We start from the raw sequence: 288,358 nt of genomic DNA on the forward strand, positions 1-288,358 counted from the left end.
CATGACCTCTTTTGACTTTCAACTTTACAATCGGAAGCATAGTGTTTTCTGTGGCATTTTATCCTTTACAGCCCTGAGACCCCCACCAACCCCAGCGCCGGCTGAGATAACAAAAGAAAGGGCTCTGGTCCAGATTGCCACATTAAGGAAGCTCATCTGTGAGTTCTGCATTTAAAGTGAGATGGTTCATTCTTAGTTTCTCTGTGAAGTTTGTCTCCCCCATATGCTTACTTGAAAATAAAGGCCCACATGAATTGGGGTGAACCACATTTAAGAATATATAAGGGGGTTGCCTGTGTGGCTCAGTCAGTTGAGTGTCTGACTTTGGCTCAGATTATGATCTCAAGGTTAGTGAGTTTGAGCCCCACATCTGGCTCTGTGCTGACAGCTCAGAGCCTAGAGCCTACTTTAGATTCTGTGTCTCCCTCTCTCTGACCCACTCCTGCTCACACACACTCACACACACACTGTCAAGAATAAACATTAAAAAATATTTTTAAAAAAGAATACATATAAAGGATAGCAAACATGAAAGTAGACAAGGGATTTTTGCACCATTGGTTAGTCTTAAATCCTTCATGGTTAAAAAGATACCAACTAATGTACAGACTCCTGGTCCCATGCTTTGTCCTGACTCTTCAATTTTCACTGTTAGGGAAAATCAGTGATTCAGATCTTGACTCTTTTTAGAAGCCTCACTCTAGTGCAATTAAATTAAAATATTTAAGCTCTTCCACTATTAATATGAAAAATATTAAACCTTCTCAGACAACTTTAATATATGGCACTGAGTTCAACTGATTTAAAAGGGACAGCAAATAGACACTGCTTTTGCAAAGTCCCATTCTAAACAGGCATTTGATATTTTAGCCAATCTAATGTCTGAGACAATTTCACCTAAACAGAAATTTGAAACAAATATGATTGAAAACAGTCTTGACTTAACACATTTGTTAAGTCAAGATGGTGGAACAGCATGGAAGTTTTTTTGCGCCTCTCATCCCTGAAATACAGCCAGATCAACACTAAACCATCCTGCACACCTAGTAAGCTGATCTGAGGATTAACACAACAATCTGCACAACCTGAACCACAGAACTCAGCAGGTACATAGCGCGGAGAGGTGAACTGGGGGGAGAGAAGCTGCAGAGGGCAGGCAGCTGTTTTTGTTTGCAGAGAGAGGATGGAGACGGGGCGGGGGTGGGGGCAGAGTACGGAAAGCATCCCCACTCCCACCCAAAGCAGCTGGAGAGAAAAGAAAGAGTACTCAAGGAACTGAACAAAAAAGGGATAAAGGAGAAAGGAGACAGTTTAAATTCCATTAAGACTCTATAAACAGGGGGAGCACAGAGCCTGAAACTCTGCAGTTCAATACCTGGAGGTGCGCTGGTGGGAAGGGTGAATCTCCAAGAGCAGAGTGAAGTCTGTGGGTCTGCAGGCCACAGGGGAGAGGCGGCTCCCCTGCTGGGAGGACATCTGGTAGAGGCTGTGTGGACCCCCCCAGACAAGGGTGTCAGCAGACGCCAGAGAACAACCACATTCGCTGCACTGGAACAAGGTCGTTAAGGGTGAAGCCTGGTGCCAGATGTGTTGTGATTTTCCATAACCCCTGAAATGATCGCGTGAACTTTTTCTGGGGCGGGCTGGCACCCAGCCGCAGTCGTTGGGCATTGGCAGCAGCATGGTCCCGCAAACGTTCCTGGGAGCAGCCGGCACCGACCATTGCTCGGTCAGACCCTCCCCCAGAGGGTATAAGCGGGTCAAAGCCACAGTCCCTCAGAAGCGAGGGGCCGGGAAACACAGCCGCACCTGAGATAAAACTCAGGAGGGAGGTGCCGCCTGGCAACCTGACGGCTTGGTCACAGACAGTGTAAAAGCGAGGAGCGGACTGAAGCCAGAGACAAAGGAAAGCTGTGCAATTGCCTGGTCAGGGAGAACAGAGTTCCGAGACTGGGTAGTCAGGCGATGCCATTTTCACCCCTCTGGCGCATGTGCATACACACCTGCAAGCGCCACGGCAATCGACCCAGTGAGCTAAGCAGCGCCATCTAGTGGAGAACGGAGTCCTTACACTAAGTCCCCGCCCAACTGAGCCAACCTCCCTCTTCAGGAACAATACAAGTCTCTCTGCCTGCTTAGTATACAGACTATGAAGTGCTTCATAGTTCGACTTCTAGGGGAAACCAATGTAATTTCAATCGTACTTCAGTCTGTTTGCTGGTCTATCTATTCAATTTCTTTTCTTTTCTTTTATTCTTGAATACAGAAAGAGAAAAAAATTATTTTTATTTTCCATTTCTATTAAAAATATTTTTCTTTAATTTTCTTCTACTGAATTTTTAACTTTTTTTCTAAATTTTTCAAATTCTATTTTTTTTACTTCCATCATTTAATTTTATTCTATTTCATTGTATTTTTTTCAAATTTTCAAACATTTTCCTTTTTTTTTTTTTTTTCTTTTCTTAGTTTTCCCTTTTTTCTCTAATCCATCAAGGTTCTTTCAATAACCACACCAGAACACACCTAGGGTCTAGAATCCTTTATTTGATTTTTTGTGTTGTTTTTAATTTTTTAATTTTAGTTTTTTCTTTACCTTATTAATTCCTTTTCTTCCTTCAAAAATCACAAAATGAAGGAATTCATCCCAAAAGAAATAACAGTAAGAAATGACAGCCAGGGACTTAATCAACACAGATACAAGCAAGATGTCTGAACCAGAATTTAGAATCAGGATGACAAGAATACTAGCTGGGGTTGAAAACAGATTAGAATCCCTTTCTGCAGAGATAAAAGTTAATCAGGATGAAATAAAAAATGCTATAACTGAGCTGCAATCTTGAATAGATGCCACAGTGATAAGGATGGATGAGGCAGAGCTGCAAATCAGCCATAGAGAGGACAAACTTATGGAGAACAATGAAGCAGGAACAAAGAGGGAGACTAAGGCAAAGGAACACAATTTAAAAATTAAAGAAATCAGTGACTATTAAAAAGGAACAATGCCAGAATCATAGGGGTCCCAGAAAATGAAGAGAGAGAAAAAGGGTAGAAGGGTTATGTGAGCAAATCATAGTAGAAAACTTTCCTAACCTGGGGAAAGACACAGACATCAAAATCCAGGAAGCACAGAGCACTCCCATTAGATTCAACAAAAACCGACCATCAACAAGGCATATCATAGTCAAGTTCACAAAGTACTCAGGCAAGGAAAGAATCATGAAAGCAGCAAGGGAAAAAAGTCCTTAACCTACAAGAGAAGACAGATCAGGTTTGCAGCAGACCTATCCACAGAAACTTGGCAGGCCAGAAAGGAGTGGTAGCAAATATTCAGTGTGCTGAATCGGAAAAATGTGCAGCCAAGAATTCTTTATCCAGCAGGCTGTCAATCAAAATAGAGGGAGAGATAGAAAGTTTCCCAAACAAAAATTAAAGGAGTTCATGACCACTAAACCAGCCCTGCAAGAAATGTTAAGGGGTACTCTCTGAGGGGAAAAAAAAAAAAAAAAAAAAAAAAAAAAAGACCAAAAGCAACAAACACTAGAAAAGACCAGAAAATACCACCAGAAACTCCAACTCTACAGGCAACATAATGGCAAGAAATTCTTATCTTTTCAGGACTCACTCTAAACGTCAATAGACTAAATGCTCCAATCAAAAGACAAAGAGTAACAGAATGGATAAGAAAACAAGATCCATCTATATGCTGCTTACAAGAGACCAACTTTAGACCTAAAGACACCTTCAGATTGAAAGTAAGGGGATGGAGAACCATCTATCATGCTAATGGTCAACAAAAGAAAACCGGAGTAGCCATACTTATATCAGACAATCTAGACTTTAAAATAAAGACTAACAACAGATGAAGAAGGGCATTATATCATAATCAAGGAGTCTATTCACCAAGAAGATCTAACAATTGTAAACATTTATGCTCCAAATGTGACAGCATCCAAATATATAAATAAATTAATCACAAACATAAAGAAACTCATTGATAATAATACCATAATAGTAGGGGACTTCAACATCCCACTTACAACAATGGAGAGATCACCTAACCAGAAAATCAACACAGAAACAATGGCTTTGAATGACACACTGGACCGGATGGACTTAACAGATATATTCAGAGCATTTCATCCAAAAGCAGCAGAATACACATTCTTCTCCAGTGCACATGGAACATTCTCCAGAATACATCACATACTGGAACACAAATCAGCCCTCAATAAGTACAAAAAAATTGATCATAACATGCATGTTTTCAGACCACAATGCTATGAAACTTGAAATCAACCAAAAGAAAAAATATGGAAAGATAACAAATACTTGGAGACAAAAGACCATCTTACTAAAGAATGAATGGGCTAAACAAGAAGTTAAAAAGGAAATTTAAAAGTACTTATAAGCCAATGAAAATGATAATACCACAGCCCCAAACCTCTGGGACACAGCAAAGGCAGTCATAAGAGGGAAGTATATAGCAATCCAGGCCTTCTTAAAGAAGGAAGAAAGGTCACAAATACCCAACCTAACCTTACGTCTTAAAAAGCTCGAAAAAGAACATGAAATAAAATACAAAACTAGCAAAAGACAGGAAATAATAAAGATTAGAGCAGAAATCAATGCGATCGAAACCAAAAAAAACATTAGAACAGATCAATGAAACCAGAAGCTGGTTCTTTGAAAGAATTAACAAAATTGATAAACTACTAGCCAGTTTGATCAAAAAGAAAACGGAAAGGACCCAAATAAACAAAATCAGGAATGAAAGAGGAGAGATCAAAACCAATAGAGCAGAAATACAAACAATAATAAGAGAATATTATGAGCAATTATATGCCAATAAAATGGGCAATCTGGAAGAAATGGACAAATTCCTAGAAACATATAAACTATCAAAACTGAAACAGGAAAATAGAAAATTTGAACAGACCCATAACCAGTAAAGAAATTGAATTAGTAACCAAAAATATCCCAAAAAACAAAGAGTCCAGGGCCAGATGGCTTTCCAGGAGAACTCTACCACACATTTAAGGAAGAGTTAGCACCTATTCTCTTGAAATTGTTCCAAAAAATAGAAATGGAAAGAAAACTTCCAAACTCTTTCTATGAAGCCAGCATTACCTTGATTCCAAAACCAGACAGAGATGTCACTAAAAAGGAGAACTATAGACCAAATTCCCTGATGAACATGGATGCAAAAATCCTCAACAAGATACTAGCCAACTGGTTCCAACAATACATTAAAAAAATTACTCACCATGACCAAGTGGGATTTATACCTGAGATGCAGGGCTGGTTCAATATCCACAAAACAATCAATATGATTCATCACATCAGTAAAATAAAGGACAAGAACCACATGATCCTATCAATAGATGCAGAGAAAGCATTTGACAAAATACAGCATCCTTTCTTGATAAAAACCCTCAAGAAAGTAGGGACAGAAGGAGCATACCTCAAGATCCTAAAAGCCATATATGAAACACCCAATGCTAATATCATCCTCAATGGGGAAAAACTGACAGCTTTCCTTCTAATGTCAGGAACGTGACAGGGATGTCCACTCTCACCACTGTTACTCAACATAGTATTGGAAGTCTTAGCCTCTGCAATCAGACAACACAAAGAAATAAAAGGCATCCAAATCAGCCAGGAGGAGGTCAAACATTCACTCTTTGCAGATGACATGATACTCTATATGGAAAACCTAAAAGATTCCACCAAGAAACTGCTAGAACTGATCCATGAATTCAGCAAAGTCGCAGGATATAACATCAATGCATAGAAATTGGTTGCATTCCTATACACCAATAATGTAGCAACAGAAAGAAAAATCAAGGAATCAATCCTATTTACAATTGCACCAAAAATCATAAAATACCTAGGAATAAACCTAACCAAAGAGGTGAAAAATCTATACACTGAAAACTATAGAAAGCTTATGAAAGAAATTGAAGAAGACACACACAAAAAAAGGAAAAAGATTCCATGCTCCTGGATAGGAAGAACAAATATTCTTAAAATGTCAACGCTAGCCAAAGCAATCTACATATTCAGTGAAATCCCTATCAAAATACCACCAGCATTCTTCACAGAGCTAGAACAAACAATCATAAAATTTGTATGGAACCAGAAAAGACCCCACAAATCCAAAGCAATCTTGAAAAAGAAAACCAAAGCAGGAGGCATCACAATCCTGGACTTTAAGATGTATTACAAAGCTGTAATCATCAAGACAATATGGTACTGGCAAACAGACATTTAGATCAATGGAACAGAATAGAGAACCCAGAAATGGACCCACAAATGTATGGCCAACTAATCTTTGACAAAGCAGGAAAGAATATCCAATGGAATAAAGACAGTCTCTTCAGCAAGTGGTGCTGGGAAAACTGGACATGCAGAAGAATGAACCTGGACCACTTTCTTACACCATACACAAAAACAAACTCAAAATGGATGAAAGACCTCAATGTAAGACAGGAAGCCATCAAAATCCTTGGGGAGAAAGCAGGCAAAAACTTCTTTGACCTCACCTGCAGCAACTTTTTTTTTTTTTTGAGATAATATATATTTTTTAATTTTTATTTATTTATTTATTTATTTATTTATTTTTTAATATATGAAATTTATTGTCAAACTGGTTTCCATACAACACCCAGTGCTCATCCCAAAAGATGCCCTCTTCAATGCATCTATTGGGACCTCATGAAGATATAAAGCTTCTGCACGGTTGCCCCATTCCCACCCTCCATAAACCCTCAGTTTGTTCTCAGTTTTTAAGAGTCTCTTATGCTTTGGCTCTCTCCCACTCTAACCTCTTTTTTTTTTTTTCCTTCCCCTCCCCCATGGGTTTCTGTTAAGTTTCTCAGGATCCACATAAAAGTGAAAACATATGGTACCTGTCTTTCTCTGTATGGCTTATTTCATTTAGCATAACACTCTCCAGTTCCACCCATGTTGCTACAAAGGGCCAGATTTCATTCTTTCTCATTGCCACGTAGTACTCCATTGTGTATATAAACCACAATTTCTTTATCCATTCATCAGTTGATGGACATTTAGGCTTTTCCCACAATTTGGCTATTGTTGAGAATGCTGCTATAAACATTGGCATACAAGTGCCCCTATGCATCAGTACTCCTGTTTCTCTTGGGTAAATTCCTAGCAGTGCTACTGCTGGGTCATAGGGTAGGTCTATTTTTAATTTTCTGAGGAACCTCCACACTGTTTTCCAGAGTGGCTGCACCAGTTTGCATTCCCACCAACAGTGCAAGAGGGTTCCCGTTTCTCCACATCCTCGCCAGCATCTATAGTCTCCTGATTTGTTCATTTTGGCCACTCTGACTGGCGTGAGGTGATATCTGAGTGTGGTTTTGATTTGTATTTCCCTGATGAGGAGCGATGTTGAGCATCTTTTCATGTGCCTGTTGGCCATCTGGATGTCTTCTTTAGAGAAGTGTCTATTCATGTTTTCTGCCCATTTCTTCACTGGATTATTTGTTTTTTGGATGTGGAGTTTGGTGAGCTCTTTATAGATTTTGGATACTAGCCCTTTGTCTGATATGTCATTTGCAAACATCTTTTCCCATTCCGTTGGTTGCCTTTTAGTTTTGTTGATTGTTTCCTTTGCTGTGCAGTAGCTTTTTATCTTCATGAGGTCCCAATAGTTCATTTTCAGCAACTTCTTATTCAACATGTCTCCCGAGGCAAGGGAAACCAAAGCAAAAGTGAACTATTGGGACTTCACTGTAATAAAAAGCTTCTGAACAGTGAAGGAAACAACCAGCAAAACTAAAAGGCAACTGATGGAATGGTAGGAGATATTTGCAAATGACATCTCAGATAAAAGGTTAGTATCCAAAATCTATAAGAACTTATCAAACTCAACACCCAAAAAGCAAATAATCCAGTGAGGAAGTGGGCAAAAGACATGAATAGACACTTCTCCAAAGAATACATCCAGATGGCCAACTGACACATGAAAAAATGCTCAACATCACTCATCATCCAGGAAATACAAATCAAAGCCACTTTGAAATACCACCTCACACCTGTCAGAATGGCTAAAATGAACAACCCAGGCAACAACAGATGTTGCTGGGATGTGGAGAAAGAGGATCTCTTTTGCACTGCTGGTGGGAATGCAAACTGGTGCAGCCACTTGGGAAAACAGTATGGAGGTTCCTCAAAAAATTAAAATAGAAATACCCTAGGACCCAGCAATTGCACTACTAGCTATTTATCCAAGGGATACAGGTATGCTGTTTCAAAGGGGCAATTGCACCCCAGTGTTTATAGCAGTACTATCAACAATAGCCAAAGTATGGAAAGAGCCCAAATGTCCATTGATGGATGAATGGAAAAAGAAGAAGTGGTATATATATATAATGGAGTATTACTCGGCCATCAAAAAGCATGAAATCTTGCCATTTGCAATTACATGGATGGAACTAGAGGGTATTATGCTAAGTGAAATTAGTAGTCATAGAAAGACAAATATCATATGACTTCACTCATATGAGGACTTAAGATACAAAACAGATGAACATAAGGGAAAGGAAGCAAAAATAAAATAAAAAGAGGGAGGGGGACAAAACTTAAATATAGACTCTTAAATATAGAGACTCTTAAATATAGAGAGCAAACAGAGGGTTGCTGGAGGGGTTGTGGGAGGGGGGATGGGCTAAATGGGTAAGGGGCTTAAGGAATCTATTCCTGAAATCATTGTTGCACATGTGCTAACTAACTTGTATATAAATTATAAAAAATATATAAATTATAGAAAATTTAAAAATGCATGTAAAAAAAACAAAGAAACAGAAACAAAAAGAAAATTTGTAAGTCTAATGCAACATGTCAGGGACATACTGTTTCTCAAATTGCCTAATCCCAGACTACAATCACAGATGTGAACTGAGTATGTAATTTTTTGACATGTCAATAATGGCTATTAATTATAGCTTTATATTTTAGTATTAAAAATTGCCATTTATTCTTTTTTTTAAGTTTATTTATCTTGAGAGAGAGAGAGAGAGAGATCATGAGAGCACGAGCAGGAGAGGGAGAGGACAAAGAGAGGGAGAGAGAGGATCGCAAGGAGACTCCATGCTGTCAGCCCAGAGCCCAATGAGGGGCTTGAACTCTAAGTCAGCATCTATGAGATCATGACCTGAGCTAAAACCAAGAGTGGGATGCTTAACTGACTTAGCCACCCAGGTGCCCCCCCCCCAAATTGCCATTTAAATGCCACTTGCTAGTGATACATTTTTGGCAGTCTATGCATACATAATTGAAGGGAAGAAATAGTTCATAGCCTATCTTGATTTATACATCAAACTGAAAAAGAAACTTTTGCAAAAAAATAATAAGGAATAGAAAAGACATTGTGCTAGGCACTAAAAATGTAAGCTCTTGAAAGAAAAATAGGTGAGCTAGTTTCTACTTATTTTGATTTTTTTCTTTACCAAGTCTTTATATAATAAAAAGGGCAGCTTTTAAAAAATAATTCAGGAAATGAGAAAGTTGCATAGTTCCTTTTGATTAATATGGCAATGAAAGGGATATAACTTCTTCCTCAAATTTGCTAGAGTTCCTTAAAGAATAAAATTTCAAAACTACTGGAACTGAGACCAAATCACTTTCTAGCATCTTTAGAGAAATCCATACTGTATCCTTAAATTAAAAAAAAAAATCACACTATGAAACATCAGCATTACTTTCAGGATAGTTCATTTATTTTCTGATCAATTTTTTGGCAAACTTTTCTGGGTAAATCAAGTGTCTTCATACACTTAAAAAAAGAAAAAGAAAAACAGCTAGAGACTGAGTGCATCTCATTTTTTGAGTGTGAACAATAGTGTCTTAGAATCTTGAAGATTTCAAGGAAGCGATGTGTTCAGGTTAACTCAGCAGAGGCCTTATCTACAGACAAATGAGGAAGTGCAGGATTTTGGGATAACAGCACAGTCATCTGAGCAACTATCTTGAGGTCATGTCTCTAATTGATCATCATCAGTCACACAGAAAAATGGGGCACAGAATGGTCTTTAAATAACCCTCCAGTGACTATAGATGCTGGCGAGGATGTGGAGAAACGGGAACCCTCTTGCACTGTTGGTGGGAATGCAAACTGGTGCAGCCACTCTGGAAAATAGTGTGGAGGTTCCTCAAAAAATTAAAAATAGATCTACCCTATGACCTAGCAATAGCACTGCTAGGAATTTACCCAAGGGATACAGGAGTGCTGATGCATAGGGGCACTTGTACCCCAATGTTTATAGCAGCACTTTTAATAGTAGCCAGATCATGGAAAGAGCCTAAATGTCCATCAACTGATGAATGGATAAAGAAATTGTGGTTTATATACACAATGGAGTACTACATGGCAATGAGAAAGAACGAAATATGGCCCTTTGTAGCAACGTGGATGGAACTAGAGGGTGTTATGCTAAGTGAAATGAGTCATACAGAGAAAGACAGATACCATATGTCTTCACTCTTATGTGGATCCTGAGAAACTTAATAGAAGACCATGGGGGAGGGGGAGGGGGCAAAAAAGGGAGGGAGACAGCCAAACCATAAGAAACTCTTAAAATCTGAGAATAAACTGAGGGTTGATGGGGAGTGGGAGGGAGGGGGCAGTGGGTGATGGGCATTGAGGAGGGCACCTGTTGGGATGAGCACTGGGTGTTGTATGGAAACCAATTTGACAATAAATTTCATATTAAAAAATAAATTAAAAAACCGTTAAAAGAAAAAAAAATAACCCTCCAGTGAGCATGGAACTGTGAGTTTCATAGCCTGTCCTCATAACCATTGAACTATGCAGCCTCTCTGCCAAGACCCAGAGAGTCAGAATCAGGTAACAGGGAGCCTAGAGAGCCCAGAGAGTCAGGAATTGAACTTTGTAATCCACTGAGGAGCTGGGGACATCAAGTGTAAAACTTTAATTTTGTATCTTTGGGCTTATTTTGTTTATTTACACTATTCAGTTTCTCGAAATTATTAACTGCAAAAAAGAAAAAAAAAGTTACATTACAAATATGCTGTTCTAAAACATAGTTGAGGGAGGAGAAAATATTCCCAGGTAGGACCATAGGGGCAGCCTTGAGGCGGAGGAGTGATTGGGCTTCTCTATGTTGTCCAGAGGGATGTTAGAAGAGCCTTTACCCTTGACTCAAGATGGCCAAAATCTAAACTCTGGTTCATACATTCAAGCTGGGGGGATTCTAAGGAGGGTGATTTTTTTTTTCTTTCTTTTTAAAGAATAACCAGTCTAAGCTGAAGGCTTTCTCCTCTTAAGGCAAGAACTTCTTGCAGGAGGGAGGGTGGCTTATGGATTTGGCTGAAGCTGAAATGGGGAGCCTGGAAAGGAAGGAAGGAAATGGGAGAGACAAACAGATCTTAAAAGGCTTGTGCAGAAAGAGAAAAAAGGATTAACTTTTGGCCAGCTTAGTCCAAGAGTAGAAATTTAAGAAGGGAAATATCTAAACAGATCTCTGGGGTGTATATGGATATTTTTCTGATGGATCACACCCTGTTGAGTTCCCAGGTGATTCAGTTTAATTGTAGTCATATTAAGATTTAAGATCTATTATTTGATTTGCCCCCTGACACTCTGATTAAATCGGCCCCCTGTAACACCACGTTTTCCAAGAGGCTTGATTTACGGTTTTAAAGAATGGAAAGCAATTGCCTAAGAGTAAGAGGGAGATCATGAAAATGAGTCTGAAATAGGAATTACAAGTGTTGTGAGAATAAAGTGCCTGGAATATGATGCCTTGGAGAATTGAAGAGGAAAACAGCAGCCCCTTGTAATCCCCAGAACATTGTCACACTTTCTAAAAGTTAAAAGATTCGATTTAAAAATGGTTTATTCTCTTGAATAATCGTCCAAACCCTTTCATAGACTTTCACTGTCAACCTCATCTTTGTTCCGATTGATTATCCTAATACCCCTTCCTTTCAAATGCATGCTTGAGTCTCTTCTGAAATGGAATGGCTTTGTGAAGTTTGTTTTCTTTTGGTTAAAAGCTCACCTACCACTGTGGATCCTAAAGCAGTTCTTGAGGGTGTATGTGGGGGAATCTTGGGTTGAACTGTCTGCTGATATGTCAAGAAATGAGATGCGGTAGTTCCTGGGCTCTGGCTGACGATCTCCTCATTTCTTCCTGAGTACACACAAAAGCCATATTTCAAATTTTCTTCTATCCACCCCCTACCTTCCCCCACCCCCTGCACAGCTGAATTAGACAGAGGCAGTGTTATGTGAGATACCCAGAATGAAAGGGTGTGAAAAACGACTTCAAACTTGCAGGCTGGAAATGAGGTGTTATCTTTCTTCCTCAGACACACAATTTATATAGGATTTAGAGTCTTTCCTGAAAAGAGAGCAGAGGTCTCTGACACTCATAATGAGACTGGAACCTCGTCAGTAGCCAAGAGCAAGTCCCACGGAGACCGAGCTGCCAAGATCAAGTAGGTTTGGGTAACACTGCTATAAGCTGTTTGTCACCAGGAATGTCACAGGTATCGTGTCAGGTATGAGGCAAGAGGACATTGTTTCATGGCTAGAAAATGCATTGAATTGAAAGTGGAGACTTAGGTTAATGGGATAGTCAGCCAGGATCCAGCATTAGGAAATATTTATGTCCATGCGGATCTTTGTAGCAGAAAACTCATCAATCATAGAAGATGAAGCAAGGAGTGCAGTTACTACTGGGTTCACATGTTTAAATCACACCTGCATGTAGATAGAAAGGTCAGTATGTGCTCTAACTATGTGTTTAGGCTTAGGGGGAAATGACAGGGTCCAATCAGCTAGATGCTATGAAATGCAGCTTACTGAAACTGAAATATCTGCGTGAGGCCAATGTAGGTCTCAGAGATAGATGGGCAGGAGTTTCTACCAAACCCAGACAGTTCTCAGAGTTTCGAAATCCTTGCTACTAGTGAAGCTACTGATGAAGTATAAAAATAAAACAGCCATGCCTCAGACCAAACAGTGACATTATGACCAGAGCTTTGTGTGATCTTGTGGGCTCAGAGGTGAGGGAGGCAGGAGCCAGACCACTGAAGCCAGATCCCTAGCCAGCAAGTTGTAGGTGAACAGGGCAATAGATTCTTACTGTGTCAGGAGCCCCTACCTAGCCAGATATCAGGGTTGTGCCATGCACCCCCAGATTTGCTTTCTTTATTCCAGGACGTTTCCCAAATGAGATTGTTGCCCACACTTCAGCAACAATCCCCGGCACTGGGCAGACCTCAGTGTGACAGAGACATCGTGAAGTCAATCCAGAAACACATAGGCTCCAGAGAGGGTAACACCCCTTGACCTCACCCCCAATTTGTCTGAGCTGCAGTGAGGAAGGACAGCTAACGGCAGAGTGCAATTATGAGGTCAAAAAAGGTAAATACCCTGTCATTTTCTCATGGAAGGAAGCAAGACCCCATGATGCAGTGGGAAGAGAGAATTCAATTCTGATGTTGCCTTTTAGATAGTTACCAGTTTTCCAGTCTCAAAGTAAGCTCATTCTTACACCAGTTCTAAATACACACATGTACACACACACTCACATATACACTATATATACATATATTCACACCTATGTGTGTTGTGTATCTACATTGTAACAAATGTTTATATTACATAGTATATATCTAACGTATGAGTTATTTTCCAGGTAATAGAATTTATTTATTCATTCCCCTTTTTATTTCAACAAATAGTCAGTTTTCACAATGATGCAGATACTATTTTGAGTGCCAGGAATGTAAGTCAGGCAGGATTTCTCCTTTCACGGAATTCATCTTTAAGTTTGGGGAGACACAAAATCAAGAAATAATAAAGTAAAATAATTCAAGGCAATAACAATTGCTATGAAGAAATTAAAACAGAGAACTATAATTGAAAATGTCTGAAGTGAGTTGGTCAGGTTAGGCATGACCTTGGCTAAAGATTTAAAAATTTCACCCTTCCATCATTTTTTCCAAATTCTGTCCTCTATTTGGGTTCTTCCCTTTATGTTCCATCAACCAGGAATGCAAAGAGGGTAGACTAAGACAGGAGGCCAGAGTTTTGCCATATGCTGGAACCACAGAGCTTAGACTAAGGGAAAGGAAAGCCTTGGGGTCCTTTAAACCCCCCAGGGCTTCTCTCTGGCCCTGCTTTATCCTTTCGCACTGAATCTAGATGTGATGAGCAGAAGCAGCCTCTGTACCTGCTCCTGATTGCTCCTGTCCTGGCCAGTTTTCTCCAATAAATGCTGTGCTGGGTCACGTATGTGTACCAACAGGTCATAATACGTGTTTGCTGTTTAAATGCATGTTAAGGTGTATTTATAATTTTTTTTTGCAGATGGGTTTATAATAAGGAAGAATTATACATATTATAAATGTCTAACAATTGAATATTGATTAAATAACTTATATATGTAAACATGACATAATGAGGAAGAATCATGTTGTTCTGAGGAAAAAAAAACTGTATTTTACTGAATCTATAACCCATATATATTCCTTTTCATCCAACCATCCATCCATCCATCCTTCCTTCCAATTAACTTTGTTATTAACGTTGAATAAGCCATTTTTTCCCATGAAGTATGTATCATGTTATTTCAAGGACTTGATAACAATATCTAATCCTGTTAAAGTGACTCCATTTCATGGCTTTGCACTGTATCTAAAACCTTTACTGGTCTCGCTCATTTAAGTTTTTGATCACTTAAGACTGCAAATGATTTGATGCTAATCAAAGCAGCCCCAAACATATGCCCTGCAGTGGTGACATTGAAGTATTTTCTTCTGATTAGATGGTCATTAGCCTAATTATTATAGAAATGTTAAGACTTAAGGGTGAACATAGCCAATCAGAATTTTAAACAAGTTGTGATCTGTGTCCATTTAACTCAACTGAATAGCCCAACATGCACTAAATAAATAGAATTTCCTTGTAAGAAAATACTTGGGGTGTGGGGGGGAAATGGGAAGATGTTGGTCAAAGGGAACAAACTTTCACTTATAAAATAAATAAGTTCTGGTGACCCAAGGCGCAGCATGATGACTATAGTTAACTATACTGTATTGTATACTTGAAAGTTGCTAAGAGAGGAGATCTTAAATGTTCTCTCTCTCTCTCTCTCTCTCACACACACACACACACACACACGTAACCGTGTAAGGGGATGGAGGTGTTAACTAATCTTATTGTGGTAATCATTTCACAATATATACATATATCAAATCATCACGTTGTACACCTTTTATACCATACGTCAACTCTATCTCAACAAAGCTAGGAAAACAAACAAAGAAAACCCAGAGGAATACTAAGAAACCACATCCTTAGAAAAAAAACAATCTGTGAGTGGGTGGCTCTAAGCGACTTAGAGAAGTAGCCCAGAGGCTGGCTAATTTCTGATGGCTGCTGGTAGAAGCAAAAGTATGAGGGGAACAACGTGTGCAGGTGTCAGTAATTAATTCCAGCAGCGACTGTGGATGAATATTAAATGAAGATCCAACTATTGGGAAGTGAGCTTCTCTCTAACTTACACTTTGTTCATATGACAATAAGCATGATTAGAAATACACAGATTTATAAACAGAAAATTATTCTTCACGTAACAGTTCTTTTGTTTGTTGGGATAGGTGCTCCAATTCTAGGGATGAGTGTTGATTTCCATTCAGAAGCAATTCATCTTGGTTTCCATTAACCAGTTTAGAGCCTGGTTCAAAATGAAGTTAATTTTATTTATATGATGCCTTCTGGCTTCTGGGTACCTAAAGAAACATAAATTATATTCTAAGAGCAAGGTGTTAAAAAAGCTTCTCAACTTCCAAACAAACAAACAAAAAACCAAAAAGGACTAGAGGTGGGAGTCGGGGAGCGTTTGAGTCGGGAATGAAAACCAAAGTCCTTGATTTTTGGTAACAAAGCTCATTCTGTGATATATGGAAGTGGGGAACAAACCAGCAGCTCTATCAGTGCATATCATTAAAAAGAAGAAAAGCTTTTAAGGATTTCACCTTCATGTCTAAGCAAAAAGCAAGACATGATTCACAAGACCTATGGTTCTTCAGGTCACTTGAGCCATATGGTGACTTGATTTCATGTGAAAATCAGTTTTGTGTTTTGATCACAATAGTCAGTAGGAATATACTGGAAAACAAATTGACATCTTGTATTTTTTAATGTGTACTTCTGTGGAGATCTGCCTTAGAGGAGGCCTCCCAGGGAGGCTATTCTGTGACTAAACCTTCTTGTATATAGTTAAAATAAGTTCATTTTCTACCAAATTTTATTTTGTAGAAGGTCATACTGTGGAGACACTCTAGTTCAGCAGTAATTAAAATGGGCCCATGACCAAGACAACCTGAACATTCCTCTCAGCTTCCTGACTTTAGACAGACTTCTTCCTGACTCCAGGATCCTGACCTCCCTTTTCTCAGAGCGTTTGCTTTAGAAAACATGTAAATTCTTTCTCTGCTCCTTTGAGACATAAACCTTTTAGAAACCTCTCACCAGTTTTAAACCCAGGAATGTCTTTCTCCAGGGTCTGGGAGTTGTTTCTTTGAAATGTAATCATCAGGGAAATAGGGCCATACTTTCTGTGGGAGAACAGGAGGCTAACTTGTAAGTTCTATGGGTGAACACAGATGGCCTAATCACAGAAAAACATTTGCAAACTCAGGAATAACTCAGTGGCTCCACACATTTCATTAACCAACCTTTCCTCCTAATGTCCTCCAATACTCTTTCAAAAGCTCACCCCAGTGCTTCAAAACTCTCCTGCCTTTTATTTCAACAGAGATGAATTCAAACTCTGTTCTGGCCTGGCTCCCTGTTGCAACAGCTCAGCACAAAATCTTCCTTACTTGTTTGACTTTGGTGGAATTTTTGCTTTGACACCCAAATGTGAATTCTGTGGTAGGCATGAGAGCCTCTACTATCCCTACAAGCTGTCTCATATAATTAGTGTGACCAGAAGGTGGAGGATGGGGACAGGCCTTGATGAGAAAAGAATTTGTTTGCATGTAGTGATGGGTCTCTACCACTTTGTCTACTCAGTCTTGATGAAAATAATAGAACAGAACTACATTTCATAATATGTATAACTATTTTATCACAAATAGTTTGACAATCTCTGGTGTTAATAATTCATTCTTTCAGGAATGTTATTGGCTGGAATAGGGAAGAGTATTTATATCCCCTATATCCTACAGGCTGTTGGAGAGAAAAAGAGAGAGAAAAAGCAAGTGAGTAAGCTATGTTGGCACACCCTCATTCTTGTATACTTATAAGAAATCAGTCTAGGCTTATCGAGGTACCTGAGAGCAAATATCAGGGGCCATAGCAAAGAAAGCCACAAACCAGGGGGAGCTTTCTGCCCTCATGTTAATTGTTTCAGACTTAAGGTTGTGGGAAATAGGTTCAAGAATTCCTTATACTTACACAAATATGTTAAAAAAAAAAAAAGCTTAGGGTGGAAAGCTGCCACCACAGGGAGAAATTGCCCAAAATTAGTTAGCGAGATATTATAATGGGATCACGAGTAACTTGTTATATCATCTGCAGGAAACTACTTTCCATCTGGCACCAATATACTTTGATCACAACTTCAAATTCCACTTGCCCCCCAGGCCCTTTGCTTCTTACACACACAAGTTAATGATTACTATCTGTTTGTTTTCTTCTGCACATTCACCACATGTGTAAGATCTTGATATCTCAATAAAATACCCCTGTTTGGGGCTCTTGTCTCCTCCCAGACATTAGCCTCTCTCATATTCAATTCTGCATCTGTCCTCTTGCTGGACAAGAGAGAACTCCAGACTCATAGTCTGCGACATAAGGTAGTGACCGTAAGGAGTGTTATTTTTGGAAAACATCATTTGTAGGTAGGTATCTGGTGCCTGTCCATTATGAACCAAGGTCCTTGAAATTCTTCAAAAACTAAGGAGTTGTGAAAATGTTAAATATATCACTATTTAACTTTCCTTTTCTTGAGACTTCTTATTACTGTTTGTCTCACAAAGCAGCCCCAGTAGAATATGATTAAACCAGTAGAAAAGGAGTTTGACTGCGGTGGTGATAATGGCACTGGTGTGGAGAGAGGAGTGAAGTTTAGAATCATACAAAGAAAAATAAAGGTGCAATTGTCATCATCAGCCATTACCTAATTAGGCTGTCCTACTCTTTTCTGTCTCTCTCTCTCTTAAAATTTAATAAGCATTAAAAAAAAGATAGCAAGTTTAATTGCTTTATTTATAAGTCAAAGATGAATTTCACAGATAACTAGCAAATTGCCTAATGCTCGAAAGTTCTAAGTAAATTTCTTGAGTTAACGTCAGTCTTTATTGTTGATTAAATACTCTGAGAGTTCTGCTACGAGCTGGGTCTGGGGGCAGTGAGATAGGAGAGGCTTTTGTTTATGACAAAAACAAACTTTGATGCCCAAAGAAAATAAAGAGTTTCTCTAAATCAACAGCAAATCAGAACCAGACATGGGCTGATCTTTGGAAGAACTCAGAGATGTCAGAGTCTGCACCTGTTTGAAGTTACTTCAGCTGAAGTTCAGTCAGAGGCTTTCTTTGAAGATCTGGTCTGAAGTGTTACTTCACCTTTGTAGGTTCCTAGGATTTCAAGACCCTAAACTACACCGAAGGGTAAACCTAATTCCTGCACCACTTCAAGGTCAAAAGTCTTTCACATATATTCATTGTTTTGGAGAAAGTGCTTCCCCAGGTGGTCCCACGAGTATTTTCCTCATCTTCTATGAGAGGTGAGTATAGAGGGTGAGGTATAAAGGCATCCTTTCTGTGGTCCCTCTCAAACTATTTCTGAGGCATTGCTTTTAGAGGGGCCAACCTTCCTGGTGCATAAACTCCAACTGCATTATGAAGTTCAAATATGCTGTGAACATGCATCTCCAGGGACAGGTTGGCGGGGCGGGGGGGGGAGCACTGAAGTCTCCTTTTGCTCAGGTTGCTATGAAAGGAACTCCCCAACTTCTGAGGCATCTACTAAGTGCATACAGAATCTAAAAGAATTCTATGTTGTTAAGCCAGAAGGTTTTAGACTCATATCTAATAAATATTAGAGATAATATTTTCAAAACACTTTTCTATTGATAATACCTTATATCTTTATAGCTCTTAATCATTTAGAAAATATTTTTGGGGCGCCTGGGCGGCTCAGTCGGTTGGGCAGCCCACTACAGCTCAGGTCATGATCTCGTGGTCTATGAGCTCGAGCCCCACATCGGGCTCTGTGCTGACAGCTCGGAGCCTGGAGCCTGCTTCTGATTCTGTGTCTCCCTCTCTCTCTGCCCCTTCCCTGCTTGCTCTGTCTCTGTCTCTCTCTCAAAAATAATAAACATTAAAAAAATTTTTTTAAAAGAGAAAATATTTTCACAAACATTAGTTTGATCTACAAATTTCATAGTTACCAGCCACCCATCCATGATTGTATTTATTTAATAATTAATTTTCAGTAATTACTAAGCGTCAGATAATTTTGAGTGATTATTAAGCATCACCAAGGGGCCACCTGGGGGAGAACTACAGGAGTTACATATTAATAAATTTATTTTTTTGAATTGAGGAAATTGAGGATAAGGGAGAGTAAATGACTAATTCAGCATCACAAGAGAGTAACTTTTAGATACAGCGTTTATACCCAGAAAGTAAGACAAATTCAGGACTCTCCTCATTGCTTTTAGATTTGAAAAGCAGTCTACTCTGGCAGGGCAAAAGGCTAAGGCCCTGTGCCTGTTGCTGCTAAGGTAAATTTGAGATTTAAGTATTTTTCTTCTTTTTTTCCTTCCATGGTGGGATGGTTCCACCTTTTCCTTCCATGGGGGTGGGAAGGCTAGCTCGGGAACCAGAAAAACCTTGTGATATCTTTGTTTCATCATATCTAGAAGGAGAGGAAGTGGAAGAAAGAACTGAGTCAGGTACATAATGTCAACTTATATCTCCTTATATTAATGGGGCTAGAATTATGTAATCACTATTCTTTGATTTGTACGTGCCCTGGAATATTAGCTCCAAATAAAACTTGTGCTCTTATTTCTTAAAAGCATTTCTCATAAGAAGCTCACAAGGTTAAAAAAACTAGTTCTCATCCTAATTTTTATAACAATGTAGTAAGGAAACAGTTGTACAGGAAATTGAAATGATTTGGACAATGCCAGAAAAGTGTGAGACAGAAGATTTTATCTATATCCATAAACTGATTTAAATACATTTGAATTTAGCCAAAGTATCAGATAACATGATAGTGTTAATTTTAGAACGTTCTTAGTTAATTTTAGATTATATTGTATTAATTCTGGATTCACCTTCTTCTTTTAGATAATATGACCATATTTCATAAGAGTATAGTTGCAGTCCCCTTTTCTTCCAGCATTTATGTAGTGCCAGCAAGGAAGCGTTGCCATATATATTGGTCAGGATAAACTAGGTTATCCTGTGGTAAAACATTAGCCATGAATTCCAATAGTTAAAGACAATAAAGACTTGTTTCTGTATCAAAGCTGGGCAGAGGCAGGCTTTGCTCCACAGATGGTCACTCAAGTATTCTGGTTAAGGGAGGCATTGACATTTCAACATCAGGTTTCACGGTTTGCTGAGGCAGGGAAAGAGGGAGACTGGAGAATTGCACAGGAAGATTTACTGCCTCAACCTGGAAGTAACACAAGTCATTTCCATTCACATTTCTTTAGCCAAGACTAGTCCCACTGGCCTGGCTACCTAACTCCTAGGAAGTTTAGTTTCCCATATGTTCAAGAAAGACAGGAGAACAGGATACGTAGAATTTATCTTAGTGTGTTTGTGATAATCACAGCACATTGATGGGATTTGAGAGTGGAGAAGATGAAAAAGTGTGTAAACCAATTGTCTAAATAAAAGAAAACACAGCTGGTTACTAGACACTATGTATGATTCTTTTTAGTTCAAAGTCTATGTGTATCAATCCATATTGTTGATACATGATAAAGAAGTTCTTTACATATTTTATTACTCGGAGTTCTCTAGAGAAACAGAACCAATAGGGTGTGTGTATATCTATGGAAAGATATCTACTTTAAGAAATTGACTCATTTGATTATTGAGGCTGGCAAATTCAAAATCTGCAGGGTGGGCTGGCAGACTGGAGATCCAGAAAGAACCAATGCTGTACTTCAAGTGCACAGGCCACTTGCTGCAGAATTCCCTCTTGCTAGGAGGAGGTCAGTCTATTGTTTTCAGGAATTCACCTGATTGGAAGAGGCCCATCCACACTAAGGAGAGTAACGGGCTTTATTCTATGTTACTATTTTAAATGCTACTATCATCCAAAACAATGATTATCAAAGAATCATCCAGAACAATGTTTGATCGCATATTCGGACACCATGGCCTGGCCAAGTTGACATATAAAATTAATCATCACACATACTCAAGTATAATTCCACTGGCTATGAGAGCAAGGAAGATGTATTTGCCCTTATGACCAGTGCCCTCAGCACGAAATATTCTTTTATATCCATGTCCAGATTTATGATTCCTTAAGAATCAATATGATCAGTAATATCCCTTCAGAATTACCAAAGATCAGTTTGCTGTTAAATATTAAGCTTACAAATGAAGTCTAAAACCTAATGACACTGCTATCCTGATTAAATAAAGTTCAGTAAATTCCTTTACAGCATTAGTTCTTTTCAGATTCTTAATCACTAAACCATTCCAAACTTTTATAAAGGTTTTCCCTAGATTTTTTCCTTCAAGTATGAAAATATTTCTACCTACTTAAATAAAATTTTTAAGTGTGTATTAAAATTAGACTCCTTTCTATGTTAAGAACTAGGTACTTAGAATTGAATTGCGTGTTGAAAAGTAGGAAGGGTATTGTTGCCTGAAGAAAAATCATCCAACTTCTTAAAGCAGAAGAAAAGAAGAAACTATCATCTATCACATAATGGCTGAAACAGAGGGCTTCATGGAATATGGTTTTCAATAGTTTTACTTTTGTAAAGAACACTGGGAAAGCACTTAATCTGTGTCTCTGAATTAATAAAACAAGGGTAATCATGCTGTCACCTATTTCGAGAGCTCTGGATGAGGACTAACAGGATAATGTCGGTAAATTGCTTTGAGACTCTCAGATGCAGGGCAGGGGGTAAGAAAGCAGTTAGCTCAGTACCGATGACAATATACTCACAGATGTGCAAACGGGTCCACACGCTTGTAACATGCACTTATGTGTATATATGTGTCATAATGGCTCTGCATGCTCCTGTGTCGTCTGGAACGGGGTTCTCAGCCCCAGCACCTTTGACATTTTGGGTCACACGGTTTGCTGTGAGGGCTGTTGTATGCACTTCAGGATGTTTAGCAGCATCCTGGTCTCTACCCACTAGATGCCAGTGGCACCCCTCACTTCATTTGTGACAACCAGAAATGTCTCCAGACATCGTCAAATGTCCCCTGGGGGGCCAAAGTCCCTCTGGTCTAGAACCACTGATTTAGAGGCTAAGACAGAACCAATGGCAGGCAGTTAAAATATGAGAAAATTCATACATTAGCCTAAAAGGGAGCTTTTAAATTAAAAAGAGAATGAACCAGTAAAAATGATAGTTTAAAGGAGATTTTTTTTTTGAACTTGATAAGCTGATCCCCCCCTCCCAGATTTACATTGGAGGAAAAAAGGACAAAAATAACTAAAATAATTTAGAACAAAATTGGTAGGGGACTTTCCCTTTTGATTAATTATTACATTAATTAAGGAAGGGTGCTATTGAAACAGAAACAGACAAATAGCCCAATGGAACATGATAAAGAACCTAGAAACAAACACGAACACAAGACACCCTTACCATTTGTAGGAGCTGGGGCAAGAGTGCAAATGGAAACCCATATACCATTTAAGTAAGCTAGCAAAGAAATAAGTGAAATATGTTTTATCTTTTTAATTTGACACATACACATTCATATGTATATATATTTGGAAGGCAAGGTCTGAATTTATAATTCTCGGATTGTTTGAGTTCTGTCTCAGAATGTGGTGGTACAGGATGCATAGGCCTCTGACTCCTGCTTCTGAATCTTGGCCTGACCCTATTCTCTTCCCATTCCTAAAGGTTTCATGCACGCCTAGTGTGGACACTAGCCTGAACCTCCAAGCCCTTCCCATGGATCCACCAACACAGCCTCCACTTGGTCAGCCCTCCTGCTTATTGGTGGTATGGTCTCCTCTTAAGGAAAGCAAATTGTGCAGGCCTTATACCTGCAAGAGGGTTCAGAGTTGTTTGGACATGAAATTCCGGGATCCAGGGTATCCAACACTAGGTAGGTTGAAAACTGGGACAGGGCTCCGGGTGGGTATGTCTCTTGCCTTGCTGCCTGCTCTCATCATAGGAAGGGATGTGGCTGGAGAGGGACCATTGCAGACATTCTGAAGCATGGGTCCTCAGCTAGAGGCTCCCCTACTTGGAGTCCGTGGTGATATTGCACAAACATAGATGGAGATACTTTTATATGACAGAGTCTTTCAAACGAGTGAGGAAAGATAAGGGCATTTAACAAACAGTACTGGAAGAATTGGTCATTTATATAGAAAAAAAATTTATACCTTTTATAAATTTATATCAATTATGTCTTTTCCTTACAGCAGCCCAACATAAATTCATAGGAAATATTAGAAGCAAAGCTTTAAAGCTTCATTTTTTTTTAAATATAAGAGAATGACTATGATGTCAGGGAGAGTATCTTATCGTGTTGAGCCACAGGGGAAAGTCAGACAGATGTGACATAAAATCTATCACCACAGGTTCATAATTGATATCCTGAGATATCAGGAGAAATTAAAAGAGAAATTTACAAGAAATTTAAAAGAATATTTAGTTGTCTGTAAATGTTCACTAAGAACATAGTATCGGGTCTCAATTCAAAGAAGTCCTAATCTATTTTAATGAACAATGAAACTCTTATAGCCACCCTACTGAGGCAGGCCTGACTGTGTCCCCTCCTCCTCAAATTCAGTCGCCATGTCAGGCTGATATGCCACACTAGCACCGATAGGGAACGGAAAGTTGTATTACTCACATAATGAAGCTTTCTGGGGAGAGCAGGGCAGGCACCCAAGCAGATCAAAAAACCTAGAGGCCCAGTCTAATAATGAGAAAAAAAACATTAGACAAATCCCAATAGAGTGACATTCTACAAACTACCTGACCAGTACCTCTCAAAACTGTCAAGATCATCAAAACAAAGAAAGTCTGAGAAACTGTTAGGAGAGCCTAAGGAGATATGACAACTTAATGCGGGCTTATCCTGGAACAGAAAAAGGATGTCAGGTAAAACTAAGGAAATAGGATTAAATAATGCACTTTAATTAATAATAATGAACCAATATTGGCTCGCTAATCATAATATACTGTACTAATTAAGGTGCTAATAATAGGGGAAATTGGGTGCAAAACATAAATGTTACACTGTCTTTGCAATTTTCTATAAATCTAAAATTATTCTAAAAATAAAATTTATTTAAAAACCTTATTAAAACTTTATTTAAAAAAAACTGGAACCAATGGGTCAATGAAAGAGAATAGAGTCCCCAAACAGGGATTATTCTTGTAATGGGAGTTTGGCATGTGAAAAATCGATGGGGAAAATATTAGACTTCTCAAGTTATTGAGACAGTTGCCCTATTACTGGGGCAATAGATGTATTCATACTGAAAAATTAAAAATAGATACTTATTCTCAGTATTTACAAAAACAAATTAAATTCATTTAAAAACAAAGGTGAAAAGCAAAACAAATATTTTAAAAGAATTTATAGGGAATAACTTCATAAGTGGAGTAGAGAAAGCTTTTTTTAAAATAAAAGATACATATAGAATATAACACAAAGGAAACATTAATTTGATAAAAATTAATGAGGATTAAAAGCTAATTCAATGAGGACTTAAATCTCAATTCAAAAAACAAAGCAGACAGGGGCGCCTGGGTGGCGCAGTCGGTTAAGCATCCGACTTCAGCCAGGTCACGATCTCGCGGTCCGTGAGTTCGAGCCCCGCGTTGGGCTCTGGGCTGATGGCTCAGAGCCTGGAGCCTGTTTCCGATTCTGTGTCTCCCTCTTTCTCTGCCCCTCCCCCGTTCATGCTCTGTCTCTCTCTGTCCCAAAAATAAATAAAAAATGTTGAAAAAAAAATTAAAAAAAAAAAAAGCAGACAAAAGCAAAATATGGTCATTCACCAGGACAAGATAAACACAAGTACAAGTGTCGAAGGATTACAAGCAAGAAAATATAAATACAAGCAAGAAAATAAATATAAAAAAATAGAAATTCTTCTATTAATAAATAGAAGCCAGACAACTCAATAGAAAGATAAATAGAAAAATATATGAACAGGAACTTCATAGAAGAAGAAACGTAAAATATTTATTCTCATTATCAGTCAGGGAAATGCAAACTTCAATCATCAAATACTAATTATCCATTCATCAAATTGGCTAAGATTGTAAGAGAATTGCAAATATCAACTGTTGGAAAGAATGAGGGTTTAAGTGGAAATTATCAATAATTTCAGTGGCAGCAGAAGTTAGTGTAGCACTTTCGAGGATCACTTGGTAACACAGAGTGAAGGTGCAGATGCGTCATAGCACAAGGTACCTACTGTTCAGAAATTCTCACCTAAGTGCAGAAGGAGGTATGAAGAAGGCTTTTCACTGCAGTATCATTTCTAATAATGAAACCTTGCAAATGACCTCAATGTATATCAGTGGAGGGAAGGCAAATACTTCATGGTATATTCTCACAAAGAAATTTCCTACATTCATTATAAATGGAGGAAATACATGTATTATCATGTTATATTTAATATATATTGTTAAGGGAAATATAAAAACTAAAGAAGCATGTGTGAACACAAGCCAATTTAAATTCATGTTTGCCTGGTGCAGGCTCTCTGGAAAACAGTGTGGAGGTTCCTCAGAAAATTAAAAATAGACCTACCCTATGACCCAGCAATAGCACTGCCAGGAATTTACGCAAGAGATACAGGAATGCTGATGCATAGGGGCACTTGTACCCCAATGTTTATAGCAGCACTTTCAACAATAGCCAAACTATGGAAAGAGCCTAAATGTCCACCAACTGATGAATGGATGAAGAAGATGTGGTTTATATATACAACGGAATACTACTTGGCAATGAGAAAGAATGAAATCTGGCCAGTGAAGTAACGTGGGTAGAACTGGAGGGTATTATGCTAAGTGAAATAAGTCAGGCAGAGAAAGACAGATACCATATGTTTTCACTCATATGTGGATCTTGAGAAACTTAACAGAAGACCATGGGGGAGGGGAAGGGGACAAAAAAAGTTACAAACAGAGAGGGAGGGAGGCAAACCATAAGAGACTTTTAAATACAGAGAACAAACTGAGGGTTTATGGGGGTGGGGGGAGAGGGGAAGGTGGGTGATGGGCATTGAGGAGGGCACTTATTGGGATGAGCACTGGGTGTTGTATGGAAGCCTATTTGACAATAAATTATATTAAAAAATAAAAAAAATAAAATTATTATGCTGAGTGAAAGAAAAAAGTAGTCATGTTTGCCTAGTCATGAAAACAGATCCCTACAATTATCATGGCGATGTTTTAGTTAACTTCAATTACAATAGAAAATGAAAAAAAAGGTTTATTAAATTGTTGTTGATAACTTATGATAGTTTTTCTTTCGCCGACAAAAATTCGTGAAATTTTAGTTTTTATTGACACTGGCAAAAGTAGTTTGGCAAAAATTGAGAAAACGACCAAGTTTAGAATTAAACTTTTATTCAACACTGACTTCAGACTTTGTACATTCCTTAAATTTATTAAGATTATATCTTCAGAAAAACTATACTTGTCAAACAATGTTTCAAGACAAGGATTGTTCTGTTTCATTTTCATTTCTGTAACCCCTGTCCTCCGCACAGTTCCTAGAGCAAGGTAATTATACCAATATTGCTGAAGGAAAGAATGAGGGGCGCAGTCACTATAATACAAATGCCTGACAGCGAGCGGTTACGTCCTTGTGGGCTACAATGCAATGCTCTTGGTCGTTCCCATCTATTGAATTATTTACTATTTTTGTCAATTTGGTCCATTTAAAAAATATTCTACTTCCTTCTTTAAATATGAAAATTTAAGAGGTATTTTGTTACAATAGCACTTTTGTTTTCTGTAATAAATTAGATTAATAGTATCTATAATTACAATTAAATGATATATATTAGTAGCCTTAACTGGTAATTCTGACCCCCGGGGGACATTTGACATAGTCCAGAGATATTTCTGGTTGTCCCAAGTGGAGGACGTCTGCTGCTGGCATCTAGCGGGTAGGGGCCAGGAAAGCTGCTAGCCACCCTACAGGACACAGCACAGTTCTTCACATAAAAGACTTACCAGGATTACAATGTCAGGAGCGCTGTTGTTGAGAAACCCTGATACGTACTGAAGGGAGAAGGAAAGACATTCAAAGACCAACTGGTAAGCTAGTTCTCCCCACCGAGCCAATGTGTGACAGAAATCAGAATCTCCAAGAACAAGAGATGAGAATGCACATTAAAGGGCTACATATTTATCTTGTTCGTTTGTTTTACTTCTTTCCCCAGTAAGTTTGGCAGAAGCACCCAGTCCTCTTCCCTACACTCTGAGGGAGGGGAAGTGGGGCAGAGCTCGACTGAGGGCAAATATTAACCTCCGTGGTGATCAGAAAGGAGGAGTTTTTGCCCAGAACAGAGGAGACTAAGGGTAAGCCTAAAGAATCTGACTCGAAAGGGAATGACTCTGCAACCTACAAATAGACACATCACACAGCTAACAAAGGAAGTGTAAGCAGGCGGGCACCAACGTCAGGAAGCAGCTGTCTATCCAGGGACACAAGGCAGGATCCTCCCCGCATGGAGGGTCTGAAGACTGTATATGTACTTTCCTTATCTGTTTGAATGTCAACAAAAACCATTAGATCAGTATGCGAAAGCAGTGAGCGAGTACAGCTTTAGTAAACAGCACCAAATGAAGGGAGAAGGAAAAAAAAATAATAAAAAAAACCTACGAGGAACATTTATAATCTTCTACAGTCACCGGCAAGACTTTAAGTGTATTAAAGGCCAAATAATAAATTATGTTTGGCTGCCTTTGCATATTTTTCCATAGGCTATGCAAATAATGACTGAAATTACGCTAATCTGTCGTGGCAATGTTAACTTAATCTTAAACATAAGGGCCAGAGGAAAATGCTGCAAACTTGTTTATCACTAATCCTGCTGCCATTGAGTCTGAACGAAACTAATTTTGCCACCTTTAACAAACTGGTGAGGCAAGCATCAAATATATCTCACTGTAGGAAGGTTAAAAATGTTTTTGTGATGACTGTGGAATAAAATATCTGCGTCCAAAATATGTGAGAAGGTACGTGTAAATCCCCCCAAACCATGCCTGCAGCACAGTCCAAACTCACTAAGTGTGAGCTACTATTTTTATTTAATTCTGGGTCCCAAGACTGCTTTGGATCTAATAAGAATCTTGTGACTAGCTGAGTGAAGGAGGTGCTAAGTGCGGTGTTCTGGTCCAGAAGTCTTCATGTGGCTGATGGTAAACATGAGGGGGAAATATCTGAGGGAGAACCTGGTGATACCAGGACCAGTAATGGCAAATGCACAATTGTCATTCTTTGTGTCTGGCAAATGTTCTTCAAGCAACCCCTTTTCAGAGTCAGGAAAAGGGTAAGTAATCTGAATAGAAAAAGAAATCTGAGGAAGAAAAAGCAGTGACACATGCCATCTCCAACAGGAACAGATGAGATGACAGCTTTTAGCCACGTTGAAACTAATGAAGGGAAGAATGTACTAATTATGGTGAATCAGTTGAACATTGTATGAAACTCCACAGAAAAAAGTAGCTCAGGGAAAAAGTACTTGTTCTGATGATAACATCAATAACATAAAATCAGCATGGGACCTATAAGAATAAAACTAGAATCTTACTAAAGCACATGAAACGAGATCTGAACAAATGTAGTACAAAATAAAATTCATATTGGATATAACCACAAATCAGTTGGTAGCAATAAATGCTGACAGCAAAGAGATGTTACTGGCAAATAACATATAGAACATATGTAACAAACACAACATAACATATAATTCACATTTATTAGAAATTTATTAGAAATGTTTTTAAACCTTCTAAACATTTTGAACTATCTTTTTGTTATTAGCTGATTTTATTACATTGTGGTTATAAAACATTGTCAAAAACTGATTTATTGTAATTTATTGAGACATGTTTTGTGAACTAGGTCATGATCACTTAATTTGTAAAAAAAAAATAACAATGGAGATATAGGGCACAGTTACAAATATAGTAGACAAAATAACAGGCTCATGTTGAAAATTTTATTCTAATAATATTGAAAACTAAGGTGAGTCATTTGTAACAGAGTTTTTAAAAATCTAGATTTACAACATCAAAGAAGAATCAAAACTACTTACTAACCAACAATCTAGTTGGGCAGAGGGATGGAGAGATGGACAAATATGTGATAAAGCAAGCAGAGTAAAATGTTAATGGTGGAATCTAGGTGGTAGGTAGAAGGGCCTTCACTAAAATTCCTTCTACTTTGCTATATGAGAACGTTCATAGCAAAATTTTGTGGGAAAATTCTAGATATTTATGTAGTCAATTTCTTTCAAGTCTTAGAAGAAAGATAATCTATATCTAATATAAATGATCCCAGAGAATAGAAAAAGTGGGAAAGATACTTAACTCACAGGGTAAAAGTATTATAACCTTAATAATAAAGTTGGACGGAGATAAAAAAAGAGAAAAAAATTATAAAATAATTTTATATATGAGCATTGCTGTAAAACATAAGAAAATAGCTTTATGATATTGGGGGGCAGGGACGTGTTTTTTTATATGAGCGCACAGAGTATATCTATAAAGGGCAAAAAGGCAAAACCCACAAAATGTTAAACGAAACAACACATAAGTTTTACTGTGCTAAAATTAACAACTTGGTTCAAAGATAATCCATCATGAAAAACAACAACAACAGCCTGCCAAACAGCATGAGGATTGCTATCTAAGGTACAGAATTACTATAAATCAATAAAAATAAATAGCAGAAGGTTAGGGAAAACCTATTTATATACAATTCAAAGAACATGAAATTCCAAGGGCTAGCTAATAAACGTATAGAAAAATGTTCAACTTCAGAACATATTAGAAAAATGTTACAGCAATATCAAGATAAAATTCCTATGAGTATGGCAAGAGTTGAAATGTCTAACAACAAATGTGGAAAAGGATGTGGGCAAATGAGAACTCCTACACATTGCTGTCAGGAGTATAAATGAATACGGCCTCTACTGAAAGCCATGTAGGCAATACCTGGTAAAATTGGAGCTGTCCATGCTCTGGAAATAAGCAGTTTCAATTGCATTGATCTTCTCTAGAGAAATTCATACATGTGCACAACGAGCCATGTACAAGAATATTACTGGGGAAAAAATATTTGCCCGTCATTGGGGGAATTGATAAAATTGTCCTTTAAAATAAAATCTAATGCTATACAGAAATTAAAATAATAAACTAGACTACACATGAATACAGTTATTAAGAAAAATGTACTGTAAAATATACGCACAGAATGATAAAATTTATGTAAAACTTAAAAAACATTCTAAACACATTACTAGAAATTACTTATACATACATACAACTGGAGAAAATGTATGCTAACATGGATAGTCATTACTGTCATGGATAGTCATCACGTGACTCTGGTGGCAGTAATGAGTTTTAGGGGCCTTTAGATGTTATTTGGAATATTCCTGTCTTTTGGAAAAATATATGGGACAAATATCATAAATTGTTATTAATTTAAAAAATTTGCATGGTGGGTTCATGGGACAATGGGTACGCTGGTGTGGTTACTAATACGTTCTGTGCTTTTCTGTATGTTTGAAGCATTTTATAATTAAAAACTAAAAATAGGGGCGCCTGGGTGGCGCAGTCGGTTAAGCGTCCGACTTCAGCCAGGTCACGATCTCGCGGTCCGTGAGTTCGAGCCCCGCGTCAGGCTCTGGGCTGATGGCTCAGAGCCTGGAGCCTGTTTCCGATTCTGTGTCTCCCTCTCTCTCTGCCCCTCCCCCGTTAATGCTCTGTCTCTCTCTGTCCCAAAAATAAATAAACGTTGAAAAAAAAAAAAACTAAAAATAGATATAAAAAATCAATATACATGGAATATATTTCAAAGACTGTAATGGTCATTCTTTAGATAAAATACTCAGAGTCAAGTCAGTCAGATACAAAACACCTGAACTAAAATTGTGGCATTTCTCCTCCATCCCTCACCTGCCTCAACAAACCCGCACTTCCCACCCAGGTCATAACAAGACTTGCTCTCCCTGAGTGATGTCTTGTGATTATTCTGTGGGATTTTATTTTATATTTTAAATAGTTATGTGTTTTTGGGATAGCGCAAGTGGGGGAGGGACAGAGAGGAGGGACAGAGGATCTAAGGCGGGCTCTGCGCTGACAGGCTGACAGCAGCGAGTCCTATGTGGGGCTCGAACTCAAGAACGGTGAGATCATGACCTGAACTGAAGTCGGATGCTCAACCAACTGAGCCACCTAGGTGCCCCACTATGGGATTTTATTATAGAGCATTCTAAGAAACAGCTCAGGAGTTTCACTAATAGTGAATAATGAATAGTGAATAGTGTCGTTAAGGATGGAATCTTCTTTATCAGCAAGGTAAAAAGACACCTGACTGTATGAAACATATCTTAAATGTACCGCAGTGCATTTAGCTTCAACTGATTTTCCTGGGTTTATTTTCCCTATACTCTTTCTTTATTTTTAAAAAAATTCTCTTTGATTGTAATATCTATAACCTAATTGCAATCCTTTCTGGAAGGAAGCCCAGGGCAAAGTTTAAAAATAAACAGATTAAAAGAAATTATCAAGAGGATTCAAAAAAAGGAGTTCATTTCCTAATCCTACTCTTGTATGAAAGTAACGATCCAAATAGGTAAAAACACATTTTATAAGCAATAACAAAATAGTAAGGACAATTTTAAAGTGCTTCCTAAAAAGTAAATACATGCATTATATGGTGTAATCTCAATAGTTAACTACCATTACTACATTTTATAGTCAGGGAAGCTGGGAGTTAAAGAGTTACACAAGCAGGCCAAAGTAATGCACATGGGAAATGGTAATATTGGAGCCCTGGTATTTCTTACTCCCAAACCAGGCTCTTTTTCTTTTTTTAATGTTTATTTATTTATTTCAGAGAGAGAGGAAGAGAGAGAACGCGTGCGGGAGTGCATGTGAGCCTGAGCAGGGGAGGGGCAGAGAGCAAGAATCCCAAGCAGGTTCCTTGCTGTCGGTGTAGAGCGGTACATGGGGCTCCAAGGCGCAGCCCAAACCAGGCTCTTAACTCATATTTTTAAATTTTCTAATCTTAAATTAGACAATAGTACTCTGGCAAATAACCTAAATCCAAAGGCATCTTGGTAATATTTAGATAATATTGTATACAAACATGTTCCTACTATATTCTTTTACCTCCCCATCCCAGGCTTTCATACTCCACTCATTCAAAAAAGCATGGTCATACCTCCTTTAAAATCAACTGATCAATGAGCTTTTCATATCAAAGCTCTTTGGGCACCCACATTTATCCAAAAAAGTAAAAATGTGGACTAAATGATCTTTTCCAGAAGACTATTTTTTATTCTGATATTTTTCCCTAAGAGTGACAGAAATATTTATAATGATGTTGTATTTTCACAAAGAACGCCTAGAACCCATCACAAGGTCTTGCTTTAAAACAATGCTATGTGGGGTGCCTGGGTGGCTCTGTCGGTTAAGCATCCGCCTTCAGTTCAGGCCATGATCTCACACTCCGTGAGTTCGAGCCCCGCGTCAGGCTCTGTGCTGACAGCTCAAAGCCTGGATCCTGCTTTGGATTCTGTGTCTCCCTCTCTCTCTGCCCCTCCCCTGCTCATGCTCTGTCTCTCTCTGCCTCAAAAATAAATAAAAACATTTAAAAAATCAAAAAAAAAAATTAAACAATGCTATGTACAATGGGCCGAATCAGCCCCCAACTAATTCTAACCTCTGAACAGGAGTGGCAGTGGTGGACATAGCTGATTTTCCAACTCTTCCTAGAAAATTTTTAAAAATATTTATCTTTGGGAGAGAGAGTGTGAGTGGGGAAGAGGCAGAGACAGAGGTGGACAGAGAATCTGAAGCGGGCTCCGTGCTGACAGTAGATAGTCTGATGCGGGGCTGGAGCCCACGAACCATGAGATCACGACCTAAGCCAAATCATGACCTGAGCTGAAGTCTGACACTCAACTGACTGAGCTACCCAGGTGCCCCTTTCCTCAAAATTTTGTACATATGCTGATAGGAATTAAGAACAATACATGGGAGACAGCAGGCACTATTAAATCAGCATTTGTTATATGTTTTTTCTAAGGGAATTAAAAAAAAAAAGGATTAGAAAATGTCAACACGAAAATTTTTGGAAAATCTAATTCACAAGCTGACATTATTTTATGGAGAAGAATTAAAAGATAGGCTGCTGATTGCTTTGATAGTTCAGATTGTTGCTTCGGCTCTTAGGAGGCACTTAATCAGACTCTACTGAAAATGAACAATGTGAAAATTCTTTGAGAACACGCAATTGTGTGTGCTGCATCTTTCAATTCACACAGACATTCTGAGTGCTTTATAAAAAGGTACTCTATCAGCCATTCAGACAGTAAGAGTGAAAACCAGATGGATTGTGAAGAATAAAAACAAGAGGAAGGAGAAAAACTGGCTCAGTACTGCTCCTGAACGTGCAGAGTATTGCATCCATCTCAGTTCAGCAAAGTTCAGGTGTAGCTGAAAAGTGATGTCTGCACTTCTAAAAGCACCTTCCATCCCAACCTCCGTCTCCACATTTGTTTTGTTTTTCACCATAATTTACTGTTTGTGGTGAGAGAACTTAGGACAATGTCAGTAATAAATATTTACAGCTACTCTCACAAAAGGCTTACCACCTCACTAAGCAAAATGTCACCAACACTGAAGAAGTGCTAAAGGCATGCCTTGCCAACTTGTGTGGCCAAAGACACTTTACCAATTTCACTGGACCCGAGACCTCACAAGGACCTGACTCAGTGCAAAGTTTGTTCTTTTTTCATACTGAGTCATGTTCCAGGGTACGAATGTGTCTCAGTTTGCCTGTCCATTCACACTTTGAGGGACATCGAGGTTGTTTCCAGTTTTTGACTTTTCCTACTAAGCTGCTATAAACATTTGCACGTAGGTTTTGGTATGAACATACACTTTCATTTCTCTGGATTGCAGAGAAATGTCCAGGATTGCAATTGCTGGGTCACATGGGAGTTTCATGTCCAATTTTTTGTTAAGAAGCTGCCAATTTGTCTTCCAGACTGGCGGTACCACCTGTATTGCCACCGGCACTGAGTGATTGAGTTTCTCCACATCCTTGACAGCATTCGGTGCTGTCGTTCTTTATTTTAGCCATCCTGACATGGGTGTAGTAATATCTCGTTGTGTTTTTAATTTGCATTTACATGATGGATAATGATTTGGACATCTTTTCATGTATTTATTTAACATCTATATATGCTCCTCTGTGAAGTGTATCTTCATATCTTTTGCCCACTTTCTTTTTTTCTCTTTTTAAGTTTTTAATGTTTATTTTTGAGAGTTAGAGAGGGAGACACACACACAGCATGAGTGGGGGAGGGGCAGACAGAAAGGGAGGCACCTAATCCAAAGCAAGCTCCGGGCTCTGAGCTGTCAGCCCAGAGCCGGACACGAGGCTCGAACTCACGGACTGTGAGATCATGACCTGAGCTGAAGTCAGACGCTTAACTGACTGAGCCACCCAGGTGCCCATCTTTTGCCCACTGTCTAGTTGGATTGTTTACTGTGTTTTAAGAGTTCTTCATACATTGTCAGTATTAGTCCCTGTGGTTTGCAAATATTTTCTCTCATTTCATGTTTTTTTTTTTTTCAATCTCTTAATGGGGGATTTGCTGAGCAACAGTTTTAAATTTTGATATCCAGTTTATTAATTTTTGCTTTTATGGATTATACTTTTGGTGTTAAGTCTAAGAACTCTTTGCCAAGCCCTAGATCCATGAAGATTTTCTTTCATTTTTTTTCCTAAACATTTTAGAGTTTTATGTTTTTACATTTATGCATTTAAGCTCATTATCAATCAAGCTAATTTTCATACAATATAAAGCTCAGGTCAAAGTTTTGTTTTGTTTCCTGGTTTTGTCTGTGGATGTCTACTTCTACAGCACCATTTGTGGTAAAGGCTATCCTTCCTCCATTAAATTGCTTTTGTACCTTTGTCCAAAATAGGCATATTTACATGGGACTACTTATGGTTCTTCATTCGGTGTTAACTATATATGTCCATGCCTTTACCAATACCACATAGTCTTGATTATCTATATAATAAGTCTTGAAGTCGGGTAAACTAGTCTGTCTCCGTTATGATACTCAAAAGTCTAAATTTAAAGTCGACTTTAAACTCCCTTGAGTGTTATTGGATTCATTGAGCCACTTCATTGCTATTCAATATCCACAATGTTTGGAGAATAGATTCAGAGGAGATCGCATAAGATGTGATTAGTAATATCACAACAAACAGTACTTGCGTGTTTAGTTATCACCTCTGCTCTCCATGTAGGTTTTCCCAGGAGGCACAGCAAAGACTGCTAAGTTAAAAATTCTCTTTCTTGCAAACATGCTTTATATTTTGTGAAGTACTTGGCTAACGACAGACTTTAAAAAGCAATCTACTAGAAATGTTCAATAGTGCTTTAGGGAATTGTATGTAGTTTTCTTTCCTTGTTTACATTCTTTAGTCAAGTGAATAAATGAAGATAAAGAAAATAGATGGGAGAAGAGGAATGTAAATAGTGGCCAGTGAGATTTCTGTCTTCATGGGATGATTGATGTTCTTTTTTATTTTAGAGATTTTACTTTGTAGTAATCTCTCCAACCAACATGGGGCTCAAACTTAACAATATCAAGAGTCACATGTTCTACTGACTGAGCCAGCCAGGCACCCCTTATGTTCTTTATAATCTTCAGAATTCTGGCTTTACAAAAATATGGGGAGGTAAATACAAGTAACTTTAGCCTTCAGTAATACATTAACTATAAAGCTGGCTTTAAGTCAAAGTATAAAATATCTAGCACATTAAATCACACATACAGTCCTGACTAGAGGCGTAATGCGAGAATTCAAATTCCAGTTCTGATGATGGATTCTGGCCCTGTTCAAATTCTAAGGAGGACCCATGAGTAGGTTCTGTACGGAGAGGAAGATAAGAGCGTATCTTAGGGATACTTAGGGATACTAACCCACTGGGTTCCCTGAGGAGAGGACTGCTCGCTCCCAGTGGACCCCCAGCTCTGACCAGAACCAATTACTTTCCCAGCTGAGACGGAGATTAAAAGTTTATGGAGAGCAATATCAAGGACTGTAGTAAAAAATTACTTCCCAGACCCTGCGGAATAACCTGTCATTATTTATTATTCATTTAACATCTGTTAGATGATCTACCCAAAAAGTCCCATGGCTGTGAAGATAAAATATTCCTGTCATACCACACATATCACAGCTTCTGTCAGAGACCTGCCTCCTCATGTTGAACTTACTTTGCAGCTGAATTATTCTCTGAACAATTTTCCCAAGATTTTAAAACTGCATATATATATCCCTGTATATGCCTTTATTATTTTTACATATAAGCAAAATATATGTGTGTGTGTATATATATATATATATATATATATATATATATATACATACACACACATGGGTTACATTTGTCATAGTATACTCTCAAATAGGGCCATAAAACTTCAGCTCTGAATTAAAATAATAATTAAAAATATATCAAACAATATAGGACATTAATATCAGGTAGCTATCGTAGTACTGACGATGAAGAAACAACAGAAAGGATGTTCTTACACATTTTTTGTATGTTCCAGACTCACTTCATCTTTAATTTTAAACTAGAAATGCAGGTCTGACTACTATTTGCCATTTCACATTCGGATTATTTAAGTGCTCATTAGTTATTTCTTCTTAAGTCTCTCATAAGTGGTGAATAAATCTCAAACTCAACAAATTCAAATTGCATTCATGAAGCAACCCTCTCTACTTCCCAATACTACCATAGAGGCTCTTCATACAGTATTTACTCTCTTATTTAAGAGCTGAATTATACACCAGTGATTAAAATTGGAGACTTCAGAACCATCCAATTAACTCCACTTGTCCTGATTCCAACCTTACTAGGAGAAAAAGATTATAATTACATCTGACTCTTCTAGATACTTCCACTTTTGGCAAGATACAGCATGAGGAACAGGATTCACCCTCTGCCTCAAATAACTAAAAATAGGAAAAATGATATGAAACAACAATTTTCAGACATTGGACATCAGGAAATACAGGACAGTGATCTCTGAGAGAGAAGAAATCGTTGAGAACTATGATTATTCCAACTTACAACAAGGGGAGAGTTTCCAGGCAGCAGGTTCAAAAAAGGGAATCCAGGCCAATACTGGTGATCACCTGAGTTGAATAGATGGCACTGGGAGTGTGAAGAGGACAGGTGGCTGTAGTTTTCAGGCAGAGTATCAGAAAAGAGAAACACGCACTGACAAGTGCAGAGAGATCTCCAGGAATCCTGTCCACTAATCTGCTGAATACTGATTAATGCCTGTCTCTCAGGAAACTAGCTAAGGGTGAAGAAAGAACTAATCAAATTATTAGATGGGACAATTCCAAAAACTAGCACAGGGCTGGGAATAATTCATGTTCCCATGAGCTAGAGTGGTAAATTAATGGAGCATCCAGTACAATACTCAAAAAGGTATTGCCTCAGTATGAGGCAAATGTCACTCTACTAAAGGTTTTCCTGGTCTCACCCAGTAAATCTTAAGAGCAAGACTAAAAAGGATCAAAATATTTCTGAATAATGCAAGAATGCCCCAGAATAACACTCAAGTATGTTAGGAATAAAAATATATCTGGTATTAGGGCACTTGGGTGGCTCAGTCGGTTAAGCATCTGACTCTTTGTTCTGGCTCAAGCCAAAATCTCATGATTCATGAGTTCAAGCCCTCCATGATAGCATGGAGAGACTCTCTCTCTCTCTCTCTCTCTCTCTCTCTCTCTCTCTCTCTCTCTCTCTCCCTCTCTCAGAAATTAATAAACTTAAATAAATAAATATATATATAGGCATATATATGTATATGTATAGTATTAAACAAAGTAAAATAAGCAATATATGGCTCTCAATTGAAAAAAAAAATACCAGACAGCAAAAGAAGGAAAACAGGACTCTTAAAAGAGAGAAAAGTCAAGCAACAGGAATAGAAACAGAAATGACATAGGTGATAGAATTAGTAGATAAGAACATGAAAGTTATTAAAACTATATTACATATGTTCAAGAAGGTAGAGAAAAATATGAGTATGCTCAATAATTACAGGAAAAATAGAAAAGACCCAAATCAAATTTCTAAAGTTGAAAATTACAATGTTTGAGACGGAAAATGTACTTGATGGAGTTAACAGATTAGACAACGAAGAAGAAAGAACTGGTAAAACTAAAGATGTAACAACAGAGACTATTCAAAATGATAAACACACATAAAAAATGATGGAAAAAACAGAAAACAAAAACAGAGATTCAGTGTACTTTGGGACAATATCAAGTGACCAAATATGTGTGTAATTGCAGTCCCTGAAATAAAAGGAGGCATAGAGAGAATATTTTAAGGAAAAATGGATGAAGGTTTTCTAGATTTGATTAAAAAAAAAACTTTTATAAATACACTGAAGCCTGATGAAACCTGAACACATAGAAACAAAGAAAATGACACCAAAATTTGATAAAAACAAACATCTGATTATAAATACTTTGAAGGCTAATGAAACCTGAACACATAGAAATAAAGAAAATTACACCAAGGTACCTTATAATAAAATTGTATAAAATCAGTAATAAAGAAAAATCTTAAAAGTAGCCAGAAGAAAAAACATACACATTACATATGGAAGAACAAAGTTAGGAATTAAAAGTTAGGAATTCTTATCAAAAAGAATATAAACCAGAAGACTATGGAACATCGTTAATTTTCTGAGAGAAAAATACTATCAACTTAAAATTCTATTCCCAGTGAAAATATCTTTCCAAAATAAAGGTAAATTAGATTTTTTTCCAGATTTAAAAAAGCTTAAAGAATAAAAATTATACCAGGTAGAAATCAAAATAGCAAGCTTATATAAAAGAAATGAAAAATGTGGAAAAAAATCAAATATTTTTTGTTATTTTCAAAAGTTGACTGTTTAGATAAAAAATAGCAATTCATTTTTTAGTTTATGATCTATATAGAAATAAAATGTATGACAACAATAACACAAAGTGGTAAGAGGAGGCTATAGGTATAAATTCTGTTAAGAATATTACACATAAAGGGAGGAGCCAAGATGGCAGAACAGCATGGAAGCTTTTTGTGTGTCTTGTGTCCATGAAATACAGCCAGACCAACACTAAACCATCCTACACACCTAGAAAACTGATTGGAGGATTAACACAACAATCTGCACAACCTGAACCACAGAATTCAGCAGGTATGCGGTGCAGAGAGCTGAACATGGGGAGCGAGAAGCTGCGAAAGGTAGAGAACCGCTTTTGTGGGCAGAGAGAGGATGGAGACTGCGTGGGGGTAGAATACGGGAAAATCACCCCTCCCCAAAAGCAGCTGGAGAGAAAGGGGAAAAACTGGAAACAGCCGCAGGGTCTAAACTAAAAAGGGAGAAAGGAGAAAGGAGAGGGTTTAAATTCCATTAAGACTGTAAACAAGGGGAGCACAAAGGCTGCAACTCTGCAGCTCGATACCTGGTGGTAATCGATACCTGGGAAGGGCGAATCCCCAGGAACAGACTGGGGTCCAGGAGGTTCTTGGGCCACATGGGGAAAAGCGATTCCACTGCTGGAAGGACAGTTGGTAGAGACTGTTGAAGCCACCCAGTCCCGGCAGAGCCCGGAAGGCGGCCATATTCGCTGGTGCTGGGGAAGGTCATTAAGGGTGACGCCTGGTGCCACATGTGTGGTGGGATTTTCCATAATCCCTGAAATGCTGCTGCTATATTGTCTCACGAACTTTTTCTGGGGTGGTCTAGCATCTGGCTGCAGTCTTGGGGCACCGACAACAACAGGGTCCAGCGGGCGTTCCTGGGTGCAGCCGACATTTAGCCATTGCTCATTCAACCCAACCGCAGAGGGTTGGAATGGGTCAAATCCGCAGTTCTTTGGAAGTAAGGGGCCAGGGAAAACAGCCACATCTCAGACAAAACTTGGGAGAGAGGTTCTGCCTGGGGCCGCATGGAGAGAGAAAAAGCAGAAAGTGGACGAGAGCTAAAGACAGAGGATGGGTGTGCAATTGCTCATCTGGGAGAACAGACTGGGTAGCTGGATGGCGCCATTTTCACCACTCCTGCACATGCACGTATGCACCTACGTGCATGGCAACAATCCACCCCAGTAGGCTAGCAGTGCCATCTAGTGGAGAGCGGAGCTGTTACACTGAGCCCCGCCCAACTGGGCCAACTTCGCTCTTCAAGAACACAAGCCTCACCACCAGCTTATGGACTATAAAGAGCTACATAGACTGACTTCTAGGGGAAAACAAAGCAATTTCAGTCCTACTTCAGTCTGTTCACAGGTTCATCTATTCAATTTTTTTCTTTCTTTTTTTTTCTTTTTCCTTTTTCTCTTTTACAATTCTTTTCTTTTTTTTGAATACAGAAAGAGAAAAACTTCATTTTTATTTTCAATTTTTATTAAATATATCTTTAATTTTTATTACTATATTCTTTACTTCTGTGTAATTTTTTTCAAATTCTACTTTACTTCCATCATTTTATTTTTGTCTACTTCAGTGTACTCACCTTTTCAAATTTTCAATTTCCTTTTTTTCTTTATTTTTCTTTTTTTCTTTTTCATTTATTTTCTTTTTCTTGAATGCAGAGAGAGAAAACTTCATTTTTACTTTCAATTTCTGTTAAAAATATTTTTATTTAATTTTTATTACCATATGTTTTTGCTTTTATGTAAATTTTTTCAAATTCTATTTTACTTCCATTATTTTATTTTAGTCTACTACAGTGTATTCACTTTTACAAATTTTCAAACGATTTCTTTTTTCTTTTTTTATCTTTTTTCTTTTTCCTTTATTTTCTTTTTTCTTAAATATAGAAAATGAAAAAATTCATATTTATTTTTAATTTTTATTAAAAATACTCTTCTTTAACTTTTTTCTACCACATTCTTTACCTTTGTGTATATTTTTTCAAATTCTATTTTACCCCCATCATCTCATTTTAGTCTACTTCAGTGTATTCATTTTTTCAAATTCTCAAACGATTTCCTTTTTTTTTCCTTCCCCCCTTTTGTTTTTTTCTTTCTCTAATCTGTCAAACCACTTTCAACACACAGACCAAAACTCACCTAGGATCTAGCATTATCTATTTGATTTTTGTGCGTGCTTTTAATTTTTAATTTTAATTTTTTTAATTTTAATTTTTTTATTTCAATTTTTCTACCTCATTAATTCCTTTTCTCCCTTCAAAATGACAAAACGAAGGAATTCACTCCAAAAGAAAGAGCACAAAAAACAACAGCCAGGGATTTAATCAACACAGATACAAGCAAGATGTCTGAACCAGAATTTAGAATCACGATAATAAGAATACTAGCTGGAGTTGAAAATAGATTAGAATCCCTTTCAGCAGAGATAAAAGAAGTAAAGAATAGCCAGAATGAGATTAAGAATGCTATAACTGAGCTGCAATCACGGATGGATGCAGCGGCAGCAAGGATGGATGAGGCAGAACAGAGAATCAGCGATATAGAGGACAAACTTATAGAGAATAATGAAGCAGGAAAAAAGAGGGAGATTAAGGCAAAAGAGCATGATTTAAGAATTAGAGAAATCAGTGACTCATTAAAAAGGAACAACATCAGAATCATAGGGGTCCCAGAAGAGGAAGAGAGAGAAATAGGGGTAGAAGGGTTATGTGAGCAAATCATAGTGGAAAACTTTCCTACCCTGGGGAAAGACACAGACATCAAAATCCAGGAAGCACAGAGGACCCTCATTAGATTCAACAAAAACCAACCATCAACAAGGCATATCATAGTCAAATTCACAAACTACTCAGGCAAGGAAAGAATCATGAAAGCAGTAAAGGAAAAAAAGTTGCTAACCTACAAGGGAAGACAGATCAGGCTTGCAGCAGACCTATCCACAGAAAATTGGCAGGTCAGAAAGGAGTGGCAGGACATATTCAGTGTGCTGAATTGGAAAAATATGTAGCCAAGAATTCTTTATCCAGCAAGGCTGTCATTCAAAATACAAGGAGAGATAAAAAGTTTCCCAGACAAACAAAAAATAAAGGAGTTTGCGACCACTAAACCAGTCCTGCAAGAAATGTTAAGGGGGACTTTCAGAAGGGAGAAAAGATGAAAAAAAAATATATATATAAATAAATACAAACCAAAAGCAACAAAAGATTAGAAAGGACCAGAGAACACCACCAGAAACTCCAACTCAACAAGCATCATCTTTCAGTACTTTCAGTACTCACTCTAAATGTCAATGGACTCAATGCTCCAATCAAAAGACATAGGGTAACAGAATGGATAAGAAAACAAGATCTATCTATATGCTGTTTACAAGAGACCCACTTTAGACCTAAAGACACCTTCAGATTGAAAATAAGGGGATGGAGAACCATCTATCATGCTAATGGTCAACAAAAGGAAGCCAGAGTAGCCATACTTATATCAGACAATCTAGACTTTAAAACAAAGACTGTATCAAGAGATGCAGAAGGGCATTATATCATAATCAAGGAGTCTATAGACCAAGAAGACCTAAAAATTGTAAACATTTATGCGCCAAATGTGGAAACACCCAAATATATAAATCAATTAATCACAAATGTAAAGAAACTCATCGAGGGGCGCCTGGGTGGCTCAGTCGGTTAAGCGGCCGACTTTGGCTCAGGTCATGATCTCGCAGTCCGTGAGTTCGAGCCCCGCATCGGGCACTGTGCTGACGGCTCAGAGCCTGGAGCCTGTTTCAGATTCTGTGTCTCCCTCTCTCTGACCCTCCCCTGTTCATGCTGTCCCTGTCTCAAAAATAAATAAACGTTAAAAATTAAAAAAAAAAAAAAGAAACTCATCGATAGTAATACCATAATAGTAGGAGACTTCAACACCACACTCACAGCAATGGACAGATCATCTAATCAAAAAACCAACAAGGAAACAATGGCTTTGAATGACACACTGGACCAGATGGACTTAACAGATATATTCAGAACATTTCATCCTAAAGCAGCAGAATATACATTCTTCTCCAGTGCACATGGAACATTCTCCAGAACAGACCACAAATCAGCCCTAAGTAAGTATAAAAACATCAAGATCATACCATGCATATTTTCAGACCACAATGCTATGAAACTCAAAATCAACCACAAGAAAAAATTTGGAAAAGTAACAAATACCTGGTGACTGAATAACATCCTACTAAAGAATGAATGGGCTAACTGAGCAGTTAAAGAGGAAATTAAAAAGTATATGGAAGTCAATGAAAGTGATAACACCACAACTGAAAACCTCTAGGATGCAGCAAAGCAGTCATAAGAGGGAACTATATAGCCACCCAGGCCTTCTTAAAGAAGGAAGAAAGATCTCAGATACACAACCTAACTTTCTGCCTTAAGGAGCTGGAAAAAGAACAACAAATAAAACCCAAAACCAGCAGAAGACAGGAAATAATAAAGATTAGAGCAGAAATTAATGCTATCAAAACCAAAAAAAAACAGTAGAACAGGTCAATGAAACCAGAAGCTGGTTCTTTGAAAGAATTAACAAAATTGATAAACCACTAGCCAGTCTGACCAAGAAGAAAAAGGAAAGGACCCAAATAAATAAAATCAAGAATGAAAGAGGAGAGATTCTGTTGTGTTCCGAATGAAATGAAAACAAATGAAAACAAGAGAATATTATGAGCAACTATATGCCAATAAAATAGGTAATCTGGAAGAAATGGACAAACTCCTAGAAACATATACACTACCAAAACTGAAACAGGAAGAAATAGAAAATCTGAACAGATCCATAACCAGTAAGGAAATGGAATTAGTAATCGAAAATCTCCCAAAAAACAAGAGTCCAGGGACAGATGGCTTTCCAGGGGAATTCTACCAAACCTTTAAGGAAGAGTTAGCACCTATTCTCTTGAAACTGTTCCAAAAAATAGAAATGGAAGGAAAACTTCCAAACTCTTTCTATGAAGCCAGCATTACCTTGATTCCAAAACCAGACAGAGATCCCACTAAAAAGGAGAATTATAGACTAAATTCCCTGATGAACATGGATGCAAAAATCCTCAACAAGATATTAGCCAACCAGATCCAACAATACATTAAAAAAAAATTATTCACCATGACCAAGTGGGATTTATACCTGGGATGCAGGGCTGGTTCAATATCCACAAAACAATTAATGTGATTCATCACATCAATAAAAGGAAGGACAAGAACCATATGATCCTCTCAACAGATGCAGAGAAAGCATTGGACAAAATACAGCATTCTTTCTTGATAAAAACCCTCAAGAAAGTAGGGATAGAAGGAGCATATCTCGAGATCCTAAAAGCCATATATGAAAGACCTAATGCTAATATCATCCTCAATGGGGAAAAACTGAGGGCTTTCCCCCTAAGGTCAGGAACAAGACAGGGATGTCCACTCTCACCACTGTTATTCAACATAGTATTGGAAGTCTTAGCCTCTGCGATCAGACAACACAAAGAAATAAAAGGCATCCAAATCGGCCAGGAGGAGGTCAAACATTCACTCTTTGCAGATGACATGATACTCTATATGGAAAACCCAAAACATTCCAGCAAAAAACTGCTAGAATTGATTCATGAATTCAGCAAAGTTGCAGGATATAAAATCAATGCATAGAAATTGGTTGCATTCCTATACACCAACAATGAAGCAACAGAGGGAGAAATTAAGGAATCGATCCCATTACAGTTGCACCAAAAACCATAAAATACCTAGGAATAAACCTAACCAAAGAGGTGAAAAATCTATACAGTGAAAACTATAGAAAGCTTATGAAAGAAATTGAAGAAGACACAAAAAAATGGAAAAAAGATTCCATGCTCCTGCATAGGAAGAACAAATATTGTTAAAGTATCAATACTACCCTAAGCAATCTACATATTCAATGCAATCCCTATCAAAGTAACATCAGCATTCTTCACAGAGCTACAACAAATAATCCTAAAATTTGTATGGAACCAGAAGAGACCCAAATAGCCAAAGCAATCTTGAAAAAGAAAACCAAAGGAGGATGCATCACAATCCCTGACTTCAAGCTATACTACAAAACTGTAATCATCAAGACAGTATGGTACTGGCACAAGAACAGACACTCAGATCAATGGAACAGAATAGAGAACCTAGAAATGGACCCACAAACGTATGGCCAACTAATCTTTGACAAAGCAGGAAAGAATATCCAATGGAATAAAGACAGTCTCTTCAGCAAGTGGTGCTGGCAAAACTGGACAGCGATATACAGAAGAATGAACCTGGACCACTTTCTTACACCATACACAAAAATAAACTCAAAATGGATGAAAGACCTCAATGTAAGACAGGAAGCCATCAAAATCCTCGGGGAGAAAGCAGGCAAAAACCTCTTTGATGTTGCCTGCAGCAACTTCTTACTCAACACGTCTCCGGAGGCAAGGGAAATAAAAGCAAAAATGAACTACTGGGACCTCATCAAAATAAAAAGCTTCTGCACAGCGAAGAAACAATCAGCAAAACTAAAAGGCAACCGATAGATTGGGAGAAGATATTTGCAAATGACATATCAGATAAAGGGTTAGTATCCAAAGTCTATAAAGAACTTATCAAAGTCAACACCCAAAAAACAAATAATCCAGTGAAGAAATGGGCGAAAGACATGAATAGACACTTCTCCAAGGAAGACATCCAGATGGCCAACCGACACATGAAGAAATGCTCAACATCACTCATTATCAGGGAAATACAAATCAAAACCACAATAAGATACCACCATACACCTGTCAGAATGGCTAACATTAACAACTCAGACAACAACTGATGTCAGCGAGGATGTGGAGAGAGAGGATCTCTTTTGCACTGTTGGTGGCAATGCAAGCTGGTGCAGCCACTCTGGAAAACAGTATGGAGGTTCCTCAAAAATCTAAAAATAGAACTACCCTACGACCCAGCAATGGCACTACTAGGCATTTACTCACGGGATACAGGTGTGCTGTTTTGAAGGGACACATGCATCCCCATGTTTATAGCAGCACTATCAACAATAGCCAAAGTATGGAAAGAGCCCAAATTTCCATCAATGGATGAATGGATAAAGAAGAAGTGGTATATATATACGATGGAGTATTACTCGGCAATCAAAAAGAAGGAAATCTTGCCATTTGCAACTACGTGGATGGAACTGGAGGGTATTATGCTAAGTGAAATTAGTCAGTCAGAGAAAGACAAAAATCATATCAATTCACTCATATGAGGACTTTAAGATACAGAACAGATGAACATAAGGGAAGGGAAACAAAAAATAATATAAAAACAGAGAAGGGGCCAAAACAGAAGAGACTCATAAATATGGAGAACAAACTGAGGGTTGCTGGAGGGGTTGTGGGAGGGGGGATGGGCTAAATGGGAAAGGGGCTTAAGGAATCTACTCCTGAAATCATTGTTGCACTATATGCTAATTTGGATGTAAATTTTAAAAAGTAAAAATAAAATTAAAAAAAAAGAATATTACACATAAAGCAGTAATATATTATGTAAATTGTGATAGTTAAAGATGTATACTGTGAATCTTCAAGAAACTAGAAATATTACAATAAATAAGTCAAGGAATGAAATAAAATTAAGTCATAAAAAAGTCAATAATCCAAAGGAGGGCAGTACAAAAGGGAAACAAAGCACGGAACAAATAAAATAGGAAAAAACAGCAAAATGGTGGATTTAAATGCAATTATACAAAATGTAACATAAATACAAAAGACCTAAATACTTAAATTAAATAGCAGAGTCAGTCATATTTGATTAATACATAAGAACACAAGATTCAATCATATTTCCTATAAGAAACTCACCTTAAATATAAAGACACAAGCCAGTTACAAATAAAGGACTGGAAAAAGATAACCTATGCTAAAACTAATTTAAAAAGTATACTTACATTAATACCCATATATTTCAGAGTGAAGAATATCAACATTGGTAAAAAGAGCATTATACAGTGATAAAGGCATAGAGTACATAGCAACCTATGTTTACACACCAACCAAAAAGTAGAGTTTTGAAAAACATAGAGCAAAAGCAGGTCAAAGTGCAAGTAATTGACAACTCTACAATTATAGGCAAAGATTTCAAAATTCCTCTCTTGATATATATTGGCAGAACAAGTAGGAAAAAAAATCGGTAAGAATATAGAGTAATTGAAAAAAGTATCAACAAAGTTGGCCCAATTGACACTTTACAAGTCTCTGCTCAACAACAGCAGAATACATACCCTTTTCAAGGCAGAATATTTCTCAAGATAAACAATATTCTTTCATAAAGAATCTCAATAAATTTAAAATAATTTAAATTCTACAACTCTTCCAGACAATTGAAGAGAAGAAAATGCTTCCTAACTCATTCTCTCAGGCAAGCATTATCCTAATACAACAACAAAAACAACAAAGTAAGGAAGCTACAGACCAATGTCCATCCTGAACACTGGTGCAAAAATTCTTAACAAAATTTTGGTAAACAAAATCTAACAATATATAAAATACAAAATATCATGTTCAAAGTTTGTCTAATTCAGTGTAATTTAGCATATTAAAAGACTGCAAAATAAAACTAGAATATGAGCTCCAAAGGTGCAGCAAAAGCATTTGACAAATTCCAACATCCATTCCTAATTAAAAAAAAAAAAAAAAACCTCTCAGCAAACTAGCAGGAGAAGAATTCCCTCAATCTGATTAAAAAGGCTCTGAAAATTCAACAGCAAACATTCATAATTAATGGTAAAAAAAAATGCTACTAGGAGAAGAAAAAACAAAGATATTTTAAGATAAAATGGGAAATAAAAGTAATCAGATTGGAAAGGGTGAAATATTGCTGATTTTATTCACAGAAGATATCATGTAGACAATTTTATGAAATTTACCAAAATAACAACAATAAGAAAAACCCCCCAAACCCACTCCAAAACCCAACTAGAAATACTAAGTAAGCTTAGCAATGGTGCAGGTACAAAATCAATTTATAAAAATGTATGGCATTTCTAAATCATGGCAACTATCAACCAGAAATTGAAGCTAAAATATAAGACCACTTACAATAGCAACACTTAGGGTTAAATGTGTTTAAAGATGAACAAACTGTACATTGAAAACTATATAACATTGCTCAGAGAAATTAAAGAATACCTAAATAGAGAAATGCAGTGTGTTCATGGGTCAGGAGACTCAAAATTTTTTTTTTTTTTAAATTTTTTTTTTCAACGTTTATTTATTTTTGGGACAGAGAGAGACAGAGCATGAACGGGGGAGGGGCAGAGAGAGGGAGACAGAATCGGAAACAGGCTCCAGGCTCTGAGCCATCAGCCCAGAGCCCGACGCGGGGCTCAAACTCACGGACCGTGAGATCGTGACCTGGCTGAAGTCGGACGCTTAACCGACTGCGCCACCCAGGCGCCCCTCAAAATTTTTAAAATGTCAATTCTTCCTCAGTTCATTTATCCATTATGACTAGAGTTCATTAGGTTCTTGTTCTAGTCTCAAAAATGTTTGTTTCTGGTACACAGCTTATTTTAATTGTCTAAGGTGGTAAAAGTCCCTCAACTCCGTCAAGAAGTGCTAGGAAAGGAAGGACTCTGGAAGCTAGTCCGGAAGTCCAGCATCTAACACATACAAAATTGTTTGAGGAATTGAAGTCTTTCTTCAAAGTAGAAGCCGATTTCACGGCAGTCATGTTAAAATAAATCAAATTTCCTGCTTTCAGAACATCTCTTCTTTCTTTCCTAAACTGTGCCACCAAAACTTCCCCTACTTTCTATCAGGATGACATGGAATTTGAAAGCCGTTGTATGAAATATAAGGTATGTAATTTTCAAGCTCTATTTGCAAATTTATCCATTGGCCATAATTGAATCTGGAGTAGATGTGCAAAGTGATCTATTTGTAATTTCTTTGTGTAGAAGCACTGTTAAGAGATCGCTATTCTGAGGTTCTAACAAACATAGTATCTGACTTTTCTGAGGAATCTAAACCACGTTTGCTTAAAAAAAAATGCATCAAGAAACAAAAAACAAAAAAGAAACAAAAAAGGGCAGAATGAAGCAATTGGAATAAATAAGGAAAAATAATGGAAATGCTGGCTATTTCACATGGATTCAAGAGCACACAAATCTTCTTGGAATGAAGAAGGAGGCTGCGTGACATTTCTGATATTTTGGTAATCTTCAGGGCGTACTTTTTACAGAACAATAACCACAAAGGCATAGCATCTGACTCAGTGGCCCAGCGGTAGACGTGCTGCTGCGGGGAGGTCAGAGGGTAGGCTCAGCTCAGCAGGTGCACAGAACTACAGCTGTCAGGATTCATCAACAACCCTGCATACAATGCTCCAGGGAGCATTGGCAACATGGGGAGTTTTGAACTATTTGAAAATCCCTGAAGTGAAAACTAATGATGAGAATCATTTAATGGAGTGAGAGGCTCATTCGATATGAACATAATGCCACATTATTTCAGTAAGTTATTCAACTTGGCTTACAGTACTGTCTATGGTGTCTAAATTTCCTTATAGAGTCTTTGTGCACTGAATTCTATAAATTGAGGTCCATTAAAAAAAATACATACTTTGGTCACTGTTTCACCTCCAGTGTTCTCTCTCAACTTATTGGGTAAACATTAGAAGATTCTCTGGAAATCTCTGCTTAGGTGTTATGAACTAGGAGTAACCTTTCTAACTTAAATACTAAGGTTTCAATGAGATCTTGGCTAAGAGCCTCCTGAAGAAGGAGTCTGACCAAGTCTAGTGATTTTATGAGTGCAATTACTTCTGTGTGCTGTGGTGAGGAATAAAAATGATACAACATTGGGAAGAATACTATCTCATACTGAGCTTTTACTATGGCCAGTTACTGTTGTAAGTGTTCTTGAGTAATTAACTCATTTAATCCTTGTAACTCCATGAAAATATCCTTCTGCCTTCCCATTTTCAGATGAGGAAATTGCAGCATACAGAGGTTACCTAACACATCTGAAGACGGAATCGTGAGTGGAGAGCAGGGATTCAGTGCTGGCAATCAGCCTCCAGATCCTATGCTCATAAACACTTCTTAAGACAAACAATGGTTTTGGTCTCCATTTGAGCTAGGCTGATGTGCTCTGTTCTGTGGCTATAAGGTTGCATCCATTATTTTTAATGAGTAATTAATTAATGACTTATTTAATGAATGAATGAATGAATGAATGAATATACTGACTCTTCTGGGTATAAGATGTGAGCTTCAGGCTCTCTCTCCCTTGCACTTAACATGCAGTCCAGCAGGAAAGCAGACTAATGGGAAGGAGTGTGGTACAGGTGGGGCTTAGAAACACTTTCCTCCTCAGACTGCCAGCACTCCAGAGAGATGCAGAGAGCATCCAAAGTCCTGAAAGCCCTTCAAGCGGTGGATCAATAGAGCCTGTGGTTACAATGAGGAGATGTTCACTTTAGGGATGATGTGAGTCGCATGAGTACATCTTTCAATCAGAAGTGAATGATAAAACCAATGAGAACTGTACACTTCCGAGGACTGTGCATCTTGGTGGAAGCCAGTCTAATCACAAAGACTAGATACATTACAGTCACTCAGTGAGAGTTTCACATGTACGGTCCACAAAACTTGGATAAAAACTGTAAGCTGAAGGAAATAAGAGAGAGGATCGAAAACACAAAAACTAAGTTTGACTAAATTAAACTCTGAAATCCGTTAACACTGAAATGGTGAATTCGGCTTTGATTTAGTTAGATTAAGTGTCCTACTGCCAAGAAAATGGGGCTTGAGAGCAAAATTAGACTATTTTGTCTCCTTGGAACTGTACATTTTGCTCTTCTAGTATTTTAATTCTACTTGGTTTTTCAAACCCATATATTTATCAGTTTGATTATTCACCATTTCTTATTGTGTCACATTATCTTCTTCCTTGAATTCTTTTTCTTTTGATATGACCAATAGAAGTAATTTTGGAGCTTTGGTTAGTGGTAAACTGTCTTAGTTTTTGTTAGTTTGAAAATTCTTTAGTTTTCTTTTTTGAAATTTTATTTTAATTTATATTTTGGAGACAGAGAGAGAGCATGAATGGGGGAGAGGGGCTGAGGGAGGGAGGGAGGGAGAGAGAGAGAGAGAGAGAGAGAGAGAGAGAGAGAGAATCTTAAGTAAGCTCCACTCAGTGCAGAGCCCAATGCAGATCCCACAACCCTGGAATCATGACCTGAGCCGAAATCAAGAGTTGGGTGCTCAACTGGCTGAGCCACCCAGGTGTCCCTTCTTTTATTCTTAAAACATAGATTTTCTAGATATCCAATTCTTTGTTTTAGCACTTGAAGATACTTCACTGTTTCTAATTGCTTTTGAGAAAGTAGCCTTAGTCTAAGCCTTAGTCTTCTATTAAGATCTTGTCTTTCTCTTGGTTGTTCAACTATTCACAATCATGTAGGTGAGTGTAGATTTACTGTTTCTCCCCCCTAAGTCCTGCTTTGGATTCATCATGCTTCTTGAAAATCTGGATTCGTTTATTTTATTAGTATTGGAAAACTGTCACTCATTGTATTCAGTGATTGTGTCTCCTTCATTTTTTAAATCTACTCTTGGAATTCTAATTAAACATATGTTATAATTTGGCATTCTAGCTTGTATTTTTCTTTACTTCCATTTCAGGGCTCCTTTTGTCTATCTCTGTGTTGCATTCTAATTAATTTTTTTGGGAATGTGTTGTCAAGTTCACACACTTTACTGGTTTGTAAAATGTGCTATTTAACCCATTCATTAAGTTTTTAACTTAACTTATAGTTTTCATGTCTAAAATTTCTATTTGATACTTTTTCAGATCTATCTGGTCACTTTTTACAGTCTCTCATTCCTTATTTTATTTGATTTCTATTGTTGTCATAAAAACTACCACAAATTTACTGGCTTAAAACAATAGTCATTATTATCCTAAAATTCTGTAGATTAACAGACTTGTCCAAAACAAGTCTCATAGGATTAAGATCAAGGCATCTTCCAGGCTGTGTTCCTTATTGGAGTTTCTTGAGGAGAATCAACTTCTAGGCTTAGGATTGGCAGAATTCAGTTCCATGAATCTGTAGGACTGAGGCCTCTGTTTTCTTGTTGGGTTTCAACCAGGGGTCATTCTCGGCTTCTAGAGTCTTCTGCATTCCTGGCTTATAACCCCTTTCATCTTCAAAAACCACCGATAATGAGTTAGGCCTTATAATGCTTCCAATCTCTCTGACTTCCCATTGTCTCATCTCACCCCCTTGACTCTTCTGTATTCCTCTTTTGGTTTTAAAAGCTCATATGATCACATTAGACCCATCTGGATAATCCAGGATAATCTCCATATTTTAAGGCTAGCTGATGAATAAACTTAATTATATCTGCAAACCCCCTTCATCACAATACCTACATTAGTGTTTGATTGAATAACCAGAAGACAGAAGACTTAGGGAGACATTTTTAGAATTCTGCCTACCACAAGTATTATATTTCTCATACCCTCTTTTATATTGTCAAACATTATACTTCCTCATTTTATATTCTGTATTTGATAAGTAGAGTATCTATTGCCTTTGTCCTTTGGATTATTCAGGCTCTTGCACAGTATGTTTTGCGTCTTGGCAGAATTTACAAGTTTTGATTATAATCTCTCACAGAGATTTCACCTTAGTAATTCTCTGAGCCCCAGGCTGAAGAAGGTGCTCCTTCCTTTTGCCAGATACTTGGGCATACTACCAACCCGGGATTGTTTTAAGATAAAGTTTCAGATTAAGGTTTTTTTCCAATACACACTGGCATTGGGAGTTTAGGCCCCTAACCTGCACAGTTACAAATTCTCAAGGGAGATTTTACTCTTCTACCTAGTGCATAGGCCAAAACATGAAGGTTCCTTTGATGTTTTCCTCTATAGGATGGGCTTTTTTCCCCCAGTTCACATTTGCTCTGAGAATACAGCCCTTTGAGATCCTCACTCAATGTAGTTTTCCATTCAACCTACACTTGCTTGGGTCCTGGCTTTGTCACCCATCCCTTGCTTCCTGTGTATCTACCCAATAAAAGAAAATTTTGAGATGTCTAGGGATTAACAGTTGCCACTGTCAGTCCTTGGTTAAGTCTCTGGGTGCTTGCTGGTGCTCAATCATCTTTCTCTTGAGGACTTCCATTATTTTCTTGCTGGCATAGGAATATATGTTATACAATATTTTTTATTATTTGGCTTAAAATCTACTCCCCCTAAAAACACCCCCAGTATCTATACCACTATACTATAAGTAAGAAAACCTCCTTTATTTCTTTTTTAAACCCTGAGTCTTTTTCTTCTTAGGCAAATGATGATCCCCATATTTGGAAAAACCCATTGATTTCTGCTTTAGTTCTACACTGTTTTACTGTTTACTCTTGGTCTAGTCTGGTCTTGCTTTTACAAACACAGTCTGGGGACCTGTGTTTTTGATATCTGCATCCTGAAAACTTACCTAATAACTTTTTATCCCCCCCCCTTTTTTTTGAGAGAGAGAGAGAGAGAGAGAGAGAGAGAGAAGAGAGAGAATGCACGTGAGCAGGGGAAGAGCAGAGGAAGAGGGAGAGAGAGAATCTTAAGCAGGGTCCATGCCCAACACGGAGCCCAACATGGGGCTCGATCCCACGACAGTGACATTATGACCTGAGCTGAAATCAAGAGTTGGAGGCTTAACCAACTGAGTCACCCAGGTGCCCCATAATTTTTACTTTGATTAAAGTGCTTCTGGGTCGCCTGGATGGCTCAGTCGGTTGAGCATCAGACTTTGGCTCAGGTCATGATCCTACTATTCTTGGGTTTGAGTCCCACATCAGGTTCTGTGCTGACAGTTTAGAGCCTGTAACCTGCTTCAGATTCTGTGTCTCCCTCTTTCTCTGCCCCTCCCCAACTCATGCTCTGTGTGTCTCTCTCTCTCAAAATAAATAAATATTTGATAAAGATTTCTAAGGTACCAGGATATTATATTATCAATTTTTGATAACAGGGTTGATGACTCTCATTGGTTAAAAGCATACTTCCCTACCTCCCAGGCTGAAAGGAGAGAACAAAGCCGTGTTGACCAAGTGAGGTGGAAAGAGTGCAGACATTTGAAGGGAAGGAAGTCTGAATTCTAGAGATGCTGACATGTACAGAGGCAGCTGAAGTGAGTGAAAGACACACACATACGCCAGTGGAGCCTCCAAACACTTGCATGAACAGACAGTAAATAGGCACTTAGTGAAATTGCTACTATTATCTAGACAAGAGCCAATCCTGAGGAAGATACTGGGACTTAAAGTGACAAAGATTTCTAGTTAACCTTTAAGAAAGGATCAGGATAATAACAAAAACACTCTCTACCATGGAGTGGGAGGACACAGATTTGTTTGATCATCTGTTTAGATTGCCTTTTGGAAACTTCCAAAGACAGTATACAACTTTCAAACTAAAATAGCTTGAGAACTTTGATGTAAATGGGGCAAATGTGAAATGGATGAGTTAAGTCATTTTTGATATGTCAACTAAACATAAAGGTGGAGCAAGAGAACAGTATGGCTCACTTAAACAAATTTTGACTAAGTATTATTTTTCTTGTACTCAGCTGGCAGCTGTGGAAGCAATTCATTAAAATGAATCAAGCTGAAATGTTTGTATTATTTTTTTGAAGGGAAAACTTCTTCACTCTAATTCGAAAAGTCATTTCATTTTTTCATAATTAAAATGTATTCATCACATAATATAATTCAGCAGTGATAAATTGAATGACTAGAAAAAAAGCCAAAAAGTAATAGATTCTATTGATCATAAGTAAAAGTATAACATATGATAGGGAAAAAATAAGTGAATAGGGGGAACTTAGAAGACATACATAAAGCAGCAATATATTGTAAGGCTTAAATGGACAAATATTTTAAAAAATGACAAATTTTGCATTGACTAATAGACAATGAACATAGACAATCTATAATATATAATTTTTAAAGGAATGTCTTCCTTTTTAAAAACTACTTTTTGCTATATTTAATTTTCAAGAACAACCTTATAAGTACCATCATTTGCATAAAAACCAAATGAGGGCTGATGACTTCTATCAAGATTAAAAATACCAAAAGTATTTTCTTAACCTGTCTTCCACTTTATTTTTAGCATGAGAATTGTTATGTTTTAACTTCTCCATCCTTTCCTAACTGTGCACATTATTTTGTTTTTCATTGTCGTTTTTTCCCCTGTAGTCGAATTTAGGAAATGTCAATAGACCTTATTCTTTTTCACATCCTGAGTGCTAGGAGACTATTCTCTTTCTATTTTTGTTTGGATGTTCAGATTTCTTTTTTCTTCTCTTCTCTTTCTTTTTTTCTTTCCTTTCCTTTCCTTTTCTGCTTTAAAGTTTATTTGAGAGAGAGAGAGAGAGAGAGAGCAAGCATGAGTGAGGGCAGAGAGAGAGAGAGAGAGAGAGAGAGAGAGAGAGAGAGAGAATCCCAAGCAGGCTTCACCACCAGCATAGCACCTGACATGGGGCTCTCAAACCCACAAACTTAGATCCTGCCCTGAGCTGAAATCAAGAGTCAGATGTTTAACCAACTGAGCCACTCAGACACCCCTTCTTTTTTTTCTTTTTTTTTTTGCCCATGAATAACTTAATAACTATTAATTTAATAATTATTAAATTATTAACTATTTAGTAATAATAAAATTATTGTTCAATAGTTAATTTAATAATTTTTATTTCGTAAATATGTCAACAGTTTTACTTTTTTATTCTTATTTTTCATCTGATATTTTGCCTCAATGTTGAAAATAATGGAGTTATGTTACTTTTTTCTATCTCTATACATAGTGATAATTCATTTAGATTTCTGAATCTTCTCTTTTTACATATGACATTATGTATTTCTGATTTATATTTATATTTTGTATTTATGTATTTATAAGATAAACATATAAACAAAACTGTTATACATATACATAAGTGTGTTAATAGTTTTATAGTGTTTAGCTTTCTTTTATACCTACACTGTGCTAACAGTGCAAATCATAGAAAGCATTATTCACAGCTCTACAAAATGCATTTCTTAGTGCACTGAGATATAAAGGTATGAATTATATTAATCCAACCATAAGGTCAAGTAGACATTAATCCTTATCTATGAGATTTCTGTTGTTTAGTGGATTCAACTATAATTTTGAAACTACCAGTTCAATTTCAATTTTCATATCATATGTATACGTCAAAAATAATCTGGTATTTTTTAAAATGATAGAGTGGAGATTTCATTTAAATTAAACCTTTCTTCTGCACCAGCAGATGACCACTGCTTTGGTTTTTCAACAAATTCCCTTCAGCAACACTACAGAAATGATTTATCCAAGTACCTAATTAACTGGTATGTTTTATTTCCTATTTCTAGCTTTATGGGAAGTTTCTGAAATACTAAATTGATGTTTGAAATGTTACACCAAACCAAAACTATAAAATGAAATAAATCACCTAATCTCTTTGAAGGTCATGTTATAAATTACTCTTACGTTGAAGCAGGATGCATAGGGTCTATGAGCAAAATCTCAGCTGTGAGCTTCTTGATAAAGGCACGGAGACGCTCTTTGGTGTGAACTCTGGGTTATGCCAGCAGGTTTTGAGCGTTTACTGGAACCACAAAAGCTACATCAGGACTAATTTAAATGTGTCATCAATTTCCCAAAGCCAAATCTGCAGTGAATTTTCTCAATGGTTCTCAAAACTCACCACAGGATAGTTATAATGTTCATGCTTGTCATGGCATGGTCGCATTACTAATTGGAGGAGCCCAAGAAGGGTAAGTAGACAGGTCAAACAGAGTCACAATCCAGGTGGACATGCCAAGCATCACCACAGCGACACCCACGATATTAACACCAAGTCCAGCTTTAACCTTGAACAGGAAAGAGCATAAATGTCAGTCTCCCCAAAAGAAAACCTATAGGAGAGTTAGAACACTGTAGCAGAAAGTATATGCCAGATTTACATGCGCCCTAAATGATGTGTGTAAATTGTTGTCATTTCATAAAACAATGAATTCTTCCATTCATGTCAAAGGAGAATCCGTCCCCAGCTAAATGACATTTAGTTGGAGATGCTGAGAGGTTCCTCTTAGGAATATACTGGAATCAACTAACTCAAGAAAAAATCCCTTTAAAAAATTGCCATTTCATGTTAAATCAGAATTTGAGTTTTGAGGTCTTGTCTTTCAGTGGGTAAGGTTCGGGTCACGATATGATAACTGGATCCTTCATGTTCACTCAATACCATTATTAGTTTAGCCTTTAGTATTCTCCTATTGAGATTTAATAAAATGCCACTTCTATCCATCTTTCTTAGACTGCCCATTTTTCTGGCTCTTATGTCATCATCCTAGTAGCTACTAAAAATTTCAAAGTTGTTTTCTATCCATTAAAACAGAGACAAATGGCAAAATACTGCCCATGACCTGTTTTGGTAAATACAGTTTTATGGTACTAGAACTATGACTATTTGTTCACATATTGTTGTTGGCTGCAGTCGTGATACAATGGCAGAATTGAGTAGTTGTGACAGAGAGCATACGGCCCACAGTGTCAAACATTTACTGTCTGACTTTTTACAGGGAAAGACTGCTTACCTCTCATTCTCTGTTTTAAAGCATGGAGCCCCAAAGCAAAAGGAGATATCTAGTGATGATTATTATAGGAAGTCTCCTTTTCTTTCTATGCAAGCCACTCACTTATTCCAGAATCCTGTTTTTATTGTTTAAATTCATGTGCACAGGACACTGGTTATATGGTGTCCTACACATTTTCTTTTCCAAAAGAATATTATGTGACTTCTGCATAGAGGCATTTCCAAAATGTTTACATTGCAGGAATGTAGGGACAGCAATGTGTGTGGCAGGAGGGAGCTGGGACTTACCTGGGGAGTGCACCTGCAGAGTAAACTAATGGAAGTTACTTTCATTACATTCCTGTTTGGTTTGGTTTGGAAGTTGGTGATCAAGATTTGGGGGAGACTAGAGTGTTCTCAAGCTAGTCCTTGCCTACCACGGCAAACAGCCATGAGCAAGGGAATGTAGAAAGGGCCACAGTGACCACCTGGCTGAATACAGACAGGCCCATCAGGCGACCCACCCCCAAATATCCAAAGGCCCTAAATGACCAATGGGCTACTTACAACCAGGCTCAGTTACCAAAAAAGGGAAAATTCCATATATTGCCAAACCTCTTCAACTTCCTCCTTTAAAAACGCCCCCCACCCACTGCCTCCTTGCAGACAGCCTTTCTTCTGCCGTCCTGCCCTGCCCGTTGTTCTCTTGTGGTGTATTCAGCCAACTTCTATCTCCTCTGTTCTGCCTCAGGTGGCTTCCACCTGATTGTTGCCCCACATTTTGGGGCCCCCATCGGATCGGAAGAAACACCACATGTAGACACCACACTAAACGTTCCGTTATGACTTGCTTGCACTTTCATGTCAGATGCCACTATTAGAATCACAACAAGAAAGACGACTTTTCATCAGCAGGCACTGAGCCCAGTATGTTATTCAAAGCGAATGTTGGTTGGTTGCAAAGATATTTGTGATAGAAAACCACAGGGCGTGACTGCTGAATTTCATTAATTCTATTTCTTTCTTTTGCCTAGGTCAAGTTGGATTCTGATTTTGACATGTAAGTTTAAGCCCTTGTGTGGAACACAGTCTATGCTCTTTTCCCTCTTCCAGGGTGTTACTGATGCCTTCAGTATCCGTATTTGTGACTGCAAATTCTAATGGCATGTTTGCTTCTGGTATCACTCTTGAAAACAATTCTATGACCAATCATGTACTCACCTTCAGAAACAGAACTCAAGCCATGCTTTCCCTGCAAGTTGATTAGTGTGTAAAAGGAGCGATAACACAAGACATTGGACTTGAAAACAATCAGCTCACTCACCATGTCAATTACTTTTAGATGGCCGTATGAAAAAACAATAGCATTGGGTGGATTTGCTACTGGTAGGAGGAATGCAAATGAAGTACACAGAGTAGAAGGTATCAAAATATAAAGAGGGTTCACTTGAATGGCTTCAGCCTGTTGGGAAAGACAAAGGAGTCTAAGTGAAATTTTGAGGTAGGCACCAAGCATCAAAATGAGCAAAATTATTATAATAAACTTTTGCAGAAGCAGGTTAAAACTTAAAGACATAAAATTGTACACATAAATGCAACTCTAGCTTGAAGAATATTTTTCAGAAATGTCTCTTCCTCTTGTTGTTGTCTATATGGTTATTGATGCCCATTTAAGTATTAAAGCTCAGTTCATTTAGAAAATAAAGTATCATTTATTCCAGGAACTAAATAAAAACAGAAGCAATTTATCATTTATCCAGTGTGCTAGGTGCTCTGTGTGTGTGTGTGTGTGTGTGTGTATTTATATAAAATAACTTAATATTCCCAATGACCTATGAGATGGCTACTATAGCCCCAAATAACAGATGAAGAAACTAAGGCCCAGAAAGGTTAAAGTCCAGACACAAAGGTGGCAAGCAGTAGAGCTTATGTAGGGGCTTATTTCTCTCTGGCTCCAAAGCTTCTCATTATTCCATTAACTTTTCTGCCTCTGCGCCACATATAATTTAAAATTTGCTTAGGGATCTTCACAGAAGAAGAGTCACTCCTATTCTTAATTCATCATCTAACTTTTCTAACTGTGCCATTTCATCTGTGCCCTGTTGAGAAATAAAAAACAGAAAAACCAAAATGGTATTTTGCCAGTATAAACTGCCTACATTTCTTCTCTAATTTGAAGCAGCAGCTTAAGAATGCTATCATATGCGCCTTGAGCTGGAGGTGAACAATTTCAGAAGGGCAATCCTTCTTAATTTAAAGTGCTACCTCTCACCAAACTTAGCCGTCCCAATAAGGAAAACATTTTACTTAACGCTATTTCTTGTAATTGCTAGCTAGGTGGGGAGAAAAAAGGTAGATTGTCGTTTCCTCTCTCTCCTTGCAAATCTGGTTTTTACTTATCTTTTAAAATTATTCCCTGGGCTATAGAGAAACCAACCATGTCTAAGATATTTAAGCTTAAAGCCAGAAGCATAAGCCTAGCTTCTTATTCACTTGCGAATCACCTATATGAACCACTTCTCAGAAACTGAGGAATAATCTGGAGGGAGAAGTGTCAGTGTTAGACATCTAAATACTGAAGTTGCCAGGAAACACTGAATCCCAAAGTCTCACAGCTGGAAACGATCCAGGCTGACCCTTGTACTTATCTGCAAATGAAAAATCTGGGCAGAAAGAAGGTAAGTACTTCTCTTAAGATCTTGCTGCTTGAATGTAGAACAGAGTTCTGCGTTGAGGTCTCCCAAAAAAGTATCAACCCAAATAAAGACCACTCTATAAGCTACTTACAGGAAGATCATTCGCACCAAAAATGATCCCATACCACAATATGAGAACAAGCAAAGTAGAACACTACACTTTTGATGAGTATAAAAGCAGATCAATGAGATACCCACCAATGAAGATAATATCGGGAGAAGAAGGGTAATGGTAGCTGGATTACTGGCTACCTCTGTTAAAGATGTGACAAGCAAAGAAGATATCAGAATTATTAGCCATACTGGTAATGAACCTAGAGGAGATAATTTATTTCCTATCCACTTAGATAGTCCTGATTCCTAAAAAAAAAAAAAAAAAAAAAGAAAATAATAATAATTTGTAATGTTATTTGTAAACAATTCATTTTAATCAGACACAATTTAAATATATAAAATGTAACCTTTGCCCTAAGAACACAGTTTCCAAAGTATAACTTTAATCTTTCATATTTTTCCATAGTTTGGTAGATCTAGGAGGCTCTGACATGGAGAAGTTCTCAATTATTCTTATTTTAACACTACCAACATGCTTTAGGAAATTTGAATTGCCTTCTCACGTTTTTTAAATTAAAATTTAATTTTACCGAATTTATATGCACAAATCATGTGGTACTACAGGACTTTAAGAAAATGGAAGCCCTCTGGTCTGCCTCTCTCTATTCCTACGTTGTGTTCCCCAGAGACAATTTTCAACCCATATTAGCTATTTACAGCTATTTTTTAAACTATGTGTTTTCCTAATTTGCTAATTTAGATTTTGTTTACTGACTTTCCAATACGTTACATAAGGATTCAGCTTTCTATAAGTTTCTTTTTTTTTTTTTTAGTTTTTTTTCAACGTTTATTTATTTTTGGGACAGAGAGAGACAGAGCATGAATGGGGGAGGGGCAGAGAGAGAGGGAGACACAGAATCAGAAACAGGCTCCAGGCTCTGAGCCATCAGCCCAGAGCCCGACGCGGGGCTCAAACTCACGGACCGCGAGATCGTGACCTGGCTGAAGTCGGACGCTTAACCGACTGCGCCACCCAGGCGCCCCATCAACACTTTTTATTAAATCAATATTTAAATTTTGCCATTAGGATTATATGAATATTGTTCATACCTGAGACACTTAGTGTACTGTGATTATATTAAAACAAAGTTAACAGGCTTTTAAGAGAGAGCGAATTACAAAGAGGTGAATGCTTTAGTAGCTAGCTGCTCTCTCATCGCTCCCACCCAGGAGAGTTATTGAGTTCTGGACATTTGCCAAACTAATTACAGTTTGGAACAAAATTTTAAAAAATGAACTGTCTCCAAATCTTTGTAAAATCAGTTTCTAGGGGCATATTTTTCCACAGCCATATTTTTGAAATTCATGGCTTCAATATACCCACTCAGGGATAGGGTCATTCTGGATATCCCACAGAAATTTAATTCTATGTACCAGGATTTTCACAGCAAACTAGACCTCCATCTATGGTTTCCCTAATTCTTCCAGTGGGAGGGGCTAGTGTATCAGAGGAAGTCCACACCTTTTAATTTTCTTGGATTTTGCAATTCTAGGGTCTGGCTAATGCTTTTAAAATCACTTTGAGTATCTAGAGTCCAATCTGGACAGATATTCTGGGAAGGAGACATGAACAAAGTTAACATCAGTGTCAGAATTACCGATTCTGATTCCCTCACAGTTCAAATTAGCAATAAAAATAACGGAAGTTACTGATTCTGAGAAACCAGATCTCATTATTTCTGAAATAGTAGGGGAAAAAAGTGAATTTGCCTTATATTTCTATCATTTAAATTTGAGTGGTCTATGAGGCAAGCCAAATCTAGATGTAAAAAGGCATTATAAGTGGCACTCAGAATTGAGACTATTTCTGACATTTTTCACCTATTAAGTCGAAAGTTTTGTGTCCAAATGCCATACAGAAAAATTGACAATAAAGTAAGAAGCAAAAGACAATCTCCCTAGAAGCTATTTAGAAGATAGCAGATAGTTATTCGCCTTGAGAAAAATAAAAATTTAACTTTCCAGAAACGAAAAGGCTGGACACAACACATCTCTCTCATCATCCTTTTTACTCTGATGGCTGAATAAGGAAATGGAGCAGCTGTGAGCTTTAAGTGTTTCACATATAAGACCCAGAAATGAGAGTTTTTAATCAGTCTAAGAGTAAAAACTTTCTCATGGACTTTTTAAGAAGATGCTTTTTTCCAGCAGCCCTACAATGACTTTCAAGTGACAAAGGCCTCTCAGACTTCTACTTTATATAAACTAGATAGTAGATGACAGGCCAAAGAATTATTCCTAATGGTGGTTTTATTTCTCCCTAAAATTAGACATAATGTAGTATTAGCAATGGTTATGTAAAATTCTCTCCGGACTTCATTCAATAAACATTCACTAAATACTTTTTTTTTAAATGTTCATTTATTTTTGAGATAGAGACAGAGAAAGACAGAGCATGACCAGGGGGAGGGCAGAGGGAGGGAGACACAGAATTTGAAGCAGGCTCCAGGCTCTGAGCTGTCAGCACAGAACTCCATGCAGGGCTCGAACCCCTGAACTGTGGGATCCTAACCTGAGCCGAAGGCAGATGCTTAACCAACAGACCCACCCAGGTGCCCCAGCATGTACTAAGTACTTTTAATGTACTTAATATGTAATAAATAAATGATGTAATGAAGTACTGTTACTTCTTATTCTTCTTTGACAGCCTCAGGACTATGATATATTGTAAATTTTTAAAAAATGTTTATTTTTGAGAGACAGCCAGCACATGCAGGGGAGAGGCAGAGAGAGAGAGAGAGAGAGAGAGAGAGAGCGAGCAGAGCCCTTCAGGGCAGAGCCCAAAGCCGGGCTTGATCCCATGAACTGTGAGATCGTGACCTGAGCCAAAATCAAGAGTAGGACGTTTAACTGACTGAGCCACCCAGGCCCACCTGGACTGTGATACACTGAAGAGAAGTCTGTGAGGTACTCAAATTCATCATGAAATAAGGTAAAGGTATAAAACAAAATGTTTTGCTAGGAGTCATTGTACATATGATTTTTGCATTTCTTTCTTACTTAGCTAGTCTTCTAGTACCATTTCATGGTTTAAGAATTCTAATCTTCTTTGCTTTATTCCTTTTGACATGTTGGGACATCATAAAAAATGATGTTTTATGCTCGCAGCCTGTAAAAATTATTGAACTCACTTTGTGTGGCATACTCACTGCATGACTATTGAATTCTGTATTGTTAAAATGATAGGGTAAAGTTGAATATGTCAAAGCTTAAATGTCTCTTGTTCTTCTTTGGAAAAGTCTAGTTAATTGTTAAATATCTTAGACACAGAGTATTACCTCACAGCCATCTGCCAAGGCAAACCCTCCACCAACAAGGATGGCTATATCCCAGGGCATGAATGACTGGAATTCTTTCCAAGTAATCAGTGGAGAATAATCAAAAGCAACTGCAAAACACAATTCCCACAGTTATACATTGCTTAAAAGATGACAATATGACATGTATTTGTTTTCATTACCTGAAACCGCCATCTCATAAGAAGTTTTTAATATTCCTCTATTGTTTTTAGGTAAGTAACTTGATCTGAACTTTGAGTGATTTCTACCTGGCTGAGGTGGAACACTGCATTCCAAAACAAACAAACAAACAAACAAACAAACAAACATAAACATGACTTGGAAAAATCCTTTGGATCATATTACAAATTTAGATAGATTATAACATTATCATTTATAGTGCCATTCATTCATTCATTCATTCCACTAACATTCTGCCTACTATGAGTAACACAATGCATTGACTATACTATTCTTTGCTATTCAAAGTGTCTAATACGACATTGGTTCTAATATCATCACTGTAGCATTATAATTTTATTCACTATTTTCTTGAACCTTTTTTATTTTTTCAAATCATGAGGAGGGTCATAATAGATTCATCATGATTTCAGTTTAAAATCAAAGTTCAGATTAAATAATTTAAGTATCATTCATAAGACTCTTAAAATTCTTATAAAGCAATTATCATAAAGACTTCTTTTGATATTTAGGTCATAATGGCTCATTTGATTTGTTGAGAAAAAAGGTCATCCATGAATATATTATTCCCATTTAACATTTGTGTGTAACAAGTGGTCTTCTACATGGTGAGATTTTAGGGTTACTACTAAGACTCCTTCCTATCTCCTTCTGTTAAACCTAAACCAAACTTACCTTCGCTATTGATGGAGATTTTGCTCTTCCTTGCTTGAATTAGGATATATATACCTATCAAGGCCTGCCTTGGTGGCTCAGTCAGTTAAGCGTCTGACTCTTGATTTCAGCTCAGGTTAGGATCTCATGATCTTGAGATCAAGTCCTGCACTACGCTCCGTACTAGGCATGGAGCCTCCTTAAGATTCTCTCTCTTCCTCTGCCCCTCCCCACCTGTGTGCACGCTCTCTCTCTCTCTCTGTCTCTCAAAAAAAAAAGCGATATATTTTCTGTTAAAACACAAACATTTCTGAAATATACCTCTCATGTAAAATTTAACACATAATGTCTTGCCATTTTTAAACCTAGTGTGAATGAGTTTATCAGCGAGAACAGGAGTTGAAGAATGAGAAGAGAGAGACTGGTAGACATTGGTATAGGGGCCAATGGCAGGCTGCCCCAAGATGGGCGACTTTGTCATGAATGTTATTTTGAGTTAAAAGCAATCACAACCCAGCAGACTTGGGCACCTGGATGGCTCAGGCGGTTGAGTGTCCAACTTTGGCTCAGGTCATGATCTCATGGTTCGTGAGTTTGAGCTCCACATGGAGCTCGCTGATATAACTGCAGAGCCTGCTTTGGATACTTTGTCCCCCCCCCCCCCTCTGCCCCTCTGCTAGTGCTCTCTCTCTTAAAAATAAAACAAAACAAAACCCCCAAAAACATTAAAAATACAAACAAAAAAACCCCAGCAGATTCAGAAAAAGTTCTTTGCCTCCCACTCAACTATCTGCTTGTACCAGGAAAAGAGAGATTAACAAAGATTTCTCTTTACCTAAGAAACTTATCTGCATAATTGGGTAACCTTTGTTTTCCAAACATCTCCTTTCACCTTCCTGCTATTGGTCTTTCTCCTCTGTATCCTCAGACCCCTATCCCTCTTCTTAGCTCATATAAGGGTCATGTTGCCTCACTGTCTTTGGAACTTCCATGTCTGTGTGGATTCCCTGTATGTACACCATTAAATTTGATTTTCTACCATTAATCTGCTCCTATCAACTTGAGTCTTAGTCCAGCTGGAAGGATCTTGAAGGGAAGATAAAATTCTTTCTCCCCAACAGAAGCAAGGCTTTTTCTGAGAGGAGGATTCAAATGTGGGAACCAGGGAAGTTAAGCCAAGCATTGGTTCCTCAACACTGGCCACTAACAGGCCATAGGGATTTGACTTCAACGGTCAGTGTCCTCAGGGTCTCACAGAAATTTTTACTCTGTATTACAATATCTCCTTATAACACACTTTGAGATGTTCTAGACTCAAGTAAATAACAAAAAGCATTTATTTCTACATTATGCTATTTATATATATCATGTCCTAGAAATCTGACTCATTAGTCGCTTATCAATTTGGACACAGGGAGTCAGGTGGGCCAACTCAACTCCATGAATCCAGGTTCCACCCATGCAAAAAAAAAAAGGCAGCACAAATAAAAGAAAAACCAACAATAAAACCCCCCACCCTCTACTAGACTATTTCCAAACAATTTTAAACCATTTGTCCTACAATAACAACATAGGAATCTGACTACCCAAAACACCTGCTATATTAGTATAAAGCATAAATGGGGGGGGGGGACAGCAGAATCCTGTGTTTAAAAAATGTGTGTGTCAGGGGAAGGGGGGTATGCTCACATAAACAAGGATACTTCTTTGTCCATGTATTACAAAGACAATGAATGCTCCCACTGAATACTACGTCTTTCATTTGTGACACTAGGGTTCTGGCTATATGTGGGCTTGATTTGCATTCTCTCCAGGATTACTATGATGATGTAAATACTCTTTCCCTTGAAACTCTTCACCTTTTTAGATCCTCAGCATTTATTATCAAGGGCTCATCATGAAGTATGACTTTAGAGTTCTTGTTCCTATGTTTGCCAATAGTAAGATTAATTCTGATTATGGCAGGGGAAGTGGGCCTATTGTGAACCAAACAGTATCACTCATAGTGGAGTTCTAACCATGTTGCATAAGGAAATCTACTTCTCACTTCTGCCAAGTAAGATGGTTCTCCTTGCAGGGGGAGAACACGTGCTGGCTGAATAAGGGTTGCGGTGTGCAAACAGGGCGTGCTAAGCCAGGCGCTGTGGAAGCATGTCCATTCCTTCTGTTCTAAGTGCTAACTGAAACCAATGGAATTTTGTAATTTTTGCTCTTCTGTCAAATTCATTCAGAATTATAAATAATACTCAACCAATTTCTCCTGTAGGTGTAGTTTTAGTCAATCTCTTAGCTGGGATAAGAAAGAATAGAAGTCCTATAAGTAAGGCAACAGTTGAATCTGTAGCAAAACCAGGATACCTGAAAAAGGACAGATGTGTACATTAAAAATAGCAGGAAGAACTTGAATGAACTAAACAACAATCGACTATGCTAATAAGCATACAAGTAGTAGTGGAGGTATAGATTATTTATTCTGGATAATCAGGTCTAAAATCTATGGATTTCCAACTAAATGATGTAACTTAGTGAAGCCGAAAATCTCACACCATGTTCTCATTGTTTCCATATATGTCTCCTACTTTCAAAACCATGAATACACATGCTAACATAATGGCCCACACTTTTTAGGCAAGGCTCAAGGATTTGGTAAGTGATTTTTTTCTTTGAATTTTTTCATTTAATATACTGGCAGAGAACTGAAACCAAAACAATTGCTAGACTAGGCAAAGCCCTGTATAATTGTTGTATAACATCACAGTATTGACTTGTGGCAACGAAAGGGTGTTTCTAGAGCCCTCTAAAATTCTTCTGTAAATTATGAAAATAAATTGATCTGTTTTTCTAAGATATAACATCTGCTACTGTGATTATAGGCTCTAGCCATATCATACAAATGAAATCAACCCATTTAATGCTTTGCACCCTGTGAAACTCAATCAAGAATATTAATTATTAGAATGGTTTATGAGATGCTCATAAATGATCACTGTACAAATTAAGAGTGATTCAGGAACAGATGGGGTCTTAGAATCACTAGGTCATTCCAGCAAGTAAGACAAGTTCCCAGAAGCCTCAACTGTTAATAAGCACCTGGAAACCAGACATGAATGAAACAGACATACATAATTAAAATTCAGTTTTAAGATTCAGCAGTATTAACTAGTGAATCTTTGTAACCTGAGAAGAAATATGTACACCCTAGAGATTATTTTGCTGCCTTGTGACTCGGCAATGTGTACATACTATAGAAGCTCTCTACTCCTGTGATTCACTTGAACAGTATAAATAATCAAGGAAACACATTATTTTTATTCAATCTGGCAACTTTAGAAAGGAGTCTGTTTTCCTTAAATATAGATTTTATTTATTTCTTTGCTGAGTACAAAGCTATTTGGTGTAATTTATTCAACAAACTTCACCAATATTTATTATTTTATTGCTCCTTATTTCTTTTACTTGAGTTATAATTTTTTATTGTAATTTTACCAAATTAGGTCAGGCATCATGTAATCTGATTTTGTTTTATATGAAAAGACACATTGAATTCAGTCCAGGTTCAAACAGATGGAATGAAAACATTAGGTGGTAGCTATAAATCTTGATATATCATCCTAGCTTTGGAAATTCTAAATGCTTAAAATCTCTATATTACAAATATATTCTGCAGAATATACTTTACATAAAATCAAGCCATAAATGTTGAGGTAATTGTGTTCCCAAAGACTTTTAAAACTGTTATTATTTCAGTACTTGTTTATTTTCATTTTTTTTACATGATTATGAACTAAGGTTGCCTCAGTATTACAAAATATTAAGCTTACACAAATTTTATTTGCTTTGGCGATTTATGAATCAAAGTCAATTAGACTTATATCTTCAAGTTCCTTCTCCTCTCAAACCTTTGTTCCTTTTCCTATTGTTTTCTCTTGGAATTCTACATAACACGAACACCTGACCATAGTAAATATACTCCGTTTTCCTGCTGCAAACAAAATATCTTCTGAATTACACTTTCTTCCTATAAAGAACAGAAATTAGAAACTTATTACGTTGAATTCATACTGGGATTTCTTCCTGGTTTTTATTAGCTACTATCTGATTTCATTTAGTGTTTACACACTAGTGTTTAGAGAAGACTCTCCCTACCTAGGTTAATAGGAGTGGAATTTTGAAAAGGAAACTCACTTTTTATGTTGGTTTACAACCTATTACAAAACTAAAAAATAATAATCAAACCGTTAAATGATAGTTTGCTATGAATAACAGGATGCTGCCTTTTGTTTAGACTTCTCAAAGTGAAAAGTTTTAGTCCTAAACAAAAAGTTTATCAAGCTGAAGCCGATCCTTTGAAACATGCTACCGCATCACACTGCTGCACTTGTATGTTCACTAGGAATTTGCACACAGACCTCGCACCTTTAAAAAATGTTGCGAATGCCTATATTGCCAGAAGTCTCTATTCAAGAAGAGAAGGACCTCTTTATTCCATGTCAGCAGAATACCTTTAACTAAAATAATTTTGGTTTCTGTCCCCAGAGACATGGATTCTTGCTGTGGGATGTGAGACAGGAAGTCATCATCGGAGATCTGCTCAATTTAGGAAGCAGAGTACTTCAGTGAAAGACAGATTGGGAACATACATCTCAAAACCAAAGTATTTATATTGACACATAGGATGGCCCTTAATTTAGAAAATTACGCTATCATCCTCCCCGTGACTTCATATGACTCAGCAGGACTGCTGGTCTATAAGACACTGCAAGATGAAATTAACTCGACCCAGCTGCTAACATTAGTTTCTAAAATCAGTCTTATTACTTATTCAGGAATTCTTTATCTAAAAAATAGGGGCAGGGATGGATTTATAGTGAACTAGTATAAAAAAGGAACATAATTAGAAAAAAAAGACAAGATACTGACCTGAGTAAAAAAAAAAAAAATAAGTTGGCAAAAATCACAGAATATGAATCCATCTCAGGTTATTACACTTGATCTTAGCCAAAAGGCTGAGAATCGATCCATCTCAGGTTATTAACAAGGATGGAGTGGCATTTATCTCACTTAATAATAAATATTTCTGTAGGGAGTAAGGGCAGCACTACTCTTTTTTTTTAAAGTTTATGTTATTTATTTTGAGAGAGAGAGAGAGCGAGCGAGCGAGCAAGCAGGGGAGGGCAGAGAAAGAGGGAGAGAGAGAATCCCAAGCAGGCTCTGCACTGTCAGTATAGAGTAGGGCAGCGCTATTCTAAGTGCTGTTATTAGCCTTATTTCACAGATGAAGGAACTGAGATATAAGTGACTTGCCCAAAGGGGAAGATCCAGAATACTCCTCAAGCAGTGAGGCTCCACAGTCTGCACTCCAAACCACCACAGATCATGGCTTTCCTACAGATTATATTTCTAATTTTGTAAGGCTGGGAAAAGCTTTGCCTAAAGGAGCCTGACTTTTAGTTACAGAATATATGATTATCTTATCTGCAGTCTTACCTTAAATTTCATTTCTAATTTTTTTTCTGAAAAGATTAGAATTAAATCTTTTCAGTGGAAAGGAAGGGGGAAAAAAGTCTCATATAATCTTATAGAGTTATAGGAACCACTTAGGAGAAAACCAGAAAAAAAAAAACAACAAAAAAACAGTAAGGTTTGACAAACATAATATGTAATGCTTACTTGGAAAAAAGTGCAGACCAACCGGGAACAAACCCAGGATCTCGGCTAAACCATAGCAGAGCCATCACAATGAAGAGGACCAAGGTCACAATTTCCTGATACCTGTGCAAAAATTCCCATCATTTCATTTATTTTCTCAGTCAGGACATTCGTAGAAACTCCCTGAGCTATTGCCAGAGTAATCTTAGCAGAACGCTAAACGCTGTAAAAACCAGATGATTACGTGTCAACAATTTGAGAGAACCAGCACAGTTAGAAAAGGACTCGACTCCTCTATGGAGTCTTCGGCTTCCTTTGATTCTACCTGGTAAATTTCAGTGAGCTAAAAGTATGTATTTTGTCATGTTGAGATCTATTTACAAGGGCTAGCATATTCAAGGCCCTTATTAGGTGTCCTAAACACATTATAGACTATTATGTGCCTGTTTCCCTTTGCACGAATACTTGCAGTATAAACAGTATGCACCTGTGTGAGCATGAGTGTGTTTGCTTGTGCGTCTGCGTGCAGGTGCATCTTACCTTATTGGCCCAAGTTTTTGGTATTCTTGTTTAATCACCTCAGCACAGGCTTTTTGCTTGACTGTTTTGGTCTTGCCACATTTGAACATCTCCTTAAAACTGAAAAGAATAAACTTGTTAAGCAAAGAATTCTCCCTTCATAGAAGAGATTTGTGTGAAAGCTTTACAAAATACGGATCTCCTGGCCAATAACAGAAATCTGTGCTTGGTTCCTATACCTCCATCACCTTCTTTGAATGTCCTCTCCCCTTTTTCCTCTTTTGCCTGGTTTTCTCAATTTGCGAGACTTAATTTTTGTTCCCCATTTTCACACATCTTCCCCTGATCCCTTCCTTTTCTACCTCTGTTTCTACCTCTGTACCCTTGGAATTTTGCCATGAGACGCTCATCTCTAATTTAACACTTTATTATATACCTGATTGTTATAGATTTTAATCTATGTCTTGTCTATCTTGACTGTTAATTGTTGCACATGTGTAGGTTTTATCTCACTAGTGAGATAACCAATTGTTTGAAGGCAGGGGCAGTGTCATAGATGTTCCCTTTGGTACAGCGACTCTCAACACTGTACATATAACTGGCATGTAAAACAAACACTCGACTCATCAACTGAACAGTGTCAAATTGAGACAGCTGGTTGTCAGATCCATCAGTTTTCACAAAATATACTAAACTCGGGTCATACACTAGGGCAGCGAAGTCATGTACCGTGATCATGAGCGGAGTCTGAACTAGATCTATTCTCAGAACGAAAACAACTTGGTTCCATTTTTTTTTCCTATAAGATTCTTGACCTCTTATGTCCTAATAGAATCTACTAGATAGTTTTTCAACTATTGCCAATAGTAACTGCCGGTGCCTATTTCTTTCAGCTGTTGACTCTAGTGATACCTTCCCCTGTGACTAATTTTTCTTTCTCGAAGTCCAGGGTCTTCAAAACTTTTTTTTTTGTGAAGTACTGCTCTAGCGCCTAGATTAAAAACAAAAAATCCCTCCAGAGGAATAAACAAATGAGCAAATGGCTAGATTCTTATGGACTACCTTTTGGAAGGTCTATGAGTAGGTGAGTTAGATTACATTATGTACAGTAGGGAAGGCATTTCTGAGTGTATATCCAAAGGAATTGAAATCTGGATCTTGACCAGATACCTGCACTCACATGTTCACTGAACCATTATTCACAACGGTCAAGACATGGAAACAACTCAGATGTCCACTGACAAACAAGTAGGTAAAGTAAAAGTGGTATTAAAAAAAAGAAACAGTGGCTTATACATATGATGGAATATTATTCAGCCTCAAAGAAGGAAATCCTGCCATTTGTAGTAAGACAGATGGACTCGGGGACATTCTGCTAAGTGAAATAAGCCAGATGCAGAAAAACAAATACTGTATGATCTTACAGAAATGCAGAATCCAAAATAGTCAAACACATAAAAGCAGAGAGTAAAATGGTGTTTGCCAGGGAATGGAAGGAGAGGGCAATGGGGAGGTGTTAGTCAAAGGGTACAAAGTTTCCCTTATGAAAAATAAATAAGCTCTAGAGATTTACTGCACAAAATAAGGCCTATGATTCACAATACTGTATTGTATACTTAAAAATTCACTGAGAGGGCAGATCTTATGTTAAGTGCTTTTACCACAAAAGGGAGAAAAAAAGAAAAAGCACAGGGACAAAAGGAAACTTGGAGGTGATGGAAAAGTTTTTGGCCTTCACATTGATGATGGTTCATGGGTGTACACTGATCTCCAAACACGCTGTACATATCAAATATCTATGGTTTTTTGTAGGTCAATCAGACGTCAGTGAAAGCAATTTTAGGAGAAGAATGAGCACAGAAGCATATTCTTCTGTAAAATTGCTGGGCTGAACATGGATGTATATGAGGGAGGAAGCTGGAAGACTGAGGCGGTGTGAAGACAGCTATCACACAGAGACATTTTATTTATTTATCTATTTATTTCTGTAGCTCTGCCACTCAGACTTGTTTGGACTATTATTCCCTTTGAAGGAGCCGAGTTTCCTCAATTCGTTTTTTTTAATTAAAAAATTTTGTTTAATGCTTATTTGTTTTTGAGAGAGAGAGAAAGAGAGAGAGAGAACAAGTAGGGGAGGGGTAGAGACAGAGGGAGACACAGAATCTGAAACAGGCTCCAGGCTCTGAGCTGTAAGCACAGAGCTAGATGCAGGGCTCAAACCCACAGACCCTGAGATCATGACCTGAGCCAAAGTCGGACGCTTAACTGACTGAGCCACCCAGGCACCCCGAGTTTCCTCAATTCTTAAATCATCCATTCTACACTTTCATAATCATTCTCCTGCACACATTCCAACCCCTGAACATAATGAGATGGATGTTGTTATACTTAAGATCAATGAGATAATATTTAATGTTTATAATCTCAACTAAATTACTGACTAGTGCCGGTCTTGAAATTTTACCCCTTGACACAATATAAATACTACTATTATAAGAAATTGATCCTGAACCACCTTGAGATCCATCTGTAGAACAGAAAAGTAGAATTAAAAAAAGAGGCAAGTCTCCCTAAAAAATGTTTTCCAGCCAGTAGACTGTATATGTATTTGGTCTCTTTGGTTGGGGACTATAAATAGTTAAGTCCAACGCCATATTGGCTTTGCTACAAAGAAGGTTAATGCCTTCACAAAGGAACTGATGAAGCATATGACAATGCATCAACCTCTTCACTTAAATAAGTTCAGCGGCACTGATAGATGAGCCTCTCTTCCCAAGTATGCTGGGATCATTTATAATGGGTGAGTTAACTGTGTTAACAGCCAACACGCTAACCAGAATGTAGGGTGGCCTGCCAGGGGAGTGGCTGATAATTTCCGTTTGTTGATCTAAAACCTTTGGAGGTGAAGACCCCGACTGACTGAAATGGACTCTGAAAAATTGGCCGGAGTGTGAAGTTGTGTAATGTCTAACCGATAGCGGACAGCAACGGGACTGCTTAAATATGTCACCGATCATGATTTATGGACTTTTGCCTAATGTATGCACTTCACAGGATTTTTGTCCTCACTGAGAACACCTTTCAATACATCTGCCCTTTATTTTCTTTTTTTTTTTTTTTTTTTTTTCAACGTGTATATATTTTTGGGACAGAGAGAGACAGAGCATGAACGGGCAAGGGGCAGAGAGAGAGGGAGACACAGTATCAGAAACAGGCTCCAGGCTCTGAGCCATCAGCCCAGAGCCCGACGCGGGGCTCAAACTCACAGACCGCGAGATCGTGACCTGGCTGAAGTCGGACGCTTAACCGACTGCGCCACCCAGGCGCCCCTGCCCTTTATTTTCTTAATTTCTCCTTTATACAGGGTAGGCCATTCCATAATAATGACAATGGTTGCATACATTTTTTTATAAAGTCATTATATGTAGCAACAAAGAAGGAAACAACTATGGGTCTGTGACGGGGTGCTTTCTCCCTTAGTTGGGATTCCTGTTCTTTGCATCTTGAATTGCTACCTGTGCAACTGAATAGACCCCCAGAGGCTTGGATTTCCAGGAAGGGGCATTTAGTATGCAGCTGGCTTCTCCCCACTGATGCCCACCTGCTGAAGTCAGTGACATTCCACACATTTGCTTCAGCAGGAGAACTGCCACACGCTGATCCCACAATCTGGACAAACAGTTGTTTTTTTTTGTTTGTTTGTTTTTTTGTTTTTTAAATCATCAGTATCATCTTCCCACTGCTAACAAAACTGTGGCAGTTCTGGAGAAAAATCAGGAAGAGGAAATGGAGAGGGAAGAATATGAGTCCTTAGGTGACTAGGCTTGGAAAATTTGGGCATGGGCACGGACCACCACATGGACACAGTGCTTTGCTTTTCAAAGGAAGCACAGATAGCTGACTTCAGTCTCACCTGCTTAGTAGATAACACGTTGTTTTATTCATAGGTCCTTGAGATTATTTAAATAGCCGATAAAGATGAATTTCAACTGTTTTGTTTTTTCAGGAAAAAAACTCTCAGGGTTTGATTTATAGCCATTTCCCCTTTCTTTGTGGAGTACTGTTATATATAAATATATATAAATATAAATATAAATATAAATATAAATATAAATATTTATACAAGGATGTACTAATTTTGGTGCCAAGATGAAGCAGGAATATTGCATGCTATAGTTTAAAGTGACTAGGTAACCAGAGGAAATCCCCACATTAAACAAAATGGAGGGACAAAACTTCTTGAAATTCCACTTTAACAAGCTGGACTGGGTCCTTACCACAAGTTCCTTATGCCCTTCCAGCTGATTAATAAATTATTAGCTTAGGATTCAAAGGAGACCAAGATAGATTTGCTTTTTACAAACTCTCCTCCACAGCCAACACTGTTTAGATAATGTTTTAGCTTATCCTTAAAATATGTGCTCATGTGCATCAGTTTTGTAAGGAAGAGAAATGCAGAGACTCCGTGTGCATGAAACGGGTGAAAGGGCACTGGGTGAGCAGCTGAGAACTGGGAACCGAGACACCTTTAGTTATCCGATCAACATGGAATATTTACTTACTTGAATCCTAGGAAAAGCCACTGAAGCCAGATCCAGGACAAGAATAGAATAATAATAGCTGCCGGGAAGGAAAGCATAAACCAGGATCCAAAGTTAATGCAACGACATTCAGGGTAACGCCTGTGTGAAAAGACAGAAAAGTGTTCACGGGAGTGTAAAAGGAATCCTTTCTGATGGTCCTCTGGGAAGCAACACCTCACGTCTTTGCCATGCTCCCAGTCAAGAGGGAAGGTGTGGAACCTTCTCATCATTAAGTACGGCAGTTGGTTTTACCTCTTACCTCTTGTCCTGAATCTGTAACTCTGTGATTATTGCTGCTTCCCTCACAAGCAAGGGTGGATATGTTATGATTTTTGTTCCCTTTGTTCAATGTGTAAGGAAGTGCTTGGGAAAGCTGGCACAGTGTCCACACTCACTAAATGCACAAGAAATGGGTATGCATGGTATATGTGCCTGGTTCTTAGCACTTGAATCATCGGTATGTGAGCGAGGAAAGACAAACAGACTTGGGAACAGATGAAAATTAACTTCATGGAACCTAAATTGGTAGCTGGCATCCCAGGCACTTAGGAAGGGACTCTGATCCATCCATATTGTCTTCTATAGCCGTTTCCCCTCTCTTCTGTCTGCCCTGAAGAAACTACAACCATCTTGCCAGGCCCTTCTTAGAATTAGACAGTGCTTTAGGGCTCAGCCAAACAGAATAAATCTGGACCAGATAAAAATGACTAAAAGTTCTATGGAAAACATGAGCTCTTCCTTTATTTCTCCTAGTTATTTTCAGCTTTTCAAGCCACATAAACACAAAACAATAATAAAAAAAGTTGGGGGAGGGGAGGAGTCAGAGACAAGCACAGTTTCTTTGGTAACCTCACATTTATTCTTCAAAAATGTAGTGTAAATTCCAAGTTAATTCTCACATAGTTATCTATTTTATGACAGAGGAGGGAAAAACAGGAAATTTGAGAAATAGTTTCTTTGCTTTTTTTCTTGACACAGTGACTTTGGAACTTTGGAAAGTACAGAAAACACACAGAAGCAATAAAGACACTGTTAACCTATTTTTATTATTTTTGAAATGATAAAATATAGAGAACTTTATAGAAATGATAGACTTTTATATTCTTGTTCTATTTAAATCACGCTTTGTATTTTTCCATTTAAAAAAGGTCATGTAAATAAATGAAATGTTTCACACTATAGCCATCAACATAAGCCACATTTTTCTATTTTATAAAGTGTCTCCTCTATTTTAAGATGGTTGCTAAGTAATGCAAAGACTTAAAAAAAAAAAAGAATGGGTTTTTAAAACTCTAGATTTCCAGTGTTTTCTACCATTACTTTGAGGTTATAAAAAAATTGCTCTACATCCTCGATTTATCAGGAGCAAGTTGGGATGATCATTATCTATCATGAAGAGATCCAAAGCTTAGCTTACACATTTATGCAATTAGAAATGACCAAGGGTAAGTAAGAAATGCTACAGAATACAGAGAATTGATGAATGGAAAAATGCTATATCATGTCCATGAGCTTCTACTAAGAATTGCTAAAAATGTTTGCTGTCTTCAGTTGGAAAATTCAATAAGGACGAAAAGGCTTATTCTTATTTCTCATCAGTTTATTAGACTTGGGTTACAGGTTGATGGCTTATGCTATTCTGTTCAGCCTAAAGGCATTTAGAAATGCTGCCAGAATTAGGTTCAAACCAGCACCCCAAACCCCATTTCATCTCTCACCGTCTGTAGCTCATACTTTGAAATCAGGCTATATTGTTCTCCTTACTCAGTCCTCTAAAATTTAACTGGGGGCGCCTGGGTGGCTCAGTAGGGTAAGCATCTGACTTCGGCTCAGGTCATTATCTCACGGTTTGTGAGTTTGAGCCCTTGTCGGGCTCTGTGCTGACAGCTCAGCGTCTGGAGCCTGCTTTGGATTCTGTGTCTCCGTCTCTCTCTGCCCCTCCCCCACTTGTGCTCTGTCTCTCCCTATCAAAAGCAAAAATGAACTATTGGGACCTCATGAAGATAAAAAGCTTCTCCACAGCAAAGGAAACAATCAACAAAACTAAAAGGCAACCAAGGGAATGGGAAAAGATATTTGCAAATGACATATCAGACAAAGAGCTAGTATCCAAAATCTATAAAGAGCTCACCAAACTCCACACCCGAAAAACAAATAATCCAGGAAAGAAATGGGCAGAAAACATGAATAGACACTTCTCTAAAGAAGACATCCGGATGGCCAATAGGCACATGAAAAGATGCTCAACATCGCTCCTCATCAGGGAACTACAAATCAAAACCACACTCAGATATCACCTCACGCCAGTCAGAGTGGCCAAAATGAACAAATCAGGAGACTATAGATGCTGGCGAGGATGTGGAGAAACGGGAACCCTCTTGCACTGTTGGTGGGAATGCAAATTGGTGCAACCGCTCTGGAAAGCAGTGTGGAGGTTCCTCAAAAAATTAAAAATAGACCTACCCTATGACCCAGCAATAGCACTGCTAGGAATTTACCCAAGGGATACAGGAGTACTGATGCATAGGGGCACCTGTACCCCAATGTTTATAGCAGCACTCTCAACAATAGCCAAATTATGGAAAGAGCCTAAATGTCCATCAAATGATGAATGGATAAAGAAATTGTGGTTTATATACACAATGGAGTACTACGTGGCAATGAGAAATAATGAAATATGGCCCTTTGTAGCAACGTGGATGGAACTGGAGAGTGTGATGCTAAGTGAAATAAGCCGTACAGAGAAAGACAGATACCATATGTGTTCACTCTTATGTGGATCCTGAGAAACTTAACAGGAACCCATGGGGGAGGGGAAGGAAAAAAAAAAAGAGGTTAGAGTGGGAGAGAGCCAAAGCATAAGAGACTTTTAAAAACTCAGAACAAACTGAGGGTTGATGGGGGGTGGGAGGGAGGGGAGGGTGGGTGATGGGTATTGAGGAGGGCACCTGTTGGGATGAGCACTGGGTGTTGTATGGAAACCAATTTGACAATAAATTTCATATATTAAAAAAAAGGTAAATAAATGTATAAAATTTTTTTTTAAATACAATTTGTTTAATTGACGAGGGCCTTTTTAGAATTTTTGCCTGGAGGGAGGTAGTTCATTTAGTAAATGAAAGCCTAAAAAAGCTAAATTCTGTTTTCTTTTTGCTTTTTTTCTTTAGTATTAAGGAAGTGAACACCACACAGGACAGTGGCCTCCATGATCATAACCTTTATACTTATATTTCCAGTGAATACTTTAAGTGATAATGGAATGAATGGCATACTGTGAAGGATTAGTTTTTCACTTTTTCTTTTCCCACTTCCTCATGCCCTGTAAAGTGAAGTGACTGCAAGTATCTGCCTAAAATAAATATCATGAACTATGTTAAGTACAATTCATTCTGATAGAATGAATTACTTTTACCTTTACTTTTACCCAAAACTTTGAGTATCTACCATGTACCAGGCACTCTTCTAAATATTGGGGATATAGTAGTGAATTAGATGGATGTAAGATAGCCTTTCATAAAGTTTACATTTTTTAAACATTTTTTAAGTTTATGTATTCATTTTGAGAAAGAGAGAGAGAGAGAGAGAGAGAGAGAGAGAGAGAGAGAGAGAGAGAAAGTGGGGGAGGAGCAGTGAGAGAGGGAGAGAGGGGAAATCCCAAGCAGGCTTTGCACTGTCAGCACCGTCTGACTTGGGGCTAGATCTCACCAATTGTGAGATCCTGACCTGAGACGAAATCGAGTTGGAGGCTTAACAGACTGAGCCACCCAGGTGCCCCCATAAAGCTTACATTGAAATGAGGAGCACAGACAGTAAATAGGTAAGCATGAAAACAATCAGAAAATATAACAAAATAATGTAATAGAAAATTACTAGGGAGAGGAAAAAGTTTTACATAGTGTGGTTAAAGAAGGTGATATTTGAAATGAGATCTAAATGGCAAGAAGCAGCCAGTCCTGTAAATAGCTGGGAAAGAGTTACCTGCCCCCCACCCCCAGACAGAGGAAATAGCAAGTACAAAGGCCCCGAGGTAGGAATGAGTGCAGAATGTTTGAGAATCAGAAGGCTAGTGTGGCTGTGGGTAGTGAGCTAAAGTTAGTGGCATGAAATTAAGCCCAAGAAGTAGCCAACAGCAATCAGATCATGTAACACCTTGTAGGCCATCAGAAGGAATTTGAATTTTAGCACAAACGTAATCAGGAGTAATTGGAACATAATAAATAAGTTAGTGACATGATCTAACTTAAAGTCTATGTAAATTTGTTATTTACATAAAGCATGTTGGTTAGATGGATCCTCAAGATTGAAGGCAACAAGAGTGGAAGCCAAGTTGTAGTAGGCAGAACTCCAAAATGACCCACAAGATTTCTGTGCCTGGTATACATGTTTTGTATAATCTTCTCTCTTCTGTGTGGGAAGAACTTGCATATAAGGTGGGATTTCATTCCTGTGATTAGGTTCTTTTATGGAAAAAGTGAAGGGATTTTGCAGTGGTAATCAAGGTCCCCATTAATTTTTGAGTTAATCAAAAGGGAGATTAACTTGGGTGGATCTGACTTAATCAGGTGAACCCTTAAAAGAGAACCTTTCCTGCTGGCCTAAAGAAGTAAGCTTTCCTATTGCCAGAGGAAGGGGCCATGTGTCAAGGACCTAGAGGTAGCTTCTAGAAGTTGAGAGTGACCCCACGCCAAAAGTTAGCAATAAAATGGGCACGTCAGTAATTCAACCACAGGGAACTCAGTTCAGGCCAGTAACCTGAATGATCTTGGAATAGGGCTCTAACCTTCTGTGGAGATTAGAGGTCCAGCTGTCACCTTGATTTTTAGCCTGGTGAGATCCTAAGCAAGGTTCTCAGCTAACCTGTGCCTAGACTCCTGACCCACAGAAATTATGAGGTCACAAATTCATGAAGTTTTAGGCCGGTTAAGTTAATGGTAATGTGTAAAGTAGCAATATAAACCAAATACACAGGGAAATTTATTAGAAGACAAAAGAAGTTTGGCAGAGGAGTAGGGTAGAATGGGAAATAGAGTAGATTTTAGCTGAAGTCAGATTGGTAGCAGTGAAGATGAGAAGACAATTGATTTTAAACATATTTGGGACAAAATGTGGAGGAATGAGGAAAAGGTGCCATTTATTGAAATGAAGTCTGAGGAGAGAACAGGTTGGCAGATGGGTAAGGGAATGGAGGGTCAAAAATGCTGCTGTGGGCATGTTAATCGAAGACGTCCCTTAGTTTTCCAAGTGGTCATGTTGGATGGGCAGTTAGATAGATGAGTCTGAAAATGAGAGCAGCGGGCAGTTAGAGATAGAAAAGAGGTCGTTGCCAACATACAGGTGATATTGTAAACCACAGAAATGGGCGTGATAATTTCAGGAGTAAATGGAGATAAAAGGAAGAGGGAACGCACCCTGGGGCATCTAGAGGTCAGGCAGAGGTTTAGGAATGAGCAGATGAGCTAAGCACATTTCATTCTAACACAAATCCTGTGAGGAAAGCATTATATATCCATTTTACACAGGAAGACACTACATCTCATAAGGTTAAATGGATTGTTCAAGGTCACAGATTGTACAGTCAAGCAGAATTTTCAACCCAGAAGGGGGGTTTAAAATACAATGTCTTTTCATTAAGGCATAGTGTCCTCAACTCCAGTCCCCAGGTGAAAATAGAAAGCTCCATATATACTGCAAGATATCCGTAAGCCAGGGCACAAACTTTATGTCTAAGGACATTTTAGAACACCATAGAAATGATTTCACCATAGCAGAGATGTGCTTTGACCTGAAGCCTGTGTGCCCATCATTGCTGAAACTCAGGAAGATAGTGTTGTTGTTGCAGTTCTCATGCTCAACTACAGAATGATGAATAGCATTAATTCTAATGAAATACACAGAAATTGTCTCAAAAGAATGGATGTACTTGTGGAAATTTACAGCCTTGAAACAAATTTTGGTCTTTAGAGCACTGTACGCTGTGTCCATGCTGATTATAGTCCTTTTGATTAATGACTGCTTTGATTATTTGAGTCAAAGCCACTTTTCAGTTCTGTATTGGTGTATTTGCAGACATTTCTTTTCAAATATTAACTACTTGTTATTCATGAACCAAGCTTATATTTCTAATAGGAGGAATAGCAAAAGTAAAATAAACAGCATCAACTGCTAGCATTATTGGCAATTTCCTATGTGCCAGGCCCTCTTGCTAAGAGCCAAGCATGCATTATCCCACTTAATCCTCACAGTAATAAGTTCTAGTATCACCCCCATTATACAGAGGAAGAAACTGATGATGTTCACAGAAGTTAAGCTAATATATGGCAAGACTGAAATCTGAGCCAAGGTCTGAGTGCAAACTCTGCAATACCCAAATTTCTTCTATGGTACTTGCCAGAGAATTTATTTCTGAGAAATATAATTGCTCAATTCTCCAGGAAAAAATCATGGTAACTTTTGAAGGTAGCTATTGTTAGGTAACTGGTTTACCTTCTCCCTCTATAATTAGCCAACAAGAAAGGTTAGGAAGGTGAGTACCAATAAACACATTTGAATTTAGGGCACCTATAGACACATTTATTTTACAATTTCTTAGTTTGTGAACCCACAGTAGTTATAATTTAATATGTAATTAGTAACAACGACCGTGCTAATTGTTCACAATAAAAGTTCCTTCCATGCTCTTTGTACACCCACATATTACACAGCTGACACCCACAAGCTGAATAATATTCTTTGATAATCAACAAGTTATGAAATTTTACTTCCATTTTAATCTGGTAGATTTGCGTTTTGGGTTTAACTAATAGCTGTTCTATTTGTTAAATAATATTGATGCATCAAAACTAGTTTGCTATGACAGCAGTAATTGCCTCTAATAATATTTCCCTCAGTAGCATAATTTTACTATCAAAAAATTATTTAGTTATTGAGATGATTCCCAAGAACAATAAGCACTTCATTTATGTCTTGGTAGAGTTCATCTCAGCTGATGATTATCGATCATCTACCTGTGCCCCTTGTGTGCTAAAAGAATAAGACAATGATTCATTCAGACTCTGTAAGTCTGAAAATCATCAGGGGTGATGGTTATGCATAAATGTAGATGAGACACGTTTATAGAGATGTGAATACAGTTTATGATCAGAGGAGATGGGAATGGTGGTATAGGAGTAACTGAACAGAGTTTCAGATGAAAGAGCATCCACACAAGTAGAGAAAGAAATTGACACAGTTGGCAGGCCTTTTAAGAACCGGAGTAGGAGGAAATGGGTTAATTACAAGGTGGTAGTTATTAACAATAATTGTCAGGGAAGGAGGAGATTGGGTGATGACTGGAAGTATTGTCAGTGGAGCAGAATGGAATGAGGGTCAGGCAGAGAATGCTGATCAACCAGGATTTACCTAACAGAGGAGCTAATAAAAATCTCACAAACCTGTAAGGTAGTAACAGGAAGTAGGAAGACCAAAGAATATTTCCAGAATGCTCTATTCCGAGGATTAGTTAAGGATAATGGTGAATTAATCACAGAGGAGCCAGAATTTAGGTACCACTGGTGCTAGATTCAGATTAAGAATGCCAAAAACGGCACACTTTATAGTTGAGTTAGAGAATTAGCTTCATCTGGTTAGTATTATTCTGAAAATCACCTCCCAAGCTATACATCAGCTCATGACAAAAGGGAATGGTTCAGTCTAACTAGCCACACACTTAGCTTTGCAACTATTTCAAATGCCACTTGTTATGTTTGCATGCTTACATTAAAAAAAAAAAAAAAAGAAAACGCCACCCATGAATGTGAAGACTGATGTAGTTTTTCTTGCTACTGGCAGCAAACTTGTGTTTTTAGAACTTTGCCATCTTGGCACCCTCACATAATATGGTCTGTGAGGCAGTGAGACTGCAGAGTAGAAAGAGCACTGGGCCTTGGGCCATCTGTCTTCATCTGGCTGTTCCTCCATTGACTAGTGATCATCAATTGCTTAAAGTCTCTGAGCCTCAGTTTCCTCATCTGTGAAAGGAGGGAACTGTACACATGCTCTGAAATTCCTCTGTCTTCACTTTTTCTCTTCTTAGCCCTCATTATTACTCAAGAGGATGTGTACTTCTTTTCCAAGACTAACATTTCGACTCTTGTTTCTAATTCCATTCTGCTTCTACCTGACTCTTGGCCAATCAATCTCCTCCACTCTCTTTTTCAAAATGTCACACATCTCTTTTACAGTTTCCTTCTCCTGGGTGTAAAACAAAACTGACATCTCCCTTGTTCCAAGAGAACTCTCTGCCTCTGGTCACACAATGCTTGTTCTTTTTTTCTTTGCTTTGTCAAACTTGAAAGAACCATTTAAGTTAGCTGCTTTCCCCTCCCCACTATTTACTCACATCTTAACTCTCTGCAGTCTAAATTTGGTCCTCCCTCCCATGTGTCTTCTTGGGGGACACTGAATAGAACCAAGCCTTTTCTTAGCCATCCTCCTCCTTGACCCTTCTACCACACTGCTTGTTCCTGAGTCATCCTCCACTTTGAAAATGGTCTTATTTGGCTTTCAAAACACCACATGCTCCTGGTTCTCCACCTACTCTGATAAACTTTTCTCATCTTTTTTTTGTCAACACTACCCAAGAGTCTATCCATGTCTTGATTCTTTTAACTTTTTTCTCCCTTGGTAACCATTTCTACATCCAAGATTTTAATTTCTGTGTGTGTGTATATATATACATATACATATATGTATGTATATATATCCCTCAAATTAAAATTTTTTTTAATATTTATTTTTGAGTAAGAGAGAGAGACAGAGTGCAAGCAGGGGAGAGGAAGAGAGACAGGGAGACACAGAATCTGAAGCAGGCCCGAAGCGAGGCTCGAACCCACGAACCAGGAGATCCTGACCTGAGCCAAAATCGGACACTCAACCAACTGAACCACCCAGATGCGCCAGCCCTCAGATTTTAAACTAACTTCAACAATGCATTTGCAAATGACGACTGAAAATCTTGTGGACAGGGTCTTAGCAGGCCATGTTAATACATCTAAAATCAAATTTATTAATTTCTCCAATGAACCGAGAAATTCATGGCATCACTACCTATCTATCCATATTGGCAAAAATTCCCAGAGTTGTCCTAACCTCTCCTTGCCCTTAAATCCTCACACCTAATTACTCACTCTTCCTGTCTGTACATACAGTGTCCTGAGTCTAAATCCTATCACTTCACAACTAGCTTAGTTTTGCCCTTATCATCTGTTAGCACTTTGGTAATAGACTCCTAATTGGTCTTCTATCCTCAGACTCTTAGAATGCCAATCAATCTGCACATTGCTGTTCTAAACAGTGCCAAAAAATACACAGATTATTTCACTGCCTTCCTAAAAACATGATTACAAACTTTTTGTGTTTTGGTTTTATGAATTATTTGCATTCATTTTCTTCATAAACATGCTATTTACCTCTTTTAAGATTGGGCCATGCTGTATAGACAAGTTTTCTCTAGTGATCCTGGCCGTGCACACAGCTACACTCCTCTGTTAGAGTGAACGTTCAATTATGTTTCTAGGGAGGTAATTGTTTAGGGAGACAGACGGGGGTTTGAATGATCTTGGTTTGGACCTCAGTCTGCTATACAAACATCCACTTTCTTGACTCTAGTAATAATAACAAACATTTACAGAGCATATGCTCTGTGCTAGGCACTTATTAAAGTGTTATTTATTTATTTATTGTAAAACTCTAAACAACTCTCTAAGAGAGAGACCTTATTATCATCCCCATTTCTCTGGGAAGGTAACAAGCTTAAAGAGAGTAATCTGTCCAAGATCACCTCGTTTGTAAATGGAAGAACTGGGATTTCAACACAGACATTTTAAGTCTAGAGCCTATGCTTTACTCCCCAGTATATGCCACCTTCACAGCAAGGATATATAGAGTATGTGTGCACTAAAATGTATGTAAAATTTCTGACACGAATTCAATACATATCACCTAACTTCTCTCCTATATGTCAAAACCAAATGTTATTATGTTTTAAAAATTTTAAAGGTTTTCACATATGCATGTTTTGTCTAGAAAACCAGATGGAATTTCGAAGTTTCCTGACAAGTTTTATTTTTTGCATTCTCCAGAAGAATTCAAAACAGTGCCTTGCACATTGTCAGTCCTCAACTAATGTTTGTTGACTGAAGAGTGAAGGAATAAAGGTTTGTTTTATTTGCACTGAATGAAATTTAGCTTTCTCAGAATTCATTGTTCTTCCATTCTTTGTGCAAAGAAGAGAATAAAAGACACTATATATGTATATATATGTATATATAAATATACTTATAAATATATTTATATGAATATATAAAATACATATAAATATATTTTGTATCTATAAGTGATAGATGGAGAGATAGATAAAGGCTTTGAAATGTGTTATCCATTCTCCTCTTCCCATTGTTTGTAAGATGGCACCTTTCTCTAGAAGTAAATGGTAGGAAATCATTGATTCTCAGGATTCATGCACCTTTGGAGCTGGGCGAGATCCAAAATTAAATTGCACAAAATCACTGTTGGTGTTGCTTTAAAAAAGATGGCAAGCGGTGTCAAGAGGATAAAGGTGACATTATTGTAGTGGATTTGAAAATAAAGGGCAATTTCTGTCTGTTTCCAAAGATCTGGGCAAAGAATATAAATCATTTTTTTTTCCCCTGTAGTTTTAAGTTTCTGGAACTTTTCCTAAAGAAAGTGAATGCATTTCATTCCATTGTTGCTTTGAGATGCTGTTGTCTTTTAGGGCCAATATTTAACAAAAAGTTAAATATCTAGTTTGTTTAATAATATCAATTATATTTTTTCACATAAGGTTGTTTTTCCCCTCTATTCTAGTATTTTCTATCAAGAAGGGGTACTCTGAGTTTCTTTATTTTTGTGTATAATTCCTAATGTTAAAGTAAACTTTTGAAGACAAAACGTCGCCAAATTTCAAAGTACATGTTAAGCATTTTCTAAATTTAAAGAATCTTTGGCCAAATTCCCATGACTAGGAGAATTAGAAGATTAGATAATTAGGGAAAATAGTTACTGAAACATTTTGCTCAAAGTGCTACAATGCTCTCAATCTGTCATTGCAAATGACAAGGGAACAGTTAAGTAAAAGAAAATTTGGTTGATACATTGTGCAAGACTACAGACCAATGGCAAATTCAGCATAGATTACTTTACTTTACTTTAACACCATCGATTTCATGGGAATGGTGGAGGCTAGCAGTTCTCTAACACCAAGAATAAAATAATAAAATTCTGGTCTAAATTTTTAGAAAAAGAGATTTACAGAGAAGACTATAATGTGGAACCTTCTTGGGGAATTAATGAGAAAGGACAGTAGTCTAATTTTCAGAAAGAGATCAAGTACATTTCCTGTCTTAAATTAGGGGATACATTGGGTAAGTCCTTTCTGAGATGGCGAATTTCAGAAGTCTCCCGCTTATAAACCAAATGCCTTTTAGAAGTTTGTTTCTAAGTTGGCCGTTGGGAGTATACATGATGCATGTGTAATCAGAGAAACAGTAAATACACATGGAGGTCTGTGGTAGCCTGTCCTAAACCGCCCTGCCACTGTTCTTTGCACACAAGTTCTTGTTCTTTTTAGAATGGAGTGTGGCATTTTCTTGAATCTTGGATTTCTTGGAAAAGCTATGCATGTACAACATTTTGCAAATAATTTCAGAAAGTTTATAAAATCTGTGAATCTGCTTTGAAGTAAGTAATTTTCCTGATTCTGAACCTGAATTTTTCTGTGAAAAGAGCTAAATCCTTTTCCAGAGCATCCTTAATGCTGCCCAACTTGCTGGAACTCTGACAATTATCTGTCCTATTAGTACTTGAAAATATACCTTGGGTGTAGAATCAGTTTGAGGCCTCACATAAAAGCATGGACTTTCAAATTATTTTTCAATAGTTCTTACAATAGCTCTTACAAATATTGTCAAGTATTTTTACATAGTTTAATTCATTTAATTCTCACAATAATCATCTGAACTGTGACTATTTTCGATAGGTAAAATTAAGTCTTGGGGAGAGTAATGCACTTTTTATTCTTCAAATTCATAAAGTAAGTGACTGAAAATTGTGGAATTAAAATTTTTTTATTGTTTATTTATTTTTGAGAGAGAGAGAGAGAGAGAGACAGAGTGTGAGTGGGGGAGGAGCAGAGAGAGAGGGAGACAGAGAATCTGAAGCAGGCTCCATACTCTGAGCTGTCAGCACAGAGCCCGATGCAGGGCTCGAACTCACAAGCCGCTAGATCATGACCTGAGCTGAAGTTGGACGCTTAACCGATTGAGCCACCCAAGTGCCCCAGACTGTGGAATTAAAAAAAAAGTTTATTTATTTATTTTGAGAAAGAGAGACAAGAGAGCATGCACCAGCATGGGTAGAGGCAGAGAGAGAGAATACCAAGCACATCCCATGCTGTCAGCGCAGAGCCCAATGTGGAGCTTGATCTCACATGAGATCATGACCTGAGCCGAAATCAAGAGTCTGACATGTAACTGACTGAGCCACCTCGGCACCCCTGAAAATTGTGGAATTTTGCATCCAAGTTATCTGACTCTACTCACATATTCCCCATGTTCTGCAGTGGATTAACATCACAGTTGCAGACTTATATTTAGAGTCATGTATCTGTCCTTAGAATACTTTATTACTGCCATTTCTTGCAATTGCCCAATCCTTCAACTATTTTTGAATTCTAGGTAAGACTTCTGTAATTAGCACCTTTGCTCACCACTCATCTTTCAAGTTCAAATGCTAGTTCCCAAGCCCTACAAAAATTTTCCTCTGCAAATAATCCCTATTCGCTTTTGTTAACTATCATTTGCAGTATTATTTGTAATGATAAATGTTTTCCCCATTTGGCTAGAATGGTTAGCCAGGAGTTATCTCTTCTGAGCTTGCTTGGGGAATCTGTGGGCACCTACTGATTCACTATGCCCTACATATTTAACTCTTAGTAGAAGGGCAGATGTCCTGATGTCCTGATAAAAAACAACGGAGAGTAAGGGCACCTGGGTGGCTCAGTCAGTTAAGTGTCTGACTCTTGATTTTGGCTCAGGGAATGATCTCACAGTTCGTGGGGTCAAGCTCCACATCAGGCTCAGTGCTAATAGCACAGAGTCCACTTGGGATTCTCTTTTATCCTTTCTCTCTCTGGTCCTCCCCTGCTGTGTGTGTGCTCTCTCTTTGTCAAACAAATAAATAAACATTAAAAAAAAAACAAAAACGAAGGAGAGTTAACTCAGGATAGCAATCACTGTTCCTGAATTCTCTGAATCAGTTAAGACTCACCTTCATAAGTTGCGTGCTGTCTCTTTATCAAATCGACAGTTCAAAACTTTTACTTACATATTGAAATGCTCAGCGAAGATCAGGTTGGTGGAAGTACCAGTGATCGTTGTCAGTCCACCGATGGTGGAAGAGTAAGCAATACACAAGCACATAAGTTTACACATCATGTGGTCCTTCTTTGTTCGATACTTGGCTCCTGTGACTGAATTCTGTTCAACAGAAAATAGTTTACATATCACGTGGTCCTCTTCTATTTGTCTTCTGCGCCACCAACATTTAATCATTTTCAAGTCATCTTTACAAAAGAAAAAAAGGCGGCCTTCTTAACCTTCTTCTCGATCAAACCACTGCCCTACCTCACTTTCATTTTCACAGCCGAACTACTCAAAAGAGCTGTCTACATCCACTGACTGCATTCTTACTCACGCCAATCTGGCTTCCATCTCTTCAGTCCACCCCAAGTGTGCTTGCCGTGATTATCAATAGCCTCCACATTACTAAACTCAACAGATACTTTTCAGTCTCCGTTTTGTAGACCTCTCAACAGGACCTGAAAGAGTTAATCGCTTCTTCCCGCTTGAAAACTCTTCTTAGGGCTTCTGTGGTATCTCACTCTTCTGGGTTTTCTCCTACATCTCTGCTTGTTTCTCTGTCTCCCTTGTCAGTTCATTTTCCCTCATCTTTCCTTAAAACTGGAATTTCTTGAAAACTATGCCATGGGCACCTGTCTCTTTTCACTGCAATGTTTATCCTTAGGAAATCTCATATATTTTCACTGGCTTAATGAATATAGATACACCAGACCATCAATTCTGTTCTTCAGCCCAGACTTCTCCTTTTAGACCTACATACCCAATTAACTGTTTAACATAATTTGAATGTCTTAAATAAAACCTCAATCCCAAAATGTTCAAAACCAAACTCACCATTTCCTTCCTCAAATGTAGTTCTTCTTCAGGATCACCTAATTAATCTGGTAGTATCATCATCATTATAATTACAAATACTTATAGTGTGCTTAGTGTACAATAAACACCGTTCTAAGTCAAAATTAAATAAACAACTTAATCCACTTTATTCTTACAACACAATGAGGTTAGCGCTGTTATCCCATTTTACACGTGAAGACATGAGATAAAGTTAAGTGGCTTGCCCAAGGTCACATAGTCTGAAAATGGCACACTTGGATTTTAAAGCCGTGTAGTCTTGTTTTACAATTCATAACCTCAGCCACTACACTATATTGCTTGTCCTCCTTGAAAACATTCTCTTCCTCACCCTCCCAAATCATGTCAATTTTATCTACTTAAATATGTCTGGACTCTTTTGTGTTCATCTCCACTACTATCACTTTGGTATAAATCAAATCTGATTTGGGCTACTGTAATAGCCTCCTTATGGGTATTTATCTATCAAGTCTTGCCTATTTGAGACCTGTCCCACACATTTCAGCCTTAAAAAAATATAGATGTATTTTTAAAATATACAAATAGAGGAATCTCCCTATTCCATACAGATAGGTATGCTATCTGTGATATACGCACTGAAAGATCTTTGGGAGAAATCACAGAAAGGAAATATTTTCTATTCACTGAAAATCATCATGGATGTGGGAATGACTTAGCATTGTAGGGTCTGGTGCATTGATTGTAATTTGCCTCTTACCTTCTAATTAACTTAAAAGTTAGCCCTCTGGGTATCTACTCTTCACCTAAAATAATTTGTAAGTGTCTCCTTTTGTCTAATATTTCCTACATTTCCTACATGGAAATGATGTGTATTTTCCACGATAAAAGCTGCCATTGAAAATTTGAAAAATAAATGGTATGTAAATAAAATAGCAAAATATCTTTAAAAATTATTATAGTGGTACAAATGAAATTTAGGGCTTAAAAATGATCTATTTTGCTACAGACAAGACCAAAGAGAAACCAGAAAGTGATATATAATTTGGATACAATTAAACTGATAATAAGAATGGAAACTTAAAGATGTAATGTGTATAATAATTCTCACTGACACATTAAAACTTTCAAAATTATAAAAAACACTTTCAAAACTACAAAGAAAAAACTGGATTTCATATAAAAGCTGAACTGCAAATATATGCATATATAGGTGTTTATATATGTATATAAAGCACAATGACTAAAATGCATTAGCTGATATAAAATTTTAAAAATCAAAATAGGAAAATACTAATATATTCACCATGTTTTATCCTTTATGGACTTCCCATATTTTTCCCTCTGTATAGACCTTTAAAATATACATTAATGCTACTGCACATAAGGTGATATTTATGCAAATATCATGGACAATTTAGAAACATTAAAAATTCAAGTTAAATTTAAATTCTGCAATAAATTGTAACACTAATATATCATAATACATGTTAAGGGTTAAGTGCAGGTGTTGGGAGGTGGGATGCGGTGCAACAATTCTGTTATCATCCAGTAAATGTGAACCCCATGCAGTCAGCTCTATTGTTTGATTTTGTTTTTGGTTTTTGTTTGTTTTTTGTTGTTGTTGTTTTTGGCTTAGGTCATGTGATTACTGGGTCGAATTTATTGAGGAGATGATGTTATAGTAACGGGTAAAGACTGGGTTCCAGAGAGACAGTAGTGGAGGTCAGTGGGCAGAAAACTAGAGCTGTTCTTAAAAAAATTCTTTTAAATTTAAATTCAAGGTAGTTAACATACAGTATAGTCTTGGCTTCAGAAGTAGAACCCAGTGATTCATCTCTTCCATATGACGCCTAGTGCTCATAGTGAAAAGTGCCCTCCTAATGCCCATCACCCATTAACCCATCCTCCCACCCACGTCCCCTCCAGCAACCCTCAGTTTGTTCTCCATATTTAAGAGTCTCTTATGGATACATCCCTTAAGAAAGCCTGAGACAAGCCATTAATTGAGCCAACTACTGGTACAGAAACTACAAAAACAATGGAAAGGAGAGTCCTCAGCAGGTTAGTCTTTTGCTGAAGACAGTGGTTTCAACCTGAGACCAAGGGTTGACCAAAGGGCTCAAAAGAGATTTGTAATAAGTCATTTGGACTAGAAAGTCAAGAGCATGTGTTTGCAGATATGAGGACAATAAAATAAGCACTACATTCTTCCATAAGTAGATGAGGAATTTGGTGTGTGTGTCTGTGTGTGTGTGTGTGTGCATGCATGTGTGTGTTTGGTGTACTTTCTCCTAAGAGTTTGGGAGGGAAAAATGATTCCTATGCAAAGAAAAGAAGAGATGCAAAACATCTAGAGGGGTGAAGCTGGAGACAGTCAGGGATAACATGGCCAGAGAAGACTTCCTGTGCTAAGAAGACCAAAGGACATTGCCATGGACATACTGTGAATGGGAAAGTGCTTGCTTTATAATGTTTCATGATGGGGGACTTACGTGGATTTAAATATTCAGAATAAAGTAATTTTTATAATAAAAATATATCCACACACACATAATGCCTAGGAATAGCCCAAAATAAAAAATGTCAAAATATTAACAATAGAATTGGGGGTATCTTCTGTCTTCTTGATATTTTTTTGTATCTTCTACAACCATAAAAGAGTTTTCCCAATATATAAAAGAATTGTAGTCTATTAGTGCAGACAAGTATTTAGAGATTATGTAGTACATTTTTCAGAAGACCAAAATTCATCTTAAATGTGACATAGCTGGTCACTGTAGGACTGAAACCAGAATCCATGTATCTGAGTTTCCAGTCAATTATTTCTTTTGTACAATTTGACCTTCCAGAACACTTTTTATTTATGTGTTTTTAAATCTACACCTAAGACTTTATACTTAATTACATTTCATATTGCTTTTATCATAGCAATTGTAATCTGTTTTTATTCAATCCCAATTGTTTGTTATTTCACACAAATATGACATCTAAGACCTTGTGAATGTACCTTCTACAAATTCTTCCAAGTGACAGACAAATTTTGTCTAAGACATGACCAAATGTCAATCCCATGACATCATCACATGGGTGGTGCTCAAGGGACATTTCAGAACAGAAATCTTGCAGGTCCAGATATAACTCACTATTGCCACCTGGTGGCTATGACTGGAGATTCCAGGGGCATGTTAAACATTTCCTTCCAATCTTCCTTACTAAAAATGCATACATGAACCAGCATAGGCTAAACCAGTGGTCTTCAATCATGTGCATAATAATTCACTGGGGTGAGAATGGTAAGAAAACGTTAGGGGTGTCCATTTACATTTAAATAATTATTGATGGCTAATTGTACAAAATCTTAGTTCTAGCTAATCATTTTCTGCTTGCTGAAGATAGCCAGTTTAAAATCTTCTAGCTCTTTTTGGGTATTTATTTGCACTTATCTTAAAAATATCCATAGGATATAATATATTTATTTCGCAGTTGTTGGCATTACAATTAAATTTCTACTATGTTAACGTGGATGGAACTGGAGAGTGTAATGCTAAGTGAAATAAGCCATACAGAGAAAGACAGATACCATATGGTTTCACTCTTATGTGGATCCTGAGAAACTTAACAGGAACCCATGGGGGAGGGGAAAGAAAAAAAAAAAAAAAGAGGTTAGAGTGGGAGAGAGCCAAAGCATAAGAGACTGTTAAAAACTGAGAACAAACTGAGGGTTGATGGGGGGTGGGAGGGAGGGGAGGGTGGGTGATGGGTATTGAGGAGGGCACCTTTTGGGATGAGCACTGGGTGTTGTATGGAAACCAATTTGTCAATAAATTTCATAAAAAAAAAATTTCTACTATGTTAGACGATGGGAATTTCTCTTTCTTTCATAGACTTGACCACTGAACACACTCACACTTTTCACGTCCCCATTATCCTCCCATTATGACTACATGATAATTTAGAGCAGAATTCAATGTTCAGAATGCTGCCTAGAGTAGAGATGTATGAACATCTGAGCAATACGACCTATATTACTTTTCCTGTTTTGTACTTTTTCTACCCCTCCTTGTTTGCTTAATTTTCTAAGTTTTGCTTAGTTTTCTAAATAACCACCACTAAATGGCCCCAACCATTCTGTGGTTGTTTAAATCTTCTCTCAGAAAAATCAAACAACATACTTAGCCTACACCAAGTATTCTATCAATTTCACTGTCTTAGAGCACTTCTTTCAGAGGCCTCCCTAACCTTTTCTAAGTCCAGTCATTTTCTTCTCTACATCTGCAAAGATCTACCTAGACTTTAGTCTATCCTCTTGCTTCTATCCATAATTTGACTGGATATTGATTTCAAGATTGAAAATAAATGTTATGCAGAATGTTGAAGGCATTTTTCCCTACTGTTTGAATTTCCAATGTTGCTATAGAGAAGTTTTTAGCCATTCATGTTTTTCATCCTTTTTAATGAATCAGTTTTTCCCTTTTCCTGATAACTTTTAGGATCTTCCCTTTTTTTCATAATATCCTGAAATATCAATAACCTTCTCAATGTGAGTGTGTTTCATCACTTATGTTGGCACCCAGTGGGACTATTAATCATAAAAATTATATTCTTCCACTATGGAAATTTTCTTCAATTTTTGATTAGTCTTCACTCAGTCTTCTCTATTCTTTTTCTGAAATTTCCTATTATTCTCTTCTCTTGTTTCATTCTATTTTTTTCTACTAAATTTTCTATTTATGATGTAATTTCATATTTTTAAATTACATTTTATATATTTTATATTTTATTTATGTTCACATTTTATTTTTTGTCTTCTTGTTCCTCTTTTAAAGAATTCCATTCATGGATAAATTCCTAGAAACATACATTGTACCAATACTGAATCATGATGAAATAGAAAATGTCAACACACTGATTACTAGCAAGGCGATTGAGTCAGTAATCCAAAATCTCTCAACAAAAAAAGTCCAGGACTAGATGGCTTCATTGGTGAAGTCTACCAAACAGTCAAAGAATAAGTAATACCAATCTTACTCAAACTTCCAAAAAATAGAAGAGGAGGGACTCTTCCAAACTCATTTTATGAGGCCAGCATTAATTACCATGATACCAAGACCATTCAAGGACACTACAAAAAAAGATAATTACATGCCACTATCCCTGATGAACATATATGCAAAAATCCTCAACAAAATCATAGCAAGCCAAATTCAATACATTGAATACATTAAAAGGATCATATACCATTATTAAACGAAATTTATTCTAGCGATACAAGGCTGATTCAACATCTGCAGCTTGTCAATGTGATACACCTCATTAACAAAATGAAGGATAAAAATATCATATGGATAGATCCAGTAAAAGTGTTTAACAAAATTCAGCCATCATTTATGATAAAAACTCTCAATAAAGTGAGTACAGAGGAAATGTACCTCAACATAAGAAAGGCCATATATGACAAGCCCACTGCTAATAACATACTCAATGGTGAAAAGCTTAAAGTCTTTCTTTTATGATCAGAAACAAAACAAGGATGCCCACTCACCACATCTATTCTACAGAGTATTGGAAGTCCTAGCTAGAACAAAAAACAAAAAAACAAAATAAAACAACAAGAGCAACAAAACAGGAAAGAAAGAAAGAAAGAAAGAAAGAGAATCCAAATTGGAAAGAAAGAAGTAAAACTGTCACTGTTTGTAATGAAATGATATTATATATAGAAAAATCTAAACACTTCATGAAAAAAACTGTTAGAACTAATAAAAAAGTTCAGTAACATTGCAGCAAACAAAATCCATATGCAAAATCTGTTGCATTTCTATACACTAAAATGAACTGTCAGGAGAAGCAGAAAACTATTCCATTTATAATTACACAAAATAATAAAATATCTAGAAATAAATTTAACCAAGGATGAAAAAGACCTGTATATTGAAAACTAGAAGACATTAATGAAGAAATTGAAAAAGACACAAATGGAAAGATATTCCATGCTTACAGATTAGAAGAATCAATATTGTTAAAATTGATACTACTCAAAAGCAATCTGTAGTATCCAAACTACCCAAAGCAATCTACAGATTTGATGCAAATTTGATATCAAAATTCTGATGACATTTTTCACAAAAACAGAGCAAACAATCCTAAAATTTGTATGGAACCACAAAACACCCTGAGTAGCCAAAGCAATCTTGAGAAAAAAGAACAAAGCTGGAGGCATCATGCTACCTGATTTCAAACTATATTAAAAATCTATAGTAATTAAAATAGTGTGCTAATTGGCATAAAAACAGACTCATAGATCAATGGAACAGAATAGAAAGCCCCCAAATAAAACCCACATAGATATAGTTAATTAATTTTTGACAAAGGAGCTAATGGGGTAAAGCCTCTTCAATAAGTGGTATTAGAAAAAGTGGACAGCCACATGCAAAACAATGAAATTTTACCACAATCTTAAAGTATACACAAAAATTAGCTCAAAATGGGTTAAAGACTTGAACATAGTCTGAAACCATAAAAGTCCTAAAAGAAAACTTAGATGGTAACCTCTTCGACATAGGTCTTGGTGATGGTTTTTTGAATCTGACACCAAAAGCAAAAGCAACAAAAGCAAAAATAAATAAGTGGGACTCATACTAAAAAGCTGCTGCACAGCAAAGGAAACCATCAACAAAAATGAAAAGACAACCTACTAAATGAGAGAAAATATTTTCAAATCATATTCCTGATAAGGGGCTACTATACAAAATACATAAAGAACTCATACAGCTCAATAGCAAAAACCCCAAACAATTTAATAAAAAAATGTGCAGAAGGTCTGAACAGACATTTTCCCAAAGATGACATACAAATGGTCAACAGGCACATGAAAAGATGCTCAACATCCTTAATGATCAGGGAAATATAAATCAAAACCACAATGAGTTATCACCTCATACCTTTCAGCATGACTATTATCAAAAAGACAAGAAATAATAAGTGTTGGTGAGGATGTGGAGAAAAGGGAACCCTTATGCACTGTTGGTTGGAATGTAAACTGGTGCAGCCACAATGGAGAACAGTATGGAAGTTCCTCAAAAAACTAAAAAAGAACTACAATATGATGTAGCAATTCTACTTTGGGGTATTTCTGAAAAGAAAATGGAAAACCTAACTCGAAAAGAAATACGCATACCCATGTTCATTGCTACATTATCTGCAATAGCAATGATATGGAAACAACCTAAGTGTCCATTGATGGATGAATGAATAAAGAAATTGTGGTATATGTACACAGTGCAATATCATTCAGCCATAAAAAAATGAATGAAATCTTGCCGTTTGTGACAACACAGATGGAAATCAAAGGAATTACGCTAAATGAAATAAGTCAGACAGTGAAAGACAAATATTACACAATCTCTACTATATGTGGAATCTTTTAAAAAAGTAAAAGCACAAAGCCACAAAAAAACCACACTCCTAGATGCAGAGAACAGATTGGTGGTTGCAAGAGGCAAGGGGTGAGGGGGTTAGAAATAGGTGAAAGTGTAAATTTATTTAAAAATAAAAACTAGGGGCGCCTGGGTGGCGCAGTCGGTTGAGCGTCTGACTTCAGCCAGGTCACGATCTCGCGGTCCGGGAGTTCGAGCCCCGCGTCGGGCTCTGGGCTGATGGCTCAGAGCCTGTAGCCTGTTTCCGATTCTGTGTCTCCCTCTCTCTCTGCCCCTCCCCCGTTCATGCTCTGTCTCTCTCTGTCCCACAAATAAATAAACGTTGAAAAAAAATTTTTTTAAATAAAAACTAAAAAAAGGATGGTGCAAGACAGCATATATTGTATTAAACATACCTATGCTGAAAAAAAAGAACACCCTTCATATATTCCATGAATGCAATTCCTTTGTTTACCTCTCTGTTACTATATTAATGATAGTCTCTTTTCTTGTGTTTTCACCTTCTTACACGGTTTCCGTTTCCTGCAGCTTTCTGCTTTCTTTTTGTTTCTTTGGAACTCTCTCTTTCATGCCCAAGATATTCTTCAGATATGTTGGCTCATATTTAAGACAGTGGAAAACTGTTTGGAAGCTCTATACATGTGCTTTGGGATTTGTTATTGATTGTGGGTTTCACTGCAGTATCATCTGACTGGGCCTTTTTTTTTTCCTGAGAAAACCCAATTCTATATATTTTTACCTTTTCTTTGTGTTGATTACATTCCCCAGGGATGGACCCCTGGTCTCCTGTCCGTTGACACCTGGAGGGTATATGTCTGGCTCCCAGGAACAGTTGAGTAGAAGGCAAGTTTCTCACCATTTGACATATAAAATGCCTCCTCCTGCCCCAGTTATCACTGTGAAACCCTCCTGTGACCCGAACAGGTTCCAGCTCTCTTTACCCTCTGCTTTACCAGATCTAAATATTCCACTTCTGTCTGGTGGAGGAGAAGCAGTTGCATTTATGTAGAGTTGAGGAAGAAATTTGGGAATTTAATGTTTCATACGCCATTTTTTACTTATCCTTGATTTTCAACATTTTAAAAACTTTGAAGGCTGCTGCTATGTAAATTGGATTGTTTATTGTCTTTCCTCACCATTGATTTAAGATTCCACTTTCATGACATAACTGAGTCATCCTTTTATTTCCAGCTTCCAAAATGATTTTGCTGTCATCTCTTCTCTTGACATTTATAGAATTGTAACTTATGACTTAAAAGGTCTATTTGTTCTTGTTGTAATGGAGATTTAGGATAGGGTGAAGGTAAATGGGCTTATTCAATCTGGCATCTTATTGGAAGATGCAATATTTTCTGTTTCACATTAAAAATAAATGAATGAATCTTAACTAATAATTATTGCACAGATTGACCTTGGTGCCTTGATGGTCTATGCATTGGTGGATAATATAGGTAAAAGGTGGGGGGAGAGTAAAAGCTCCATAGTGTGAAGAGGGATTGACAGTGGGGTCCTGTCTCCTTTGTTAGCTCTCAGCATATTGAGTTTACATGTACTTGGTTAGGTGGATAACAGATTATGCTTTGTAGTTTTAATTAAAACAGCCCTCTCATAATACACATAAGGATTTAAATGATTTCTATAGGAAATTACGTACGTAAAGAAAGCCCAGAATAAAGATAATACATAAGTGACCAGAAAGAAAATATGAGAGGAGATCCTTCTACTCCTAATATGAACTCTTCATGAAGATCTGGTAAGGATCAAATCTATAATAACTTGAACAATTCAGAGAAGTTGGTAACAAAATTGAAGTTATCAATAAGACTCCTGGAAATGTGATTTATATCCACTGTAGTTAATAAAGAAGTATTTGCATATTGTGAATTGGAATATTAGATTATATAGTAGTAGTATGATGAATAGAAAGATATTTGAAATTAAGCACTTAAGACATGAAGACTCTTTATAAAAATTCTACTTTTCTAGCAATGTCAAAAATCATACTTAAATCCAAGGTTTATTTAATAAAATGCTATTATCCTAAATGTTATATATTTAGAAATTTCCTTTGTAATGCATTCATGAATAGCTGAAAATGAAAATATATGTGTACTGGGAAAAATCTTTTTCTTTCTATAGGAGTAAAAATGACTGACATAATATATAAATAACAGTGGATTTCTCTTCAGTTATATGACAAGTCAGATCTCCTGTTAAATAAAATGTGGTTTAAATATTTAAAAAGCACCTTAAGACGTATTACAAAACTATACAAAAGTAAGGGATTTGCCTTGACCCTAAATAAAGTGAAAATGGGAATCTTAAGTGAGTGACTAGGCAGCTTTTTGATCTGAGGATATCAGTTTATTCTTTTGCAGAGAGAGCTGGGACGGCAGATAACACCTAAGGCCCACCCTCCATGGGGAATCATGGAGGAGAACACTCATAAAACGGGTATTCTTTGTAAAAAGAGACAGCAAGGAAATCTCATCCTGACTTAAGGGGAAAACATAATGTAGCCTAAAAACTCCTTACCATGACCACTTTTAGTCTGAATTGGTGTTACCAGTCTGTTAAAAGAAAAACAATAATATAGAAGTTCTATGCAGCTGCAACCCAGGACTTAAGGAATTCCCACAGAAGTTTCAAGAAAAACTAGTATTTCAAAATTTATTTATTTATTTTTATTTTTTTAATTTGAGAAAGAGAGAGTATGCAAGTGGAGGAGAGGGGCAGAGAGAGAAAGAAAGAGAATCTTAAGCAGGCTCCATGCTCAGCGTGGAGCCTGATGTGGGGCTCGGTCCCATGACCCTAGGACCATGACCTGAGCTGAAATCAAGAGTTGGATGCTCAACTGAATAAGGAACCCAGGTGCCCCTATCATTTCAATATTTAAAAACACAAAACATACACACACACACACACACACACACACACACACACACACAAGGCAAGAAAAGTGAGGAAACAGCAGAAAACAAAAACAGGCCAAGGAGCGATCTACAGGACCTCAGACACTAGAGCCATTAGACATATAAGTAAATTAATTTATGATTAACAAAATTAGAGCAGAAATGGAAAATATGAGCAAAGATAAAGAGACTATAAAAAAATCACCCAGCAAATCTTAAAAGGAGACAAATAGAATTTATAGAAATTAAAATTTAAGTAACTGAATTTAGGAACACCTGGATGGCTCAGTTGGCTGAGTATCTAATTCTTGATTTCAGCTCAGGTCATGATCCCAGGGTTGTGGGACCAAGCCTCATGTTGGTCTCCACACTAAGCATGGAACTCGCTTAAGATTCTCTCTCTCTCCCTCTACTCTTCTTCCTTGCTCATGCATACTCTTTCCCTTTCTCTCTCTCCATAAAACAAATAAAATTAAATAAACAACTGGATTTAAATACTCAGTAAATAGTTAAACAAAAAAGATAGACATAGCTGAAGGGAGAATTAATGAACTGGGAGATAGATCTGAAGTTACTCATAATGTAGTCTAGCAAGACACAGAAGGAAAATAAAGGTGTTAAAAAGCATGGAAGACAGAATAATAAAGTTTAACATATGTTTAACTGGAGACTCAGAGAAAATAATGGCTGAGAATTCTCAAGAATTTTTGGAAAAGGGGCGCCTGGGTGGTTCAGTCAGTTAAGCGTCGGACTTTGGCTCAGGTAATGATCTCTCAGTTTGTGAGTTCGAGCCCATCATTGGGCTCTGTGTTGACAGCTCAGAGTCTGGAGCCTGCTTTGGATTCTGTGTCTCCCCCTCGCTCTGCCCCTCCCATGCTCATGCTCTGTCTCTCAATAATAAATAAGCATTAAAAAAAAGAATTATTAGAAAAGATTCAACTTACACACATGCACATAGACATGCACATCTTTAAAGTAACCAAAGAGAAAGGATTGTCTGTTAAAGGAATGGCAATTTGAATGACAGCTAGCTTATTTCTAACAGCAAAACAGTCAAAAGACAGTAGGAATACGTGTCAATATGCAATGAAAAAAAATAGTCAATCTAGAAATCTATAATCACAAAAATATATTCCATGAATTGTAAAGACCTTTATATAAAACAAAACTGAGAGTTTACCCTCAAAAGGTACTCTCTGAAGTACATTCAAAAGATATATTCAGGCAGAAAGAGTATGAACCCAGAAAGAATGTTCAAGAAGCAAGAAACAATGGTGAACAAAGATATTAGTAAATATGCATATCATTGTACAAAGCATTGATTTAAAAAATAAAATTATATAGTTTATAGGAGAATGGCAGAGTAGAACTAGAAAATATTAGAAAATGGCCACACATAAACAGGAAGAGATGGTATAGTTGAAATGTCCTAAGGTCTTTGTACTGTTCAAGAGGAAGGGAATAATGGATTCTTTTTACATTTTTATAAATCAAGCATACATGACATTATAGTTTGAACTGTGTCCACCTCACATTCATATATTGAAGCCTTAACACCCAAAGTGTCTCTTTTGGAGATAGGGAATTTAAGATGGTAATTAGAGTTAAATGAGACCACAAAGGTAGGGCCCTAATGTGATAAAATTGTTGTCCTTATAATAAGAGGAAGAAAGACAAGACATCTCTCTTTTTCTCTCTGCTTCTTCAAAGAGAGAAGGCTGTGTGAAGACACAGTGAGCAGGCAAGCTGTCTACAAGCCAGGAAGAAAGGCCTTACCAGAACTAACCCTGGTGGCTCCTTGATCTTGGACTTTTATCCTACAGAAATATAAGAAAATAAATTTCTGTTGTTTAAACCACCAGTCTGTCATGTTTTGTTAGACTTAGTTGACCAATACACATGATAAAAATTTTCAGTAAATCTATAATAATAACAGACACAGAGCATAGTGGATAAGTGTGTGTATGTGTGTGTGCGTGTATATGTGCATGCGTGTATATATGCATGCAGGTGTGTGTGTGTATGTGTGTGTGTATGTGTGTGTGATGAACTAAATAAAGAACAAAAAGAAAATAAATGCAAAAGAATGCAGGGAAGAGATATAAAAAAATATTTGGAAAAAAATAGAAATCTGATATTCAAAATTATTCTAAATTTATAAAGTCACAAAAAATTCAAATGGATAAAACTTGTCAGGCAAAAATCTTCAACCTGGATAAAAATGTAAAAGCCAGCAATATGTTTTTTTATAAGAAATACATCTAAAGCATAAGGACATAGAAACTGAACGTGAAAGGAGAGAAGAAATGCTAGGTAAAGTCTAACCGAAAGAAAGCTGGCACTTAAGGAGACTTCTGGGGAAGACGGTAGAGTCAGAGGATTCTAAGCTCACCTCCTCCCACAGATACAACTAGATAACATGCACATCAGTGTAAATAACCCAGAAAAAGACCTGAAGACTGGCAGAACAGACTCTCCACAGCTAAATGTACAGAAGAGGCCACATCAAAGAGAGTAGGAAATGCAAAGATGAGGTCTGGAACCAAACATACCCACAGGACTCTGTGCAAAGAAGGGATATTGTGGGTCTCAAAAAAGGAAAGGACCAGACCCTCACACCAAACACCCTAGGCATGGGGGACTTGTACAGGGAAGATGAATCCCCATAACATTTGGCTTTGAAAACCAAGAGACTCAACAGTCAGTGGGGCTTAATACCTGCAACTTTAAAAATCAGCAGGGTCAGCTCTGGGAGAGCCAGGAGGGTGGAGTCCCCAACCCCAAAGAGACAGCACAATATTGAGAGACAGCATAGAAGCAGCAGTATGAAACACCTGGGGTATACAGGAAGGAGATTTATTTACTAATCTCAGACCAAATGCTTGAGGTGCAGGGATCTTTGGGAGACTTTAAGAACAAAAGAGCTGGCAGGTGCCATTTCCTTCCCTCACCCTCCAGCCTAGATACCCATGGATACCTGTAGGAACCAGCACAGCACCAACACTTTCTACCTAGCTCCCTCTCTCCAGCCCTTGTGCTTCTGTGGATCCGTCCCCTCCAACCTGGTTGGCCTGGGCAGGAGTTTTCCTAGGAGGTTGCAGGTCCTCTCCCACATCTGACCAGCTGGACTTTGCTGGCACCATGCACCCCACCCCCACCTTCTCCTATGGACCTTATGCCTCCAATATGCCCTTGACTACAGCCTTTCCAAAATGGTGCCACAAACCTGGCAGTGTAGAAGCAGTACTAATAGGGGCCAGCACCACTCCAAAATGACTCCTACCCAAGGGAAGGGAGAAGATAACTACATACACCAGTCCAACTGTGGCCCCAGCAGTGGGCTACAGCAGACATCAGGGTCTGATACAGGCCCTGCCCATCAACAAAAGTCTTTGAGGGGACAACACAGAGAAAGTACCCTGCAGTTCAGTGGTATTGCATCTCTGGCAAATGCCCTGGACTGGCCCGGTAGCAACGCAAAGACTAAAACCTGCTCACAACAAAGAAGCCATTGCAGATGACTGGACTGAAGACAAACATGCTTTAGCCACAACAGTAGGGTGCACACAACACACACTGGAGACACTCCTGAAATGCCAGGTTCTGGTGGACCAGGAACATTGCACTACAGGGCACTAGAGGACCTCTTCTTCATAAGGCCACTACTTTCAAGAGCAGAAAACAGGGATGAATTTCTTAGCACATAAAAACAAACACAGAGAATTAGACAAAATGATGAGAAGGATGGAAATGTGCCAAATGAAAGAAGAGGAGAAAATCACAGCAACAGAACTAAATGAAATGGAGACAAGCAATATGTCTAATAGAGAATTTAAAGTAAGGATCATAAAGATACTCACTGGACTTGAGAAAAGAGTGGAGAACCTCAGGGAGACCCTCAACAAAGAGATAGACCACACAAAAAAGAACCAATCAGACATGAATAACTCAATAACTGAAATTACAAATACACTTGATGGGATAAATAATAGACTAGAGAAAGCAGAAGAATGGGTCAGTGATATGGAGCACAGATTAATGGAAAACCATCAAGCTGAACAGGAGAGAAAGAAAAAGAATAATAAGTGAAATTATGTAAGGGGAACTCAGTGACACCATCAAGTGTAATAACATTTGCATTATAGGGATCCCAGAAAGAGAAGAGAAGAAGTGGCAAAAAAAATTCTTTGAAGAAATAATAGCTGAAAACTTCCCAAATCTGGGGAAAGAAACAGAAATCCAGATCCAGAAGCACGTGAGTCCCCAACAAAATCAACCCAAGGTGGTCCACAAGACACACAGTAAGGGGCACCTGGGTGGCTCAGACCGTTAAGCATCTGACTTCAGCTCAGGTCATGATCTCATGATTTGTGAGTTTGAGCCCCCAGGCTCTGTTCTGACAGCTCAGAGCCTGGAGCCTGCTTCAGATTCTGTGTCTCCCTCTCTCTCTGCACTCTGTCTCTCTCTCAAAAAGAAATAAAAATAAACATTAAAAAAATTTTTAAAAAGTATCTTAAAAGAAGCAAGAGAAAAGAAAACTGTAACCTACAAGGGAATCCCCATAAGGCTATCAGCTGATTTTTTAGCACAAACTTTGCAGGCCAGAAGGGAGTGGCATGATATATTCAAAGAGCTGAAAGGAAAAAACCCTGCAACCAAGAATACTCATCAAACAAGGCTGTCATTCAGAATAGAGAGATAAAGGAGTTTCCCAGACAAACAAGTTAAAGGAATTCATCACCACTAAACCAGCCGTGTGAGAAATGTTAAAGGGCCCTTTGAATGGAAAGGAGAGACCATAAACAGAAGCAAGAAAAGTAGAAAGCACAAAAGCAGTAAAATAATGTATACCTATAAAAATAAGTCAAGGTGGGCGCCTGGGTGGCGCAGTCGGTTAAGCGTCCGACTTCAGCCAGGTCACGATCTCACGGTCCGTGAGTTCGAGCCCCGCGTCGGGCTCTGGGCTGATGGCTCAGAGCCTGGAGCCTGTTTCCGATTCTGTGTCTCCCTCTCTCTCTGCCCCTCCCCCGTTCATGCTCTGTCTCTCTCTGTCCCAAAAATAAATAAACATTGAAAAAAAAATTAAAAAAAAATAAATAAAAAAAATAAAAATAAGTCAAGGAAATCACAAAATAAAAGGATGTAAAGTATGACACTATATACCTAAAACATGGTGAGGGGGGCAAAGGAATAAAGAATGAGCTCAAATGTAAGAGACTATCAACTTAATATAGATTGCTATATGCATACAATTTTGTATATAAGACTAATGGGAACCACAAATAAAAAACTGTTAATGAATATGCAAAAAATAAAGAGAACCCAATCCAAGTACACCACTAAAGAAAGCCAGCAAACTATGCGAGAAAAGAGCAAGAGAAAAAAGAAACAAAGAACTACAAAAACAATCATAAAACAAACAACAAAATGAAATAAGTACATACCTATTAATAATTACATAAGTACATAATTAATAATTATTGATTAATAGTAATTAATAAGTCCATACCTACTTCAAATGTAAACGGACTAATGCCCAAATCAAAAAAAAGCATGACGGAAGCGATAAAAAAGCAAGTCCATCTATATCCTGCCTGCAAGATACTTACTTCAGACCTAAAGCAACATGCAGATTGAAGGTGAAGGGATAAAAAAGCATTTATCTTGCAAATGGAAGTGAAAAGAAAGCCACAGTAGCAATATTTATATTAGGAAAAATGGACTTTAAAACAAAGACTGTAACAAGAGTCAAAGAAGGACACTATATAATCATAAAGAGAACAATCAAACAAGAAAGTATAACAATTATAAATATGCATTCAAATACATAAAGCAGCTAATAACAAGTATAAAGTAACTGATGGTAATACAATAATAGTATGGGTCTTTAACACCCCACTTACATCAATGGATAGATCTTTCATGCAGAAAACCAACAATGAAACAGTGGCTTTGAATGATATATTGGACCAGATGGATCTAACAGATATATTCAGAACATTCCATCCTAAAACAGCAAATACATATTCTTTTCAAGTGCACATGAGAACATTCTCCAGAATAGATCATATATTAGACCACAAAACAAGTATCAACAAATTCAAAAAGATTAAAGTCATAACATGCATCTTTTTTGACCATAACACTATTTTGACCATAACACTTACTATGAAACTGGAAATCAACTACATATACACAAATCTGGAAAAAGCACAAATATATGGAGGTTAAATAACATGCTACGAAATAATGAATGGGCCAACCAAGAAATCAAATCAAAGATAAAAAATACACAGAGACAAATTAAAATGAAAACAATAGTCCAAAACCTTTGGGATGTAGCAAAAGGTGTACTAACAATAAAGTTTATAGCAATACAGGTCTACCTCAAGAAGCAAGAAAATTCTCGGGGCGCCTGGGTGGCGCAGTCGGTTAAGCGTCCGACTTCAGCCAGGTCACGATCTCGCGGTCCGTGAGTTCGAGCCCCGCGTCAGGCTCTGGGCTGATGGCTCGGAGCCTGGAGCCTGTTTCCGATTCTGTGTCTCCCTCTCTCTCTGCCCTCCCCCGTTCATGCTCTGTCTCTCTCTGTCCCAAAAATAAATAAACGTTGAAAAAAAAAAAAAAAGAAGCAAGAAAATTCTCAAATAAACAACCTAATCTTATACCTAAAAGAGCTAGAAATAGAACAACAAATAAAACCCAAAACCAGTGAAAGGAAGGAAATAACTCAGATTAGAGCAGAAATAAAATAGAAACTAAAAAACCAATAGAACAGATAAATGAAACCAGGAGCTGTTTCTTTGGAAAGATTAACAAAATTCATATAGCTTTAGTCAAACTCATCATCATCATCTTCATCAACAACAAACAACAAAGGAGAGGACACAAACAAATTCAGAAGTGAAACAGGAGAAATAACTGACATCACAGAAATACAATTATAAGAGAATATTATGAAAAATTATATGCCAACAAATTGGACAACCTAGAAGAAATGAATAAATTCCTAGAAACATGTAACCTCCCAAAATTGAATCAGAAGGAAATAGAAAATTTGAACAGATCAATTATCACTGATGAAATTGAAGTAGTTATCAAAAAAACTCCCAACAAAGTTTAGGACCCGATGGCTTCACAGGTGAATTCTACCAAACATCTAAATTAGAGTTAATACTCATCCTTCATAAACTAATCCAAAAAAAATAGAAAAGGAAGAAAAGCTTCCAAATTCATTTTATGAGGCCACCATTACCCTGAAATCGAAACCAGATTAAGACACTGCAAAAAAAGAGAATTACAGGCCAATATGTCCAATGAACATAGATGCAAAAATCCTCAATGAAACACTAGCAAACTGAATTCAACAATGCATTAAAAAAATCATTCACCATGATCATGTGGGATTCATCCTGAGATGCAAGTGTGGTTCAACATTTGCAAATAAATCAATGTGATACATCACATCAATAAGAGAAAGAGTAAGAACCACATGATCATTTCAATAGATGCAAAAAAAAAAAAGCATTTAACAAAGTAGGACATTCATGACAAAAACTCTCAACAAAGTAGGTTTAGAGGGAACATACCTCAACATAATAAAGGCCACATATGAAAAACCCACAGCTAACATCATACTCAATGGTGAAAAACTGAGAACTTTTCCTTAAGGTCAGGAACAATGCCAGGATGTCCACTCTTACCACTTTTATTCAACATAGTACTGGAAGTCCTAGCTGCAGCAATCTGACAACAAAAAGAAATAAAAGGCATCCAAAAGGTAAGACAAAAGTAAAGCTTTCACTGTTTGCAAATGACATGATATTATATATAGAAGACCCCAAAGACTTGACCAAAAATCTTTGGTAAGTAGAATCGGTAACTGAATTAAGTCAGGTTTCAGGATACAAAATCAATATACAGAAATCCATTGTATTTCTGTACACTAATAATAAAACAGTAGAAGGAGAAATTAAGAAGGCAGTTCCATTTACAACTGCACCAAAAATAATAAAATACTTAGGAATAAACTTAGCCAAAGAGGTGAAAGACCTGTGCTCTGAAACTATAAAACATTGATGAAAGAATTAAAGACAACAGAAACAAATAGAAAGATATTCTCCGCTCATGGATAGAACAAACACTGTTAAAATGTCCTTAATATACAGGTTCCTCAAAAAGTTAAAAATAGATTTACCAAGGGTTCCTGGGTGGCTCAGTCAGTTAAGCGTACAACTTCAGTTCAGGTCATGATCTCACAGTTCATGGGTTCAAGCCCCGCATCAGGCTCTGTGCTGACAGCTTAGAGCCTGGAGCCTGCTTTGGAATCTGTGTCTCCCTCTATCTCTGCCCCTCCCCTGCTCATGTTCTGCCTCTTTCTGTCTCTTAAAAAGGAACGTTAAATTTTTTAATTTAAAAAATAAAAAATAAAAAATAGAATTACGAAATGATCCAATAATTCCACTAGTGGGTATTTACCCTCAAAATACAAAAGCAGTAATTTGAAAAAAAGATATGAACACCTATGTTTATTGCAGCATTATTTATAATAGCCAAATTATGGAAGCAATCAGAGTGTCCATCAATAGATGAATGGATAAATAAAATATTCAGTATAAATAGAATATTACTCAGCCATAAAAAAGAATGAAATCTTGCCATTTGCAACAACGTGGATGGATCTAAAGGGTATAATGCTAAGTGAAATAAGTCAGTCAGAGGAAGACAAATATACAATTTCACTAATATGTGGAACTTGAACAAAACAAGCAAAGAAAAAAGAGACAAACCAAAAATCAGAGTCTTGACTATAGAGAACAAATTAACAGTCATCATAGGGTAGGTGGGTGGGGGTTGGGTAGAATAGGGGAAGGGGATTAAGAGTACACTTCTCATGATGAGCACCGAGTAATATATAGAGTTGTTGAATCACTATATGTACACTTGACACTAATATAACACTGTATGTTAATTATACTGGAATTAAAATAAATACGAAAAATAAACATGAAGGTTAAAAAAGAAAGAAAGCTGGCATTGCTACATTAGCATACAAATAAACTCTAAGACCCCAAAACATTACTATACACTGAGAGGGGCACTGCAAAGTGGTAAAAGCATTAATTAACGAGGAATATACAAACATTCTAAACTGGTAGGGACACAATAACATCATCCAAATAATCTAAAAATATATATAAACTAAAATTGACAACACTATCAGAAGAAATAGACATATCCATATCCTAGAGGGGGATTTTAATACAATTGTTCCATTAATTGCTGGGTTAAATAGACAAAAAATTGGTTAGGTCACAGAAAATTTGAAAAACAACTAGCAAACTTGATCTAACAGACTTTTGGAAAATATTGCACGCAGTAAGTTGAGAATATACAATTCTTTTAAGTGCAATGAAATATTTATCACAATTGACCATGTGCTAGTTCACAAATCTGCCTCAACAAGTTTAGAAGAACTGATGTCAGACTACAGTAAAATTAAGTTAGAAATTTTTAAAAAGTAGTTACAAAAGCCTCATTTATTTCAAATTTTAAAATACACTTCTAAGCAACTCATGAATGAAAGAATCTAGCATAATGGAAATCAGAAAACTCAAAGAACTGAAAAATATGTGGTATAGGTAAATTAATAGAAGAAAATTCATCTCCTTAAATTGTTACTTTGAAAGAAAATAATAGCTCGAATTTCATAATGTAAATATCTACTTTAAAAAGTAAAAGAACAGAATGAATGCAAAAATTAAGCAGACAGAACAAAATAATAGAGGAAACTAATAAATAAATTAGAACACACATAAATACGATTAAAGAGCCAAAGGTCAGTGCTTTGACAAGACTTGTAAGACAAATAAAATAGACACAGGCTTTTAAAAGATTATTTTAGCAAGTTTAAAAGCATAAGTAAAAATATTAGGAATGACAAAAGCTGTAACTAAAAGTACTTTAGAAATTAAATAGGTCTGGGGCGCCTGGGTGGCTCAGTCGGTTGGGCGGCCGACTACAGCTCAGGTCATGATCTCGCTGTCTGTGAGTTCGAGCCCCGCATTGGGCTCTGTGCTGACAGCTCAGAGCCTAGAGCCTGCTTCTGATTCTGTGTCTCCCTCTCTCTCTGCCCCTCCCCTGCTTGCTCTCTGTCTCTCTGTCTCTCTCTCTCTCTCTCAAAAACAACAAACATTAAAAAGAAATTAAAAAAAAAGAAATTAAATAGGTCTTAGTGGATGTTGTAAACAACTATATGCCAGTATATTTGAGATGGAATGCATAAATTCCTAGAAAAATGCAACTAACTCAGGTAGAAATAGAAAATATAAACAATCCTAAAGCCAGGAAAGTAATAGAGCAATTTCTAAGTACATACACCTTCTGTTTTCTTTTTTTGCTGCTAGCTAGAGTAGAGATTGCATAGAGGGAGATGAGGCAGCTAATCTTACACCATGAGTAGCAGTCAAGTGCTGAGAGGATGGCACAACTGGGACAGAAAGAATCAGGGCCATCATGATTGTGGAGCCACCATTTCAGCTTATTCCTATCTTGTTAAAACTATTGCTATTTTGGGTCTTTGTCGTGATGAAGAAGTAAGAAGTAGAAATACTGAAAAGAAAACAAGAGAATGATTAACACAACATTCTTGACTGTGGCTGTCTCAATAAGGGGAAGGATGTGATTGTGTGAGGAAAGGAGATGGAATCAGAGAAGGGCTCACAGAGATTTCTCAAAATTAATTAAGCTGAGGTGTGAAAGATACCATTTTATGCATTTTCTTTAAATTTTTTCTGTTACATTTTATAAATACATGTGTGTGTAAAGTATTTCGTGATCAAATACATAAAAACGATTTGAGGACAAAATAAAATAAATGCACTCTTTTGTTAGGAAATACTATGGGAAGATGCATAGAAAAACATTTCTGAGGATTTTAAAAAACAAACTACAGTATTAGAATAAATTATATAGTGTGGGAGGCTTACTGTACAGTTAGAGGAAAGTACAGATGCTTCCAACATGGCTGAACTTATGTTATTTGCCAGATGATATTTCAATAACTTCAAATGTGAAGAACTGCATTTTGGTGATTCAAAAATGAAAGACATATGGGAGAAAAGATATTATCAACAATCATTCCTTTAACAACAAAGTGTTTTATGGAAACACAGCTAAGTCTAGATATCAGTGGAGCTAGGACTTTGGCGGCAATAAAAATTGAAATATGGAGTGAGGTCATGTTCACAGATTGCTTCTGTGATTCCTTTATCTTTTTTTTTTTTTAAGATAAGTGAATTTACCTCACTAACTGTTGCCACCTACTACCTTCTTTTATCAGAAAATACACCTGGTAGCACCTGGGTGGCTCAGTCAGTTAAACATCCCTCTTGGTTTTGGCTCAGTCATGATCTCAGGGCTTTGTGGGTTTGAGCCCCGCATTAGGCTCTGCGCTGGCAGTGTTGAGACTGCTTGGGATTCTCTCTCTCTCCCTCTCTCTGCCCCTCCCCCCACTTGTGCTGTCTCTGTCTCTCAAAATACATAAATAAACTTAAAAAAAATACACCTGGTATAATTTCAGATGAATTAGGTTTTACCTGCTTGTCCGTACGCAGGCATTTACCTTCACTCTAGTCTAGACTGTTTGTGGAGGATATTGGATCTCTATTACATACCAGAAATTTAATCTTTTGTTCTGATATAAGAACACTGACAGTGAGGCATCCGAATTCTTGAATGAAATGTGTTGTCATAAAATGGATTAGTAAATAGAATAGTTATGATTTCTTTTAAAAGCTCAATTTGTATTCCCAGAGGCGTAGGAACTGCCACATTAAAAAAGACTAACTAGGGGTGCCTGGGTGGCTCAGTCGGTTGGGCGTTAGACTTGGCTCAGGTCATGATCTCACAGTTCGTTAGTTTGAGCCTCATATTGGGCTGCGTGCTGACAGCTCAGAGCCTGGAGCCTGCTTCAGATTCTGTGTCTCCCTCTCCCTCTGCCCCTCTCCCGCTCACACTCCATCTCTCTCTGTCTAAAAAAATGAATAAATGTTTAAGAAAAAAAAAAAGACAAAGTAGGGGCGCCTGGGTGGTTCAGTTAGTTATCTGTCCAACTTTGGCTCAGGTCATGATCTCACAGTTCATGAGCTTGAGCCTCACGTTGGGCTTTGTGCTGACAGTGCACAGCCTGCTTGGGTTTCTCTGTCTCCCTCTCTCTATGCCGCTGCCCCCACCTCAAAAATAAATAAATGAACCTTTAAAAAATTTTTTAAAAAAACATGTGAAGTGCCTAAACTTGATAAATATCTAGATGCCAATCAACTGGATGGGAGGAATCCTTTCACTGTTAGTGTGTACATCAAGGTCACTTGATGTACACATATATTATCCCACAACTGGGGCACCTGGGTGGCTCAGTTGGTTGACTGTCTCTTCGTGGGACCAAGCCCACGCTGGGCTTTGTGCTGACAGTACCCAGCCTTCTTGGGATTCTCTCTCCTCTCTCTGCCCCAACCCCCACCCCCACCAGCTCATACTCTCTCTCTCACATAATAAATAAACTTTAAAAAATCCCACAATTTTTTTCAACTTTATTGAGATATAATTGACAAAATTATAAAATAGTTAAAGTGTATAGTTGTGGTAATCTGACACATACATACATTATGAAAAGTAACCCCAACCCAGCCAATCAATATTTCCACCACCTCACACATCTATTTTTCTGTTGTTGTTGTTGTTGTTGTTGTTGTTTTTTGAGACATTCAAACACTACTACCCTAACCAATCTCAATCATACAATAGTGTTAACCATAGTCACCATGTTTTTACATTACATCCTTGGACCTAACTCATCTTATAGCCAAAAGTTTGCACCCCACCACTCAGCCCTTGACAACCACTTTTCTACTCTGTTTGTATGAATTTTACTTTGTTTTTTAGATTCCACATATAAATGATACCATGCAGTATTTGTATTTTTCTGTCTGCCTTATTTCACTTAGCATAATGTCCTCAAATTTCATCCATATTGTTGCAAATGGCAGGATTTCCTTCTCTCTCGTGGCTGAATAATATTCCATTGTATATACATACCACTTCTTTATCCATTCATCCATTGGTGGACACTTAGGTTGTTTCCATATTGTGGCTATTGTGAATAATGCTACAATGAACATAGGAGTGCAGATATCTCTCTGAGATCTTGTTTTCATTTCCTTTGGATATATATCCAGAATTGGGATTTCTAGATCATATGGTAACTCCCTTTTTAATTTTTTGATGAACCTGTATATACTGTTTTCTACAGTGACCGAACCAATTTACATTCCCACCAATAGTGCACAAGGGTTCCCTTTTCTCCACATCCTTGCAGACACTTGCTGTCTCCTGTCATTTTGATGGGGCTGTTATTCCTAAAGGGTATGTGGCGGTTTCTCTCCTTCTCTATCATCATCTCTCTGTAAACTACAGGATTTGTCTGGATGAGTGAAAGAAGACACCTACATTGTCAGGTGTCAGGTGAGGACTGAAGAGCTCTCATGAGTGGCTTTGCCACTCAGTTACACCTAGGCTTGCATGGAAGAGTAATCAAGGAGAACACAGTTTTGTTTCTATTTTATGTAGACACCAGATATTCTAGAATTGTTATCTACCAACGTGGCAGAACTAATGCCCCTAGACCATGATATTACGAACCATGCTTATTACAGTTAATATGGTTCTTTGAATTCTTGGAGAACATTAAACAGTGTTTTCTTTTAGAATTTGGTTTTCAATAATAAGGATTTTCACCCCCAAACTAAACACCTAATTAAAAAACAAGATTTAATTTGTTCAAGGAAATTTTCCCTTTGAACTCTTCCCTGTAGAGGATGACGAATTATATAAAATGAAAGGAAAACAATTATCTTAGACCTTTCATTAAAAGCAAACCGATTTTCCAATTCCTTTCATTCAAAGATGGCTGGACGTTTAGAAATTGAGCTAGTATAAAAATGTGGGTATCTCTTTGAATAATACTAGTGCTTGTGAAGAAGGGAAAAATCTAGCAACTTGATTCTTCTTTTGGTATGTAAAAATTGGTTTTCGGATACCTAGAACTCATTTCTGATAGAAATAATATGAGTGATGATGATTGGTTTCTCAGTTGCTCCCCTGGAACCTGACAAATAAATTTGACCACGTACTGTCAGTGTCCCTTTAGGATATTCCATTGTTTTTTGTTCCTTTTTGCCTCAAAAAAAATATTGTAACTACTTTTAGAGTCATGCAGGATTTATAGGCTAATCACTTACCCACCACTTTTATTTGGGCACAAGTAGGGAGCTCTGCTAATGTCTGGGTCATGGTCTATAATAAGAAGAGAACTTGGCAAGTCATGGAAAACATCTCCCTTTTAGGTATGCAGCATTGGTATATGTCTATTCTTTAATCAGTTCCTGGAATCAGAGGGACTACTGAATATCTATCACCTTCAAAACTAACATGTAATCATTACTAGCAGTAGCAGCAGCAATGGCAAAATTATCATTATTATCATCTATGTCAGAAGTTTGCAGTTCTATCAACAAGAATTTTAGGGTTGATAAGTTTTAGTTCCAAACCCTTATATTCTTTCCACCAAAAAATGAAATTAATCCCCATGAAGAGCCAAAGCAATTTTCTCTTTCCTGAGAAAGAACAAAACTGAAGGTATCACACTTGCTGGTTTCAAACTATATTACTAAGCTATAGTAATCAAAACAGTCTGGAATTGGTATAAAAAGAGACACACACACCAACAGGACAGAATTGAAAGCCCAGAAATAAACCTTAATATATACAAGGAGCCAGCATTTGACAAGGAGCCAAGATACTTAGTGAGGAAAGGACAGCCTCTTCAATAAATGGTGTTGGGAAAACTGGATTACCACAGGCATATAAAATTGGACCCCTTTCTTGTACTACTCATAAAAATTAACTCAACAGCAACAAATCCCAGATAATCTAATTTAAAAATGAGAGGAACTGAATGGACATTTTTTCAAAGAAGACATACAAGTGGTCCAACAGGTGGATGAGAAGATACTCAATATCACTACCATCAGGGAAATACAAATCAAAATCACAGTGAGTTATGACCTCATACCCAGCAGAATGGCTGTTATTATAATAACATTATGCTAAGTGAAATAAGTCAGACAAAGACAATTATTGCATGTTATCATTTACATGTGGAATTGAAAAAAGTCTAATTCATAGAAACAGAATGTAGAGTGTGGTCCTGGGGGCTGGGGTTGGGGAAATGAGATTTTGGTCAAAGGGTACAAACTTACAGTTATAAGATGAATAATTTCTCAGGACCTAATGTCCAGCATGATGGTTCAAATTAATAATACTTGCTATATATTGGAAGTTGCTAAGAGAGTAGATCTTAAATGTTCTTACCACAAAAAAGAAATGGTAATTATGTAATGTGATGGAGGTATTAACTATTGCAATGGTGATAATCATTCTGCAATATATAAATATATCAAATCAACAGGTGCGCCTTAAATTTACCCAATGTGTTGGCTGAGTGAAGTATACTTATGTGTCAATTATATCTCAATTACGCTGGAAAAAATGAAATTAATCTGACTCACGGTTTTATCTTTCAACCTTTATCAGTTTGCTTTTTTCTTGTTATAGTTTCTATACAGAATGAGTTCTTTTAATCTAAGTATTATTGAGAAAAATATTACTGAATTTATTCCTTCACTCAGCAAATATTTACTACATGCTTACTCTATGGCAGTCACCTGTTCTAGATATTTGAAATACAAATAAGCATATGGAAAATAATTAAATAAATAATTTCATTGGTATGAAGGTACTGCATGCTTTGGGAAAAGTAGGGCAGGTTCAAGGGTATTAGGAGGGATGTATTGGCCATAATGAAAATGGGTGATCAGGGTAGGCCTCATTAAGAAGATAATACTAGGGCAAATGTTAAACGTATATTTTTAATCAATATTATTATAATTACTAATGTAGAACTTATTTTGTGGTAATTCTTAATTTTCTTCTACTTACTGGGAACTTTCTGCTTACTACACACTAAACTTTATATGGATTGGTGTGTGTTATTGCCTTTAAAGAGAAACATAATTCTAAAAAATGAAGTAAATATATAATTCTAAAATAAAGTAAGGTTATTGATCATCTTGGATTGATTTAATTATACCAGTAAACAGATTTTAATTAAATTTAAGAAAAATACTTAATTTTTTACTGAACAAATGATTCAAATGTACAAAATTGTAGTAATTTTCAGTAGAAATTAAATATTTTTTTAAAATACGAAGGGGCGCCTGGGTGGCGCAGTCGGTTAAGCGTCCGACTTCAGCCAGGTCACGATCTCTCAGTCTGTGAGTTCGAGCCCCGCGTCGGGCTCTGGGCTGATGGGTCAGAGCCTGGAGCCTGTTTCCGATTCTGTGTCTCCCTCTCTCTCTGCCCCTCCCCCGTTCATGCTCTGTCTCTCTCTGTCCCAAAAATAAATAAACATTGAAAAAAAAAATTAAAATACGAACATGGCAAAATAGTGCAAATTTAAAAAAACCTAAGCCCTTCATTTTTCCCTCATCTCTGAAATTTATTTTAAACCATTCCTTCTTTAAAGGAGTAATATTTGGATCTTTGATGACTTATAGTTCAAATTCAAAGCCAAACCATACAGCTATTTTAATTCAATAGAATGCCCTACCTGCTTCAAGAAGAAAATAGAAGAAAAAAACATTATAAATATAAATATTCTTTCCTTTTCATAACTAGATGAAGTAGATACAGATTCTTCCACATAATCAATTAATGTTAAAGTAGCTAGTTTAAACCTGGCAAAGAACAGGTGCAATTTAGTACAAATTGAACACAAAATATACAATATATCTATCTGTAATTGTTAAAAATCAAAACATATCTTAAGTGTGTATATAAAATAACACCTTTCGTGTTATCTCTAACAAAGAATACTTTTGTAAAGTAAAAAGTTATCCTTTAATTTTTCTTTTGCAAAAAGTTGAATTTTATACGTTGAGTTCTACAAAGACCACAGAAGCATTGTTCAAAGGCCTTGCTTGCTCTCTTCTCCCAAACTCAGAACTCAGTCTTTATTGCCCTAAATGTACCCACATTATCTTTACTTTTCTCCATTGAACACTTGTTCCTCCTGTGTCTGCATCTCAATTGGTGACATCAAGGCCTACATTTACCTAGTTTACTCTAGCAGAGACATCTTCTATGCTTTTCTCTCTCTTGTCCTCAAAGTCTGATTAATCAAAAGTCCAGTTAGGTTTGCACTCTCCACTCTTCAAATTGTTGCCATAGTAAGTTTCTCAATGGGCAGAATTTACCATGCTGCTCTCCAGTTTGAAAGATTCCCATTTCCCCTAAGATAAACTCTAAACTCTTCTGCATTTAAAAAATTTTTTAAATATTATTTTTTTAATGTTTATTTACTTTTGAGAGAGAGAGAGACAGAGACAGAGCATGAGCAGCGGAGGCTCAGAAAGAGAGGGAGACACAGAATCTGAAGCAAGATCTGGGCTCTGAGCTGTCAGCACAGATCCCAACACGGAAGCTCCAACTCACAAACAATGAGATCATGACCTGAGCCGAAGTCTGACGCTTAAGGGACCACCCACACGCCCCAAGAACAGCTATTTTTTAAAATATTTTTTTAAAAGTTTATTTATTTATTTTGAGAGAGGCAGAGAGAGCATGGGCAGGGAGGGGCAGAGACAGAGAGAGAGAGAGACAATCCCAAGCAGGCTCCGCAGGTTCAGCGCAGAGCCTGACGTGTGGCTCAAACTCACGAAACTGTGAGATCATGACCTGAGCAGGAATCAAGAGTCGGATGCTTAACCAGACTAGTCACCCAGGCGTCCCACAGACAGCTATTCTGAACATGGCTTGATCTATCTTCACATTTCACTTACCACAACTCATCCCTGGAACCTGCAGTGGAGAGGTTTCCTGAAAAAAGCCCGGTTCTCCACATATTTGGGTCTTTGAATTCACTGCATTCTCTAATTAGAATACCTCTTCTCTTTTCACTCATTCATTAATTGATGAAGATAAATATCTACTGAAAATGAGGCAATGAAGCGTGTCATGGAATTAAATGGTGAACAAATGAGACATAGTCCCTGCATGCATGGAGTCTGCATTCTGCTGATTGAACATGCTGTCTCCTTCCTGACTCGAAATCTCGTTCCCTTGCACTCCACTCCTGCAACATGCCCTGACTGAGCTGGTTGCTCTCCACTTCTGAACACTTAGCCCCTCTGTGCATGCTTCTGTTGTAGGAGTTATGTCACATGTCTTTTTTACGTCCACCTTCCCCACTAGACTCTGAGCTGCACACAGTGGGGAGCAGGTCTTTTCATCGTTGGACCTTTCTATAATGCCTAGGACTGTGTTGCATGTCAAATCGATTCGAAGGGGCTTGACACTAAATTTCAGCATCATGCCAGAAAACTGGGTTTCTAAAGATGACCACGAGAAAGTTACTGAGTGCGAGCATATTTTTCTGTTTAGGATTGCCAGTTTTCATAATTTTTAAAGCTCATTTTTAATGTATTCTTCTGTGACATACTTTGCCTGCTATTGATTTTCTATGTTTTACAAGAATTACTCTATCACTAAAAATGATAATGTTTTCATAAATGTATATTCAGTTCTCATCTTTAAAACCCTGTAGCTAAAGGCTTAAAACTTAGCTTTGTTATTTGTCTCCGCTTTACACAGAAATCACTCTTTCCTTAAAGATTTTTGTAAATAACAAGAGAGTTTTCTTTTTCCTACTGAGCTGCATGTGAATGCATTACAGCCTGGGGAAGGAACATATGCCCCACTCTCCTATTCCTAATACCATGGTTACTATAAAACTATTGCTATGCAGGATTACTTTTCAGTAGACTCAAGATCTATTGCTCCCAATACGACTCGGTATAGAATTTTTATATTGATTTATTCTGGGAAATGAATTCTGTGGGATAATTTACAAAAGTCTCCTTCCTTCCTTGAATAGCTAGAATGACTCCGACTCCTCCATCTGTGTTTGACAGTAGCAATTCATAAATTCTGCATTGAATTTTTTAGTGGGAATACTAAAGATAACTGGATTGCAATTACACAAATAGTTGCTCTAAGTTTATAACCTGAAAGAAATGGGGAGAGTCCTAATGAAAATCAGGCTACCAAGCCAGTAAGATTTTAATAAGAAAATGAAACAATATTCTGAGACTGGAATTATATTTCTTTGAACTACACATGCTACCTCCTATCACCACAAACTTAGTAAAAGGAGAAAATAATGATGCTAATTTTCAAAGCCTAAAATACTTTCTATCAGAATATTGATTTTAGTCTCTCCATGAGGGCTTATCAAACCATTTTGACTTAGGCAAGCAAAGTAATTTATAAACAAGGAAGCAAGTAGCAGATTTTAAAATGCATACGTCTCTAACTGCACATCGAATATAATTTCACATATAATTATTTAGAAAGAATCACATTTAATGTACCTTTTCCAGCTCCATATTGCTTGAATTTTTCCCTGCATCATTACTGTATCTGCAAAATAAATCGACCCCGTTTATAATTTTATTAAAATGTAATTTAGAAAATCCTAATCAAAATGTCAATATTCTTTACCCTGGAACCGGTATTGTTTTCTCTTTCCTCTCGTTTGTTTCGTGTTCATTAACACTTTCTGCAAAACATTAAATACAAGAAAAATACTTTAAAGGGTTTTCTGTGTGTGCAGGTGTGTGTGTGTGTGTGTGTGTGTGTGTGTGTGTGTGTGTAAAGATGGAAGCATTACTAGAAACTGGAAATAAATTCATCTACTGACATAACATTCATCTTAATAAAGTATTTTATAAATACAAATATTGCCCCAACAGTTTTCACTCTATCAGGGAAATTTATCAGAGCCAGAAATAACCACAGCCAAATGCAATGCTCTTTCCAAATAGAATGTAGGAATGAAAGATTCCCAATATTATGCAGGAATGTCAATTCAGTATGAAAGTAGTCCTGGGGTCTCCTGAGAGAGAGAGACAGAGAAAGATTTCCATCAGACTGGCTGGAGGATAGAAAGGGCATTCTTCCTCTTTTTTTCCAGAGAATGTAGATTTGACCATTAACTGAAGGTAAAATATTCGGGTAATGTCATTCCTTTGTATAAATACAGAAAGGGGAAGGCTAAATTCACATCATGCATGTATGGACAGTCAATAAAATATAAGCCAGAATTCTTGAGTTTATGCCTATTGCCCAAATGATTAGACCCCACTGCAGCTGTAACAACATGTGATACCATCAATTTCCAGTCCATGGTTGGTTGATCCACTGAAATAAGTCATCTGAGTGGCCTCGACCTCTGCTTCAGCACTGATGATTTGCTGTGCCACAGCCTCCACGATGGGCATCACCATGGCAGCAGTTGAGGTGTTGCTAAGCCACATAGATAAAAAGGCGGTACTGCTCATGAACCCCAATGTCAGCCTGAAATGAGAGGGCTTTTAGTATGAACTGTGCTCTTCAGCTTAACTAGCTCTGTATTATTTAACTGTCAAGGTTGATGTTTTTGACTTGGGAATTTTTTTCAAAACACACTTAAGTTAAGGTTCCCCTCGGATGACGACCCCTGAGGATGGCCATAGCCAGACAGGAACCAAAGTGGCACATAGAAGAGTGGAGTTTTTATGAGATTTGTCTCCCTGGAAACCATAAGAATCTTCTCTTGAAACAGAAAAAAATGATTAAATGTATAACCGAACTGCAAGTCAGTAGATGGTATAACAGCTTATAATATTATACCAATATTTGAATGCCCTTTGCAGATGACGCTTACCTTCAAATACTAGCAAGAGGAAATGTAATCAATTTTTGAGTTTAGGGTCCCTTATTCTTTCTCTTATCTTTTGATCTCATCTCTGTTTATTAGTCTGTGTGCCAGGGAAGCACAAGGGCAAGGAGAAAAATTAATATTTTTAAATCTGCTTTTTGTTATTGACTACTTGGTTCAGTATATGGTAGATAAAGGAAATGGTTAAAATTACTAGCTAAAATGAGGTTTCAGAATTTTCTATAGATTCTATTATTTACGCTTTCTTGAATTTAACATTCCTACCTGTGGTCAAGAACTGGATATATTATTTTGTCTTCTCTTATATTTAGAGCAGTTCTTCTCCCTTAAAAATAACACACCTAAGACTTCTAGGATTTGAAACTGTATCTATAAGCTTTCAAAGTCACACCTGGGGGAAAAAATATGATCTCCTTTGAGTAGGAGATCCCAGAAAATCATTCAGAAGCACATCTTTCCATATAAAGCCATTTATAAAAATTCTGTGACTCCCCTTAAAAGTAGATCCACAAGTGGGGCGCCTGGGTGGCCCAGTGGGTTGAGCATCCCACTTCAGCTCAGGTCATGATCTCATAGTTCATGAGTTTGAGCCCCACGTCAGGCTCTGTGCTGACAGCTTGGAGCCTGTAGCCTGCTTTGCATTCTGTGTCTCTTTCTCTCTGTCTCTGCTCCTTCCCTGCTCACATGCTGTCTCTCTCTCAAAAATAAAGATTAAAAAAAAAAGTAGATCCACAAGAAAAATTCCACACTGTAAGTTTCCACTTCAGATCAGGTGAACAATTTTTACATGTAAAACAAAATAGAACTCTTTAGATATGTTTAAATAAGACATGATTCTTAATAAAAGCAAACTAGAAATACCTTTAACTTAAGGCTCTGACAAGACATGAAATATTCCTATAAAAGAATATGGTGATCAGATAAATCTTTAGTGTGGTGAAAATGCCTTAAATTGCAAAGCCACTTAATGATATAATGGACAGGACTCTTGCTTCACTGTGCGGTTCACTCCCCTATTCCCTGTGGTCAGTGAGAAGGTGATCAAGGAAAAGAGACAGTATCTGTAGCATCCCAAGAGCTGCGGAACACCATTTCATTTTAAGAGTGAAATTACCTTAATACATACATGTTATAAAAATTTTAAGTAATAAACATTTAAAAAATTTGACTCATCTGAGTTATTTTCTGTATTCAACAACACTATTTTACTCATAAATGGTAAACACAGATATGGATACACTCTAGAATGAATTATGCAACATAATTCAATAAAATTTTCTTATTTTCAAAGAAAAATGAGAAGGGAAGAACCACCTAAGGCTTTAAAGCTTAATGCTTAGGCAAATGTTAAATGCGTATTTTAAAATCAGTATTATTATAATTTCTAATTTAGAACTTTTTGATGGTAATTTTACTGGGAACTTTCTGCTTACTACACACTAAACTTTATAAGGACTGGTATATATGTATTGCCTTTAGAGAGAAACATATAATTTCTCATATGCAAGTGATTATGACACTGAAAATGTATTTTTTAGCTCACATCTATGTTCTTAACAAGAGCTAGAATTAAAACTACAATAGCCAATTAATTTAATGGAAAAAAGCATTCATTTCAGTGGGGGAAAGCATTCAGTGGGGGAAAATCAGTCAACTGAGCGATTTCACATTCTGTAGATGAAACTTCTTAATTGATTGTTTCACTTTGCAACAGTTCATTTACAAAGAAAAATGTTCACCTTGGAATTTTTCTGCACACATTTGTATTTTGTCAGTAATGTCTTTGTCTTTGGTTCTTAACATCTTCCCTGATGATCAAGGATGCTCTTGAACAAGTCTTGAATGGGTAATTAGCCAAAAAACGAGATAGGACTGAAATCTACTCTGAAGCCTATCAATCTTGTCTGTTGAGGTTCAAGGCTCCTCTCAGCTTTGCCTCTTAATGTGCATGAAAGGTGAGAGAGTTGTGTGCACTTACTCCAATCTCCCTGTAATTAGACCTGCTGTGAAGGGAAAGTTGTTGTTTCCTCCTCCAACTCAAGTACACTTTACATCCCTTTCATATTTGCAGAGGAGAAAAAAAGGCATGAATTATACTGTGATATGAATGACTGCCTGGACGCATATTACTTATTTAGTTATTTGCTCTGCATAAAAATGATCTGTTTGGAATGTAAACCTGGAACAGTAAATGCGGTACTTACCATGCTGGGTTCACACCCACTGTCATCACCATTCTCAGAGCGATCCTTTTGTGCAAATTCCATTTTTCTATTGATGTTGCTAAGCAGATGACTCCAATTAGCAGTAGATGAAAATCTTTGAAATAAGCAGATGCCACCTGAAATTATAGTTAAGCCCATGATCATTTATTTATGTTGGTGGGGGGAAAATGAGATTGCCCGAGAAAGCAATTTTGCTTTCTCTTAACTTTGCTGCTCTTAGCTGTGACCTTCAAACTACTTAATCTTTCTATTTGGTTAAGAAAAATGTAGATGCATCAGAATACAAATTTGAAGTAAGTTCTATATTCTTACCCAGAAATAGTAGTGTTAAGGAAGAATATATACAAAAAAAAAAAAAAAAAGAAGAAGAAGAAAGAAAGAAAGAAAGGGAACCCAAGATACCGGGTTTTTATTTACTTTTATTTTTTAATTTTTAATGTTTATTTATTTATTTTGAGGGGGGAGGGAGAACGAGTAGGGGAAGGGTAGAGAGAGGGGGAGGGAGAGAATCCCAATCAGGCTCCACACTTAACGTGGAGCCCGATGAGGAGCTCCAGGCATGGCTCTATCTCACGACCACAAGATCATGACCTGAACCAATATCAAGAGTTGGATGCTTAGCTGACTGAGCCACACAGGTGCTCCATACTGGGTTTTTAAATAACTGTGTAACATCAGGAAACTGCCTTCAATGTCTTAATTTTTCCTCCTCTCAGCTGGGGTTAATTGAGTTATGCTGCTATGGTAGAATGACAATGACTGTGATTTGGGAAAGTCCAAGTTAAGTCTCCAACTTGCCAGTGTCGTCGATACTATCCATTATGCCATAACTTCAGTGTCACTTCTTAATACTTTGAATGGTTTTACCTTCAAAATCATTTGCTAGAAAATAAATACTCTTCAATAGGAGCCAACATTTTAAACCATTTTTAGCTAACACCATTGAGAGATTAGTAGAGTGTACAGACACTTTGGGTCCACCTATTTACCAAAGAATGCTCTGAGGTATGTTAGGTACATAATCTTTTTCTCAAACAGCAGCAACAACACAAAGATGTTGTGGTCAAATAAGTTTAGAAGCCAGAGAGTTTTGAAATACTACCATTTTCTTTCCCGTAGATCTCCTCAAAACCTTTAAATACTATACTTATAATATTTAAACATTAAATTTTATATATAATATAAACATTATATTATATATTTATATTAAGTATACCTTTAATATATGTTGCCACTCCCAGAGTTCCATATACAACATATTTCTCAACTTATCTAACCACAGAAAACTTACTTTTAAATTCTTAGGTGCTGTACCTCATGAGACTGATATTCAACCGACCTGACTTTAGGACCTGCTTGGTTAAACTGAATCACAAGGCTGTGCAGAAAAGAGACGCTTATAAGAGGAAATATCCCTAAGGCACCTGAGTGGCTCAGTCAGTTAAGTGTCTGACTCTTGATTTCAGTTCAGGTCATGATCTCACCATACGTGAGAGCAATCCCCACAGCAGGCTCTGCGCAGACAGCGTGGAGCTTGCTTGGGATTTCTCTCTCTCCCTCTCTCTGCCCCTCTTCCACTTGCACACTCTCTCTCAAAATAAATAAATAAACATTTAAAAAGAAAGAAGAAATATCCCTTAAAAATATCTGTTAGAAGGAATGGAAGAGTTGGAAAATAACTATTCTAATATGAAACCACAAAGGAACAGAAAAATCAGTCTTCATGATGATTTTGCTATTAAAATTTTTTTAATGTTTATTTATTCTTGACACAGAGAGAGAGGGAGACAGAGAGAGAGAGAGAGAGAGAGAGAGAGAGAGACAGAACATTAGTGGGGGAGGGGCAGAGAGAGAGAGGGAGACACAGAATCCAAAGCTGTGAGCTGTCAGCACAGAGCCCGATGTGGGGCTCGAACCCACGAACCAGGAGATCATGACTGAGCTGAAGTTGGACACTCAACGGACTGAGCCACACAGGCGCCCTTATTTTGATATTTTGAGTTGTACCTGCACTTTTAGTATAACCCACCAAGTCTGGCTTGGTTTCAAAACAAAATAAAAATTAGCCTTGGAATTAAAAGTGGACAAGTGGATCTCTTCTTTATGTTTTGTGAAAAGTTAGTTTATTATGTTTTCGAAGTTTATATGTACCTCTTTGCGTTTTGTAGTAATTGCATAATAGAAAATAATTATATCAATTTCCTTATTATTTCATTTATTAATTACTCTAACATTGGACAAGAGTTTACTATGCACCAAAACTGTTATATGAACAGGGAAGGCAAGAATAAATGTCTGACATGTTTTTCCCTCTTCACACCTCTTCAATTCTCAAATATCCAGCTTTTCTAAACAGATTTTACTATTTTTCTGTATTGTGGAGCCCTGTTTATTTCCTTTATAGCACATCACATTATGTAGTTTGTTTGCCTGCTTGTTACATGTCTTCTGTATTACACTATACATTCTAAGAGGACCGGGAATCTGTGTTGCTAGTCATTGCATATTTGGCACCTAGTACAATTCTGGTACAGAGTAGGAACTCAGTAAATAATATTGGATGAGTGAGAGAGGGAGGAAGGGAATCCACATGTAAGCTACACTCTCTGAGCTCCTATATCCCAATTGTCTACCCTCTCTTCCCAAACTTCTAACCTCTTAACTCTCTCAGTCCTTACATTCAGTATAAATATTCTTTCAATTTATTATTTTACTAGTGTTTACAACCTGACAAACCATTTTTTTCCCTTCCTGGGTCTATCTCTGCCTGTCTGAATTTTTCTTCTTGGCCTACTTTCAAAATTACTTTTCCTCTACCTTTTTTTAAATGTTGGTACTCTATAAGGTTTGTCTCCAGTCTTCTTGTTTTGTACCCCTGATTATTGAATCTTACAGATTCAATTTCTAACTCTATGTGACTAAAATCATGTTTGGCACATAGTAGGCATTCAATACATATTTGTTGAATTAATGCTGATGACACTAAGGTGTTTGTGCCCAAACAGATAAGTCTTCTGTGTTCCCGACTGGTGTATCCAGCTGGACATTTCCATTTGAATTTCCTATAAATATCTAAAAACTCAGCATATGCCTTTTTGTGGCAAATGAAACTTCCATCTACTTAGTTGTCCAAGTTGGAAACCTAAGGGTCAGCTCTGATTCCTTTTTCATTTCCAATAAGTGCGTCTTAGTCACTAAGTCCTATTATTTCCAGTTCCCCCGTCTACTTTATTTTTTTTTTATTTTATTTTATTTTTTTTTAATATGAAATTTATTGACAAATTGGTTTCCATACAACACCCAGTGCTCATCCCAAAAGGTGCCCTCCTCAATACCCATCACCCACCCTCCCCTCCCTCCCACCCCCCATCAACCCTCAGTTTGTTCTCAGTTTTTAACAGTCTCTTATGCTTTGGCTCTCTCCCACTCTAAGCTTTTTTTTTTTTTTTTTTCCTTCCCCTCCCCCATGGGTTCCTAAAAGGCAACCAACGGAATGGGAAAAGATATTTGCAAATGACATATCGGACAAAGGGCTAGTATCTAAAATCTATAAAGAGCTCACCAAACTCCACACCCGAAAAACAAATAACCCAGTGAAGAAATGGGCAGAAAACATGAATAGACACTTCTCTAAAGAAGACATCCAGATGGCCAACAGGCACATGAAAAGATGTTCAGCGTCGCTCCTTATCAGGGAAATACAAATCAAAACCACACTCAGGTATCACCTCACGCCAGTCAGAGTGGCCAAAATGAACAAATCAGGAGACTATAGATGCTGGAGAGGATGTGGAGAAACGGGAACCCTCTTGCACTGTTGGTGGGAATGCAAATTGGTGCAGCCGCTCTGGAAAGCAGTGTGGAGGTTCCTCAGAAAATTAAAAATAGACCTACCCTATGACCCAGCAATAGCACTGCTAGGAATTTATCCAAGGGATACAGGAGTACTGATGCATAGGAGCACTTGTACCCCAATGTTCATAGCAGCACTCTCAACAATAGCCAAATGATGGAAAGAGCCTAAATGTCCATCAACTGATGAATGGATAAAGAAATTGTGGTATATATACACAATGGAATACTACGTGGCAATGAGAAAAAATGAAATATGGCCTTTTGTAGCAACGTGGATGGAACTGGAGAGTGTAATGCTAAGTGAAATAAGCCATACAGAGAAAGACAGATACTATATGGTTTCACTCTTATGTGGATCCTGAGGAATTTATTTTTTTTTTTTAAATTTTTTTTTCAACATTTATTTATTTTTGGGACAGAGAGAGACAGAGCATGAACGGGGGAGGGGCAGAGAGAGAGGGAGACACAGAATCCGAAACAGGCTCCAGGCTCTGAGCCATCAGCCCAGAGCCCGACGCGGGGCTCGAACCCACGGACCGCGAGATCGTGACCTGGCTGAAGTCGGACGCTTAACCGACTGCGCCACCCAGGCGCCCCTCCCCCGTCTACTTTAAATTGTCCACTTTGTTCTATTCAAACCTTACTACTACTCAAACCTTTAATTGAGCTCCTTACCACTTCTCACATGGTTACCGTTTGATCTGTCTTTTTGTAATCCACCCCTCACCATTGTCACAATTACTTTTCTAAAGTATAAATCTAATCACATCATTGTGCCTTCTATACTCCTTCAGTGGACCCCATGTGTTTTAAGACCAAAATCCAACCTTCTCAACACGTCTTATAAGACTCTTCATCATTTAGTCCCATTTCACCTTTCCAGCTTAGTCTTTCAGTGCTCTCTGCCAACTTCTCCTTATGTGTGAAACTCTCCAATCACAGAAATGCTTTAACACTCGGCTGTCATTTAACCTGGAATGACGCTATTCTCTTATTTTGGTTACCCATAATTTTCCTTCATGGATGAAATCAGAAGTCAATTCTAAGATGCCTTTCCTGACTACCCTAAACGTGGTTGGATGCTGCTTCCTTTTGTGAGAGCACATCTTAATGCACGTGGTGATAATTTTGTTTTTTACTTTATTATCCCCTTTATTAGACTAGATATATTTTGAAGGCAGAGATGTGTCTTATTGATCATTGCATTTATAGATTTAGCACATTCATGGCACGTATTGGCACTCAATAGATACTGAATTAATAAGTCCCTAGACTCAAGAAGCTTACAGGTTACTAGGTGAGAAAAACAAGGTAACAAAGACAGCAGTAAAGTGTCACAGGTGCATGGAAAATATTTCTTCAAGCTATAGCTGAGGCTCAAAGAGTAAATAACCACCTTTTTCTAGGGGAATTGGGAAACTCTTCTTACAGTACCTGATATTCAAATTGATTATTGGAAGATAAATAGACATTTGAGTTTTCCTCTGCTCTTATCTCTTTTGCAGTTTTGCTCATGAAAATAAACCCTACTTACACTATTCCATCAGTCTGAGAATTCTATGAAAAAATAAATGCAGAATTATTTAAAAAATTACCATGTATTTAAAGAAATACATAGAAGTGAGCCATTATTAGTAAATTATTGAACACAGAAGGAAGTCCAAGACCATAAGATACTCTTGTATTTCTCTTTAGATTATGTCAGCAGTTGGCAGACTTTGTCTGTAAAAGGTCAGATAATAAATGTGAATTTGTGAGCCTCATTGTTTGTACTGCAACTACTCAACTTGTCTGTAGCACAAAAGTAGCCAGAGACTGTAAATGAATAACCATGGCTTTGTGTGTTTCCAATAAAACTTAAAAAACATTTTTTTTAATGTTTATTTATTTTTTGAGAGAGAGATTGACAGAGTGTGAGCAGGGGAGGGGCAGAGAGAGAGAGGAAGACACAGAATCTGAGGCAGGCTCCAGGCTCTGAGCTGTCAGCACAGATGTGGGGCCCGAACTCACGAACCACAAGATCCTGACCTGAGCTGAAGTCGAAGGCTCAAACGACTGAGCCACCCAGGTGCTCCTCCAGTAAAACTTTAATTTAAAAATTGGGTAGCAGGCTGAATTTGGCCCTCAGACTCATAGTTTTCCAGTCTCTTAATAGACTCTGTAAACAAAAAAAAAAATGGCCTGCAGCCCAATTGTCTAAATGCAAATAATTATAAACCTAAGGAGGAATTCTCACATTCTTTTCTTTTCCATTGTATTACCCATTCTTTGGGTTTCATCACAGTATATTTGTAGCACATTAGTCACGAGCATATGTGTTTGTTTATAGCCCATGTGTATAGGAGGTAATAGGAGAAAATGCTACTGGTCTGTAAATGACACTGGTAAATATAACTATTTTTGAGGCAAAATAAGCATGTCAAATAAAATTCTAATGAAATTTGAAATCTGTTTTTAAGATCAAGGTAGTCATATTTCTGTCTCAAAGTGGGATTTCACCAAAACACATGCACTTTTGCTATCAGAGCATGTGGGTTCTCTCTTAGCTATAAAATTTACCAGTTCACAAGCTTCCTACAAGTCAGTATACTTACCCATAAAAGTTCAATAATACTTCATATCAAGTTTGTGAATTAAATGATATTTTTTAGAAAAATGCTCAGTTATAAAGTATATGATTATATTAATTATATTATATTATATTATATTATATTATATTATATATATTTTGTTGTTTAAAGATATTTATTTATGCTTTGTTGCTAAATCCAATGGTCAATTTCCAGTTTTCACATTAATTGACCTATTAGATTTGACACGTTTGATCACTGCCTCATCCTTAAAACATTTCCAGGATCCCACACTCTCCTGGTCTTCCTCCTACCTCAATAACCTATCCTCATTCTTCTTTGCAAATTCTTTTTCTTCTTATCAATCCCTTAATGTTGTAGTTCTCCAATTAGTCAGTTCTTTGTTATCTTTGTTTGTTTGTTTTTTATCTTCACTCATTCTCTAAACGATCTCATCAACTTTTAGAGCTTTCAGTATCATGTATATGCTGATAATTCTCAAACCTGTATCTCCAGCTCAGCTCTCTCTCATGAACTCTGGGCCCATTTGTATTTAACTGCCTATTTAACACCCTCACTTATATATCAAACAGTTATTTCATACTTAGTGTCCAACTTTGTATTCCCGGTGTCAGCCTCTCTTGTGCAACAAGCCTACTCTGCCCATGGTTTTCCCCATTTCAGTTGGTGGCAACTCCAATTTTCCAGCTGCCAGGTCAAAAAGTTCTGAGGCATCCTTGAATTCTTTCTTTCTATCATATGCTCTATCAAATCATACAGGAAATTTTGTTGGTTTTATCTTAAAAATACATTAACAATATATTCAATATCCCTATTACTATCCCTTGTCTAAATTAACCATGGCCTCTCAACTGCATTATTGCAATAACCTGCTACCTGTTTCCTTCTTTCTGCCTTGTTTCTCAGCATAGCAGGTCTAAATTATCCTTTTAAATAAAAGTCAAATTGATCATGCCACTCCTCTACTCAAAATTCTCTAGAGAGTCTCATTCTCATTTCATTAAAATGTTACTTATGTTGGCCTACTTTGGCCCTAGATGGTCTAGTCCCTCTACACATTATCTCCCTGACATCATCTTCTATTATTTTCTCCTTCACTCACTTTGCTCTAATCACCCTTCGGACCTATTCCTGCCTTGAGGTCTTTGTGGGGGCCGTATGGCCTTCAGTGACGGCTGTTCCCCAGATATCCACATGACTAACTCCCTCATCTCCTGTAAGTCTTTGTTCAGGTATTGACACCTCATTGAGTCTACTCTGATGATCCTGTTTAAAACTGCAACCCTCTCTAGATCTTTATTATCCTATTGCTTTTTTCCATAGCACCAATTACCTTCTAACTCCCTGTAATTTACCTATGCATTAAGGTATATTGTTTATTGTCTCTTTTCTCCTATGAAGACAGGGACTTTTGTCTGTATTTACTCATTAATGTATTCCCAAGATCCTGGCAGAGTCCTAGCACATAAATATTTATTGCACGACTGACCTAAATATATAACATCTGCATATACATATGAGTATCTTCATATTTATATCTATAAAATTTATATATAAACACTTTTTCCATGACGATAATAATAATAATGATATTTGTTTTGGAATATCTAATTCGGCACACTAAATATTTAGCATTTCAGATTTTATTCAATAGATATGAGAGAAATTCAAAATTTGTTGACATTATTTAGTACAATAAGGTGTTCAGTAAGATACAGATATTTAGCATTGACTTAATAAATGCATAACATAAGATTAAAACTATTGTGGCCAAAGAGAAGGATGTGTAAGGCTCTGAACTTAGACAAGGGTATTAAAGACACATTAGTCTCCATGGCAAAGTTGAGATTCCAAATCCTTCAGAAGGGCTGGTATGATATTTAACACCTTTAACTGTGGATATTAAAACTCATAAGAATAATTGATGCCTAGTATCTATCACTGTTTCACATTTTTATTTGATTTGATTATTATAACAACCTCTGGATTATGAGAAAAAAAGAGTTGCTAAGGGACATGATCAGGACCATACAAGTAATTAGTGGTGAATATCAGGTTTTAAGCTCAGGTCTTCTGAATAAATCTCTAGCCCTTTCCCCATAACTTTGGTCAGATATTTCCTAGTAAAATTCCAGTTGCCCTTTCTGGAAAGAGGATCATAAGACTGAAGAGCAGTTTGCTACACTGAAAGTCCTAAGGACTTTGATTTGTTTCAAGTTCCTACTAAGCTTAGGGTAAAAAAAAGTCACATAAAATTTGCAACGAATTTAGGCTGAAATGAAATAGATTCACTTAGCTTTGCAACAGTCAGAAAGTTTCTAGTGAGGTATTCACTCTTGTCAATGTACAAATAATGATAATATTAACTAATATATAGTGAGTGCTTACCACGTGATAGACATTACATTCACTAACTATCTAATTCATAAGTACCACTGACAAACTGGAGGTAGTTCTGGGAACAGGAGTGAAGATGGTGGTGATGGCACAGGTGGAGGTGGTGGGGTTAAGGAAGGGAGTTGAGATGCAGAAACCATAAAGACTGGAGGGGGGGGAGACTGAAAGAGGAAATGGTATTTATTTTCACATCAAAAACAGCAATGTCACGTGGAAGAAAGATGAAGTTTTTATTGTTGCTATTGTTGCTGTCCGTGTGTGTGTGTGTGTGTGTGTGTGTGTGTGTGTGTGTGTGTATGCATAATCTTAGACATTTAGAGGAAAGTCTAGGGACAAAGTGACTGAGTTTGACACTGGGCTCAGTAAAGCTGAGTGAATCAAGTATTCAAAGTGTTAAAAACATATGTATTTTCTTTGAAGGGTATTCTAAACCCACACACAGGAAGACCCAAACACTTCCTGAGTGATCTCATCTGTAAGAGCTATTGAGAGGGGAAACCCCTGCCCAGGATGAAATGATCCAGAAGTACGAGCTTCCAACGCTAAGGTTCTATGACTATTAAATTAGTCTGAGGTTGACACTTCTGGAGACAAAGGACTCTTGGACAGGTATTGGCAGCCTGACTAACGCAACTGCTGACAGTACCTAGAATTTTGCTGCCTCTAGCCAGGCCTCCACATTCTGTAAAGAGGCAAAGATATTTCTTTGGCAGTTCCCACAAAGCCAGGCTTTCCTAGGCATCCTTCTTCTCCTGTCTTCCTTTAGCCTCTTTGCTACAGAAATGCCCCAGTTGCAGTTAATCTTGCTTTGATCTCAGCTTCTTTTAAAAAGTCAGTTTCGTCAGTTTCATTCTTATTAAACCGTAAAGGATAAATACGTCACTGTTGAACTAGTTACCTTTAGAGGTACAACCACCTAGGCCAGCAGGACAGGGGTTAATAACTTAACACCCTACGTTTAAGAACTTGCCTGCCCCTTCTTTTAAATTTTCCTTTACTGGGAGCCATGTAGCATGTTGGAGCATTTGAGAAACTTCTTAAATTATAGATCCCAGATTCTGTGGGCAGCAGAAGGGGATGAGAAGCTACACTCTCTTCCCAAGCAATGGTGCTTAGAAAGAAAAGAGTCAAGATTCTGAGGGAAGGGAAAATGCAGTAAGAAAAGAGGAGTAAAATGGATCTGCAACGCAAAAAGAAGAAAAGATCTTGAACTACGAAATGAGGAAGAATGACATGAAGAGAAGGAAAGGAATTGCTTCTCCCATAGGACAAAAAACAAAACAGAATAACAACAACAAAAAACCCATCTCTATATAACATGGGTTATTTAAAAAGAAAAATCTCTACCCACGTTATAAGACAGATGAACCTCAAGTTAGCAATATTGAACCCTGGCAGAAGATAGAAGTCCAAAGGTGACAAATTGCAGGGGCTGGCATCTTGAACTTGACATCTTTCCTGAGATTCTTTCAGCTGTGGTTTGGGCAGTTGTGTGCTGGGTGGCTGGAGACTGCATGAAGACAGATTTTCTGATTTCAATGCATTTCATGCTTTTAATGGGAAACTGAATCCATTTTCTTCAGACGGGTACCCTCAGATTGTATAAAGGTAAGAAACACCTCTCAGCATGAATAAACTCCTCTCAGCGAGAACAAAATAGAAATACACATGAAAGTTAATTTGGCTTTATCTTTTGAAATGGCAGGTTTCTGGAAAAGAAAACAGGGTAGCTTTTTCTTCATTAAAAACAAAAATTGCTTTTCTAACACTGTGTGAGACCAAATTCTGTTGAAAAGAAAAAGCTTATGCAGGATGTGAAAAGGTTGGCCCTTTTGTTGGGAGGGAGACACCAGCCATAGATGTCAGCCCAGGAAGGCTGGACACGCATTTCTCCTACTGACACACATGACTCAAGAGGTTACAGCCTGTGTTTTGTTTCTGTCCACCTGAATGCAGACATACATGCAGAATTCTAGGGAGAAACAACTGGAAACTTGCAGGACTTATGTGGAAGCTTTATCAATAGGATTATTGCTCCCTTTCAATACAACTTTTCTCAATGGGAGTATCAGCACAAAATAAGGAATCTAATTATCACATACATTTGCAAGAGGACTTACATTCTTAGAAGGCATGATCCCAAACAATGGAAACATTAAACCAGGCAGCAAAGCTGTTACTGACAGAGGCAAAGCTTCTGTAAGCCAAAATGTGGCAATGACAAAGAGTGTGTAGGCACATTCTGCTTCCTGGAAAGAACAAAAGAAAAATGCAAGGTGAAATAATGAGGCTGGGAAATCATTAATCAAATCACATCCACATTTGCTGAATGGAGCTGTGTCACCGAGAAAGTAAGAGGAAACTCTGGAGGTCTCTGAACCTTTAAGTTGGGCAGCAAATAATTATTTCTCAGGGATTCTAAGAGCCAAAATTTAATAAAATGAAAAGCCGAAGACACAAAAGTCCTCAGTTTTTAATTTTCATTCACCTTCCTTCGAAACAGATAACAGCATATAGTCAATTTTCTGTGCTCATATCGGTGTGTATAAATGCTTGTGTTCACTTTTATTTGCCTATAAAATGCCCTCCCGGTTCTTCTGGAGTGTGTAAATAGCCAAGTTACTGCCTTTCCCCTGGGGCAAGACATATATGACTTTTAAATGCATTCCCTGGTGCCTGTTGGTGGCACATGTACACCTGCCTTCCTCTCCTACTAAAAGGCGTAAATCAACCTAGAAAAAACTTTTTGCTGTATTTTGCTTCAGATAAAGAAGGGCAGTGCCAAGCTACATGAGATGGATGGGACTAAATGAGCTCCTAAGTAACATGGACCTGGAGTTTAAGAGCCTCCTGCTTTGCTTTTTAGAAAGACAGCAGAGCTCCTGGGGAAACACAGAGAGACTCAACAGAAATGAGATTCTTAACAGAATCTGTTGCTTTGCTAGGTATAAAATTGTGTGTTTCTGTTTTACGATTGTTGTTAAAAAATGGTTGAGATTTGGGGCTCAAGATGGCAGAACTGAACTTGCTTCCTCCCATAGACACAACAAATCTATAGCCACACATGAGATAATTTGTTCAAAAAATAAACCTAGGAACTACCTTAATAGTTTCCTTCACAACAAAGGATAAAAAAGCCACATCTGGACAGGTAAGAGAGGCAGAGATGTGGTCTCACCAAAAACCCTGTGTATGGTATGGTGACCCACAATTAGAAGATACCTCACAAATATGAAGTTACTCCCTGAGGAGTGAGGGGTTTGTGCCCCAGATTGGACACCTCAACTCTTGGGATTTGGCATGCTACCACCTAAAGAAACAAGAAAAAATACAAATAGTCTAACTTTGTACCTAAAGGAACCAGGAAAATAACAATAAAGCCCAACATTTGTAGAAGGAAAAAAATAAAGACCAGAGTGGAAATAAATAAAATAGACACTAAAAGGACAAGATAAAAGATCAATGGAACTAAGATCTGGTTCTTTGAAAAGATAAACAAAACTCAAAAACTTTTAGCTAGACCTACAAAAGAAAAAAAGAGAGAGGGCTCAAATAAATAAAGTTAGAATATCAGATAAGTTATACCTGACATCAAAGAATTACAAATAATCATAAAAGACTACTATGAAAAATTATATACCAATAAACTGGACAAACTAGAAGAAATGGATAAATTCCTAGAACTATACAATCTTCTAAGACGGAATCATGAAGAAATAGAAAATCTGAAAAGACCAATTACTAGTAAGGAGATTGAGTCAGTAATCAAAAACTCCCAACAAAGAAAAGTCCAGGACTGAAGAGCTTCACCAGTGAATTCTACCAAATGTTAAAAGATCTAACACTTCTCATTCTTAAGCTTGTCCAAAAGCTGGAGAGGAGGGAATGCTCCCAAACTCATTTTATGAGACCAATATCACCTTGATACCAAAACCAGAAAAGGACACATAAGAAAAAAATTACAGGTCAATCTCCCTAATGAACATAGATGCCAAATCCTCAACAAAATATTAGCTAACTGAATTCAGTGGTACATTAAAAGGATCATGCATCATAATCAAGTGAGAATTATTCCAGGGACTCAAGGATGGTTCAATATCCACAAATCTATCAAGGTGATATACCACATTGATATAATGAATGATAAAATTTATATGATCATCTCAATAGATACAGAAAAAGCACCTGACAAAATTCAACATCCTTTTATGATAAAAACTCGACAAGGTGGGTATAGATGGAATAAAACTCAGTATAATAAAAGCCATATATGACAAGCCCACAGCTATCATATACTCAATGGTAAAAAGCTGAAAGCCTTTCCTCTAAGATCAGGAACAAGACACAGATGTCCACTCTCACTACTTCTACTCAGCATAGTACTGGAAGTTCCAGCCACAACAATTAGGCAAGAAAAGCAAATAAAAGGAATCCAAATTGGAAGGAAGAAGCAAAACTGGCACTATTTGCACATGACATAATATTATATAGAGAAAATCTTAAAGACTCCACCAAAAACACTACTGAGGCTAAAAAATTAATTAAAACTGCAGGACACAAAACAACTATAATTTTTTGTGTTTTTATATAGTAACAATGCACTATAAGAAAATAAATTAAGAAAACCATCCCATTTACAACTATATCAAAAAGAATAAAATACCTGGGAATAAATTTAACCAGGAGATGAAAGATCTGTATGTTAAAAACTATGACACTGACGAAAGAAATTGAAGACACAAATAAATGGAAAAATATTCTGTGCTCACGAGTTTAAAGAATTAATGCTGTTAAAATGTCCGTATTACCCAAAGCACTCAAGAGATTCAATGGAATTCCTGTCAAAATTTCAATGAAATTTTTCACAGAATTTGAACAAACAATCCTAAAATTTGTATGGAACACAAAAATATGAACAGCCAAGCAATCTTGAGAAAAAAGGACAAAGCTAGAGGCATCATGCTCCCTGATTTCAAATGATATTACAAAGCTATAATAATCAAAACAGTATGGTATTGACATAAAAACAGACTCATAGATCAATAGGACAGTATAGAGAGTTCATAAATAAACCCACATATATATGACCAATTAATTTATGACAAAGAAACCAAGAGTATACAATGGAGAAAGGACAGTGTCTTCAAATAATAGTATTTGGAAAACTGGACAGCCACACACAAAAGAATGAAACTAGACCACACAAAAATTAACTCAAAATGGATTAAAGACTTGAATGTAAGAACAGAAATCACAAAATTACCAGAAGAAAACATAGGCAGTAAGCTCCCTGACAATGGTCTTGGTGATACCTTTTTTTTTTTTTTTTTTTGATCTGACTCAAAAGGCAACAGCAACAAAAGCAAAAATAAACAAATGTGACTAAAACAAACTATAAAGCTTCTGCATAGAGAAGGAGACTATCAACAGAATAAAAGTTAACCTAATGAATGAGAGAAGATATTTGCAATTTATACACCTGGTAAGGAGCCAATACCCAAAATATATAAAGAATTCATAAACTCAGTAACAACAACAAAAAAACAATTAAAAATAGGCAGAGGATCTGAATAGACGTTTTTCTAAAGAAGACACACAGATGGCCAACAGGCATATGAAAGGTGCTCAGCATCACTAATCTTCAGGGATATGCAAATCAAAACCATACTGAGATCACCTCACACCTGTCAGAATGGCTATTAGGAAAAGGAGAAGAGATAGTAAGTGCTGGCAAGGATGTGGAGGAAAGAGGAACACTTGTGCACTGTTAGTAGCAATGTAAATTGGTGCAGTCAATTTCCAGCCCCACTGGAAAACAGTGTGGGGGTCCTTCAAAAAATTAAAAATAGAACTACCATATGATGATCCAGTAATTCCATTACTGGGTATTTACCTGAAGAGTACGAAAACACTAATTCAAAAAGAGATATGTACTCTTATGTTCACTGCAGCATTATTTACAATAGCCAAGGTATGGAAAGTACCTACGTGCCCATTGATGGATGAATGGATAAAAATATGGTGTATGTATGAATACCTCTGAGCCATAAAAAAGAATGGAATCTTGCCATTTGTGGCAACATAGAAGGCCCTCCAGGGTATTGTGCTAAGTGAAATAAGTCACACAAAGAAAGACAAATACCGCATGATCTCACTTATATGTGGCATCTAATAAAGAAATGATCACACAAAATCAAACCAAGCCAAACTTATAGATACAGAGAACAGATCGGTGGTTGCTAGAGGGGAGGGGTTGGGAAGGCAGACAAAATGGGTTGAAGTGGATCAAAAGGTACAAAATTCCAGTTATAAAATAAAAAGTCATGAGGACATAATGCATAGAGCATGGTGACTACAGTCAATGACATTGTATCTCCAATTTGCAAGATGCAAAGAAAGTAAATCTTAAAAGTTCCTATCATAAGAAAGAAAAAAGAAAAAAATGTAAATTTGTATGGTGACAGATGGTAACTAGATTTACCGCGGTGATCATTTCACAGTGTATACAAATGTGGAATCACTGTGTTCTATACCTGAAACGAATCTAATGTTGGATATCAAGTACCTGTCAATAAAAAAATGGTTAAAGTATATTATTATATTTGGCTTATATAAATAATTTTGAAATGAAATCACCTGGAGAGTACTAAGTGGTCAACAAAAGTTAGCATCTATCATATGGCTTTGTTTGGCTCCCACAGTGCTTAATCTCCGCAAATCCTGAGTTGCATTTGAGAAGTTTACAAAAACTGTCTGAGTTTAATGAGGTGTCTTACTTATGATTTTCCCAGGGCAACAAAATTCCTAGCTCTGCTGCCCTCTGATTCACCCATGTCAGGCTGAATTCTCTGAGCCTGGTGTTTAGTCATCTGGCATCCCCGCACTTTCAGCCGGGGGTCGAAGAAATCCATAATAAACTAGATTATGTTATGTCTTCATTGTGTTATCTTTTTAAAGGAGAAAGAATAAAGGTGTTTGGATGTTGACAGTTTATAGAAAGTCTGCCTCTATAATCTTGACAACAAAACGACGAGACAAACCTGAGCCTTGACTGAAACTTCTGATTTGCTCTGAAGAGACTTTGTGAATACTAGCTTAATTCAAAATGCCAGTGCGTGAGAACGACCAGGCCTGTGTTTTCTCTTGTTGAGAACACATGAAGTTCCTCCAAAGTTTCTCCTTATGACTTTGTTTTCTACCATATTTGCAAGAACCCAGATTTCAAAGAAAAACGAACCCTTTTATTGTCTTGCTCTTCAGTCACAGCCAGATCACCTATCCATCCCCTGTCCTTTTTCTCTCAGATCTGCCCATCAACCTCCACCCCACTTCCTCCACTGCAGGCAAGACTGTTCTTCCTGACCAGATCATCTTCCACTTTGATTTTGTCATCCCCTTGTATAAAGCCAGATTAAGGGACTAGCCACCCTGAAATCTATTTGTAGTACCAATCTGTAACGGACTGCTAAAACAAAAATAAACGGAAAAGACGGCGCTAGCTAACATAACCCCCGTTTCATCTCCATATGGGTCTACTTCAGCTAAACTTCATACTCTGCTCAGTGGCCGACTTTTTAAAACACAATAAAAAGCAAAATTTCAAGTATCAAATTATTAGCTTCCCTAATAACTTTCATATTTTAACTGGCCCAGCCCGGACTTAAAATCAAGTCAGTGATTTTCAGTTGTTTATTGAAAATAATCCAAAATCCTCATCTTGCATTCGAGGCCACTTGAACTCTAATTATAATAAGACTTACCCCAAATACTTTCTGACATCAGCTATTTCTTTAAACGTATTTTTTTAAAGTTTATTCATTTATTATCTCTGAGAGCGAGAGAGAGAGACAGAGACAGAGACAGAGAGACAGAGAGGAGAGGGCACACAAGTAGCAGAGTGGCAGAGAAAGAGAAGGATACAGTAACCAAAGCAGGCTCCAGACTCTGAGCTGTTAGCACAGAGCCCGAAGCCGGGCTCCAACTCACAAACACAACATCATGACCTCAGCCAAAGTCAGATGCTTAGCTTAACCAAATGAGCTACCCAGTGCCCCTCAGCTCTCTGTTTCTAGGGAGTTTATTTATGCACCTTCTTGATACTTGGGTTCTTATCCCTGCTCCTCATTATGCAGCCTTTTTCTGAACTTTAATACATAATGTTCAGCCAGGTAGTCATACCAGTAAGCCCCCAGATGCCCTTAAGTGGAAGCTTCTACCTGCCTGTAACCATACTCTAGACCCTTGGACCATTTGATCCAGTTTGACTGGATGAAGTTCATCCAGTTCGAATTGGATGAAGCAGTTGGAAGCTGATGACCCTGACTAACAAAATATAATTTATTTGACTCACGATGGTGTGTGTATATGTGTGTGTGTGTGTGTGTGTGTGTGCGCGCACGCGCGCACGTGTGTTTAATTTGAATCATGATTTACAAACCAAATTTCATACTAAAAATAAAATCTGAATTCCTGGCTTTCCTTGAAAAAAGAAAAAACTAATGAATTTGGTAATATTAGGATAATATTCTTCCATGTCAACAATTCTCCAGACTCAAGCAGAGCTTATCCTTCAAGACAGACTTGTGCTTTTCAGTTCTACACAGCACCTCTGCACCATTTCACTTTATTCTCTTGTCTGCTTGGCCTTTGTTGGCATTTGAATAAAATATCTGGTAGTAAAAATGCTACCTACATACTCTGCCTTGCAAGAACATCTTTCTTTACCATTTCAGAACGAACATTTGGACTGTGTGTTTGAATTTCTGTGTGGCCCATGGACCAGTAGCATCAGCATGAGGCTAGAGCTTGTTGAGAAATGCAGAAATCAGGCCCTTCCCCAGACACACTGAATCAGAATCAGTATTTTCGGGTTCCCCGGGTGATTCGTATACAAGTTAAAGTTTGAGAGGCAGTGGGTTACTTCCTTTTTCCCTTTTCTCTTTAACTCTGGCCTCCAATTTGGAAACCAGATACAGGTTTCCAGGTACTGCTCCCAGGTAAAAATAAACTGCTCAAATTTAATTCCTAGATTTAGAACATATTTTGAAAAGTTGTCCATCCCTCAATGTAAGGTTCAAATGTATGTCTTGTCTATGGAGCTTCCCCCAAACACTCGAACACATTTCATACTTTTGCATTTGAGTCCCAGGAGATTTTAATTGCAGCTGGCTAAGGCACCCCATCTGCATTGTCCCTAAGAGCTGCCTTCCCAGAATTTGTGGCAAGTGCCCCATTTTTCATATCTTGAGGAAAACTTAAAGTCTAGAAAAGGAGGAATAAAGAATTCTCTCTCTGGGTGAGCAAGATGGCAATCTCAGTTTTCTTGGGATAGTGCTGGGTTACACCTGACATACAGGTATTTTTCTGATTAGCAACCCTTTTCATTCTCAAAAGTGTCCCTCTTTTGGCTGATAAATTATAGTCACATCCTATTGATATCTCCCTCCAGTTCCTGTTTTCTATTATGTGATCTTCCTTGGTCAGGCTTGGAGTCATGGGAAGGAAAGTGTTCTTTCCCATCAACACTCTTCAGGCATTTAACAATAGAAGGCTAATCCAGACACAATGTTAAGTATTTTTTTAAAGAACCTAATATTAAAATATGTCGAATTATTTTTAAAAATCAAATATCTGTGAATATTCTTGTTAAGAAGTAACAAAAGAGGGACAAAAACATTTCATTGTTTTCTGTTATTCGTATCTATTTAAAAAACACTAATATTAGGGTAAGGAATTTTTGGTGACTAGGTTCTTCTAATGAAGGAAAAAAAACAGACAACGCGTAAGTTGTCTGTGCTGCCACTGAAGGGGTATCCTGGATATCTGGTTCACAGAACCAGTTCTGAGGTAGAGGAAAAACTCCTTCATTTTGTCGGTAGAAAGCTGTAGACTGGCCCATCGTGTCTAGCTCTCCCATATTTATCTCCTGGTGATCGCTTTAGTTTTTCTCTTCCATCTCTTTTTCCACCTTCTTGGCAAGCCCCCCATCCCTAAAATAGAGCTGCCCCACCATTACCACCACCACACATCACAACCACCGCTACGGCCACCACAGGCAAATAATGATAAAGCCACAGTGAAAGGAGACCGATGTCCGCTCAGTTAGATTGCGGGCGAATTGTTTTCCCCTCTCTTCCAATGCCTCTCAAGTCTAGTAGAAATCACTGATATCTTATTCAAATGAACTCTGCAACTATAATTTAAATACTTTAATTAAAAAAAAGTAATAATTTAAATAAAATTTTGTTCTAGAAATAGGAAAGCACTTTAGTATGAGTTCTTGAACTGAGTCAGAGCAACACAATCATGTCCACTTCTTCTGTGTTTATTGTGAAGGAAAATAGAGTAAGAAAAAAAAAAGATTCCAAATTCTAAGACTGATCTTACAAAAAGGATATTTAAAATCATGATTCATTCTCAAGATGCTACATGAAACGAGGGTGGGGGAGTTGAGACAGCTTTTCCAAATAAAAATACTTCAAAATAAAAGAAAAAAAATTCTGTTCAAAAATTTATCTGCTCTCTACGATTTCCAAAAATTACATGGGCAAATTCAGCAAACAAACCACATCCAGCCAGACAAAAGGCAGTTGTGCAGAAGACAGATGTTGTAAATTCTGTTACGCAGTATGAGGTTTAATGTCACTTAACCACGGTCTCCCACTCTGTGTGTGTCCGCTATGCCTCCCTGGCTCATTTAGGGCCATTGCCACTTTTTCTGTTGCATGAAGATTCTCTCAAATACCAGAGAGAGATGAAGCTATTAAGTGCAGACTAATTACCAATATGAACAGGAGATTCCTGTTTTCTGACATTAAAAAAAGTATTAGAATCTTTCTAGCAATATATCTTTAATTTTTTTTTCTATTTTTTAATTTAAATTCAAGTTAATAAAGATACAGTGTAGTCTTGGCTTCAGGAGTAGAACCCAGTGATTCATCTCTTACATATGACACCCAGTGCTCATCCCAGCAAGTGCCCTCCTTAATGCCCATCACCCATTTAGCCCATCCCCCCATCCACCTCCCCTCCAGCAGCCCTCAGCTTGTTCTCTGTATTTAATTTTTTTCATGTTTAACTTATTTTTGAGAGAGAAAGAGAGACAGGGAGACAGAGACAGAGCGTGAGCAGGGCAGGGGTGGAGAGAGAGCGAAGGAGACAGAATGTGAAGGAGGCTCCAGGATCTGAGCTGTTAGCACAGAGCCCGATGCGGGGCTTGAACTCATGAACTGTTAGATCACGACCTGAGCTGAAGTCAGAGCTTAACCGATTGAGCCACCCAGGTGCTCCTGTTCTCTCTATTTAACTGTCTCTTATGGTTTGTCTCCCTCTCTGTTTTTTTTTTTTTTTTTTTAGTTTATTTGTTTATGTTGAGACAGAGGCAGCACAAGTGGGTGAGGGGCAGAGACAGAAGGAAAGAGAGAATTCCAAGCAGGCTCCACACTGCCAGCACAGAATCCGATGCAGGGCTCGAACCCACGAAGCTGTGAGATCATGATCTGAGCTGAAACCGAGTCGGACGCTTAATCAAATGAGTCATCCAGGCACCCCAACTTCCCTCTCTGTTTTTATCTTATTTATCCTTCCCTTCCCCTATGTTCATCTATTGAGTTTCTCAAATTCCACCTATGACTGAAATCATATGATATCTGTCTTTCTCTGACTGACTTATTTCACTTAGCATAATACCCTCTAGATCCATCACGTTGTTGCAAATGGCAAGATTTCATTCTCTTTCATTGTCGAGTAGTATTCCAATTATTAAATAAAATATTGAGAACATATGAAAAAATAATATAACACTTGTACACTTCATCATATTTTAAAAATGTTGACAACTTGCTACATTTGCTTGAATTTTTTAAGTAAATAAAACATTCCACATATAGTTCGGGACATATAAACTACTCCATTTCTTTCTTCTTGGTCAATCCTTAAAGTCAACCACTGTCTAAAATGTGGTTTGTACCCTTTCTACCGATGTTTTTGCGATTTTACTACACGTAGACACTAATACATTATAGACAATAAACACCGCATGGTTTTAAAATTAAACAAGGCTTACTGTCTATATCATTTTTTAACTTGTTTTTTTACTCATGCAAAAAATGCCTTTTTACCTTAATTTCCCATCTTACTCATGTATTTCAAATGTGTTCATATTGATACATGTAGACCTATTATTAATTCATTTTAAATGGATATGGCATTTCTTTTTCTGCATTTATTACAATTCATCTGTCCATATTTCTACTGAAGGTTTAGGGCTCTTTCCCCAACATCTTTGTACCTTGCCTCCATGTGGATAACAGGAAAGAGATTTTCAAAGCTTGAGTATATATCTAAAACTAGTAGTGTAACTTCTAGATGGAAGGCGTGGATTCTAACTGTAGTGAGTATTGCTCAAGTGATATCTAAGATAGTTGTATCTGTTTATATCAGTACCAACAACGTGAGAGAGTTCCATTTCACCAACCATCGGTATATTGGGCTAATTGATTTATTTGACAATCTGATGGTATGAAAAGCTCCTCTTAATTAAATTTGTATTTGCTTGAATACCATTGAAGTATTTTTTTCACGGTAATTGAACATAATTGTTTCTCTCCTGCAAATTACCTTATTTATAACCTCTTATTCTTCTGTTGCTTCTTTGCTTCTTTTTTTCATGAATCTGTGGAGTTACCTTTTAGATTCTTAATATTTATTTAGAAGTTAAATATTTTCAAATATTTTTCTTAATGTCTGGCTCGCCTATGCAATTTGCTTTATTGTATTTTTGGTTGACAAGTTTTTAATTTTAATGCAGTTATTTTAAAATTTTCTTATTTTTAAAAATTTTTACTACCTTGTATGAGAAATTCTTCCTGTATTATATACTCTCACGTTTTTTTCTGAAGTTAAAACTTTTCAAGAGTAGGGCCTTGATTTACTTATATAGGAAACTGATACCTTATTTTTCCTAAATGGGTGGCCAAAATGTCCTGGCTTTTTAAATTGGATGGTCTGTCTTTTCCCCACCAACTCCTGTTGTTACCCATTTCTTATGCCAAATTTCTATAAGTGCAGGCACATTCGTTTCTGGCCTCAATCACAGCCACCTTTTAAAAATCACTTTCTGCAAAATTGTTAAACTCTTCTTATTATAGCTTTTTAACAAGTTTTACAATCTGCATCTCAAGTCCTTCATCTTATATTTTTCTCAAACTTGTCTTGATTCCCCTATTGTTTCCCTTAGATTTGGAGTGTTTCATTGCTGTGTTGATTTCATTTTCAGTCTTTCTTAATTACCTTTTTGCATGCTGAAATTTATTTTCATATTTATCCTGAGGGGTAGTTCTTTTATCTTTGTGTTTATTTTTTCTGTATTCATTATTCCTCATCCAGAAGCTTTACAGTTGCCTCCAGTAAGTCCTTAGCTTCCAATCTAGAATGTCTTATCTTGGCAGCCTGGGGTCCTGCCCTACCAGGACAATGCAAATCCAATCATCTAGCTGGATCCAGTAGCTTGAGTCAGGTGCTGGGTGGGAGGCTGCGTGTCTGCCTCCTATGAATGCTGCCACAGACAGTCTGTCTTTTTCCCCCTCTCCCCACAGCTGCAAGAAAACTACTCTCTGGCACTTAGTTTGGCTCTTTGAACCTGACCTCAGGATGATGTGGGGAGTATTTTGAACCATTAAGTTCTCACCTTTACTCCCCCCGTTTGTTTGTCTTACCCATTCTGGTCTATGGAAACATGTATTTGCTTTGGGTGTAGCGTGGAGAAGGGGTTGGGGTAGAGGGATCCTAACTGTACAAAATTCATCTACACTGCGGATCATAAACTTTATAGACAGGAGAACTTATTTAAAAGGTGAAGACAGGGGCGCCTGGGTGGCTCAGTTGGTTAAGCGTCCGACTTCAGCTCAGGTCACGATCTCACGGTCGGTGAGTTCGAGCCCCGCGTCGGGCTCTGGGCTGATGGCTCAGAACCTGGAGCCTGCTTCCGATTCTGTGTCTCCCTCTCTCTCTGCCCCTCCCCCATTCATGCTCTGTCTCTGTCTCAAAAATAAATAAACATTAAAAAAAAATTAATAAAAAAAAGGTGAAGACATCTGCCAGGTAAATGGACAAATGTGTTTTTCCGACCTATGAATAAGTAAAAGGATGGGAAAATAACACTTATGAATGTCCACTACATGCCAGATACAATATTTGGTGTTCCACTGACTTAATGTGCACCCAAATTCTTTGAGGTACATATTGTAATTCCAAGTTCAACTAGAGATTAGTGATCACATTGCTAGTACGTGGTACAGCTGGGATTCAATCCAAGCAAAAATGCTCCGAGAGCATACATTTTTTATCTATTGCTCTATTCCTGCACTGAAAGCAGTGCCTGGAACATACGAAGCACTCAGGAATATTCCTTGAATAGATGTTTTCTTCTCACAGTTTTTCTGTGTTCTCCCTACAGTTGTTTCTATTTATAGGGCTTGATCCTTCTAGAAAACTCTCAATCGCTATCTAAACATAGAATTCTTCAGCATTAGGAACTTCTTTACTTTGCCTTGTTTTCTTTTTTGTTTTCTCTCCCACTTGTCTGGCACCGGCTATCTTAACCCTCACCCCAGTGGGGGAATGTCTCTACATTTTTCCCGGAGCTCTCATCTCTCTTGCCAGTAAACGAGCATTAGAGCTAAAACTTTTCCTGCATAGGTTACTTCCTCACAGCCGACACTTTCATGCTTCCCCAGGCCCCATTTAACAATAACACAGTCGTATCTTGTCTTAACCACCTCAACCAAGTGCAGCCAGGGTACCTGCTGCAGAGGTAGGAAGGCAAATGAAGCTATGACTAGGCAATTTGGATAACGGTTTTCCTCCACAAATTCCGACTGTCAAATTGTCTTGGGAAATGTGGCTGATTATACTTAAAAATCACCTCGGTTCTCTTTTAAATTATATCTCCAGATGGAATTGGAATAAAAATTAGGCTTTAAAATATAGTTTCTTTTGCCCCTGCTCTCCTTTTTTAATGACACTCTGACTGGTATTAGGGAGCAATTCGGCTGATGAATTAGTACGTATGTGGGTATGATCTCTCAGCACAGCTGGAGAAAAGCAGGACCAATCACAGGCCTCACTCACTGCAATTGATTTTCTAAAGAGGACACAAAGCAATTAAGAAAGGAGAAAAATCATGCATTTTAAATCTGTCTGCTACAAGAAAAACACTATTATTATTTCACAGAGCCTGTAAAGGGCTTTGCGTGGTTTGTGATACACCTACCTTTTCTGACGCAGTGATTTCTCAAGACTCAATCCATACTAATTGCAAGGCTTACCATGACTAGAAATATTCTCATGTTGGAAGATAAAGAGTAAGGAGGAACTCAACTACACAGTCAAGGGAAAAAACTAGCATTTCTTGTTTTTAGCCCAAATGGACAGCGGGGAAAGGCAACTGGTGGCGCCCCTATGCCAATTACTGGGGAATGATTAACTCCTACTTTTCATTTCACCTCTGCAACTAATTAGCAATGGAGATATACAGTCCTCACACGCCACCCACACGGGGGAACTGGAAATGACCACAGGGTCCACCTCGTTCTCCGACCTGAGAATGCATTAGAGGGCGATCAGAATGCAGTCTGTGAATTGACAGCTTCAGAATCATGAGGAGTCTGTTAAGCGTGCAGTGTCTTGTACTTCATGTACAGAGGCTGTGATTTGAAAAAGTAGCTCAGGTGAATCTGAGGCGGCTGATCCACAGATCACATTTAAAACTCTTTTAAGAGTCTTGTTCAGGGGCGCCTGGGTGGCGCAGTCGGTTAAGCGTCCGACTTCAGCCAGGTCACGATCTCGCGGTCCGGGAGTTCGAGCCCCGCGTCAGGCTCTGGGCTGATGGCTCGGAGCCTGGAGCCTGTTTCCGATTCTGTGTCTCCCTCTCTCTCTGCCCCTCCCCCGTTCATGCTCTGTCTCTCTCTGTCCCAAAAATAAACATTGAAAAAAAAAATTTAAAAAAAAAAAAAAAAAAGAGTCTTGTTCATTTTACAGATGAGGAAATGGGCCAGGGGCAGCACGACAGAGTCACTTGGGAAGTTTTTCAGAATGTGCAAGATAAGTCAGGGCAGCTGAGGCTATGCTGTGGCAAAGTCCTTAAATCTCAGCAGCGTAAAACAATCAGAGTCTAAGGCTTGTTCACACTATTTGTCCATCATGGGTCATGATTACCCTGCAATCCGGGCAGAGGGAGGCCTCATATCAACTTATGCTTTTATACTCGAAAACCCAGAAAATGATGGAGTAAGGCCAACAGTGCACAAGCTTTTAAAGATCTGATATAAATACTATTAAAGAAGCAATATCCTTGATGGACTTGGGAGTCAGAGAGACTTGTGTTTACATCCTCTTACTCCCTTTATAGCCTGTGTGACTTTGGGCAAATTGCTTCACCTCTTTTAGTCTCTGTTTGTTCGTCTATAAACTGGGTGTAATACTGAGTATTTCTAATGGCTGCCATGAGGTTTATAGCGGACGTGGATACTGATTATCATTATCAAACTAGGTATAAAAATGTACCACGGAAAGAAAAAAACTTACTCCAGCGTTCTTGTTCTGTCCCTTTGCCATACTTGTCACTCTATTTGAAGTCCCTTCCTTTGATCATCTTCTTTCTCCTGCATCCTATCTTTCCTCCAAGATCTGGATTAAGTCTCCACATCCTTCTACTACTAGACATCGCCACTCTCATTCAGCATAGTTATCAACTATCTACTGTGTGACTGGCACTATGTTTGATGCCAGAGAAAACAGAAATTAAACAGTATGCTCCATGCTTTTGAGGTATTTAGAGTGTACAGGAGGAGGCAATGATAAAAGCAAAGTGGAACACGTACTATAACACAGGCTGAAGTATCCAAGATGCATCGAGAGCATTGAGGATGATTCCCAGTTTGTATCACTGCCTGATCTGCTTCCTCAAAAACGACAGAGCAAGAGGAGAGAGCATTTCAGGACAAGGGTACAGCATGTGCAAAGACAGAGAGGCAAGAATAGCCACGAATAGTCAATAGTAATCTAGGGACTGCAAATAGTGAAATACTGCTAACATGTAAAACATGAATGTGGGAGACAGGTACTTGGGTTCTGGGAGAGGGTTGTTAGGACAAATCAATGGCAAAATCTTAAACATCCATCAGTGTATACATGCTTTGTTTAGATATTTGTTTCCCCCGTAAGCAAAAGGGAATCACTGAACAACTTTGACCAGGGATACAACAGGACCTGGTTGGCATTTAAAAAATAGTGCTCTGGTAGGAGACATTGGGAAAAAGACTAAAAATGGTCCATGGGAAAGAGATATGGGACAGCCTAAAGAAAGCAGTGCCAGCAGGGAGATGAAGAAGCAGACGGGAGGGGGGATTTAGGAAGTGAGGCAACAGGGGGGCCTGGGTGGCTCAGTCGGTTAAGTGTCTGACTTTGGCTCAGGTCATGATCTGGTTCGAGCCCTGTGTCGGGCTCTGTGCTGACAGCTCAGAGCCTGGAGCCTGCTTCAGATTCTGTGTCTCCCTCTCTCTCTGCCCCTCCTCTGCTCGTTCTCTGTCTTTCTCTGTCTCTCAAAAATAAATAAACATTTAAAAAATTATTAAAAAAAAAAAAAAAAAAGGAAGTGACACAACATAGACTGATGATTTGAAGCACCTGAGATGACACACAGGTTTCAGACCTGGGAATGGGGTGAAGGCTAGCAGGTTCTGGGAGACAAAGAAAACAGAAGGAGCAGCAGGTGGTGGACAAGCGGGACTGTGTGTGATTGAGGACATGGGGGTGGGGGTGGGGCTGGAGGAGGATGAATCCCCAGAGATCCATCTGCCTTTTAATTACATGTCTAGACACAAATTATTTGTTTAAATCATTTGGTGTGTATTTACATACAACCTTAAATTTGTGGTTAATGTTTACCACAGTGTATACTGACTTTTCAAAAACTGTGCAGGCTTCTTGAAAGCAGAAACATTAATTTAAACTTATGTTTACATACCACAGTTCACTTAGCACAACACATTGGGCTTAGCAAGGTCTCATAAAATATTCATGAAAAAATATGTATCAAATTTGGATTTCCTCGTTTTGTTCATCTACCACATTACTATTAGCATGACTTCTGCCTTTTTTTTTTTCTTGCCCTACATCATGTTGATGCTCTTTTGTGACTGAAGTGCTTACTTTCTTGGAGTTTACAGCATTTCCCCCCGTATCTTAAGTCCCTACTATGCTTTAAACCAACATTTAGAACAATATCAATTATTTCTATTGAAATGCTTGTTTGACTTGTCCCTTTCAAAGTTCAGTATGTTTTCTTGGAGTTTTTCCCCTTTGCTCTTCTTTCACTTGTAATCATTTTAAATTCTCTCCCCTTCATTTTCGTTTTCTCTGTCAGAATTTCCTCCTTCTGGTACATCCTTTATCACTTACAAGGTTACATTTCTCTACAAGCATGATATTTTCCTGTTTTGTTTTTGTTTTAGATTTGGCACCATAAGTCTGTCATTTGTATCATTTCTTCTATTTATTATAATTTCTATTATAACTTTGAAACTCATGACATATCAGATGAATATATTGTGAGGGAAATGCAGGTAGCACATGACAATGCAGATATAGAGCTGCCCTTAATGCCATAGTCCCTCCCTCCCTAACCCATGTCGTGACTGCGCACTAATGCTCTGCTGTGTTGACTCTGCCATTCTCTTTTCTCTCCAAGTCTCTCTTGGTGTAAAATATTTTGCAGAGAGATCCTGGAGTATCTGAGAGATAATTAAAATCTGGTTTCGGTTTTATAACCAATTAACTAGGACATGCTGCTCAGTTTCTGTGTGGCTGTTTCCCCTCTCTTTATCTCAAAAAGGGGTTCTAATTAGGGATAAACCAGGGATAAGCCAGACCGAGTGAGATACAACTGGAAGAAATGCACTCTATACACAGAAAACATTATTGCTCAATTTTCTCCTCTTACTGCTCCTCAAAAAACCCTGGCCTTCTTCTTATCTTTTTGTATTATTAATAGAAAATCAAAGAAAAATCAAGAACTGGAAAAATGAGTAAGGGAATAGTAGAGGGTACTGAGAAAAGTAAAAATTAACAAGATGCTAAAAACAGTAATAAAAGAACACAACTGCACAGAGGATATCACTGAAACTATGGCATATGGCCTATGCCAATTTTAACTTTTTATCAGGCAACATTTAAGAAAGTTCCTTTCCAAATTGAGAAAAATTCAGTGCAATTATTAATTTCATTCAAATATTTACATAAATATGAATTATATTCCAGGCTTGTTTTATTGATCACTAGCTACTCACTGGAGAAGGACTAAGACTACCTTTATGTTTATATCATAATTAAAAACTGATGTTTCATTGTAAAGCAATAAGAAAGTGTGATTCCTTTAGTAAAGTGACATTTATCCCAATGTATTAGGAGTATACTTATTACCATTGTGGAAGCTGTAAGAATACAGATATTCAGTTGTGGTTGGATCACAGCTCTGGAGTCAGACAGATGTTGACTGGAAACATCTATATAGCCACATTTTGGTAATCTGTTTACTTGTTCCTGTCTCTGTTTCTAATCTGTAGAACTGGACTAATAATAATACCTAATTCATAAGGATTAAATTTGAGCTTCTGTTTGACTTATGCCCATGAGCATAGTCTCCTTTGCTATGAAATATTTCCATGAAAACATTGAAAAACACAGTCTTAAAATTTCTTCCAACTAGAAGATCTTAAGATGCCAATCGAATGCCATGACTCACAATGAACATTTGGGTACAGGTGTGAAGGGAAGGTACAGCATATGCTGACAAGCTGACATGACCAGCTTGTACAGCTGAAACTCTGGGACATTCAGCAAATGACACACATGTAAGGCTGCTACTTTGGTTCTCATATGCCCATCTGCAGTAGTTAGAATCACTGCAATTTTCTAACTTGAAGACGTTGAATAGCAAGAGGTCAACTGAGGAAATGGCTAAGATACACCCCTTCTGTATTTTGACCTTCTAAAGTATTATCACAAGGAGAAATGCCTGAGTTGTTGATAATGACCATCAAGCCACACTTTATATAACTATTCGAAATAGAGGGTAAATCTTCAAAAAATACAAAATACAGAAAAGACTAAAACATAATCACTGGGAAAGCATGAAGTCTGAGTTCCGACAGAATCTGTGTTTAAATCCAGTTTCCATAGCATCTATGTGACCTTTGTTGGGTCACATACTTTGTGCATCAGCTTCCCCAAGTGGAAAATGAGAATGATAGAACATATGTGACTGTCTTATAGGTTTGTAATGAAGGTTAAATGAGATAATTCAGATAAAGCAGCTGGCAGAATGCCTATAACAGAGGCATGTTCTGCAAAGGGAATTCCTTCTCCTTCCCTTTGAATATTGTATTGCAAAACTACTAAGGGTCTCTAATTGTTAATGCCACATTTCTTTTTTTTTAATGTTTATTTTTGAGAGAGAGAGAGAGAGAGCGCGCGCGCGCATACAAGAGCGTGGGAGGGGCAGAGAGGGAGACAGAGGATTTGAAGTGGGCTCTGAGCTCTCAGTGGGGCTTGAACCCATGAATCATGAGATCATGACCTGAGCTGAAGTTTGCTGCTTAACCTACTGAGCCACCCCTGTACATTTCTAAACTGTGATGGAATTAAGGTAAGGGTTAAGGACAATCTATAGAAACAACTCAATAAGCAGTAGGAAAATGAAAAAAAAAAAATCAGTCAATAATTCATTGTTCTGACATTCACGCAGAATTATTGTATTTTTATAAAGCAAAATTGATTTTTTGTTTTGCTTGAATTCTTTAGTTGTTCTGTTACTGGCTGTTTAGAAGCATAGGGTTCTTCAGTTTGGTCATCCGAAAGTTACAATAAAGTGATTTGCATCCATGTCAAAATAGCCTCTACTTTAAGTTCATACCCTCCAATGCCCCATATTGTTTGAAAAAAAAGTTCTGCTTTCATTGTAAGCAACAGTTAAAATACTATTGAGTTTATTTAGCAGTTGATTGAATGATTAAATATGCATTTGAAGTAGCCAAAAATGAAATCATGCTATTGTACTAGGAAAAAAAACCTCACATTAACACTGATTGAATTTTAACAAATGAGTTGATTAGTGGAAAAGGAAGGAGGAACACTGTTCATCAAATGCAACATGATGCCAGGTCCCTGGTTTCTCCACAGACCTAATGTACTCCTGTCATAGTGCCTTGAAAAAAAAAATTAATGACTGCATTTCTTAACAAGAATATACTTTCTGATTAATGAATCATGCACTGAAACCTCTGCTTTTTATTTAGTTAGTTGTTCTCCCTTTCAACGAATTTATATTCACTTCCTCTGAAAATTATGGAAGATAATCAAAGTGTCATGCACATGTATGTCAAAGGAGCAGCACAGATGATATATAGTCATAGCATAAGTTTGTACTGACTAGCTTGATTTCTTATTTTCTCTGCCATAAGTAAGGATTTAGGCTGAAACTAATCCAGAAATATTAAAATATAGCAGGGGTCCAGGTATGAACCAGGATGTATTCATGATAGAATGGTAGAATTCAGCCAGGTCTGGGGGGCCCACAGGACCAGGGGAGTTTGAAAGAGGAGGCCATCATGCACACTAGACAGAGTAACAAGTCTTTGAAGGGGGTTCAGATAGAGCAGCATTCACATTAGAGTCCCATGTCTGTAACTGCCAGAGACTCGTATAGGAGTCCTCAGAAGTAGCTGATACGGGAAGCAGAAGGGGGGTGAGAGAAAGATTAATCACACAAAATTTGAAAAACAAAACCAACTAAACCAAAGCAATGGACAGGGCCTATTGTTTTCACTAGAAATTCTTTAAGGCTTTGAGGGTTCAGACAATGTTTGACCAAAAAGGGTGGGAGTCCTTCCCTTCCTCAACAGGGAATTGTGAGTCATCATTGTGAGGAGAGAGAGGCCCAGCCTGGGAGGCTGCTACAGCTGGATGGCTGTCCCCTGCACGAGGCAACAAGTAGCCAGGGGCAGTAGAGGCCAGTCCCTTCCCCAGCTTTACAGGCAGAGGAGACCTTGGTAGAATCAAAAAGGATTTTTTCATTAGCTCACATGAATTTCCTTCAGAGATTCTTAGATCAGTGGTAGGCTTTTGAGGGAGACTGAAAGATCCACCATATTATAATTACTGTGATTCTACTTCAACGTAGACTGGTAAAACCTTGATTAATATTTGTTAGAGAACATCAGAAAGCCATCATGGGGTGGTGGGAACTGCACCGGCTGTGGGTGAACACATTTAGGGAGACTCTTGCTGCCCTACTTACTGTGTGCCAGCCACTACTGATGAATGCTTATGCATTTAATCTTCACAACAAGCCTGTTACTCTCCCAGGCTTACATACAAGAAAACAGAAGCCCAGAGAAGTTAACTAATTTGCCCAAGTCACACAGCTTGTAAGTGGTATATCTGTGACCTAAAGCAGAGAGTTTAGCTCCAGTGATTGTCCTCTTACCAAGTAACACTCATTACGCTCACTAAATGCTTGCTGATTCAAATCATTTTACCACGGGATTAAAAATGTCTTGGGTTTATTGTTCTGGACTTTGACTACACTTAAAAGCAAACAGAAAAATGCTTGTAAGTACACCGAACTGAAATAAGATCTCAAATGAATGGAACATGGTACAATCATTTATTAAGTTTTCTAATTAACTGAGGAAAATTACATCATGCTTTCAACGTTTTCTCATTCCATAAGGAAACTAAATTTCCAGGAGGTTTAGTGACCCACACTGAGCCATGGAGCTGACAAGTAAATTAGTCTGTGCTAGACCCTGGGGCTCCCGGTTATTCTTCTAGCTCTTTCCCCAGTATCCCAAAGCTGCCTGGCCTTGGGAGATGGGATCGTGCTAACCCAGGATCGTCCCTGGAGATTGATAACTAGAATGACAAGATCTCAAGGGTTGTGCTTCTTTTGTTCTTTGTCTCATCTGGTTAACCAGAAAGAGAACAATTCTGATTGAATATGTTATTTAATTATTCTAGTTAGTCATACTGAGGATCAACCAACTTTAACCATTAAAAAGGGGAAAAGTGGACAAAACACAATGTACGACCATCCTGACTTCAAACTCAGAGTGGCACCACCCATCCAGTTCTGAACCAGGCAATTACACAGAAACTATTAAAGGACAGCTAAATAAATCAGGAAATCCACCAGCCTATTCTCCAGGTTCACTTACCTTGGTGCGAAGGATGATTGGCAATGGCAGTAAAACCAACAGAGTGAAAACTACCAGGAAAAACTTACGATAAACTAGAACATAGCTGAGGACGTTCATTGTCCTGAGCAGACACGTTTGATGGTGCTCTTCTCAAAATAAGGCAGGTGTTAAATAACCAACACGGATTAATATTTCGCCAGCCCATCATCATCATTTACTGCACTAGATGGTTCAACAGGAGTTAAAATTAAATCTTGATTTTTTATTGTTTTACTGTCACAATTAACATGGAGAGAGAAGCCCGGGTGTTCATAAGAAATCACATGCCACTTGCTGGTATGGATTTTGAAAGATACAACTGATTTTTCCCTATTTAATTTGTTCACATTAACTAGAACATTTATTGGCCATATCTAGGGGAAGGCAAAATAGTGAGGTTTGTTGATGTTGCCCACAGTGAGGCCCCTCTGCCCCTTTCGATGTCCCCTGACTTCCGGGCTCCATATTTGGGTGGTGCCTTGAGCAATCTCTATCGGATGCCCCCAGTGCCCTTTCTAAGAAAGTGCATTTTCAGTGTGTGAATTGAAATAGCGATTTCCAGCAGTAGGAACTTCAGTGTATGGCAGTGTGAAAGGTAAAGGTTTTGGTACAGATTTTTCTAGGGCTTCTCAGGTAATGTGTTGAGGCAGCCCTCTGCACTGCCTATGTGAAGTATGGCTCAGAGAAGAGCTCCTGACCTCTCTCATTTAGGAATTCTCTGCTCTCATTCAAAAGATAAATAACACTGCTTCTGATGTTGAGCAGCATTTTTCTCCCAATATCACACTCAGTTGCACAATGATTTATTCACTATTTGAAAGCAAAATTCTGTGTGTTTCTTGTACCCCATTGTCTCTTTTGATAGAAAACTAAAAGTTATCATAAAGCCTTATATAAGCCCTCCCCTGTTCCACTTTTTCATGACTAAGTTGACACTACTGGGCTGATTCTGACTAGATAATTAACAGGAAATCTTCCCAGAGATAAGTCATTGGGGCCATTCAAGGGGTGAGTGTGTGTGTGTGTGTGTGTGTGTGTGTGTGTGTGTAAGCACATGTGTGAAGATGGTGACTGTTCTCACAGTGATGTGGAGCATGTATTTCAAAACCGCTCAGGGCTAGGGACTCTGGTTTGTTTCTAATTGTGTTGTAAATTAATAATGTGATACACTTCAACTAAATAACTACTATGCACCTAGCCTTAGGTATAAACAGAACACATTTTTTTAAATAATTTATAGTCAATTTCTCTTGGTATAAATAACCTTACTTTTATGTAGTCTATGGTTAGCATTTAGACCTTATTTCTAATTCCACACTAATGTAACTGCTTTCTTTTCCTATCAAAGAAGATAATTCTTTCACCAACGTTCGCCTTATTATTAACGTAGATGAGAAAGCACTTTTCCCTCTAAATGTCTAAATTTCTAAAGATATATCACAGATAGTGATTCAGGAAAATCAGCAGAGTATACAGAAAAAAAGTCTCCAAACCAGAAAAGTACATTACTTCTTAAATTTCTCAGGTGAAAAAAAGAGAGGGTAATTACAAATAATAGTAATAAATAACGAGGAATAATAATAAGTGTTTTAAAGAAACATATTAAAGGAACACAATTACCCAAAACAGTTTCAATACTTCTTTTCTTTTTTTTTCCTCTAAGTAACACTCTGTACAGTTCATTGAATGTTTTTTAGGAAACCATTTCTGTTCTTAAATTTCCTTAGGCCACCTGGTGAGACCATTTGAGCCTCACTTTCTTATCTCAGAGAATTTTACTTTATGAAAAGATACCAAAAATGAAAAGGCATTTGTGTGACATTTAACAGAAATGGGGGAACAGTGGCTCTCAAACCAGATGGAGACTGAAGGAAAAACTCTTGACATTTTTCAGTGCCTCCTTTCTATGCCTTATTTTCTCTATTCTGGTGCTCTTCTCACCAGACTAAGGCTTGTAAGACCCTCCTACTGTGGCCCGAGGCTCTAGCCAGCTCAGTCCTCTGTGTGTGCCCCTTATTACAAAATGGTTACACCTTTTCTTTATGTCCAGCCAATCTCTTGTTCCTCACTCTCACAGAGAGAAAAGATCTGACAGGATAATTAACACTAGGCATGAATGACTGATATGAGCTGCATACCTCTCTAAGAGTCACCAGAGAATGACACTCTTAATGGGAGACTTTGGGCCCCTTGGCAACATATCTTAGGGTGTCCTTCAAATCACATCACATTGTTAACCAGTTCTACCACTGCCAAAGTGCACCCCTTCTTTGTGCAGAAAAACATAACTCTCCTAATATATCACAACTGTGCTATGTTTTACCTATCTGATCTAAAATGAATTATGCCAATGTATAATCATGGATTAATTCACTTAAAACATGTTCTTTACAAATGCAAAAATATTAGAAACATAATTCATTTATTTAAAGTTATTTACTATGTGCCAGGGAGTTTACATAACTACCTTGTTTAATCTTCAAAACTCAATACAAGGTATTGATATTGTAGGTATTGTTATAATTATTTCTCTTTTATTGATTTGGAAATTAAAATCCAAAGAGATGCAAAATGTCCCAGGTACTAAGTGATATAATAATGATTTAAATCCAGTTCTTTCTGGTTCCTAAGGCAATGATGTTTTCTTAACTATGTCATACGTCACCATAATGACTATTAATCTGAGACTAATACTAACCATCAGAACTAGAATTTGTATATAGACATGATTTGGCTGGCTTAGAAATTGTAACTATAAGGCTTGCTTTCTTTTTTATGTTCCTTGAGCCTTATTATTGAACATAACATGTGAAACTCAGGTTCCAGCATGAAGAAAAGAAAGATTCTTTCTTTATATATTCTGATTACCTACATAAAGAAGTTAGGTTGACTAGGATATGAAAGCTGCATAGACAGTCTATACGAGTGGAGTGGAAATGTGACTATCCTACATGCTTCTCTCAGGCTTGTTTTCTGGGTATATATTTCTTATCCTACATTTGCTCCCAAACTTGTGCTTTTCTTCAGGCTTTTCCCTCTTCCAAAAATATGCTTCCCTTCTCTAAATTTAAATCCCACCAATCCTTGAAGAGTGACTTGTAGCTTCATCTCCAGTCTGCTGCCTTCTATAAATCCATCCTGACAGTTCCTGACTTCCCATGCACCCACCCAAGAGCCTCACTGGCCAAACAACATCCAAACAATCTGGAGTGCTTGACAAAGGTAAAGATCCCTGCCCTGTTGGGTCAAAATGTGGCTGCATGTTTAGATGGCTCCCAACATAGCTTTCATGCACACTAATATTTGAGAATCACTGACTTAGTATCTGTAAGATACATTCTTGCCTGTAAGTAAACTGGCTTACCTGAATTACTATTTTATTAATACATGTAAATCTTAAATCCTCAGTAAGATTGCAAACACTTTGAGTCCAGGGGACATTAATTTACTCCCCTTATGTCTCTAGCAAGCTGCTAGAGACAAGTGAATATTCTGTGAAAAGTTTCTCTAAACTTACCTACAGATATAGACAAGTGGGAACTGATTAGCCTCATTGCTGAGAGAGTATGGTTTCTAAGAGGAATTCTTCAATAGTGTATTAGGTCTGCAAAGAGACATGGCTTGTCCCCTGGGGGAATATCTGCTGCATTGCAAATATACCCACAAAGTGTGCATACTCAGTATATACTTTGACTAGAAAAAAAAAGTCAGAATGCTTTTTACTGTTGAAAGCAGATAGGCACATTTGTATTTAACGTTTTATTTTATTTTTGGGACAGAGAGAGACAGAGCATGAATGGGGCAGGGGCAGAGAGAAAGGGAGACACAGAATCGGAAGCAGGCTCCAGGCTCTGAGCCATCAGCCCAGAGCCTGACGCGGGGCTTGAACTCACGGACTGCGAGATCGTGACCTGAGCCAAAGTCGGACGCCCAACCGACTGAGCCACCCAGGCGCCCCTAGGCACATTTGTATTTAAAACAAACAAACAAACAAACAAACAAACAAACAAGGGCGCCTGGGTGGCTCAGTTGGTTAAGCGTCCAACTTCGGCTCAGGTCACAATCTCACAGTTTGTGGGTTCGAGCCCCGTGTCGGGCTCTGTGCTGACGGCTCGGAGCCTGGAGTCTGGAGCCTGCTTCGGATTCTGTGTCTCCCTCTCTCTCTGCCCCTCCCCTGCTCATGCTCTGTCTCTCTCTGTCTCAAAAATAAATAAAACATTAAAAAAAAAAAACACTGCGTTTGCTTCAATTATGTGCTCCTATTTTCATTCCTTGAATTTTTAGACTTCAAGGTGCATGCCAGTCTTAGTTGATTGCTATTGTTAGACAATTAAGTCAAGGAATGTAGGTCAGATTTTCTCCTTACAGTTCATTTGTTTCTAAGCCTCGACTAGTTCCTAATTTTGACACTCATTCATGGCGCATCTCCATTTATATATTCTGGTTACATTTATAAATTCCACAACTTCCGGACCCTGCACTGTGAAGGGTTTCGCTCTCTGAATGATGTATGTGAGCTGTGCCCCAAACCCCTTTTTGATATTATGAAAACTAAGATGCTTTTTCCCCCTCCTAACTGGCATTTAGTGGTCATTTTCCTTAGTACTTTTTAGTATTTTCAATTTCTTCTTGCCCACTTTTCTATTCTTTAAGATGATGAATTCTCGGGGCACCTGGGTGGTTCAGTTGGTTGAGCGACCAACTTCGGCTCAGGTCATGATCTCATGGTTTGTGAGTTTGAGCCCTGCATCAGGCTCTGTGCTGACAGCTCAGAGCCTGGAGTCTGCTTCAGATTCTATGTCTCCCTCTCTCTCTGCCCCTCCCCCTCTCAGGCTCTGTCTCTGTCTGTCTCAGAAATAAACAAACATTAAAAAAAAATAAAAGATGATGAATTCTCTTGATGAAAGTGAAACATATAGATAATATATACAGGAACATTTCCAGGCCCACATCAATGAACTGCATCAGTTCTTATTTTTATTTCCTAATGTAAAGGATAAAGTCATTATTTAGAGAAAGACAGTCTGCCCTGGAGACTCCAGATTCCTGCCTAACTCCTAAACTGGTACGCTGATTATTAACCACAACTTCAGTAATCATTCTTCTGATGTCATGAGGTAAATGGCTGACTGAACAGTGAAGACTGAACCGTGACCTGTGGGTGAGGACCTGAACTCCCATGAACTGAGAAGCAAAGCAAATTCCGAAAGAGGACCTATTTCCAGCAAAAAAGAGCAGTTGTCAGAGCAGTTTAGTACTGCAGCCAGAAACAACTGGTCACACCCTCTACCAGGGTGGGAGGAATGTTTCCCCTTGACCAACACTGGCCATATCTTTATCCTGGGTTCTCTGGGAGATGAAAGGAAAAATCTAAGGATAGAGGGAGGAAGAGAGAAATGTTGAGAAGGGAAGAGGACAAAGGACATTCTGGAGTATTGAGCAGATCATTACAAAAGTGAATTGCCTGGAACACTGTTTACTTCCGTTCCTTGCCCGCCTCTCCCTCCCCTGCCCAATCATCTTGTGTGACAGTTATGTTTCAACCGTCTTCACACGTAAGACATATCGTCATCCTCGTGATATTCAAAGGACAGCCCAGGACTCCTGGATGTAGCATTGTTATCAGCACCTGGATGAGAAAGCAGACCAGAGTTTCAGGTGCTCTGAGAGGATTGCTTATGATTCCAGAACCCCCAGCAATGGAAGCTAAGGAGCCACAGAAATAGCCCACATGATCCCAGCTGATCCAAGTGTTCAGTCCTCTTATAAAGTCAGAAGGATTTCATATAGTTCAAAGTAAGCAGTTAGAATCTGCTTTTGGGTATAGCTAGAGAGACCAGTTTAAAGAAACTAGTGAGGTAAAAATTTTCCCCTAGTAATCTCAATTCTGCTATGAATTCACTGTTGTTCACAGCCATTAGGTCTGCTTTTCCTATCTCAGGAAAAAAAAACATTGGTATTTCTCCGATCATTTTTACTACCAAAAGTCCATTTGAGCTTGGGACATCTCCTGTCCTTGATGACAGTGAACAGATAAAGTGTTAACATAGTTCCTAATGGTGATTTCATTTTAAGTTTAGTAGGTGGCACTGACACCATCCAGCTTACTGTCAAGCTGACCCATCTTCCTTGGAAGTTATTTTTGACCTAAGTGTAGAATATTTTATAATATGTCATTAACATGAATACAGGAAGTTAGCCAGGCTGCCCTCTTGGAGCAATTTTCTGTTGGCAAAGCTACAGCATTCACTCTTCTTCACCACATGGGCTTTATTATTTGGGTTTGGCAGCTTTCGGTTCAAAATGGTTGCTTATAGAGGAAATTCATTGTTTAAAGGAAGGAAATGTGTGCCTTGTGACAACTCAAGACCTTATGAAGAAACATACCAACATTTATTCTGACAAGTTATTTATGCTTACATTCTTGTCCATTTTCTTTCACCAAAGATTCACAGAGGTGCATTTTCAGAACAATATTTTCTTCTCAATTTCTATGATTGTACAGTTAAACCACATTAATTTACAGGCCATGAGGACACAGCTTAAATTATACTTTTGGTCTGGATAAACATGATAAAAAATGACAGTGGTCAGTAGTTTAAACTCTGGGAGATTTTGTTTGTTTGTTTGTTTATATTTTTTAATGTTTATTTGAGAGAGAGAGAGAGAGAGAGGAGAGAATGAATGGGGGAGGGGCAGAGAGAGAAGGAGGCACAGAATCTGAAGCAGGCTCCAGGCTCCAAACTGTCAGCAAAGAGTCTGACACAGGGCTCAAACTCACGAACTAGGAGATCATGACCTCAGCCGAAGTGGGATGCTCAACTGACTGAGCCACCCAGGTGCCCCTAAACTCTGGGAGATTTTAAAAGAAATGAAGCTAATAAAATGGACCCCTTCTCGTGAGTGAACTGATATGAATAAAGTATGGTGCCACAAGAGAGCTTACCATTGAATGAGGAAGATGCCACGTACACAGAAAAGGACTCCTTATGGCTTAGTACAGCATAAGACATGTCCTATGGGAAGACAACTAATTTTGACTGTTCTGCTAGCTTTCATAACAATGTCTATTTTCCTAGCCCCTAAAGTAACTGATTAGAAATTCTCACAGCAAGAGTCTTGACCTAATGTGGCTTCCTCTACATTTGGGGAATCACAGTATCTCTGGTTTGGAAAATTGTTTGGCCTCTGTGAAATATTGGTGTGAAAAACCCGTTTTTGTTTGTTTGTTTGTTTGTTTTAGCCCATTCTTTCCCCTCCCCAAGTTTGTTTGTGTATATATGTATGTATATGTATGTATATATGTATGTAAGTAATCTCTATACCCTATGTGGGGCTCAAACTCACAACCCTGAGATCAAGAGTCGTATGCTCTTCTGACTTAGCCAGCCAGGCAACCCTAGCCCATTCTTGAATGCCTTTAATGATAGACGAATCATCCCTCGTTCCATATTTAAATATCCCCTAATCTAATCTCTGTTAGATTTTTTTTCCCTGAGACTGAGCCAAAATTTGTCTTCCTGTAACTTCCACCTGCTTTTTAAATTTTGCTTTTTGGGATCATGGGGCTGGAGTTGGGAGGTGGAAATCAAGCTCCACTTCCACATGACAGTCTTTATTATTTGAAGTCTCCTCTTACCCATTTGCTTCAATTGTTCCTCGTGTCTCAAATTTCAAGTCTTATCAGTAGCCTGAGCACTCTTCTCAGATTAAAAGCAGGAACTAGTTTTTTCTATACCTCTGGCCTGAGTTCACAGCTCTATTGTAGATGCTGTTCAGCAGACAGGAACAGTTCTTATGTGGTTCTTATAGTAATGCAGGCTGCACTGCAGAGTTTGGTTTGCATTGCCGTATTACATTGCTGAAACATTTTGAGCTTACCATCCAATAAACATTCAAAATATTTTTCCATATGCTGTAGCTTAGTAATCTCTATTTTGTCATACTGATCGACACAGAAAATTTTCCCTATTAATTTCTCTCTTCTTAGATTTTTACAGGTTTTAAATTGCCATGACTTCTGTCATTCATCACATGCATGCTAAACACATATTTAATATTAGCACCCTGCATATTTTTATCTAGATTCATCGATAATATATTCAACAGGTTCCTTTCTCCAGATACCTTCCTTCAAGTTGACACTCTTGCATTAGAAAGCAGCTCTTGGACAATATCATTAACTCAGGTCTACTGAATTGTCTTCTTTGAGTAGACATGCGCTTTTAGTAGAATGTAGTCCATTCTAGAATCTGGCCCAAGATTGACCTTTCACTCACTGATGTACAGTTAATAGCAATGACTTTTGCCTTGTTGGCATTTTCCTGTCTCCTGTCTTCAAGCACAAATCCACATTTCTCATAAAATTTTTGAAATCTACTTTCCCAGAAGCCTCTGCTACACATCTGATTATGACTACCCTCTACTCTTTAGCTAGCATAAACGCCAAAAAAGGATATAAACAGTTTTTTCTAAGGCATAAGTTACTTTCAACTTCACTAAACAATTATTCCTTTATATTTTGAAATATGTTTTGTCTGGATAAGAAGTGTTAGTAACTATACTTACTGTACTACAGATTTCTCCGAAGAAAGGAGGACTATCCATTCATAATTACTCAAAAATTAGGAATGTTCATATTTTCTAGAAAGGAAATGCCATCAGTATTAAATATGTGTGAATGCATATATGTGACTCTATAAACAGACACCCAAGAGATCACATGTGGAGTTAATATGAACCGAGTATAATTGGAAACCACTAGTATTTTTCCTCTTGGCCACTCTTTCCTCTCTTTTGTTCTGTAGGGATGTTATCTACTGCGCAAACTCAGCATCAGCCACTCAGGGATCTTGGCAGAGCTTCCTGGAGCAGAAGAGAGTCTGGACTGGGAAGTACCAAGGCTGAGAGAGTGAATGGATCTCAGACCTTCCCCTTAGGGAAAAGAGGCATCACCCGAAAGTATAAAGACCCAAATAGGTACCTCAAAAAATTAAAAAAAGAAATACTATACAATCAAGTAATTCCACTACTATTCACCCAAAGAAAATAAAAACACTCACATGAGAAGATAATATGTACCCCACGTTTACTGCAACATTATTTACAACAGCCAACATATGGAAGCAACCTAAATTTCCATTGATAAATGAGTGAATAAAGAAGATGTGGTATATATCTATATTTATATATTTATACATACATAGAATATTACTCATCCATAAAAAAGAATGAGATCTTACTATTTGCGACAACATGGATGAACCTGGAGGGTATTATGCTAAGTGAAATAAGTCAGACACAGATAGACAGATACTGTTATGATTTCACTTGTATGTGGAGTCTAAAAAACAAAACAAATGAACAAACAAAAAAACAGAAACAGACTCATAAAAGGAGAAGGATGGGAGTATCCCCCCCCCAAAACTAATATTCTCTAACATCTGATTTTTATACTACTAGGAGCATTATTCTAATATTTGGCCATGTATAAAATTCATCTTTCAATGGTCACTTTAATCATTCTCAACTTCAAGACTCTCTCTATATCTAAAACATTTAAGGCAGCTGCCTGCTATTCCCCCATCCCATACTTTCATAGAAGACAATTATTTGATTTTCATTTTTTTATTGTGATATTCCCTTGGTCTGATAGCCTCATGGCAACTCTTTTCATCTTAACCTTGCTGCCTACTTTCTGTTGCCTTAGTTAACGTATCATTATGATAACTGACAGGTCAACTCTTATATTGGGAGAAGCACTCCAGTTGTTTACTAAGCAGATAGGTTCTCTAAATATGTGTTGTATCTGGACAGTTACTGCAGGTTTTAAAGTGCCTTCCATTTTTCAACTCTTTCAGGACCTTGCCTATAGTCTCCTACCGATTTTCCTCATTGCTTCTCTGTGGGCATTCCCCAGATAAATAAATTTACCTTTGTAGCCTTCATTATTCTCCCTTAAAAAAAAATCAAGGATTTAGGGGTGCCTGGGTGGCTCAGTTGGTTGAGCAACCGACTTCAGCTCAGGTCATGATCTCTCTGTTTGTGGGTTTGAGCCCCGCATCAGGCTCTGTGCTGACAGCTCAGAGTCTGGAGCCTGCTTTGGATTCTGTGTCTCCTTCTCTCTCGGACCCTTCCTGGCTCACACTCTGTCTCTCTCAAAAATAAATAAATGTTAAAAAAAATGTTAAAAATCAAGGATTTACATGATCTCACAGCTCTTACATTCTGTATTTCTAGAGCTGATTTATATTCAAAAAATTTCTTCTCAATATATACATTAAAATTTTTCTTTCAAAAAATGTAGAATTCTCAAAACTTTCTAGGAAAATGTACAGATTTCTAACCTTTGATGCTATGTTTCTCCTAAAAATGAAAAAAAAAGAACTATTAACAACATAAAAGAAACTATCCAAAGTCCATCCAAACAAATAGCCAAGAGATTTGCTACCTAAAACAACCTTTGGCACAATCTACTGTCATTTGTCAAGAAATCCAATCTACATAGTATAAAGGAAACGTTCAGATGATTTTACACAGAATCATTCATCTTTTCATAGACCCAGCAGCTTGCTTGTGATCACTCATCCTGGAAGATGTTTTCATAGACATTTGGTAAACTGTTTCTCAGGATTAACTTCTGAGTAACTTCATTGTCACTTGTTTTCACTAATTATTTGGCAGCCAGTGCACTTTGAAATTGAGCATCTGGGAATGTGCACTTTGAAATTGAGCAAAAGGTGCAATTAAGTAGAGACTAATTTGGAAGCAATGAAAATTGAGGTAAAAGTGAAACTACTCTGATGAGGGTGAGGAAGATAATTCAATGGGGAAAGGAGAGTTTTTTTCTATAAATAGTGCTGGGACAACTGGATATCCATATGTACAAAAATTAAGTTGTATCCCTGACTCACACTATATCCAAAAATTAATTCAAAATGGATGAAAGAGCTAAATGTAAGAGCTGAAACTATAAAACTCTTAGAAGAAACACTGGTTTGAATATTTGTGACCTTAGATTTGGCACTGGTTTATTTATTTAATCCTTTTTAGTTCATTGATTTATTTTGAAAGAGAGGGAGAGAGAGTGCGCGTGAGCAGGGGAGGAGCAAAGAGAGAGAGGGAGAGAGAGAATCCCAAGCAGGCTCCTTGCTGTCAGCACAAAGCCTGACGCAGGCTCAATCCCACACACTGAAATCATGACCCGAGCTGAAATCAAGAGTCAGATGCTTAACCAACTGAGCCACCCAGGAGCCCCTGTTTCTTTCCTTCTTTATTTACATTTACTCATTCATTCAGTCATGCTGTTGTTTGGGTTTATCTAGTGTATTTTCTTAATTGAGATATAACTGACTTATTATATTAGTTTCAGGTGCACAGCATAATGGTTTGGCATATTTGTATTTATTGAGAAATGATCACCAGGAGTCTAGTTAAAATCTATCATCACACAGTAACAAATTCTCTTCCTTGTAATGAGAAATTTTAAGATCTACTCTCTTAGCAACTTTTAAATGTAACACTACAGTACTATTAACTATAGTCATAATGCTATACATTACATGCCCATGACTTATTTATTTTGTAATTGGAAATTTGTATCTTTTGACCACCTTCACCCATTTCTCCAACCCTGGCATTGTTTTCTTTAGATATGATACCAAAACTACAAGTAAAGAAAGAAAAACTAGACAAGTTGGATTCATCAAAATTAAAGATGTCTGTGCTCCAAAGACACTACCAAGAAAGTGAAAACACAACCCATAAAATGAGAGAATATATTTATAAATCATATATCTGATAAGGGTGTCATATCTAGAATATATATATTTTTTATTTTTTTAAGTTTATTTATTTATTTTGGGAGACAGAGATGGAAAGAGAGAGCACAAACAGGGGAGGGACAGAGAGAGAGGGAGAGAGAGAATCCCAAGCATGAGGCTCAAACTCACGAACCATGAGATCATGACCTGAGCTGAAACCAAGAGCTGGACCCTTAATCGACTGAGCCACCCAGGCACCCCTAGAATATATTTTTAAAAATTACAATTCAACAGTAAAAAGACAATACAATTAAAAAAATTTTTTAATGTTTATTTATTTTTGAGAGAGAGAGAGACAGTGCGTGAGTGGGAGAGAGGCAGAGAGAGGGAGACACAGAATCTGAAGCAGGCTCCAGGCTCTGAGCTGTCAGCACAGAGCCTGACGTGAGGCTCAAATTCATGCACCATGAGATCACGACCTGAGCCGAAGTCCAAAGCTCAACCGACTGAGCCACCCAGGTGCCCTGACAATATAATTTTTTTAACAGATTTGGCAGATTTTTCTGAGTCAGATTTCAACAGACATTTCTGTAAAGAAGATACACAAATGGCAAATATGCATACAAAAAAGGTGCTCGTGATTATTGGTCACCAAAGAAACGCAAATCAAACCATAACAGAATACTACTTCGAACTCACTGGGGTGGCTACGATTAAAAAAAAAAAAAAAAGCAGATAATAACAACTGTTGCCAAGAATATAGAAGAACTGAATCCCATACACAATTGTTGGGAATGTAAAACTGCAGCAGCTTTGAAAAACAGTTTGAGGGGCGCCTGGGTGGCGCAGTCGGTTAAGCGTCCGACTTCAGCCAGGTCATGATCTCGCGGTCCGTGAGTTCGAGCCCCGCGTCAGGCTCTGGGCTGATGGCTCAGAGCCTGGAGCCTGTTTCCGATTCTGTGTCTCCCTCTCTCTCTGACTCTCCCCCGTTCATGCTCTGTCTCTCTCTGTCCCAAAAATAAATAAACGTTGAAAAAAAATTTTTTTAAAAAAAAGAAAAACAGTTTGAAATTTTCCCAAATGTTAAATATTAAATTGCCATACGACCTAGCAATTCCACATTTAGGTATATACCCAAGAGAAATGAAAACATGTCTGGACACAAAAACCTGTATATGAATGTTCACAAGAGCATTTTTTACAGGATTTTTGAAAAGTGGGAATGATCCAAATGTCCGCTAAAAGATGAATGGGTAAACAAAATTTGGTATAAGCATACAATGGAATATTATTAAGCCATAAAATAGAATGAGATTCTGATACCTGCCACTTGTTACAATTATAAACCTTGATAACATTATGCTCAGTAAAAGAAGCCAGATATAAATGGCTGCTTATTCTACAATAACATATACATGAAATGCCCAGGATAGGCAAATCCATAGAAACAGAGAGTAGATTAGTGGTTGCCAAGGGTTGGGGAAAGGGGAAAGTGGGGAGTAATTACTAATGGGCATGTGGTTTCTTTTTTGGTTATGAAATTATGCTGAAACTAGACAGTGGTGATAACTGTACAATTTTGTGAATATATGAAAAAACACTGAATTGTACACTTTAAGAGTGAACATTGCAGCATGTGAGTCACATCTCCATTTAAGAAAAGATAAAACTACTCAAAATTGCATAATAAATGTGAAATTATTTGAAAAGTACAAAGCACTTTGTGAGCAGTCCTCAAACATTCTGTCTCAGATGCTCTATGCTCTTACTTAAACATTTTTTCATATGCCATTAGAAAATAAAGCTGAGAAAAACTTTACATATTTAGCAATTTGCTTAATACTAAAAATAATAACCCCATTATAGGCTAACACAAATAATATATTTTAAGAAACTTAAATATACTCCTCAAAAAAACTGTGAGAATAATGGTATTGTTTTACATTTTTGCAAATCTCTTTAGAGACTGGAAACAGTTGGACTCTGCATTCAATCTATTGCCATATCATGTCATGTTGCCTCTGGGAAACGCCACCAAATACTGATGAGAGAATGAGAGAAAACAAAAGCAAATAATGTCTTTGTCTGATTATGAAAATAATCCCACAGAGTACCTAAGCCCCATTTTGAGAAGTGCTGAACTAAACAAATATCAATGAGGTAAACTATTGTTATTAGAAGTTTGCCTTCTATGGGAGGTGGGTAGTTAGAGGTGTCTATTCACTTTGATGTTGCTGAGAAGAAATCTTCAGACTCAGAGTAAATAAGTGAATTAGAATTTTTAAATCCTAGAACATGGACTGCTCTGTGTTACAATAATCACAAACACAGGTATCGTAAGGACTGGGGTAGCCAGGGTAGGGTAACCCTATATTTTATTGCTCAGATCTGGACACTTTTGAGAATAAAAGGGATGCTATTAATAATTACTCTAAGGCTGTTCAAGGCAAATTGCATCATGTGGTCCCCTTAGCCATGCAGAAACTGAGAGTTAAAAGGCATCTAAAAATAAAGATTTGGGATCTTTGGAGAGTCTGGGGAGAGCGTTCTGATCAAAGGGAATGAATGATGTGGCAAAAGGAATGGAGATTGACCTGAGTAAATTAGTTCGCGGTACAGAGGATTTAAAAAGTCCCGAGAGCTCACAGAATCTTAAGATTAACTAAAAACTTTATTAAGAATTTTAAACACCTGAAGTAATCTATTTTTGAGTGTCAAAAACTAGTTTGAGTGACAGGTTGTCTCCACTAGACAGAGATTTTACCTATGATCCTGATAGACTTGCTGATTCACAGGCCACAGAGCTTAATTCCATTAAGGACATAAAATGCATTTGTGGTGAAAGTAACTGCGAAACGCATGCCTCCTCCATCACAGAGGACATTGGGTGGAAGCACTTTAATTAAGGTGAATGTCCTTCCCTGCATAGCAAATAAAATAGCCCTTAAGCAGGGATTGCAAACTCAAACGTCTTTGGGTACGAGTCCATCAAATATGAGAGGGAGGAGCAAGCAGGGAACCTTGGTAAAATCAAAAGTAGGTGGCTCCCTAGAGGAGCCAGCCATCCTCAGACCCACTCAGTTGGCATGAGACGCTACAGGTCCTAGGCCATCAGCTTTTTCTGAATTAGGAAAAAAATAAAACAAAACAAAACAAAACAAAACCAAAAAACAACCCTCAGTATTATAATCTTTTACATGAAATTTCTTGAGATTTAAATGTCAGCAACCAATTCAGTTTGATACTAATAGAATTGAAGGTATGAATATAATCCTCTTGTAGTTCTTCCAGCTAAAACTCTGTCCTGTGACCCATAGGATAGATCTATACTTAGCCAGCCACATATCCTAGAGTGTGGATGACTCAGAGCACAAATCATCACCATCAATTAAGAAAAAACATCAAAGTCATGTCTAATTGAGGGGTCAATGTCATCCTTGTATCCCAAGAGAAGCACAGTTTATTGTATATCGTTGCTAAGCAATCTCTGGAACTTAAAATGAATCTACCATGAGTTATGCTTAGGAATGCACTAACAGATGCATTTATTAATGCAGCAGTAATATGGGTTAAACATATAGAAGCCAAACTGAAATTGGACATTTGAGTCTTCTACTTCAAATCCCTTTATCTGAGATGAGCAATGGAGTTTTATGGATAAAAGCTGACTCAAGCCACGGTCACACTAAGATAATGCTTTTCTCACCTCTCCATTCCACTGTAATTTAACATTTCATCGTAATATAAGACAAAAGTGGTCTGATAGTATATCAAATGTCCATTCTTTACTGACAAATAATATACATTAAGATTCCATTAAACAAAATAATCTACTTTTTGTAGGGAAAAATTTGCAGTGCTGACTTTGCTCAACATTTGCCATTCTATGTCTATGCAATGAGACAGGACCTAAAACACAATGTTCCCTTCCTGAGGGGCAGTATTTACTATGGCATCAGCAGGATTCTGCTACTTCAAGGAAACAGACAGCCAGCAAATTTGATTATAGATCAGGGCCAGTGTTTTGAAACTAGCCCCTGTGGGAGAATCTGAATGAGGTGATCTATGAAATCACCAGGCCACCAGCAGCTTTAGAGAGAGGAAACATCAGTGCCTATGTCACTCAGCCTTAACAAAAAGAAAAAGGGGGGGGGGAGGGAGAAAAAGGAGAAAACAAGTCGAAATCCCAGGTGTAGAATCATTTAACTTGACTGATGTTACACTGAAATCTTTGCAGAGGCCCAAATGAACTCTTTGGGAGCTCTCTTTAGAACTCTACAAAAACACCACCATAGAAACTGGGAACCGAACAAGCCTTGCGACGGTGGTTTGCTGCAAGCCCCTCTGAACTGCACCCCATCAGCAGCCCAGCGAGGGCACCTGGCAGTGGGCCCTGGCACTTGTTAGCACCTGGCACTGCTTCTGCTAGAAGGACCCATGGCAGACAACTCATCAGCTCAAGGAAATAGGTGCTAACGGGACCAACTGCTTTGGCATAGGCAATGGCATTCTAATGGAAAGAGAGAGGGCTCAAAGACAAATAAATGGTCAGCTCAATTGAAAACTTTTTAAAATGTGTCTTTAAAAAAATCTGTGTCTATTATTTGAATTTCTGCTGCTTTTATTTCATCCAATTTGCATTATTTCCTTTGTCATTTCTAATGCATTTTTTAGCTTTCTCCTTTCCTCTGGTGGCATTCCTTAGTTCATTTTATTTGTTGGTAAGACATGAACTGCCTTCTAACAATGGATGACTACTGCATGCTCTCTTAGTTCTCTCTGCACTTGCTGTTAGGGTGACTGCAATGCCTCTGAGGGCCACTGGAAGTCTGCAAGTGGCAGTGAGCCTTTACTTCTTTCCCTTTCACCAATCTTGAATTTTCCAGTGACCAAGTCAATCCCCTTCACCACAACGTTCTGCAAAACACTGAATTCCTACTTCAGTTCTGGTTCCTTCTCATCCAGCTTTTTGGTAGCTGCATTTCACCCAGACCTTCTCTCACTCTTCGTGTGTGGCTACTAGGGTTGACTGTCTCTATCTCCACCAACAGTGCCCCTGCCCTTTGCATCATTCCAACACCTGAGGTCCTTCAGTCAGATCCCACACATCTTGCTTATAGGGCATACTTAGCAATAAAAACTTTATGTGCTCTACTCTTGATTTAAAAGAATCCTCCCCTTATTAGCTCTGCAGGTTGGGAGAGAGCTAGGATCAGGTTATACTTAAACTCTATAGGTTTTGCTAATATTTGGGTCATTGGAAGATTTAAGGCATAAAAGTAACTCAAGTAGATAAGCATTTAAGATTGCCAATTCTGGCCCCAGGTTTCAGGATGAATTAGAACATGGCCTTGTATTTTTAAAATTGTAATTAGTTGGATTCTCTCATTATGTCTTCTAACAGCTGCTTGTTTTAATTTCTCTAGTTATTAACTTTCAGTGCCTTGTAATTTTTAAGATAACATTTTTTCTCTAATATGTTATCATATCTGTCAATCTGTCAATTTATATATGTATCTATGTTTTCATACATCATCCATCTATCCAACCATCCATCCACCCATCCATCCATATATCCATCCAACCATTCCCTAAAACTAAATATTAAATCCCTCTTTCTGTGGAAACATTAGCTTTTAGTGAAAAAGTCGGTAGGGGGAAGACAAGAGCAAAGAAAGAGATAGAAGACCAAGAAAAAGAAAGGCCAACAATACATTTCTCACTAGAAAATGTGTAGTAGCAACATTCAAATAATTTGTCAAAATTTTATGAAGGTTCTTTCATTTACCAGGTGTTTTTGGTCAGTGCCGGGGATATGAAGATTAAGAAGACATGGTCACTGTTCCCCAGAAGATTACAGCATAGAAAAGAGTTACAGACTGTGTGAATAAAGGCAAGAAAGTATTTTAGAGACTCTGAAAAAAAAAAGCCTCTTTAGGGGACAGTTTAAACACAAAATAGGGAGTGGTTCAATATATTGGGGGATAGGAAAAGGGGACAGAAATGCTTAGTATGAAAGAGATAACTGAACAGTCTTGTTAACTGTGTAAATGCTTCCCAGAGAACATCCAGAGGAAGGACTTTGCAGAAAAGGAACAAAGATGTCAGGTGCCCTCAGTAGCAGAGGTGGGGGTGGTGATGGGGGAAGCCCTTGGCTGGAGTAGGTGGGGTGTGAGTGGGGTACTGAAAGAGGTGAAGCTGGATGAATTAAAAGGACGAGGTAAGTTCATTATCTATTCATTATCTATTCATCCACGATGTATAAAGTTAGTATCAAGCATTAGGGATTGTGCTAGTTGAAGAACTATAGTTGAAGAACTATAAATACCACATAGTTCTTGCCTTTGAGAGGCATACAGCCAGGGTAGGTAAGGCCAATGTCTAAACAATTTCTGCAATGTGGTGAGTATTAAAATAGAGATATAGGACACAACTTGAAAGAAAGAGGGAAAATGCGTAAGTTTGCCAAGGAGGTTGTAGGGAATAAATGTTGCAGTAAGTTAAGACATGAAGGAAGAATGGTGTTTACTGGATAGAGTGGAATTAGGAGCATTCCAAGCAAAGGGTAGAGCACTAAAAACAATGGCACAAAGAGGGTCTTGCATGTTGTTTGGTATGTTTGGATTAGTGTCTGTGTGGGGAGAATGGGAGGACAAGAGGCTAGAGATGCTGATGGAACCAAAATGGTAATGAACCTGGAATGTCAAGTTAAAGAGTCTGAACTTCATTCTGTAGGCAGTAGGGGAGTCCTGAAGTTTAAGCAGGAGTGAAATGGTTGGGTTTACTTTTCAGAAAGATTACTCTGTGCTTATAAGGGGCAAGAAAAAGAGCTGACTTGACTGAAATAATACTGGGTGATTCATGGAACCCCTGGGAGAGTTGAAGAACTATGCTCCAGGCTACTTTGAAGAATGATACCCCAAATCATGCTCAGAACTGGCTCCATCAGAGATGGCCATCTGAGATGCTGCTGCCACTGGATGCTACAGTGACTCTATTTCCAGAACCAGACTTCCTGCCAGCAAAAAGGAATGTATGTAGAGCTTCTTTCTTCCATTTACACGCTTCAGAATCCAAGTGTTGCATGGGTGAGCCTAAATAACAAAGCCCAGTTCTATGCCTGTGCCCTTGTTACCCAGCAGCCGGAGAACGAAGATTTCTTTGGATGTACCTTGGGAAGGCAGATTCCACATTGTTGGAAATTCTCCAAGCATAGCAAGCCTAGCCCCAAAGTACTGGTTTGTCATGGCAGATGGCCATCTCACCTGACAACAGAATTAATGACAATAGAGTTGGAAGCAAGCAACCATGAGAAGAACTCAAAACATTTTGCAGTAGTCCAGGTGATACATGAACTGTATTGTATTTCCACCAAAAGTGGAAATGGAAAAGAGGAATCAAGACTAAATATGTGAGTTCTTACAGGGTGGAATCTATTAAACCAGAAGACAGATTGGATAAGGAAGGGATCTGGATAAATAAAGGGCCATGGGGAGCCTGCCTTGAGGGACAGGAAGAATGATAATCTTAACTAGATCTGGTAAAAACAAAGGGCAGTTATACTAAAGGGTAGTAAAAAGTGAAAATAAGAAAATACATATTTTGACATTTGGAGGGTTTGCTTTTAGTGATCTAGAAATATGCTTCTTAAATATTTTGCTTCCTAATAATACTGACCAAATGAAATACTCATGTACTTATAAAACCCTTGGTTATATTCAAGGAATTGAGATGCTCACCCAAACTCAAAAGTACCTGACTTCCACTCTCTGTAATATATACGTATTATAGTTTTGCAAATTTAGGACACAGAGACAAATATTAAAGAGTTGACATTTTCAGCAAGTTATTAGATGTTACTTTTTCTGGCATTTAGTTGTGCCTAGTTCGTGATTTACTTTTTTAAACACATAGTGTATGTCCCAATTTAACATCTATAGAGAACATTTCTCTCTGAATCTTTTTGTGGTACTAGCTACTACAATCTAGCCAGTCTAGACTACAAGAAAAAGTGCCAAGAAAGATGAATTGCTTTATCCCATGCCTACCATGAATCTTTTCCACTCAGGCAGACACTAGGTAAATTCCTTGAAGAATCCCTTTGCGGGGGAGGTGGTGGCTCTGATAGGGCCCCATCAACAAAATGGCGTCCAATGAACATGCTCCTGAGCCATGTGGAGGAACCTAGGCAGGCACAGCTTCCCTCCTCGCCAGACAAGCAAAGAGTGAGGTCCTAGAGCAGTGCAAACACTGTATTTATTGGCTGCTTCCTCAGAGCTCCTATAGGTTGCTTGGAATCTTTAACAAGGCAAAGCTTTCTCTTTCATCAGTAGAATTTGGGCAGTGAGAAGTCTCTCTTTTCTTTACAGGCATTCATTTCCTCTTGGAAGCAGTTACTGAGTAAATAAGGCTCCTCTAGCTCTGAGCGGAGATCTATCTTGATAAATTCCTTTCATCTAGACAGGTCTGCCTAGCTACTGTTGAATCTGCCCTTTGTCTTTTGAGTCCATTGTTCTTATAAAAACAAACAACAAATCACAAAGTGCTCCTAACATCTTTGTACTGTCATAAAATCTAGACAAGTGATTCTAAATTTATCAGAACAATCTTTACTTAGCTGCACACAATAGATATAATCTAGTAACAAAATATTAGCTGTTGTGTGATAGAAAAAGGCTCAGGTTTGGAGTCTTGGTTTCTATAGACTGATTTTAAGCTATGTGAACTTGAGCAAGTCAATTAGCATCTTTGAACATTATCTAAGAGACAGGACTGTTTTTGAGGACATGAGATATTTGTGGAAATATTTTGTTAGCTGCCAAGAGTCACACAAACTGATGTGTCACTGATACCACATGGGAACAGAAGGCATGTGATATACTAAGGACTTAGCATGGCCTACAAAGTCCCGGGTAATTTGCCTCAGTGGAGAAACATTCTCCTCCATAATCCTCCTTCAGCTCACTGTTCTTCAGCCACCTACTGACCATGCAGTCCACATCAAGGCTTTTCACAGTTCTCTTCTCTGCCAGCCATTCTCTGAATTCCCACTTATGTTGATTTGTCCATCCTTCAAGTTTCAACCTAAATTCAGTCCTTCTCAAAAACCTTACCGGCCACACACAGTGAGTTGGGTATATCTCAACTAGACCCTCATAGTTCCTGTGTTTTATGGCATTTTTCAGAATTGTAATTTAAGTATTATTTCCACAATTAATAGCATAATGTCAGTATCTACCATCATAGTATAATTTCTGTAAGAACAGGAGAGATTTCTCTTTGGTTACTGAGACCTAGTTCTTAGGTCTTTGGACAGTGCCTGGAATATAGACGACACTCAGTAAGTATTTGTTGAGGGAAGGATTTTCATGTTTTGCCCTTTTTTTTTTTTTTAATTTTTTTTTCAACGTTTATTTATTTTCGGGACAGAGAGAGACAGAGCATGAACAGGGGAGGGGCAGAGAGAGAGGGAGACACAGAATCGGAAACAGGCTCCAGGCTCTGAGCCATCAGCCCAGAGCCCGACGCGGGGCTCGAACTCGCGGACCGCGAGATCGTGACCTGGCTGAAGTCGGATGCTTAACCGACTGCGCCACCCAGGCGCCCCTGTTTTGCCCTTTTCTGATGCATCTGTTTGGGAGAAACTTCTTCCTGATTCAATTAGATATTCTTTCTTCACTGAGTGAATCAACTCACTGAGTTAATCAATTCCATCATATATTTATTTTGGATCCTAGGTAAGTCCTAAATGCTCCCACAGTACCTTGTATTTTCCTCCGTCACAGATGCTACTAGATTTAATTGCGTGTTGTTAAAAACAATACTGATGTCCATGCATTGCTTCAGACCAATTAAACTAGAATCTCTCGGTTGGAACCCAGTATCAGCACTTCCTGAAAGGTCTCCCCGGTCATTCTATTATGAAGCCAGAGCTGAGAACCACTGACTATAATACTATATCCTTATCAACTATTAGCATGTCTTATCTCTTCCAGGAGGCTCAGGCCTTTGAAATAAGTCTTATTCGTTGTCCTAGTCTCTGGATCTAGCATAGGAGTATTTCAGTGAGTACTCAAAAAATGTTTTCAAATGAATGGCTAGTTGAGTGTATATCATTGGGGTATAAGCAAGTACATGTCAACATCAGACCACTTTTATGTCAGATATGGGTGGTAAGGGAATGCTGTAATAAAGGCAATGACTTCTAAGAATTACACTAAGGCATTCTCTACTGAGTAAGAAAAATCTACAGTAACCTATTGTTGACAAAATTCAAGACTTTTTTCCCCTCTTGGATAATACAACAGTATTTCAGTCATATAGAGATATTTCCAAAAGTATTTCGTTGAGAGAGAGAAATTGGATTGAGGACTATTGTGAATTGAAACAGATACATGTACAAGTTTCACACAAAAAGATAACCATATGCCTGTAGGACAATGATTGTATTTTCTTTTTGGCACTGAATGTAGAGAAGCTGAACAGGATAATGTTTGGAGGGGGAAAAAAGAAATAAAGTTCAGTTTTTCCAAAACTCAATGTTTTAGAACTACACTGGTTTTGTCAGTGAGGCTTTATCCATAATTTTCCATACATCAGTAGTCCTTTTTCTTTTTTCTGCACTGTCAGTGCAGAGCCTGATGTGGGGCTCAAACTCACAAATCATGAGATCATGACCTAAGCCAAAGTCAGACGCTTAACTGACTGAGCCACCCAGGTGCCCCATAGTTTTTCCTTTTTAAATCTCTGAATAATATTTGATTTATGGATATACCACAATTTGTGTATCTAGCGATCAGGTGGTGGACATGTGGATTGTTTCCAGTTTTTGACCATTCTAAATAAATTACTATGAACATCTGCATGCATGACTTTTGTGAACATACATTTTCATTTCTTTTGAGTAAATACTTACAAGCGTGATTGCTGAGTCATCTGGAAAGTGTATAATAAAAACCTACCATATTATTTTCCAATGTGACTGAAACATTTTGCATTCCTACCGGTAGAATGTGAGTTCCAGTTTTTCCACATCTTGGTCAACAATTGGTACTATAAGTTTTTTAAATTTTAATCATTCTGGTTGGTGTGTAATATCTCAATATGGCTTAAATTTGCATTTCTTTATTGAGTAATGATGTTGATTATCTTTCATGTGCTTATTGGCTATTCTAGTATACATTCTTTTTGTTTAAATCTTTGGCCTATTTTTAAAATTTTTTTTTAATGTTTTATTTATTTTTGAGACAGTGAGAGACAGAGCATGAACAGGGGAGGGTCAGAGAGAGGGAGACACAGAATCCGAAACAGGCTCCAGGCTCTGAGCTGTCAGCACAGAGCCCGACGCGGGGCTCGAACTCACAAACCACGAGATCATGACCTGAGCCGAAGTCGGCCACTTAACTGACTGAGCCACCCAGGAGCCCCATTTGGCCTATTTTTTAAAAAGATCAGAAAGTTTGGTCTTTCTACTATTCCTATTATTATTATTATTGAGTTGTAAGTGTTCTTTATATAGTCTCAATATAAGTTCTTTATCAGATACATGTTTTCTTTCAAGTCACACTATATATATGCTGTTTTTACTTACATTAAAGGTACTCTTTCTGATATTTCAAATTCCTTCCAGGAATTCTACCTTACAGGGAAATGCAGTTTAAAGTGACATGGGTGGAGTCTCTCCAATTAAAATCAGTAATGCTTCGATGAAAACTTTAAGTAAAGAAGACAGGGTGATAATGTAATCTATGTGCATGTGAGCACTGCATTTTTAAATATAGTCCTTAGCTGCTTATCTGGTGCATGGGCAGAACCTGTAAAAGTGTCCATCTATTTTTTTTATCCTATATCTTGCCTTTTGTTAGGCATTTTCTCTCAGTCTTGGCACATTGGTCATCTTTTCAACCTAAGTTTTCATTGCTCTAATAGACCTCTGCTCTACTTAGGAAGGAGATAGGTTATAAGAGCATAATAAACATGCTTTTATTATGGTTTACTACTTATTGAGAACCAACTATGTTGATTTCCCATGATTTAGCAATAGGAGATTCTGAGCATCATCGGGGACCACATCTCACTCAAATTTCAACTCCTGGGTTATTTAGTAGAAGACCTCACCTATAAGAGGTATTCATTAAATCAAATTATGGATTTTCTTAGACCAAATTATGGTATAAATCCTTCCAATATGCCTTTGCTACATTCAGCTCCTAAATACTAGTAGGATGGATACTTCTTGTTCTGTGAGGATGTGTAAGGGCAGGACCAGCAGAACACTGGCCTCAGACTGACTGTGCTAGACCACATGAAAACAAGGGCTTTCATGAAGAAAAACTTAAACTTCTCCTTCTAGGATTCAGCTGCCATCCTGTAGTTCTGAAACAACAAACTCACAAATATATATTCTCAGTCCAGAACTCTCTTTCAGATTTAGACACACATATATATAGCTGCCTACTTGAGATTTTTCTTAGATTTCCCCAAAAACCTCATCTAAACTTACAGTCTCCTGCCACCAAGAACATGGTCTTCCAGAAAACAGCACCATCATTCATCCAGTTGTACAAGCATAATCTAGTTTTCCTTGATATTTTCCTCTTCACCTCTACATCCAATCCACTACCAAAGTCTTTCTGGTTTTATCTCATAAATAGCTTTTGATTTTTTTGTTTTCATCTCCACCCTACGAGCACTATCAACACCACCCTAATTGAAGCTATCATTACCCCACTGCATTCAATCTTCCTTCCTTCCAATCTTTTCTCCACATTGCTGCAGATCTGATGTATCACTTCCCTCTTTCCCTCTTCACCGGCTTTCCGTTGTTCTTAAGATAAAGACGATGATGTGTAATGGCCTACAGATCTTTGTTTTGTGTTTCTTCAACTCCTCACACAATATGGTCTCTGTCACTTGCCGTGCTTCAGGGGCTCTGGCCTTCAGTTCTTTACAGTTACCGTATTTCCACCCCACACTCAACATTCACGTATGCTCTTTCCTTTGCCCAGAATAATATTCCCTCCCTTCTGTGTCTGGTTGTTTCATATATATCCCTCAATCTCAACTAATTTCTTGCAGAGAAGTCTTCCCTGACCTTGTAATTTTACATTCACCCGTGAGTTCATCTTATTGTTTATCCTTTACCCACATCTAAGTTTTATGAGGACTCCATTTTTTTCCCCAACACCTAGCATAAGATATGTGCTCAAAAATAGTCTTTAAATCAATCAATCAGTAAATTATTCCTCTGATTGGGCTTTCAGTTCACTCAGAATGTATTAGTCTTCCTTCAAAGATCTTCTCCTGCTCCACTTTCTCCCAATTGGTACACTTTAACAACCACAGCTCAAGTCAACCCAGTCTAGACTACAAACTGTTTGAGGGAAGAAATCCTGCCTTTTTTTTTAATCGCTAAAATTTTTACAACACCCAGTGTAATGTCTTAAACGTAACACATGCTCATTTACAACAGTGTGGATGAATGAAGGGAGGGTATGAACAAATGTATGACCTACCCTATCTAGTCTTGTTCTGTTACTCTGACTCTTGTGTACCTGAGTCTCTCGGCCATCAAGTTTGAAGTAAGGACACCTGGGTGGCTCAGTCGGTGGAGCGACCAACTTTGGCTCAGGTCAAGATTTCACAGCATGTGGGTTTGAGCCCCGTGTAGGGCTCTGTGCTGACAGCTCAGAGCCTGAAGCCTGCTTCAGATTCTGTGTCTCCCTCTCTCTCTGCACCTTTCCTTCTCATGCTTTCTCTCTTTGTCTCTCTCAAAAATAAACATAAAAAAATTTTTAAATTGATGTAACTATTTTGCTATCAGATATTCTAATTTCTTGAGTAGTACTGCCTGTTTTCTGCCTGATCCAGCTTCAAGCTCCACACCTTGGTTTGTGTAGATTCAAGCACAGGACTATGCAAACAAGATCCACTCAGCCTTTATACTCCTCCATGGCACTAACTTTCTGCTCTGGACATGCACCTTTCCCCTGCACCTTAAAGATGTCGTGCTCATTCTTGTCTCAGTGTGTATGTATATTCTACTCCTCCTGTTAAAATACCCTCCCTCTTTGTTGCCTTTTGGAATCTACATGTAGTTTTTAAGACTTACTTTATGTGCTTCATCCTGCTATGAAGCTATATCAGCATATATTGTTTTAATGTGCATAATGGTCGGGGGGGTGGGTCAGACAAACTTGCATTCAAGTATAGACTCGGGCATTTCTAACTCTGACTGTGGGTGAATTATATAACCATGTTAAGAGTCAATATCATCATATATAAATTAGGGAAAAAGAGAGTATGTTGTTTTCTCTTTGTAAGTGGGAATAATAAAAAGGGTTGTTGTGAGGATTAAATCAGAGAAGGCACACAAAGTGCTCTGCATAGTACCTGGTGTATGGTGAGCACTTAATGCTCAGTAAATGTTGTTATAATGGTAGGAATTGATAATAATAATTTAAAATCATAAGAAAAAAATTTAAACCTCTTTAGCCCACACTGATCTCTCTGTTCTCAGTTTCTGTTGCATTGAAAGTCAGTTCCACACAGTTCGGCCTTCATTGTTCTCTTATTATTTCATATGTGCAGGTTCTGCCTCCACAATTCCATTATAGGCACCTAACTCAAAGCCAACTGCATAGTAGGGATGCTGTATAAACTTGCTGATTGGTTGATGGGCTTCACCTCCAGGCTGCTGAAATAAAAACCCAATAATGCCACTAAATGAAACAATTCAGATCAAGAGTGAACCTTTCTGAATCCTCTGAAATCTAATTAAGGGAAGCAGATTTGTGCTGTAGCACTAGACACAGTGCAAGAGGAGAACAATTAACGTTCTTGTTGCAATCAGTATGGAAGCCATTCCTTATATTAAATGTCCCAAACTTGGGCTGCACAGCATGACATGTGCTGTTCTCCCTATAAATTTGAGATTAGTACCCTTGCAATATCTATTGTGCTTTTGTCAACATTCATTTGTCTTCAGACTGAAACTGCCTTTTCTGAAACCACAGATTTGTCTGCTGTCAACACCTGTGATATGAAAACTCTTTCATCATTCTGATGACCATAATTAAGAACATTCACCACAGCCAACTGCAGAGTGGAGAACGATCACAAAACATTCAGAAAACAAGGAGGAATATAGATGCAAAAAGAAAAAATCACTTCATTTATTTGTTCTTTGAACTTATTATAAATGCTTCCACTGTTTATCTTTTAGTATGTATAATTCAACATGCATAAAATTTGGTTTTAAAGGAATGAATGGGTTACCCAAAGCAGTTCTGGGAAAGTAAGTTATAGCAAGAGTAGAAAAGAAGGAAATATCCCCAATGATTTTGTGAGCGCTCTGGAGCATTTTACTCTCCTTTTGAAGTAAACACTTATTTAAATTCTCCTTTTCCAATCACTACGACTGACCACCACCATCTACTATCTCCTGCTTGCTCTTCTGTCCTGTCCTGCTAGACCCACTTTTGTCTTCAACAACTCATTTATGTTTTTCCTTTTTATCTTTCCACCCTTATCCTGGCATCTCCAAATTCCATGCTAATCTAACACCCTAATAACACCCTACTGAGTGTCACATTCCTCAGTAGCATTTATTGAATAATCATTTCATAAGCATTTACCATGTGTCTGATACCATTCTAAACACTTACATACATCACCACACTTAATCTCCTAATACAACTACCAAGTAATCACTCTCACTTTCTCTGTACAGGGTGCTTGCTGTTGTTGGGCAATTCGTTCATCCAGCTTTTGTTGATTTGCTGGTACCCTCTTTGCCCCTGGTGACATGAAACTTGAAAGCGGTAGGGTTTTAAGAAAAATATATTTGAAGTAACAAAAGAAACTACTTTGAATTCTGTATTGCTTTTAATTTAAGTATAATTTATCAATCATAAAAGTATAGCAGAAATATGAAGCCTATTATCTATTCAATTTATAAAGGTTTCATGTTTTCTATAACTTTTTAAAAACTCTCCACAATAATTCTATGTTCCACAGATGAAAGAGCCTCTGGGAAATGGGCAATACATACATTTTATCTCATTTACTATCCCATTTTATTTATTTCATGTGCTTATGTCATACTTCCTAACCTAGTTACACAACTAATTGGTAAGCTTCTTGATAAAAAAAAAAAAAATGGTTAACAAAATAGGGCTTGGAATAAAAATGCTGACTATTGGATTCAATACATACTATCTGTGTGTTCTTGGGCAAGTTACTTATTATTTTGTGCTTCCATTACTTTAAAAAAAATCTATATAATGGTGATAAGAGCATTTACTCCACAAGATTGTTTTAAAATTTAAATGAGCTAATGCACATAAAGTGCCCAGTATAATTACCCAGAACATGGTAATCACAAAATAAATATTATCTGCTAAAATTGCTATTATTATTATTATCATCATTGTTGAGTCTATAGTGGTTGCTTAATAAATACAACTCAGCTGGAATTCAAAATGATTCATATTCCTCAAATGGAGAGCACATCATGATAGTCATGATGTCCCATAGGTAGATACAATTTTTTAATCTAACTGGTACACTTTTTAGAGTTAAAAAGGATCCATTAATATTTATTCTGGGACAGTAGCCATAAACTGAATTTGTACTCTGGAAACCAGGATGTATGATCATGGGAAATAATATCCTTAGGGAATGGTTTTCCAGGACTCTATTTAATACTCTATATCTCCTTTTCAAAATTGGTTTAAAGATCTAACCACTTAGCAGCTGACCACAACTTAAAATTGCCTGTAATTTTATTACCCACTATGAATTACAATGCCAAATTATTAACTCTGACATTAGTAACTGTTAACTGTCATTTATTCCTTGTTTTATTCTTTGTTTTTTGTTTTTTGGTCATGGGTAGTTGTTTATACGTGTTTATTTATAAGTAAAAACCTTTTCAAAATATCTAGAGAGTCAAAAAGTAAATTTGCTAACTAGTACTGGGAGGTCCAGATTTCTGTCATTATTCATACATGATCACAGTATCTATTGCCTGGAAATATCTATATATCTTATCTTTACATTCCTTCTATATATTTTTTGGTCTTTTTGACCTTTTTTAGATGAAATGTCTCCTTTATGGTAAAGGCCAGACCCCCAAAAAAGGCATTGACATGTGATGTCCAGTCACAGTAAAAACACAGGATGGGTTGATAGCAAATAGTCTTGTTCTGTCTTTATTCTAACCTAGCCTCGTTCCCTCTCATCCCCATCCAGTTGCTTTAAGCAGAAAACACACTGAGGGCTTAATAAATATTTGTTAACAGATACTACTGTGATGACATTGGAAAAAATTTAGATTATCAGCAATAAAAAATATAATTCAACTCATACTGCTTTGTTTTCATAGAATCATTTTCATTTCTGTCACATTGAATGAATAGAGCAATGATTTCTCTGAGTCTCCATACACAATTTTCCTAAAGAAATATTCATTTGCAATGCCCAAAGTGAAAGGAAAACAAATGACTTTTTTTCTCTTACAATGACCCACTTCAGAGAGTACCAAAAGGCCATTTCATTTTAGTTAATTAGTAATTTGTAAATTTTGAAAGATGCCCTTCCTATCCCAACATCTCCATTCTGTCCTGACTCCAAAGCTCACCACCATCAAAACAACATAAAAAGAAAGTCAGTGAATAGCAGCATTTGTCTCAAACCCTGATTTTTATCCTTATTTTTATTGCTAAAGTATGGGGGGAAGGTAATTTTCCTCCCCATAACCAGCACTCCCTTGTCACTAGTTAAATCTTTCTTTGGGGCAGGAGATGGTTTTGCAGCCCCATTATAGGGAACTCAGAGATGAATGACTTACGCTTTCTTATTATCATGCTCCATCAACAGCCTCTCTTCAGGGTTCCATTGTGGCCAAATGCAGAGCATCCGAAGATAAAGGCTGGTTTTAAGGCCACTCTTCACAAACCCATCTTCACTATTAGAGATATAGCTCATAACACGCTATACTCATGTTAGAATCTTAGCACTTGAACGCTTCAATGCTGTAATGATTTATAAAAAATAGAACATCCAGGCAGGTGATAATAAGACCAAATGACAAATTCAGGAGAAGTAAACACAAATAAACAACCCAAATAGTCACCTAGATCACCTAACTTGCTCTGTTCTGAGCACTTTATGTTCTGTTGAACTTTATGAACTTGTTCTGTTCATGCACAATTTTTGATGAGTAGAAACCCTCATTCTTTACCTTTGTATAATCAACCCTACATATAGATTACAGTATACAGTAAGGTCTAGGCAGGTGCATAAGGACAAGTAATGAGATGTCACAGCCCCAGGACAGCTTTTAAACTGAATTCCATCCACATTCCTATCCTACTCCTATGCTTTTCATGGTGATTTTTTCCTTAGTCCACTCAGTTCTTTTAGAATGTTCTTGAACAACTTCTCAGGAATCATCTTCAGGTCTTTATTGAGTATCCTTCCCACAGTTTGCCCTTCCCCCCCCCTTTCCCCTTTTCTCTTTCATTCCTGTCACATGTCCTTGTTCTCTTTGTCCTTATAACAGCCCCCGCCCCTCTGCCCCATTCCTTTGTTCATTGTCAGTGGACCACCTAGCACACTGACTATTACATGTTTAAGGGATGTTTTGGAAGGTTAATTGGTAGCATTTTTCTCAATTAAATTTATGCCACTAATAAATAGGAATAAAAAGTGGAGAAAGCTTATTGACCTTCCTGTGAATATTTTTTTTTGTAATGCTGTTTACCACCTTGCACTCTGGTAAGTATACCTCACTAATGAGTTAAGTGAACAATTAGTCTTTACCCTATTATGTGCAAAATTCATTAATTCAACATTGATTTGAGAAAAATTACTTCAGCACCTTCTTGCCCTCATTGAACTTAGAATCTGTAAGACAAACAATGAACAAGAGAAATATAATATATAATTGTAAACCGTAATAAGTGCTTTTGTAGCAGGTATGAATTATAGTCAAGTAAGCTTGAACTGTCAGATTAATTTGTTTTCTTCAAACAAAATTAAACCTACCTCTGAATCCCCAGCATATCAGGCTGGTGGGAAATTTGATCTCAGTCATTTTAGGGGCCACCTCATCCTCCTTCAGTCTTCAGGCCAGCATGGCTGGGATCGGATTGTTGAAGTCACTGAGACCACATGGTCCTGAAAGGGCAGGCAGCCTGCTGCCCCCACGCTTGAATTCAGAACTCTTAGCTGAGCCAATGAGTCTAGTTCTAAGGGACCAGCATTCCTAGAGACACACAGAACCCTACTTAGTAGGACTCTGAACCTCCCATGAAATACTTCCAGGAAACTGGAACAGAACCATTGCCTGTAGGCTGACACTCTGCTGTCCCTTTCCCAGGGTTTGAAAATGTTCTCTTCCACCCTCTGACCCCCACCTTCACAGGCATGAGCCTTTCTTCTCCCCACTCTGGAGTACCCAGAATAATCTCCTCTTTAAAATCAGGCCTTCCACATTAAGGAGGGCACTTGTTGGGATGAGCACTGGGTGTTGCATGTAAGTGATGAATCACTAAATTCTACTCCTGAAGTCATTATTACACTATACATTAACTTGGATTTAAATTTAAAAAATAAAAAAATAAAATTAGGCCTTCTAAAAATCTGGGAGTAATAAATAAAGAAAACAAAACACAATACCTCTCAGTAGTTTGATTCTTCAATACCAACAAAAAGAAAACACAAATGAGTATCTTGATGGAATCTCCTGATACAATACGCAAGAAACAAATGGGGCTGCCCTGAAAGGTGATAACAAGGTGAAGTCCACAACATAAGAAGTCAGACAAGGCTATCTGAGGCTGACAGAGGTGAAGAAGCCAGCTACAGAAAGAGGAGGGCTGAAGAGCACTCCTGGCAGGAAGGCTACCAGCTAAAAGACTTGGAGGGGAACCAGAGCTCTGAGGGCTCCCAGACTGAAACACCAGCTTGAAAGAAGCTTATCAGGTGATGCAGGGTGTTGTAAAATTAAGTTGGAAAGAAAATAATGGGGACTCTTTCCAAATACCAATCACTTGTTCTACCCTTAAGTGTATCATATAACTCACCACTGGCCATTGTTAAGAACCTTCTATGTAACTAGCACAAAGACATAATTCCTGCTCTTAAGATGTTCATATTCTGAGGAAGAGACACAGCACATAAACTATAACAACATTGTGTTGAAGGTGAATGATACAGCACAAGGAGAACTGAAACAAAGAAGAAAAGACACCTAAACCAGACTGGGGAGACCAAGGAGGCTTTCTGGAGGTAGTGCATCTGGGATGGGTCTTAAGGAATGTGCTGGGCAAAAAGGGCAAGACACCCCATTCAGTGGAATTCACATGTATGAAGGATCAAGGGATGAGAGTTCCTTGTTCATTTAGAAAATGCTGGATATTTCTTACAACTTTCAGTAGTACTGTTCCTTAGAATTTGGTTAATTCACCATTTGGTATAGCAGGGACTTTGGAGCCAGTCTGCCTTGGTTTTAGTCATAGTATTCTATTTCTCAGTTGGGTGAGGATGTTAGTTTCCTTGAACTCTTATGTCTCAGTTTCTTCAACTGTAAAATGCCTATAATAAAAGTGCCAACTTCCTAAATTCATTGCTGTGAGGATGAAATGAGCAAATCAAAATAAAAACCTGGCACACGAGTATACCATACTCTGCACCTTCTATACTTAAAAAGTAACAAGGAGATCCTAATACATTTTTTTCATTCTTCTTTATTTTCTGTTAAGTTTATTTACTTATTTTGAGAGACAGAAAGAGTGTGAGTTGGGGAGGGGCAGAAGAGAGAGGGAGAGAGAGACAATCACAAGTAGGCTCCATGCTGTCAACGCAGAGCCAGACACGGGGCTCGATCGCAGGAATGATAAGATTGTGACCTGAGCTGAAATCAAGAGTCAGACACCCAATCGACTGAGACATCTAGGCACCCCTCATTCTTCTTTATTTCTTTTTAAACTGTCATACTCCATTCTTATATTGCATCATATTACCACTGTTAAGTCACTCTCAGGGAAAAATAAAGAATATTCTAGATCACCCCTTTCTTTTAGGAAGGCAAGAAGTACACGTTCTCTCATAGATACTCCAACGTATTTATTTTTACATAATTGCACAATCAGATTTAGGAGTCTATCCTAAACTTAATGTCCTACTCCAGCATGAAACCAACTCTTTCAGAGATAATGTATGTTTAGCACCTTTAACTCCTAAGTATCTAATTAATGATTGTTATTGTATTATTCAACTATTACTGCATAAACCACCCAGAAACATATAAACTTAAGAGATACATGTATACCTGTATACAGGTCAGCTAAATATTGGCTGCCTTAGACTAGACTTCACTGATGCTCAACCATTCTTCTCCATGTATGCCATCCTGGGGCCCAGGTTGAAGGGACAGCAGCTTCACAGAGGAAGTATGGCAATGATAGAAATGTAAGAGATCAAGGCCAATGATGCAATCCAGTCTGCTAATATCCCTCTGGCCAAAGGAAGGTGCACACTGAGCCCAACATGAAAACAGCAATCAAAGAACACTCTGATTCCCAAAGGGCAGAGAATTACAATTTTCCCACCTCAAGCCCCAAGGAAGTCACATGCTAAGTGCAGCATGTAAATACTGTGAACAGTAATTTAAGCTACCAAAATTACTGTGGTCAATAATAACCTAACATGTTACCTTCTTAGGAATGTTTACATTTTCATAAGACTATTATTCCTACAGAGAAATGAATGAATGGAATCTATACAAATAATTGCTACAGAATAAGGAATAGTTTCTTCTTATTCAATAACTAACTGACCACACCCTTAGTCTATTTATTTCATACATTTGGAAATTAGTACTTTCTTGCATGTCTACCAGAAGGCCACGCTTTTATTGTCCTTATAGTAATTATGGGAATGAGACTGAAAACTCATTTCACTGATCGATCCTAATGTAGGACTTTGCCATTTCTCAGAAGTGACTTATTGTGCCAAGGCCAACAGAAACAGAGTACTGAAGTAACAGAATCAATTTAATTGTCTTTAGGAACCAATTAGAGAGCTGAATGATTTGGAAGACTGTGCATAATCTTTCCTCTCTATAACTTCAAGCCAATCCTTCAGCCTCATTTTACAAAGAGAGAATGAAAGAATGGAAAGTTGTACACATAAGTAGTAACTATTAGGAGCTGGGACACTCTCCCACTCTCCATGGAGGTAAAAATACTAACATACATTATAGCCTAATTCCTAATGAAGTCAGTCCAGCCAAATTGCCTCATATTGGTGCCATGATGGCTCAGGAAGAAAGGCATCCTGCATGCCAAAATCCAGTATGTGAGCAGCTTTGTATGGCTGTCTTCACAGAGGCACCAGAGTCTCAGAATCACAGGGTAAGTGGAAAGGTTGTCTGGAGACTAAACAATTACCCCTCCCATACTGTACATGCATTTATAAAAAAAGCATATAGGACGTAAAGTGAACAAAATTGCCAAAGACATAACTGAGTTTTCATTCACAGGCCTTTGAGGGACTGTTTATCACTGGGATAGAAATTACTTGATTTTATAAGGTACTAAGCTAGAATCACTTTATGTTTCATCTCAGCAAAGATGCTGTTAATTTTCATTTATTCCTCAACCATGAGAGTGAGGAGAAAAATCAGCATCATGCTGTTTAAATTCTAACTATGTTCAAGGAAATAACTTGCCCACTTAAAAATCTCCGTGACTCCTTATCCTCCACATCCTCTTCCCCTACCAGTTCTATTCCAGAAATGTTTTAGAAGTATAAAATAAGTTCTTCTACACTGAGAAGACAAAGACAAAGCCAAAAAGAACATCTCTGTGATATCTGAAGTTTAATAACTATTTTGCAAGAGGACTAATTGATACTTTCTGTTTTGGTCTATTGCTATATTTTGCTGCGTTTATCCTTTCAGATCAGAAAATATATGCTTGGGTTGTTATATTCACATCTAATCAAGTTAGGGTAATCTTATAACTGTAATCAATTAGTGTGTGTGTGTGTGTGTGTGTGTGTGTGTGTGTGTGTGTTTAGTTTAGTACAGGCATATGGGACAGCAGTGGAGAGGTTCAGCCAGAAATGAAGCCAGAAATTACTTGCCACCAAATGAAGAGAAAGCTGGTGAGACATCTAAAAAGGGTTTTTGAATTTTCTACTCAGGACACTATGAAGTCATTGTGTGAGAAATCTGGGAAATCCAATGGCACAAGGGAATGGATTTGTAATAGGAAGGCACTATTGAATTGAACAAAGAAATGTTGGTTCTGCTGTCACACAGATGCTGTATGGGGATAAAAGGGTCCTAAGAGAACTCTTGGGGAGAGAGGGTCCTCCAGGAGGAGGCGGCTAGGAATGACAACAGGGGGTTCAAGACCACACCCCTGCCCCGCTGACACTGTTAGACCTCATATCTGTATTAACTCCTCAGAGCATCAATTCTCTCTTATGAAGTAAGCGCAACACCTGCTTCTCACCCTTGTCAGGAGTGTGAAGGGAGACAATGAACTAACGGACAGAATGTTTTATCATCTGTGACAGGCTGATCCAGCACTCAGTCCTGTCAGCTCTACTTTCATATTACTACACGCAGAATCTGCCCACTTTCACCACTTCCACAGCCTTCACACTGGTCCAAGTCACCTTCAACTCTGACTGGATTACTGCAATTACTTCCTAATAGGGCTCCCTGCTTCCACCCTCATCCCACTGCCAATTCCCTTCCGTCTATTCTCTACAGAAAGGCTGCAGAGAACCTCATAATGCGTCAGTCGGGTCATGTTTACTCCTCCACTCAAAAGCCTTCCACTGGTTTCCCATTTGCACTCAGAATAAAAGCCCAAGTCTTTAAATTGGTCTAACGATCAGTGTGTTCTGCCTGCCTCTCACTCTCCCCTGTGCTGACAGGTATTCCTGCTATTCGTGAAACCATATGACTGTGTTCCTGCCTCTGGGACTTGGCACTTGCTGTTCCCTCTGCCTGGAATTCGCATCCCTCAGATGCCTTCCTTGCACTCTCCTCCTCTCCCCTCCTCACTGGACACCTTAACAGTGAGGCTTCATCAGATCTCTCGCAGGGTTTTTTTAACATAATGAATCATCAGGAAAAATCTTCATCAGGATTTTTTTAACATAATGAATCAATGCAATCTATTCTTAAGTGTCCAGTATAATGTTAACTTAAAGTTACTTTCTTTCAGTCTGTCTCTTCAGATCTTCATGTCTGGAAAAATGACTTGTGTTAGGAAGCACAGGAGTGCACCATTCAATTCACATCTCTAAGTTTCTTTCTAGCTCTATTCTTTTGGTACTACCTTTGATCTTTAATGTCTCTTCCATATTACAGTAGTACAATGCTGTATTCTCAGAACTTCCTCATGCAAAAGAATGTTGTTTCTGCTGTGTGCCCCACCTGATAGCCCCAGCCCATCCTAGACCCATCCCCACAGACTATATTGAGACATGCGCTTCTCTGCGGGCTGATCTACTCTTCTTATAAAACTAATGAAGGTCAGTCAGGCAGGAGAGCAGTCTTCATAAAATAATCATCATCATCATGTTAATAACCAATTACACATATCTCATGCTTTCCAGCCTGCTTTATTTTTCTCTATTACCCTGTCACCATCTGATACACTGCATATTTACTGATTTATTTATTGCCCATCTCCCTCCCCTAGGGTATAAACCAGGAAAGGAACTTTGTGTTTTTTTTCACTGCTGTATCCCCAGCAGCTCAAACAGTGGACATAGTAGACCCTCAATAAACATTTATGACAATATTTTTAAATAAATGAATAAATATTATTTATGAGTGGAAATTTTCAGAAAGCCAACATAACAGCAATTTGATTTTATAAGCCTTTATATGTATTCCTCTTACTCCTTTAAAAGTATCTGTCCCCTCCTGTTTCATTCTCTCTTTGGAATTGTGCTAGAGATCACTCTTGAAGGGAAAATTAAAGCACAGACACACACATTCACAGACACAAACACTCTCAGGAGACACAGAACAGGGCCATCACTTTGATCTACCAGTCACGAGATGCTGAAAATATAATAGGTACTGTGTTGAGCATTTTATGTGGTTATTCTCAGAGCATATCTAGTAAAAAGAGTGAATAACTTCCCCCAGGCTGCAGAGAACCTGAGGCAGTCTGTGATTGAGGCAGTCTGACCCCACAACCCATGCTATTAAGTGCCATACTGCCTACCTTACTTTCCTCATGCTTGAGATCTCTTCTTGGAAACATGGCAAAAGCCCATTGCATTTGTTTTTATGCCAGTAAAACACATGTCACTGTATTGACTTAAACGGAATTAAAGAATCATTAGCGACTAGGGCTTCTGCATAGGTCATCTGATCTTCTAGATTTCTATGAAGCCAGAGGGTTAACTACACATACTAAGTTTAATCAGGAAACACAAAATCAGTAATTTGGCAATTCAGTAAGACTGGGCTCAAAAAATGGCTTTCACTAATTAATTCTCATATTAGGATTTTGTTTGTCAGTCATCCCATAATGGGAAGAAAGAAAAGGGCTTTCTATGGACCGAAGAGAAGACAGAAAGCAACTGTGTTAGGAAAGAAGGAAAGCAGACACTCCAGAGACAGCGTGTGTAGGAGAATGGGAGAAAAACAGAGCACCCAGGCAGGAGAGGCCAGGAGAGGCCAGGAGAGTGCGGGAGAGAGGAATGGGGAGGAATGAAGAGTCTGGAGGCTTTCAGGAGTTGTAAACAATGAAATCTTCTGAGTTAACTAACAGTTGGGGTGAAGAGCAATGAAGGAGTGAGGAGCATCTCACAGGCCCGGGAGACTTGCATGACTGGGTGGGTATTAGGGTGGTGCCACTAATTGAGCTGAAGCAGATCCTATTTAGTGAGTTCAGTTTCACTAATGGTAACCAGTTATCTGAGGCTTCATCATCTCATCATGCTGAACTACCATCAGCAGGTTTTGGTTTTATCTACATTAATAATATTATGATTATTAAAGTAGCTTCCAAATGGTAGTTGAAATCTAGATACCCTTTGTCTATTCATCTCTGTTATGTATCTCTTATAATTGGAAATAAAGCTACTTTATAATATAATATCATTTAATATCATATAATGTGGTATGATATATAATAAACGCAACATAATATAATCCTTGCTATTATTAATAATAGCTAACCATTACTGAACATTTATGTACCATACATGTTGTCTACTTCTGTCCTCACAACAGACACACAAGCGGGGTCGCATTGAAACAAGGCTTTGAACAGTTAAATAATTGCTAAGTTCACATACAAGTGGCTGAGCCAAGATTAAATTCATGTTATTTGATTCCAGAGTCCAATCCCCTAACAACTAAGGCATCTTGTGTTTCTTTTTACCTTCTTTACTCAGTCTCCCCACATCATTTATTAAATTATTAGAAACTTTCAACACATCACTGTTTTTATGTAATTCCTACTAACTATACTTGCTGTAATATGTGTGCAGACAAAACATCGTTTTAAAATACATGAAAAACAAATTTATTCTTTTAATTCAATCAAAGGAATTAGAATCATATAGGTTAGCAGATTGGTATAATAAGAATATTTTGTTTTACCCTCTCCCTCTAAATTATGTTTACTTTTTCCTTATTTCTTGTGATTGAAATTTTCACACTTAAATATTTGTCTTGACACACATAATTAAATTTAAAACAACTCAAGCTTAAATGGCTAAATCTTGGCAGAACTAAATTTAATGCATGAATTACAGGGGTGGCCTAAGATGGCATATAATTTTTGAATACCACTACTGAAGCTCCACTCTGTTGCCTGAGCCCACCATGCTAATTCAATAGATTTAAAAAGAAAAAGCTCTTTGATTTTGGAAGGACACAGCAGAAAACTGATGAGCGTGATTCTGGCATTTTGTCACTCAAGTGAATATGATAATGATGGTATCATTAGGCAAAATAATAATGTGACAGTTTCATATGATGAAGGAACACTTCTGCCACAGAGAATTTAAATGTCAAGCACCTGGATTCCCAGATGTTTACCAGATTCAGCCACACAAAACCCTCTGCAATCCTGTACTCTCAGAATAATAACTTTAAGGTTTTTTTATTTTTAAAATTTATTTTTTATATATATTTTTGAGATAGAAAGAGTGCAGGATAGGGGCAGAGAGAGGGGGGGACAGAGGATCTGAGGCAGACTCTGTGCTGGCAGCAGAGAGCCCAATGTGGGGCTCGGACTCACAAACTCACAAAGTGAGATCAGGACCTGAGCTGAAATCAAGATTCAGATGTTTAACCGATGGAGCCACCCAGGTGGCCCCAGAATAATAACTTTAAAAGAAATTGGGTAGTTCTAGAAAAGGACACATAATTACTGCTGGTGATGGACAATAATATTCCTTCGTTCACTTGTTAAAATCAGTTTGTATTTGCTCGAGGAGCCTATTGTAATGTGGATTTCTATACTTCAGAAAGACTGAGAAAATGGAATTCAGTTGTGACCTTCATCTTCAAACAGTTTTTAAGTATTCCTTCATAAAGATATTTTTTGTCTCCTATGCATATCAATTTCTTCAAACGTAAACAGTCGTGTGTGTGTGTGTGTGTGTGTGTGTGTGCGCGCGCGCGCACTTGGTGGGAGTATCTTTCTAATGGGAGTGGATTTTTCTCCCCAGTTAGAAACAATCCCAGCCTCCTCCTTATATAAAACTGGGCCTCTGATTTGGTTTAAAGAAGCACTGGGTTCTGTATGGAAGCCAAGTTCCGGAGTGCTAGTGTTTGTTCACTCACTTATAGGTGTCTTGGCACTTGGTGGAACAGGTAAGTAATTACTGAGCTTCCTCTTTCATTGTACTTCTAAAGTCTTGCCCTCTTCTTAGTAGTTAAGAAACCGAATGTAATAACTGAGCAGGTCTGACCTACTGAGAAAGCAGCTTTGTTCAGATGGTGGTGAATTGTTTTTAGCCAGTTCTTCAGAGCAATCATAAGGTACACACCTTCTCATTAGCAGTCAGCAGCAAATAGTGCCAACTTCCTTGTACCCTTATTGGAATGAACTTCTCATCCACAGAGTTCTCAGTCCCAGTTCTTTAAGATTCATGTAAGTTCGGAGAAAACACCTAAGCAATCCTGATATGTCTGAAGGTATAACATTGATCACGCTGCAGTGGTTCCATCTTGGCTGCATTTTGGAGCATTTGGAAAGGCTCAAAAATAACAACCATGCCCCAGTAACTCCTCTAGAGATTCTGCTTATTGGTCTGGAGTATGGCCCAAGACTCAGCATTTTTCAAAATTGCTCAAGGGATTCTAATGTGTAGCCAAGGCTGAACTCTCCCAGTCAAGAAGCTTAGAGGCCATTCAGTTGACAGGCACTCACTGAATCACCTTCTGGCCCTTGGTTATTATTTTCCACATGTGTACAGGTTTATTTCACTGACTCAATTACTTATTTAAAATTCTCAGAACACAGCAAAGCGCTCTTTGTGAATGTTAATTGGTTGAAGAGTACTGTTATAGGAGAAAACATTTGATTTTTGTTTACGTTAAAAAAAATCAATCTAACTTTATTTGAAAGAGATTTAGAAAGGACATTCAAGTTTTCTTTCCTATGACTACTTTCTATTATCATTTTGAGGCATTTAAAAAAAGTAGCAATTCTTTACTTTTTGGCCTTCAGGTGGAATGCTTTACCCCAATGTTTATAGAAGCACTTTCAACAATAGCTAAATTATGGCAGTAAGTTAAAAATTTTTTTAAATGTTTTATTTATTTTTGAAAGAGAGAGAGAGAGAAAACACATGGAGGGGGGAGGTGCAGACAGAAAGGGAGACACGGAATCCGAAGCAGGCTCCAGGCTCTGAGCTGTTGGCACAGAGCCTGACACAGGGCTCAAACTCACGAACCGTGAGATCATGACCTGAGTCGAAGTCAGACACGTAACTGACTGAGCCACCCAGGCCCACTTAGAATACTTCCAATGTGAAAAATGATGAATTCTACCAATTGCTTTAGTTTGTGCTCTCATTACTTCCAATACAATGGGTAAGGAGTGATTTATTTGCTTCAGTTATCATTCTGGAGACCTGGCCTTAAACCCTAACATTGAAGGGAATATAAAGAAAAACAGGGCATCCTGATGTTATATAGAAGTCAAGAAATTGCTGCTAGATTGCAGAGTTTATGCCTTTTTTAAAAACTTGGTAATCTCTGAGATATCCCTATAAAAAATAATATATTTGAATGATAAATGTTAGTATTTGCTAGAAAATGTTACTTTTATTAGGAAACCTTGACATGTCATATTCAGAGCCAGGTCAAAGAATCTTGTATCATTATCTCAATATCTGGATCCTTTCCTGATTCAGATAATTGGAAACTTTCAAATAAACTTAAATTCAACACGTGAAGTATATTTTGCTTAACTGATATATCGATTTTCCAGATTTTCTTAAGCTTGAGATAGCATCATTTAAATCTCAGAGCTCAAGATAAATTTAGTCCAAAACTGGATTTTCTCTAAGTCAAGATTCATGTAAACATCCCTGTCAGGTTTCCAAATTTTTCTGTTAGGGCTCACGTGTTATAGGTCCATACGGCAGAGCCGAAAGCAAGCGGGATTCTACCTGGACTGCCTGAGCGGTCACTCAAGAGTCCGAGCTCCAGCACTGGGAAGAGCAGAAGAAAGGACGTTCTGAAGGGATGGGGCAGTGAAGGGATGGCTTCCCCAGCTTTGGTGAGAGGCCCAGTTTTAAGCTTCCGACACTGAGGGCAGATAGTCAATCTTGATACAAATGTTGTCAAGATTTCCATACTATATATACCTTTACTGTGATAGTCAAGGCCTTCTGCCTTGTGTTAATGTGATTTATGTCAAGTTAGACCTCCCCTATTACACTGAATATGCTGAATATTTGCCCCACATAAGATCGTAAGCCTTTCCTTTAAGATCTGGATAAAATGCTCTGCCTCCAACATCTGTCTTGACTCCATCCGTCCCTTTTCCCTGTTCACTGCTAGCTGAAGCCACCACTCCGTTGCCTGGATTGCTGACATAGCTTCCTTACGAAAATTCTCCTCTTATCCACTCCTGTTTCCCCCCTCACCCGCACTCAATTGATTTTTTACACAGCAGTCAAGTGATCTTTTGTTCTGATCATGCTTCTTCTCTCCTTAATTCTTTCCTCTTGGAATACAACCCAAAGTCATTATCACAGTCATGCCTTCCTCTCTGGCCTGACCTTTCTTTCTTCTTCTCTGTCACCTCTCAACCATGCAAGCTTTTCAGTGTCTCAAACTTGCAAGCATCTCAGAGCCTCCAGTCCCAACCTCCAGCCTATTGATTTTTAATATAATGTTATCTCCTTTAGGTCAGACACAGACATAAACTCACAGAAATTATGCACTTATTAGTCTCCCACCGACCTCATGGGATCCTAGTGAATATTAAATATACAATGAAGTACCTACAGATGGTACATTCATATTATGTTCAATCCTCAGACAACCAAGCACATTAGGAAAAAATACATAGGTGTGTATGCGTGTGTGTGTGTGTGTGTGTGTGTGTGTGTGTGTCACTTGGCATATATTTTCTAAATTCCATTAAATATAATTTTAAGTTACTTTTTAACAAGTTTGGTTATAAACAGATTATAAGCATCATTGGAGGCGGCTGGTAGAAACTTATAAACAGCCAGCAGGAAGAACTGATAAGGAGAATTGAGACCCAAGAACTTTAAAAAACAAACAAACAAACCAAAAAAACTGGGCTAGGCTTATTTAGTTTAATGCCCAACAGCTCTTCCTACATTAATATCCTCAGGAGTTCATCAGTACTATTGCAGCCCCGAATTTTTGTGTTCATAACTATGTTTCATAATTATTAGGAAAGCTAAATTGTGATCAGTGTATCCTGTTTAATGTAGTAAAGAAATGCAAAATATATTTAACAGATATTTCCATCTAAAGGATTTAAACTGTCAATCAAAATATTATACTTTAATTATCTAGACCATTCACTTGTGTGAAAAAATCTGTTAGTTTTCTATGGCTGCTGTAACAAATCATCTCAAATTTAGTGGCTTAAAACAGTACAAATTTATTGTCTTACAATTTTACAAAAAACACAAGTTTAATTGCACTAAAATCAAAGTGTCAGTAAGACTACTTCCCTTCTGTAAGCTCTAGAGGAGAATCTGTTCCCTTGCCTTTTCCAGCTTCTAGAAGCCACCCACATTCTCTGGCTATTCGGCCCATTCCTTCGTCTTCAAAGCCAGCAACAGCGGGTCTGGTCTTTCTTGTACAATACCACTCTGACCTCTTGTGCCTGTTCTTCTACTTCTAAATTCCCTGTGTTTACAACAGGCCCACCTGAATAATTCAGGACAAACCCCCTATTATAAGGGATTAGTAGCTGATTTAGAACCTTAATTCCATCTGCAATCTTAATTCCCTTTTGTCATATAATCTTAACAAGCTCACCATCTCCAGGGATTAGGATGATTGATGATGTCTTTGGGGAAGTATGTCTTTGGGGCATTATGCTGCAGACCATAGGTGTTAAGTTATGTTTGTTTGTTGAAACAACACATAAGAAAAAAAATACATTTGAGGCATCATCAGCAAAATAACAAGATAGTCTTCAAAATAACAATATTCACACCACAGGTTTATAATGAAAATCAAATGAGGGAACATTCATGAAAAGCTTTTTGGAAACTATAAATAACCTTTAAAGTTAAGTGCATGTCATGAGTCTACACAACGTGAAGGAAGTCCTGGAATCCACACCGGGTAAGATTTTAGACTTGCCAAAATGCCGGCTCTTGTGGTGGGGTTCCATGGGTACAAGGTTCTGCATTTACATAACTGTCATGTTAGCGCCTGCTCTGACTGTACCCCTACTGTTATCACTCCCTTGGGAGGAAGACAGAGCAGCCGATAGGGTGGGGTGGGCTAATACTGCAAAGTCAGATAAAGAGGTTGGTGCCCTCACTCCCCTGCATTCCAACAACCTTAGTGATGGTCAGATCCAGCAGCTCTCCAGTAGTTTCAGATGGAAACTTTGCTCCTCTTTTTTTTTTTTTTTCAATTCTATCATATGTACTGCTGGGAAACATAAAAGATATCTCATACAAGGAACTCCCTTTGATAACGATTCAGTGGATTTGCATCACTCCCAAAGAAGCCTTGCAGGCACTCTCTTTGGATCTTGAAGCAGTTAGTGAGGCTGGTAATTCACAGTCACATGAGCAAACCAGAGATGAACTACCTTTGAATAAGCCCTAGCATGTCTGTGATGGTTTTCTCCACTTGAAGTCCATCCTGTACTTGAGTTCCATTTTTGTCCACAGTTTTAGACTTTTACTGACATAAAGAACAGAACATAAAGAAGTCATGTTACTTATCCAACAACTAATTAGGCCAGTTTTAATTATTGTTTCTGAGGAGGAGTTATTTTGAAAATCTTGCCTTCACGGGTCAGATTTCATAATCACCGTGTTAGAACAACTTCAAAGGAGAGTCAAGTGCATGTTGTGGATGTATAATTTCTGTATTAGTTTCTGCCTCCAAACTCCTGCTGAGTAGTTTCCTTGAAAGGAATCCAGGATCAGCTCTCACCTGGGGACTTGCCTTAAAATGTAAAACAGCTAACACTTGCGCTCTAAAAGCTTCCTTCTGTATAAAAGCAGCAAATTACAAATCACCCATGATGATTACTTGGGGGCAGATGTATGTATGTATTTATGTTCATACATATGTATTATACACCTAGTGAACACTGGGAAAATAGGAAAACACATTTAACAGACACGACATAATCAGCCCCACCTCCTTCAAGGTGGCTAAATGAATGCATTGCAGCTTGCTTCATGAGTTCCAGGCATGTTTTAATATCCTCAGATATATTTCTGGGACACATCCAAAAAGGTAGGGTTACATTCAGACTCATGCTCCCTTTACCCTAGCAGCAGGCAACCTACCAAACTTAAAATTGAGTTTCTCCCCTAGACTCTAACTTCTACATTTCTGTTCCCACTGCAACTGTTACATAGAATTAGGTATGAGACTCATTTTTTTCTGCATCCTCCTGTGAAATATTGTACTATGGATTCTGAAAGAACGATCCAAATCCCTTAACACTGTTCAGATAGCAGGAATGAAATTCTATACCTCAGGGAAATTACCATGGAGGAGAGCAAGTGTATTTCCATGTTCTATAGCCACTCAGAAGGTCCGAAGTTTCAGGAGACGTGAAAGAGAAGAAAAAAATGCAATTTTCAGATCTCAAAGACAGTGAGGGGAAGGAAAGTGCTCTGGGAATGAGTGAAGAGCAAAGTGACCCATTATGTGGCCATTAATTAACTTTGAGTCCCAAAGGGAGAACATGAGGGGTTAATTTGGTCTTTCTAGGACAGGGAAGAAATTTATTTAATTACCATAGAACATAATAAAAATGACCTCAAATTTCTGGTATGAATGCCAGGACTTGAGAGAGAAAAAGAAATACATAATTTAAGTAAATGACAGGGTGATGTGGCTAGGTAAATTCTATCATACAGAATTTCATTCTCCAAACTCTGATGTCAATTTCGAGGCCAAGAGGCCAAAAAGTGCTTTCCTATTCAAAGGGGTAGAGGTCAGTTTCTTTAGAGACTCCCCACCCTTTCCCTACATAGCATTAAATCATGCAATTTAAGTAGCTTTGGAATTACTTTTAAGAACCTAATTTCTATGTATGTCTCTTTTCTCAGACCTGCAAAGTACTTCAGAGCTGAGGATATCACCAAATAAATTGAAATGTAATCTTCTTCTACTTCCTCACACTCCAATGAAAAGAATCAGACCTAGTCAGACTGGAGAGTTTTTCAGGCCAGGTCTTTTTTAAAGGACTCAAAAAAAAAAAAATCTACATTTTTACAAAAGGCCAAGCCCACTTGATTTTAACAGATTTGCTTTGGGAGACCTGGGCTTGGTGGCACAGCTCAGAGCCTTGGTCCTGCCTTCCAATCTGCCTCCTGGTATTACTGTGGGATTCTGGACTTGTTTGCTCTTTATTAAAATGAAGGGACTGAACTAAACGATACCTAAATTATTTTTTTGGCTCAAAAATTTGAAGATTCTAGAACACTTAAGACTTGTTTCCCTCCAGTCCACCCACTCTCACACACAAGCACACATGAATATAAGGGATCTGGCTTTTATATGGTGTCGTTGATTAGAATTGTCTACGATTCCAAACAAATAAACACCCTAGTTGCACTGGGTTGTATGAAATAATTGATTAGGAAATTTACCAGCAGTTAAAAGAACAATTTGGGAAAGCTCTATGAAAAGAAAATGATTTACCCATCAACCTATTACTCATAAACACTAGGGAATAGAGAAAAATCATATTTATGAATAGACAGAGGATTGTCAATGAAACAGGTGATTAAGAATGAGGAAAGGGGTGCCTGGGTGGCTCAGTTGGTAAGCATCTGACTTCAGCTCAGGTCATGATCTCCCGGTTTGTGAGTTCCAGCCCGCGCTGGGCTCTATACTGACAGCTCAGAGCCTAGAGCCTGCTTCACATTCTGTGAAGGGAAGCTGTGCCTCCCTCTCTCTCTCTGCCCCTCCCCTGCTTACTCTCTGTCCCTCTCTCAAAAAAAAAAAAAAAAAAAAAAAACTAACTAAATAAATAAACATTAAAAAAAGAGACAGAAAATGAGGAAAGAAGGGAAAACTGAAAGTGTTTTGGGGACAAAGGGAGAGGTTGGAATGGGCAGAAAATGAGGCAAATCAGGATTGTACACGGGCAAGTGAAAAGAGTCAAGAGAACATCAATGACTTGAGTTTCTTTTTACATTCTCCACTTAGAAGATGCTGTTCCTTAAGCTGAAAGAAATAACTGTACTTCACATATTTTCACTGGGGAATAAATGATAACATTTCTAAAAACCCTTCAGTTATTAGGAAAAGAAGATCAAAAAGGAAGTAGTGTCTAAGCAAAGTCTTGAAAGGATAAACTGCAATTTGCCAGGAAGTCTGGGTGGGGACGTTTATTACTGTAAACGGCCAATTTGCAACTCAACCACTACACTTCAATATACCCTGAGCTTTCTACCTTTCCAGTTCAAATACATTTGCAACGTATATGATAAGTCATCCTGAAATACGTTTTGTGACACAGATCGATGTCCTTAAGTATAACAAGTAGAAAACAATGAGAAATCATCCACAATTCCCTCCTGTATCTATACTACTGCAAAAGGTCTTGCAAGGTCATATCCTCTCAAGAAGTCAGAAACATGCTTTTAAATTAGTGATGCTGACATGAAAGTAAAAAGTCACTTGTTTTAGAGGAGTGATCAGTTTTCAGGCAAGGCAGCTTTGTTCTTCTATTTTCTCTCCACATATTGATATCTTAAAAATCACATTCTTTCCCCTGTGGTTGAAATCAGCTTCCATACCCACACTATCTGGAACAATTGTTCAATTCATCCTTCAAATCTCTGCACAGACACTACTTCCTGTCTGACATTTGGTCCTTTACTACTCCCAAAGCTCCCAGATGAGAGTTTTGTCCTACATGCTCACTCGTCATCTATTTATCATCTCATCCACTCAGCTATGAGCAACTTCAGGCCAAGGAAGATGTTTTAGTCATCTCTGTATCTCCATAATTTGGCATGGTGTGTGGTCAGAGTTGGTGTTCAATAAAGATTTTTTTTTGAATGAATAAATAAAAGCAAAATAAAACAAGGGCAGATTTGCCATCTGAGACTTTGATACATCAAAATATACAAGGAATGAAATAAGTTATCATTCCAGAGAATTTACAAGGCAAGCTTCATACAGGATAAATTTTCAACTACACCCACCCATCCTATTTACTTTGATAAAATAGTTTTCAGAAGGACCCGCACACTTGTGTAAATAAATTTCATCAATTACTTAAAAAAAAATTTTTTTTTAATGTTTATTTGTTATTGAAAGACAAAGAGAAACAGAGCGTGAACAGGGGAGGGACAGAGAGAGAGGGAGACACAGAATCCGAAGGAGGCTCCAGGCTCTGAGCTGTCAGCACAGAGCCTGACGCGGGGCTCAAACTCACAGACCGTGAGATCATGACCTGAGCCGAAGTTGGTCGCCTAACCCACTGAGCCACTCAGGTGCCCCATCATCAGTTACTTTTGATCACTTTCTAGAGTTTGGAATCAGTCTATGATTTAAACCTTAGACCACCCACCATTATGAACTTTGTAAAATTTCTAAGCCCCGACTGAAAGAATAAAAAATTATTTAGAAAATTCTATCATTCCATCATTCACTCAAAATCCTTTCATCCCCATTTCCTCACCTGTAAAATGAAAATAACACCTACCGAATAGACTATTGTGAGAATTAAATGAGAAGTACCTATAAAACATGCATTATATTGCTTAGCCCATAGAATGTGCCTTATATAAATAGTAGCTATCAATATTATTGCAAAGTGCAGTAGAGAGACTTGGCCTGAACCAAATGATACAGCATCTCCCTTCCTCCTTGTTCCTATTTAGGAAAAACATTGCTCATTCCCTTTTCTCTGCGCCTACTTAAGTATTAAAGGTTTCATCATCCCTGATTGAAATGGGATATCATACTACTTACAATATGGTCTATCATAATTCTTAGACAGTGATCCTCTGGATACCAAAGCAAATAAATTACCATTGTCTACAGAAAACAAACAGCACCATTTACATTACCAGCTGTGTAATTTGAGGCAAGTTAGTTCTCTGTTCCTTGTAAATTGGGGATAATAATAGTACGTATTTCATAAATTGAATGAAAACACACACATATACCTCCTAGAATATTGCTTGCATGTTGTGACCTCTACATATATGTTTACTATTATTATTATTCACTCTTAATAAAAAAAAAATGCTGAAAGTACCAAAACAGACAATATAATCTGGATAGCAGTCCATTTATTCCTTAATACTCTAACCTTGGGAGCCAAAGAGTCAAGGGCAGTGAGATCCATTCCTGACTCTTTTACTCTTAGAACCAACTGCTGGAACCAAAGAATGTTATCTTGTACCAGATACAATGTGTCCCCTTAAGTGAGTCAAGAATTATAAGTCTGCCACGTTTTGTTTTACTAAAAATGCATTACTCTGCAACAACCAACTTTTTAATAGAAAAAAAAAAAGAATAGATGGTATTTAAGTTTTAATAACCACAGTAACGAATAACTTCCAAAGACGAATTTCTCATTAAGAACAGAAGTGGAAGAGAGAATATTTACATGGGAACAATCTTCTTACTTCATTGGTAACTTTATGAATTCCCATTACCATATCTCTGAGCTATTTTTGATTTCTCCATCAAGTTCCTCTGTTTGTTACATCAGAGCTTGTTGCTATGGAGATGACAGAGATGGCACAGATTAACCAGCAGGTACCATTTTCCAAACAACTAAGCCTCTTTCCCTCCCATAAAAGAAATACGTGCCTATCTCAGAAATCCTTTGTGTTTGCATTCTGAGAAATAAAAATAGAGCTCACATTTTCCAATGAATTGGGGCATTCAGTAGTGTGGATTTCCTAATAAAACATTAGTTACATTTAGATAAGGTGGATCTACTGATATTTTGATTCATATTCAGCATAAACTTTTACTAACCACCTTACTTAATAGTACTTCTGTAAGTCACAAAATTATTATCGCATACCCTATATTATTTGATCCAGCAGCCTCCAGTGATGTAGGAAGATTTAAATTTTCCTCCCATCTTATACCTGAGCACATGGCGGCCCTGAGAGACTAATCTGTCCAAAAGAAAATGGCAAATATTGGAACTCTCACCCAAGCATTCTGATGGTTCCTCTTCAACTCATTGCACCACCCCATACTCAGGGTACAATGTTATTGTCAAATCTAGTAGGTAACTACAGTTCTCGGACTCCATCGTCTTCTTCTTCCTCTTCCTTCTAACTTTTATTGACTGGTTGTATGTTCAGATAGTGTTTCAAGTACTATTTATGTATCATATTATCCCATGCAGGCAACTGAGGAAGTAATAACTGCTGGGAAAAGGTATGCATTAAATTCAAATATATTTGTAGTTTATATTCTTTATCTGTTTGCAGGAAAGCAGAAAAGCTTAGTTAAAAAACAAAACCTTTGTAATGAAAGTGTAAGCAAACTACACTCAAAACTGTTTTTGTCTTATCCATAGCTGTATCTCCAACACCTGACATAATGCCGGGTTTGTAACAAATGCCCAATAAATATCTGTTGAGTTTGTCACAATTAATGCTTCTGACACACACACAAAAATTTATACAATATCCCCACTATACGTTACATGTGCATTTCTATAGCTCCAAGTCCCAAAGAATGTAGTGATTCTACATGTTTGAAAGTAAAGTTCCAAGAAATGCATGTAGGTCCCGGAGACAAGTTCTTTGGCCAGGGTTCAAGTAGCCTGTTTGTGTGGAAAATCAGTAGAGAAACATCACTTCTTGAGAGACTTTTATAGTGCAGAATATTTGCTTGTTGCAGGCTTCCACTTCTCTTTCCGTGTCTTTTCCCTTTCTGTACTTCTCATCTCTGCTCTAGGAATTTCTCCCTCATGAACCCTTAGTAAACTGAAGAGCTACTGGAAAAAAGCTGTTTATTGCAATACGAGGCATAATAAAAAACAAGATGAGCTCTTCAGTTGGTTTTAAGGAGGGAATCTAAAAGAGGTCAGGTTTGTCCTGGTCCATTTAGGGGAAGGGAGAGGTGGGTGGAGACTCAAGCCTAGAACAAAAAGGTTGTAGAGAAAACATTTAAGAATAGAAGAGAAGAAGAAATGTGAGAAATCAAGGGGAAAGAATATAGTAGAATATAGTTCTTATATTTAAGCAAAGCTAGTAAGTGACTTGTGATGCATATTTTGAATGGTTCTGCTAAATGTTAAGAATATACAATTTTTAAGCCCAACTAAAATAAATTTGTATCAAATTCAGTGTCCGACTTTCTATTTTCCCTTATTTTTGTCCATATGCTTCATGTTTCCCTCTAATCAGAAAACTGTGTTGATTAGCTATTGCAGGGTGATTACAGGCTATTTAAGGGGGGGGGGGGGCGGGAAGAGCATGGAAGGAACAAAGCTAACACAGGACCCCCTAACAGGCACCCTGTGCCTGAAGGCTTTCTCAGCCCATGGACCCATGCTCAGTGCTTGGTTAATATGAACACATTCCTTTTGTACACTGGCAGACTTTGAGCTTTTCATTTTCAGTTCTTATTAGATAGATCCTTTTGAAAATATGCAAGGCCAACAGAGCAGGAACCATTATCTTCTCTTTATAGATGAATAAACTGAGGACCTCAAAGGTGACATAATGTGTTCAAATTGCCATTAAGTGTCAGAGTCAGGTAAGACCAAAGTGTCATTGCCTACATTCTCCAGGGGAAATGGAGGTGAGCAGAGCAGTAGCCAGACCTGTTTAACAAACTGTTAAGAGACTGTTTGGAATATGACAGGATAAATCATAAAGAAATTAATGTGCTGCCCAAAGTTACGCTAATTGTTTTTTCATTCATTCAGTCAATACCTTTCTTCTACTTGAACCACACAGACCACTATATTACGTATACAGGGAGCTATGAGAGGACATGACTCCCACCAAGAAGATTATATACATGTTTCAGAATTAGATTGAAATGTAGGAGGCCAAAACTGTTTTGGAGGCTCTGGAAGATTGAAGACTTGAGGCCACCTTTTGCCTGGTGACCTTATAAGAAATACTATGAGACACAGATTCCAAGTTCAAAGAGATCTTCTATTTTCTTGAATAGACTTTTGCTGGTTCTTGAATTCTTTTTTCTTTTAAAATAAAACAAAATAAAACAAAAAGTAAATACTTTTTTGATTTGACCTTAAAGGTGTATGCTACTAACTCATGTTATGCTAACCTCTAGAGGCAGGAGGCTCCAGACACGAGCAACTGTTTATTTGTATTTTATTTGTATTTATTTTTTAAAATTTGTGTTTTTTTTATTTTTTTTTTAAATTTTTTTAAATTTTTTTTTTTTAACGTTTATTTATTTTTGGGACAGAGAGAGACAGAGCATGAACGGGGGAGGGGCAGAGAGAGAGGGAGACACAGAATCGGAAACAGGCTCCAGGCTCCGAGCCATCAGCCCAGAGCCTGACGCGGGGCTCGAACTCACGGACCGTGAGATCGTGACCTGGCTGAAGTCGGACGCTTAACCGACTGCGCCACCCAGGCGCCCCTAAAATTTGTTTTAATGTTTATTTATTTCTGAGACAGAGAGAGACAGAGCATGAGTGGGGGAGGGGCAGAGAGAGAGGGAGACACAGAATCCGAAGCAGGCTCCAGGCTCTGAGCTGTCAGCAGAGAGCCCGGCGCGGGGCTCGAACTCATAGACCGTGAGATCATGACCTGAGCCGAGGTCGGACGCTCAACTGACTGAGCCACCCAGGCGCCCCATGAGCAACTGTTTATATTGTAATACAAGGATTGGTTCTTCTAGACCTTAGAACTCAAGACCTTAAAAATAATATATTTACCTATTAGAGAATGATATGCCACATTTTATCTTTCAATCAGATAAAGAGCCAATAATTAGAGTTGTTGAGAAGGGTCATAAAGGGGCAAAAACATTAGTATAATTTTTTCTTGTCTTATTTGTCTCTTTCTCAGTGACTGGACATATGCACTTTCAGTTATTTAACACATTCTGCTGGGCATAAAGGGGACTGAATAAGAGTTGGTGGGACTGGTCAGGCTTGTGCAAATCTATACCCACTGGCGGGAGAAAAAGAAAGGGAAACAAAAGTTTAGTATACATCTAGTGATATATATGTCATGTGAATTTTGTATATGATAGGCAGTATATTTCATTGACATTTAGAATTTTCTTACTGTCTTTTTTGCAAAATATAAAATTACCTTGAAAATTACAAAGATACCCAGAAGTCTTTACATTAAATTGCTGAAAGGTTGTGCACATTTGGAGAAAGCATAGTTAATTCTGGTAACACTGACTGAAAAACAACCAAAAGAAGTCTGTTTGAAACCAAACAACCAAAGAAGCAAATAGAGCATAATCTATCAAAGAAAATGGAGATGAAGATTTAGTGACTATTGTGAACATCTTTATTATTACCAAAACAATGCTTAATTAGGCAATAAAAATAACATATAGCATTTGCTATAAGCCGAGTATTTATATGAATTATTTTAATTTTCACAACAGCTTTACAAAATATATACTACCACTATTCCTATTTAAAAGATGAAAAAGGAAGATTTGAGTACTGAGGTCATTTGACCAAGGTTACAGCTAAATCATGCAGCTCTGGCCTACCTCACTGTCTCGAAGCCAAATTCAGTTCTCTTTTCCCATACAATAATTTTAAATTTTAATACAAGACTCAGCCTCTGATCAAAGAAAAAGATCAATATTAGATCCTCCTCAACAATCTTCCAAACACTCCTAGACAGACCTGGATTCAGTATTTTATTTTTTTAAGTAAGATATTAGAATATCTTTCCTCATCTACTGGGTCCTCATAAGGAATTCCTCGAACATAATTTTCATATAGGTACCACAGGGATGCGCTATCTCAGTCATGAATGAGCAAATTGCAGGTAAGTATTAGCCCCAAGTTTGGCCAATCTATAAGCCAGGTGATCGATAGCAAGTGAGCCCTGTAGTATGAAGACTCTTCTCATGAGTACCATGGAGACTATCTGATACAAAGAAAGATGTTAAATTTAAAATTAAAGTAGAGGGACTCAGGCAAGTATGACAGAGGCCAAAATAAAAATACGTGCAGAGTGATATACTCTTCTGTGAAAACGAGATAAATTCAAATAGTAAAAACAGGCCTATAAGTGTGAAAATCATTTTAGAGATATTGTTCATCACATTAGAATAACCAGGAAGATGTAGGTGTCATACCAGTATAACACTTACTCTTACTTCTCTCGCACAGATGTTTGGTGCAATTACTCATTTCCTTCATTTCTATTGCAATTTCCATACAGTCCTAACAGCAACTGGAAAGAGAACTTTTAGAAAACCCCACAGTGTAGCCATTTCCCCACTTAATCTCATTAAAACAGTGAGAAAACCAAGAACAGTTTATATAGGTAATTCTACTCTTTGTAATGCAAGTCTTCTATAAAGGACTCAAATGCCTTAATAGGTATTATCTCAGTAATCTTCAACATGGCCCTCAAAAATCTTATTCAAGGGTATGGGTTCACAAACCAGCATGTTCAGATTTTAATATCAAGTAAGCATGTTGTACATATTTTGAGATTCCCCAATTGCTACTTTCATATTTTTAAAGCTGAAACTTTATCTTGGCTCCTGGGGAAAATTCTCTGCTTTTAACATTTTCATTATTACGTAAATTTACATGTGGAGATTTTTTTGCTTTCTCTGGGTAATAGGTACCTAGTCTGGTTCGAAACGAACACCAAGATACAAACAGGTCTGTATCTAAGTGTGGTGACAGATACATTTTAAATCAGCACTATATGTTTTTCATAGATTGAATCAGATTAATTAAATATCAAGAATCAAAGGGACATTAAAGAGCATTTAGTCTAATTCCATTTCATGGTAAAGCACAATATAAACTGAAAGAATTTTTAGAGAAGGCAACTGAAACCCAGAGAAGTATAAGAATAAAGATCACATACATTTAGGACAGAAAGACACTATCATTTCTCTTCCTTTTAATATGAACTTTATTTGTATCAAAGCAATACATGGAGATGGATTTGTATGTCCATTAGAACCATAAGACTTATAAAAACAATAGCAGCAGCAGCAGCAGCAACAACAACAACAACAACAACAACAAAATGGCAGTTCCTTGTCTTGCTCTTCTCTACCTCTGAGTCCCACCTGCCAGAAAAGATATCCTTTTTAACTCTTAATTTTTATAATATTCCTCTTTGCATTTCTAAGTGATATATTTATTTACACAATATATTTCTAAATTGTTGATATTATCTACTTGTTTCTGGGGCATGCACTGCTAGTTACCTCACTATATCCAGCTTCACTTTCTTCTATAGAACAGACTTCCCATTTTAGATGTGCATATTGCCATCTAGGTTAAAGATTTTCCAGATTTCTTTGCAGTTATGTATACCCATATGACCAATCATATGACCAACTAAAGGGTATTTTGTGCATTTTTTTAAACATTTCCTTTAAAATACGGGCATGGGGGAAAATTCCACACTCAGGAATATGGACTAGGTAATTCACAACTCCACCACTAAAAATAATTAGAAAAGACGAACAATATATTTTTAAAAATAAAACAAGTTGAGGTATTAGAGATTTAATAAAAATTACGGGCCAAGATTCAGGACAAGAAGGAAACCTAGAGAAGAGAGTACAGTACCTGCAGTTTTATTTCCCCCCACAGGCATGCTTGCATCAGAGTGTAGCAAGGAGCAGATGGCACAGTCAAAAATGTAGTTGAAGTGTGCTTAACTATGGGACTATATACACAGTTGTGGGGATGGTAAAGAAAAAAAACACATAATAAAGGGATGGTGACATCCCTAGGGTTAGAAGAGGAAGCCCCTAGTGCCATGAGGATTGAAGGAACAGAATGGGGAGCAAATATTTGAGCTTGGTAAAGTAACACTAGCTGTAGAAAGACGTAATAGTGCAGAACTGAAGCTAGGGCGATGAATGGGCTATACAGCACAAGGCTTATCCAGGTTCCAGAAAAGATCTCTGAGAAACTGAGCAGTTTTTGACATATTTCTTGTGCTAGAGGAACAATGGAGCTCAAGAACCCCCAAAGAGGGAGGACCTGATAAACCACTAAGACTTTAAATTGGGGCTGTAGAGAATTATACTTTAGGCAAAAAGATGAACTAGAAGTAGACCAGCCCGTACAGAAAATTATGGGAAAATGAGCTTCAAATCATTCCCATTCTTCACTGGATTAAAATGATCCCGGATTCCTAGTGACCCTAGCAGCCTGCCAGAAGCAAAGACAAATTCTCTCTTCAGGAAGATAGCATCTTCCTAGTGCTCAATTTATATTGAAAAATTATGTCTAATATGTTAAATAAATGACAAGATTTAAAATCTCAGCAAAAACTAAAGACTATTAAAAAGATCCAAATAAAAATTCTAACATTGAAAAATAAAGTAACTGATATTGAGATCTTGCCTGATGGATTCATAGCAGATAATTCATAACTTAAGAACAAATGAGTGAAGTAGAAGGTAGGTCAGAAGACAACACAAATAAGAGAAAAATGATAGAAACATAGAACTATTGAAACACAGCGCATATACACTAACTTATGTATAACTGGAATGAAGAAGAAGAAAAACAGGGAGGAGGAGAAGGAGAAGAAGGAGAAAAAGAAGAGACAGAATGAAGCGGAAGCAACATTTGAAGAGATAATGGCTCATAGTTTCTAAAACTGATGAAGGATAACTTATAGAATCAAAAATCACTACAAATCCCAAGCAAGAAAAATTCAAAGAAAACCAGACCTAGGCATATCATAGCGAAACCGCTCAACAGCAAAGATAAAGAAATAAACAGGGAAGATGGTGGAGTAGGAGGATCCTAGGCTCACCCCATCCCACAGATACACCTAGATAACATTCACATCAGTGTAAATAACCCAGAAAACCACACAAGACTGGTAGAACAGACTCACCACAGTTAAATGTAGAGAAGAGACCCCATCAAAGAGGATAGGAAGAGCAGAGAAGTGGTTGGAAGACAAAATGACCCTTAGGACCGTCTGTAAGAGAGAGGGACACTGTGGGCATGGAAAAGAGAGGAGCAGACCCCACACCGGGCACCCCAGACACAGAGACCTCCACCAGGAAGACAAAACTCCATAACATTGGCTTTAAAAACCAGAGGAACTTCTCAGGTTCCTACAATTAGTGGAGCTTAACACCTGGAATGTTAAAAATCAATGGCTTGGCTCTGTGAGAGCTGGGGGGAAATGGGAAACATGCCCTGCTCTTGAAGAGACAACACAACAAACAGCCTCAGGAGATACAGCATAGAAGCAACAGTGTGAAAAATGCCTGGGGTGTATGGGAGGAAGATATGTTTGGTAAGGCCTGTGCTGGAGGTGCAGGGATCTTTGGAAGACATAGCTAAGAACAAAGAGGCTGGCGGGTGCCATTTCCCTCCCCTGACACCCAGCCCAGACACACAGACCCTGACAGGAATCAGCGCAGCCTGAACAATCTTCACCTAGCTTGCTAACAGCGTGCTCCACTCCCACATTCTCCTGCAGACTCATGCCCTCAGCAGGAGTCATTCCAAAGCTGCGCCACAAGCATGGCAGTATACAAACAGCCTCAACAGGGGTCAGGACCACACAAAATCGTCTTCTGTCCCTGGGAGAGGGGGATATAACCAGACACACCAGTTTGACTGCAATCCCAGTAGTGGGCTTAGGGCAAACATCTGGTCTGACTGAAGACCTGGTCCACCAAAAAAAGCTTCTCAGGAGAAAACATAGGGAGACTACCCTGCAGTTTGGTGCTACCAAGCTCTGGCAAATGACTGGTGATCTGACCCAATTCAAGTGCAAGGTAGCCCCAGACTGACCCACTGACAACACAGGGACCAAACCCTGACCACAACAGGCAAATGAGGCAACGCAGACCCCTGGACAGGAGGAAAACACAGCTCAGTCATAATAGTAGCGTGCATGTGACACACACAGAAAACATCCCTGAAATGTCAGGTTCTGATGCACAGGAGACATTGCACTACAGGGCACTACAGGACCTCTTCCTCATAAGGCCACTACTTTCTTAACTTGTTTTAATGTTTATTTATTTTTGAGAGAAAGAGAGAGAGAGACAGAGTACGAGCGAGGGAGGGGTGGAGAGAGAGGGAGACACAGAATTCAAAGCAGGCTCCAGGATCCGAGCTGTCAGCACAAAGCCTTATGTGGGGCTTGAACTCACAACCTGTGAGATCATGACCTGAACTGAAGTTGGACACTTAACTGACTGAACCACCCAGGTGTCCCCATAAGGCCACTACTTTCAAAAGCAGGAGGTATAGCTGACTTTCCTAACACATAGAAACAGACACAGAGAGTTAGACAGAATGAGGAGATAGAGAAATATGTCTGTCTCAAAGGAAAAAAACAGGACAAAATTGCAGCAAAAGAGCTAAATGAAGCAGAGATAAATAATATACCTGATAGAGAATTTAAAGTAATGGTCATTAAGAAACTCACAGCCTTGAGAAAAGAGTGGAGGACCTCAGTGAGACCCTCAACAAAGAGTAAACATAAAAAAGAACCCATCATAAAGAACTCAATAACAAATTAAAAATACACTACATAGGGGGTGCCTGGGTGGCTCAGTTGGTTAAGCATCTTACTCTTGATTTCAGCACAGGTCATGATCTCATGGCTCGTGATTATGAGTCCTGTGTCAGGCTCCATGCATGCCCAGTCTGCTTGGGATTCTTTCTTTCTCCCTCTCTCTCTCTCTGCACCTGCCCTGCTCACATGCCCCCTCTCTCTCAAAATAAATAAAAACACTTAAAAAAACACACTAAATGGAATAAACAGTAGACTAGATGAAGCAGAACAGATCAGTGATCTGGAGAACAGAGTAATGGAAAGCAATCAAGCAGAACAGGAGAGATAGAAAAAGTAGTAACAAATGAAAATAGGTAAAGGTTTTTCAGCAAAACTATCAAGTGAAATAATATTCGCCTTATAGGGATCTCAGAAGAAGAGAAAAGGCTACAGAAAATAATAGCTGAAACATTCCAAATTTGGGAAAGGAAACAGAAATCCAAATCCAGAATGCCTAGAGAGTCCCCAAGAATATCAAACCAAGGAGGTCCATACCAAAACACATAGTAATTAAAATAACAAAAAGTAGTGAGAAAGAATTTAAAAAGAAGCAACAGAATAGAAAACAGTTACATGGAAGGAAAGCCCCATAAGGTTATCAGCTGATTTTTCACTTTGGAGGCTAGAAGGGAAAGAAACACTACATTCAAAGTGCTGAAAGAAAACAAACAAACAAACAAACAAACAAACAAACAAAAAAACAACCCTGCAACCAAGAATATTCCATCCAGCAAGGCTATCATTCAGATTAGAAAGAGAGATAATTACCAGTAATGAAACTGAATCGGTAATCAAAAAATGTCCAGAGGCATCTGGGTGGCTCAGTCGGTTGAACATTGGTTCAGGTCATGATCTCACTGTTGGTGAGGTCAAGGCCCACATGGAGTTCTGTGCTGACAGCTTGGAGCCTGGAGCCTGCTTAGGATTCTATGTGTCCTTCTCTTTCTTGCCCCTCCCTGATTCACACTCTGTCTCTGTCTCTCTCAAAAATAAATAAACATTAAAAAAAAATTTTTTAATGTCCAACAAACAAAAGTCCAGAACCATACAGCTTTATAAGTGAATTCGACCAAACACTGAAGGAAGAGCTAATACCTATTCTTCTCAAATGATTACAAAAAATAGAAGAGGAAGGAAAACTACCAAATTCATTCTATGAGGCCAGCACTGTCCTGATAGATTAAGACACTACAGGGAAAAACCAGATTAAGACACTACAGGGAAAAAAAAAAAAAAAAAAAAAAGGAACTACACACCAACATGTCTGATGAACATACATGCAAAGATCCTCAACAAAATATTAGCAAACTGAATCCAACAGTATATTAAAAAATAATTCACCACAATCAAGTGGGATTCCTTCCTGAGAGGCAAGAGTGGTTCAAAACATCACAAATCAATCAATGTGATATATCACATCAATAAGAAAGGATAAAATACATGTATCATTTTAATAGCTTCAGAAAAAGCATTTGACAAAGTACAACATCCATTCATGATAAAAAATCCTCAACAAACTAGGTTTAGAGGAAACATACTTCAACATAATAAAAGCCTTAAATGAAAGACCCACAGCTAACATCATACTCAATGGTGAAAAACTGAGAAATTTTTGAATTTCCCCTAAGATCAGAAAGAAGACAGGAATGTCCATTCTCACTACTTTTTATTCAATACAGTACAGAAAATCCTAGCCATAGCAGTCAGATAAGAAAAAATAAAAGGCATCCAAATTGGTAGGGAAAGAGGTAAAACTTTCACTATTTGCAGATGACATGATACTACTTGTAGAAAAGCCCTAAGGACACCACCAAAAGTCTAGTAGAACTGATCAATGAATTCAGTAAGATTGCAGGATATACAAACAATATATAGAAACTTGCTACATTTCTATCTACTAACAAGGAAGAAGCAGAGAGAGAAATCAAGAAAACGATCCCATTTGGTACAAAAAATAATAAAATACTTTAGTATAAACTTAACCAGAGAGGTGAAAGACCTGAACGCTGAAAACTATTAAAACACTGATGAAAGAAATTGAAGATAACAGAAACACATGTAAAGATATTCCATACTGATGAATTGAGGGAACAAAATTGTTAAAATGGTCATAGTACCCAAAGTAATCTACAGATTTAATGCAATACCTATCAAAATACCAACAGTGTTTTTTATAGAACTAGAATTACAAAAGGCCCCAAATAGCCAAAGCAATCTTGAAAACAAAGAACACAACTGGAAGTACACAATCCTAGATTTCAAGATATACTACAAAGTTGTAATAATCTAAACAGTATGGTCCTAGCACAAAAATAGACACACAGATCAATAGAAAAAAAATAGAGAGCCCAGAAATAAACCCACAGTTATATGACCAATTAATCTTTCACAAAGGAGACAAGAATATGCAATGGGAATAAAGACAGTCTCTTCAACAAGTGGTGTTGGGAAAATATGTCAGCTACATGCAAAAGAATGAAAATGGACCACTTTTTTACACTATACACAACAATAAACTCAAAATGGATTAAATGTGAGACCTGAAACCACAAAAATCCTAGAAGAGAACACAAACAGTAATTTCTCTGACATTGGCCATAGCAATATTTTTCTAGATATGTCTTCTGAGGCAGGGGAAAAAAAAGCAAAAATAGACTATTGGGACTACATTAAAATAAAAAGCTTCTGTACAGCAAATGAAACTATCAACAACACTAAAAGACAACCTATTGAATGAGAGAAGATATTTGCAAATTACGTATCTGGTAAGGGGTTAGCATCCAAAATATATAAAGAACTTATACAACTCAACACCAAACACACACACACACACACACACACACACACAAAACCAAAAACAGGAAAACAAACAACAACAACAACAACAAAAACAATCCAATTAAAGAATGGGCAGAAGATATGAACAAACATTTCTCCAAAGAAGACATACAGATGGCCAGAATACATGAAAAGATGCTCGTCATTACTCATCATCAGGGAAATGCAAATCAAAACCATAATGAGATACCACTTCACACCCGCCAGAATGGCTAAAATCAGAAACACAAGAAACAACGAGTGTTGCTGAGGATGTGGAGAAAAAGAAACTCTTGCTCGCTATTGGTGGGAATGCAAATTGATGCGGCCACTGTGGAAAACAGTATGGATGGTCCTCAAAAAAACTAAAAATAGAATTACCATATGATCCAGTAATTCCACTACTGAGTGTTTACCCAGAGAATATGGAAACACTAATTCAAAAAGATATATGCAGCCCTGCATTTACTGCAGCATTATTTACAATAGCCAAATTATGGAAGCAACCCAAGTGTCCATTGATAAATGATACTGGATAAAGAAGATGTGGTATATACATACAACGGAATATTATCAGCCATAAAAAAAAGAATTAAATCTTGCCATTTGCAACAAAATGGATGGATCTAGAGAATACAATGCTAAATAAAAGAAGTCAGTCAGAGAAAGGCAAACACTATATGATTTCACTCATCTATAGAATTTAATAAATAAAACAAACAGACAACCAAAAAAACCAGACTCTTAAGTATAGAGAACTGGTGGTTACCAGAGGAGAGGTGTGTGGGGGAATGAGCGAAATAAATTAACAGGATGAAGAGTACACTTATTGTGATGAGCAGTGAGTAATGTATAAAGTTGTTGGATCACTATAATGTACACCTGAAACTAACATAACATTATATGTTAATTATACTGGAAATATAAAGAAACAAAAGTAAGGCAGGTTGCCTTCAAAATTGCAACAATAAGAATTACAGGTTACTTCTTAATAGGAACAATGGAAGCTACAAGAACACAAAATGGCATCTTCCAAGTTCTTGAATGAAATGTAGCTACTTACAAAAACATGGATTAGTTCACAGAAAATAATGTTGTATAGAAAAATCCAAACACAAAAGAATACATACTGTATATTTTCATTTGTAAAAATGCAAAAATAGGAAAAGTCAATCAATCATGGTAGAAGTGAGAATAATGGTTATCTTTGGAGAGGAGAAGGAAGATTTGGGGATTGGGAAGGGGTGCAGGAAGCATTCCTATGATGCTGGAAATATTCTGTTCCTTGACCCTGGGTTGTAGCTACTTGGGTGAGTTTCCTTTGTGATAATGTATTGAACTGTACTCATAATTCAGTATTATTTTTCTGTATGACTATTTTTTTTTCTCTCCTTCCTCTTTCCTGCTTCCTGGAATGCAGTTATCATGAATAAATCTCCAGTAGCCACTTTGGTCCTTGAGGAAGAAGGCAACACACTAGCATGACAAAGCAGTGATTCAAAAGGTATAGGGCCCCCTGTGCTTGATAGAACTTCCACATCAATCTAGGCAGCCCATCTCCCAAATTCATTTACTGAAGAGGAAATAAGCCTACTATCTGTTTAAGTCTATCTTCTTCTGTATTTTCATTTTATATACAACCAAAACTAATCATAACAGACACAACTGTAATGGCACTCTTACACCATGATACCTATTTCTCCTTTCCCCATTTTCCCAATTTAGTTACATCTCAATTTTTTATCATCTCAGTACCAGTATTTATGTTATCATTACTAATGAAATATTAAAAGAAAACTCTCTTCATTTTCCATGGCACAGCATAAATTGGAGGATTTGCTCACTTCCTTTCTGGCCATACTAATGCCTCAGCACAGAGGAGTCCTTTAACCAGCTCTAACTGGTTATGGTCCATAAAAGAACCATGATTTCAGTGCCTAGAAACTGCAGGGTCAGATTGTAGGCTCAACAATGGCAATGACTGAGTAGTAAAGGAACAATCAGACTTTAGGAATTTAAACGTCATAGTAGTCCAAGTATTAGCCATGGTCCCTTTCTATACACATAAGGCTGACTACTTATTGAAAATTAATTTATCATAAAGTATGTTTGATGGTCATACACTGGAATTTATAAGGGTATGAATAAGGAAAAGTCTCTTATATCCAAAGCAAAGATTGTCAAAATCACGATATATCAAAATATCACAATAAGAAAATACTGAAAATGCTACTATAGAATATTTAAGAGGTGGAAAATGTTTTATATATGCATTTAAGTGAAAAAAGAAAATTACAAAACAAAATTTTTTCTTTAAAAATGCAAGAATATATTCCTAAAACATTGATGATGGTAGTCTCCAAATTATAAATCATAATTAATTTTTATCTACTTATTAATGCTTTTTAATGTTTTGTGTTTTTACAGGGTAATTGTTTTACATTTGAAAGCAGGAGAAAACTAAGGAGAAATTATGAAGAAAGCCCTCAATGCTAACATAATCACTTTGGACTCCTGGCAAAATAAGAGTGAAGGCTGAAACACTGCTCCTGTATGTCTGTGTTATTTATGTAATAATTAGAAAATGCCAAGGGAAAGCATTTAAATACATGAAACAAAAGCAATCAGAATCTTAAATGCCAGGATGGAAAGGCCCAATTAACTTAAAAAAAACAAAAAACCAACAAAACCTTCCCCGTTGAATTTCATGTTGTGATTAGAACAAATGTAACACTTATTGTGCGCCTGGATTTTAAAAGACATAATGCCCCATCCCAAACCATAAAAACAATGTTAATCAAATTAATTTGCATAAGTACATGTGGTAAACATCAGCTGAAAGACAGAAGAAAAAAACACAGACTATGTGTTAGGCTGAATGGCAATATTTCTAGACGCATTTGTGAAGTTTCCTATAAATAGCCGTAATAATGTAAATCCCACATATTTACTAAATTCCTACTGTGTGAAAAGCATTATGCTAATATCTGTGGATAATGCAAAGCTGAATATCCTCTGCCCTAGAGACACTTGTAATCTCACAAGGAAAATAAACACAACTTATCACGTACAAAGCTGTCTGGGAGGTGATAAGAGTAGTGTAAGCAATGTTCTATAGGAGTTAGAAGAGAACAAACTTTGTCTTCATTATTCACCTGAAATAGGAAATGAACTTCTCAAAAACAATGGTCAATGATTCCAAATTGGAAGTTGTTACACTTAATGTGGTAAGAAAAATGATATAAATTTCCCAAGAATCTGGAAATGGGAACAGAAATTAACAAAATAACATTCAATTTGGAAAAAAGGGGGGGGGCGGGGTGTGGAGAAGACACCTACATGTCTAAAAAGTAATCACTCAACAGCATTGTTTCCAGTAGACAGAATCTTAGAAAACAGCTTAATGGATCACACACTATTGCAACTCAATGTTATAGCCCAAAGAACTAAAGTCAGGGTATTTGGTAGGTGAAGGTCAAGAGGCCTCCAGGACAAAACATGAAAAGATTTACTGTAGTGAAATCACAACTAGAAAAAACATTACATTACCTTAGAAAAAGACATTAACCACTTAAGATAATGGTATCACATAAATAAAAACAAAGTGTAAATATAGTAGAAAGAAGAAGTTGAAAAAGCCAGAACTATATGAGGAAGAAAAGAAACCAACCAATGGTATTATGACTACCACCTAAGACAATAACAAAACTATGTACCACAACATGGTTAATTTAGGAACTGTGGCTTTATTAATTATTGATGAAATTGGACTGTCATTCAGTCAATCAAATTAAAGACAGAATAAACCAAATCTATTGTACTCTTGCTGATTGAACTGTTTTTTTTTAAAAAAAACATGCATTTAATAGTATCAAATTAAGGAAAGTTTTTATTCTAAGTCAGGAAGAAGCTACCTAAAACAAAGCATGGAGTAAGCTGTCTTTAATCATGGTGTCTAAGAGTATCGGGAATAGTTCTTGGCTAGTAAGTAGCTTTTTTTTTTTTTTGAGAGCACCTCAATACTCATTTCTTTATGCCCCACTTCAATTCACTGTTGCATGGCTACAAGCTTCCAGCTCTGGTGAACTTTCTTACAAAGGTGTTGATTAGGAGTAACTTCATCTCTTTAGCGAAGCAAAGTAGGAGAAGCAAGCAATCCCTCTTCCTTATTGGAAGATTTTTTTCTTGTTTGCTCTGCCATCTACTCCTCTCCTCTAGATTATACTTTTTTATTACAAATTAGTATCAGTTTAACTTCCATAAGCTATTTAGGAAGAAAAAGTTAAACTGATACTTGAGATTTATGTTTTTTTATTGGTTTATTTTATTTTTTTAATATATGAAATTTATTGTCAAATTGGTTTCCATACAACACCCAGTTCTCATCCCAAAAGATGTCCTCTTTAATACCCATCACCTACCCTCCCCTTCCTCCCACCCCCCATCAACCCTCAGTTTGTTCTGAGTTTCTAAGAGTCTCTTATGCTTTGGCTCTCTCCCACTCTAACCTCTTTTTTTTTTCCTTCCCCTCCCCCATGGGTTTCTGTTAAGTTTCTCAGGATCCACATAAGAGTGAAAACATATGGTATCTGTCTTTCTCTGTATGGCTTATTTCACTTAGCATCACACTCTCCAGTTCCATCCACGTTGCTACAAAAGGCCATATTTCATTCTTTCTCATTGCTACATAGTACTCCATTGTGTATATAAACCACAATTTCTTTATCCATTCATCAGTTGATGGACATTTAGGCTCTTTCCACAATTGGGCTATTGTTGAGAGTGCTGCTATAAACATTGGGATACAAGCGCCCCTATGCATCAGCACTCCTGTTTCCCTTGGGTAAATTCCTAGCAGTGCTACTGCTGGGCCATAGATAGGTCTATTTTTAATTTTTTGAGGAGCCTCCACACAGTTTTCCAGAGCAGCTGCACCAGTTTGCATTCCCACCAACAGTGCAAGAGGGTTCCCGTTTCTCCACATCCTCGCCAGCATCTATAGTCTCCTGATTGTTCATTTTGGCCACTCTGACTGGCGTGAGGTGATATCTGAGTGTGGTTTTCATTTGTATTTCCCTGATGAGGAGCGACGTTGAGCATCTTTTCATGTGCCTGTTGGCCATCCAGATGTCTTCTTTAGAGAAGTCTCTATTCATGTTTTCTGCCCATTTCTTCACTGGATTATTTGTTTTTCAGGTGTGGAGTTTGGTGAGCTCTTTATAGATTTTGGATACTAGCCCTTTGTCCGATATGTCATTTGCAAATATCTTTTCCCATTCCGTTGGTTGCCTTTTAGTTGTGTTGGTTGTTTCCTTTGCTGTGCAGAAGCTTTTTATCTTCATGAGGTCCCAATAGTTCATTTTTGCTTTTAATTCCCTTGCCTTCGGGGATGTGTCACTGATACTTGAGATTTAAACATCTTTATGGTCATGCCATAATAGCCACTTTAAAATTATCTTTGATTCAGTCACTCAACCTAAACAATTACCTTAGTTTAATGGGAGATACACATCATTATAGACTTACCAAAACTGCAGAAATTTCTGTACAACAGGAAGAGTTAACCTTGATGTAAACTATGGAGTTTAATTAGTAACAAAGTATTGATACTGGTTCATTGATGGTAACAAATGTACCACAATTATTTTAAGATATTAATAACAGCAGAAATTATGGGCATGGGAAAAAGAGGAATATGGGAACCCCCTGTGCTATCTGCTCAATTTTCTATAAATTTAAAACTGGTCTAAAAATAGACTATCAATTTTTAAAAATTAAAAGTTCACTGAAAACAACAATCAAAAAATATTCTTGGGCTGCTACCTGAGCCCATTCAGCAAAAGAGAGAGATTTATAAGCTAAACTTTAAGTAGTGTCTAAGTTTGAGAAAATGAATGCACCTGAAATCCCTCCACATACCAGTATTAACCTCAGACCACCAGGACTGGGATTCTGAAGCACTTAGATGAATTTCAGAGCATCTGCCTAATTTTAATTAAAGTAAATTGAACAGTTCTTTATGTCCTGGATATCCCAAATATCATCCAGGGTTAGCTCCTTTTGGTATATTAAAGTCTTCTTAGTTTAGAAGAATCTGAAGCACAATCCTACCTTCTTCTTCTGCTGTAACTTTTTCTAGTTGCTTATATCTGAACCTCTGATTCTGCCTTGTTTCTGAGGCACCTGAACATCAGACCTCCAGAACATGGTTTCCATAGAACATCTTTTGTAGTCATGAGATGGTTCACGGATATAACAGTATTGCCAGATTACAGTGAGTCTTTAACATATCTTCAACTATTTTTCAAATAATTAATGGTTAACACAGATGAGAATATAGTCACACTCCACATTTTAACACCTTTACAATCAGGTAAAAATTTACTAACTTGGGGCGCCTGGGTGGCTCAGTTGGTTAAGCATCCAACTTCAGCTCAGGTCATGATCTTGCAGTTCGTGAGTTCAAGCCTCACATTGGGCTCTGTGCTGACAGCTCAGAGCCTGGAGCCTGCTTCAGATTCTGTGTCTCCCTCTCTCTCTGCCCCTCCCTTACTCATGCTCTCTCTCTCTCTCTCTCAAAAATAAACAAACATTAAAAATTGTTTTTTGGGGCGCCTGGGTGGCTCAGTCGGTTAAGCGGCCGAATTCAGCTTAGGTCATGATCTCGCGGTCTGTGAGTTCGAGCCCCGCATCGGGCTCTGTGCTGACAGCTCAGAGCCTGGAGCCTGCTTCAGATTCTGTGTCTCCCTCTCTCTCTGACCCTCCCCCATTCATGCTCTGTCTCTGTCTCAAAAATAAAAATAAACATTAAAAAAATTGTTTTTTTAATTTACTAACTTAATTTAATTTCTATTAAGTCAGACAGTAAGATATAATTTTTAAAAAACAAAAATAGGGGCGAATGTTACAGGCTTCTTAAGCAGACATACAACTTGAATTAAAATGAGAAGTCTTTACAAGATTACAGAATATGTGTAGTTACAAGAGATGCTGATTTATTCCTAAATATCAGATCCTGGGGTACCACTTTGTGGAAAAGAAGACCTTAATTCTGTGTGCCACAGCAAAGGATCTTAAATGATCACTTCGTTGAAATAATAGCATAAAAAGCACTACACAAACCAAGAGAATTCTATAAATAAACTCAGATAGTGAAGTAATGCCAGAGACTATTGGTTTATTACATGTCCTGGTGATTCACAAGGCCGGTGCCTCATCTGCTAGGGGACCCATCTCCTGGGCACTGTAGTCTCCACCTTTGCCAAAGCTCAGCCTTTCCTTAGACCTCCTGTCCAAGGTTTTCCTTTTCTATACTTCAGACATGAGTGTTTTCTCCTCACTTTTTGTATTTTGTTTGCTGCATTCTGATGCTTCCAGTTTTTGATATGACAAATCTTTACAAATTCCCATCATAGTTGCTTTGAGTTTAAAATCTTTTTAATTAGCCAGAAGTTTGAACATGTTCCAGCATATCATTTGTTAATACCTTATTTCTTATGAAATAAGAATCTTAAGCAACTACCTCTGATAACAGAAATAAATCTCTAGGCTGATACCACTGGTTATTTTAATAGAATTAAGAAAAGCCACTGACTTCATTTTAGGCCTTTATTTCAGGTTGCGATTAACTCTTAGACTCTGGCCAGACTGTCACTGTCATGACCAAGAGGTTATCATTGTGGAGCTGCTATTATCATTGTGGACCATACCATTTCCATGTCTGGTTTCTGAGGATTTCAAGCTCATACGCAATTAGAGAACATGTCTTTGCTTTCCAACATATCAAACCAAAAAGCATGCCTTCATTCACAACACAATACTAAGAAACTATACAAAGGCAAATCAGACAAGACTATATTTTCTGAAGAACTGACCAAGGTGAGTCTCCTAGGTCATCTACTCTATTGTTCACTGTAAGATGTAAAATCACATGGATTGTATACATCAGGCTCCAAAGTAAGTTTATTGATGTTTTCCGGCTATCCAAACATCAGGAGAGCACAGAGAGTCAATGCATATAAATGCAAGGTGTTTCTGACACCAAAGCCTGGAATCTACAAAGAGAAGATTTCGTGGAGGCACAGAAAAGTTCCCAGGAGGTTTGCTCTGCTGATGTTAGTTTTAAGATAAACACCACAGAAATTCTTTTTCACTTCAATCCATTCCTTTTCCTCTGAGGAGGCATAGATCTTTATTAATGTAATCTATATTTACCAGCCACACTACCCATTTTGCAAATTCTACCCTGTTGAAATATAATACCAGGGATAAAAATATTGAGGAAACTTCTACAATCAGTCAATAGTCCATGTTTTCTTCAACGAAACAGTACGAAATTCACCATCTGTAAATGTTAGAGGAAGACTAAAAATTAAGATATTGGATTGTCAATTGAAGCTACTAGAAAACTTGGTAATTGTCAGATTGGAGATGACAAGGCTAAATAATAATACCACAGCAGAAAATAAATTCCAATCTGAAAAACAGAAGTGTTAGCTTCTGTCTTCTTAGTCCTAAAATGTTGATCTATCTCCTTCACTTTTTGATTCATAGAGACAACAGGCACTGTGCCTGTGGGATGAGCTTCCATCTACAGTTTAGGAGGATAATTAAAACATGAGTAACAGTTTATCTTTGATCATTAAAGCCCCATTTTTCTAGTTGCCACATTGATAAAAAAAAAAAAAGACAAAAACTGCTGGGCAGAGAAAAATCCTACTTGCTCTGCTAATAGGCTAAACCATAGGGAACTGTCAATATTTGACCCTTTTTCACCTGGAAGAATGGAAATTTCCTACAGTTCATTCTAATAGGTGAAAGCAATTTTTCTATAAATCTTTGGTTTAAAATGAGACTTTTCTAAATTATGATATGAAAACTTTCTCTAACTCTGAGAATTTCTGAATGCTTTCCCAGATCCTCCTGACTTGCTCCAAAGTCTTCCTGTTTTCCCCAAATAGGAAATAGGACCTCTTTGTGGTTATGGGAATATAATTTGTGAATAACGTGGATTTTAAGCTCATCTTTTTTTTTTCCTAGAATGTTACAAGAACTTTGTCATAAGAAGCCCAGGACTACCAAAACAAAGCCAAAAGGCCATATGACTTATAAGCATTGAATTGAATACTGCAGTTCATCAGAGGCTCTCATGAGGTTCACCTCCTTTGCTAACTGTACAATTGTATATGAATCTGGAAGAGGTTAAATTGAATGGAAAGGAAGTCTGAAATATGTGCATCATTCGTACATATTTTGTAATATATATATTTAAATGTATCTATAATATCCTAACAGAGGTGTAGTACTGGCCTCTCTTTGATCTACTTGAATGATTATAAAGACAATATAGTATTGGCATAGAGCAGAATCAGAGGCAGTGACTGTAATTTCTGCACACATAATGTTCATCTGGTAGTAGTAGTATAACTGAAGTCTATCATGATTAAGAAGGGTCTATGTGTTGGGGCACATGGGTGGCTCAGTCGGTTAAGTATCTGACTTCAGCTCAGGTCATGATCTTATGGTTTGTGGGTTCGAGCCCTGTGTGGGGCTCTGTGGTGACATTTTAGAGCCTGGGGCTTGCTTCGGATTCTGTCTCCCTCTCTCTCTCCCCCCCTCCCTTGTTCTCTCTCAAAAATAAATCAACATTTAAAAAAATTTTTAAAAAGGGTTCTACATGTTTTAATATATAGATTTTTAATTATTATTCAGGCATGACAAGGCCAGCAAATTAGGAGATCACTGCCAATGAAAAGATAGTTTGTTTTATTTACAGGTCCCAAGAGGCAGAGCATCACCATGTCATGGGGATGGGGTGGGGGGCACAGAGGAGCACCAAGATCAGTCAGGAAGTGGGGAGGGGGTATATAAAGACAAGATTTTATTGTGATTTTCATGAGCAGGAACAGATAAAATAGGGTAGGCACGTTAGAAATTGACCAGTTTGGATAATTTCAGTGGGCTTTGGGGCATAGGGACTCTCCCTTATTGCCTGATACCTGATCCTGGGGTGATTAGGGCAGGTGGATAGTGACTGAGAGTGTAACAGCCTAATAAAGGAGGTGGTTAGGGATGTGGGCTCTGGGTTGATTGGTTTTCAATTGAAAAATGTGCTGATAAGCAAGTTATTTAGTATCTCTAGAAGTTGGCTAGGCTAACTCTGTATGGTGCAGCCCCTCCAGGGTCAGAAAGGCCCCAGATGTCAAAGCATCAGAATACAGAAAATAAAAGATACAGTTAATACATTATATTGTCCAGTAGACTCCCTAGGTGACAAGAGTCATGGGTTCCTATCACAGATCTGTCAGTAATTATTTATGCAAACCTTTTTTTTTTTGAGAGAGAGAGAATGGAAGGAGCAGAGAGAGAGAGAAAGAGAGAGAGAGGGAGAGAGAGAATCTAAAGCAGGCTCCACACTCAGCATGGAGACAGATACAGGGCTTGATCTAATGACACTGAGATCATGACCTGAACCGAAATCAAGAGTCGTACGCTTCATGGACTGAGCCACCTAGGTGCCCCTATTTATGCGATCTTAAAAGGTCACTTCTCTAACCTTTAATTCTTCCACTGGTAAATTATGTGACTACGTAAATCTTTAATATATTTAGGTACATACTTAACATTCTTTAATTTATGATCACATGTCAAAAGGAGATACTTATACATTCAATAAGATAAAACTCTTGCTCAGGACAAGAATTTAGACTACCAAACCCTGAAAAATCTAGTCTGATAAAGGAAAATTAGGTTTGAGTACACCTGGTTTTTTTAGCCAGTCTCAAAGTAGACAAGTTGTTACTGCAACATGCAGTCTAAAAAAACCTGCAACTTAAAACCTAGAGTACCTGCTTATGACTCAAGGCTTCCTCTGACCGCACTGAACTTGACTGCCAGGGTTTGTAAGCACTGCCAGGTCTAGGCCTCCTTCAGCAGCACTATCTCATTTCCCCTGATTGCTGACATGAATAAACAGCAATTATATTTTACCTTCCTCTCATTCAGCTTTCATATAGTGATAAGGATATGGAGAGCCCACCATAAAACTGGTAACTAATAAATTTATGCATAGCTACCAGTAACTAGCCCAGCAATAAAGTGTCTTAAGTCAAAGCACAAAGGTAGACTTAAAATTGTAAGATGGAATTCAGAACTGTTCTCAACCATATAGGGCAGTGCTCTTGTATTCTGTATCATGCCTGGAATGACATACCTATTTCTTAAAACTCTGCTTCGGTGCTTCTGCCATGTTAACCCAGGTTTGTGATCCTTGGTGAAACACATACACGTCTGATATTTCTAACAGTTAAGTAGTAATCCTTCTTCATCCTTCATACTTCTAAACATAAAATCCCCTGATTAGACATTATTCAACCTTTTTAGGTCTTGGCTGTATATAAGCAAAATTTTGAAATAGAAAAGTACCAGTGGGGTGTTTGTGTGTGTTTGTGTGTGTGTGTGTGTGTGTGTGTGTGTGTGTGTGTGTGTGTGGTTTAGGGGGCAGCAGGGATTTGGGGGTGGTAAATCAGGTCACAAAACAGTATATATAATGTGATCATATTTTTGTAAGAACAGATAGTAGATATAGTTAAGAGTCTGGAAAAATACATAGCCAATTGTTAACAGAAATTATCTTTTAGTGATGAGATTGTGATGATTTTAATTTTCTTTTTCTATATGTTTTGTATTTTTTGAATTATTTGTAATGAATATACATGCATTCCTTTATAATAGAATGAATGAAGTAATTTCTATTTGGCAAAACAAACATTCCTACATCTTAGAGAATTTTTTGTGAAAGCATTATTGAATATTACAGAACTTAGATCAAATTTAAAATGCTCGTTTTGGGGCACCTGGGTGGCGCAGTCGGTTAAGCCTCCGACTTCAGCCAGGTCACGATCTCGCGGTCCGTGAGTTCGAGCCCCGCGTCAGGCTCTGGGCTGATGGCTCGGAGCCTGGAGCCTGTTTCCGATTCTGTTTCTCCCTCTCTCTCTGCCCCTCCCCCGTTCATGCTCTCTCTCTGTCCCAAAAATAAATAAAAAACGTTGAAAAAAAAATTTTAAATGCTCGTTTTCTTATAGATTTATAGATCACTATGTTTGCCCCTATTAATTCAGGATTTTCAGGCCCTAGTTATTAAAATCCCTGGCATATGGATAATATTGAAGACAACAAAACTTACCATTATGATGGAGACTATACATAAAGATTGTTCTTGGTCATAGCACAGTAAAGCAGCCCTATATACTTCGGGCCACAAGAGGTGAACCAACAGGAGAGAATTGCGGTAGTAAAAATAATCAAAATAGTTCACTAGCCACTGCCAAGGTGTCAGTTCAAACAATTTCTCAGCCCTCAGCTCCTCGGGGTTCACCCTAGCAGGCAACTGGGTATGATGGTTGTATTTAAAAGCTTCATTTGTTCAATGAGAGTACCATAGTAATGAGGTCATCGTCCCAAGAATACTCCTTTTATTAGGTAGTTTTACATAAGGCACAACAGTTTTCAGCCCCAGATCATGCCAGGACATTTAACCAGGCCTTCTGCAAACCCAAGGTTCACAAACGGAGGAGCCTGAAAGAAAGCATGTGACTAAAGCATCACAAATCTGTAACCGCTACTTAAAGTGCTCCTGTGATAATAGCTTTAAATACAAATAGTAGGATTTCTAAGGTGCAACTAGAATATAGACAAATCATGCTACATATGGCTTTTAAGTAAACCATCTAAACCTTCCTGCTGAAAGCTATGGGGAAGCACATATGGCCCAGCAGCCTATACCATCTGATATCAAAGGTGTAAAATAACTTGTGAACTTGATGCTCTGATGTCCATCCCAGCTTCAATGTCCTAGAATATTAGGGCAGTACACAAAATTTGAAAAGTCGGAGAAAAAAAAATAATAAAGTCCTCTGTAAGTAACTGAAGTGGCAATCTTCATTTAATGTCCGTGTGCTCATTCCTATTTGTTATCCATGTTAGACTTTGTTGTTCTCACTTATTTCCATGAGTTGTTACAAAAGAAAAGATGGGAAAAATTATTTTAAGTTGGAAACTTTAGCAATGAGACATATTAAAGAAACACTCGACTTACAACGCAGCAAACTTTTACTTCAAAGTCTGTATTTTAACTGTGTAGCATGTCAAGAACACATATCACAAATATTTTAGCAAATATGTTTAAGGTTGAAACTATTTTCACTAGTTAAAATCTTCAGTCAAAGCTTACTTTCCAGGATTAAAACATTTTTAAATATGCTAATCTGCATAATTCTCCTTTAAGTGAGTATTATTAGCCCTGTGCCAAAAAAAAAGAGTGAGCTTAATGTCCTTAAAAAATGCATTTTGATAGGTAGAACCAAGGCTACAATGCAAGTGTAATGATTCATAGACCACAGTTCTGTTTTATCTAGTCAATATCTTTATAGGCTGTAAGATTAAAGGTCATATATCTTTATGATATCTATATATTCCCTTTGGCATAATTTTATCAGATGGAACGAAGACAGAATTAACTGTGTGTTGATAATTAAACTCTAGGTCTCTGCCAATGAATTCAATTTATGACATACAGTGTCATCATGGAGTAAAATCATTACCTACAAAGTAAAAAGGTAAATGTTTTAATGAAAATTGTTTGGACAATACATTGGCTGACCAGATTACATAAGATATCTGAAGACATTATAACAAATGTAAAAAAAAAATATTTGATAGAGTCATCACTTAACTTATTCATTTGTTATCAAAATTTGCAAAATGGTGACATGCCTTTGTTTTCTAAATTAAATTCACATAAGATCTATCCTCTTAAGTTTTTAAGTTCACTGTTTATACTTAACACTTTATTGTTAACTATAAGCATAATGTTATACCGAAGGTGTCTAGAATTTTACAACTTGAATAGTGGAAACTTTACCTGCTGAACAGCAACTCCCCATTTCCACTGCCCCCTCGCCCCCTGGCAACCACCATTCTACTTTCTGCTTGTATGAGTTTGACTACTTTAGGTACCTCATCTAAATGGAACTATGCAGTACGTGTCCTTCTGTGATGGGCTCATTACACTTAGCATAATGTCCCCAAAGTTTGAGATATTTGTACTCCGGTGTTCACTGCAGCATTATTCATACTACTCAAGATATGAAAGCAACTTAAATGTCCATTGATAGACAAATGGATAGAGAAAATGTAGTACCTACATACAACAGAATATTATTCGTCCTAAAAAAAAGCCTATTTTTATTTTTAACTTTAATTTTTTATTATGGAAAATTTCAAACCACAGAGCAGGATGAATCCCCTCCTCCCAACTCTCTTATTCAATAATCATCAATCCATGGACATAATTCTGTTTCATCTCTCCTTTTCTGTACTGAAAGTAAATCGCAGGTGTCTTATGATTTCATCCACCAAGATTTTATATGTATGACTAAGAGGTAAGGAATATTTTATACACATAGCCATAATACCATTATAACATCTAAAAAATGAAGTAACGATCACTCAATACCAAATGTCTTGGAAGTTTCACATTTCCAGTTGTTTATAAATATAAAAAATACATATTTTACAGTTGCTTCTCTGAAGTAGAGCCCAATTGCATTTTGGACTCAGGTTCGTCTGAGCTCCATACTTCTTAAAGAACTCCTTTCCATGTCTTGCTCATGCTGTGGTAACCTGTTTATCATACCTGTTTATCATACTCTTTTCTACCCAATGCTATCTCTGATTCTTCTACCCTTGAGCCACAATTAATATCCCCTTTGTGGAAGCTGAAATAATGACCCCCCCCCCCCCCCCCGCCCACCCAAGGACATCCACACCTTCACATCTTAATCCCTGAGACCAGTGAATGTGTTGCCATACATGTGAAAGGGGAATTAAGTTTGCTAATCAACTGACTTTAAAATAGAAAGATTATCCTGGATTATCCACATGGGCTCAATGTAATCACCAGAGTCCTTAAAAGTAAAAGAGGAAAGCACAAGAGTAATCAGAGTGATGTGATGTGAGAAAAACAGGACTCATCTTTGCTGGTTTTGAAGATGGAGAAAGAAGGCCATGGGCCAAGGAATGAGGACAGCCTCTTAAAGATGGAAAATTTAGTAAGGAAACAGATTTTCCCAGAAAGCCTCCAGAAAGGAACATAAATCTGCTGACACCTGATGTTAGCCCATGAGACCTGTATTGGACTTCTAACCTAGAGAACTGTAAAATAACACACTGTGTTGTCTTAAGCTACTAAATGTGTAGTAACTTGTTATAGTAGTCAAAGAAAACTTCTTTTTGCTCACATGGTACTTTGTGCCACTATTTAGTTGCAGAGTCAGAGTAAGATTACGCCCGGATTCAAATTTCTATTCTGCTACTTCTAAACTGTATGATTTCAGGCAATTAAAAGAACCTTACTGAATCTTACTTTATGTCAGATCATCTGCTAATAGCCTTCCATCATATATAGCTCCTGTCCTTTGAGGTATTTATCACAATTATAATTAAACAATCAATTGAGTACTCAATTAAATGTCTGTTTCTCCCCTAAGATAATGGTCTCCCCAAGGGAAGAAATCCTAACTATTTTGTTAATTACTTATATCCCTAGATAAAGCCCAGTGTTAAGCAAAAACATGCCTTTAAAAATATTTGCCAAATGAATGGATTTGATTAAAAGTAGCCCCTTGGGTGTGATGTAGACAATACTGCCCAATAAAATACCAATACATTCAGAAGGTAAAAATGAATTCATTGCACCACTATAATCCAGGGATTTAAAGAGTCATGACTCAAGAGATTTCATAGTCTTCTCTTTTCAACTCCCATTTTCTAAATCATTTTGTCTCCCTTCCCCCGCCCCCAACCTCCAGCCCTACCTTTGCTTTCCTAACAAGAAGGTATCTTCCTGTTAGGTGTACCTGAGACAGATAGAAGGTTATCCTCACCTTGATAGGCTCCCCATAAATCCAGGGTCTGGTACTCATATTTACAGGTAAAAAATATAAATTTAATGTGATAAATTCTAGAAGACAGATTCAGGTAAGTCAACCAAAAGATCATTCATTACTTTACAGTAAGAACTATTCCAGGAGCAAAAAAAAAAAAAATTTTTTTTCACACCTTCTTTACCCATCAGGAAAATTTACTAGGTAAAAGTGCTTTTAAGTTTTAAAAAAGTGAAGAAGAAACACGTACTCTGTACCTAACAACTTATAAATACAAAACATATGTAAAGGAAACTCTTACAAGCAGGTAATACTCATAAAAGAATGATTCTGACTTTTATTTGAATGTATCCAGAATTGGTACCTGCTGTTCAGTGACAAGGTATAAATGTTAATAGGTATAAAGGTTAATAGATGATATAAATAATTGTCTTGCATCCAGTCCAAAGAAAAAAAAAGAAGAAAAATCTTTAAAAACTTATAACATTGTCCACTTTAATACAGCACACCTTGTTTCTACATCTTAAAGACCTTTCTTTCATTCAATAAATACCCACACTTCAGCCATTCTCTAGAAAGCTTTATCATAAATGGGTCCCTGGAGAGCTCTTGATGTAAGCCTTATTAAGACTGTTAGCATTTGAAAGAGAGTCTATACAACGTGCTAGTGATTCATTGTTCTACATTTCTGGAATTCTACCCTTGAACTGAGCCCAACCTTCAAAAAGCCACATATATGTCCCAGAGAAATTTGAGTCCTTATAGAAACAGTTTGTTTTCACTATGTTGGGTCCTCAGCTGCTGTAAACATTGTCTATAAGGAATAGTCATGTGAAGAAGGTGGCAGTGTCCTTTCTAAAACAAAGTGGAGGGGCGCCTGGGTGGCTCAGTCGGTTGAGCGTCCAACTTCAGCTCAGGTCATGATCTCACAGCTTGTGAATTCCAGCCCCGTGTCGGGCTCTGTGCTGACAGCTCAGAGCCTGGAGCCTGCTTCAGATTCTGTGTCTCCCTCTCTCTCTGCCCCTAACCCATCGGCATTCTGTCTCTGTCTCTCTCAAAAATAAATAAACATTTTAAAAAATTTAAAACAAAGTGGAGATGCTGTTGCTTATACTGTTCACTATTCCGGTACAATCGCAAAGGCCTCAATTATCAATCAATGAAATAAGAATCTTCATCAGGCTCAAGCTCTATTAATGCTTAACGATTAGCAAAGAAATGAAAGCAATAATACAAGCAGCATCAATATCTATGAGGCACCAAATATCCGATGCAGGTCTTAGAGTACGCTTTTCTGTACCTGAGTTCATTTGGTTTCAGACTTATGCCATCTTTTGGGTGCCAGTCAAACACAGGAAAACCACTGAGTTTGGGGTCTCTTATATGCCTCATTAATCACACAACCTGTTCTAGCTACATAATTAAATCCTGTTCTTTATCATGGCTATGGCACATAAGTCCATAAATTTCAGATTTATTAATAAGAATCAAACTAGATAAGCCACGTAGACCCTTCTAAAAGCATTCTGGCTAAACTCTCATTTGCCTTTTAGTTGTATGTTCCATAAGTCAATGTTTGCAAGAGTTCAGGTCAATCTTTCCTCAGGCAGCCCTGAGGAAAGAAGAAACCAGTTACAGATCCACTGCTGAATGTTTCCTTCCCTGTTCCTATGTAAGGATCTTTCAGATAAACTTCTCAAAGAATTTAACAACAGAAAACAAAACAAAACAAAACAAAACAAAACAAAAAACCTCTCTCTCTTAATAAGATGTTGTCCCAAAATAAATAAATAAATAAAAACTGTTACTTCAAAAAAAAAAAAAAAAAAGATGTGCTTACTTCTAAATGACAATGAAAATTATATAACTCAATATATTTTTTCTCCTTTTTTTGGCTTTTGCTTGTACAATACCATGCCTAATATGAGTAAATAACCTTTAAATTGTTTATATCCAAGGTATTATATATAATTATCCTCAGTCTCAGACACCATATGATTTTTTTCTTTGTAAATGCAACTTTTATTTTTAAGCAAACTTAAACCATTTTTGGAATAATTACAAATAGCTAGAAGCTGTGTATTTATTTAGAAAAAAATCATAGTTAGCTTCCTTTTTCCTTCATGAAAACTCTTGTAACTACAAGTCATCATCATGGACAAAAATAATCTCTGATAGCAATATGGTTTCTTTTCTACCTCTGCTCTTTACCCTTTTACACTTCCTTATCCCAAACTACCATTTACACACATGGTCAAAGGTCATGGAACTTACTTCCTGTTACAGGATGTTTTCTTTTCCCACCACCGTTCCCAAGGCTAAAGTTCTCTGAATTCATTGTGTTACCCAGCACTCTACAAACCCAGGGACCTTAATCAGCTGTTGCCTATTCACTGGGAATTTCCAAAGTTCCTGGATACTAGAAGGCTTGAGGAAACAGAAATTATTTTTTTTAAGTTTATTATTTTATTGAGAGAGAGAGAGAGAGAGAGAGAGAGGAGAGAGGGAGAGAGAGAACTCACATGAATAGGTTAGGAGCAGAGAGAGAGAGAGAGAGAGAGAGGGAGAGAAAGAATCCCAAGCATGCTCTGTGCTGTCAGCCCTGAGCCCGATGAGGGGCTCAATCCCACAAACCAAGAGATGATGACCTGAGCAGAGATCAAGAGTTGGATGCTTAACCGACTGAGTCACCCAGGCTCCCCAAGAAACAGAAATTCTAATCCATGAGGCTTGAGTCTCTGCTCATGAACTGATGGTATGGTCTTCATTTCGAGAGGAATGAAGAGTAAAGTCTATCAGTGTCACACATAAAGAAGCAATAGTGAGAATATATCCTGTATTTTATGGTTGGGCAGAGATTAAAGTGAAGTGGTCAGATTACTAGAAAGAAAAAAAAACAGAGACCAAAATCCATTCCAAGAATATACCTTCCTCTCTCTCTTATTTAGGTAGTCCACGCATACCAGAATTCTAAAATATTGAGATTGAAGTAACTTTAGACATTGTTTTATCCAACCTACTTACTCAAAACCATTTAAGATCAAACTGAGATGAAGAAAGACTTCAGGGGCAAGGCAAATCTTCTTTTCCTTTCCTTTCTAAATCTTATATATTTCTTTTAAATTTAGTTTTTTTTTCCTTTGCCTTATACATTTTTTAGAGCAAATTTATCAGTTTTTCCCCTAATAATTCAAGGAGAGTTTTAGTCATAATTAGGAAAGCTTTTCCATTTCCATTTTATAGAGGAATTCCCTTTTATTAGTACACGTATAGTTTCTTTTTCATTTTCATTTTTTTAAATATTCATATCTCTGATCAATCAGAGGAGTTTATTCTTTTTTTTTTTTAATGAAATTTATTGACAAATTGGTTTCCATACAACACCCAGTGCTCATCCCAAAAGGTGCCCTCCTCAATACCCATCACCCACCCTCCCCTCCCTCCCACCCCCCATCAACCCTCAGTTTGTTCTCAGTTTTTAACAGTCTCTTATGCTTTGGCTCTCTCCCACTCTAACCTCTTTTTTTTTTTTTTTCCTTCCCCTCCCCCATGGGTTCCTGTTAAGTTTCTCAGGATCCACATAAGAGTGAAACCATATGGTATCTGTCTTTCTCTGTATGGCTTATTTCACTTAGCATTACACTCTCCAGTTCCATCCACGTTGCTACAAAGGGCCATATTTCATTTTTTCTCATTGCCACATAGTACTCCATTGTGTATATATACCACAATTTCTTTATCCATTCATCAGTTGATGGACATTTAGGCTCTTTCCATAATTTGGCTATTGTTGAGAGTGCTGCTATGAACATTGGGGTACAAGTGCCCCTATGCATCAGTACTCCTGTATCCCTTGGATAAATTCCTAGCAGTGCTATTGCTGGGTCATAGGGTAGGTCTATTTTTAATTTTCTGAGGAACCTCCACACTGCTTTCCAGAGCGGCTGCACCAATTTGCATTCCCACCAACAGTGCAAGAGGGTTCCCGTTTCTCCACATCCTCTCCAGCATCTATAGTCTCCTGATTTGTTCATTTTGGCCACTCTGACTGGCGTGAGGTGATACCTGAGTGTGGTTTTGATTTGTATTTCCCTGATAAGGAGTTTATTCTTATACATAGTTTGAGGTAAGGATCCAACTTTTTTTTTCTGATGTTTCTCCAATTAACCCAATACAATTTGCTGAGTTACCTTTCTCCAGTGATTAAGATGAATAAATGAACCTACATTTGGGGTCTATTTGGGGGTTTTCTATGTGTTTGTTCCTTTGGATTGTCAGTCAGTCCACTTACTTGCCTATCCAACACTGTTTTAATTAGACGCTACACAGTATTCTTTAGCATCTATGAGTGCTAGCCTCCTCACTTCTGTTGCCTTCCTTCCCCCACAACTTACAGTTATCAAAGCTTGATTAATTTTTTTCATATAAACTTTGGATTCAATTTTTAGAAAATTTTTTAAAAACCTGGTATTTTCATTGGGGTCAGTCTTATTATTACCTTGGATAGAGTTAACATCCTGATAATTTTTTATCCTTCCTTTTTAAGATTATGGAACATCTTTCCATTTGTTTGAATATAATGTATATATCGTAAGCATTTAATGTTTTCCTTATACCTTTTGTACAGTTGTTAGCTTTATACCTTCCTCTTCCAGTTTTTAGTTGTGGTATTTATATTTATTCAGAGGATTTAACATTTACATTCTAATCTTATCTTTAATTTACTCTTAGCTCTGCAATTAAATATATGCAAACAGTACACACTACAAGCATTTTGGCTAAAATTGCCTCTTGATTGGATGAAGGCTGTTCTCTAGCAGTTTCCTCAGGAAGAAAGAACTTGTGAGTGCAATAGTCCCTGAGTTCTTACATGGTTAAAATGAGTTTTCTATAGCTGTGAAAATTGAAGCAGCGCATATAAAACTCCTGGATCACATATTCTTCCTTGAAATTCTTAAAAATGTTACTCTACTTTTATCTAACATCATATACAGTTGTTGACAATTTCAGAGATTTTGAATTTCTGATTTGTGGTTGTCTTTTACATCTTCAGTTACTTGTTCAATTATATGAAATTCACCTTTCAATATTGTGCTACAATTTTCCTTTGCTTCATGGATTTTTCTCAGGGCAAGGCAATTATTATCTTACAATATTCTTCCATTTTCTTTTCCTTTATTTTTTAAGCAGGATACTAGTGTTCACCGTCTCATTTAGAGCAGGATAAGAAATGTTTCAGTATCAAAGTAAAAAGTTGCACAATTTCCCATTATTACTGCCTGGTAGCACTTTGCCTCTCTTACAACTTGATTTTCTCTCCCTGGGACTCAGACATCTCTTTGCTATCAAATAAACCCTCTGGCTGATTGTCTATTACCTATTTTCAATTATTATTTCTAATGCTGTCTTCAGTAGCAGAAATGATGAGAAATTGAGCATTTTTCCCTTGGAGAATACAACTTGACCCTATATTACTAGCTGAGCTCTACATATCCAAAATCAATACCTCAGTTTCTTCCCACATTCCCTAAGTTTTAAAGAAAAATTAGAATGCTGTAAATAAATGTGGCACCAGATGCACTCCAGCAAATGATAGATCTTAGAATAGCATCTGAAATGACAATATGTACTCACTTGGAATTCAGAAATGAAAATGTCCCAGTGCCTTGCTTCATTACTGAAGGGAATCAGCCTTAGAGCACAGCAATTGCCTGTTCCCACCAGCTGACAATGAAATGAATACTCTGTAGGAGCTGAGATGATTGTGGCATTAAACTTAGCAGTCTCTCCATGATCCTGCAAGACTGCTACTGAATCTAAACTAAATCAGTTCTGAGAAGAGTCTGTACAGAACTTGCTCATCATTTAAAATCTGGAGGGGAAAAATGAGTGAAATCAAATGAGTTAGGAAAGATATTATCAACTAAGAGATAACTCAGGGATCTGTTTTGGATCAAACTGAGAAAATACAGCAGAAACAGCCAAACAACCTTAGGAGAGTTGACATCATCTGCAAAATCCTAAGTGATTGTTTTATTATTGTCATCAGTTGGAATGATGATAATAATAGTGATCAGGTGTTCGGTGAACACAAAACAATGCAATAGCAACAGCACTGGATATAGAAAGAAAAGCATAATGTAGCTTCCCTGGCTGGTAGGCTTGGCATCTCAGTTACCCAGACTATGACCCATAGCAGGGACACTGAAAGAATGAAGAGTAGATGCCTGAGTTAGGGTGAGCATATAACATGACATCATAGATGCAGAACATTGGTCTTAGTCCACTGATGAGGGCATTGGGAGTAGGAGGAGCAAGGTGGGGTGGCGGGAAGCAAGAAGAATATTAATATCTCTTGGTAAAGTTTTTTGAAAATATCTTACTTAAAATTCACAGCAATGCAATCAGTTAGATACTATGACTTCCATTCTACATAGAAAGTAATTGAGTTTGGAAAAGTTAAAACTGTCCAAGTGCCAGGCAGTGAAGAAAGCAGAATGCCAACCACACGCCCTATGAGGCAGAGCCATGACATTTCAGACAAAGGGCTCGAGATGAAGCTAAACAAAATGAAATGGAAGACACCTGGGGCTCCTGGGTAGCTCAGTCAGTTAAGCATCCAACTCTTGATTTTGGCTCAGGTCACGATCTCCTGGTTCATGAATCTGAGCCTCACATCAGGCTCCACACTTACAGCATGGAGCCTGCTTGGGATTCTCTCTCTCTCTCTCTCTCTCTCTCTCTCTCTCTCTCTCTCTCTCTCTCTCTCTCTCCCCTCCCCTCCCCTCCCCTGCTCATGCTCTTTCTTTCTCTCTCTCAAAACAAATAAATAAAACTTAAAAAAAAAAAATGGAAGACACCTGAGGGTGGATCGCCTACACTTGGAACTTCCTCATCTATAGGGCCCTGTTGCAAGTCCTCCTTTTGTCTTAAAGAAATTGGAGATTTCTTTAAAAAATTGTGCATATCATATGTGAATGCATGATATGAAGAACCTTGTTACAGTTGTTACTTCTATCTGCAAATGAATAGGCTCAGAAAGATGTAAGAGACTTTGAATGTACATACATAAAAATTCTACTTGTTAAGACCAAGTTTGGCTCTGATAACTAATCTTCATAGCTAAAATACAAAACCACTTGCAAAGTATGAAAAAACTTCTTGTGGTCATAGTGCACCTTATTTCTGTGATAGTCAGCCTCCATGAATGTTGACTGAATTGTAAATTATGCCAAACTCCATTTTCCAAAAACTACTAATTATAAAAGAATTATGTCTGAAATGGCACTGCCTTGTAAGTAATTTGCTTATTTGTTTACTTCTGTCCAGAGTGTATTTGTGAAAGTCTCTTACAATTAGTTATGCTTTGTGAAAGCACACAACTACAATGGCACTTAAGCACAGGACCATTAGCCCACATCTTTTGTACACTTGATTCATCAATTACCAACAAATACGATTAAAGGTCCCATTATGCTTCGGATTTGCATATTTCTTTTGCAGATCTATCAATTTTTGCCTAATGTATTTTGAAGTTTCATTATTTGATATATCCAGGTTTAAAATATGGTGTATTAATACTTTTAAAAATTATACTCTGATCTTATTTATCTTTAATAATGCTTTTTTGCCTTATAGCTTTCTCTGTATACTAATGTAAGTATACCAATTTTCATTTTGTTAGGAATATTTTTTCTGCCCTTTGACTTTTGTGGGGTTTTTTTGAGAGAATCATTTTTTAATGTTTATTTGTTTTTGAGACAGAGAGAGAGAGAGCGCATGCATGCACAAGTTGGGGAGGGGAAGAGAGAGAGAGACAGAGGATCTGAAGCAAGCTCTGTGCTAACAGCAGGGACCCTGATGTTAGGCCAAACTCACTGACCATGAGATCATGACCTGAGCTGAAGTGGGATGCTTAACCGACTGAGCCATCCAGGTGGAGAGACTGGGGGGGGGGGGGGGGGCGGGGGGGGTGCATCTTAAGCAGGCTCCAAGCTCAGTGCAGAGGCAGATGTGTGGCTTGATCTCATGATGTTGGGAACATGACCTGAGTGGAAATGAAGACTCAGATGCTCAACCGACTGAGCCACCCAGGCACCCCTTACCTTTGAATTCTAAATTTTCTTTGTAAGAAATACCTTTTTCTACTTTTTGGTTTTCAGAATTTCTGGATCATTATGTTTTAGATGTACTTCTTATCATCAAAATGTAGTGAGTTGCCTATGTGTATGTTTTTAAATCCAGTCTGAGAGAAAAAAAAAACCTGGCCCCATCTGCCAATTTTTCAACCAAAGCATTTATCCATTTATATCCATCACAGTATTGATAAATTTGAATTTATTTCTGTGGTCTTATTTTTGCCTTTAACAATGCTTTTTTTCTCCTTTCTTGTCCCCCCCCCCCGACACACACACTTTTGATTATGTTTTTTTTAATCCCATCTCTCTTAACTACAAATTTGGAGAATACATACCACGATCCAATTCTGTTAGTTGTTCCTTTAAACTTTCTATCATGTGCTATTATATTCTTCCAAGTCTGAAATCAATAAGTATCTTTGCCATTCTCTCAAACAATGCAAAGATCTTCGAACTCCAAACATGTCTGATCTGTGTGATACTGTCATTGAGTATTTCAGGGGTTTTTTTGTGGTTTTCCTTTTATCCCACAATATACTATTATTGTTGCTATTCTTATTTATTTGTTAAATTAATGATTAACAATTAAATGTGTCATCTTGATTATACTTATTGCAAGCAGCATGATGTCCACTGAATAAGCTATAAATCTTGATATGAGTCTGCTTCTGGGTCGCCTGTGTCTGCTCATCTCTTCTGTTTCCCCATTTTATTTTTCTGTTTTTTTCTTTTACTGGTCTTCAATAACCATTCTGTTGTCTTCTCCCATCTTTTTCTATTCTCTGTCTCTCAGACAAAATCAATAAAACTCTGCAACATTTATGTAGCAGTGCTGGGAAAAGGCAGGGCTGATTGATCCAGTATAGTACTTGAGCACCAACGTTGTGCTGGTCACTATGTTAGCACTGGGTCTATTATACTTAGTTAATATTGCCTTGAAATCTTAATTTACAAGCTTAATTTCAGCTCTTTAAAATACTGAACATTATTCGAATGAAGTTCAGTACTTATAAAGTATTCAGTAAACCTGTTTGATTCAAATGATAACCACTGGTGACCCCCTGACAGTAGTGATGAAGCTTAACGCCTACATTTATCCATATTAAAATATCTTTGAAGAGCATTTTGTCATACTTCTATATTCCAAAACTGTACCTGAAAGAAATCAAGTTCAGTCCCAGGTAAATGAAGTTGGAAATATTCAGGGTCATTTGGTGGTAGTGCAATTTGCAAGGCCTAGAGCTAAAAATGATTTAAAGTATATTATTCATTTTTTTTTAATTGCTTGCTGGCTAGAGTCTAGTGTATTTTGTTTTAGGTCTAACTGGATTTTATAAACACCCAAAGATGGGAATTTATAATGTCAATGCTGACAGAATAATAGCTATATTAGACCCAACTATTCAATCTTCCAACTGGATTTTTTATTTTCCCTCTTATTTTGTTATACCTTTCAACACCATCACCTACAAAATAAATAAATAAAGTCTGTCTTGTCTTCCTCTACTGGACCTAGAAATATTATTTTATGTCATATCTCCTTTTTCTAAAAAACAAAACCAAGAGCCCTATGCCCTTCATCTTTTCAGATTCCTTAAGCAAGTTCTATCTTTATCCAAGTACAGTCAATAGAAAGTAATCTGCATTTCTTATGCCAGCAATCATGCCTTGGTGGATTTGATATTGACTGTGGCAGATTTGATAGATTTATAGCTGCTTTACTGAAAGCGCATCATACCTCATCAGTGTTTTAAAACAACAGAACTGGGGCGCCTGGGTGGCGCAGTCGGTTAAGCGTCCGACTTCAGCCAGGTCACGATCTCGTGGTCCGTGAGTTCGAGCCCCGCATCAGGCTCTGGGCTGATGGCTCAGAGCCTGGAGCCTGTTTCCGATTCTGTGTCTCCCTCTCTCTCTGCCCCTCCCCCGTTCATGCTCTGTCTCTCTCTGCCCCCCAAAAAAATAAATAAACGTTGAAAAAAAAAATTTTTTTAAAACAACAGAACTGCATGAAATATAGCGAAGGATCTTGAGGAATAAAGTAGCTATAGTATGAAGATAAAGCAAACAAAATCATAGGGGCCAGTGATTAATTATGCTTGCTAAGAATTTACCTTCATGTAGGCAGGCTGAATAGCCGCCTGTATAAAGCCATTATTGGATTCTCATGGTGCCTTTCCTGCCCCCAAAATATCGCTCTCATATACTGCCATTTTACCAATATTCTTCTTTCCTCCATAACCTGAGATTCCCACTATCTCTTTGGGACTACACAAATAACTAGTTATTTCCCTAGAAGCACCATTAAAGTTCATCAAAGAGTTGAATGAGATGGAAGAAAAGTTCTCCTCATATATTAGCATGAACTATTATGTGAAATTACCTCTTATCACCTTGAATACATCAGAGGTCTAGGGAGAATGAGGGAACTAGGGTCCTCACAGGTTAACAAAAGGTCAGTATTTGATAACTCCAATAGCTGAAATTGCTAAAGACCTTTACTAGTATCTTTTTTTTTTCTCTATTAACATTTGTTCTTGTTTCCTATAGCCTGGTAAATGTATAAATGAATGCTGCACACAAGGTATGAAAAATTCTAGAGACATCTGTCTTCTAGTAGACATTTAGGATAAGGATAGGGATAAGGGAAATTTCCCTTAATCCAGCCTGAAGTTGAAATTGAGCTAGTTTGAAGCAGAGTTCAGCCTGTGTGTGAGCCAGTCTATTTCTGGTTTGTCATTACTATTAAAGAGTAACTCTTCAGGAGTCACAACGGAAATCCTGGATTGTTAACTAGGTCTGTCCTCCATAATGATCTCTGAATTCCATTTTTGTCTCAAAGCTCTGGGCAGACTTCCAGCCTCTCAACCATCACTTACAAATTTGCAAATGCTTTGGGGGGAAAATCAGTAGTACTGCATGTTGTACTCACTCACTTTTCCTTCTCTTCAGCAATCTGGCCCCCAAGTCCTTGTTGCCTTGGAATCTCTCTAATGTCTTCAGATTACATGTGTGTGTGCGTGTGTGTGTGTGTGTGTGTATTTTAATCCAGCTTTTCACTTTTCTAGGTTTTCTTGGAAGAATGATTGGTCTATAAGCTAGTCTGTCATAGCCAGAAACAGAAGTTGTGGTATTTGGAATTAACACAGCATACTAAGAAGCATGAAAAAGGAAAGACAGAATAAGCTTTCATTTTTTGTGTTTTTTTTTTTTCACCTGTGGCAGTTATTTTTCTACCTGTTGACATAACATTTTCTCAGACTCCCCCTCATGGTTTTACCATGTTGTCCTCCCTCTTAGGACCAACCCTTCATAAACATCATGGCTACTTTGATATCTCCTCAGCTCTAGTGAATTATTGTCCTTTTTCAAATCTGCCATTCAGCCCTGTTATATGGTCTATGGCACTCTCACTGAAGATACCTATAAAGAAATAAGTATTGTCCTAATAATTTTTAACAACTAAGTATAAATAATACTTCTTTCATAAGCCTGGAAAAGAAAATCACAGACCCATGAATTGAAGGGACCTTAGAAAATACACAGTCTAGTCTTTAATGAATAAGCCAGCTTGACCAGGGTCCCACACTGTTTGCAGGAATGAACAATAAGTGTCTTCTTCCTGTCCAGTGCTCTTTCAACAGTGCTCTGTCGGTTGCAGTAGATCAGTTATTTCATGGGAAGATTTCTGTTGACTGGTAACTCTTGGATTCTACAGCTCTATTGTAGGCCTCTAGAGAAAAAAACTTTATGATTGTTGCCACTTAATCTCACTCCATCCCATACCCTAAACTTTCTCTTTGAAATACTGGTTTAGGTTATCAGAAAGTGACTGTGATTTTCAAACTTGCATGGTATTGTATATAAGAGTACCGTCATTTAAGTCAGTTCTCCATGAAATAGACATTTGTATGCAGGAAGTTGACTAGGAAGGTTTGTAGGACAGCATAAGAAGGTTTAAAATGGATGAAGTCACAACAAAGGCTCACCCAATTACGTGGGTACTCTGGAGCAGGGATGGAGCCCTCAGAGTTGTGTTGTCTTTTGGCAAGGGAGTGGGATACATAGACCCAAGCCTGGAGAAACTAGACATTTGATGCAGCTGACCTCAGGGAAAGGGCATGACCTTGAGCAGATGGCTCTCTTTGGCTAAGGATATTTCAATTGAGAACCATCAAAAGACAAATTCTCAGGGCACCTGGGTGGCTCAGTCAGTCAAGCTTCTGACTCTTGATTTCGGCTCAGGTCATGATTTCATGATTCCTGATATTGAGTCCTGCTTCGGGCTCTGTTCTGTCAGTGCACAGCCTGCTTAGGATTCTCTGATTCTCTCTCCGTCCCTCCCCTGCTCATGCTCTCTCTCTCTCTTTCTCTCAAAATAAATAAATCAACTTAAGAAAAAAAAGATAAATCTCTCAAATCTCATTCCTGGAAGAGGAACCTGGGCATCACACTACAGCATCCACTACAGGTTGTTAATTAAACTCAAGTCTGTAACAAGTAAAAATTAAAAGGAAGTAATTAAAAATGGAATCCAAACAGACTAAAATGTGTCTGTATTTTTCTCCCTGTTAGGTTGTCCTTAAACAGCAGATTGCAGCAGTCTAGAAATGAAATAACCTAATGGTTTTATTCGTAAATGTTTTGCACTTTTTATCAAAGACAAGGCATTAAAGAGGCACGCTAATTTCACATTTCTCTGTCTGAATGAAGGTTAGCAGAGTTCAGGCAACTGCTTCCTAAAGAGTACCTTCATTGCTTTCATGTCCCCTGTGCAAGTTTTACTGAGAGGCTTACTAGAATAATGATACTGAAGTCATAAGAACTAAAGAGCAGACATCATCCTCCAGTCATGCATTTCATCATGTTTAGAGCTGAATAAATGTTCATTTAATAAGAACAGTCACTGTATAGTCAAAAGGGAATGTTTGTAGTTGACCTTAGCAATGACTTCAAGTATCCATTAGCATATTGAATGAAAGAAATTAATGTTCTTCAGTAGAAGAAGAGCTATCATGTTAATATACTTGTTGAATTACTTTAAGAGCATGAATCAAGCACATGATCTCTAAAACTGTCAATTCCAAATTTTTGAAGACATGATTTAAATGATAAATACAGTAAATTTTTTATAATGGCTTTTTAATATACATTTTCAATTTTCTCAGTTCCAGCCAAACTGAAAATGAAAGTGCCATCTTCAAGTTCTTAGGCACATCTCCTATCAGTTCTTAAATTGCCTTCAGTTAGGTGTGGGTGTGTGTGCAGTGATTCTTAGAAGTCAAGTTGAACAGGCTATGTATTTGAAATCAGTATGTCCTTAGAATGGAGAAAATATATTTCTATGTGAGAAATAAGAAGTTAAGAATCAATTTTCAGGATGAAAATTTATCTTATTAATCCATGACTCCTTTAACCCGCTGAGAATCTGGATTTTTCATCCAGTATAATCAAAAAACAAACATTGGTGATTAGAAGACCATAAAGCAATCTGATTTTCTTGTGTTCTCCAAGTCTAAGTCATGGACAAAGCTACATAAAATCAGCAGATATATTTGAACACTGTGAGTCAAGGGAAGTCACAAGGCTATACCTGATTTTAGATATCTTTCCCTTAGAAAGCTCCCAAAGTTCTGCCTTTTTAATCTGTCCACAAATCCCTTCTACTGGAGAACCAAATGGGAGTGCTACCGCCATTAAACATGGTACCTGAAATGAGTAATTTCCATGCACTATACATATTTGATGCTTAGGTATTTTTGTTGTTAACACAGAGCAATTTGGCAAGTTACATATTGCAGAGCTCCAAGATGATGGAAGAAAGTAAATACTTTCCAGTTAGACATGACTATTAAAAGGTTGGCAGGGAGGAGAATTTGAGGGAGGAAGCTTGAATATACATGGTCAGGAGATGTACAGAACAGAAAGACCTCCTTCATGCACTTCCTAGTTTTCCCTGGTGGCAACTCTGCTAACTGGTCTCCTGTTTTGTAATGTTCTCTCAAGTAATAACTTCCTCTGACTTAAACTGTTGCTTGCACCTTGTCATACTTTTATATTTGAGAATGTTAACAGCTTCCAGTTCCTTTCTCTTCTTAGTTCTGAAGACTTTTATTTACTTCCAAGCTCAACCAGGGACCCACTAGGAAGTAAAAAGTTAAGATTTTGCCACCTATGAGCAAAGTTTTAGTTATTTATGTTTTACTATCAAAGAAATAAGAAACAACATCAAAAGCAAAGGAAATATTTTCTTCTATTCCAAGCTACGTATGTATCCTTTCCTCACTCATTCTGAACACGGATGATTTGAGATAAACTGACACGATTACACCTTGTAACTATTACCATTTTTGTAGTGTAATATTCTGTTGAAAATCTATCTGATGATTCCAATAATTGCTCTTTTCATATTAAGATTCTCTGGTTCTAAATATTTGATAAACACTGTGTCAAAGCTTTCATTATTTTGGGTGAGGAAGTGGGAAAATAGTTTGCAATTAACCAGTCTAAAACTCAAAGACAGATTTTAATGTAATCAAGGCCTTTATAAGAGTATTTTTCAATGAAATCCATAACATACATTTCATTCTAGATATAGTGGGTCTCTTCCATAGTTGTAGCCTTCTTTTATGTGAGGGTTGATAGTTTGTTAGCTGGTTACACAGAAGCTAATCTGAATTGATTCTGACTCCTTAATACATTCTATTTAAAATATTCCATGTGTATCATGTATGGTGAAGGAAATAAAATTCTGGAAAAATGCTGTGTGTGTGTGTGTGTGCGCGTGTGCGTGTGTGTGTGTGTGTGTGTGTGTGTGTGTGTGTAAGTTGGTATATGTATGGAAGGGGGCACCTGCTCATGTAAATATTGTAAAATAAGAATTTTTAATGAGCAGACCTCAAGAAATTGAACACTTATCTATAGATTGTATCTAAACATGAATTTCTAACATGGTTTTTCAAAATCTATTACTGTTTAAATCCTAAAAATGGAACGCCTTTTGCTTATATAGTATTGCTTCTTTTTAGGGTCCAGGTATTTGAGTACTATGTAAAGTTCTGAGAGCTAAGCTTCAGAGGCACATTAGAACTTTGAATGTTCCGAGATTTAATATGAACAATTTCCTTGCTCTTTTGCCTGGCTGGTAAATCATTTACTCCAGCGGGAAAATTTTTCTTTTAAAAATGCTTCTTTTGGAAAAAAAAAATCTCAAAATAGAGTTGAAATAGAAGCACTGTGTACTTGCTCCAAATACAAACCTACCAAAATAGAAAAGTGGTTGGCTTTTTACCTCAAAACCCAGTGGGAACATGGGGGGAATGAGTTTAGAGTAAGAAAGATGTATCTGAAATTCTTTCTGCTCAATAGAAGGAACACAACAAATTACTGGATGGAGAGAGTTTAAACTTTGGTCTTAGTGGAAGTGTATAAATATACCTTATGTGCCAAAAGACCTAGAGGGTAAAATAAGACTTTGTTCTGGAGCTAAATATCCATTCCTATCCACTCCCAACTCCCAAGGTCTAGCAACAGGACAGTGCTGTTGGGACCTGACAGTCCTGAGTCCAGGTTACAGACATTTCAATAATACCTGTATTTCTTACACAGAATGGAGAGAAAAACCAAATTCATAACCAGAAAGACATATTATATACAAGAGGGAGCCAAAGTGACCCCACAGCTGGATGTTTCTCTTCCTGTCTCATAAGAAAAAGTTAGTATCTGTTCTCCTTTTCATCCTGTCTGTCAGCCTAAACAGTGGAATAAACTGAGGCAAACTCAAAATTATCAAAACGATGAGTTTCTTCAGGAGTAGAAGAGGAACTGGAATTCGAAACACACAAACTGTAGTGAGCTCTAGGCGGGTCCTTCAAGGATTTGATGTAGGTGTATTTATGGGCAGGGAATGTAAAGAGGGGAGAACTCAGTTAGAATTTATAATATTAGAATTTTCTTAAATGATAAGAAATTGATCAACCTTGGGCAACAGTTTGAGTTTTGCTTATGATTTCCAGAGGCATAAGTAAAACTGACTCAGGTCAAGTTAGTCTCATAAAACAAGCTAAATTAAACATTGTTTGTATGACTAAACTGATTTTATCTTGTGTGGGGGTGGTTTTCAAGGTTGGTCTTCATTTGTTTTTGATTTTAACAATTCTATTAATTCAGACCGCGTTACTCTGAATTCCATTAATTCCCAGACTGTGTAACTCTGAATAAACATGTCGCATGTTCACCCGCACACATGCAGGGATGTAGCGTGACGTTCCCTTGGCCTGTCGAAGCACCACGGTCATCTGTGCCTCCATCTTCCTGGGGCCCATGCGGCTGCCCAGTGATGCCTGCAGAGGCTGGCCCTGGACCAGATCCCGTGTCCAGCAGATGTTCTGGATGTGGTAGCATCACTGGAGACCATGACTCTGATCACCACGGGGACCACTTCCTAAAAGCGGCCCCCTTGCATGTCCATGGAGTGGGTCACCACGCCTCACTTTGGGCCATCAGTCAACATCATTATATTTGGTGTTCATTTTCCAAACTCTCCAAACTCATCAAGAATAGCTGAGTAATCCACAGGTTCGATGCCTAATCCACAGATTCAAACAAAATATCCATGAACACTGAACCTTTAGTGCCATCCAAAGAGATTTTAAAATGCTGTCATTGTTAGAACTGAGGTTTTAAACTTTGAAATGTGATAGAAACTTTATTGCCAGTGTAACACAATTCTCAGGATTTAAACATGTACTTAAATTCTCAGCATTTAAGCCATTTTATGCAATAGTTTAATCCCTAATAACATGAGGAATAAAACAATATTACAGCATAATTGGTATGACTATCCATGATATGGATAAAAAGAGAAAAAGAGCCTCCAGGGGTCCAGACTGAATGGTCCCCCAAATTGAGAAGGAAACAAAGAAAAAGCAAATACAATAGGAAAAATCATTATCTTAGTTATTACAGCAAAATTATTCTGGTTTGTGACTTAATCAATCATCGATGAAGGATGTAAACAACATCAGAAATCATGCTTTCCGCAGAGACGTCACTCATAAATGAGGTTTCATCATTTATATGCTTGTCCAAAGTGGTAATTTAGAACTACTGCTACGGGCACTGGCTGTATCCAGAATGATAATTATGAATTAAGTAGTGAGCAGATGCTTGGAAATAAAAGTCTGCCCTGGGCTGCCAGGAGCCTGAGGAAAAAGCTAACAGTCCTGATAAAACAGTAGTAGTTTAAGCACAAGATTGTCAATACAGCCACAGTCTACCGATTTACTAAGCATCGGTGGATATTAGCCATGACATGCAAATATGGATGATTTTAAGAAAGAAACTGTCTCTGATACATCATCCTTTTTCTTTATACGGATCTGTGCCTACTCTGAATATCTTAAAGCAGCCACTCAAAATTAATTCATAAGAAAAAGAGAAACAGGCTAGTAAAAATTGTATTTTTAAGCTCACAGCAAGAAATATGTGCTTAAAATGGGATTTATTCTTTCTTATTGCTATTGGACTGGACACTTAATTTTCTCCCTAAAATGAAATGAAACTTTTAGAAAATTTATGGCTGCTGAGAGCGCAGTTTCTCACATGCCAGGCTAATGTTGGCAAAGTTGAGAATAAATCATCAAAGAAATCTGGCTGGCACTACAATGCAGTTAATGCGAAATACTGTTTAACTCTTTACCCACATAAAGCAACTGTACGACAACTCGTTAATGAGTTCACTGCATTCTGTAAAACAACATCCTAGAATCACTGACAGCTAGCACTCTTTCTCTTTCCTTTGTGCTCAGTCTTGTTGTACCTTCCCTTTTTCTCACCCTTTCTCCATTGCTACTTCTCTAAAAATATTTTCCTTCTGCTGACATTGGAAGGTTGGCTGGTTACCCTCCTGCCCTCAGCTGTCACTCCTCCTGACTTTCCCTCTGCCACTGGTCTTAATGTTGCTTCCCTGGAAGCCCCTCTCAATGATAATAACAAGGATCACAACTTGTCCTCTATCTTTCCATACTATTGATAGCATTATTAAATGGTATTATTCACTTAGATTGAGAACAATGACTGACATTCTTTCTATGAGTATGTTTCGATTCTTCCTACAAATACCCTTTTTGGTTGAATGAATACTGAGATTTTTCTCCAAATGAATTGAAAATTATCTAACAATTACATAATTTAAAAGCTTTGAGATGAAGGATTATCTTTGTCATTTCCTGGCTTCTAATAAATATTTCACCATTGATTGCAAATAGAGATTTCTGGTTAATAAATTATGAGTCCACATTCTAATAATTTAAAAAACCCTCAGTCAATTAGAGTAAACACCATTATGATGTAAAACCAAAATGTAATAATATTATTTTTTGAGTGCTTACGATGTGCCAGAGACTTTGCATTTGTTATTTAACACACGCAGAGCCCCAGGACAGTTAGTGCCATCTCTGGGACAGCAATGAGCACACTCGTCTCCAAGAAGATACATCAATTGTCCTTGTTCTACTGTCCTCAGCCTCTCACGGCCTCAGGCAGCAAATCCATTCGATTTGCTCCCTACGACTTAATGATGTATCACCCTAATTTGAGGCACATGATTTTATTTTGATAGAACATAATCCATTACATAGGCAAATATTTTATAACAGACTTTTACTAAATTTTTATTTCATTCCTATAACTCTTACTAGTAACTGGCTGTGGGTTTCAGATTCTTAAATCATCTGACTGAAATCACACTTTTTTCCTCTGGGCTGCTTACACCTCTGTCTGCAAAGCTTACATGTAGCAGGAAAGGCCAAACTGCCACCTTAGTAGCAGATTATGCTAAAAACTCTCTGCTAACTCACGTTCTGTTTCATCCAAGGGACTTTTCCTTAGCCATCAGGGTGGCGATTCTGAGGGTGAGGAAATAATATTAAGGGGAAAGTCTAGCTGAGCACCTCATAATTGCCCTTTGGAAGGAAAGTGACACATGTTTTTATTCTAAGAATTCAACTTATCACGGGATAGTCATGTGAAAATGAAACCAAGTTAATTATCTCTCTCTATGAAAATGTGCTCCTGGTCATACTAGTTAAACATTAGGCCTTACAGAAATCAATTTTCTAAACTGACTTCCTCAGAGAATTGTAGCAGAAGGAGGAAAGTATACGGAAGTTATTCAGAGGTGAGGTTGTATAAACAGAAACAGGGCCCTTGTGCTCATATTGGATGTGTGGATCACTTGGGGGAAGGTTCCACTATCAATCTGACTCTTACTTTTTTAATGTTCATTTATTTTTGAGAGAGAGAGAGAGAGCGACAGAGGGAGAGAGGCAGAGGGAAAGAGACAGAGGATCCGAAGCAGGGGCTCAAACCCAGGAACTGTGAGATCATGACCTGAGCTTAAGTCGGATACTTAACTGACTCAGCCATCCAGGCACCCCTCGATTTGATTCTTTGTATTCATGGTCTACAAGGCTCAGGAGTCAGCGATGATTCAGAGGGTGAAAGTCAATCAAGAGAGGTACGAAGAGTTGTTTTCCTCAGTAGAACCCTGAACCCCTTAACATCACAGACCTTGTCTTATTAGTCAAGCACAGAACTTTTGTTTGTTGAGCTGAAACAAAGTGAGAACTAATGAGTTAACCATAGAAAATCCTTCTTTAACCATGAGATTATATACGATTTTATAATATGTGGTATTATGATACGGTCTGGGGTGTTATGATTTAGAATACACAATTCTTATTGTACCTTTATATGCATTTAGTTATATAATTTCTATGACCCTCGAATGTGTATTCCTTTTATCCCCCACTTTATAGATGGGGAAACTGAGGCATACTGAGTTTAAGTAATTTTCCCAAAGTCATATAGCTAGTAATGGACTCAGCCAGGATCTGAACCCAGGATTCTCTTGCCCCAGAATCCATGTTCTTAACCATTAAGCAATACATCCCCTTCATAAAGTCTCATAAGAAAATACTTCCCTAAGGCACTGTGTCATTTCCCTAATTATTCCGTGAACTTCTTGAACTCTTTCAGGAAGCATGTGGTGACTACTCACTTTGAATCTGATCCAGCAAACCCTTGAACATACTGATCTGAGTATAGTTAAACAAATATATCAAAAGAAAATCCTCACCTCAGGGGAAAAGATAACCACAGTGGGAATCTTCAGACGCAGCACAAAGGTATGGATAGAGATTATGCTTGAGTTCTGGAGTTTCAGAGACAAAGGCATTCATTCACTCAAATATTTTATGACTAAAGTCCCCTAAGAAAGGAAAAGTAGGAGCAGTACCTGAACTAGAACCTCGACCCCAGCAAGGAACCCTCAACTCTTTGGGTAGACCCTGAAACACAGGAAAGGGAAGCATGGTTTTCTCAGAGTCAGGATTCCTGTGTGGCAACACTCCAAACAATGTTTGGAGGAATGACAACAGTAGCCTGCTCAGAAATGTCTGAGGTATCTTTTCCTATTTGGGCCTTTCTTGTTCCCCATCAGCAGACTGATGATTGATTTATCAGATTAGTCGGTTAGCACCTGTGGAATAACATACAGATTGGGAAGGCTGTAGAGTGAATGGAAGAGGGAATGTAAATAGCACAAGAATAATAGCTTTCAGATATCGGTGAGCCTGATGGTAGGAGGTAGCCTGCAGGGCTGAGCATGCTTCTGGTGATGGCAAACCTGAATCATTATTTGTGCTCGTAAGTGTGGGTTATGAGATATTTTTTGGTAATGTATATAGTGAATAAAATATTTTCCTAGGCATAGAACAAGTAGCTATGCTTCCTTGGGTCTTCTTGGTTTTCTCAACTGTAAAATAGGAAAGGATTACACTGGATGATTCCCATGGCTCCTTCCAGCTCTAACATGTAGAATCTACCCACAAGGTCATCAGGGCCAAAATCACTTGAATCATGCAGCAGTCAAAAACAAACAAACAAATAAATGAAAAACCTTTGCCAAGAGCTTGCAGAGTCAGAAGTCTGAAGGCCTAACCCAGCCCTCCCTCTCTCCCGGTCCAGTAAACCCTTTGCCCTTCAAGAACCCTAAAGGTGCCTGTTTTATCTGCAAAAGCTACCCAGAGCCGAGGTACTTTAAGTATTCAAAATCATAAAATTAAATTCAAAATCAGTGACAACCTTCTCAAAGGAGGAATTTAAAAAGGATATGAATGGTTATACCCATTTTAGATATCCTTTCAATTACTAAAAACCAGACATGACAAAATAAAAAAAACAGCTCTCTGTTGTTGAGGTTTACCACTGTGTCAGATAGGAAAACAAACACAGTGGAAAATTATCTTATGGGTTCTCTGAGGGCCAAACTTGTCCGATTCAAGTCCATCTTCTCTTCCAAGAGAGTGATAAATCTGAGACAAAACAAGTCACATACACAGATGGAATCTAGAATCACCGTCAATTTATTTATAAATTTGTACCATTTCCACACCATATGGTTTGAACAAAGACATCGAAAAGTGAAAGCAACAGCTGGTCTCGGGCACAGCCGCCACACAGACCACTTAGTCCCCAGGTCTGGGCTGTTCTCAGAGAAGCACCCCTCGCAGTCTGCTCATCTCAGCTACTCTTCCCTTCCCTTTACCCCTGTGGATGAATTAAATTTACACTTTGACACCAGGTTAAAAATTAGAGGGCCCTCTCCTTTCCAGTGGCTCTTCTTTTGAAACATATTATTTTGTCTGGCTATTCCATCACTGTTGAGAACCACGGATGGCGAGGGCACACCAGATATGAATGACAGGCACGAGCAGTTTGTCTTCTGGTGCCTCCCATTACACATCGTGATGCCTCTGCCCTTCCCCCATCTTAGCCCCTCTTCCCTCTCCCTGCCTCCCAACCATTCACAGCTCCCTGGTTAGGTCTCTTTTTGTTCTGTCCCCCTCCCCATCACTACTGAGAGTCCAATGTCTCCTTCCCTATCACACTGTAGGCCACATTCTCTTTCAAAACATACTTATGTACTAAACATCTAATCTAAAATAATGAGCCAGTAAATCCTAATGAAGATGCTGCTTTAAAAACACAGAGTTAGAGAGACAGTGTGAGATAGTAGATATGAACTGCTTTTGGAATCAAAAGATATACATTTAAAACCCTGTTTCATAATATAGTAACTTTTCTTCCATTGAGTCTAAACTTTAGTCTTCCCTTATAAAATAGTAATAATCATTAATAGACTTACTGAGTGTTGACTATGCCAGATATTGTGCAAAGCAATTATATGCATGGTCTCATTTAATCCTCACAACTGCCCTATGGGCTACGTACTGCCCACACCTCACAGTAACGTAAGATTGAGGCTTAGTGAGATTAAAAAACTTGACCAGATTTAGGGTATTGACCTATGTTTTTCTGAATCCAGTGCCAAAACTCACCTGTATTACAGGGTTGTTATAAGGATCAATTAAGATGGGGTATAAGGGTCCTCTGTGGGTTATGAAGTACCATATAATGCACCGTCCAAAGTACCAAATTTAATGCACCGTCCAACCAAGGACTTTAAATTAAAAAATCTGGAAAGTTTAGATACTGTGTCAAATTGGGGAGGAACAAAATTAAAGGAAAGAAATTAAATCTTTAGACTTCTTATTATGGAGAATAAGGATTCAGCATTCCAGGAGGAACAATATGTTGTAAAAGAAACGCATAAGCAAAATGCACTGTGTGGCTCAAATAAGTGAGAAGCCTCTCTGGGCAGGAAACTCAGGAATAGAAAAAGGTACAGCAAGAAAACGTTGAATTGACTAAGCAATTATTTCTTCTTTCCTTAGTTTTCTATGTCACTATCATGAGTTCTTCCCAGACTATACAATATAATGAATAAATGCCTCCTAATACTACCTTTGAACTATCAAAGAAAAATTACACTGGATGGGTTTAAACAGGAAAGAATGAAAGAAAGACTTAAGACTATTGTAGTAGGAGAGATAGGTTGAACTCAAATCCTCTAGATCATAAAGTGGTGGTTTTTAAGTACTGGGGTGAGCTAGTGGGAAAAATATTGGTGGACATTAGCTGAGAGGTTGATCAGTATGAGTAGGACATCTGTTAATTGCCCCTTAACAAAGTTAGGCTCCTACTCCTCCACAGACACTAGGAGATCGTGGCCCTACTTACTTGATGATTACATTTCCAAGGTCCTAAGTCACTTGAGAAAGATATTCCTGAGTTGTACAACTGGCAAGTCTGAGAGATTTAAATCTCAAGGGGGCAGAGAAAGAATTTATAATCCCAAGTTTTCTAAAGTAAATGCTTTAAGAAAAGGGAGGTCAGGGGCCCATAATCAGGAAGAAGACTGCCTAAAATTTAGCCAAGCTGAGGGGAATGTTAAGGCCATCTTAGTCACTATGACTAGGCACACAAGATAATTAGGTCCCTTTTTTTTAGACAGTCATCCTGGGAAACTCTCTCTTCCTCCTTCAATCCAGACTGGTTGCTCTCTAAGCCTAATGGCACAGCTGTCAACCTGGGACTTTACCTTTCCTCTCTCTCCTTACCTGGAGGCACTAATTTAGTAGAATATATTGATTTAGTAGCATACACATATGTCCTTCATTAACAACTAAGACATGGCACACAAAAAATAGGTTTTTAAGACTTCAAATGTTTGAAAATGTGGTTATCTAGTGTCATTCTTTTTTTTTTTTTTTTTTCAACGTTTATTTATTTTTGGGACAGAGAGAGACAGAGCATGAACGGGGGAGGGGCAGAGAGAGAGGGAGACACAGAATCGGAAACAGGCTCCAGGCTCCGAGCCATCAGCCCAGAGCCTGATGCGGGGCTCGAACCCACGGACCGCGAGATCGTGACCTGGCTGAAGTCGGACGCTTAACCGACTGCGCCACCCAGGCGCCCCTCTAGTGTCATTCTTGACAAATCATTTGGATGGATATAGAATTCTAAGTTAAAAATAACCTTTCCCAGGGCATCTGTGCGGCTCAGTCAGTTAAGCATCTGACTTCAGTTCAGGTCATGCTCTCACAGTTCGTGTGTTCAAGTCCTGTGTCGGGCTCTGTGCTGACAGCTCAGAGCCTGGAGCCTGCTTCGGATTCTGTGTCTCCCTCTCTCTCTGCCCCTCTCCTACTCACACTATGTCTCTCTCTGTCAAAAATAAACATTTTTAAAAAATCATCTTTCCCTCATAAGTTTGAAGATACTTTTCCACTGTCTTCTAACTTCCAATGTTGCTGTTGAGAAGTCTAATGTCACTTTGTCCTCGATTCCTTGAATGTCAATTTGTTTGACCTCTAAAGGTTTTCAGCAATTCCTGTTATTCCTGGTGGTCTGAAATTATGTTCATTGCATTGGACGCTCAATGATATCTCTAAAGTCACACATTCTTCAGTGACGCAAATGTTATTGGATAAATTCTTTGGAGATTTTCTCCCTTCCATTTTTCTCTGTTGCCTCTTTTAGAAACTCTTATGAGTCAGATGTTAGAGCTCATGGATTTATTATCTAATTTCCCTTCTCCTTTAAATATCTTTGCAATTTTGTCCTACTTTCTCAACTATTTCCTAACTTTATAATTCTTTTATTGTTTTATTTTATTATATTTTTCACTTCTGAAAGTTCAGTGTTTCTACTGCTGCTTTTAAAACATTCTGAGGGTGCCTGGGTGGTTCAGTTGTTTGAGCATCCGACTGTGGCTCAGGTCATGATCTCATGATTCATGGGTTCCAGCCCTGTATCAGGCTCTAAATGGGCAGTGGGAAGCCTGCTTGGGATTCTCTCTCTCCCTCTCTCCTTGCCCCTCCCCAACTTGCACTCTATTTCAAAATAAATAAATAAAATTTTAAAACATAAAAAAATTCATTCTTATTTTTGCTTTATGAATGAAATACAATCAATTGTCTGAGACTATAGACTTAAATATATTGTTTTTAAAGTCCCCTATTTTTCTTTTGTCCTCTAGAGTTTTTAATTTTTGAATGATTATTTGGGTGGTTTCTCTTTCAACTTTTTTTTTAATGTTTATTTATTTATGGGGGGGGGAGACAGAGAGGGAGAGAGCAGAGAGAGAGGGAGAGAGAGCCCAGACAGGCTCCATGCTATCAGTGCAGAGCATGATGTGAAGCTTGAATTCAAGAAATGTGAGATCATGACCTGCGCTGAAATCAAGTCGGACGCTTAACCGACTGAGCCGCCCAGGCACCCCTCAACTGCCTTTTAATTTGGAGACCTTTTCAAAGGTTAGTATGGCTGACCAATCACACTTAAGAATGTGGCACTACAGAACAACTTGGAAGTTCATTCTAGTAGACCTCTAGAGTGTTCAAATTGGAGTACAGAGGTTTCATTAGAAGACTTCCAAGTGTCAGTATCTTTGCTAGATATTTTTTGTGCACTGCCTCCTCCATCATGTCTTTTCTCTATTTTTCTCTATCCTACTCTGTGTCCCAGGAGGCTGACCCTGAGAACTATACACTAGTTCCCCCTAAACAACCAGACTAAGGGTATTTTCCCCACTTCTCTCCTTGCTTTAGCACAGAGTCTCTAGCAGTACCTGCAACTCTCCACACTTTGGTTCCTGCCGAGAGGGCTCTGTTGCACTGTTTTACTTCTCACTGGCTTTTACTTCCCTCCATTTTGCCTTCAACCTGGGGATATAATGACTTCTTACTGTTGCTAGTTGCTAGGTGACTCACCATCCCTCATTTGTTCATGTACAGACTGTAAGTAGTTCCTTCATTAATGTCCCTTCATTTGAATCATCTAGTATGAATCTGTTTTCCTGCTAGGATGGTACCCACAGGTCTTTTCTTAGGAACACTTCAGTTTCTCCAGAGAAGAGTTCTATAAAACTTATCCGGGGAAAAGGGGAAGCACATACTTGACTTTGAATGTTCATACAGCAAGGAGCACTGGGGTGAAAGTACAAGTCTCCATATATAGTCTTTATTGTTAGTTTATAATTTACCATTTTATTGCAGTAGCTCTTCCCTTTTTGCCATTATCCCTGGTGATTTTGAGATTTACTCTCTACAAAGTAAATTTCCAGTTTCTTGTTAAGGTTAAGCTACAGGAAATGGAAGAAAGGATCATTAGGTCTAATTGACTCTCAGAGAGGCTTTTAACCAATTCTTTTTGTTTTCAGCCCCATGTGTCATCCCTGTCTGGTGCAGTCATAGGTGCCTCTCAGTCCCAAATCTTTCCCAAGTTCCATGGTGTGAATTCATCTGCTTCTTACTGGTATATGCATTCAATGCTATTAATTTCCCTACAAGCACTGCTTCTCAGGATCCCCAAATTTTGATAAGTTGTGTGCTCATTTTCATTTATTCCAAATATTTTAAAATTTCTTTTGAGCTTTTTTTCCTTTGGTTCATATATTATTTAGAAGTACATTGTTTAATCACCAAATATTTGGGTGTTTTCTATTTTTCTGTTATTGATTTCTAATTTAATTCCACGATGATCTGAGAATACATAGACATTATATAATTCCTATTCTTCTAAATTTGCTAAGGTGCATTTTATAGCCTAAGATGTGGTCTACCTTGGTGAATGTTCCATGTGACTTTGAGAAGAATGTATAACCTGCTGTTGTTGAAGCAGGCTATAGATGTTCATTATAGTCAGTTGATTGATAGTGTTCTGAATTCAACTATGTCGTTACTGATTTTCTGCCTGCTGTATCTGTCCATGTGTGACAGAGCAGTGTTAAAGTCTTCACTGTAATAATGGATTAACCTATTTCTCCTTGTAGTTCTATCAGTTTTTGCCTTATATATTTTAATCATATATTTTATATATACCATAGATTTTGATGTTTTACGTGCATGTGCATTTAGGATTGCTATGTCTTCTTGGAACACAGGGGGAAACCAAATAGGTCAAAAAACCAAATTTGACTTTTATGAAGTTTACCAAATGTTTTATGTTTTATGGCTTTACTTTCTAAAGTCTTTCCTTCATGCCCTCCACAAATTTTTCAAACAGCAGTATAAAGCTGGTTTTACTCACTTATGATTTCCAGCATGGGTCGGCTTTAAGGGCAAAGTGCTGAATCCCACCATGAGTTCATGATGCATATGGAGATAGGCAACATTTGGGTCCTGTTTCTCTTTATTTTCCTTTCTTTATTTCTCTTTCCTTCTTCTCTTCCGTCCAATAAATACTAGACATTTACTTAGGTATTATACTAGCTGCTACGTGTTTTCAATACATTTACAGTACAGTTGTAGATACTGAGAATTGCACTGACATTATGGAAAAGTGAGTAAAGTATCAGAAGTGTGGCGGCAGAGTAATGAGCAGAGCACTTGGCATAGAGATGAACAAATTATACCGTCTCTGTCCGCTGAGGGCCTACATTCCAGAAAAGAGATGGTAGGACTCAAAGAGTAATAAAAGAATAAAGTAGAAAAGAACATTCTAGATAATGCAAAGTTCTGTGCAGGGGCAGTGAACCTGAAGCTGAGTAACCTATTCAGGGCAGACAAGCCAGTCAGTGTGGGTGCAGGGAAAGGGTACAAGTGAGGAATTGTGCAAGGCGGACCTAAGGGAAGACTCTGGAGGAACTAGTACATTTTGAACTTCATTCTGAAAACTGTGAGAAATTTTCAAGAATTTTAAGATGAGGGGAAGGAAATAAACAGATTGCGATTATGAGAAGACTACTTGGGGCATTACTGGAGATAATGAAGTGGGGCAAGATGGGAGGCAGGGGGACCAGAAGAGAATTAGTTGCAGTCTGGTCATCATAACTACTTCATGTTGAAGGGGCTTTCACAATGGTAGGGGGTCTAGAGATGAAGGAGAGAGTAGGGAAGATATTGCAATAGGTGGTTAAAATCTCTAGAATCTAGTAATGGGTTCTTGAAGTGAAAGAGGAAGCAAAATAAAACCATGAAGAAAGATCTAAGATGATTCTTGGGTTTCTGGCTTTGGTAACCGATTTCACGGGATTCAAAGGTCTTTTAGAGATATTAAATGCACACAAATGATGTGTAGAGCAGTGAGATTCGAGAACAAAGGGAAAAATCAGACTGAAGTCATGGGTCTAATGAATATTTGCTTATGTGAGAAGATTAGGGGATAAATATTTCTAGTAAAGACTCAAATTTAATTGAGTTCCTAATGCTTTTTCCAATATCCACAATTCAGGGAGTCTAGAGGAAGCTTGTAAACTCCAGGGGAAAATGTAATCCCTGCACTGGAACTGAGGCTGGATACACTTGAAGGGGTGTGGGGAAATTACACTTGGTCCCTCACTTTAACATCCTGGGAAAAAAACCTACTGGATTGCCCAATGCCCATATGGGAGCAATAGTAATGGTAACAGGAAATGTCATCAAATGTGTGGCCTTGTAATTACATATAAAATGTAGCTGGATAGGCAAATCTTGAGAGGCAGAAAGTAGAGTTGTGGTTGCAGAGAACTGGGGGGAGGAGGAAATAAAGAGTGATTGCTAATAAGTAATGGGATTTCTTCTTAAGGTTATGAAAATATTCTAGCATTCAACAGCAATGATGGTTGTGCAACCTGTGAATATACTAAAAAACACTCAATTGTATACTTTAAAAGGGTACGTTTTATGGTAGATGAGTTATACCTCAATTTTTTAAAAGAGTAAAAAGAGAGCCAAGTCTCAGGGTCTACATGCCACCAACCAGACTACCTGAAGCATCCTCTGGTCCTAGGACTTTTGAATTACAGCACTGTTCTCTGAGCGAGGCCCAGTTCCTTTTACTGGAAACTTTCTGTCTTGGCCAGTAGAAGCTTCATTTAAGGTAGTGACCCTTTATAACACTGCTGGTCATCTACAGCTTCTCTTGTCCTTGTATGGGAGATTATTATCCAAGAACAAAAATAGGAAGGACAGGGAGAGAATCTTTCCAACCAGCCCAGATAAAACATATCTGCAGCTTCTAGCTGACGAGTGGCCTTTTTCTGTAGGACACTGAGATTTGTTCATCAAAGAAATAAGTGCACACACAAACACATACCAAACATATATCTACCAAGAAATAGCAATCTCCGTTTCCTTTATCTTCATTATGTCTGAAAAACCTAATCAACTTTTCACTTAGGATAGAAAGTAATGATGGTATATTGAAATTTCATTTTAGTAAGACTGGAATGGATTTTCCTTACCAAAAATTAGATACCACATGCCTTTGGCTAGCATGGCACAATGAAAAAATCATGGGCCTCAAAGTCAAAAAGGTGGTTCACATGGTAGCTTGTGGCCTTGGACAAGGTTTTGGAAACACTGTAAGCCTTTGTTTCTCTAACTTTAAATGGAAGATAGAACCTACTTCAAAAGATAAAATGCTATAAAATATGCCAAGTATCCAGCAGCACTTGGTAAGATATTTTCAATGAACATTATTCCATTCTCTGTTATGACAAAGCTATAGTTCTCCGGTATTTTTGCCTATTCTCTCTCTCTTTTTTCCCTTTCTATGCACCTTTCTGTCTAACATTCTCCTCTTCCCTCCCTCTCATCTCCCTTCTTGTTCTCTCTTTTATATTCCTTAACTAAACCTGAGGTGTCTGACTCTTTCACCAGTAAAGAGGTACCAAAATCCAAGATTTTATAAGATTCTCTGAAAGTCTTCTTTAAAAAAAAAAGTAGAAAATCATCTACTATATTTTAATTTTTACTTGTTTCTATGAGTCATATAAGCATGCAATAGAGCAAGATGCTCTGTGATTTTCTACTGCTTAGGCATAATAATGCCTCTGATAGGTCTCTCTGGCCCTTTCATGCAAACCATGTTCAGTTAGCGTATCATTTGCATGTTGGCAAGATGGTTACTTTAATATGCAGTAATAAAAAAACAGACAGAACCCAAACAGGAAAATAGAACACCTTTTTAATAACTGATGCATTAAATGAGGAACCATTTTCTTTCATGAGAGTATATTACTTGACCTTCTACAAAGACAAGTTCATTGGATTTAATTTTGAGGAACCGATTACATTTTTTTTTTATAGCCAGAAACAGTTTGATTTGATTGAAGTCTGGTTAGGATGCAAAGAGGCTATTAAAATGATTCTTAGCATGTTTTTTCTAGAGAACAGTCCATTAATTGCCTGTGAATATTCATCCCTCAAACCTCCTACTCTATTAGGCTCAAACCAGAGTCGTAAGATTATGATGTTTTTATTGATGTAATTAATAACAAATGTTACTCGTTAACTTGGTTATAACCAAATTGGACATTTGACAAATGTACTCAAGACCTTGCTCCAGTGAATTAATATAGATATGAGGCAACATATTGACCTCAAAAGATGAAATCAAGAATATTACTGTGGGGGGAAAAAATGGAGAAAGCACTATACCAAGCTTTGGAAAAGCAACAAATAATGACTTTTAAAACGAATTCTTTTTAGGTTTCTCTGTACACCATGCTGAAATAATTTAAGACATCTGTTCAATATACAACATCAACTGAAATATTAAAAGATAGTTTAAAATACCAGAAGCAAGAACACTACAAAAAGTAATAATACACAACATGAAGAGAATAGATTAGGAACAGAATAAATAAATAACCCACCACTTTGCTCCACTCCTCATTCTTCAACCAAGAAAATCCAACTCCTGTTTAATCAGAAAATCTAAGGAGTAACAGCAATGAAACTTTCTGCCCTATTATAATTCTGCAAATTGTAACCTTGAAAATCACACTCAGATGTGTACCAATGCATTTCAAATGTGAAAATACACAGGGAACTAGTTCATACATGTAGTCTAAAGACCCAGAATAAGATTTTGTTTTATTTTATTTTATTTTATTTTATTTTATTTTATTTATTTTCTTAAAGAGAGAGAACACAACTGGGAAGAGGGAGCAGGGAGGAGGAAGGGAGGGAGGAAGGGGGAGAGGGAGAGAAAAAGAGAGAAAGAGAGAGAGAGAGACAAAGAGAGAGAGAGAGAGAGAGAGAGAGGTCCAAGCAGGTCCACCCTCAATGCAGAGCCTGAGGAGGGCTTGATTCCATGACCCTGGGATCATGATCCAAGTTGAAATCAAGAGTCCGACATTTAACCGACTGAGCCACCCAGGTGCCCCCAGAATAAGATTTTTATTCATTTTTATTTTTTACATTTTTAAGAATTTTTTTTAGCGTTCATTTATTTTGAGAGACAAAGTGTGTAAGAGAGAGAGAGAATGGGGGAGGGGCAGAGAGAGAGGGAGACACAGAATCCAAAGCAGGCTCCAGGCTCTGAACTGTCAGCACAGAGACTGAGGTGGGGTTGGAACCCAGGAACCATGAGATCATGACCTGAGCCAAAGTCTGCCACCTAGCCTCTGAGCCACCAAGAATAAAATTTTAAAATCAGGCTACACTAATTTGGAATTTGCCCATGGGCTGAGTTGATGTTTACCTTCATGTTATTTGAAATCAGACTGCAGCAAGGATTTTTCTTTTACTTAAATAGTTAATTTTCAAGCTTTAAGCAATAACCATCACCGTGCTAATCCCTAACCACATGAACAGGTAGGGTGGGGATGATAGGAAAGTGAGGAGCAAGCAGTAAGAGGTGGACACTCGTGTCAACCAGGCATAATCACTAGGTAGCCAGAGAAGGAATTGGGTTCCACAAGGCCAGGGTAGTTACTGTTTCATCCCATTTTACAGATCAGGATAATGGTGAGTGAAGATGAGAGAGTGCTTGGGCCAAATCCCACAGCTAGGAATCAGTTCTAAGTTTTCTGCCCCCAAACCCCACACTTTTCCCATTCAGAAAGACAATGCAAGGGTCTGATCAATGCAAGGGTACCTAATCAACAAAACACCTTTCTCAGAAATCCTCCTCCAACAAGAAAACTGAGAGCAGGCCAGGGTGGCCCAAGGTTTCCTACTCTAACCCTTACTAGTGCTCCTCTACTGAGGCTGCACTTCCCTCTGTGGTGCCCCTTGGACACCAACATGAGCTGAAGTCTCAACAGGTAGAAATGAAGATGCCCCTTTTTCCTTCACAAGAAAAGGTCACATGTATATATACACATCACTGTTATGCACTGTGTGGGTGTTCAGAGAAACAGGATACAATCCTTGTTAATAAGATGCTTACAGGCTGATTAGAAGAAAAGGGCTAGATCATCCTTGCTTTTATCCCCCCAAAACAAATACAATGAGAATTTCAGGCAACTACGGAGAAATGTCAGAAAGGATATTTTTGGTCAAGGGGACCTTCAGAGGTCAAACTCATGAATGCGTGAGAATATGTAGATCCATGTAGGTATGAAAACATTACTCCATTCCTTTTTCTGTACTCCCTTTTTGATTTTTAGTACTTTTGCAACCCATGCCCTACTGCCCGTCTAGGGTCTCCAACTGCCTATGCCCTACCTAGACTGTCCAGGACAGTTTATACTCAATATCTTTTGCCTTATTCCTCATTCTTAGTACTTTGCTCTCTCCTGAAAACTTCAAACTTAACTGTCAACTGTTCCAGATAAAAATGCTTTAATAGGAAAATGGCATCTGTGTTGCTGGCAATATTAGCTAGTGAGTTATGTGGATATTTTTTAAGAGATCACAAAAATCACTTCCAAAGGGCTGCTTATTACATATTCTTGCTCAGACCATATCCTAAGACAATGGTTCCTAAACCAAACTATCAGAGGAAGTTTTTAAATTAATTTTAACTTCAAAAGCATGAATACAGTCAATTTTTTAACAAAGTAACTAACTAGAACTTTGTTCAAATTTCCTTTCTTTTTTTTAAGGAAAAAGGAGACCTGAACAACCTTGCTTAAATTAGTCCAAAAAAAAAAAAAATCATTTTAGACACAATAAATGTTTCAATATTTTGCCTATGATTCAATCTGCCTAGTTAAAAAGAAATTTACTTTGGCCACATCTTCAAATTTTTACTGTATTTTACAATTACTGACCCTTAATAAATACTGAAAGCTGAGAGTTACAGGTATTTGAGGTCCTACTATACCTGCACACATATAAAACAAATAGAGCCTTATAGGTAAATTGTGTCTTGAAGAAAACTAAAAATATAGAAGATGAAACTACAGTTGCCATTTAAATTACGTCTACCAAAATCTCAGCAAATCCTTGAGAACCACAATGTAGTTAAGGGATTTGCCTGGTGTAACCAATCTCAGTCCAACCTATAAATTTGCATAAGGGTTTTAGATTCCAAGTAAGGTGAATTTATGAACAGTGGTAAGAAACAAGTGCTAACTATACCCAACATAAACATGATTGGCTTTGACATTTTCTTAAGAAATACCCCTCCAAGGAAAAGATTTACAAATAGGTTGCTCAGACAACTACATTTCCTAGATCCCAATAAGCAACTCCCTGTGCCTTATAAAATAAAAGCATTTTGAAATATAATTAAGTTGGGAGTACTATAATCTTGGAAAATCTTTAATGAGAAAGTACAGTTATCATAAGGACTAGAGTTTATGGTGACTATAGCATGCTAAATATAAAGATTTAATAGTAAAAATTCACCAGTGTGTTTCCATTACTGCCTAAGGGACTGGTTAATTCTTGTTTAGAAATAAAAGCTTACTATAGAGATTGGTGATAATATTCCTCGGCGTTAACTATTACTTTAATTGTCCCAGGAGATCGTGTCACTCCCCACTCTATAATAGTATAGTTACCAAGTAATCTTCTAATATTGATTTAATTTTGTAACTAAACTTTCCTATAAGAAACACAATTTGCTGACCAGCTCCACGGGATTCTAGTCTACTTCTTAGTTGTTTTTGGTTATAAATTAACAAATTGGCATTATTGTATACAAAAAAATTCCTTCAGGATGACTCAATCTTCTAGAATTTACTTAGGAAGAAAGACAATTGGGCTTTAGTATCTGCAAACTGGAGGACATGTGAGGTCCCCCCAAGAGCACTCTTAAAAGCACTGAGACTCAGGCTCTGAAAAGCAGCTCAGTCTTCCACTTGCACTTTCCTCAATACCACAGCAGATGTTAATTTTTAAGATGAAGCATCATCATTTTCATCTTTTTTGCATTCGTGTTTCAGGCTAATTTCTATTGTCTTGGTCTCACTTTTGGAAGAATAAATCGCACACTTACATTGACATCTTAAGAAAGCAAATTTGTAATTCTCTTACTTTGAATATGTGCCAGGCATAATTTTAGAAGGGGATAGTGCCCTGAAATCAATCAGTAATTGAAACGGAGTAACTCCAAAAACCATTATGGAGCTCCCGTTTCTGGAATGAAAAGGACAGTTTGTGCGATGAGGAGATGCCAGCTGTTACTACAATGCAAACATTTAAAGAGTCAGAGCCCGGGGGGGGGGGGGTGCTTTTGGGCAGACAGAACATGCTCAGTTCATAACCTGTGTAGGGCCCAAGGGCAGGTCACCCCAAGATGGTTCATTTTGCATGAACATTATTTTGCATTAAAAGCAGTCAAAACCCGGCACATTCAGGAAAAGCACTTTACCTCCCCATCAGCTGCCAGCCTATATCAGGCAGAGATCTGTAAACAGAGATTCCTCTTTACCTAAGAAATTTATCTGCATAATTGGACAACCTTTGTTTTTTAAACATCTCCTTTTACCTTTGTTGCTAATGGTCTTTCTCCCCTTTGTATCCTCAGACCCTACTCCTCTCCTCACCTCATATGAGTGTCATGTTGCCTCACTATCTTTGGAATTTCATGTTTGTGTGGATTCTAAATTTGACTTTCTCTTGTTAATCTGTCTCACATCAATTTGATTCTTAGTCCAGCTAAAAGGATCTTAAAGAGCAGAATAACATTCCTCCTCAACACCTGCTTAATCACAACTCCCAAACCTTTGAAAAGTTACCTTTTAAAAAACTGTAGAATTTTGGGGCACCTGGGTGGCTCAGTCAGTTAAGTGCCAACTTCAGCTCAAGTTATGATCTCACGGTTCCTGGGTTCGAGCCCCATGTCGGGCTCTGTGCTGTTTGGATTCTGTGTGTGACCTCTTTGGATTCTGTGTCTCCCCCTCTCTCTGCCCCTCCCCCGTTCTCTCTCTCTCTCTCTCTCTCTCTCAAAAATAAAATAAACATTTAAAAAACTTTTAAAAAATTTAAAAAAAGGTGATTCTATTAAAGCACGAGGACAGACCCCATGGGAAAATAAGAGTTGTACTGGGGTTGCGAAGAGTGGCTGGTTATGTACTATGGAGGTAAAGGCAAAAGCGGAAGTTTCCAAAAGGAGTTGCTATGTTAAAGAGGACCAATAAGATACCTGAGACGTAGTTATTGTCAAGCTAAAGTTGTTTTTTTCTCTAGCAAGGCATTAAGACCATAGAGCATTCTTGGAGGAACGTTTTACTCTGCCTATCTCAAGTATTCGTCAATGGGCTGCAGGTTATGAGGAAATTTAATCTTATTTACCATTCCATTCTTGTCTTTGTTGCCCACATCACTATGGCAGGGAGGGTGATGTTAAGGCTCCAGGAAACTGAGTCTATAGGTTTCTGGAGGTTAGGCTATTGATAAGATTGCCTTTTTCTTGTCATTTACTAAGACGTATGTAAACTGATGGAGACTCATGTCCTGCATGACTGTAATCTCCTCAGTTAGCCATTTGTTTTCTCCTTCTCTTAGCTTCAGGGCAGCCAGGAGCACCTAAGGAATGTCACACATATCCCACCTGGGGGAGGGGGGCTTGCGGGGCATCAGTTTGCCTTATGCTCCCTCATCAACAAGGGAGAGCTTGCTTGAGATTCTCTCCCTTCCAATCTCTCTCTGCCCCTCCCACCCTCACAAAATAAATAAATAAACTTAAAAGATGTTTTAAAAATTGTAGAATTTTGGGGCCATGTAACACTTTAAAGGTGAGCTAAGCCAAATGCTTAATAATCCCGATGAGAAAAAGGTTTGCCAGAAGTTCCAAGATTTGCCTGCTATCTACACAGTCTCCCAGGAGAAAGCTGGAACCTTTGGACTGTAAGATTAAAGCTTCCTATAGCTCCACCCTGATTTCCATTTTAACTTAACCGGAGGGACAAAACTCATGCCCTTTAATCCTTGCTGTGGTTTCATCACTTAGAAGCACTATATTAAGCAGAGGTAAATAATTATTTTATGTAGGTCTAATTAACCTCAAATTGACCAGCACTGGCCCCAAACTTTATTCCCCTGAGTCAGTCTAAGAGGAGCAAATTGAGTCTATTCAGTTCAACGTGTGCTGTGGGGGTATGTGCATCGCTTAGGGTAGGAGAGAAGGAACCATCACTCGGCTAAGAAGAAAGTTTCAACTGCTAGAAGAAAGTGGAAAGAAACTAAAGCCATCCCAATGAATAAGATAAAGGAATCATCACAGGAAAGATAGTTGGAAACCAGGTTGACATGTACTGTCTCTACTTTAAGGTTATAAAAAAAAAGTCTCTGAAGAATTGCTACCCCGAGGCAAACTGAACACTTATTTCCTCAATTTAAATAGTTCTAAATTGTATCCAAAGAATCTTTTTCCACAATAAATAAACATTAAATGAAGAATGACTCTCATCTAGTATGTATCCTACCATACGTGAAAGTAACTTATGAGGAATAACAGCTTTCAAAATGTTCGATATCTTTTAAATAATTAATTACAGGTTATTTTTTAAATGGCATCATAGACTGATTTCTTTGAGAAACAGGTTTATCTACTATCTGTTCTTTCACAAATCCAATTTAATCAACCCATTCTGTCCCTCAAAAATATACCAGGAAAGTGTGAGAACAGATGGCCTGTCACAATAATTCAACGCATAGGTCTTGTGGAATGTGTCATTAGGATCACCTCATATGAGGAACAACACAAGCTAACCTAACGTCTAACGTTAAATGGTGTCAGGCAATCCTGAAGTCACTACTCACACTTCAGGGTTTGTCCTGGAATTAACGAATAACTTTTCTTGATATCTCATTCACTTATTCATAAAACATTTATTAATCAACCAAATGCCAAGTACTGTGCTAGGTCCTAAGAATACCAAGTTATGCAGAAGTCCTGCCCTTGATGAGCTCAGAAGGTAGCCTGAAGAGATCTTTTTAAGCCCCACCATACCAGTGTTATTTCAAGCTGGTCTCCATTCCAATTGATCAACGCTGGTACTCTGCTGGTTTTTAAATGTTTTGATATCCTCTATTACCTTGCTGTTTGTAACTGTGAATTTTAGCAACATGGAAGAACTTAAAAACATGCCACTGCATGAGTTTTAACAGAGGTATGTATAAGATCCAGTGAGAAAACCCAGAAAGGGGTGTGAAATTCACATGATGGAATTTGAGAAACCTTCACAGAGAAGACATTGGAGCCTTAAAGAATAAGGTTTGGGAATGAGGGCAGGAATGAGGGAAGGGACTCAAAGGCCTAGGAAAAGCCTGGGCATTACCAGAATTACCAGGGCATACTCTTTCTAAGTGAATAATATCTGGAAACAGCTCAATCATCCTCATATTTATTACCACACAATATATAATTAAATACAGCAACTCATTTAGACGTTTAGATGTTTAAGTGTTTTAAACATTTAGACGTTGAATATATAAGACTACCATTCATATTTTTCCAAAATATTCAAGGATATCCGGGAGCATTGTTTAAACACAAATAAGTATAAATGGGAAGAAAGCAGAAAATAGCAAAAGAATAGGAAAACATGTAGTTCCAAAAACTGGTAAAGAGCTTCTCAAACATAGAACCTTCCTCTAATCCCCCCTTCCTAGGTGCTGGCCTTCACTAGTCATTGGACTGTGGAGTAAGGATGCACAGGAGGGACTCGGGGGAGGATGGATGTCTTTTGGCTGCCTGCCATTCTCTGAGTCGGGGCTAATAAAAACACTAACGTACAGTAATAATGGTAAATTATTCTACCTCATTCCAAATGGTTTTTTAAAATTTTTTGGAGAGCTTTCAAATGCTTTTGAATTAAAAGAATGATTGCAATCCTAAATTTCAGGAACGTGAGAAAAATTAAAATAATCCTATTATTTTAAACTTGAGGTGCCTTCATTCTCAATATGTATTATTTTACAAGTCTTTACATATTTCAAGACCTTAACAGATTTTTTTAATGTTCTTTGAGCCCTAACTACTTTATTTTAACAGAAATTAATACACTCTTACTTAAATATATAAATTAAAAATGTTTAGAAAGATATGCAAATATCCAATAACACAGAATATTGCACATTAGCTTGTTAGTTGAATTATCTTTTATGTGTAAACAAACTTAGAGTTTATGAGTGATACCAGATGGAGAACCAAAAGTATCAGTGTTTGTGGTACTCTGACCGCAAAGACAGTGAACTAGGGAACTCAGCAACACACCATGCCTCAACCCTGACCTCCAGAGGCCATTCTAAGAATGACAGAGGGTTTCTAAGATTAAACAGTTGACTGAACTTTATTAAAGCGATCAGATTTGTCCACGTGCTTTAGTTAACCTGTCCCAGATCACAACCAACAAATCAGAAAGCTGTCCTGTCTTAATCCAGAAAAAATAATTCTAAATTTTTCATTTCTAAAGTTATCCTTAATATTTTCCAACTGGGTGAAATTTCTGACCCATTCAAGTGTTAAAATTAACACTTTATTTACTCTTCCTTCTATTATTTATGAAGAACAATAATTCTCCTTTATGAAGGTGACCAACATTCTCCTTATTTTATTATCAGAAAAATGAAGATTATCAGTGAAAGGGCTCTCAGTTTTTCTGAATGATCCTTTAATCTTTTCCTACAGGTCTCATTTTCTAATCTTTACTTATTTTTATGAGTCTAACCTAAGACCTTTATTAGATTATTGACATTAAAGACCATATGTCAGTGATGAAAGTGATGAATTTATTTATCATTCTTTAGGGGAAATTTCACATTTCTATACTCGTAAGCTACCAAAAGACCATCCTGGAAAATTACAGTTAATTACATGAATTAGCTACTAATGAGATTTAAACAAACAACCAAGCTACTAATAAGAATTAAAAAATACGAAGACATGTTACTTCAAGTGTTACTCTGACATATAATATGAACAGGATAGTGTCAGATGCCTTGTAGGATCTTATTTTCCAGGACTTGACAACAAAAGCTTATGCTGGGCACACATGGTCCATATTTTAGGAATAGAGAACTTACAAATATCAGAATCAGAAACTTTTCTGAAAGGTTTGTTCAGAGACGACATTATGGCAAAACTCCACATAACCACCACCACACCTCTACTGCTAGCCACCAAACTTCAATTTTCCCATTCCCAAGATATGGAGAATATGAATTCTGCAAGTGATCAGATCTGAAGGCTGCAGAAGGTGTTGTTATTAGGACCTACCACCTTGCAGAGTGTGATATTTATAAGAATTGTATGTAGAACCAAAACTACGACAGAGTCATTTATGTTGGGGACAAAAACAGAGTTGGCCAACACAGGTGCATTAAAGAACAATAAAACTTAACCTTACCTAACATAATTCTCAGGAATTTGCAGCTTTTCTCAGAAATCAGCAGAGGATGCCAGTCAACCCCCGGATGCCAGCCAATCTTCAAACACCAAGTCTGCTCACGTCATCTTTGGACTTCCTTGTTCCCCTGGCTCAGTCACCCTAATGCAAATAAAGAAGAAGACTACTAGGCAACCAGTCAGCTGAAAAAGCCAAATAACTTCCACATTCACCCCATAAAAACCCTTTATTCCATGAGCAATCCAGAACTCACAGCTCCTGTAGCCTTGAGTTTCCCAGCTTGCAGGTCAAAAACCTCGCAATAAACTCGTCTTTCTACTTTGTTTTATTCTGTGTACAGTTTGGTTTTTGACATATATATTTATTCATTCAGGTGACCAAAATATATTTCTCATATATATCTGGTCTTCATCCATGGTTCCTGGCTCACTGCTTCTAAAACCTCTGGAATTGAGTGATAACAACAATGGAAGCATCTTTTGTTATAACATTTGGTCTCTTGTCATCAGTTCCTGAAATTGATTCAGAGCCACAAAGGTGAAATGGGCATCTTATTATTCATAATAAGCCTCATTCCACCGCAATGGGGTTTATGTTTATGAGGTGGCTTTGGAAACACCTAGGGATGGGGCTTGGTTGCTAGGGAACCCCAACCATGTGGTTAGAGGGTTAGAACTTTCAGACTCACCCCCTGATTTCCAGGGAGAAGGAAGGGAACTAGAGGTTGAATCAATCACCAGTTTCCAATGATTTAATAAATATCGCCTGTGTAATGAAGCCTCCATGAAAAGCCAAAAGGAGAGGGTTCAGAGAGCTTATGGGTTGGTGATCATGAGGAGATCCAGGGAGAGTGGTGTGTCTGCTGCACCTTCCCCACACCTTGCTGTATGTATCTTTCCATTTGGCTGTTGACTCGCATCGTTTCATATCCTATGTAATAAGCTAGTCCATTGGCTAGCTGTTGGCTAGCCATTTGGCTGTTGACTTGCATCCTTTCATATCCTATGTAATAAGCTAGTAATATAATGAATTAATGGGTTCCCTGAATTCTGAAAGCTACTCTAGCAAATTAATCAAAACCAGGGAAGGGGTCATGGAAACTTCTAATTTATAGCCATTCAGTCAGAAGCACATCCAACAACCTGGACTTGCAACTGGCATGTGAAGTAGAGAGCAGTCTTCCGGGACTGAGCCTGTGGAATCTAATGCTACTTCTGAGTGAACAGCATCAAAACTGTGTTGGATTATATGACACTCAGGTGGTGTCCAAAACATTGGTTGGTGGTATAGAGGTAAACCACTCCTTCAACATTAAAACTCAGTACAGAACCCAAAATACTGTAGTTCACCACCACCTCAAAAAGATGTGGGAAGAGCCTTCTAAGAATCTTAGTGTCTAGGAGAGCTGATAGAACTTAAGCATCCTTTAGCAGGGTGGAGGCAATGTTGGATTTACTGCATGTCCACAAGGAGCCTGTGTCCAAAAGTTGGAGCAGGAGTCACAGCCACCAAAGAATGAACAATAACTTCTCAATGCAACCAAGAACACAGCTGTCTTGCAAATCTCTTTCTCACTCCATCACTACAGGGAGGAAAATATGGAAGGTTTGTATATTTCTCTCTCTCTCTCTCTCTCTCTCTCTCTCTCTCCCCTTCCTTCTTTCTCCCTCCCTTCCTCTGTCTCCCTCCTTCCCTCTCTCTCTCTTTCACCAGCCCTGTGAGATTAACAGATATATATACATAGATAGATAAAGACATATAGATATAGATATAGAACATACACATATAAATTACATATACATACATACACATATATATGTACATGTATATATATGTATGTATACATATATATGTACGTATATATATGTATGTACAGATATATATGTATACATGTGTACATGTATATATATGTATATACGTATACATATACATATATGTATACGTATATACATGTACACATACATGTGTACATGTATACACGTATACATATACATATGTACATGTGTATATATACATATGTACATATACATGTATACATATACATATATACATATACATATATATATAAAGAGGGGGGGGGCAGAAAGAGAGAGCTCTCCAGCCTTGCAAGGATGCTTACACTATTTTAGATTTAGATAGATATCTAAATATATCTAGATATTTAGATAGATTTAGACAGAATAATAAATCTGAGTCAGCACTGCCTTCAAGCAGCTCACTCTCTGATAAGTCAATATGTTTATTTTCAAATAAAATACTGAAAAGTCACCTGTATAAGTAATTATGCAGCAGTTTGTTGAAATATATAGTCAGTAGACCTGCTCTTATATGTTACACCTCTAAAAGACACCACTAGTTGAAAAATGGCCATTTCAACTATTTTTCTTCGATACAATCTGGCCCATTGTGTGAGCTACCTATCTGCTGGCACATGGTGACAAGCTACAGACACCAAAAGTTGTTTGCAGTCCTTGTCACTTGTTCTTGAGCTCCTGCATCAATCTACTTCATCTTTTTCTCTTGATTATTGGCTTTGGTGTCACTTTAAAAAACTTGCTCTTGCCACTGTGGACCTGGGTTAAAGGGAAGAATAAGGAGTAGTGATGACAGTCATGGTCTCTTTAATGTTTGGACTTGGGGCTCTCCTACAGTGGTAAGAAGGCTCAGAATTCATAAGGAAATAAATTCTGAAGGTGAGGTACAAGCGAACAGAGTAACAAAATTTTACTTAAGAAATAAAAATTTGCAGCCAAAATCATTCCCTATGCCTTTGCCAGTGTGTTTTCTTGTTACCCATCGTGTTCACAACAGGATAAAAAGGTAGGGACAGCATCCAGGACCCACACAAGTCAGTTTCCCAGCCCAAGTTGAGCTCAGGTCACAGACCTCAGCAATGGGTGTAGAAACTAAGTTGGAAAAGAATTCTACTTGGCATATCAAGTACTCTATTTCTTTGTGGGGGAAACACCATACCTTGGACATAACAGGAAAGATTGGCAAATCTATCCTGAAGGATATTTATTAAAGTGTTTCTATTTTACTATAGATATGCTTTTTAGTATAACTGAGGAAGTAAAATTTAAAATCTCCTCCTAAATGCCTTCTCATGAATAAGAACTGAAGAGACAAGTTTTGTTAACCTTTTTCCTTCGGAGCCCCTGGAGGAGAGTCCCTTCCCACAAGACACAAGAGACATCAGGGAGTAGGGGAATGATTCACATTACCAAGCCACTGGATTAATTTCCCATTTCTTCCACGTGTTACAATTGCTTTTCCAAGCTGAGAGGAACACTTCAATTTTTGGTGAACATTTTAAAAAATCAGTTTTGTATTAATGTTTTGCCAAGTTTGTATGGATTAGCCAATTAAAACTCAATATAATCATTATCCAGAATAATCATTAATTAAATAAATTAGTTATTTTGTTTTAATAATGACAAGAAAAACACTTTCCTTGGAATACTTTTTTAATTAATAGATTTGTTCTTCAAGTTGTAAGACATTAGCATTCACATCTTGCTTCTGCTTTATGGCTAGACATCATTTTTATCATTAAGAGAAGGAAATTATGACTAGCACTCAACAATAAGAATATTGCAAGGAAAAATGAGTGTTTATCTCATTAAGGCTTTCAAAATGACTTCTGAGATGATGATATATTATTTTACATTCCAGGAAAAGAAGAGACAACTGTAACTATAGTTACCAAGTGTATCAGAGACCTCTGCTTTCCAGAATAGCCTCCAGACTAAGTATTTATTCAAGGAAGTTGTCATGTGAACACACTTAGGGGCAGGAGGTCAGAGAAGACTTTAAATGCACCTGTCACAAACATTTTAATATGCAGCATTTATTATCTTCATTTTTTTCATAAAACACTATGTACTTCAAAAAACACATTTGAGGAGATATCCTCCCTTGAGTTGTTTGGGTAAAAACCATTAGATGGCCTTAGTCCCGGTACAGCAGGTGTTTATTTTCCAGACCTTATACGCCCAGTATGTTATGCTCATAGATGGCCTTGACTTAATATTTTTGACTGGAAGAAAGGAATTCCTATTGTTTTAGCAGACAGAAAATAGAATGCCCAGCTCACCTTACCTCCAGAAAACACTCTCTCTACTTACTTCATGAGGATATAAAATTCCAGTGTGCGAGATCACTTCTGGAAGTACTGATGTCTATCCATGGGACTGTGCTGTAGGCTGTATTATTTATTCTATATATCGGTACTCACTATATTTGGCTTATTCGGAGTATATAAAAAGGTAGGGTCTAAAATCAGGTACTTGAATTTGAATGCTGGCTACTTCATTAACTAGATGTGTAAGCATGACCAAAGTTACTTAATCTCACTTAATCTCATCAAAACTCTATTTCCTCATCTGAGAAAATGGTAGTATCTTCCTCATAAATCATTTTGGAGGATTAAATGAGATAACTCAAGTACAACACAAAGTATAGAAATAGCAAGCACTCAGTAAATATTATTATTGCTGTCGTTAATGATGTTAATATGCATATTACAGCATTTGGAAGTTAAAATTACATTAAAGAAGAAGATATTCATGAACTTATTTAAATTGTTATATAACCCAATTGTTAGCCTTCCCTGGATCAAGTGTTGCCTTTCTCTGGTGCTTCGGCAAATGGGTAGGGAGTTGTCTCAATGCCCTCCCCTAAGTCATCCTCTTAGCACTCTGGGCTAGAGTGCTGCTGTTCTGGGCTTCCCTTGCTTCACTGAGACCTACTGTCCTTCTTGATGCAATTTTAATGCCACAAGCTGGGTAAGACTGCACTTTCCTTAACTCCTCATTAGGTTAACTGCTCGCAGTGCTAATGCACAGCCTACAGAAGTATGCCAGAAACAAGAAGGGTAAAATAAAGAAATTGGAACACTGGAGAAAAAATTTAAATTACATGGTACATAAAAGGCTGCCCACAGTCCTAGGGAAAAAAAAGTCATTTTTTTTCCCCCAGAGATCACCTCTCTGTAGTGACAACTCATTTGTTATCCTTGCTTCTCTGAGTTGACAGCTGCCTTTTTTCCCCTCTCCTTAAAAAGTATCTCTTCTTTATACTTTCACAGAGCCAGTGTCTACCACCCTTTAGAAAAACATCACCCTTTCCTGTTCACAGATGTTTCTTCTAAGGAACCATCTCCCTTCTCTTACCGATATGATTCATAGGACATAATGACGATGACACTTTCCCCAAAGATTTAGTTATTCAATTTGGAATTACATCTTGAAGGCTAGTGAGTAGCCCTCAAGACAGTAGAAGAATCTTGGTTAACCTTTATCTCTCCAAGCCTTAGCATGTTCCAAGATTTCTCTACCAGTGTTAAGATAATCTTTCTTATCCTTCCAGGAAAATCAACAGGAAACTTTTTTTAAACACATATACACACCTCCAAAGGGGGGCAGGGGGAATCAGAAGCAGTATGATATTGAAGAAAGCATTTTCCACATAGATGCCAGCCTACTGTATTTTATGCACAGCAGCAGCAGTTCCCTTTTGTTCATCGATTTGAGCTATCCGGATTACAATCCTAACCTCAGGCTATTCATCCTGGTGGGGTTTCACCTTCCTCTGGAGAACTTCAATTATCCCGACTGCCTTTGTCAAAGTTGAGGGGAACCAGGGGCGCCTGGGTGGCGCAGTCGGTTAAGCGTCCGACTTCAGCCAGGTCACGATCTCGCGGTCCGTGAGTTCGAGCCCCGCGTCAGGCTCTGGGCTGATGGCTCGGAGCCTGGAGCCTGTTTCCGATTCTGTGTCTCCCTCTCTCTCTGCCCCTCCCCCGTTCATGCTCTGTCTCTCTCTGTCCCAAAAATAAATAAAAATAAAAAACGTTGAAAAAAAAATTAAAAAAAAAAAAAAAGTTGAGGGGAACCAAGGAAGTCTACCTAGGGCTGCTGCTGTTCCTCTGCCAGGGGCCAATACACGTCTTAGTATACAGAAAGACTCTTAATTTTGTAGCCAGATTATTAAGTTATCTTATTAGATATAATAAATTACTTTAATCTGTTAGATTTTCTAGGTATAAATAATAGCATTCTAAATTGTGACTCAGAAGTTTCTTTTCCAATATTTATGCCTCAGTTTTCACAATCACATTCTTAGAGGGAGCAATCTTAAATATATTCGTTAATTATTGATGTTGTTACAAAAATAAAGGTTCAAATATTAGGCAAATATATATTTTTTTAAATGACCACTCTTTAATGGAAATAGAGTGTTGATTTCAAATCACACCAAAAAAAAAAAAAAAAAAAAAAAGAATGAAATAAATGTATTCAACCAAAATAAATAAGTGTATTCAGTCAGGAAAGAAAAAAAGAAGAACATGATGAAAAAAGCGTAACAAAAAGTAAATAAGATGTCTGTTTCTGGACTTGACAGAGCAAGTAGTATAAGCAGGTTTGTCATTCGTGCTGTAAAAAACTTCACAACTTGCCAAATAGATGTGGTAACTGTTTTCAGGTATTGAACAATAGGCAGTACAAAACTATGATTCTCCAGAGAAGAAAAACTTGTAATGTGAGTCTCATGATAGCCCTGGGATTCTGCCTAGAGGTATTTTTCTACTCTGACTCAAGGAGTGGAAGCTTAGAGGAGTAACAGAGGAAAAGGCAGCAAAAATTGGATTTCCAAGTTGCTAAAGAGTTTAGAATTTACTATGGAAACCAATTTGACAGTAAATTATATTTTAAAAAAGAGTTTAGAATTTAGAGGGAAAGGAGTTATAATGATGGAGGACAAGTGGAAGTCTGCATAGAGACTGAACTCGAGTCATCAGGCTTGGCTGAAGATGCACAAGATAAGACTTTGGGAAATTTAACAGAGATTGTCTGCTACAGGACAAAGAACTTTGGGTTCAACAAGTTCTGAAAAGGCATTTTCCAAGTGGTTTACATTCATTTCAAGTGATCACAAGGGAGATATTATTAACAATTATCTTCATCCAACCTAATCAGAAAATGTAAACAAACACTAAGGCTACTAGATGAAAAAACTAAACGAGAATGTAGTTAAATTAGCTAATTAGCAAATTAACCCAGAGTGCACAACAATCAGGTCCAAAAGTAATATTACACATAAAGAGCTTCAGTGAGTTTCTCTAAATTGTTTTAAGAATTATTTCCAACTTCTGGGGAAGATGGTAGAGTAGGAGGACCCTAAACTCATCTCATCCCATGGATACTAGATATTTGCTCTCATCAGAGCAAATAACCCAGAAAAGGACCCAAAGACTACCTGAACAAACTCCACAACTAAATGTAGAGAAGAGGCCACATGGAAAAGGGTAGAAAGGGCAATGACTCAGTGGGAGTCCCAAACCCCATGTGTCTGACAGCCAGAGGGAGGGAGCTACAGGCATGGAGAGGGGCAAGAAACAGACTAGCATACCAGGGAGCCTATGGGGAAGTAGAAATCCCTGTGGCATTTGGCTTTGAGAATCAGAGGGGCCAAATTCCATGGGTGCTTGCAATCACCTGACTTGGAGCCTAGAACTCTGAAGGTGAGTAGGCTCAGCTCTGGTAGACTGAGGGGAGGGCAAAAGGGGGCTGAGCTCCTGCCCTCGAAGGGACATGCAACAGATGGCTGTGGAGATGCAGCTTGGGAATAGTGGCTTAGGGTGCCGGGGGCTTGCAACAGGGAGACTTAGTTGCTGATCTCAGTTTGCTGAGGGACTTCTCCAGGAAGAGGGGAGCTGATGGGTGCCATCTTCCTCCGCTGTCCCTCATCATAAACACAGAATCACCTGTAGAACCAGCAGCACTAGCAGCACTAGCATTCACTATCTAACTTACTTACCCTGTGCCCCACCCCCTCCAGCCAGGCCTGCTTCAGTCCTGGTGCTGCAGAACCTCTCCCCCAGAAGACCTGCGCAAACCTTGCCAACACTACCTGTACCTTGTTACAACTGCATCCCAGCCCATGTGTGCTTTGTGGACGGTCAGGCCAGTCCAGGTCTCCACGAAGGCTGCTCATCTCCTGTGGAGAAGAACCGGTGCCACCTAGGTAAAAGTGCACCTCCCACCCTACTACTTTCAAAAGCGAGAGATTTAGCTGACTTTCCTAACCCAGAGAAACAGATACAGAGAAGTAGGCAAAATAGGAGGCAAAGGAATATGTCACAAATGAAAGAAGAGGACAAAACCACACCATGAGATCTAAGCGAAATGGAGATTATAAACATGCCTGCTAGAGAATTTAAAGGACTAATCATAAAGATACTCACTGGACTTGAGAAAAGAGTGGAGGACATCAGTGAGATGTCAAGAAAGAGAGAGAAAACAAAGAACTAACCAGAGAAGCAGAACACAATAAATGAAATTTAAAATACACTTGATAGAGGGGCATCTGGGTGGCTCAGTCAGTTAAGCATCTGACTCTTGATTTTAGCTCAGGTCATGATATCACAGTTCATGGAATCAAACCTCATGTCAAGCTCTGTGCCGACAGTGTAGAGCCTGCTTGGGATTCCCTCTTTCCCTCTCTCTCTCTGCCCCTCTCCTGCTCATGCTTTTTCTCTCTCTCAAAAATAAATAAATAAACTTTAAAAAATACACTTGATGGAATAAGTAGAAGACTGGAAGAAGCAAAGGAATGAATTAATGAACTAGAAGACAGTCGTGGAAAGTAATCAAACTGAACAAATAAAAGAAAAAATAATTATGCAGAACAAGAACAAACTTAGGGAATTCAGTGACTCCATTAAGCATAATAACATTTGCATTATAGGAATCCCAATCCCAGAAGGAGAAGAGAGAGAAGAAGAAGCAGAAAATTTATCTGGTGAAATAATAGTTGAAAACTTCCCTAATCTGAGGAAGGAAACCGATATCCAGATCCAAGAAGCACAGAGATCTTCCAACAAAATCAACCAACGGAGGGCTACACCAAGACACACAGTGAAGTAAAATGGCAAAAAGTAGTGATAAAGAAAAAAAATTAAATAGAAAAGAAGAAGAGAGTTACATACAAAGGAAAGCCCATAAAGCTATCAGGATTTTTCAGCAGAAGTTTTGCAGGCCAGAAAGGAGGTGTGATATATTTAAAGTGCTGAAAGGGAAAAACCTAAAGCCAAGAATACTTTATCCAGTAAGGCTACTATTCAGAACTGAAGGAGAGATAAACTGAGTTGCTCAGATAAACAAAAACTAAAAGAGTTCATGACCAACCACTAAAGCAGCCTTACAAGAAATATTAAAGGGGACTCCTGGGGTGAAAAACAAAGTCCATAAGTGAGACTATGAAAAGTAGGAAGCACAAAAGCAGTAAAAATAAGTATTTGTGGAAAAAAAATCAGTCAAGAAATTCACAAAATAAAAGGATGTAAAATGTGGTACCATATACCTAAAACATGGTGGGGGCGAAAAGTAAAGAATGGGTTTGAACTTAAGCAATCATCAACTTAATACAGACTGCTATATACAGAAAATGTTATGTACAGACCCAATGATATATAAATATATACAAATCAAATACCACTGATAGACATGCAAAGAATTTTAAAAAAGGAATCTTAGTATGTCACTAAGAAAACCAACAAACCATTAAAGAAAGAGAAGAAAGGATCAGAGAAAAACTACAAAAAACAACAACAAAACAAATAATAAAATGGCAATACATATCTATCAATAATTACTTTTAATATAAATGGTCTAAATGTTCCAATCAAAAGACAGGGTTACAGAATGGATAAAAAAAAATAAGACCCATCCATATGTTGCCTACAAAAGATTCATTTCAGACCTAAAGACACCTGCAGATTGAAAGCGAGTGGATGAAGAAACACTTATCATGCAAATGGATGCCAAAAGAAAGCCAGAGTAGCAATACCTGTGTCAGACAACATAGACTTTAAAACAAAGAAGGACACTATATTATAATAAAGGGGGCAATCCACCAAGAAGACATAACAATTGTAAATATTTATGCACCCAACATATGATCATCCAAAAACATAAAACAGTTAAAAATAAACATAAAGGAACTAATTGATGGTAATAGAATAATTGTAGGAGACTTTAACACCCCACTTACATTGATGGGCAGATCATTCAAACATAAAATCAACAAGGAAACAATGGCTTTGACTGACACACTGGACCAGATGGATTTAACAGATATATTCAGAACATTCTGTCCTAAAAGAGGAGAATACACACTCATTTCAAGTGCACATAGAACATTCTCCAGAAAAGATCACATATAAGGCCACAGAACAAGCCTCAACAAATTCAAAAAGACTGAACTCATACCATGCATCTTCTCTGACCACAATGCTATGCAACTAGAAATCAACCACAAGAAGAAAAATCTGGAAAAACCACAAATACATGGAGGTTAATTAACATTCTACTAAACAATGAACAGGGCAACCAAGAAATCGAAAAGTACATGGAAACAAACAAAAATGAAAACACAATGGTTCAAAATCTTTGGGATGCAGCAAAGTGGTTCATAGAAGAAATTTATAGCAATACAGGCCTATCTCAAAAGCAAGAAAATTCTCAAATAAGCAACCTAACTTTGCACCTACAAAAGCTAGAAAAAGAACAACAAACGAAACCCCAAACCAGCAGAAGAAAGGAAATAATAAAGATTAGAGCAGATATAAATAATATGAGAACTTTAAAAAATAGAATAGATCAATGAAATGAGGAGCTAGTTCTTTGAAAAAAAGTCAACAAAATTGATAAACCTCTAGCCAGACTCATCAAAAGAGAGAGACACAGAGAGAGAGAGAGAGAGAGAGAGGACTCAAATCAACAAAATCACTAATGAAAGAGAAACAAAAATCAACACCACAGAAATACCAACAGTTGAGAGAATGTTTTGAAAAACTATATGCCAACAAATTGGACAAACTAGAATAAATGGATACATTCCTAAAAACATATAACCTCCCAAACTGAAGCAGGAAGAAACAGGAAATTGGAACAGACCAATTACCAGCAAGAAGACTGAAGAGTAATCAAAAACTTCCAAGAAACAAAAGTCCAGGATCAGATGACTACACAGGTGAATTCTACAAAACTTAACTCTTAAATTCTTCTTAAAGAAGAGTTAATATCTATTTTTCTCAAACTATTCCAAAAAAAAAAAAAAAATAGAAGGAAAACTTCCCAATTTATTCTAAGAGGTCAGTATCACCCTGATACCAAAACCAGATTAAGACACTACAAAAAAGGAGAACTATAGGCCAATATCTCTGATGAACATGGATGTAAAAATCCTCAACAAAATATTAGCACACTGAATCCAATAATACATTTAAAAAAATAATTCACCATGATCAAGTGAGATTTATTTCCAGGATGTAAGAGTGGCTCAATATTCACAAGTCAATCAACATAATAAATCACATCAATAAGAAAGGATAAAAGCCATATGATCATTTCAACAGACACAGAAAAAGTATTTGACAAAATAAAATAACATTCATGATAAAAGCCCTCAGCAAAGTAGGTTTAGCGGTAACACAACTACAACTCAACATAATAAAGGCCATATATGAAAAATCACAGTGAACAACATACTCAATGGGGAAAAAGTGAGAGCTTTCCCCAAAGGTCAGGCAAAAGACAAGGATGTCCACTCTTACCACTTTTATTCAACAAGTCCTAGCCACAGCAATCAGAAAATAAATAAATAAATAAAGAAAGAAAGAAAGAAATGGCATCCAAATTGGTAAGGAAGAAATAAAACTTTCACTCTCTGCAGATGACATGATACTATATATAAAAAACCCAAAAGACTCCACCAAAAACTATGAGAACTGAAAGCGAATTCAGTAAAGTCATAGGATACAAAATCAATGTGCAGAAATCTGTTGCATTTCTTTTTTTGTAAAACTTTTTAAATGTTTATTCATTTTTGAGAGATGGAGAGAGACAGAGCATGAGTGGGGGAGAGGCAGAGAGAGAGAGGGAGACACAGAATCTGAAGCAGGCTCCAAGCTCTGAGCTTTCAGCACAGAGACCAACGTGGGACTCAAACCCACAGACTGCAAGATCATGACCTGAGCCAAAGTCAGACACTCAACCAACTGAGCCATCCAGGCGCCCCAGAAATCTGTTGCGTTTCTATACACTAATAATGAAGTAGCAGGAAGGGATATTAGGGATGTTAGAAACAATTCCATTTACAACTGAACCAAAAATAAGACACCTGGGAATTAACCTAACCAAAGAGGTGAAAGATGTGTATTCTGAAAACTATAAAACATTGAAGAAAGAAAATGAAAATGACACAAAGAAATGGAAAGACGTTGCATGCTCATGGATTAGAAGAACAAATATTGTTAAAATGCCTATAATACCCAGAGCAATCTACACATTTAATGCAATCCTTATCAAATACCAACAGCATTTTTCACAGAACTAGAATAAACAATCCTAAAATTTATATGGAACCACAAAATACCCCAAATAGCCAAAGCAATTTTGAAAAAGAAAAGGAAAGCTGGAGGTATCACAATTCCAGACTTCCAGTTATATTACAAAGCTGTAGTAATTAAAGCAGTATGATATGGGCACAAAAATAGACACATAAATTAATGGAACAGAATAGAAAACCCAGAAATAAAGTCACAATTACATGGTCAAGTAATCTTTGACAAAGCAGGAAAGAACACCCAATGGGAAAAAGACAGTCTCTTCAACAAATGGTGTTGGGAAAACTGGTCAGCTACATGCAAAAGAATGAAAATGGGCCATTTTCTTACACCATATTCAAAAATAAACTCGAAATGGATTAAAGACCTAAATGTGAGACCTGCAACCATAAAAATAGTAGAAGAGCACCAGGCAGTAATGTCTCTAACATCAGCTGTAGCAACATTTTTCTAGATATGACTCCTGCATCAAGGGAAATAGGAGCAAAAATAAACTATTGGGACTATGTCAAAATAAAAAGCTTCTGCACAGCGAAGGAAATAATCAACAAAAATAAAAGGCAACCTACTGAATGGGAGAAGATATTTGCAAATGACATATCTTACAAGGGGTTTGTAGCCAAAATATATAAAGAACTTACACAACCCAATACCCAAAAAACAAATAATCCAATTAAAAAATGGGCAGAAGACAATGAACAGATATTTCTCCAAAGAAGACATCCAAAAGACAGACACATGAAAAGATGCTCAACATCACTCATCGTCAGGGAAATGCAAATCAAAACTACAATGAGATACTACCTCATACCCGTCAGAATAGACTAAAATTAGAAACAAAGAAACAAGTGTTGGAGAGGATGCGGAGAAAAAGGAACCCTCATGCACTGTTGGAAACGCTAACTGGTGCAGCCACTGTGGAAAATGGTATGGAGATTCCTCAAAACGTCAAAAAATATGATCTAGTAATCGTGCTACTGGGTATCTACCCCCCAAATATACTAATTCAAGACGGTAAAAGACAAAACAAATGAGCAAAGGAAAAAGAAACAGAGAATGAGATAAACTACGAAGCTGACTCTTAACTATAGACAACGAACTGATGGTTACCAGACAGCAGGTGTGAGGGGGGGATGGGTAAAATAGGTCATCGGGATTAAGGAGGGCACTTGCCAAGATGAGCACTGGGTGTGTATGGAAATGTTGAATCACTGTATTGTACACCTGAAACTAATATAACACTGTATGTTAGTTCTACTGGAATTAAAAATCCAAAAAGAAAAAAAAAGAATGATTTTCTAATCAGTCATGTATAAGATATAGATCTCAATTTTAGATATCTTTAGCTAATAAACATCATAGTAGATTTGTAATTCATTTCTCGTTGTGTGGCTCAGTTGTTAATTTTGCTGGACTATTAGAGGAAGAAAAACCAAAGAAACCAATATGAGCTGTGGTTTCCTCATATGTAAAGTAGAGGCAAATATCTGTGGGCTCCAAACATAAAGGTACTAAATGAATCCATTTTGATTATTTAGATTTATACCGCCGAAAGGGGCTTTAAACTGTCTACAAACCATAATTTTATCATATTGCCCTGATTAACTCATCCTACATATGATTTTTAGTATTAATATATGGCAAGTACTGTTTTGGGCATAAGAATTAAGCAGTGAACAAAACTAACAAAAATCTTTGCCCTCATGGAGTTTGAACGTAATCACAGTGTAATTAAGTTAACATGACCTAAAGGACTGAATTGGCCTATTTTATTTTTTCCTAGTTAATATTTTTAGGAATAGGTTGCCATTTTCATTTTTTTCAGTTTGGCTTTATTCCTTATCTTAATAGTATAGACTGTGTATTAACGAAAAATTACATTTGATTTATTAATAATAATCAAGTACCAGTAAGTAGTTTCAAACACGTACTATATACTTTAAAATTGTACACAGAGAAAATTTATTCTGGAAATAATTCAAAAATGGATGAAAGTATTTCATCAAAAGAATATTCATCACAGTTTTATTAGGGCATGCTGAATTTTTTTATTCACTTTTAAGTTTTTCTACAGTGATTGTGCAGTGCTTTTGTTAGAAAAAGAATACAATCTTAAAATTTTAAATGTATTTCCTTACAGGTCTATAGAAAGGTCACAAATAAATACAAAACTTGCTTTTAACATAACATTTTATTGAACCTAGAAGTCTACAGGTAAAGCTATAACCTAAGCAAATTGTGCAATTATTTGAAACCTCTTTGTCTGAAAAATGAGGACATTCCTTAAGTCAATGGGCTGGGGAAAAATCTTTTTGTAAAATATTCAGTGGGTAATCAAGTTTTAACTTAATCCCTTCTGATGTGCATTATATTTTTATATGAAGGAACAATAATCTGTAGAAAGCAAGTTTTCTGTTCCTTAAGCTGAAGTGCCGTTACATCAGTCATCATTGTCCTAAGTTTAAGAATTGTCCTGGATGAATAATTAAATCATTCACTGTCAATACTGTCCTGAAAAGGGCTGCTAAAGAACTTTTTAAAAAATGATGTCACTTAAGTACAAAGATACAGATTCACATATCCTATCGGACTGTCTTTGGAAATTTAAAAGTAAACTAGAACTATATTGAAACTGAGGCTAATATTTATAGGTATAGATCTCTCTTTTAAAAACCAACACAGGAGCACCTGAGTGGCTCAGTTGGTTAAGCGTCCAACTTCCGTTCAGTTCCTGATCTTGTGGTTCATGGGTTCAAGCCCCGCATCCGGCTCTGTGCTGAAGCTCAGAGCCTGGAGCCTGCTTCAAATTCTGTGTCTCCCTCTCTCTCTGTCCCTCCCCCACTCGTATTCTGTCTCTCAAAAAAAAAAATAATAATAATAATAATAATTAAAAAATTATAAAAAAATAAAAACAGACACAGAAAGGCCTAGCCATTGAAAGCTGTCAAAGAGGGGCGCCTGGGTGGCTCAGTCGGTTAAGCATTCGACTTGGGCTCAGGTCATGATCTCGCGGTCCATGAGTTCAAGCCCCGCGTCGGGCTCTGTGCTGACAGCTCAGAGCCTGGAACCTGTTTCAGAGTCTATCTCAAAAATAAATAAAAAAACGTTAAAAAAAAAATTTAAAAAAAAGAAAGCTGGCAAAGAATTGGGCACCAAATAAGTCTTTCCTGAGCCCCCTTTTTTGTGAGTGCACTGCTCTGTGAGTTGCTATGCATTAGGTTTGAAATTATTGGTACACAAAAGAGTAACAGAATACATCATGTTTTTACACACCCAGAAATGTGGGCATTGGTAACAAGAAATATTCGGGCTCTTTTATTTTTTGCAACTTATATTAGATTGAAGAAAATGTTATCTAAATTTCATTTCAGTTTAGAGTTTGCTTCACTGGTTGCTAATATCTGTTTTTGGGGTGTTTTTTTTTTAATTTTTTTTTCAACGTTTATTTATTTTTGGGACAGAGAGAGACAGAGCATGAACGGGGGAGGGGCAGAGAGAGAGGGAGACACAGAATCGGAAACAGGATCCAGGCTCTGAGCCATCAGCCCAGAGCCTGACGCGGGGCTCGAACTCACGGACCGCGAGATCGTGACCTGGCTGAAGTCGGACGCTTAACCGACTGCGCCACCCAGGCGCCCTTGGGTTTTTTTTTTTTATGGAACGTTAAGAAATTCTGTTTCTTCTGCAAAGGTAAATTAAGCTCTGATTATGGGTACAGCTGGTGATTTCATCAGCACAAATAACTATGAATG

At 37.6% G+C, this 288,358-nt stretch overlaps 1 protein-coding gene across 1 annotated transcript; it reads right to left on the reverse strand.

The window, feature by feature from the left end:
• Positions 1-15,142: 15,142 nt before the first annotated feature.
• Positions 15,143-155,751, reverse strand: SLC13A1 (solute carrier family 13 member 1). Its single transcript, XM_030308338.1, has 16 exons — positions 155,653-155,751; positions 134,500-134,628; positions 123,516-123,652; positions 120,760-120,947; positions 120,093-120,150; positions 119,963-120,011; positions 89,223-89,374; positions 75,822-75,941; positions 71,281-71,379; positions 70,762-70,863; positions 67,343-67,449; positions 64,237-64,346; positions 61,043-61,204; positions 59,473-59,610; positions 57,279-57,444; positions 15,143-15,789 (listed from the first exon to the last, which is right to left on the reverse strand). The coding sequence occupies exons 1-15, from the start codon at positions 155,749-155,751 to the stop codon at positions 57,307-57,309; spliced, it is 1,788 nt and encodes a 595-aa protein (XP_030164198.1). The 3' UTR covers positions 15,143-15,789; positions 57,279-57,306.
• Between the last annotated feature and the right edge of the window lie 132,607 nt (positions 155,752-288,358).

Source organism: Lynx canadensis, chromosome A2 (genome assembly GCF_007474595.2).
Source record: "Lynx canadensis isolate LIC74 chromosome A2, mLynCan4.pri.v2, whole genome shotgun sequence".
Taxonomy (NCBI): domain Eukaryota; kingdom Metazoa; phylum Chordata; class Mammalia; order Carnivora; family Felidae; genus Lynx; species Lynx canadensis.

What these genes read in the sequence shown, in the direction of transcription:
- SLC13A1 (XM_030308338.1), bottom strand. Translation starts at nt 155,751, where the DNA reads ATGAACGTCCTCAGCTATGTTCTAGTTTATCGTAAGTTTTTCCTGGTA. An exon ending in GCAATATGGAGCTGGAAAAG is followed by an intron (nt 89,375 to 119,962) that starts GTACATTAAATG and finishes TCTGTTGAACAG; the next exon opens with AATTCAGTCACAGGAGCCAA. An exon ending in TTCGCTGAGCATTTCAATAT is followed by an intron (nt 75,942 to 89,222) that starts GTAAGTAAAAGT and finishes CTTTTCACACAG; the next exon opens with GCGTTACCCTGAATGTCGTT.